General features: G+C 42.4%; 5 protein-coding genes across 25 annotated transcripts; 3 read left to right on the forward strand and 2 right to left on the reverse strand.

Moving 5' to 3' along the window:
• The first annotated feature begins 10,124 nt into the window (after window positions 1–10,124).
• On the forward strand, window positions 10,125–164,144 carry GSK3B (glycogen synthase kinase 3 beta). 2 transcript variants are annotated; one of them, XM_072881570.1, is made up of 12 exons: window positions 10,125–11,065; window positions 70,031–70,224; window positions 97,201–97,284; window positions 109,836–109,946; window positions 112,876–113,006; window positions 114,821–114,927; window positions 124,266–124,363; window positions 135,755–135,850; window positions 146,235–146,273; window positions 148,646–148,832; window positions 156,294–156,392; window positions 163,864–164,144. In XM_072881570.1, exons 1-12 carry the CDS (start codon window positions 10,978–10,980, stop codon window positions 163,929–163,931), a joined length of 1,302 nt encoding a protein of 433 aa, XP_072737671.1. In that variant the 5' UTR covers window positions 10,125–10,977; the 3' UTR covers window positions 163,932–164,144. The 2 variants fall into 2 exon arrangements, with proteins under 2 accessions (XP_072737671.1, XP_072737680.1); XM_072881579.1 differs by lacking the exon at window positions 146,235–146,273.
• A 3,092-nt stretch (window positions 164,145–167,236) lies between these two features.
• On the reverse strand, window positions 167,237–209,786 carry CFAP91 (cilia and flagella associated protein 91). 11 transcript variants are annotated; one of them, XM_072881498.1, is made up of 19 exons: window positions 209,607–209,785; window positions 208,685–208,761; window positions 207,659–207,715; window positions 206,400–206,557; window positions 203,600–203,683; window positions 202,242–202,298; window positions 201,150–201,331; window positions 200,262–200,439; window positions 199,762–199,919; window positions 199,320–199,502; window positions 199,065–199,207; window positions 192,728–192,844; window positions 189,536–189,607; window positions 187,843–187,989; window positions 184,494–184,715; window positions 183,056–183,204; window positions 181,705–181,796; window positions 178,197–178,516; window positions 167,237–168,160 (listed from the first exon to the last, which is right to left on the reverse strand). In XM_072881498.1, exons 1-18 carry the CDS (start codon window positions 209,704–209,706, stop codon window positions 178,215–178,217), a joined length of 2,478 nt encoding a protein of 825 aa, XP_072737599.1. In that variant the 5' UTR covers window positions 209,707–209,785; the 3' UTR covers window positions 167,237–168,160; window positions 178,197–178,214. The 11 variants fall into 11 exon arrangements, with proteins under 11 accessions (XP_072737599.1, XP_072737615.1, XP_072737590.1 ...); XM_072881514.1 differs by lacking the exon at window positions 167,237–168,160 and adding an exon at window positions 175,359–175,504 and having other exon boundaries at window positions 209,607–209,786; XM_072881489.1 differs by lacking the exon at window positions 167,237–168,160 and adding an exon at window positions 175,359–175,559.
• COX17 (cytochrome c oxidase copper chaperone COX17) lies at window positions 204,658–226,659 on the forward strand. 4 transcript variants are annotated; one of them, XM_072881600.1, is made up of 5 exons: window positions 204,658–204,905; window positions 223,629–223,787; window positions 224,047–224,192; window positions 225,935–226,045; window positions 226,451–226,659. In XM_072881600.1, exons 2-4 carry the CDS (start codon window positions 223,758–223,760, stop codon window positions 226,017–226,019), a joined length of 261 nt encoding a protein of 86 aa, XP_072737701.1. In that variant the 5' UTR covers window positions 204,658–204,905; window positions 223,629–223,757; the 3' UTR covers window positions 226,020–226,045; window positions 226,451–226,659. The 4 variants fall into 4 exon arrangements, with proteins under 4 accessions (XP_072737701.1, XP_072737693.1, XP_072737711.1 ...); XM_072881592.1 differs by lacking the exon at window positions 204,658–204,905 and adding an exon at window positions 219,752–219,926; XM_072881610.1 differs by lacking the exons at window positions 204,658–204,905; window positions 223,629–223,787 and adding an exon at window positions 223,815–223,965.
• A 5,836-nt stretch (window positions 226,660–232,495) lies between these two features.
• On the forward strand, window positions 232,496–257,115 carry POPDC2 (popeye domain cAMP effector 2). 7 transcript variants are annotated; one of them, XM_072881685.1, is made up of 4 exons: window positions 232,496–233,408; window positions 235,975–236,083; window positions 239,412–239,775; window positions 254,524–256,393. In XM_072881685.1, exons 1-4 carry the CDS (start codon window positions 232,864–232,866, stop codon window positions 254,559–254,561), a joined length of 1,056 nt encoding a protein of 351 aa, XP_072737786.1. In that variant the 5' UTR covers window positions 232,496–232,863; the 3' UTR covers window positions 254,562–256,393. The 7 variants fall into 7 exon arrangements, with proteins under 7 accessions (XP_072737786.1, XP_072737778.1, XP_072737761.1 ...); XM_072881677.1 differs by lacking the exon at window positions 254,524–256,393 and adding an exon at window positions 243,832–247,946; XM_072881660.1 differs by lacking the exon at window positions 254,524–256,393 and adding an exon at window positions 256,966–257,115 and having other exon boundaries at window positions 232,497–233,408; window positions 239,412–239,913.
• PLA1A (phospholipase A1 member A) lies at window positions 246,654–264,158 on the reverse strand. Its single transcript, XM_072881700.1, has 11 exons — window positions 264,083–264,158; window positions 262,118–262,319; window positions 260,676–260,853; window positions 259,045–259,153; window positions 255,646–255,747; window positions 254,707–254,796; window positions 253,677–253,844; window positions 252,531–252,620; window positions 251,961–252,069; window positions 248,290–248,454; window positions 246,654–246,958 (listed from the first exon to the last, which is right to left on the reverse strand). Exons 1-11 carry the CDS (start codon window positions 264,153–264,155, stop codon window positions 246,874–246,876), a joined length of 1,371 nt encoding a protein of 456 aa, XP_072737801.1. The 5' UTR covers window positions 264,156–264,158; the 3' UTR covers window positions 246,654–246,873.
• Between the last annotated feature and the right edge of the window lie 4,919 nt (window positions 264,159–269,077).

Consider the following 269,077-nt stretch of genomic DNA (forward strand, 5'->3'; position numbering starts at 1 on the left):
AAAATTACCTCAAGGAAAAATCAGTGAAATGCATAAGAACTGACAACATATAGGACACCAGGAACTGCTGCAGCAGATCACAGAATCATCACAGGATCGTGGAGGATGGACGGGACCTCTGGAGATCATCTAGTCCAATGCCCCTTGCTCCAGGAGGGTCAGCTGGAGCTGGTTACCCAGGACCATGTCCAGTCAGGTTTTGAGTATTTCCAGAGATGGAAACTCCATAACCTCTCTGGCCAATCTGCTCCAGTCTTTGACCACCCCACAGTAGAAAGAGTGTTTTCTTGTGTTCAGGTGGAGTTTCATGTGTTTTAAATAGTGCCTACTGCTTCTTGTCCTGTCAGTGGGCACCACTGAGAAGAGCCCATCTGCCTCTTCTTCATCCCATCCCACCAGGTATTTATACACATTGATGAGATCCCTCTGAGCCTTCTCTTCTCTAGGCTGAACAGTCCCAGCTCTGTGCCTTCCCTCACATGGATGCTCCAGTCCCTTAATCATCTTCGTGGCCATTTGCTGGACTCAGTCCAGTAAGTCCATGTCTTTCTTGTACTGGGGAGCCCAGAACAGGGCACAGGACTCCAGGTGTGGCCTCACCAGTGCTGAGTAGAGGGGAAAGACTGCTTCCCTTGACCTGCTGACAATGCTTTTCCTAATGCAGCCCAGGATGTTGCTGGCCACCTTTGCTGTGAGGGCACACTGCTGGCTCATGGCCAGCTTGATGTGCACAAGAACCCCTCGGGTCCTTCTCTGCAGAGCCCCCAGCGTGTACTGGTGCATGGGGTTATTCCTCCCCAGGTGCAGGACTTTGCATTTCCCTTTGTTAAACTTCATGAGATTCCTCTCTGCCCAATTCCCCAGCCTGTCCAGGTCACTTTGGATGGCAGCACACCATCTGGTGTATCAGCTCCTCCCAGCTTTGTATGATCTGTAAATATGCCAGAGGTGTACTCTGCCCCATCATCCAGATCATTAATGAAGATGTTAAACAGTATAAGACCTACTAACAGGATATACCACTAGTGACTAGCCTCTAGCTGTGGAGGAGACTGGGAACACAGCTGGAGAAAGGACATGTTCATGGTTCAGCATGTGGACTGCTGCCCTGGAGAACTGACTCTGCTTCAGAGTTCTTGGGTGGTCATTCAAATCAGACTTTTCCCAGGCGGTCATTAATTGTGTTTTCCCTTTGTGCCACTTTGTGCCACTGATCACGATGCTCTGGGTCTGGCCATTTGGCCATTTTTTGATCCACCTCACTGTCCACTTATCTAACCCATACTTTGTCAGCTTGTCTACGGGGATGTTACAGGAGACAGTGTCAAAAACCTTACTAAAGTCAAGGCAAAAGACGTCCACTACTCTCCTCTCATTCATCAAGCCAGTCATCTCGCTGTGGAAGGCTGTCAGGTTGGTTAAGCCTGATTTCCCCTTTATAAGTCCATGCTGACTACACCCAACCACCTTCTTGTTCTTCATGTGTCTGGAAATGGTTTCCATGATTTCTTTCTCCATCACCTTTTCAGGGATTGAGGTGAGGCTGACTGGACTGTAGTTTCCCACATCCTTCTTCTTGCCCTTCCTGAAGATAGGAGTGACATTTGCTTTCTTCCAGGTCTCAGGAACCTCTCCTGACTGCCATGATCTTTCAAAGAGTGGCCTTGCAATGATATTAGCTAGCTCCCTTAGCACTTTTGGGGCCCCTGCTCAGGGCCTGGCATTGCTGAAGGACACTCTTACCAATAAGGCTTCCTCCTGGGTCACCTACCCCTGCTTCCACCTTTTGTACATTTCCTTTTTACGTCAGAGTTTAGTCAGGACCTCCTTGTTCATCCACGCATGCCTCCTGGCACCTTTGCTTGATTTTCTTCTTGTCAGGATGAACCACTCTTGATCTTGAAGGATATGATCATTAAATATCAAACAGCTCAGCCCCTGGTTTCTAGTCCAATATCTTGTTCCTGGTTGTGGTCAGGGCAGTATGTTTCAGAGTGTTTTATAAACTTTTCTATACTTGGCAGGTGGCTATATATCCACCTCTATAGAGGTAGAGTGATTTGAATTCAAACAGCATGCTTCATACAAAAAAAGGGGGTTTAGTACTACCTACTTCAGTGGTCAGTATTATCCAGGTATTTGTCCATCACTGATATCCTGCACCAGTGACTTCTGTCAGTCATGATCCACATCCACCAGTGACCAGTGATATCCTGAACCAGTGAGTCCAGTTAGAAATATAACTATCTTCCTGTCACCTAGCAGGAGACTTCTTATCCCAGGGCCCCCTTACTAGGCAGGTATTTCTAGGGTCCTTCCATAGGTGTGGAGAAAAGAGAGGCTCCTCTAAGTGAAGTTTAAGAGCAACCCCACTTGAGAACTAGAGTCATCTCCTGGAGAAGTCTCTCACCTTCCAGTGACTAGAAAAAACCTCCTACTTTAAGTACCAGTGACTAGAAAAAACCTCCTACTTTAAGTACACGACATATGCAATAACTGCTTAATTTAAAAATACTTCCTTCTACTGCTTTTGAAAGTGCCACCTTTCCCGTTAATTGCATTGTTCCCTTACTCCTGTGCTATGAGGCAAAGAGAATATCCCTTTGAACTCAGAATGGCATCATCAACTTGATATGGCTTAAATCCAGTCCAATTAAAAATAAATAAATGTAGCACTTCCCCTAAGTCAGATGTCCTGAAATGACTCCTTTATAAAAAGGCGTTGTTAATCCTACCAGGCTTTTTCTGCTTGTAGGCTCTTTTCTTAGGGGTCTTTTGGAGTGACTGCTGCTCCAATCATGCTAACCTTGTTTAAGCTCACCCATTTCCTTTCTGTGTCCTTACATGCCTACTCATTGTTGCCTGTTGAGTTCAGCTTTGCTGTTGCTGCTGGCTTGCAGCCTCTTGCAGGGTCTGAGACGAGGGCTCATCCAAGTCTTGCAGAACAGCATGTGAGCGATAGTGGCTGGGTGAGATCCTGAGATAAGCTTTGCTGACCATTAGCAAAACAATGGACTGTACACTCAGTGCTGTTAAATACACAAAATAAACAGGGAGGAAAAAAAATAGGTTGCTTGTAACAATCACGGTCACAAAATGTTCAGGAGGAAATGAGATTCTGGAAAAGATTTTTTTTTTAAGGAATGCAATTGTTTCCATTGATTTCTAGGGCTTTTTGGTGCTTTCATGCTACTGGTTTCTTGCCTTCAGCCAGTTAGAGCTTGCTGCCTGATGCTGAATCCTGTCTTGTAGAAAGGCTTTTGAATTACATCTAATAGGCTGAAGCAAAATCAACATGGGTTGTTAGTCTGATCAAATTAGGAGGTGTGCTCTGTTGTGCAGCATGTAAAAGATTTTGCCATGTCAAGCAGTCAACAGGGAATTAGGGGAAATAGGCATTTTTAATGGGAAACACCCAGGACTCATGTTTTAAAGACACAGCAGTAAGTCTTTTCTGTTCTGATTCCTCTGCCTACTTTTAAGCTTTGTGTTTGCAGGCCCCCTAACCTGTCCACATATTTGCTAAATTTTTATATTTGATAACTCAGTTTCAGTGCCATGTTTTCCCAGATGTTTTAGAGATTTGGGAGAGAGCTCTCATTTTAAAACCAGCTGTCTCTCCATCTCAGGGCAATGGCAGCTGTCAACACCAGATGTACAATGCAAGACTGCAGCATTTAAGCCAAAAATGAAGGAAGTAGTGTGCGATGGTGATTAGTGAGCAGCCAGGGACAGGGATCATTAAATCAATTAGAGTGCTTGGCAAAAACTCAATGAACAAAATGAAAATAGTGTTACATTTTTGGCCACTTCATAATTAACTGTGCATTTTCTCCCAGGTTCTGAGGAGAATCACCACCTTTAATTCTGGGCTGCAAACTAAAGACCCCCAGTTCATAGGTAAGATGTACAACAACAGTGCAAGTTCACTGCTGTGGCTGATGTATGTAGAATGACCAAGGCTTCATGACTCTATTCAACTATTTTGCTATATGTTGTATATTGCAGAGCAATTGCTCCTCTCTGCAGACATGAGTGTATTATACTCCCCACAGTTTGCCTTGCAGATATCAAGAATGGCTCTAACCCACCAAGCGCTATTGTCCCCTTTCTCCCCCAGGGAGCTGGCTGTCCTGGGGGGACCTGTACCCATGCAGTTATTTTCAGTCAGGGTAAAAGCAGCTGCGAGAGCAAGAGCTGGATGAGCATTTCATTACAGCTAAAGATGGTAATTTCGGTCTGCAGGGAACCCTTGCGGCAAGGACAGCATCCCAGGCAGGCTCCACCAGGTGTGTTGCTGCTTTCTTTGCTTCTTTGATGATGCAGACATCTATTCCCAACGGCCCTTTCTCCAGTTGGCACCTTGCATTGTATGCAATGCTTTCTTTCCGAAAACTATTTCAATAGGAACTAGCGAATCCTCTTCCTGTATTTGTGAGAAGGCACAGTAAACCTCATCACCCTGCTGCAACATCCCCCATCTGTCTGAAGGAGGAAGTGGAGAAAAATCTCCTCTGTTGGCTGTTGTGCTTGGCTCCCTGTACAACTTCTAGGTCACTGTGACAGCTTGGAAACCCAGCCTGGGTCTTCTCCCCTGCCCATGCCTCTCCCACATGTCTACCAAGACCCAGCTAAAGAGTAGTCCTAATCCCCGTCTCAAGTTAAGGCTTCCTAGCTCTACAAGATTTTCTTGAATGGACTGAAGGCCTCAGGGACCAGGCTGGCTTTAACTCTCTTTATTTAGAAAGTCTCCTCAACAGCCGGTTTGGAAGTTGATTGGGGAGGTAGGGAAATAGTGATCATTGGACATTTATGGGCCCTTCCACCAATACTGCAGTACAGAGAACCCCAGTAAACTCTGGGGAATGGGGTCGTTTTCATTTCCTGCTGTTAAGAATGACCCATCTGCTCCTTGGTATCCCCTTTTCAGAAACAGACCTGCTGACAGCACTGGAAAATACAAATAGAAAGCAAATGATTGTCAGTCTTGGGCTGCTTGACTGAATCTAATGTGAGGGAGGTGATGCACACAGAAGAGCCCAATAATTTTCTAGATTTGAACCCTTTCAAACTCCTGAGGAAACGGGCATAATTTTTGCTTTCCAGAAAACAAACATCTGGAAGACTTGTGAAAGGCTCATTAGACTGACAGAGCTTCCCTGGCTCTGGACACTGTGGCTTTCCAGGGTTATTTATGAAAAAGGTGTGGTCAGACAAATGCTGGAGCAAGGGGAACTGTCCAACTGAACAAGATGTTCTCCTGGCACAGTGGGAAACCCGATGCCTCTTTCAAGAGCCAGTGGGTAAGACCAACCTTAAATGTGTGCAGAACATCAGTGGGGAGAACTTCCACAGAAGGACGCATTTGCCTGCTTGGTGAGTCACGGATGTTTTTCTGTGTGTTGCAATGTTACCATGAACCTGTATTTGGTGTCTCTGCTTGTTCGACTGCGCTGCAAAATTGGGAAACGGAAGTTGTCCATAGCTCCTGTTATATTAAACTGTTCAGACCACTTGGCTCTGTTGGCTTTGGCAAACTTACCTGGAGTCTTGCAAGGCCTAGGTGCACCCACGCACATCCACATCAGCAAAACATCAGTTGTTCTCTGAAGCAATTGTTGGTGATGACATATTTTGTGACAGGAAATCATTGCAAAAGGCCGGGTTCTCAGGATTAAAAACTTCTGTCCTGCTCAGAAAAATAAATGCAACTGGTACGTTCTAAACACAGATTATTTCGGATTTTGTTCTGGGACAAAAATCAAAACCACTTTTCAGGATTTATTGTCTAATCATTAACGCTGGGCAGACAGTAAATTTGTTACTGTTACAATCTCTTTTTTTCCACTGGAAAAAAAAAAGTTAAAATTCAACCATAACCATGGAGTTTGCCCATGCCAATCAAACAAGAGACAAGCCATTACAATATCTCACTAAATTGTTCCGTGGATAATTCCCTTGGCAATATTAAGGAATTAGATGCAAGACTGGTAGATCCATTAATATTGTTTTGATTCACTAGCATAACAAAGTTCAACACAGCTTTGAATGATTGCATCCTTATCAGGCTAGTGGAGGTAGCCCTCTCACCGGGGCTTCTGGTGGAATGAACCCAGTAAGAGCTGCAAGGTAAGCAAACAGAAAATTTTCCTGCCGATCACCCAAAAAGGAAGCAATGGAGAAAGAAAAAGCAGGAGTTCCCTGTGCAGGAACATGTCTACTGGTGCATGTTGGAGCAGACCTATTCAGCAACTGAATAAGATTATTAGATTTGAAGTTTATGGTGATACATGAAATGTAAACAGACAAATTGAAACCCCTAAAGAAACAAAAAAGCCTCCCCTCCTCTTCTCCTGAGCTCCTTAAAGCTTTGTTCTACCCAGAGATAGTACCAATTTTCCAATTCACTGCCACCTTATGGCATTTCAGAGAGATAACACTTCAGTAATTTCTATCAGATGCTTCGTATTTTCACGCTGCCTCCCTGGGAACTTGGATGTTACAGAAATACAGCAGCTGTAAAACTGCCCCTTGCATCCAGATTTGGAACAATATTAATGCCTGAGACACTGGATTATTCTTGCTTGTGAAAACTGACCATTTAAATGCCAATTCTATTTATATTTGTAGATTCTGAAGCGAGGTCATTTCATCAGCCAAGGGGCCAAAAATAAGTATGAACTTTGCAATGTTGTCAAAAGAGAATCCTTCAGTCTAAAAAAGCAACTAGCTCAGTCATGATTCTTCCAAATGATTTTGTCAGTCCATTTTTGAAATTGAGGATGAAAGTTTAACAGATGTCCTTATTGCGTGTTTCAGGTTTTTCTGAGAGTAGTCTGAGAGTAGCTAAAGAAAGAATCTATGAAAACACTAACAGAAATTGGAGATGCTTTATAGTTTCCTGTCCCTTCAAATAAATAATAATCCTCCTTTAAGCACACTTGTGTGGCTTCCTGGTAGATGGGAAGACACTACGACTTGAATGGACAGGCTTTGGTGAGTTGGTTGGTTAATTATTACTTGGAAACGTGGGCAGGATTGCCTAATAAGAAATAGAGCAGCTGGGATTTTTGTAGTGTGCATTCCCCAAGTGGATGGATTGACTTAGCATTCAGAAAAGGGAGATTAGCAGTAACCAAAAGTTTTGGGTTTGATACAAATTGTTTTGGTACTGAAGAGGAAACTGTTGATTTTAGGGAAGGGCTATACCATATATGGGACGACAAGCATGAAGCCATTTTCCTGAGGTAGCCTTGCTCTCTGTAAGTGAATGAAGTTGATTTCCCATTTGCATTATCAGGTTCAGACTCGCCACAAAGCTTTAAGGGACATTTTTCAAACGGACACTGCCAATGTATATTATGCATTGGTCTGATTTTTATTTACTACTATTATGAATAACAACAAATGCTAAAGCAAAGAGCTCACCCTCCCCACCTGCTATTTTTCAGTCCGCCAACTTTTTCAATAACAAAGCTTGGCTGCCTCTCTTAAGTTAGTTCTCCTGTTTATGTAGTCTTTGGGAAGATCTTTGTCAGAAAATAAGAAAATGCTATTTGTGTTGGCATTGTGGTGCTTTAAGGCCAGAAAAATAATTTCAAGCTCATGACAGGAATGTCTGGTAGTGCATTTCAGGTAGAGGAGAGCTGGACACTGCCTAGTTGCATATTTACTTTGTCTTTTTATGTAAGATTGCTCTTTAGAGAACTAATCCAATCTGTAGCCCTAATTTTTGACAAATAGTCGTGTCTGCGGTCAACAGCTCTACCAAAACAAGAGAGAAAACGTCATTTTCATGGTTAGTGGCTTACTGAGACTATGTCTCAGCAACGTTCGATACAGTGGTGTCTCAGAGGGGGGGCTGGAACGATGAGTACGGTAGGGTGGTTTGGGGTGGCTGCAGTACCACTCCAGGACTGTGATTTCAGACTGTCTCTTTTAGTCCTTGTTAGGGCACACCAGTCTCAACTGTCAGGTTTACAGCTGTACAGAGCTGCACAGGTAGCTCATGATGAATCAAACCTTAAACAATTCCAGGTCCTTTGTAGTAGGTAAAACCATTCATCATTTATCAGGCAGGAAAAAAGATTTCCAGCAAACCAAGCACCCTGGGGTGAGCAAACTGCTGAACAGGACCATTTTGAGAGACTGGGTTTGTTTTCTGCTTTGGAAAATAGCTCTTGTAAAGGATAAATTTTAGCTGCCTTTGGCCAGGTCTTTGTTTGCTCACATAGCAATGTCGTTCAGAATGGGACTGAAAAAAAAAGTAGAAAAAAAAAATCTGGCAATATTTTCATGCCTTGAAAAGAAAGCAGCAGCTCTTAGTTAGACTCTAACACTGGCAAAAAGTGCTTCTGCTAGTCCAAGTTATTTTGTTTGTGGTATAAACTATTCTGGCAAGAACACTTCTTTTTTTTTAATGGCATAAGCAAGCGGTGCTCAATTTTTGCTGAGGTCTGACGAGTAATTTTACTGAGGTCACAGCAGGGAGCATTACTCCAGTGCCTGCTTTGCCAGGGCTGGGAACTGATGCCCCTGGGGATGCTTCAGAGCCCTGAAGAACGAAGAACTGAACTCTTCCAGAACAGTGCCTAGGACTCTGGCCAGGGCCAAGCAAAATCCACTCATGGTGGCACTGAGATGTGGGTACAAGGGCCGTTTTAGCGGCTCTACTACAAATTGTGTTTCCTGTAAGAAGGTCTTGCTGATAACAGCTGAATTGGGAGAACTTTCTAAGAGTCTCAATCTTCTTTCCCCAATGCTCAGATCAGTTTCTGTAAAACAGGTTTACCATTGCTTCATGTGCCACTGCTGCGACTTCCAGCATCCTGCTGTCGTATTTTTTTTAACAAGTCACCTCACCACATCGCTACCCCTTTCCCACGGCAGCCACATTTTCCCACCAACCACACCAAAGGCCTACAGATGACCGCACGCTGTAGCAACGGCTGGTTCAACGTCTTTGTCTTTCACAGCTTGACGAGGGATTGCAGGCAGGCCCACAGGAACTTAGTCCCGGATGGTTTCAGGCACAAAACCCGTTATTTTGGGGCGTTCGGGCAGGGTTTCTTTTGCGCCACTCCCTCGGCCCTGCGCTGCCCAAGCCACCTTGCCTCCCAGTGAGAAAGGCCTCGGAGCCGCCTACCGCAGGGCGGGCAGGGCCTGAAGGGAGCCTCCCCTCAGGCGCCTGCCTCCCCTCAGGCGCGAAGGGCGAGCCCCACGGCACCGGGCGGTGGCGAGCCCGCATGCGCGCTCCTCTCTCCCTCCCACCCGGCCCCACCCTGCGCGCCCGGTGAGGTCATAAAGGTGAGCGGCCGTGCCCCAACGGGAGCGGGCGCTGCCCGCGGCCCCGGGTTTAGAGATTGGTCCGTCTCGAAGAGCTGGATTGCGTTTTCGGGCCGCCTCATCGCCGCGAGCCAATCGCAGCGCTCCGCCGCGGAAGCCAATCGCAGCCCGCGCCCGTTCTCCGCCTCGGGCTGCGGCTTGAAACCGCCCCGGGGCTGTGTGACAAAGGCAGCGCGCCCCCTGATTGGCTCTCCCGCTTCGGCTGTCTTCGGGTTGGTCCAGCAATAGCCGGAAGAGAGGGCTCCTTCCTATTGGCTCCCCGACGGCGCTGCTAGGGCGGCGGCAGCGTTTTCCGATTGGGTCTCCGTTTCGCTTCGGGGAGACTCGGCTGCGCCCGTGATGACTTCGTGATTGGTTACGACCCGTTACAGGCATTTCCGTAACGACCTTGGGATTGGTCCCGAGGAGGCTCGGATGTTTCCGTAAGGGCCTCGGGCTGGGGCTAGTGAGTGCGTCGGGCTCTTCGGCTGGGTATTCACAGAAGGCACTTAGGGCCGTTCCGCAGCGTAGGGCGGCGACGGACATAGGCGGCTGCGCGGCTTTGGCGCACACACAGAGCGTAGCAGCAGGAGCCCGGCACGCAGCGGAGGCAGCAGCGGGGACAAAGGGACTGATCGGCAGAAACGGGGAGGGGGGCCCGGCGGGAGGCAGCCGGCGCCGGGAGGGAGCGGCAGGAGGCTTCAGCCACGCGGGCGAGTCCCATGTGCCTTGGACGCCCGGGGAAGCAGCAGGAACAACCGCCGCCGCCGCCAGCGCTCTGAAGCCGGCTGAGGAGGAGCCGGGCAGCCGCCGCCGCCGTCATGGCCTGCACCGCCGTCGCCGGCCGCCGCCCGCAGTGCAGCGTCCCCAGCCTGAGCCGCCGCCAGCTGCCCCTGCGGGCGGAATGAGGAGCCGCGCCGGAGCCGCCGCCTCAGCGCCGCACTGAGAAGGCTCAGCGAGCGAGTGAGCGAGGCCGCCCGGGCCGCTTCACCTCTACTCCGCCCGCCGCGGATCCCGCCGCCCCTGCCGGATCCCCTTGCGAGCGTTCGCATCACCTCCTGTCGGCGGATCCGGGAGCCCCGAGATCCCTCCGCCGGGAAAAAAATAGTCCCGTTCCCTGCCACCTCCCTCAGAGGCGAGGGGAAAGAAGAGGAGAGGGGAGGGGGCAGACAGAGGAGGAAGAAAAAGAAGAAAAAGAAAAAAGAGAAACCCAGCGACGGGATCAGAGGAGCCGGGCCGTGAGCCTCCGCCCCATGTGACTGGCGCCCAGGGTGGGGGCAGCGAGGCCTAGCAAACCCCCCTCGCTCGCGGCCGGCAGCAGGAGCGGGAGCGGCGCCGGGGGGGCTGCGGACTGGGCGGAGGCGGCTCTCGGACCCACCGGCGCTGCCGGGAAGGATGGTTTTGTGAGAAACGGGCGGCGTGAGGAGCAGGAAGAAGAAGCCGGGCGAAGAGCGCGACAGAGACCGAGAGGGGAGGGGGCTTCCCCGGGGGGGGGAAGGGGGGGGGGCCGGCGTTTCATGTGGCGCGTCCCGCCCGTCTCCTCCAGCTGAGCGAGCGAGGGAGCGGCAGGCGGGCCCGCCGAGCCGCCGGGGCGAGGCGGAGGGGGAAGGCAGGAAGAGAGAGGTGATCGGGGCAGAGCAGGAGCGGGAGACCATGTCCGGGCGGCCCAGGACCACCTCCTTCGCGGAGAGCTGCAAGCCAGTGCAGCAGCCCTCGGCCTTCGGCAGCATGAAAGTTAGCCGTGAGTATCCTGCCGCCCTGCGCGGGGGGGTGGGGGGGGGTGGCTGTCTGTCTGGCCCTGCCGGGGCTTTCCCCCCTCCCTTCGCCGAGGCGGTAAGGCGGCGGGCGGGAGCCCGGCCGGGGGCCGAGCGAGCGGCCCCAGCCCCGGCGGAGGCAGCTCCCTTTCTCTCCCCTTCCCCCCCCCCCCCCCCATTAACCTTGAATAGGCGCACGCCGCCGCTTCGTTTGGGGCCTGCTGGACAAAAAATGCCGGTTGGTTTGTCCTTTTCCTTTGCCTCTCATCGCTGCCAGCGTTGTAAGCGGCCTCTGGCTAATTAAAAAGCCTTTTTTTTTCCCTTTGTGAAACGGATTGGGAGCTCCGTAGCCTGTATTTCCTTTTTATTCCCTATGCCCCCCCGAAAGGAGGAAACGAATTGTGGACACACAGGTAGGGCCGTGACATTCACGTTCGTTATGTGTTTTTAAGCACTCCTGGGTCTGAAGGAGAAAGCTTGGAAGATTTTTTCCATGCACCCGTAGATCGGGTGTGAGCACCTTTTAGTCCAGCCCATTTAAAGAAAAAAAAAAAGGGGGGGGAGGGGGGCTTACAAAAGGTGTCTCTCTAATATCCTCCAGGCTCTGGTAAAATGCTCAATAGAGGGGATAAGAAAATGGTTATTTTGACATGTGAGCCTATGGAGTAGGTATTTCAAGCTCGGCATGCCTTTTCCAGTTTTCTGATCAGAGGAGTATTTTTAAGAATGAGGCCTGTGCTTTATTCTGCACAGGCATGTTGGAAATTGTGTTTAATATATGCCCATCCTTCATATTCTAGCTTGTGGGATTAGCCGGTTTATGTGAATTAAAAATGTGTTAAATCTGAACAAATGCAAAGTGCGAATGGAAAAAGGGCCTGTTCTGAGTCACTACAGATTTGCTATATGTTTATAATAGGGAATTTCTTAACTCCTGATTTGAATATGTTCATATTAACAACTAAATTGTTCTACCAGATTCATATTAATAGCGTAGTTTTCAGAGGTATTTTGCTTTTTCTTACGGAAACGCAGGGTGGCATCTTTATGGGACCTGGAATGCTTGATATGTATTACCATTCAATTGATCTATTTGATACTTGCGTACAGCCACACCTGACATGGCTCTGTGTGTGCATGCGTGCATATATCACATCGTCTTGTGCATTTCATGCCAAAGTGTTATAAGATTGTAAGCTTTTTGATAGATCAGAAATTCTGACGTTTTTCTGCACCGAAATGTCTTCCACTGCGGTTGAAACCTTGAAAAAAAGCATTTGGCTCGGGGTCTGTAGTCTACCTTGTATCTGCATGATCAGCATGCCTGCAGCGCTTCAAAAACCATGGGTGCAGTTAACCCATATTAGCAGTATAAGAGTGTATGTTTGATCAGGTCCAGCGTTAGCATTTATTAAGGATTCTTGATTTGTATGAAGAAAAACTGTGGGTGACTCCATTTTAATTTATTGATTTACTTTATGCGTGTGTGGAATAGGAAGCAGGTCTTGTTGATCAGTATTTCTGCAGGTGGCTGTCTAAACCAAGCGAGACCTAGGCCTGTCATTCTCAGCAGCTAAATTTGTCTTATTCAAGCTCTACAGCTTGATTCTTGAAAGGTCATTGATGCTCCTTTCCCGTTTATTTGAGGTCAAAGACTAGACAGATGCTTGCCTGTGAAGAGGGTGCTAACTGATGCAGACTAACAAGTTTGCAAATATGATTCAATCCCAAGTGTATAACACTGAGGGAGAAACAAAGGCTGTAGCATAAAGCACACGCACTTGTGATAACCCCCACAGTCGCTCTAGTCATGTGCTCCTGGTCCTTCTGCTGTCTGGAAAAAAATGTCAGAACAAAGCAAGAGAACCACATACAAGGACTCTGTGGGAAATGCAGTTTATATTTTCAGTATTTACATCCATGTAAGACAGTCCAGGAAGTTTAACTTTTTTTTTTGCTTTGTAAGAGAGAAAAATTCCTACCCAGGAAGGGTTATATTTTTCTGGTTGTCGTGAGTTTTGGTAGCATCTTATGGCATGATGTAGCAAGTTATCTATTAGCAGTGTTGAGTGCTTGAAGAAAAAAAAAACCAAAAAATCACTTGTGTGGTGAACGGGGAGTTTGCTTGGCTCTTCCATTTTGCTATATATTTACAAACTAATGCTTAGTTACATTCTGAGCCCCTTTGAGTGAAAGCCGGGACAAAAGAGTCCTTGTGAGGTAGGTGAAAATTGATGGATTGGTATCTTTTGAGTCTGGACGTCTTTAGTACCTCTGTCTTGGTGCAGGTCTTTTCCGAGTCATCAGGGAGCAAAACCTGACTTGTTTGACGTCAACCTTTTTGCGTTTATTTGTAAGCCAGGAGTAGCGGCGAAATTAAATTATGAAGTCACTCTTGTTCTGGTGTCTCTGCAGCTATTGCTGCTCCTGGCTGAGCACTGCAACAGTTATCTAGGACGGACGGATCCAAGCGATGAGGAAAGGATTGATAAAGTAGTGGAGGAGGGCTCACTGATCCTTGTGTTACCTGGGAGGAGCAGTACTAGAACTGTACGGTGACTGCTCTTCTCCCCAAGGTATATGGGGGAAAAAGAGTGAGCAAGGATTTTTCATCTCTTCCCTGTGTAATTTATTAGACTTAATTTATGAGACTTTGTTCTCAGAAGTTGGTAAGAAAGCCTGAGCCTTGAATGAAAGGATGGGAGATTACCAACAGCTGCTTCTCCTCTGGCTGTTGGGAAAGATGACTTCCCATGCATGCTGCTCTCATTGCTCTGTAATAGACATTACAAGGGTGGTTTTAACATCTCTGCAAGAGTAGGAACCCTGTGGCCTTCCTGTATCTCTTTCAACTCATACCAGCATCAAGAGTACCTTCTGCAATCTGACTATTTTTTGTTTCTCTATTTATATTTTGGTGGCTTTGAAATCACTCCACCATTCTTTCCACCCCACCATATGGATTTCTACATTGAAGTAATTCTGAAGAAGGTTATTCTTTGTTCAGGTCTGTATTGCTGGTTTGTAGGCTTTCCCTGCACAAAAAAAGTGCGTGTGCTCCTTGTGTTGAGGCTGTCCCTCAACAGGAGGGAGCTGAGCTTCCAGTTTTCCACTTGCTGATACTATCAACCTGCTGGTTGATAGTACAAGAGAAGAGGTATGAGCTTGAAGCTTTCTTTTGTTCTTCACCTAGTTGTTCTTGCATTGCTTCCAGATGTACATTGTTTCCCAAATGGGACAAAAATAATCCTGAAATATAAAGGGTAGTCATGCAACACATGACCAAAAATATCTGTATAAAAATAGAAGTCTCGAAGTTTGCAGCTTGAGAATTTTCATCTAATGACTGTGGAATTGATTTTTGGTTGGTTTTTTTTTTTCCCCTTCCCTGAGTTTCTGGAAAATAAGTGTTTCAAGTAACACCAAGTCCTTGTAGACAGCAGTACTTATTGTAACTGTAGCCAATTATCTTGTTGGTCTGCAGTAAATAATGTCATGGCTAACGCTTGCCATGAAAAGTTTTTTGCTCCATGTGCGAGTGTCATGGCTCTGTAATTGGTTATGCAGAATTTGTTAACTTGGAGGGTGAGGAAGGCAATTTTATTTGCTTTAGCTAACTCAGATGTGGTACACATACTCTTGGTTGCAAAATCTAAAGGGCAATCTTGTAATAATTCATTTTGGACTCTCTGGAAGAATGTTACAGTGGTGCCAAACTTGGTTTTTGTTGAAGTTCTTGTTTTCTTCTTAGATTCACTGTTTTTTGTACTGTATAATCTCCCAAAAGCACCATGGCTTGGTAAACCTATATTGCTGTGTACTGTTCACACGTGGTGCTACTGCTGGCATTGGAGCATGATGCATCTTTTGTTAGTGTAATGGCTCTTTAAAAAGTGGTTCATGAAGGAATAAAGTCTGGGAGTTTGTTGCTCTGTTAGTAGCCACTCCACAAGCCAGGACATAAGTGACTGCTTTTTAGGTAGTATGTGGTGTCTAAGTGACAGTTTAATTTGATACTGTGTGATGTCCAGGTAGGTGTGTAGGGAGAGCCTTGAAAAAGAGCACCCTGGGCAACCTCAGTGGGAAGGAATGAGTGGGGCTGTTGAAACTGGCAAGATGATTGAGATAATGCCACCTTCTGTTTCTCAACCCAGTTAGGGTAGGGCCCTCTCTATTGCTTTGATAGCAGTTTCTGCCTAATTGGTTTCTGAAACTGGAAGCCGCCCATCCTGCTCTCCTTGCTGGAGAGAGGAAGATCACTCCCTTCCAGAAGCCTGCTGAGTGTTATGTGTCTGGCCGTCGCTGATCCTAGCCCTGTCCAGCTTTCGACTGCTGCTGGGTGAATAGCTTTCCTCGTGCCTAAACTTGAAAAAATTGCACTGATGGGGTCAGCTAATGACCATGTGTGCTACAGTGAAAAGCGTCTCATGCTATAGTGCCCCAAAGTCATGCCTTTCAGTCTGAAAAGGAATAAAACATGTCTGCTGTACTTAATTCTAATGCTGCCAAACTGTTTTCCCTTTATTCATGTCATTAGGTGTAGTTGAGCAGAAAAATAACTAATAAAAAAGTGAGGCCTGCCAATGGAATCTGTCAAATGATAATTTGACTAATTATTCTGCTGTGTCCCCCATGTCTTATTTCTGTGGGTTGGTGGTTTGGTTGTTTTTTTCCTTGTAAGACATATTGGGGTTTATCTGGAACCTTTTCTTCTCCTTCCATCACTATTCTGCACGTTTCCTCTTCCCCACAGTACTTCCTGGAGCTGATCCCCTGTTGTATTGTTACTTGATTCACCTTTCATATTTCTAAGCAATATTTTAACCATCTTGTTCACCTGTTTACACAGCTGTGGAAACCCATATGGCTTATGGAGTATGTTCCTTGCCTGTATGCATCCTGGCTCTGGAAATTGTTGTATTAGTTTATCTGTTAGCTTGATAGGGCCTTGTAGGTATCGCAAAGCAATGGTGGTTTATGTACTCTGATCTTTTTCTTGGGGGATAGGAAAAGTAGTTCTTCGGCATATATTGCTGAAGACCACCCCACAGGCTGAAGGGTTTCCCTCTACTGCCCCAGGAGTTCTTTAATTTTGATGTATTATATCTTTAAGCGCTATTTTAGATAGAATGTAAAGGATTTTTCCAATATTGGTGCCCAGTTTACTCGTCGCAGGCCTTCATAATGATACAAATCTGTAGGATATTGGCTATTGCTGTTCCCTCACCCCATGCTCTTTCTTGAACCGGATCGATGAGTGATGCGAAGAAGATTCTGAAAACCGATAGGGTATCTGTATCTGCAAAAAGCCTGCAGTTAAAGCTTTGTGCTGTGACCAGCTCTAGCGTCTTCTGAAATGAGTTAATGCTGAACCCCTTAGTTATTTGAACACATTAGCTAATAATACGGAAGCTGGTTGGAGAACACTTGCAGCCTCTTTGTTCAAGCTGTTGGAGTCTTTTCGTTTTGAGTGACTTGATGAGTCCTGTTTTAAATTGGAAGGTCTGTTACCTTTGAGTTTCCAGAAATTTCTATAGACTTAAGACTTGAACATTTTTCTGGAGTTTTCTCCCTTTTGTTTTTGTTTTTTTAAAAAAAAAAGTAACTTTACTCTGAGGACTTTTAGTCACCCATAGCTAGTGTGGGAAGTGCTAAAGTGGCTGTCTCCTGCAGAAGCTCTGTGGCTGGTGGAGTTACTTGGCTGCTTTCTGAATATAATGAGCATCAGCCCAGTGCAGCCTTGAAAGATGTACAAAACTTTTAAAGTCAAGCAGCTATGAAAAGGAGCTTATTGAAAGTTTAAATGCCTCAAAAAACAGCTCTCCTCATTTTTCTTTGACCCAAGTCCGTAGAAAATCCACAATTTTGTCTTGTCAGCACTTCCTTCAGTAAGCTGCACAAATAGATGCTCTTTCATTTATGTATGTTGAAAATAAATGCTAATTGCAGCTTTTACAATGTGGCAAGAAAAGATACTCCCTCAGACATAAAGGCTCAAACCCATAGAGTGCTGTACAGGTCAAACCCTCTTTAGGTGCAAAACCAGGAACCGCCCTGGCACTTCTCATTGGATGGATTTTGTTGCCAAAGTGCTGCATACTGCCTTTGGGGAAGATGTAAGTTTGGAGGCAGGATGGTCTATGCCACTTTCTATTTTTTAATTGATTTAAAGTGTAGCCATATATTGAGTGCATTGCAGCAATCTGGTCTTAAGGTGAGAAAGGTGTGAGACATGGTAGCAAGATACACCTCTGTGAGAAATGGCTACAACATCATAGTCATGCTCAGACGAAGTGTTCCTGGTCAGTGCTGCTGTATCTCATTAAATAGAAGCTTAAAATGAAGCTCTATGTGAAGCTTTTGCAAACTAGATTCGGATAACCACTATAGGTAGAAGAACTGCTTTCACGAAATCTTCAGAATCCCTCCTGCCCCCATCTGTACCGGCTTACCATGCTGTAGAGAGAAGGTCAGTTATCTAGGTGTAGTCCATGAGACAGCGCATGTTTGACTCAATCCTGTATCCTCTAACAGTGCTGCTGTGTGATGTTCTGTCTGTGCAGTAGGAGAGATGAGATGATTTCAACAGAAATCCATGTTGGAGACCTTACTGAAAGCATTTCTATATCAGCTTCTGAGAATTGTCAAAAATGTGGATGCCCAGAAGTCATGCTGATGTGCCTCTGAAAGAAGTGGACAGTGATTTTCTTTTTTTTTTTTTCCTTGTATGATCAGTGCTATCAAAGAGTCTTTTCATTAGGTGCTCTTGCCACAGGTGACTTGTCTGTTGTTCAGAAAAGGAAATAAAGCAAAGCAGTTCGTTCTATACTTTTATCTCTTGCAGACGGGAAGTAGATCTAAGCATTTAAGGCAATTTGTGTTCTCACCTAGCCTGTCTTATAATGGAAGAAGGGAAAAGTGGTAAGATAGCTTGTCAATGTCAAGCACTGAGGGCTTTTTTTAAGCAAAAGCCTTACAGCAACAGCTCCTTTTGAAAGGGATATCACCAGTCCTTGCCAAGAGTATTGCCACTTCTCCATAGCAGCGGACCCAGTATTTTCTGGCTTAGCCTCATCAACTGAGTGGCTATTATCAGTACCAGTGCTTCCTGCACATGCTCTTGGCTAGTGACTTGATATTAGCTGGGTGAAAGTGAGTTGCCACATATCTTCCGCGTGATTAATTGCTTGATGATTTGCAAGGTTTCTATGTCAGTAACATGGAGTCAGTTTAGCTGAAGGAATAGTACTATGGGGTTGCAGAGGGCTTTGGTGCCTGCCATAGGAAATTCACTTTAGCTTGTTTGTAAATAAGAACTTACAGCTAAGAAAAATATAGTTTCATAGCTTTGCAAGAAGTCTGAATAGGACCAAGCGTCTCCTGCTTTGTAGGTTATAATGACCAATGTAGTCATGTTGAAAGTAGTGAATGACTGTTATGCTGGTATTATGATAAGGTTGAGTTGAATTATTTAGAGATAGCTGTGAGTATTTTTCCTTTGTTTAGGTAGCTTCTGTTCATTTTATTTTTGAGTTTGGAAAGTGTCTCAATATATCACAGGAACATGTAGCGGTATAGGTACGTTGCTCGATGTGTCTCTTCAGGCAGTTGCGCGGATTTGAAGAAACCTTGTGGGAGTCCAAGTGCCTGATAGTAGATGATCATAATAAGAGACCTGCTGATCAGAAGAGAAAGGGAAGATGTTCCTGATTGATACCACTGGATAAGTAATGCTGTAGAGGGTGTATGGGACTTAGGAATACTGTGCTGCTGTGCATGCATGAAGATAAGTGTTTGAGTGTAGCGGTAAAAGTTGCCACAGGCTTTTGGACCAGAGCACTTAAAAGGAGAGAAGCTGGGTGTTGCCTCTGAAGTTATAACCAGAAGGGAAGCAGCAGCTGAATTTTTCCAGCCAAGGCAGACTTCTTACAGCCACAACTGTAGAACTTTGTGACTTTTTGACTTTTTTAGTAGGAATATAATTCTTGTCGGCTACAAGCCCTGTAGTTCAAAGAAGTATCCTTTGCCAGGAATGCAGGCAACTGTTTGATTTTTTTTCAGGCAGGCCAAGAATGTTTTGCAGAAAGATAAACTAAAATGTGACTGTTACTGCAAGAAAAATAAAATTCTTCTTTGCAGCATAGAAAGAAGAAAAACTATTTGGTTGCAGTTGATAGTGCCAGTCTGTTTGATTTTCTTGATTCACCCCCTGCTGCAAACCATTACATAGAACCTATATTATTATTTGTATCCCATCTCTCATGTGCTTCATTTGTTTTAAGTATCTGTAAAAAAAAAAAAAGTAGCACAATGAATTGACCTGTATGAGTGGGATTCCTTGAGAGAGGAAGGGGACACAAATTCATCAGCCTAAATAAACAGAATATTTGGTTGTTGGCCAAGTAAACATGAATCATTTGGCACAGGTCTGTATCCCTGTGAATTAAGTCCATAGCTATAAATGAATTTCCCCACATTTGTGGGAGGTTGAGTATCAGCATCAGAAAGAATGTTCTGTGCCTTCCTGAGAGAATAAAAGCTTTCTGGCAAGGCATACTTTCTGCAGGTGAGTAGATCTAAGGCTTCTGGAATAGTTTTTCTTTATATATACAATTGCTCAATTGAAACCTAAAGAAGCGGAAAATAATGTTGTCCTTGAGAAGATCATATCTGTTGACTGTTTCACTTCTAATCTTGCAGTCTTACTCATGACTATACGTACTGGCTTGGGAGCCACGGGTATGTATAGTGTAATGCAGTGTAGTAGTTGCAAATTAATGCTTTTTCTGTGTTTCTCAGAGAACAGAGAAACCTTACTAATCAAATTTCAGTTTTAGAGACTTTGAAATAGGTTTGCAAAAATTGTTAATTTTGGATTACATGTTTTAGTAACCACAACGGACTGCAGAGTTGATTTGAGTCTTGGGGAAATGCTTTAAAGGCCCATGGAAAGCTAGGTGGTTTTTTTCTGTTTGTCTGGTTTTGTTTTCTAGTGGATCAACTAGTGAACGTACTAGAGACAAAAGCATGAGGTTTGTGCAGAGTGGGAGAACTTTACTATTCCAGAAATTTTGGGCCCAAACTTCAGATGATGTTTGTCAGTGGGAGGGCAGGGAGGTCTTTGATTGCAGTCCCCAGAAGGGAAGGTACTGGTGTTTTCAGACTGAGCTCAACTTTGAGCTTGCTCTTCCTTGATCAGTGCAGTAGGCATGAGTTAGTTTGGGATTGTGTATAGATTTTTATTATGCAAGTGACATGGGGATGGCAGTTGAGTATGTTTGTTGGACTCTTTACATATCTGAGTAATAAAGTTCACGAGGAAATTCTCTGAATGTCATTCAGTCGGAGCGTGTTTTAGAAATGTAGTTGGCTTAATAGAAGATCTTCACAGGGTAATGAATGCTGCCAAATCTGCAAGTCTCTCCTATTTCATGATAGGTACAGCTTCGATGTACTGAAGCTTCTCTTCGGCTGGAGTTACTGGCTTTCAGTGTCCATGGAAGCTGACAAGGGCATTGCTGGGATCTGTGACAGCAAAAGAATGGCGGCTGTTTTCCCAGGAGGCACATTTGAAATGCCTGTGGGATTTTGCAGACAGGTATAGATATTCATGAGGCAGCAAGCCTGTTTTCTGTGTGGTGTCAATGCTTTGGCTTTATGCAATAGCCTGTGGATTTTTTTTATAATACACTAGATTATTTTTTCACTGGTAATGTTTGAGCAGTTCATGATTGACTGTAAATTTTGATTATAATGGGCCAACTCTAAAAGGGAGTAGTGCAGAGATATTTATGCTATGTCCATAACTTTTCATAATTATGATAATTCAGAAATACTCATATTGAGACAATGACACTGCCTGCATTTCAAAATACCTCATTCTTACCTGGTGGCATAATTACAAAATGTAAATTTATTCTAGAATTACTTTAGAACATGTAGTAGCTACATATGCCTCTTAGTTTATTCGGATATTGTGGGGGCATTGTTTTGGGTGGGGTGTTTTGTGTGTGTGGTGGGGTTTTTTGGGGTTTGGTGTTTTTTGTTTGTTTTCTGGTTTGTGTGGTGGTGGTGGGTTTTTTTGTTTTGGGTGTTTTGGGTTTTTTTGGGTTGGTTTGTTTTGTTTTGTTTTTTAGAGTAGCTGGAATCAAAGGGTTCCTAGCAGACCAGGTCAAAATCAGTAGATTCCAGATGAGAACAAATCACGATAAATTGTCCTCTAGCAGCTCCTTTTACTCTCTTACTTTTTACGTGTATTTGTGAGTGTAGAGAGACACACACATATGCATTGTCAGAAATATGATATGGAGGGGAGGAGATGATCTAGGTTTCTGAGATCTGGAATTTAAACCTAGACCATGTGTGAAAGCTTTGCTTTAGAGCTTCTGCTTTAAAGCCTTTACAGCTTGCTTTAAAATGTTCTGCCAAATCGGGGTTGACTAATTACATTTCTGCAGACCAAACTTGGGAGTAATGTTTTAATACTTGAACAATAATTGTTTTGTCAGAAATAGTGAACCTGTTTCTCATTTGACTTCACATGATACGTTCTGTGACTTGGTAATGTCCTATCCCACTAGCATTAACATTTAATTTTGATGCTTCTAAGGGAGCTCTGAAAGAAGCTGCATTGCAACCTAATGTGCTGTCTTCTATGACTCTAAATGCCTTTTTCCCTTTGGGTATTGTGACTATGGGAGAATTCTCTCCTGGTTGCAGATTTTGCGTTTAGGTTGTCAGCAAGCCAATTGTTAAAGAACATACTGGTAAGGTAGAAAATGAGATTTCTGACTTTGATAAATTGTCAAGATTTTAGTGTGTATGTGGCTATAAAATTGAGTATTTTTAAAACTCATAAGAGGTTAGTTTCCAAGTAGGGACATAGTCACTAAGTGATTTTAAAATAAGACTTTGCTTTCATTCAATGAGTTTAAAAGTTTTTGATATAGGGGGAGGCTTGAGATGCACTTTGCAAGTGTTTGCAGCACTAATTAGTGAACCTGTAACAATCTGTACTGAATGCTGGGATTCAATACCCATGGATTTTTCAGGATATTGCAAAAGCAAAAAAACCAAACACCAAAAACCCCAAACCAATTATAACCCTACACCTATAGTAGGTGTACATCTGTCTTTTTTTTTTTTAAGGAAATTGTAGTGTCTCTGTCACTTTTTTGACTAGGTGATTCAAGCATTACATTGAACCATTCTTTCTTTAGTGTTGCTATGACTAATATATGGAAAAAGTATGGGGATTTGACAATGCTGTTGGTATTTCAAGCTAGGTTTGTGCTAATGTAGCATATACTGTCACAGAAATCCTGTAAACCTGTGGCCTTTTCTTGTTCTAAATTTTGGGTAGGTTGATTTTGCGCCTTAAGGTATGAGTACAAAAGTTTATATTTACTTTCAAAGCTGCTCATGGTTTTCTTGTTTGAGTGTCTGGGAAGGCTGGTAACATGTAGGTTTTAACTTGCTTATTTTGGCTGTTTGCACTTACTGTGCAGCCTGGTGTCTTCTGTAACGTGGCGCTTTCACCTCTCCCAGTATTCTTGTGTACTGCTGTGCTTCCAGTGAAGTCCCAAAGTCATGGTGCACTGGGCTTTGCTGGTGTATGGATTCATCTGTGGGGGTGAGCAGGCCTCACCTAGTACTTTGCAGGTATGCCTTGAGCCTGTGTGAATGGAGTAAGCAATTCTGGGAGGGGGGGAGCTAGTAGGATTGGCATCTCTGGTGTGCTAGTATGTCAAATATTTTTCTGGGAAATATGAGGAAGAAGCGTATGAAAAATACATTGGTAGTCCATTAAATTGTAGAACTGATGCAGGATGTTTGTTCTCCTTACTACATAAAGTATCAGCACTGAGGACTAGGATTTCTAGAAGACTGCTGTACATAGGGTATTACAGTTTTGCTTTGAGACTATAGATGCAATTTTTTATGAGTATATTTGAAAGACCTGTTATTTCTAAGTGTAGTAGAGAACAATGGCAAGTATTTCTAAAAATTCAGATAATGTCCAGGATTTTGTCAGGAAAAATAGTTAATAAAGGGGTGGGGAATTTGTCTGCAGATGAAGAGGAATAATGAGGTTTCATCTGACACTGAAGAGAGCAGATGTTAATGAACTCCTGGAGATTTGTTTGTTGAAATTCCTTGAATTGATCCTGGCATCTCTTCTGCTGTTTTACTTTGATTTCTCATTCTGTCTGTATTGATATGAAACTCACTCATATACTTAAAGAAAAAGGCAGTGAGTCAGGTAGTGATGATTTGACCATTGTTGTTTCTTATCACTTTCTTCAACCCTCCTGTATGGAATTATTCTGTGTGTGGAATCAGCTCTGCCATATTTATTACTAGTTTTTATGCTTGCGTGGAAAGTAAATTATGAAACATTAAATATACAACTACCTCATAATACCTTCCCCCTTTTAAAATGAAAATACAAAGAGCTAATGCAATAATACCAGCGTTCTACCAGATTTGTAAATTATATATGAAGTATTCTCCTTTGTACCTCTTTGGATGTCTTGAGATAGACTATATAATGTGTATCTCCTCAAATGGTGTGAAAAATGGAGCTGAACTATAGTAACATATTGGAAGTTGGATGATCTGACTCAAGAGTCGGTGCTGCTACTGAAAGTTCAAGAGTGCACTTTCTTCTGTAGGATGCGGGAAGGTAGGCTGGTGCAGTTATGAATCACTTTTGCTTCATCTTGGCATACTATTAAGAAAAAAATATTCCTTTTTGCTACTAAAAGAGAAATAGCTGAAATCCTCTAGAAGTTATTCGAAACTGCTGTTTTAAAAAATATGGTACTCCAGAGTCTTATGAAGTGACCCACCCTGTGGCTGCTGTTTGAAGAAAAGGATATGTAGACCACATAACAAACCTCTTAAAAGGCGATTGGACATGGAACATGCTGATAAATGGAGTCAACTGTGTGGAATGAAAGTGCTTGTTTAAAAACACATCATCCACTAAACTTCAAGTGTGTACTTCTATGGAATACTGTTAATTTTTCCCCCAGTAATTCAGTCACAGCATCACTTTTTTTTTTTGCTTTATGCAGCTGAGAGCTCTTTGTTCCCATAAACTGATGTTGGACACGGGCAACAAGATGCAGTGCTGGAGAATGATGTAATTTATTGTTAGGTAAAGCTACTGAATGTGCTTAAAATATATGGCATATGTGTATATATAACTTAAGGCATATATGCATACCTCCTGTTAATTGCTGTGGTGTTATTCTTTGGGTGTTTGCTTATGGCTGCTCTCAAAGACAGGAAAGTGGATTAGGCAAGACCTTGATCTGACCCAGTATGTCTATTCTCACAAATGAAATGTCTTTATATTGTCTGTGCTCACATTCACACTGTTAACTATTTTATATATCCTGGCAGAAACTCAGGCTTTTGTTTGTCTAAGAAAGGTCTGCAGCCATTATAAAATAAATGTTCCTTTGAAGTTAGTCAGGACTTGTGGTCAAACTAGAAGGATGGGTCAAGGGGGTTCTGCAGAGTTTTCTTAAGTGTAGTAGGAAATTTTTTTGCAGCTGATCTGAGTAAACTTTCTAGACTCGCGGATTGCATTCCTTTCAGAGGTGCTCCAAGGACTAAGGAGCATGTGTTAAAAATGATCTTGACAAAGCAGTGGTACTGAAGTAGGATGAAATTTAGCAGGGGCAGATGTAGTCTATTAGTCTTCAGTAAGGCTTGGCTGTGCAGATAACAGGATGGGGGATAACCAGGAAGGCAGGAGACCTGCAGAGAAGAACCTGAAGTTAGGTGTTTGCATAGTGGCCATGAATCAACCAATGTTGCAAAACCAGCAAATTTTTTACTGGGTGTATTAACAGCAATGTCATGTAAAATACATGAAGTTAGCCTTCTCACTTCTCAACATGCTAATAAGCCGAAGTTGAAGTGCAGCACCTAGTTTTGGTATGGTACTGGGGGCAGGCAAAGGGGAATGATCAGAGATCTAGAAAATGTGCTCTAAGGGAAAGCTGAAGGCACTTTGGATGACTTCTTTTAAAGGAGACTGAAGGGAGATTTCTTCTGATAACATTCTCTAAATACGGTAAAGATAGTTGGAAAGAAGAGACTAAGCTGTTGTCTTCTCCACTGGAGATGGAACAAGCTGTGGGCTTAAACTGCAGCAAACATGGTTTAAGTTAGTTGAGTCAACCCTTAAGAAAAATGGGAGCACTGTAATAGATTAGGAAGACTGTCAGATTCCCGGCAGTGGCAGTTTTAAAAATGAAGAAGTTTGCCAGGTAGTTTAGATATGGAAGTTTGGAGAAGTTTTAATTAAGACAACCTGTGGTCCCTTACAGTCTTATTTTCTGTCATTCTGGTTATTTCTGCATGGTCTTGGGATGAATTTCAGTTATAGTGCACCGATCCTGTTCCTTCTTCCCTTGGGATGAAGTAGGCTTGTGCTGCTGGCAGCTTGCTGGCAGTTAGTGCATGTGAAGATGAGGATCTGTGAAACTGGCCACAGCTTTAACACTTAAAGGCTAGATAGATTATCTTAGAGAGGTTAGCTTCAGTCTGGGAATTTAGCATATGCAATGGTTTGTCCTAGCCTTGTCACGTAGCTCTAATTTTGAAAGAATTGTAGAATAGTTTGGGTTGGAAGGGACCTTTAAAGGTCATCTAGTCCAACCCCTCTGCAATGAGCAGGGACATCTTCAACTAGATCAGGTTGCTCAGAGCCCCGTCCAACCTGACCTTGAATGTTTCCAGGGATGGGGCCTCTACCACCTCTCTGGGCAACCTGTTCCAGTGTTTTACCACCCTCAACTTAAAAATTTCTTCCTTGTATCTAGTCTGAAAGAACTTCCTTAGCCTTGGAGTTTAGGTAAATGTACTGTATTTGGAAAAGCTTAGTATGGTTGGGGAGTCTGTATTTTTAGTTAGAGGTTTAAATTGCCTCTGAATTTTGTTTTTTGACATAAGTGCTGTTCAAATGAAACTCTAGTTTAATTTTCTAGCTCTAGTTTGGTAGTCCTGTACTGTAGTTGAGAACCGCAGACTTTCTGTGGGGGGATCTCTAGAGCTTGCTTCATGTGGGCCTTGAGAAAAACATGCTTTCCTTCAGTTTTTGATCCTGTGGTTCTTACTTCAACACAAAAGAATTTACTGCAAGTGAAGAACTGCTCAGAGCTTCAAGCATAGACCAGGACCATATTGCAGTAGCTGTGTAAGTACCAAGCTTATGATAGGAGGTATGTGCCCAAAAGAATTTATTTATACTGTAAGTTATTTTGGTATCTAATGCCAGTGCATGAAGAATATTCATCCCTTAATACATAATTGTCTATTCACAGTAGTCACTTTAGTTTTTATTTAATAAATGGGCAAGTGTCTGAAGATTGTGTGTAGCAATCGGATGTTGCATAGGATAAGAGCCAAGGAAGAAAATAAATTCTTGATCTTGTACATCTATGGAGTGTAGATAGATAGATATATTCTTTTGATTTTATTAGTGCTCTGGTTCAAAGGTCAAAGATTTGATGTGGACCTTGAAAATCAAAGTATTGCCTTTTGTCACTTCTTTATTCCCTAAAAATTTTAGGGATTTTAATTGACTTAGACCTAGCTTTTTGATGTACAAGTAAGAGGGATGTGTGAAACTGTTAAGTCTAGAGTTCTCACATGAGAAACTATAAAGATACTTTAGAGCAAAAATTATCATCTGGACTGGTACATGGTTTCCCATTTGGTGCAGAAACTTTGAGTAGAACTAAACAAATGATTTTTTTTTCTGTACCTCTCAAAACTAGTCTTATTTAGTGTACATATGAGGTCACTGTGGAAGGCTTGAATCCTGAACTACTGTTAATATAACTTCTTTTAAAATTATAATTTTGTTTTGTAAAATTCTGTTGATGCCTTGCTTCCATCTTCCAAGTGACTTTGAATATGCAAAAATAGATTGATGTCAAATTAATTTTTTTTTCCTTCTAATCTGCTCAAATGAGAGAGAAGAAATGATAACCCTGAAGCCTTATGTCAAAGTCCTCCCAAGGTACAATGATAGTCCAGAATGCCTTTTACTCTTTCCCTTTTAAATCTTTGGCTGATGAAAGGATTGGACTGTTAGCTGCAAGAGAGGCTCTTGCTGGAGACTGTTGTACTTCATTTCAGTATGCTTTGCTTAAGGCTGTGCTTAGTGTTTGCGCTGACTTTGAAACGTGCAAAATAGTCCATCTCTTAGATGGCTTAGACTGGCAGGCTGTACAGTTCTTTTTTTGTCCACAGCTGTCATCATCTGAATGATGGAAGAGTTTGCAACTTCGGTATCGTGGAAAACTTGTTCCTTGTCCCTGTTGATAGCAGTGAGACACTGGGGTGCTTCTGTTGATACTCTTCAGCTTCAATGCTGTGGTGGTGACAAGAAGTCAACAGAATAACTTGGCATCAGAAATGGCTGCTAGGAAAGAAGTAAAGTAGAGCCTAACCAAGTGGTCTTTTTGCCTTACTGGAATTATTCAGATGAATTAAGTTGTCTGAAAATAGACAAGTTTGAAAAAACAAACAAACAAAAACAAACCCAAGCAAAAAAACCTCCAAACCCCATTGCTCTTCCCTGAGCTTGTGTTTGAGTTCAGGATGCATTAGTAGAGTATGAGACAGTTGGTACGCTAACTAAAGTTGTAAGTTAATACAGATCTTATTATTGAAGTAACGTTTTCATGGAGAAGAAAAACTGGAGAGAAGTACTTGTTCCTTCTCTTCGATATCTGTCAAAATATTAGTAAGTTGTCTTCCTGTATAATGACTCTTGGTTTAAATGGTCACATCTTACTTTCTTGCTCCTTTACCTTTGTTGTAGTTAGTATTTGTGCTTGAAACCGCATGGAACCACAGCGCTCTAATGGAGTTATCCCTGGGAAATGTTGTGTTTATTGTTTGTAATGCCAGAGTTTAGCTGATGTTACACTCACAGGGGTTTTTTTTGTGGGTTTCAGTTTTATGCAAATAAGTTTTACAAATAGAAAAATGTTTTTTGAGGGGAAAAGAGTAAGTGAAATGGCAAACTTGAAAATGGGTCTGGTTTAAAGAACGCAGCAATGCACCTTTGGATTAAAAAAGAAAGCAATGATAATTTGAAGTTTCAGATCCTACTAATGTCTTGAATATGTTTGCTTTTTTTGAAATGTTTCAGAACTTTTTTGATACTGGCTTTTGGAGCTCTTTAGAGATGGTGGTAAAGTATATGCAAATGGACTAAGCTTCCAGATTTGGACAAAAATTCATGTGTAGATCAGTGGAGCCAGCTGGGAAGTTTTTAATTAATTTTTGGTGTACCCAAAACCACTGCTTGGTTATAGGGGAGAAGAACAGTTGCCTTGGCTGTGAGTGAAGGAGAAATACTTCATTGTACCACTCTTCAAACTCCTGCCAGTGGGAAGAGAATATGAAGTCTAAAGTCATTCAAGAAAACCTGAGAAACAGCAATAAAATTTATACTCTTCTTTTTTCAGTGCATCTTGCCTTTTCTATTCTTAAACACTCTTTAACGTGGGACAAATTCTTACTTTCTCTAATATGAAAGTACAATAATGTACAGGAATACTTCAGTGGCCAGTGTCTTAGAAATAGCATGATGTAACATGGAGAGCTCATATGTTGAAAGATTATCATTTGGAAATGTGCACGGACAAGGTTTTGCACAAGGATGTCGGTATGACTGGGACATCTGAACAATACAGCTCTAAATGTGGTAAGTGATTCTGGGTAGTGTACTCCAGTGGAGATGGGGAAATGAGCGGGGTCATAGTTGCTGCCACTGAGGCCACATGTGGGGTACTGCATGCCCGTCTGATCACTTGGGCTCCACAAAAGGGGAATTCAGTCTGAAGCACAAGCCAGGATTATCAGGGGAAAGGTGAACCTGGAAGTGAAACTGATTATATTTGTCTTGTCTTTAGCAAAATAGTTAGAGAGGATGTTGATTGTATTTTTTTTCCTGTGTAAATACTTTGAGGGCGGAGTGAGCAAACATTAGTTTAATTATTGCTTTTACTTCCCTCAACTACAATGCTTGTGTAAAAACAAGGACACTGAAGTTATAAAAGGATGTGTTTTCTGTCTTAAAAATCTCTATTTTCTGTTCTCCCCACCCAAAGAAAAAGAGATTTTTAGAATAGCTTTCCCCAAGAAAAGGTAAGCATCTTAAAGACTTACCTTGATTGAGTACACACTCAGGGCTATACAATATAGTAGGAAGAAGTTGGACTTGGGGACCTAAGAGATCCTTTTCGTTTTTCTGCTTGTTATAAGATATATATGAGAAATTAAAGCCGAGAGGCTTTCATGATTTAAAACACAACCAACAAAACCCTCAAACAACCAACTTCAGCCATGCTGAGGGGGACTTTCTGGCATATATGGAGACATCCTTTGTTGTGGCTTGAAGAGAAAGCCTTCGTAGTTCTTTTTAAAGAACAGTTGTTTGCCTTCAGACCACTAAAGTGGCTGGAATGAATGAATAGAGACATACTAATTTAGTTGTTCATGAATGTGTATGGAACGTTTCTTTGTGGCTAGTAGTAACTAGAACAGCCATGTAACTTTATCAGATGTTGAGTTGTCTTGACTTGCATTGCATTTGGTTTAGGAACTTTCTATACCAGCAGACTTGTTTTCCAGTTTCTCTCCTGTTTAAGACTTGAGACTGGTACAAAAAAGCATTTTGTATATATATATATCAACATCAACTTTTTTCCTGAATGTTTTCCATGAGGAAAAGAAACTCTACCCTGTATTGAATTTGTCTGGTTTGTCCAAGTTTTCTACCATTCTTTAAGTGGCATTAATAGTTTTTGTTGTTGCCTCTAGCATATTAGGAATGCTCACAGTCTATTTAGGGGAATCCCCTTCTCATTTTAAAGTTCATAACTACCTATGTTCTGGTTGTAATCCAAGCTCAGGGACTAAATGAGTATTATGCAATGAATTATGTCTCACTTGAAGTTTAAATTGCTTTTAGCTGTTGCCATTTGTGCAGCCTGGTTTGAAGCTGGATTATTTGACATTTAGAGGGGAGTTGGATGTAGTGTCTGACATGAGAGAATGTACTAGCTAGTGCTACATGTTAAGATGTAGTGGAAACCAAGTTGATTTGAAAATACTGTAGACATGCCTCCTGAAGCTTAAGGTACAGTTAAATTTCTGTGGAGTTCTTGAGAGGAATGGGGTTATACTGTTAGAACAGTCTTCTGTAAGTCATCAGCATGGCAGTGGGGATATTTAAATTCATTGTTTACAGTATCTATGTATAAAGCCAATATATTGGAGAAGAAAGTGGAGAACTACTTAAAAGTCATGTTTAGTTGTTTTTTAATAGGGAGAAAGTACAGGTCAGGTTTTATGCAGAAGACCCTTAACAAAATCATAAGCCTTATCATGAAGGCAGCTAGATAAACTTACTTGAGTTCTATCTTAAGTGCTTTTTTACCTCTCCATCCAGTTTTCTCTTCCTTTTTTTTTTTTTAAAGCAATAAATTTTAAGTGCCTCTTTTTGCTTTTAGGGAAACCATTGTATTTTAGGTGTGGATAGAAGTGTTCTTTCTCTGCTCTTCTTGACCTCTTTTCTCAAAGGATTTTATGGAGAAAAAAAAAATTGAAAACAAAACTGGTTTTGATCAGAATGCCACACCTATTTCCACTGACTGTTCTCAAGTCCCTGACCTACTAACAGCAAAACCTTTTCTTGAGAGCTTTTAATTTCAAGATGTTCGGCAAAAATCTTGGACAAGTTAAGACTGTTAGCATTGAATGTGGTTTGACTGTGAAAATATGTTTTCTAATGCTTCTGCAGGTGAGGAGGTTCAGCTTTATGTATGCCCAAACAAGATCAAAAAATCTTCATTTTGGCAGGGAGCTAAATCTAATCAAGTAGTGAAACATCAGTACAGTTCGTGCTATGTTTTCCGAGGGTAGGTAGCCTTGATGAGCTTTTATATGGATCATGACTTTCCAAACTTTTCTTTATTTCAAGTCCCGTTGGACTTTGGTAAAAGTGCATGCAAGTGTCTGCTTATCATGGTTTGTTTATTTTTAATGTAGTGTTGAGGTGTGCCAGTTTTTCTTAAAGTATCCCTTCATCTCCCTGTTGACTCTCCTGCCATGGTGGTTCTGCACTGAACACCTTGGCTAAATTCTTGGCTTCCCCCCCTGCAACTGACATCTTGTAAATGGATAAGCGCAGCTTTAAGGGAATCATAACAGGGAATTTTTTTTGTTGCTATTATGTTCCTTCAGTAACATGGAGTGTATTGTCCCTGGACAGTTGAGCTTTATGCCGTAACCAGTCTGGTGACAGTGTTGCTTGCTGTTGAAACAGAGGCATGCCTCTGATCCTGCAGGATGCTACCAGATAAACAGCATTGGGAAGACTTACCATCATCACACTGAACTCTTGCTGAAGATTTGTGTCTGTTCCATGAAAATAACATGCTTTCTTGTTCCTATCAAGTAGTCCAGAGCGTGCATGTACTTTGTTTGTAGCAGATAAAAAGAAATTGTGATACGTAAAAATGAAGTACCATTTAATATGCTCTTTGAGGGCGTTTCTGCTGCTCTTGGTTATTGTGAAACTTTAATGCAGCGGCACTGAAATTAATTGTATTTACAAAGTAACCACTTGGTCATTTGGAGTAGCTTCTTCACTATTTGGTAGCTTGATCACTTCAGGGTTTAGAACAAGCACACTTAACTCTTGGCACCACCCTGCAACAACTTCTTGAAAGCCTGGCAAGTCATGGCTTCTGGCTATGAGGTGGCAGCCTCTTCCAGTGCTGTCACATACATACAGTTTATATCCAGATGTAAACAGGGTTGAACTTCTAAACCCTGGCTTAAAGACTTCTTTGTTTGTTGTGGTTTTTATTTTTTTCCTGGAACCAAAATACTTAGCCTTTTTGATGTAGAACCATCTGGTTTTGAACTTGAGTACGAGTTAGTTCACCAAACCTGCAGGTGGAATCTGAGGTGCTGAGGCATGTAAGTTGCTGCATATATCTGAGGGTGATATTCCACCTTGTAGTGAGGCCATAAAATAACCACAGTTCTAACGAAGGTGTAAAACATTGCATGTGAATTTTGCATGTGGCCAACCATGGCTCTCCTTGGTTTACTCTAACCGCTAGCACATTTCCTGCTGGTGGGTCCAGAAAGAGGAATTGAGGTGGTTTTACCTGTATCTATCTTGAACATGTGAATGCAAATTAAATGTTCATCTACACTCTAGGAACGGAAATACTTATTTTGGCCTAATTTTTGTAAGTATGCTTTGTCCTTTATTTGCTGACAAAGCAGGCTCTGGATCTGATTTTTATGTAAAAAATCATAGTTAAAGAAATATAAACTCTAATATCATTGGTTGATATTTTAAAATATAAAATATTAGATAAACATTTTATTTTTTGAATGATTTGCAGTAAGAGCTATCTGCTTTATCTCAATTGGAAACAGTACAGAGCACAGGGACCATATGTCCCTCTACCTCCAGATCTTGGCTTTGATATTTCTCTGTGTGTGTTCAAACTCTTCTGTTTTGCCTCCATACTTTCCCCAGTATGCACCTGAGTTACAGTTGTTATTTGGCTGTGATCCAGGGTTCAGAATTTATTGTTTTGCAGAAAAATAACATTTTTCTACACAAATCCCTTGAACTATAATGTGGCTGCCATCCATTGTTCTGAATGTGAGGCTGATACTGTGCTTAAATAAAAATGCCTGCTTTCAAAATTTTCCTCTTCCCAGAGGAAGTGTAGTTAGATTGCCATCAGATGCTACGTGTTGGTCCTTGGCATTCCTCTTCCTAGTAGACTTTAATTTACTGGGAAAAACAGTCATTTTGAAAGTCAGTAATTATCTGTGGAGTTCCCTATAAAGAAATTTTTGTTTGAAATGTTGGTGTTTAAAATGATGGCCATAATTACTGCTCTGAGAGTGTGAAGGGTTTCAGGTCTTTCAGTGTAACTAGCAAAGAACACAAGTATATTTGAACTTCATAAACTGTCTTAAACAGCCAAGATAGTTTGGATCTCTGGCTGATATGGGGTATTAGGCTTTTTGAGGGCTCTCAGAGGACTCCTTGCTTTGGTGTGTATAATATATCCACTTACAAATTCTCAGAGCACGCAGTGTGCTTAGAGAAAGCCACTGTTAATTTGTTGAGGCAACACTAGTTTATTTACACAGCAGAGTGGTTGAATCCTTGCTTTAATGGTAAAAAATTTGGTTAGATACTTAATTTAAACGTGTGGAATAACAAATGTTGCTTCTCTAAACTTTAAAAATATCTTCTGTATATTTAGCTTTATCCTTAGGAAGCTTTATTCCAGTAATAAACATGGTGAGTTTGTTATGTTTGGAATATTGAAATAATGACGCACTTAATTTTGTGCTATGGAAAGAGTTGTGAAAGTATGTATTGCTTTTTGAGTTGTTTCTTGTGTTGTGGTAACAGCTCTAAAGATGTTGCCTTTGGAGTTGTCAGAGTATTGCACAATTTTCTTTGAGCCTCTGTATGGCAACCTACATACCAAATCTAATGGTTGATAAAATTTTGACTTCCATTCAAGTTTCTGCCTTGTTGACTCACTGTCTCGTAATTTATTTAGTTCTCTGTATGTGGAAGACTGAGGTCAAAAGAAGGTAAAATACATAACCTTTCTTCAAAGAGTTGTCCTATAGCATGATAAGTTCTTAATGCAAAACTTAGTTTTTGTCTCTAGGGTTGCTGTACAGTAGCTGCAAGTCTTCAGATGACGCTTGAATCAAATGTGTTGCTTGCTGCCATGGAGCTGGTGGGAATGCGGTCCCTTTTGGCAGAAGTTAGTGTTACTTCACTATGGTAGTACATATTTTGAGGCTGAAAGTAGAGTTTATAAAAGTTGGAAGCTGTGTAGACAGCAAACACCTTATTCATAAGTAGTGGAAAGTATTCTCTTTTGAAGACGCTCTGGTCTCCTGTATTTTTTTTCTTATAAATGTGCTTTACTTCAGCAGTGACAATGTTATTTCATCTCAGTCAAGCCCTGCTACAGGCAGGGGAAAAGCTGTTGGACTTGGAGATGTTTAGTCTAAACTAGTTGTTCCTGAATTTAGGTCGCTAGATGGGTTGATCTGTGGTTGGCAGAGCACTGTACAGTGGGGAGGTTCCAGCTCCAGTAAACCTCTTCATGGTTAATCATTTTTTGCCTTGTGGTGATGGGGGGAACCACTATCTGGTGTTTTGCCTGAGTTTGTGGTAAAATCACCTTATGGTCTTGTGATAGCTTCTTATGTATTCTAGCTTGGTTTCATTTTATAGATGGGGAACATTGGAGTTTTCAGCTTCCCTGCCTGAGCATGTATGTTTCTGATGAGCAAAAGACAGCAAGGTTTTCTGAGATGCTGTGTTTTGTACTGCGTCTTGTCTTTTCATGCCAAGTGATGTACATTTTTATATTGCTTTTATATAAATAATGTAACAAAGATGTGGGGTATATATGTCTTCTCCCAACCCCAAGGCATACTGAAGTTGTTACAATGGTCATATTTAGAATTAAAAGATTAGGTGATGGTCTTTTTTTTTTCCTTCTTTAAACAAACAAGGCTTATTTGACTTAAAACTGCGACATGTTGGGTAAAACTTGCATCTTAATTTAAAAGCAGATGTTGGTTCCTTTTTTTGGTTTATAACAAATGACAATTTTTTTTCCTCCATCTGTTCACATGTGCTTCTATAAAATAGAAGATGCAATTTTACCACCTTTTGGAATGTTGGGTTCCAAGTCCCTTGTTATTAGTTTGTTCTGTGGCAGGCAGTCCTGTACATTGTCTTCAGCTGATGGAAAACCGTGGTAGTGGAGAAACCTACATCTAGGCTTTTTCTCAGACTCTTAATCATATGGTGTCCCATGTATGGTAGGTTCTTCTGATAGAAGTCTTAGATATGATATAGCTGAATGACTGACTCAATTAAGACTTTGATGTGAAGAAGCAATGAGAAGTTCTTTAACAATGTGTTTATGAAATGAGTAGTTGTTCTGATATGTTTAGGCAATGTTCTGCTCAATTATTAAGATATGTTCTGTCTTTTAACTGTGATTATAAAGTAAACCTTTTCCTTGTTGTGGAGATAAAGCAGTTGCATTGACCTTGGTTGATCAGGTCAAGGTATTTTAAAGGTGAGTTGTGCATACCTAATTTGAAGTAAGAATACCTGTGTGTAACATGTCACACTTTTATCTAATTTACTTTTTCCTCAGCCCTGTGTAGATAAGCCCTTAGGATGACTTTTATATTAGGTTTTACTAGCCCAGGTAGCTGGTTTCAGTGTTAATACAGACCAGGAGCAAGCGGGACAGGCTATCATACCTATTGCATAAGAGCCTCACAAGTGAGGAAAAAAATTTCATTTTTTTTCATGAAATTATACAACATATACAGAGGTTTTTAAGTAAGTCATCAAGTTGGACAAAATGAGTATGGTAAATGAAATGATTAGGCCTAATGAGATAAGTCACTGTTCAGTGCATGTTTTTCTAGAAGTTAAAAACTAGCAAAGAATTGAAGGTATTACCAGATGTCCTATTAACCTAATTTCCCTAAAACTGACATTTTTTTCCTTTTTTTTTCTTCTTTCTGTTTTCAAATTAGCACTACAGGTGGGGAAAGGGCACTTTCACATTAATGAACTGACATTCAGCTAGCCAAGTAGAGCTGTAGCTGCCTTGAATTGACCCTGACTGGTGACGTTAGCATGTGTGAGTGAGCTCATAGGCACCACCACGCACTTCTAAGAATGCACCACTGTGGAGTCATTCATAGTTCAGAGTCCTCTCTGTTGAATTTCACATCCTCCTACAAAATGTTTACAGGCAGGAGCAGCAGGGTAAGCAGACAGAAATAGAAAACCAAATTGTCAGTTCTGTAGATCTTGAACACTTTAAAACATGTTGGCTTAGCTTTTGTGTGCTTAAAGCAGCAGTCTGTTCTAAATGTAAAGGTTAGAAAATAACTTGTTCTGCTTGTTGTCCTCTTGATTAGGAGAAATTGGATTTTTTTTTTGAGATTTGTTGCTAAAGATTTCCCTCTCTCATTTAGAGCTATTTCCTGTCTAGTGGTGTTCAGTTAGATTGTGTGTGAATGCTAATTTCCCAAGCTGTGTGTAGGTTGGTCTCTGCCTGTCTTTGAAGTACCTCTCCCAGAAGAGCATGAGCATTGGTGGGTGAGTGGCTTTGCTGTTGAAGCCTGTTAGATGGCAGTAGCATTAAGAAACTGAAAGTACTCAGCCCTCAGCAGCTGAATTTTGAATTCTCCATAGGATATAGAATTGAGGTAGATTTATAATGTGTCTTGTCAATGTAGATGGGTCTGCTTTTGGCAACAACCTGGTAACAGCTTAAAATTTTTTAAAAAGCAAAGATTACCATGTTACAGGCTATGGTTTGGAAATAAATTCTCATGTTAGAATTACATTTACCTTGCACCTTAGGCCTCTGGAATGGATATTCTGCCTGTTAATAAGACTTTGGGCCTCATTTACAGCTTTAGAAAGTTTTGTGGTGTTTTTATCTATGGCCTCTCATGCATAGATTCTGCATAGGTAATAATTGGTGGCAGAGATGCTCACTGGTGTAGCAAAAGCACATGTAGGTTGTGGTTATAATTCAGTTTGCAGTCTGAGTATCCATAGTACAAATAAAGTGTCTACTTCATGCACAAATACATAGGTGTAAATGCAGAGTGACCTTACTCCAAAAGATGTAGCCCTTGCAATTACAAGTTTCCTAAGGGTGTGTTGTCAAGATTTTAAAGCAGGTTGGGTGAGACAGGGTGGGTGAAGAAATGAGGTCAAATGTAGGTGGAAGCAGAGCCCTGGAATGCTTTAAAGCAAAGGTTAAGGAGCCTGTGGACACTTATGGCACAGAGTTCTCAGCAGTTGGAACTAATTATGCCTCTTTTCTTAAGGATTTGTCCAATTTTATTTATTTATATGCTGTAACTTAGTGACCTGGGTTTCCTCCTCTCACAGCCAGAGAAGGCATGGATTTTGGCTCATCTGTAGCAGAGCATGTTTTTGCTGGTGCCTGGTATGTGTATGCTTGTCAGTTGGCTTCCTGCTGCCAATGGGTGTAAAAGAGAAGGGGCGGAGCGTTACCTGGTTTGCAGGTTTGACAGGGAGTCCAAAATGTCTCTGAGCTCTCTGCTCTTTCAGACTAGGCTGATAATGGCCAATGAAGTGCAGGTCTTTTGGTGGTGAAGAGGAAAAACAGATGGGCAAAATAGTGTCCACATAAGCCTAATTAGCTCAGGGAACAAATTTAAAAGCAGTGGTAGCCAAGAAGATAGAGAATGTTCAGAGGAAACAGGGTAGAATACAAAACAGAGAGAAGCAGAGATGAACTTTGCTTATAATTTGTTCCTTCAGGCAGAAGTTTAATTTTTTTAACCCAACATATCAATTTGCAAGTCACATTTTAATCCCTGTCATTACACTGGGTGCCTTGCAAGCATTGCCTAATGAAGCTGTTGTGGAGCATTGCCTCCTAAAGAAACTGTCAGCCAGAAAGACTTGTCCACTATATGAGGCTTTCAGTTCAGTCCCTAGGTCTATCCCAGTTTTAGCCTTGCTCTACTTTAGTCACGGGACACTCTTTCATTAATAGCAGAAAGACAAGAGTCGGCTTGTCACAGTACTCCTGTATTATGATGCCTTGTGTGAAACAAACTCTAAAGGAGTGCTTGGTTGCAGAGCTCCTGCAAGCTTCAGTTCTGTCAGTACTGTCAGGGAACAGAATAAAGAGAACAGAGTGAAGAGCATCAGCGGTATCTTACAGGTGAGGGAAATGTGGGAGGTGGGAGGTCTGGGTTGAGTTGCCTGCTGCTACTGCTGCTGTCCTGAGACCCTGAGCAAGCTGCATATGCCTGCCTGCCATCCTGCTAGCTCTGAGTTTTTAAGAAGCAGCGCTTATTCTGTTGAAAGCTCTGGTGTGGTCAGATTGTGCCAGTATAGAGAAACTCTGTATCATCCCATGCAATTCTTATTCCATGTGGAAATAGCTGTACCAATGTAAAAATGCCTTTATAACCTCATGATTGTGTCCATGGTAGGGTTTTTACTGTTCAGTCAATACTGCTGTCTGATGTAGGCAAACACTGCTTTGTGCAGTGCCCCAGCTCAAAAATGTGATTAATGGCCTTTTCCTATTTTATCGGATATTCTGAGGGCAGTTACAGATGATAAAGCCCTTGTGTATTACAGTGATAGGAACCCAAGGGTATGGACAGATGAGCAATCATTGCAGGTCAGCTGAGTGAAACTCTACTTTCTGATAGAGCCTATACAAGGAAAATAAACTACAATGAAACTACCTCAGGGTGACTGTGCAGATGGAAAGCTGTAGCACACTAGTTATTCCATAGTAAGTTCAATCATGTATTTTCCATGCAGTGGCTTGTTTGCACGTCTGTGTTCTGAGGGAGAGAGTCATAGTCCACCTGAGATGGTTCCTTTGTACGGTTTTGGAAAGGGAAGCATAGCAGTGGATTACAGGTGTTTTATACATAAGGACCTAGTTTCAGTGGTAGCAAGTGTGGGGGGAGGAAGGGGCCTCTTGTACCTAGACAGGAACAGGACACTGTAGCACTGCTAATACCTCCCAGCCTATACTCCTTTCTGGGGCCGTGCTCCGATTCCTCCCTCCCCTTGAGTGCAGAGATATTGGTTGCAACATGCATAGCTGTATAGGACTTCTCTGTACAGCCAAGGGGATGCCACCAAGGGTTGCTTAAAATATATACACATCTACTTTTTCTAAAGGTCATCATGTAGCTGGCAAATAGTTTATAAATAATATGAGCATGGTAACAAAGTTTTTGGTTTTGGTCTTTTTAATTAAGTACTGGGGCACTGTAGCACAACATGCATTGTTTTATACAAGTCTGAAGTAATTTAGGTAGGAAGAGGTAGGGCAGCTTCATCTTGGTACTTCTGGGAGGTACTAACTAAACATCCTCTTCCTCCCCCTGCTCCTGAATCCCTGCTGAGTACAATTACTTCATATTCTGTATCTGTGGTCTCCTCACCCTCCTCCCCTCCTCTCTCCCACACTTGTTATTTTTAATCTGTTTATGGAAGAGAAGAAATCTTTTGAGTGTGTTTCTGAGAAGTTTGGGTGATTTCCTTTCAAGCCAAAGGTCCTGCCTGCTCAGATTTGCCAATAGAAAGCGTCTGAACTCAAAGCCTGACTACTCAGTCCCTTTCATCTGTTCCATGTTTTCAGCCTTGCCAAACATGGTGATTTTTTTTTTTCTTTTTGAGGCAAGAGGGTGCTTTTTGGGCTTGTGATTGCTGTGACCTGAAGCATGCAAAAACCATCAATAAAGTGCTCCCCAAAAGATGAGATTATAGAACTTTTTGTCTTCCTATTTTCACATATGATACCCACTTCCTTGTCTAAATGACCCTTTCTTACCAGCTGATTGGAAGTAACTTCATTTATGTACTCCAGAACTCTAGTAAAGGATGTGGCATTCTATTTTTCTCCTTTTTCCTTTTGTAACCATCCTTTCATTTTCCTTTTTAGCACATTTACTCTCTTTGGTTTTCCTTCATTGTTCTCTGCCTGCCTTCCACAAAACACGTTCTTCTTTCACTCTCAAGGTGGATAACACTTTCCTTTGTTCAGTATCACTCTTCAGGTGTCATCTGCTTCTGTGGCTACTCAGCTTTCCCTTGTTGACTTGTCATCTTGCGCATCAGATTACGTTGATACTAATGAAGTTTCCTTTCTTGTTTCTGTTTGTAAAGCGTGTGGGATGCCATTCTTTCAGGGCAGTCTGTTTTGTGATACATTGGCTGTAATTTCTGTTTTTGTTGCTACGTGTTTACCACTGCAAGTAAAGATTATGGGAAATGGTGTCTATCCTGACTTCAGGATGAGTCATACTCACACATAACATAAAGACAGTTTTTCATCACTTGAAGTAATGAATTTTGGTCATAATATCTGTAACAAAACACCTGATGTGAAACTTCTGATGAAGTCAGTTTTGATGAGCCATATCCCACAGGAATCAGTGAATTATAATGAAATAAGTTACAACAAAATAATTAGCTGCTATTCTGTCAGCACCTTGCTCACAAGACAGGAGAGAGTCAGCAGGTTATTCGTCTCAGACTTTCTTTTTTTGAAAAGTGTTGACCAAATAACTGGATGCCCTTAAGAGGGTACTGGAATTAGAAGACTGTATTGCCTTAATGATTTTCTGCTCAGAGTTCACACCTCCAGTGTATTTTAGGCCTAGAAATTACTTTTCTAACGGAAGTACCCAGGTCGGGGCTTATTTGAGTTTGCCCCTAAAAGTAAGTCTTCTAAATCAGAGAATCACAGAATCGTATAGGTTGGAAAAGACCTTTAAGATCATAGAGTCCAACCGTAAACCTAACACTACCAAGACCACCACTATATCATGTCCCTAAAATCAATGAAATTCTGTAACAGATTGAATCACCTTCCCCATTTTCTGTTTAATGATTTTTTTCACGAACAACAAATAGTAGCAGCAACTTGTATGTGAGGTCTAGAACTGCCCTTGCATGTTTTTGAACCCTTTGAAGTAAATGATATATATTTATATATGATACACTTATTTGCACCCTTGTGTAGTGTCTGTGCATATATACCTATAAATGTATTTGGCAAGGCCTTGGTTTTTGCTTGAAAGTCCTAGGTTGTAATCTAATTTGATGCTTCTCTTCAATATCATTTATTTTGACATAACTTTGGAGTGCATTTAGCTGTTAGTTCAGTGGAATTGTCTTGTTGCTATCAAAATGGGGTTCCACTACTGACCGTATTCCTGCTACTTCCTATATGTGGTCTCAGTGGAGCTTACATGACCACACAGTGAGGCTATTGAACTTGCTTATTCATCAGAAAGTTAACTCAACATGAGAGTAAACAGTTTTCTGCCAGGGTAGTGAGTTGAATTGGCTTATTTTTGTAGTTATGATGACAAGGGATGGGATGGACTGTATGGCTGGGAGTGGGGTGGGGGGCAGAAAGGAGTGTCCCTTTTGATGACAGCAAAGTATTAAGTATTAGGTCACCTTAGCAGCCTTGTCTAACCACACCCGTAACAACATAGTTAAAGACTAGAGGCACTCGCATGTTTGTCCTGGATGGCTGGCAGACATCCTTCCTTGAGTAGCAGTTTCCTTCCTTAGATGGAAACCTGCAGTCAGATTTTTCAGACACAGGTCTGTGTGCAGATGACTGGCCTCAAAGTGAAGAGAGTAGGTTGAAACTTTCTGTGCTTAGAACTAAGATTTGTCATGACAGTGGCTGGAAACACTACTGAAACAGTTTTTCACTATTGCATTCCTCCTGATAGTTAATTGAAAAAAACCTAAGACAGCAAAGACTGTTTTTTTTCCAAGTGAAAGTAATTATGACTTGAAAACAGCAAGGTTTTAGCTTCATTCAGTTAATGACGCTTTCTTTTTTTTATTTTTTATGTGCTCTTACCTTCCTTCTCTCTTCCACAAACAGACAAGCAAAAAGCTGTAAAGGGTGAGGTGCTGGTCTCCGGTACTTATGAAGTCTGCCCTTGAATTGCAGATTGTGTCAAGTATAAGGAAAGGAGGGGAATGGGAGATGTGTGTACTTGTTAAAGAAATACTGGCAGTACCTACAGATCTTTGGCCTCACCATTGCTTTTTAAGATAATGGAGTATGTAAACAAGCTTCAGACAAGCCCTGGTATGTGGGGAGCTGTAGTCAGCAGCTGGTTACTTGTACCTGGAGTTTTCTTGAAAGAAGAGCTATTCTGGTATACCAGTTGACTTGCTGAGTGTAGAAACTCTTGCTCAGGTTTTGTATTTAGGGATTTGTCTTAAATAGAGACATGATATCTAGTCAGATACTGCTGTCTGTATATATGGCATGAGAAAAATATGTGGTTCATATTTTGTGTATACTTGTGATTAGTTTAAAGGTGAAATTAACATCATTTTAAAGTTTCATAGACTTTTGGTGCAGCAATATTAAGTTAATTCTTTTTATTACAGTGCAAATTTTTGGGAGTAATTTTTATGGAGGAAGTGGTTTTGGTGCTTATAGGCATTTCAGATTTTCAGCTTTTCCTTTGCAAGGTGGACATCTAGCCTAGTGGAGATCAGCTGTAAGTTAGCATTTAGAGTAATTGCATGTGGATGAGGGGTTCACCTCATCTGCTGAAACTGGTACTTAAAGGAGGAACTGGGAGGTCTACCTTTCTTAAAGCTCATAGTCTTCAGCCTGTGCTAGTAGTGTTCTGGTTCTTGTAATTACACTCAGCTTGGAAAAATCAATCAAAAGAAGCTGATTTCTGAAATTAAACAAGCCATTCCAAAAATTATACACAATAAATTCTGCTGTTTGCCATCATCGAAGTGAACAGCTTCTCTGTTCCAAATTGGCATTTGGAGATGTGGGAATCAAATTAAAAGTGTGAAGCTGTCTTAGTTTAGAGGCAAGCATGAAAGTTAAGTGTTTTTCTGTAAGCAGTAGCTTTTGTTCCGTGCAAGTAGCTAGAGAGTTTGTCAGTGCAGAGTGATGCTGTTTCATAGCAGTTTCTTGATGCTGCCTACATAAAACTTCCAGCATGAAATTGGTTGATTTGACTGCGAGCTCTGCACTGCTTGGGCACAGGTCTGAGCTCTGCCCTCACACTGTGCTAGTTTCTACTTCTACCCAAATAGTTTAAAAAAGCTTTTTAAATACATTCTCCTGATACTCTTAGGTGTGTAAAATGCACCTTTGTATATTTTACATAATGTTGAATGCTGTGATGAGTGGAAAGGAGATCCACTCCATATCAGTTGTGATATGAGTGTGGTGTTTGAGCCTGTCTTTTTCTAAAACCTCATCTGTATTATAAAGACATTTCAGCCATGTTTTACAGGAATTACAGCCATGAATTAGAGGACAAAGTGAAAAGTGTGTATGAGTACAGAGGTACTTTAGGTAAATAGTTCTAGAATTTAGTATCCCTTTTGGGAGAAGATAATGTGTTTTGTTACATAAGAATAAGAAATGTTTTGAGTTGCTTTTAGTCTGCTTCTTATGTAGAGAAATACAGTTTTCTCAGTGCTTCCTAGTCCATCCTTTCAAAAAGCATATATGCTGAAAGCAATCAAAATGACATTTAAAAGCTGATATAATTGCTTCCATAAACTTGGATGAGGAGCTTTTAAGTGTCCTATGGGTTCTGGAAACTTTACAAGCACTTGCTCAACCTCTGAAGGAAGAATATGTTGCAAAAAAAGGCGTTCTGAGCAGTAAACACGTGCAAATACCAAAGTGACACAGTGGGTGATGTACCTGGAGATACCACCGTTGGGAGAGGACACCGATCTCACCAGTATGAATGGGTTGTTGACTGTCAGGTTGTTTGCCTTTGGTGGTTGGAAGCACCTTTTAAAAGGTAGCCAGAGGCTAAAATTGAACCCAGGTCTTTTCAGTGAGTTGACTTGGATTTGAATGTAATGGCAGGCTAATAATTAGCTTTATGAAAGCAGTTTCTGGCTTGCTAGCTGGTGGCCCTCTGTCTGGTCCTGGCATCAGACTGGTTACTGCAGGTATGCTCTGTAATCTCTGGCTCTTGTTTCAGGAGTGCCAGACCAGGCAAGGGGGCTTGTACATGTGTGTGTATTCAAGGCTGAGCTGTTATCAAGGGTGGGGTGTAAGTGAGGCAGTTCTTATTATCAGGGGTTGCTCAGCCACCTGGGATTGTCAGTGCTTGGAGCCTCTTCAGCCACCCTTTCATTTTTCCTCTGGGTGCTCTGCAGTTTGGGAACTGATTTTCCACACCCCAGCCTTTAGGTGGGATGAATTGAAATTCTGGGAGAATATAAAGCCTAAAATGAGTAAATTGCTCTCCCCACACCACAGGCTATTTGTGATTGCTTGATTAATTTTCAGTAAAGCTGAAAATTTAGATGTTCAGTAGATGTTCAGTAACTCTTCTAGGAAAAGGATCATGCTGTTTGCACACCTCTGTGCAGAAGTACAGGAGTATGAGTTGTGATAGGTTCTTTCCTAGCTGCTGGATAAACACTACATAAACCAACATTTGGTTGTGCGTATATCTGGACAGTGATTATTTGTACACAAATTCAGCTTTGCTTTTAATCACAGGGAGGCTGTATAGCTGCAAGGGTGTCTGAGGTGTAGTGCCAATGACTTCATCACTCACCTCTTGAGACAGTTGTGAATAGGCAATTGGTTTTGAGGAGAGATACTCCTCCCTTTTGAGGGAATTGAAGGGGGCAAACTAGAGGTTCCTACTGTAATTTTGAGTCATGGACAAGGAAGAAGCAGGACAGGAGAAGAGCTGAAAGGAGCAAAATAAATCTGAAGCGGCAATGGGAGTGAACAGTGAAAGGATATGGGAATACAAATTAAGGAAGAGAGATAGTGAAACTAGGTAAATAAGGTTCTTGCAGATGGAAGTAACTGGTCTGGAACACTGTGCTTGAAAAATTAATTTTAGTTTAGGTTCAATAACCACCAGATTTGTGAAGCAAATATAGTGCAGTTTTATAAGAACTTGAACTTGTGCTTGCCCTCTGAATAAACCAAAATGTGCTGAGCTCTAGTTGGCTATGTTTTGCATTAAAACAAACAAAACCTGCGTGTTGTACCTAATTTTGTAGTTGTTGACTGTTCACAAACAGTGCTGCCCAGAATTATGACACTCCTCTAGCTTGAGATGGGAGAAGTTTTTGTCTTTAGGGTTATGCCTTTTCATATTCCCCAGGGTTCCTGCTTAACCATAAGAAATTGTGGGTTGCTTTTAAGGAGAGCTGAGTTTAGTGTATGATCAAGTGACTCCAGACTCTATAAAAAGAATACTACCTATTCAAGGTAGTAGTAATAAACGTATGGCTTGTAGCCTTTTTAACTTTGAGGGATTTTATCACCTTTTTTTTTTTCTTAGCTGTGTTAGTTAATTGACAAACTCAGTGTTCATGTTACTTCCTGGACTTCTCTGCTGTTCTGTTGTCTCTGCCCAATACAATGATAAATAATTCTTAGTGTTTCCTTTCTATTTTTGTTGCTTTGATTTCTGTTTGGAAAAGCCCCCAAATCACAAGTTCCAAAAGTTCCCCAAACAATATGGTAAACTTTACTAAAATAAGGACTCTATAGGTAGACTGCCACACAACTAAAACAACCATGGAAACCCTTCCTTCCCAGTTCCTCCAGTTGAATACATGAAGATAAAAATATTACCAGAATAGATTATTTTACTGCTTTCCCTTCGCTGGCAAGTAACTGGAAGACTGTTGGTGCCTCGTGTCATAGAACAAACTACTGTTTTGTTTGGAGTTGTAATATTTTTGATACTCCATCTCAATTTATTAGAAATAGTACTTGATTTAAGTGTTGCAGGTAATTAGAGTTATGCTGTTAAACTGTTAAAGGGTATGTGGTCAGGCATAAGTAAAACAAGACCAAATAGGACAAGAGCTAAAGTCATGCAAGCATAAGATGTAGGTCGCCTCTGGGAAAGCGTTCAATGACTTTGGTATTGTGATGTTGTAAACATTTTCAGGAAACTGCTTACATTTTAAGAACAAAAATGTGCAGCAGGTGTAGTAAAGCATTAACAGGTCAGGATTTAGTGTTAGTATATGGAAAATTCTGTGATAATGTAATACTGAGTTATATACTTAAAGACTAGGATATACTGCAAAAAAATATGGTCTTAACATTGTCCTCAACACTCATCCACCAACACATTGAGATTTTAACAGCCCGTGAATCTGAAGAACTGCATAACTTGTAGAGGAAACAAAAATGCATAATTTTTTAATGGTGCTTTTATTGTGATCGGTGATACACGTTTAAATTGTATGCATTTAATGACTACAAATTGGACTTTGAGCAGTGTATTCTTTTCATTATTGTATTCTGCAACATGGCGATTCCATCTGCATCCTTGTGAAGGAGTTGGGAAGGCTGCGTCTGGCTTCGCAAGACTCTTAACACAGCTGAAATTCTTTTTATGCTTGGATTTGAAATACTCTTCCAAAAAGTTTTAAATCTAAATTTTGCAGCAGAGTGTTGGGACATAACAAACAAAAGTGATACCACTTAGTGTATCTTAGTTTTAGTGGAGTGTCATTTACAGTTTTTCTTTTATAGGGTCAGCTTGACTTTTTCTTATTTTTGGTGGGGGATTTTTGGTGGTTGTTTTTCTTTTTTTTTTTTCCAACCCAAGTACAAGCTGAGCAAAGACATTTAAAAGTATGTTTGTCTTGGTTATATAAAGTTCAATATTTGAGAAGTTTTGACTTTTAAGATACCTTAGTTTAAACACACGGGCAAAACCTGACTAATAAATTAAAAACAATACTCTTCTTAAATTCATTTTGTTAGTAAAACAAAACTTGTTACTTTTATACCTGCTTGTTGCAAGCTGTGTGGATGTGTTCTTAACTGCTTAAAATGACAATTAAAATGTTTAAGTGGGGATGAAGCCCTTGGTCTCTAGTGCTTTTGTAGTGCTTAGGGTATTCACACTGCTGTATACATGATTGATCAAGTGCCTTTGTGCCTAAGTATGCTTCAGGTGGTTCTTTGTGGTTATAGTGCTTCAGGCTGTGTTCTTCTCTTTGTTGCTGCTTAAATGGGTCATTTTCTTTCATGGGGATCTGAAGACGTGGAAAAGCCCCAAATAATTTTTCTTACAGTTCCTCTATTGTTGCCATGGATGCTGGTTCCTCACAGCCTGCAAATGGAGGGAGAGAGTGCATGGTCTCGCAGCCAGTTCTGCTGGTGGCTGGTTTGGTCTTCCCACAGCCTCCCAGGGCCCTGGAACATGTTGCTGAGCCCCATCTGCAGTGGGGCTTGGGGTGCCGACCCAAGGCAAGAATTGCACTGGATCCCTTGGTCCTGCATATGCTACTGTGTTCATGTCCAGCGTGGCTGATCAGAGCAAATACCAGTTCAGGGTCTGTGTGTGTTGCCAGGTCTCAGCTCAGTCCAGCGCTCCTGAACCGTTTTACCTCAACTGTGATTCTGACTCTGAGCACTGGATAAGAGTTTTATTCTATGCAGCTCCTGTCTCAAGGTAAGAAGAGGTTGTGTGCTCTAGGCCTGTCTTGCAAGTTGTCAATCATAATCTCACATAGTATCGAAAACTGTTTCCAGACCACCTTGTAAGGAACAAGACACCAAAGCAATATTAAGGTATATTCCCTGGAGTACTGGCCCTGTACTGAGACACACACCCCTGCTGCCTCCAAGCTTGGCCCAAGGAGACGACAGCTCTGCCCAGCTGTGGAGCACCCACTAATAAAGCACATCTGTCATCACGTTAAGATATTTCTCCAGGGACTGTGTCAGTCCCAGTGCTTTCAGAGCCTGTCTCTGCCTGCTTCTCTTCTGCTATCCCCTGTGGTAGGAGCAGAAAGCAGTGAAGCAGAGCAAGTGACTGTTTTGAGGAAAACACGGGAAGGAAATAAGCCACCTGCGTCTTAGGTGCTCAAGAGGTCTGGGTCAGAAGAGCAGGCTGTAGACTTGTTCAGCAGTAGAAGTTAGGATGAGAGCCTCACTACCTCCCTACTTCCATGGCATTTCCAAGGCAGAGAGAAATACCAGTGTGACTGCTATATTTGCTAGTATTTGAAACCAGCTGTGTATAAATGCTTAACATGGCCTTGTCTCTTTTGAAGAAACTTCTGCGGCTGAGATACTGGGCAGTGACTCAGTTGTTTTAAATTAGGAGGGACAGAAAAACAAGCTTAAGATTTGCCTGGAGAGGATGGGCCTTCATGAGAAATAGATGTTGCCTTTTAAAGGTGTGTTTTACTCCGGTTGGAATTCCCTTGAGATTACATCAAGGAACTGTACCTATGGTTGGTCACACAGCCGAGGGCAGGCAGCCCACTTCTAACCTGGGCTGCCTTTGCTGACATAGACGCTTTCAGAGATGGAGCCTGTGGCAGAGAGGTGTGTAGCTGTTTTGGAAGCAAGCTTTTCCTGACTATAAGCGCCTGGAGTAATGTATAATTGAGACAGCTAAGCTTGTCGTCTTCCTGTTCATTCTCCTCCATCCCAAGAGCCAAGCTCCTCGCCACATCTAACTTAGCATCTGTATTTTTTTCCTCTGAAGTGGGTCTCCTTGTAAGTATATAGTGGAAATTAGATCATTAAATTGTATTTTAAGAAGTTTTCCTGGTATTAAGTCAGTTTGAAATATTTCACATTAACGTTTTCCTCTCTGGTTTTGATTTAGAAGGTAAGAAATACTGTACTGGATCAGGTCAGTAGTTCATGTAACCAAATATGCGGTCTTCAACAGTGGCTGTGACATTGCTATTTAGGGAGAACATGTGAGCATGGCCACTCTGACTCGCTGTCCTCCTACTGTTCTAGCATCCAGTCATCAGACTGGCAGCATTAGAGGCTACATCCTTGTCTGTTCCCTTTAGTATCTGCTCACAATCCTGAGGTAACAGATTCCCAAAGTTCCTTGCCAGCAATGTTGATAATATCTACTGCCATCAGGTTTTTGTAAGCTTTGAATATATTACACCCTCCCACCCCTCATCATCTTGCATCCAAATTGAAGAGCCCCAGCCTCTTCAGTCTTTTCTCCTAAAGCAGCTGCTCTGTCTCCTTAATCCTTTAATTGTCCTTTTCTATACCTTTTGAATTCTGCTCTGCCCTGCTTGTATGCCATTCCTGTCTCCACATCTTGGTTCTTAAGATTGCAGTGCACTAAGTCTTTACATAGCAGCAAAATTACTTTCTGCTTTGTTCTCAGTTCCTTCCTGTGGATGTCCAATATCTAGATGATATTTTCAGTGAATGTTGCACACTGAGCCAGTAATTTCAGAGGACTGTCATCAGACTGAGATCACTTTTTTGAATTGTAAACTCTAGCTATCAATTCAGTGTGGAAGCAAAACTTAAGATTTTTTTTTTTTTGGTCATGGGTATTGTCTTAGGTCTGTCTGCATTGAAGCTCATCTACCACAGTTTGCTTAGTTTAGTGAGGTCCTTCCAGAGTTCATAGTCATTGCCATTGCAGCTGGCTGTCCTGAAAAAGCTTAGCTTTTTCTGCAGACTTGGAGAATTTCACTGTGCACTTCTATCCAGGTCAGTGAAGATGTTGAATAGAACAAGTCCTAGCAATGCTGCTAGGTCAGCTCCGCTATTGACTCTTCTCCGTAGTGGAAAGTTGACTAAGTCTTATCCTTGCTTCCTAGTCTTTAGCTAGCTTTCTGCCCATAAATGGACCTTTCCTCTATAACCAGGCAACTTGACTTCTTGCCATAGACTGTTAAAGAAGCAGCCTGGGCTTTTTGAAAGTCCAAGTGTGTGTTTTCCGTGGATCCCTTTTACCTGTTTGCTTGGAGTGCCAGCAGGGTTTCTCTTTGCCAAAGTCATATTCAACTTATCCCAGCAGGTTGTTTGCTATGCCCTCGTATCTGCAATCTTGCCATGGATGGAGATCACATTTACCAGTCTATAGCTGTTAAGATTCCCACTGGAGTCTTTTCTTGGAGAGCCCACCAAGCCAATTATTGAAGAACTTGAAAGAAACCTACAAGTAATGAGAAGTTTCCTCTCCTGACCTAGTATGCCCAAAAGCACAGGTTTGGATAGTGTGAAGTGAAAACTCAATTATAACTAGAGCAATCCTGCAGACTTTAACTGTACTATGTTGTATGGCATATTAGACCCAAATTAGGCACATGGCTTCATGTAAATGAGTGTATGACTTACAGTTCTGTTAAGTGAATACTGCATAAATTTTTGGGTTTGTTTTGGTTGTTTTATTTTTTTTTAAAGCAAATGCTGATCTGCTCCTAGCACTTGGGTTAAAGGTAAATCTGTTCTGATAGGGGCAGTTACCTGTGTTAAGGCTGACAAACCTCTTATCCCTTGCTGCTTTTTTTAATACAGATTTACATTAGTTTTCCTAGTCGGAAGGCTGGTTTCATTTTCTTGCCTGACCCTGTCCTGTTCAGTCCCCCATGCTAGTTTCTTCCACAGCTGTGCTGTGAACCAAATTAGTGAGATGATCCAGACTTGCAAGTGTATGTTTTTTAGTAAAAAAAAACATAGCTTGGTTTCCTTCCCAGATTACTTCATTGATGTTTATAGCATAACCACACAAACAGCTTCATCAGCATGATTTAGTGCATGATGAATTATGGTAGTAGGGAGAGGAATAAGCTGCCGTGGTGTGTGGGAGACTTCTTAATGTGACTTAGCTACCAGAGAAAACCAGTGTGCAACTACACAATCAACTGTATGTAAAACCAGTAAGTTAGGAGTCCTAGCCATATTTTTTCATACAAAAATACTTTGCAGTTGTGGCTATTTATAGAACGTATCTAAAATTATACATGTTCCTTTTCTGGGTTACATAAAGGTGGCCTGTCCACTTTAAAGACCAGTGATTAATGTCTTTTGGCAGGATAGATGACGTGTCATGATTCCAAGCCCATAACATCCCTACATACTATGAATACCCTAACACAAGCTTTTGTCGCTCTTGGCAGCTTTTGGCACCATTTTTGTCACCATTGGCACTCCTGGGGGGGTCCAGCTCCTGCTTTAGATAGAAAGAATCAGTTTATTAACAATTCATTAAATAATACAATTCAATAATTCATTAAGATCTTACAATAGTCTGTGCTTGACTCGCAAACATATGTATAATGTCCACTGAAGAAAATACCACCCGATTCTATAAACAATGAGTGACTCTATCCTGTTGGGAAGTGGAGAGTCCCAATTCTGTTAACAACGTGTAATTGCCTTGATACCATTTCCCACGTGCCCCTAACGGAAATCCTATAAATTTGATAGTATTCGTCAATTCTTGAATTTGATCTTTTAGGTGTTGATATTTCTTAACTTTCTCTGCTGTTGCATCGGCCAGTGATGTTAGTTTACTCCCATACCTCACTGATGTCAACTACTAGAGCCTGATTCTCCTTAACAAATACTAGGTCTGGCTTATATAATTCATTTTGTTCGTCTTTCAACAGCGGCTCCTGAAATACAATCCATGCCTTCTTTTTGGCCGCATCTGCCAATAGTTCACATAATCAATTATGTCTCTTAATCCTAGCATCCTGGACTGATGGACAATATCCAATAACGTGCGAAGAGGTCTTATTCTCTGCCTGACAGTGTCAGCATGACTTAATTTGAGTCTCTTGTCTTCCTCTTGCTAAAAATTCTCTTGTGGGGTAGGCATGAGCTCTCAGCTGTAATGCTGTGATGAGCTTTCTGTGGGGAATGCCTCTGTAAAATTCCAGCCAGTTGTTACTGATCTTATCCCTCTCAAAGTTAGAAATACCACGGCTTTGGGAAACCAACTTGGTCCAGTTTACAAATTCCTGTCTTGACCAGTTACAGTGTCTCGAAAGGTGACTTTCGGAGCTGGTATCTCCCATTCCGAGACTGGTTCCTCACCGCCTGGTCCCTCTGATATCACCATAACTGCTTTCAGGTCACATATAGATGGAATTTTATCCTTGCCGCCTCCTGCTGCAAGCCACAACCTTTTAAATTCTTTCTTGCTATCTTTCTGCCGAGCCACTGCTCTTATTGTCTCATCCGAAGACTGCAATTCTGTCTAGTCTTCGAGCTGGTATGCTGGGAATCAAACGCGATAGCCTGGTAATACCCAGACCTCCCTCCTGAGTGCTGGAATACAGGATAGCTTCACAAGTACTTGCTGGAAGATGTAACCATTCCTTGAAGGCTGCTTGAATTGCAAAGTCAGGGGTTTCCAGGTGCGTTGCTTTCACATTGGCCTGGTCTGCCAACTAGATCAATTGCGGAATAGTATATCCTTTCAAGATGTCAGCTTTCTGAAATGGCTTTAATGCAGCCTTCTCAATTCATTGTAACCATCCGTTCACTTTCTGCAGTAGTTCCGGTTTTGATATTCCAGTCCATGGGTCTGGATCCACCCAGTACTGTGGTGATTGTGATGTTACTTGCATGAAGCTCACTGCTGCCTTTTTTGGTACAGTGTCATTGTTTAAGACCAAATATGTAATACGCAGTAAAAGTTGACTTGTGACCATAGCATATAGTAATAGAATGTTGAACTCTTGTAACATTGCTTTGCTCTAGAAAGACTTGTGTTGGTGACAGTAAATCATCATTGAATTCCGATAGGAAATATGGAAGATAGCAAATAGCTTTTCTGCTTGAAATAACCTTTGTTACATTCAGATTGTCCCTGTTGATGCTAAAACTGAAATAATGGAAAGTAAAAGAATGTGTGCTTGTAAAACTGAAATACATTGAACCAGCGTGTGACTACATACTTGGGAGGGATGTTCTAGTGCTGAAGCAGAGCCACCACGCTGGAGATGGGAATGATGGCTGTAAAACCCTGGAGCTCAGCTTGGCTGTTGGAAGCTTACAAGCATCTGTATATTAAACAATTCTTCTCGTAAGGGAAAAATCCTGTTAAATGTTTTGTTTCTCATAATCGGACTGGCTTAGGGTGTTTGTTTTTTTTTTTTTTTGAAAGATGGATTGTCTGAATTAATATTCTGTGTTGACCATGACTACAGATTTTTCTCGTAATCTGAGTGTATTTTACAGATGGTGTTGCATTTGTCTGTCCTGGGTGGCTTCTGTGGGAACTTCTGTATCTGATGGGGCAAGTGGTAGGAGGATGGACTGTGAAATTGAAAGGAGTAACTTAGAACTATTAAAAACCAGTGTGTATATAATTTATTTCTTATGTCAAATACCAACAAAGTGGTATTCTCAGGATACCTTTTTTTAATTGTGTGAAAACCTGTGAATGCTAACCCTGTTAGTTTTGGTGGCTGTTTTACCTAGTGATGTTTCTTAGATTAGTGTGAAGACCTAAGATGCTTTATGTTTTTGTTCAGTCAGTTTGCAAAGCCTATATTTGGGGAACGTGTTCTTATCTTAGCTGTAGATCTTTCTGTTTTAATATATCAAGGAAATAATGAACCTCTGTCTTAAGAAATGACAGTATAGTTAATTTGACAGTGCTCTCTTGTTGCATAAGCAACTTCCTGCTTCCAAGTCTTAAAGGCCACAGATCCCTGTAATGACCAAGAACGTTTTATCCTCAGGATAAGATTTCTAATGCTGTAATAAAATGCTTTGGTTTTCTGCTCTTGAGATGTAATTTTGTGTCTAGATTCTTTAGTGATGAAGAGACCTTCTGAAGTAGTTGGAATTATGAAAGAAACCAATCTTTATTCATCCTGTACAAGTATGATGTCTCCTGTCCATTTCTTCATCTGTTTCTAACTGTCTGAGAAATAATTCTGCTGCCTTGGCAAATGAGCTAAGAGTAAAGGTAGATGAAGATCCATCATTGGGATAGATGGCAATCATTAAACTAAAAGACCTGTCTTTGAGTAATTTCAGTATTGCCATAATCATTGGTGTTGGGAAGGGGATGAGTTTGAGTTTGAATATTTCCTAACCATCTAATTTTGATGAACCCACACATTAACCCCCTCTGACGAGCAATATATAAAAAAATATCTAAAGGCTTTTATTTGTTCCTTCACTTATGATGCAGGCAGCATGCGTTACTTTCAGTAGTTCATATCTGCCATATCAGCTGTCAGACTCTTCGGATGTGACAGACTGAAAGGGGCAATAATTGGATTAGAAAGTAGATTGTATTTTCAGGTCATCTTACAGAGGAAATAAGTATTTTGAAAAAATTATCACTAATTCCAAAATTGTGTACCAACTCAAGTACCTGCCACTGTTTCAAAGAAAATACTGGAAAAAGAGCTGTTTCTCCGTAATTGCACACTGAATTGTAGCGCTGTTTGATTTATCAAGGATCTAAAGTGAAATATTAGATGTTTTCTTATATGCAAGTGTAAAGGAAAACAGAATCTCGGGTTCATTTCTTGGCAGATAAAGGACAATTACTGATTTGATTGTTAGGAAAACATGTTTATTCAGAAGAATGTTTTAACTAAAGGAAGAAAAAAATAGTGTATTTTGTAGTAACTTTGTCTAAACTGAAACGAGCAAATTCTTCTGCTGTATTTGTTGGGTTTTGCCATAGCTTTTTAAGATGATGAGTCTCATCTTGCCTTTGCCGAAATGCTTCTGTGATAAGTTTGATTTATGCATTCATTATCTCTGCTACAGTGCCAGGCTGTAATGTCTTAATATAATTTCGCTGTGGGTTTGTGGGTGAGTGATTGCTACTGTAGAAAATAACTTCTATTCAAGACTTTACTTCCTGTCTCAGCCAAAATGCGAGCATTCAAGCATATTCTATATGGTCCTTTCCAATCTTGCTTTAGTGAGAATTAATTTCTTCTAAACTCTAAGTCAACATTACTTGATCTTTATCTTGCGTTATTGTGATCTTCTCCTGTTCCCAAACTCACACCAAGTGTTTCTGATCTTATTTTATTTAGTCTGTTTAAAGGCGTCACTCAATTTTACATTATATTGTTTCTGTCCAATCCCAAGATGAAAGATTAATTTCTGAACAAGGTGAAGACTAATCCTGTGTAGTGAAAATTGCCTGGATGCTGCCTAGTATGCGCATGCCTTAGCCATCCTGGACTTTGAACAGAATTGTCACTACTTGCTACTGTAGATGTTGAGATAAAATTTCAGCTTTCTACTAGGTAGTCCTGACACTGATACGCTTTAGAGAGGTCAGTTCTCCTTATGCCTCTTCAGAAATGGTCGGGCTGGGTTTGCAAAGTCAAAGAAAAATCCAGAGATACTGCCTCTGGCTTGGGAAGTTCCCAAGCCACCGGTAGCTGGAGGCTGGGAGAGTGTGCTGGGATAGCTGTCCCTGCAAGCTTGCCCTGTTTTATACTCTTCCTTAGACACTAACTGTTTGCTGCTGTAAGAGATGGGAAAATGGGATAGATGAACCTGTGCTTTGTCTTATGTGCTTTCCTGTATCTTGATAGATATCATATTTGAGTATCTTTCCTCTATCTGAACCTTTTTAATGAAGGAATTGTATTCTTCAAAGTGCTTTATTTGTTTATATTAGTTACTGTCTTCTGAGCTAGGTAAATAAACCCTTGTCTGCAGAAGAACATTAGACTGCTTCTCTTGTCTTTACTCTCCTTTTGAGGTGGTTGTCTGTATTGTTGCCTTGAAAGTAGCCTCCTTACCTGGACCAAGATAAAGCATTGCCATTATTCTCCAGTCGTAGCAACAGTAGAGAAACAATAGGCTCCATGATTTCCATCTCTAGAAGGAGATATTTTACATGTACCCATAGTCTTGGCTTCATAATGCCTGGTTTATCTTGCTTGAGATTCCTAGGAAGAGGAGCATGTGTAAGAAGAGAAGGAAGAGCTAGAATTGAGTCTCAAAGTCTGTTTTCTCTTCACTCAAAGACAATGAAGCTTCTAATTAAGAAAACTTGTGGCACTGCTGGCAAGAAAGCCTAAGGTGCTTTCTAAACCTACATAACTTTGGAACACCAACTCTTGAAAAACCTCCACTTCTGGATAGGTATGCAACTTTTGCAGACATATATATATAATAATTTCTCAGAATTTGCTCTCACAAGTTTTTAGGCTTATCGTCTGCTTAGTATCACTTATTTTCTGCTTTGTTGTATCTTCAAAAGTGATACTATTTTTGTCTGGCATGGAAACTAGCAGAATCTGGGAAAGGTCTGGTTTTGCTAGTTATTTTTCTTCTTGCTTGCATAATTGAGAGGAAGTTTTACTAAAACAGTGCTGCTCTCCTCTCCCTGTTTCTAGATACCTGTCTCTATTTTAGGATTTCAAGCTCCAGCAGTCTTCCTTAACAAACAATTACAGGAACAGTTTTGAGAATTTTCAGAGATTGTTCCTGAAAGCCTCAGTCTGCTCATGTGCTGGCAGAAGGGAATTGAATCCCCAGATGTCTGGGCTTGTTCTTACGAGGAGAAATATTCCTTTTGTTCATGTTTTTCTTTGTGGAGAAAACTGATTCCCATTGTGTAGGATTTTGTTTTAGTAAAATCTGTATAGTGCAATAAAATATTTGGAAACATCTTCTGTAGTTTGAATTACATTATTGTTCTGTCACTGGGGGGGGGGAAAGTCTTATTGAAGTAGGTGTATTGTTTTTGAGAAAGGAAAAATAAACAAATTTATTAATAGGTTTAAGAAGCCTTAGCAGAAAATAATTTTTATTAGCTAAAGTATGCATTTTAAGGCAGGATAGTTACTGTCTAGAATAAATGCCTATACTGGTGTAATGTAACACTTTTTTAAACCATAATTGAAGTATTATGCAGTTGTTTGACAGTCTGAGCTTGTTTTCTTTGAGAAAGTGGTGGATGTGGTTCCCAGGTGCTATCACTTCTGTTTGCCCAAGCCTGCAGTTTGACTGCTTCAGCCTGCCCTTGACACAGGCTGTCATCATGAGGAATGGCTCTGGCCTTATTGCCTGCTTCCATCTCCTTCCTCTGCCAGCCTGAGCACTCGCATTGCTGTGGTGTGAGTCAGGGCAGGGAGTTTTGTTCCTCCAGAAGCAGTTCTGATCCAGCTCACTTGGTGATAGCAGCTGTTTGATACCTGGTACCAGTGCAAAGCAGTGTCAAGGCATAAGGAGGGATGGGAGGGTCAGCACTGCCCTTCTGAAGGCAGCCTCCTTTGCAGGGTGCAAGCTTTGCCATGGCGTTGAGTCAAAGGGTGTGGTTTTATGTACACTTAGCATGGCTTATCTGGGAATATAAGCGGTAAGGAGCAGTCTTGTTCTCTGTTTTTCACCTTGTCAGATCTAACAACTGCCTGTTCTCAAGATGGGTCGGTTCAACTTGCTGATTTGAGGTTTGTTTTATTTTGGAGATGGATTAGTTTGTCAGATCAGTAAGCTAGACTGACTCATCAGGGTACAAGATTACCAGATTTGCCATGCAGTAGCATGAAGGTGGGAAATGCGACCATCCCTTTAGGCAGTCGCCCCCACTTTGATCAAATTATGCATAATGTGAAAATGAGCTGTAGTTTCTCTGGTTACCTTAAATAGTTTAACACTTAATTCTCTTGCTGCTCTTGTACTACTGTTTTTATTACTTGAAAAAAAAAGAAAAAAGAAAAAAAAAAACCAAAACCCCAAGAGTTGCCAATGATGAAAAGCTTATGCACCTAGCTTCTAAAATGCTGCCTCATCTGTAATAAGAGCTCCTTCACCAAGATAGCTATTTCTGCCATGGAGAATATTTACTTTACATTGATAGCATGCCTACAGTTTCTTAATGTTAACTGAGATAATGCTCTCCTTGAATTCAAAACCACCGTTAACCTAAACTGACATGTTCAATTTCTGTGCAGTTCTGTGGCGTAATCTAAAGCAGCAATGTGGGACAGACACGAAGGCTATGTAGTCTCTTAAAGCTGGTCTGCGTTCTGCAGCATGAACCAGACAGTGCAGCACAACTTTATTCTGCTCTTTACAGAATTGTCTGCAATGCCCCTTTCACTCAGAACAGTGTTCAACCACAGGTCACGGCTCCACATAGGGATTCAGATTAGCTACTACTCACTTTACTTTTTGACTTTTTTTCCGCTGTACTTCCCACCTGAGGTGGATGTTGGTTCTGAACAGCTGGCAATTTTCTTACTCCTCCTCCAGCATTAAAAAATAGGCATCAAATGAATGCCTTTTCATAACTAGCTTCATCTGTCTTTCTCTTTGGATTTTGGCTGCTGTGTCAGATTCCAGACAATCTGTTTCTCACTGTGATTTCACCCTCAGTCTAATTCACTCTCTGGGTTGGACTCTGGGTCTGGGATGCTGTTTCCTGGTCTTACAGGGAATAGCTTGACAAGGACATACTGTATTCCTGTCCAATTTTCAGTAAAGCTGGAGAATAAGAAAACATATCAAGTCCTAGCAGGGCAGAAACTAATTGTGGGGTACTTGGCAGAAGGGAGAAGCTGCAAAGTAAAAAGTAAAGTCCTCTGACATCCTGGAGAGGAGAAAAATGTATTGGAACCCAGGGCTCTGGCTGGGGGGAGAGCTTGGTCCTCTGCACTCCCAGGAAACTCCACAGGTTCAAGCAAGTGTTACTTTTCATTGCTCCTGGGTTTTCAAGGCTACCTATGTTATTGATAAATACAGAAATTGCTCTTTTTTTAGGCAAAAAAAGTTGAGGTTTGAGGATGCAGTATTGTGACAAAGATGGGATGCTGTGGCAGACAACTGCAGTGGTGTAGTAAAAGGGACCCTGCTGAGGAGACTCCAGCAGAGGTGGAACTACACGCTTCTTGCCCTGCTGCTTCCTCCACAGCTCCATGGTCTGGCTGGGGTTGCAGAGGCCACAGAGGACTGGCTGGAGGGTCTGGTGGCCCGGGCTGTCTGCGGTGGTGGTGACAGCTAGTGCTTCATGTGCTTGGAGAACTCTTTATGGGGGCTCTCTCTGTCCAGTGTTAATCTGATAATAGTCCTGCTCCAAATTATCTTCTCTCCTTGAATCTCTGCTCTTGCTTGTGCTTCTCTCTGCTTTTTCTCTTTTTAGTATGGTTCTGATGTTGTTCTTGGGGTTTTTTGGGTTTGGGGTATTTTGGGTTTTTTCCTGTTGCTTTGCTATTCCTTACCTTGACTTTTTTCTTCTTTTTTTAGCCTATTTCCTTTTAGGTCTTTTCTTCATTCCTTCCTTCCTTCCTTCTCAAATAACTGTGGCAGTTGCCTGAAACAACTGTCTATTATACAGTTTCCTCTGTGGGCTGTACTGTCTCAGCTTAGGTCTGTCTATCTGCTCTTTAGGCTGGGCTGCAGGCACGCCGGGGCAGGAGCTGTCTCTCATGCCCGGTGCTGTGCCTAGCACAGTGGGGTCCTATTCACACTTGATACTTAAGCACTGCTGTAACAAACACGATTGAAAGATTTCTTATTTAAACCCCAGTAGAAGAATGGAGACTCCCTCTAAGATATATTAAGATGTTCTTAATTTGTGCAAGTGTGTAGTAGGGAGGGTCTTGGCAGCTTGCAGCTACTGCAGGTGGCTATTGTGTGGGTTTTGCTTAATGGTACGGTCTTCTGCATTAGAAACCTCTTAGTGGATGCAGAGAGATACTGAAAAGGAAAAAACAGTGATGATCTCTGTTCTCAGGGGTCAGAGATGTACTTGGCTAGGTGACATATATACATTCAACTGGATTCAAAAACTATAACAAATGCAGTTAAAACTGAGCCAGGGAGGCCTCCAGCAAGTAGACAGCCTCCTACTTAAGCGATTTACAAGAAACTACTTTTTAGTGAAAGGTTTACAGGTCATACCGGATATTTTGATGGGAAGATTGTAGGCCTTCTAGGAATTCCCCAAATGTGCTGCTTGTCATTTGTTAATCTTCGCGTGGAGGGAGATTTGGAGTCTCTGACAATGCTCTTAAAGTAGGCATGTCAGTAGGTGCCCAATGATGGATTCACTGTATCAGCCTTGCTAGAAGACGATGATAGACTCGTTGAGGGTCAACTGTTGAATGGCACGAACAAGTGGGTAAATACGATCTGTTTGTAACTTGGGGTTCTCTGATGCGCTGTCAGGGCTCAGTTACAGGGGTTTTATAAGTTATTACGTGTCAGCTGAACTGCTATAGTTGTCTTTGGCACATGTTTGCTAAATCATGTTCCCTGATGATGTAAGAGGGAGGAACAACTAAAGGAAACTTCAGATAAGAAATACGAGTACTGTATAGGCTGAATTTCTCAGCTAGCAAGTAACTCAGAGCTGTATAGCAAAGGGGGATACTGTTGAGGCCACAGTCTCACGTTGAAACAATGTTGTCATACTGTTTCTGCTTGCTCCTTATCTCTGTCCTTCTCTCTTGTGCTGTGTTTAATCTGTAAACTCTTCAGGGCACGAATGAACTGACCTGAGATTATAAAAACAAATGCTGTTATGATCACTTCAGTACTCGCTTCCTAATCTGTGGAATCACCTTATCTAAATTTGAAGTTGATTTATATAGCTAAATAACTTTCATGGGGTGGGTTTGTCTGCATGTGTGTGTGTGAGGTGGGTGGGGAGAGAGGAGAACAGAAAGAGTGCCTACTAAAAATAACTTGTTAATGAGCATGAGACTGGTTGTGAAACCCCATCGGCAGACAGTGTTTAGATTACCTTAAATATATGCTTCTGGATTTGGGGGGGTGGGGGGAGTGTTTGTTGTTTGGGTTTTGGAATGTTTTTGGTGTGGTGTGGTTTTTTGGTTTTTTTTGGTTTGTTTTTTTTTTCCCAAAGCAGAAATTTAAGTATAAGCATTCTGGTGGATATTTTGTTTAGTCGCAGAAAAAATTATTTTAATGCTGCTCCCTAAGACCGTAGGGCAGGGTTTTCCCTCCACCTCAGTGTTAGCTGCAGCTTGAGAACACTCTCTTGCTTAGAAATTTACTGTGTTGGTCTGTTTGCCATGACAGAAAGAGTACTCAAAGCAAGCTATGTGTTACTGAGAGAGATGATTAACACAAGTCTTAGATGTGCTTCAGAAAGGTGTGGGCACCACCTTACACAGTGGTAGGAAGGAAGGCTTTAGTAAGATGAATCTCTTCTTCAGATGCTGGATTTCAGATGCTGGATTCATCCCTTTTGGATTCAGCTGCTTGTTTTATAAGTCAGTGGGATGGTAACCTGCTGGGATTTCGTGGTGGCCAATTTAAGCAGCTAGTTGTTGGAATCCCATCTGCCACAGTTGGATCCAGAGGAAGTCATCTGATGGCCAACATGACAGGCATCCGGGCTAGATCAACAGGGCTCTTCCTGTCCTTTTTCCTCTCATGCTTTTGGTTTGTTTTTTAAATTGTTCAGAGTCAAGTTTATGCTGGGGTACACTAGCACAACTGCATGGCCAATGTTGTGCCGTTTGCTTTGGCTTCCTTACTTAAGATCTAAAAAACTGTAGAAAGTCAATGCCTTAGAGCTTCATGGGACCTTGTAGTGGACATCTTAGCAAGCCTATCATGTGAATGTTCTGGGACCTGCCAAGTACCCTGTTAATTTTTTAAAGGTTTGTTTACAGTCTCTAGCATTAAGCTTTCAAAGAGACTGAATTGAATGCCCCCTGCAAAAAACTATGATTACCTCTAAAGGGAGACTTAGAGCTCCAATGGCATTTGGAATGACTGAACTGAGATACAGTAAATCCAGATGCTGTTCATTTACTGAAATTTTAGGGTTTTTTTTCCCAACAGATAAATAATGGGGGGGGGGGGGGGAAGTCCCTGTGTCTTGATGTAATTTTTTGTGTTTATTATATCAAATATAGGTATATGAGGCACATGATTACCTGTCTCACTTTCCTGGAAATATATTTAGTTTCTCTTTCCTTGTGACATACTGACCTCAAAAAGGCATGAAGACAGAGGTCAGTTGAGTTACACACTTATTTTATAAAAATTTCATTTTTATAATAAAGTTATGTTGCCTTTCTGAACTGTTACTGCTTATTTTGTAGTGATGGTATAGTCTGTTTTACAATAGCAGCAATTGACTTCTGCCTAGTGTTTACTTTTTACTCCATTTTTCCAGTTGTCTCCTGCATAAACTTAGCACTTAGTACTTTGAATTTGTGTTGCCATTTTAGCAGCTGTTGAGCAAAATGTAGAGGTACCAACAGGTTTTTGGGGTTACAGGTTTTGCCTCCTGGAAGGTTTTGGAATTGATTGACATCTAAAAAGCATTACTATTGCTTGGTGCAAGTGGAATGAATATTTTCTTTTTTTCTTCCTTCCTTTGTGTCCAGCTAGAGGCAAAGGCAACTTTGATTTCAGGGTGGAGTGTCTTTAAAAGCTTTGTACCTTAGTGGTCTTTGGCTTGGCAGTTGTTGCTGAAATTTGTCCTGATTATTTGTTTCTGTATTGAACCAAACAGAAGTGAATTGACCCATGACTATCATTTGGTCATTAACACTAAAGCCAAAGAATGACTGCTTCACCTTTTTCATCATTTATCACTTTACTATGTTTGAATTGTATGCAGATTTTGACTGTTGTGGAAAGCAGCAGCATATTTGGTGTTGAGCTATAACACCATTACCTTAGTGCTGGGTAGAAAAAAATGGGTTTATGTAGGTATTGAACCCTTCTGACCTTCAGAGAGTCATTATGTTCATCCTGTGCAGGCTTTCTTATTTCAAGCCTAGCAGTTGTGGTTCAGCTACATTGTATGCTTTGGAAAAGATTCCAATCTAAAGTAAAAATCTGTGTCGCAAAAATCACCGTAACTTTCAGATTTTTTTAGAAAAAATAATTTCCGTATTTATTTTGTACACCCACAGTTCTGTCCCAAGCTTTTGCAATTTCTATTTCTAGTCATTATGTGCAGTATCTTCTCCACCTGCAGATCAGAGCCCTCTTTGAAATGTCTATTCCTTAAACGGGTAGCTTTTAGACATAATCCTCCAGCTTTCTCTTTGACTTAAATTGTTTGAGCTCTTAAAGTCTCAAAGTAATGTATTGTTCTGACCTTATAATGTCTGTGGCTTCTTTCTGAATCTCTAGTGTTTTAAATCATTACTCCTGAATTTTAGCTATCAGGAGTGAGCACACTATTCCAGGTAGCTGTTGCATAGATGCCAAAATAGGAAAGAACTATTTTTTTTTTTTTTTTTTTTGCTTCCTAGCTGATGTTCCCCTGCTTATACATCTAAGGATTGCTTTAGGTCTCAGTAGCAATGTTGTGCTTAGGCACTTCTGTCTGTGCCGGGATGCCTTGCAAGTCAGAGTTGATGACACCACTCTTTGGGTGGGTTTACTTGGTTTGGCTGTGTGGCCTATCACCTTGGGTCCTAGATCGCTCTGCTTAATTTGTGCCTGGGTTACAAAGGGAGTCCAGCTGCTTTTTCAATTGATCTCTACCCTGTGCATAACTCTAAATCTTGTGTCTGAGAATGTCATAGCTTTTCTTTCAGGCTATTGATAAAAGCAGTAAGTGCAAGGCCAAAAATTAATGCTGATGGGGCCTCCTACTGTATTTTATTAGATCATAGTTATGTTGAAACTTATGGGCTAGTGTATTATAATTTGATTAATAATCATGTTTCTTTCTGTATACATGTTTCTTCATTAATTTAGGATGTGATAGTAAGTCAGAAATGCTACAGAAGTCATTGCTTTTGCATCAATGCTTTTTTCCCCCCTCTCTTTTCCAAATAAACCTGTAATCTCATTAACAATATGGAATCCAACAATCCAGTCTCTATAAACCAACTTACTGCTTCTTTATTCATTATCAAAGTAGGTACTTAATCTGAAATTGTTGTCAAACTTACAGGATCATATGGATCATCCCATCCACCTTTGAAGTTCTTAGAGTTCTGATTTCAACATCACTTCTCAGACTTCTTAGCTAGCTCTTTCAAAATCCTTGGATACAAATCGTGAGATTCTTCTGATCTTAAGTAATGTCTGATGGCTGCTCTTTTTTTGCAGTATTCAGTTACAGTCAAGAAGTCAGATGACATTTCCTGTGCTAAAACAAGTGTGTGTGTGTGAATGTGTGTGTGTACATATATATATTTAGTGAATGCTTCTACCTTCTCTGGGTGTTGATTGGCACACTTATAGGTTCTTGTTCAATGTTTGACCTGAACTGTTTTTGAAATTTCAAGGACTCCTTCTGTTTGGGGTAAACTTAAAAACCAAAACATGTTGTATTTTGTTAGACTCCTTTCTTTGATTCCCTGAGTTTTTCTGATTTGGTCCTTGACCGTTCATTTTTATCTTCTACTGTCTCCCACTAGGTAACGTTCATGCAGTTCACTGATGAAGGAAGGAAACTGTCTACTAAAACACTTCATAAATACCATTTTTGTACTTTCTCCCTGTACTGGTTCATAATTATTAGCTTTTTGTGAAATTAACCTTTTAAAAAACGTAGTAGGGAAAATAATTAGAAAAATGTCATCAAGCACTGTCATTTCTACTGCTGACAGTGTATTGCCTCAAGCATATGTTGCTCACACTGAAGATTCTCAGAGCAGCTGATGACTTCCTTCTTCCTTCACATGCCATGAACAGATATCTAAGAAGCCAGGTGTTTTATTTCATAGCCTAATCTGATGGTCGGCATCAGATCCTAGCAGATAACTTTTTTGTGCTTTCTATTAAGACATTTGTTTCACAAAGTATTCAGGTCTTTTGACCTTCTCAATTATCAATGACTGAAAAAAGCCAATGCAGTTCTGATAGACTTCCACCCCCTTCGGGTCACTCACTTCTCTGTAGATAGTTGTCAGCTGCTGGTTGTAACCTCTTCAAATTGGCAGGAGCTAGGTTCAGCAGTGTAGGGTTTTCATGGAAGTGACTTGTTGACTGTATTGAACATTGAGCAAATTAAGATGAAAGAGTATGGAGAAGCCTTGGACTTGGGAAGGGGAGTAGTCGTCAATATTGACTTAATATTGAATCATATTTTAGTAGGGAGGTGACGCTGAGAATTAAAACAGATCAATGAAGATACTTGAATTAAGTGGTGACGGCTACATGACCTCAGGCATTGTAGAGAGTGTGTTGTAGGTCTGTGAGGTTTTCTTTTAGGACTTAAGAACAACCTAAGTAACATCTAATGGGAGGACCTGTGTGCATGCCAGTGAGGGGGAGTGTAGCAATTGGAGGAGGGAAGCAAGAGGAGATAGGTAAAGTCAAAAGAAAGAGGAAAAGGAGGAGTTTGTAGACAGTGCAAAGGACTGAGGCTGCATTTGAAGTAGGAAGAAAGCAGCTGTAAACATCCTACTAATTCATTGTTTCTTCCCTTCAACTTCAAAACATAAAAGAGGAGGAAGAGGTTGTATATGTAGTTGAAAGAAAAGAATCACAGATCTCTGACTATATGCGCATTAACGTGCATTTGTACTGCTCAGTCAGAAGCTAAACAGCTGAAGGGATGTAGGGCAGACGTAATTTTGGACTTTCTCCAGGCCCATTCAATAGAAGGCTTGGGGGGGGTTCTGATTAATAGCGAAGGATGTCTTCATGGTCTCTGAGGGCTGAAGTGAATTTTATTGACCGACAGCTACGTTTAGGCACTGGCAAAAAGTATATGTGCAGTACACTTGTAGAACAGTCAGCTTTGAGCTAGTGGTAGGAATCTGCAGCTGGTGGGGTATTTATGTGACAAAATGCTTGTCCAGTAGCAGAATCCCTTGTCTCATCTGGGTAAATATCTGTCACCATTTTTTGGGGGGCATGCATTCCTCTTGTTCCCAAATCATACAAATATTTCACTAAAATAATACTGATCCATATTCATTTTGGTTTAATTTGTGATTTCTATAAAGAAAAGACAGAATTGAATATATTCAGCTTTAAGTGTACAAGATGGAATTAATACTCAGCTTGAAAGGGTAAGTGGCCATTGGCATTAGGCAAAATGATGACATGAGCCATTCTAAAGTTATACCAAGATACTGGAAAATAGAGTTTGCACTGATGCTCTAATAAACTGTAGTCTTGTAAGTGGAGTATGTTCTTTTCATCCCAGAAACTGATGAGTATTGTCTGCTTTCAAACCACTGACTTTACTTAACGCTTGTGATTTGTCCCATATGGTCATCATGTGCTAAAGGTGGAAAGTGAGCTAGAAAGATCAGAGCATTTGGGAATTAAAATATCTGGATTTTGTTTTCAGTTGCACATCAGACTTCTGGAACAACCTCTTCATCAAAAAACAGCCCCCAAATACCACATCATGGATGTTAAACATCAAAACAGTGTGGGGAAGTACTTTAAGGGTTTGCATGAAATGTACTAAGTGCAAATACAGGTGTATTACAGAGTGATGGCTATTTATTTTTACTTGCTTCTGTCCTGGATGTTAAAAAGGTGGTTTGCCTAGATGATGGTTATACAGTCACATGAATGTGCTTTTCTGTTACAGTAAAGCTAGGTCATATTGCCATTGGCACCAGAAAGCAGCTTCTTTTGGGCAAATGCTAGTGACTCTTCTGATATGAGCTGTGCTGTAAGAACTTTTTAGTATTTTGGTGTTCGATCCTTCCTTCCTTAGTTTTTCAATTTAATGTTTTAGTTCTATTGTAGACGTACAATCAAAGGTGTTCAGAGTATTGTGTGTTTGACAATGCCTGCTTATCCACTGGGGCAACTAAGTCTGACAGTCTGAAACAAGAGGTGAAAGGAATGAGATGAAAACTGTCTAGGCTTCTCATTAAGACTTGCTGTGGTATAATGCTTCTTGGCGTTTGCTGTTAGGAGTCTCAGTTTGGAGGTAGTAAAGATTGCTGGAAAAGAGTGTTTGCTCTCTGCTGTCTTTTGTCACACTGAGGCTTAAACTGGTATTTCCCAGAGCTGTTTAGTGAACTCCCTTTATATGGTGTTTGGCTGGCAAGTCAACTCTTGCTGTCTAGGCAATAAAAACTGGGATAACCATTCTGAACTCTGTATGGTCTTCTGAACTGTACATACATCTATGTAGTGGAACGAGTGGCAAAACAGGCTTGGAGCCCCTGGATGCTGCTGTGATACAAATACATATTATTTGTATACTTTGAAAAACAGTGAGATGTTTTACTCTTGGAGATCAAAGCTGTCAAAGGTGCAAGGTGAATTTTACCCCTACAGTCCCTCAGGTTCACCTATTCTGTAATGGAACATAACAAACTTTAACAGGCTTGTCTTTTGACAGGTTGGAGTCCTTATGGTGTCTTTTGTGGATTGGTTTGCAAGAGCCATTGTTTATTGAAAGTAGGAAACTGGGAGAAACATCTGGGAGGCTTAATGCTCTGTAACTTTTGCTAAAGAAACAAAGTAATTCTTGGTGTAGCTAATTAAAGTGTCAGTGTTTACACTTTTAAGCACTGAAGTTTTTTTAAGAAGTTTAGTTAGGAGCTGTTTTTCTACAGACTTGAAGGAAAGTGTGTAAAGCTGTTTGACTCCTCGTTTGAGCTCTGGAGAAGCTGGCCAGGTTGCTGCAGCACCATGTTGGGAAGAACCATCTATTGTGGCCTGAAATTCAGGGTTTGCTTTTGTGGTTGAGGAGACCCCTAAGCGAATTGCAGCTCTGAATAGTGTCCTTAGAGCAGATCTCTTGATACCAAATACTTCAAATCTCAACCAGTATTGCCAGGGACACTTTTTTCTTTTTTCTTTTTTTTCCCCTTTTTTTTTTTTACCTCTAGGACTTCAGTAGTCTTTATTTTTGAGAAAGCAGGGAACAAACCTCATAATGGTAATCTTGATACTCTGTCCATGTGACCAAGGCCAAAAAAAACCAAAAAAAACCCCCGCAAAAAGTGGGGAAGTAGGGGATTACCTTCTAAATGACAAGGTTTGTTGCAGTAAAGCAGATGTCACCTATTTATATGTGCTGAATTAGAATGCTAATCATAGAATAGTTGGGCAAACAAAATGCAGGACTGCTATCAGAATTACACTTTAAACTTGTTTACCAAAAAAAAGGGTTTCTTTCTTTTCCTGGCTTCCTTCCATTTATTTCTTACAGTTATTAAAGAGGAGGGTGAATTTTCCATGCAGTTTTAGTCTGTTTCCATTCATGCTTCTCTCTCTCCCCCTGAGGAGACATTAATCTCTCTTTCCATTTTTCCTTTGTTGTTGTTGTTGTTGTTGTTTATCTGTTTTCAATTGTGTAAATCTGCATCTCACCTTCTCATGAATATTTTGGGGAAGGGCTATACCTACAGTGTATTGCTTGGCAAATAATTGGCACCATGTGCAATAACGTGCTTTTTTAATTTTTATTTTGTTCATTTGTTTCGTGGAGCAGTTGGATGCATAAAAGCAAATACTTTGTAAGGACCTAAATGGCAACATAAGGGATGAGTAACAGTTAATGTGGATTTTTCAGGAGCAGATCATGCCAAGCCAACCTACTTTTCTTCTAGATCTTACAGGTACAGAAGAAGTAGTAGCAGATGCATGTATCTTGACTCTGAGATTTTCAAACTAATTTTCTCATGAGAAGCCTAGGAAAACAATGGAGTACTGGAAATCCCCTGAAAGGCATACAAAATAGTTTGGTGGTTTTGTTTGAGCATAACAAGATGTTCAAGATAAAATTAGGATGAGATATTTAATGGGTTTTTGCAGACGCTTTAAGCAGTCTCACAGGATTCACTGGTTTTCACAAATTTGTTAGGTAAACTTCATGTAGCATTGTGAAATGGATCTCCTTCTGGTGGTGACTCTGTACTTGAAGGATGTGACAAGCTGGCAAGAGAGTGTTAAGTAACCTTGGATGTGGTTCAGTCGGGACAAATGCAGAATATTAGGCTTTGATAAGAGTAATCAGGTGTGTAAGTGGAAAGTGGATGAGGATTGGACAGGCGGCAGCTCTGCAGAGGTGAGTTTGATATGCAAACTGACCATGAGTCAACTGGGTTATAGCATTGCACAAGCAGCAAACATTGTGCTGGGCTGTACAAACAAGTATGTTGTAAGTTGGACAGGAGAAGTCACCAGCACGCTGGGTAGAGCTGAGGTAAGTTTCCTCTGCAGGGTCTAGTTTTGGGTAGTGTACCTGAGAGATTTTTAGCAGTGAAAGGAGAGGTCCTCCAAAGAGAAATGACTTCTCCATCATGGTAACTTTCTTTGCAACAGCCCCTCACATATTTGAAGGGAGTAGTGGGGGGGAAAGAGGGGAGGGGGAAGCTGTGCCATTTTCCATGCCTTCTGGGAGCGGAACAAGGAGCAATTTGCTTAAACTGCACTAAAGGTGATCTGAGCTACCTGTTGGAAAAATCTAAATGCATGAGTAGTGAAGGACTGGAAGAGACTCCCTGAGGAAGTTGTGGAAGGAAGGTTTCTTAATAAGCAGATGTGACGAGCATCACTTGAGTGCAGTTTCTATAGAGTTGCAGAGTGATTGCTGTGGAACAGCAGATTTCTTCTGTTTTTTCTTACAGCCCTATTTGATTCTGTAACCTGAGCCATCATAACTGAAGGGCAATAAATGCCCAGTGAGTGCTTGCAAAATGCCTAAAACTTTGGTCCTATTACAAACAAAATCAGACTTTGAACAAGAGGAAGCACCGTTGGTGATAACAGTGGTGCTAAGAGTAGGTAATAGCAGCTTTGTCTTTTGATGGGAAAGTGGCTGCTTTACTGTGAGTGCACGTGTGGTTGGCTGCGGACTGCTGAAACTCATAGCTGCTGCATGTGCACCAAAGCACATGCACCTGTGCAGAATCCACCACAGTCTTGCACCCTGAGCGCACATCCCTGTCTGTGTTCTGGTTCATGTCAAGATGCGAGCTAAGTGCGTGCTGTCATCATCCTTCTCCCCCTTCCTCCCCCTGCCCTAGTGAGTGCCTCCCTTCTTTGCAAGGAAGTCCAGGTGTGGAAGAAGGGAGGAGCAGGACTGTGCTGTATGATGCAGCCTAGGTTTCCCTTGAGGTGCACACAGCCAGCTTTGTCAAAGGTTTTGCTTCCTAATGCATGCAACGTGAAGCTTTACATGTAGGTGGTTTTGTAACAAACTTTGTCAGTGCTTCTGATTTTTGTTGCCAGATATATGCCTATGAAGAACAGAGTGCTGCTCTGCAGGCTACACTGACAGTTTGATTTCTTCAATTACAGGAAAATATGGGGAAATGCTTCATTTTGGTAATACAAACAACACTGTTTAATACCAATTATGTTAATCAGATGTAGAAATAACTAATTGTCTTGGTCATACATCACATTTTATTGCTGAACTATTTGCTCCTGGAAAGGGAATATTTTTGTTAGCAATGATCTAGATGAAACATTATCACCACTTAATATATTTTCAGTTAAAAAATACGCTCCGTGTTTTCTTTGCATTTGTCAGGGTTTTTTATTTCTCTATAATATCGAAATACACATGTTGATTTAAATCTTTGCTTTACCCTCTTCTGTTTCAGTCTTGCTGGTCATCTTGTTTATGCATTTGTTTTGATTATTTGTGTATCTTTTGCTTCTCAGGAGACAAAGATGGCAGCAAAGTGACTACAGTAGTGGCAACTCCTGGACAAGGTCCGGACCGACCACAAGAAGTTAGCTACACAGACACCAAGGTGATTGGAAATGGATCTTTTGGTGTTGTGTATCAAGCCAAACTCTGTGATTCAGGAGAGCTTGTGGCCATTAAGAAAGTCCTGCAGGATAAAAGATTTAAGGTGAGCCTATGCATAAGTTCAGAATATTTTCATGAATGTTATCTCATTTTCCATGTCTTTGGTAATGTGTTTGATTTTTTTTTAACTTATTTTCATTGGAGCACATAAATGCACATAAAAATTTCCAAGACTAAAGATTAAACAGATGGTTTATGATAAAGGGATGTAGTTTAACTTGAAAATTAGTGAGTCACTGTTGTTATGATTATTTGGATTAGTGCAAAACAGGAAGCTAAAAATCCTCATTTGATGTTGTGGTGCTGTTGCCAGGTCAGACTAGATTTTTCAGACAATGAGCTGGGGAAAGAGGGAAAAACTTTTCTTACGCTTACTTTTTTCTAGCATAGGTTCTTCTCCAGTCATTAGTAATTAAGCTGCTGGAAGGAACAGAAGCCTTTGGGCTTTCTTGGTTGTTGCACTTACAAAGTGGAAGGTTGTATTTGATAATTCGGAAAGTCCCCAGGCCAAGCAAGAGGATAACAAATACTGAGCCCAGAGCAGTTTGGACTGAAGGCGAGTTAATTCCCTTAACATTATCTGATTTATAAACATGATCTGTTCTGGTGGTTTTAATAGGCTAGTGATTCTTTATTCTAAACAAGTAGCCTTCCAAAAAGCTATATTTTTATCTGGTGATATTTAAACCAAATAAAAGTTAAGGACCAGCAGCAACCTCATCATTGCTGTTAGTCCTCTGCTTGGTACTTGGCTGATTTCCCTTATAGTCAAGTGGCCTGCAGCTAAACTTGTGCAAGCAGTGAATGATGGCAAAGGTTTTAGCATCTGAAATTTAGCATAAGGACAACATATAGAGAAGGTGCTATGGATAATCTTGTTGGCATGGTCTAGATAGAAAAACTTGGGAGCTTAAAAATAGCTGAAGCATATTTAATGGAAATCAAGAATTTGAAACTTCTTTTTTACAATTTGATACTTAGTTTTAGAAATACTTCTAAAAGCTGTTGGATGACGTTTTTATCGTTTCCTTCTGAGTTTTCTCACCTTTTCAGTAAGACTTCATGCACCAGTAGCTTCACTGGTAATGTTTGTAATTTGTGTCCTGTTTTGGTAGCAAAACCATTCTTTTGAAGTATTTTGAAGGAACTGGTGCATGCTTCTTCCTTGAGTCTTGAATTTGATGCTGTCATCACCACAGGCATCAGCATATCACAGATGCATTAGATGAAGAATGGAAAAGGAAAGATATGTTTAAATTAATGTAATCATGTGGCATTGTTTAACTTCTCATTGAGAAAGGCATGTAAAGTGCTTACATCATTCTTACATCTGAGTTATTTCTGGACTGTGTTATGTGTTAAAGGCAATTAGTTCTGGGGAAGCATGCAATATGGTGTAAGAGTGGATTATTTTAGAAGAATGGAAGAGGTAGAGGAATAACAGAAGCCCTAGACCTAGTCATGCTTAAAAGAGCTTTTTGATCTCTTCCCATTGCACAGTTTTAGGGGGAAGGCCAGGACACTTCCCTTACCATGGATTTCCCTTACCATCCCTTGGTGGATGTCAGCTAGTGCTTTGGACCAAAATCTTTGATTTCTTTAGTCTCATGACTTTGAGGTTGTGTAGAGTGTCAAAATGAAAACTTGTCCGAGCATTTTAGTTCGTGCCCATCAGATACTAGTAGTTTGTGACATCGTAATTTTTTTATAAATCTGTGTTGGGCATCTAGAATAAAATGTAGGTCTTTGTTTTTCTTTCAGTAGTTGATTCAGTGGCATTTTGTTATCTAATTATATATCTCTATTTCAGAGTGTTTCTTTAAGTGATTAGAAAAAACATGACATCTTTTGAATATTAGCCCTCTTTTTGTTTAAGGAAAAAACCTAAAAAGCTAAGTAGGGTGTTTCCAGTTTGGACTCTGAACTAAATGCCCATATATGATGACATAAGCTGAGAACATCCAGTACCTGGAGGCTTTAATACCCCTAAACTAGGTGGAATTAATGGTAAGTGCATGTGTAGATTTACAGACAGTTAGCATTAATTTAAAAATATTTTGTAACTCCATAATTTGCATGAGTCACATCTGCAGTGGTACCCAAGTTACGTATTTTTTCATGTTCTTATCCCAAACTTGTATCCCAGCTGCACAACATCATCTACCTTTGGTCTCGGTTCCCTAGTTTTTCCCGTCATTCATCAGTTTAGTCCTCCCTTTCTTTTCACATTCTGATCTGGAAGTGTATGTTCTGTTGGCGGGAGGTCTAAATTCCTGCAGGCTGGATGAAAGCCTCTGCCTGGACGGATTTGGAATCTACAAACATGTATCATATCAAGTATAGCATACAATTACTTCAGGGTATGCTACTCTTTGGGAATGTCTGATCTAGGTTGTAAATGCGGGACCAGATACTTTATCAGTTAAACAGGGAACTCTGAATGTCTGTTGGCCGAACAGTCTGATTGCAGTGTAGGAGTGAACCAGATTTTCTGTTTGGAGAGCTGAGCTGTGGTGTGCAGCTCAGCTGGGCTGTAGCCACACCAGCATGGCTGCCTGTCTGGATCCAAGCCCTGATGAGTGGAGTTCCTGAAGAAATCTGCCACTTCTTCCCTCTCATTAATGTATAACCCTGCTTTGGCAGTGGTGAGGAAAGCCCTATCATAGACAGCCAAAGGTGGCAGTAGCTTGTTTGATTTAAATCAACTTTATCAACTTCTGGGGGAAGAGATAGAGCACTTCAGAAGCACCTGCCTGCACTAGTCCCAGTGGTGGAGAGGCAACAAGAGGAAAGTAGTGCATGGAAGTTGCTTCCTGAAGTGTAGATCATCAATGAAATTTTCAGCTGTATGCTTCAAGCTGGTGCCTGCTTATCTGTATATCCTGATGGATTTATCTTTGGTACATGCAGTATACTTCCTTTGTTATGATTTAGCTCTTAAAAAATGCTTTTAGAAAAGCCAGCAGGAAGTCTTAAAACCTAAAGGGCATGATTCAGAAACTTCAGGAAGTCCCAAGAGAGTGTAACTTCTAGGCTCCTTCTGCATTTTGTGCATGTGGAAGGAGTTTATTGTGAAGATGTGGAAAATGCACCACAGTTGCCAATTTTTAGATCCCTGTCAGGCAGTTGAGATACTTTTATCCAGGTTTAAAGCTAGCTTGAAAGCTGAAATTAACAGAGGGGGGGTTGTCTTTTTTTCTTTTTTCCTTTTCCATTACTATGACAGATTTCTCAGCAGCCTCCACTGAAGTGGGAGCAGCATTGGTCTATGCCAGAACAAAGTGAGTGTAAAATCTTTGCTAAGGAGTTGAATATTACAGTTTCTGTGATGGTAAAAATAGTTTGCAATGCTCCTACTTCTTTCTACTCCCTTGTTGCAATTTAGTGGTTCTCCACCTTGGCAGTGCAGTTCCTACATGGCTGTGTTTTAAACAGGGTCTCTGAAGTTCTCTGGGTTTTAAAATGAGTATGTCTAGAGTTCAGCGTGACCTAGAGCAATAGTATCGGTACACTAGGGATAGAGACAAATGGCTGAGGGGAATAAATTAAATAAAATAGAGATTTATGCTTAATTTTGGTTTGCAGTTCTTCTGCCTTCATTAAGCTAGCTTCATCAATCTCCATATTAAGCATGAAGAACTTAAGTAATGTAATTTTGGACAATTACGTGATACTTAGGTGAGTACTTCACAAACTACATGCTGTTTATCATTCATCTGTGGGACCATTGAATTTGTCTCTAGTCAGTATGGAGGGTCATATTTTCTTTGGGTGTTTTTTCAGTTAAAAGTTTAGCAAGGGTAGGAGAGATGTTTCTCTTCAAAAAATGGTGTAAGACAGCTATTCACAAGCTTTTGGGGCCAAAATCCATTCAAATGGCAAAATTTCCTATGAAAGACTGTCCCAGCTTTCATAGATCTATACAGTGTTTCTGCTTCTATCCCACAGATGCATAAGAATAGGTCCTCATACAAAACATTGACACAGGTGCAATTATTTATATTTTCAATTACTTTCATCCACGTGTCTGTGCAGGCCCTTAACTGACATGGCCTAATTGTGATGCTTGAAAAGAAAATACTGGTAGCATAAATTTTCTTGCACTGCTTTTGTTGGCATGTTCACTGGAATATTCTTCAGATTAAGACTCAGTCATGTTGCTGTGTAACTCTGCAAAAAGTAATAGTAAGCAAGCAGGTATGGTGGCACAAATAGGAAATTCTCAGCTTAGTTTTTGTTATTTCTGTCATTCCATGCCCGTTCTTAAGAAATCCTATTAGAATGGATGCATGAATTGCTAGAAATATTTCGCAGCTGACTGAGAAATAATACTTAAATTCTTCATATCTGACTTGCAGTACTTAGTGTCTCTGCTTTACCGCTAGGCTGTTGCTGTCTAAATGATGAAGAGAGTTCTTAATCCTGCACCTTTTCAGACAACCTAGATTGGGCATCGCATTTCTTGTTAATGGCTCACATAGACTTGAAGTGTGCAACAAGAGAACGCCAAATTCTGTAATGAGAACCATTCATGCCATCCAGTCTTTCAAATCATTCAGGGACTGCCTAGGTTCAGCACTCCTAACTGTGTGTGCCCATGGCTTAGTTGCCTAAATTATTCAAATAGGCAGATCTTCTGGAGTGTGAGAGTATGTCAAACTAGGGCCTTAATGGTCCATAAACATGAAGCCATGTGTTGATAAAGCTCAGGCCACTGAATAGTAGGCAGTGCTATTTCCTATTTTTAGGTATGGGAGGAATATATGTTGTGACCATTTGCATGATTTTTTTTTAATATGTAAAATCTCAGTGTTAATCTGAGCCTTAAAACCTAATAAAGCAGCAGGATGGAAAAATAAGTCTATGTTGAGGTTCAGGTTTCTCTCTTTCTCTGCTGGGTGTGTGTACTTTTGTGAGCTGTTTGAAATGGTTCTGAAAGAGCAACAGCTTTCCTTCGGTTCCTGCCTAAAATATATCAAGCTGCTAAATATTACAAAGTAGCCCGTATCCGCTGTTTGTGTTAACTTAATTACAGCAACTTTGATCATAGCAGCTCATACGCAAAATGTAAAAAGCACAAGGAAGAATTCCTGTTGAAAAATGACTAGGCATTTAGGTTCTTACGTTCTGTTAACTTTTCAAGAGACTTTTCTGTTTAAAGCATTCAACAATCTAAAGTTGACCCATTTTTTTTAATAGGTTGTTTATCTCTGCTTGTGGTTGAAGGTGTCATTCTGTAAACATGCATGTGCAAAAAGTGTGAACCTCTTGACTAATGAGATATATATACCTTATGCTCTCAGGATCTCAGTGGTTAACAGACCACTGTGAGAGTCCGACTTCAAATCAGGTTTAATTAGTTCCACTCTTGGCTGAGCCTCCCTGGCTTATTTCTTGGCCACTTAAGGTACAGCAGGTAGTAGCATTACATTGAAAAAAGGCTGCATTTTCAGGGGGCTTCAGTTTACTAAGGTCACTGTTAGTGTAGCTGATCTGTTTTGAGGAGGGATGTACCTAGTAACCTGATAGAAATAAAAGTTAAAACAAGTCTTTTTTTGCAGTCTGTAAACTTGGGCTACAGATAGTCATGTCTATAGACTAACAAACAAACAAGAGTTTGACACCTGGCCTCTTGATGTGTGTTGGGGAACCCAGTTGGAAAGCTTTGAGGGAAAAGGTATCGCTGTCTCTTCAGTGCAGGTTTGGTCTCCCTTTGCCAGGTTCAGACAGGATGCAAGAAGCATCTTGCCTTTTAATGTTTTAGCAAATCCATCTTCCAGGCTCCTAGTCCTATGTATTTTAGCTTTGCCATGAGAATGTTAAATGTATTGTTGAAGAAAAGCCATAATTACTGCTGAAACTTGAGATACCACATAGAATTCTGACTTCCTTTGTAAGTGCTTGAGCTGTAGACCCTTTCAAGCACACAGTGGCCAAGTGAAGTACTTTACCCCTTTCTAGAGAAGGAATTGGAAGTTATCAGAGGTTTAGAATGAACGCTGTCTTCATCTTAAGACTGTGTTTTAAGTCTTGAATACAATGTAGAGGTTGGACCTGCTCCGGTGTATTCATGATCATCTTTCTCTGTGACCTCTTGTCATCTGCACAGGTTTCCATTCGACTAACGAATGCACTCTTTTTGTTAATTTAATCTGTGTGTGACCTAGTTGAGCTCTCTCGTATCTCCATCTAAGGATTGTTGAATATTCAAACGTTAATCTGTAAGGCCTTCTCTCAAAATAATGTCTTTTTTATTTACCCTATCTCATCTCCAAGGACTTCCCAGTTGAGTTGGAAGCACCCATGGGATAAAAAGTCACAAAGCAAAGACATGGCGATGAGAAATAATAATATTTAAGCAGCTTTCTTAAGTCTTTGAGGACTTGTACATCTTGGCTACTTTGCAGATCTGAGGAATAGTGAATCACTGTTCGTAAGACCATTATGGAGGTGGCACTTTTAAAAGGATGCCTTAATTTTATTGTTAAATAGGTACAAAGTACACCCAAAGCAACAGATCTGTCTTCTGACTGCTTTAATGTGTTGGCCTGTGTTTGTATCACAGGTGGGGAAGGAAGGCTGAAAATATTTTCCAGTGACTTTAGAAAATATTACAAACTTTTGTAAAACTAGCAGAAGGAAGATAATTGAGCTTGACTCAAAGCCTTTCCAGAACTATCCCTCTAGTCCTACCTATCCCCATCTGAGAGAACACAGTCACTCTTAAAGACTGGGGCTATCAGATATGATTTGCAGAATGGGAGATGCCTGGGCCTGTGTTCAGGATATTTTTCCATCTTCTGAAGAGCTGGAGGGCTGTGTTCGGTTACAGAGACTTTCTTGAAGTCTGTACTTTAACTCTTGTAAAGAGGCCAGATTTGTAGCTCTGGTCCATCTTAGCTTAGCCAGATTATCAGAGACAGTTACCAAGATAATAGCATTTCTTATAGCAGTACTTGATCTGTCTGTCTCCTGAAAGCTAGCTAATCGGAGCCAATTCTGTCATTTGGCTGTAATAGCTGTTGCAGTGCCTGTCTGATCACAGCACACCAAAGAGGCTGTGTAGATATCTGAATTCTCACTCACAACCATGTATTTCATTCCATTTTCCAATTTTCGCAAACACTGAGTTTTGCTAGCGAACCAAGAATCTGTTTGTACCCTTGCTTTTGGCAGTCTTTGAAGAAAGCAGTGTACGGTTTGTTGTATCAGCTAAAATCTCCCTGGATGTACTTTTGCGGCCTAGAAGATATCTAAGAGGGCTAAGAAGCATAATCTTTACTTTGTATTATGTTAAAGTCTATATAATAAAATTATTTGTAGTTGTGTTATGACTTTCTGCAGATGTTTTCTAATCTGCCAAATGAATTGTGTGCATAATAGGTGTTAATGCAAAATGAGTCTTCAGTTTGGCATGTGAAGGTGAATTGGAGTTTGTATTAAGGGCATTGACTTCAGTTTTCCTTTTAGCTGGGGAGTTGGATTGAAAATTGCTTCCCAGGGAACGCAGCATCATCCAGCTGTGATTGGCCTGCTGAAGAGGAGGAGGTGCTCTTCATCTGCAGCTGTGGCTGTGTGTATATGTAGAAATGTGTTTCCACATGTTGCCATGTGGAAACGCACATGTTAGAAGGGAAATATCTGCCATAATGTGTTCTCTGAAAAAGGAGGAGTCAAAAGAGCCCTTGAGGCCCACCTCCCACCCCACCCCCATCCCGTGGATACTAGCATGAGGCATCTGTGTAGATACGTGCCACAGTTCAAGTATTGCATTTATTTTGGATTTTGCACTTTTCTATTTCCATGAATTTTTTCTGTGGTACTCCCTAGACTAGGACCAAAGGTAGGATTTTAAAACAAGATAGCTATTTGTGGTCAGCTTTGTCTCTTTCTCCTCCAATTCTAGTGCATAACTTGAGGCTAAAATTAAACCTATCTGTCCTCTGTGTATCTGTGACAAACAAAAAGAAACTTAAGATACCTTAAATTTATAAAAAGTCTTCTGCCCCACCAGTCCAGATATTTCATATAGCTGCTGTGATAATGATTTGGTTTATTTCCTGTTGTCTCTCATGTTTGCTAAAGGAAGGGAGTTCATATGTCTGATGTTAATGAAATACATATAAATATATACATTCCATGAAATATATATGATCCACATATATAATGTATATTCCTAAATTAAGCTGGAGACTGCTTTGAGACACAGAGGTTAAAAAAATAACAACATTGTAGGGATGTTATTCTGAAATCGTGACATTCAGAGTGAAGACTACAGTTTAAAAGAATTCCAAACACATTAAGGTATGGAAATGTGTAGTTTAAAGCACATAAATAGCTGTAACTCTGCCATGTACCGACAGCATACTATAGCTCTGTGAGTATAGTTGAAGATGCTGCAGAGTTCCTGATCCTGGTCACATTAAGTTCCATTTTTAAAAGACAGTTTTCTTTCCTTTGACTTTCTAATTTTGCTGCTTAAGTGCCTGAGAAGAACTGGTGTAGAAAAACAATAATTCTGCATGCAATAGGGATATAACCTCTTTATTGTTCACATTTGTAAATTGAAGTTTTACTTTTGGGTCACGCCTTCTGCTTAGAGGAAGCCTTCTTCATGGCATGTATTTGTAGGGCTGTGTAACCGATGTGAAAGCTGACTTGAACATTCTTGGTTTTTGGGGGTGCCATGCAGGTGTTCAAAAGCAGTTGTGAGAATTGTGGACGTGGTGTTTTATGGAAGCATCTGTGATAGCCTTTCAGGAGCATTGGAGCATTACCATGAAGGCTATGTATCTTTGCTTGTCTGAGAATGTATCCTCACATTGGATATGCATCTCTGAGACTGGTGGACTACAGGCTGGTGGAGCGGATTTTGCTTTTCTCATTCTCATTTGAAAATAAAGTATTTAATGGCTGCCACTGGTACCCTCTTAGTGTGGCAACAGAGTAGCCTTTCTAAGTGCACAACCTGTCAGAAGTGGAGAATTGAGGGCTGCTTTTTGTGTTGTGAATGCAGGCTGAACTTGGTCATTTAAAAAGAGAAAAGTCACAGTAAAATTCCTGAAGTCCTTCTGAGGCCCAGGGATTTAGTGATATACTGCTGCATGAGGTCATGCATAAATTCTAAGCTAGATTTTTTTTTTTTTCATCTTGCAGTTCTAGCTAAGATGAACAGGCAGAGAGTAGGCATGCCTAGCGCTTGAGGGCTAGATAACACTGCTGCTGTACAGAGCTTGGGTATTAAAGTGGATGTTGGGTGGAAATGATGTTGTAGTGGGAACCTTCTACACCTGCCTCCCAGTTAGGGAGAAAAGTATTGTGTAGGGAATAAATAGAAGATTAGCTGACACTTGTTGCGATAAAAATGGTGCTTTTGAGACTACTTGGATGTTTGGTGTATGCAGTTACTTCAGGGCTTTTTATTGTACCATTGCGTATTCTCTTTTGGAAGTCCCATGGTGTGAGATTGCCTGGCTATGGAAGATTTAGCATAAACACTTTTTACATCTAGCAACATTATGTACCTGTGGCTCTCACTTGCTTACTTCCTTCTTTCTTGGTTAAATTGTCTTTGATGCAATGCGCCCTTCTTAGTGTGATTGGAATATGTCATCAAATGATTTGACTTCAATTTTTTCCAGTGAACACAGGTTTTTATCTTTAAAATACTTGGCTGCTAAATCAGGTGGTGGCAAACTGTGTATGCTTTTTGAACTTGGTATTTGATACTTATTCAAATAGTCTGCTGTGGTAACTATATATTTGAGGGGAAAGAAGGGGTAACTGATGAGATGTGAGACAGGAAGGACAGAAGAGATCCACCTGCTGCTCAGCGGAGGCTTCCTGAAGCAAAGAGGAGGGACAGATCTTTTCATTGATGTGTCATCAAGATGGCTGAGCTGTGCCCTCTGGCACTGTCTTATAGTTCGGCCCTTTCAGCTTTGTTTAAAACCTTGTAAATGAGCTGCCTTTTTTTTTTATTCTTGGTTCCTACTTGAAGAGAGGTAACTCAAATTCAGCAAACAAAACGAGGAAGGTTTAAGGAAACATGGAAATGGAAATAATTTTTGACTGCTACTTTGTTTTCTTGAGTAGACCTGATGTTTTAGAACCAACTGGCATGCTCCTTCTAGGAAGCCTTCAAAGCCTTGAGAGCCATATAATTGATGATTGTTTCCTTTGCTGCTAAGGGCAATATGCACTGTCCGCTGCTGCTCTGAAAAGTAGTACCAAAACATGGGAAAATAATGAAAGGAAGCTATTTTAAATGTTTTGTCAAGCATCTGTAGTGCAGAGACAGAGGCACTTCAGACTGTCAGGCATATTCTAGAATTAACAACGCTGCCATTTTTTTCCTGTGACTTGGATACTTCCTGATCCCTGGAACGGCTGAGAAGGTGAGATGTGAGTGACAAACACAGTTATTTTTAGCCTACACAATACAAGGAATTATTTTGCTGCTACTTTACATTGCATGTTTTTGAGAAAAGCTTGTTTTGGCTTTGTCCCACTTTGGTTTTTCCCTCACATTTTCTGTCTGCATTATGCAGTGAAATTTGGCATATGGTGCCCAAGACTAAATTTAAAGGATGGTTGGAAACAGGGAGGTTTTGTTGGATGACCTTGACTCCTGTATGATCTACTGCAGGGAGTAAAACTGAATCTGATTTTCTTTGAGTGGCTTTGTAAGAATTGTATCATGAATAACCCAAAATAAGAAATCTTTCTGGAAAGGTAATGAGAAACTTACTCCACTAAGGAAAATTCTAATTACGGTGCTTGATGCTTTGGTATTTGGTTGATACTTGTTTTAAAATATTAAGAGTGATGCCAATAAAAAGGTTCTCATGCATTTGTACTGTTTTTTGGACAGGAGTAAGGTAGAGACCCACTCAAAATCCAGTTGTTGTTCTTTAGGGTGAGATGTGAGGTGTGGTGTTTATCATATTTTTAAATATAGGTTACAAACTTTTAACTAAATAGAATGCAGTCTGCTTTCTTCAGGGTGGGTTTTTGTTTATGTAGTGCCTGGTATAGTGAACTGGGATGAGTAATTGAGGCTCCTATATGTGTCATGATGCAAATGCCCAGACTATATACATCTATATTCCCTAGTTCTGAAATCTGAAGCCTGGTCTAATTGTTACAGGCCCAACAAAGGTGCTCACTCCACCTCTTCATTTGTGATGTTCCTTTGAAAGCCAGGCCATGATGATTAGACTGCTTAGTCCTGAGCTAACTAGTCAAAATACAAACATCCAGTCTGAATCAGTGAAACATAATGCATATGTAAAAGAAGAGCTGGATCTAATTTTGATTATTTATTTTTTTTAATTTAAGAGGCACTCTGTCACAGAGAGCTAGAGTGTATTTCCCTCCTTGTTTTCCCCCCTAAATTTTATCAAAAGAGGATGAAGACAGGAATGTGACTTGTCATCTTTTAAAGATCCATCTGCTTCTGTGTTCTTAATTTGAAGATTTGTCCAAGGATCTGCTTATCAGACTGAGTTTGCAGTCCCTTGTGCATTCATCTTAGTTTAATGTCACCAGACACATGAGTTGTGAAGGTTGTACCAAGCTTTTTGGGCTTGAAAACAGGCATCTCATTTATACCAGATGAGTGTAACAGTGCAAGAATGTTGATGGATTATAAATGAAATCATTTGTTGCAGGCTACTTAAGTCACTGAAATGGGACAGTGCAACTTATTTGGGTGTTGTGGTGGGACACACATACCTTCTTCCTGAGCTCCCCAGCTGCATTGTCCACCAGTCATGTCGCTCTCACTGCAAGTGTACAGAGAAGGATTTTTTTCTTTGCTTTTTTTTTTTTAAAGTAAAAGTTCGTAGTGATTCTTCATGTTGCCTCTGTGAACCCAGTAAGGCACTTTAGTGGAAAAGTTTGGGTTTACTGGTTAAAAAAAAAAAACAAACAAAACCTTTAAAAAGATGCATTGCTGATTTCTATTAGTATGGGAATTAGTAGTAAGTGCAAGTGTGGAAATGAGCACTTTGGAGTTTGCTAAGGAACTGTAGGAAGATTCAGTTCAATGTCTTATGCAGATGTACTTGTTTTGCTTTCTGATCTGGAGCAACTGTGTGAGCACATTTCAGATGAAGTCTGACAGGGAGAACAGGGTGTAGAGCAGGAGACCTGAGGTGAGCACAGATTTCTGAAGAATTCCTAAAACTAAGGATAAATACTTACTGTTTTTCTTTGTAGACATACTTTATAAATAGTGAGCAATTCTGAGTTATAAAATTAGAAGGTGGTAAGAGCTGATAATTTTTAGTTGAGGCAAGGACATTAGAAGCTCTGTAGTTTTTTTCAAAGGTAGTGCTATATTCTTTCTAGGTTAGATTCTTCTGTTAGTGCAACATCACAGTAAACTGTACTAGAATTGCCTGTCTGTGAGACCTGTGCCTTCCTTGGTTACACTAGGGTTATTAACATTATCCACTTGTCATTTAGATACCTGCAAAAAGCAGCAGCATGAGAGCACATGAAATAGAAATGTTCTTTCCCTGGTGTGCTGGAAACCACGGTAGGTGACTGGAGTCAGCAGCTGAAGAGTCAGAGCAAATAGTCAAGAACTTGGTACAATGCATATTTCTATATTTTTTTTGTGAAAAGTCAACATAACTTGGGAAAGCGTGAAAAAGGACATGGTTTGCAGATAATATAATAGATTTCCTGATAGGCAGTGGCTCTGCTTCTGTAACTGTGCATAAAAGGCATAAAGGTTATCTACTTTCACATAGGGCTAACAGATCTTGTAGGACAAGAAAGTAGTGTGAGACATAGGAAAACTAGGGCAAGTTGAGGGTTGCCTGGAGTGTTGGAGGCATAATAGAGTTGGTGTACTCGTTGAGCAATTTCTGTGGCAGCACGAAGGCCATCAATTAACAGGAAGGATAAATAGTGCAAGGACTCTTGTTTGGAGCTAACCCGATGAGTATCTCTTGGAAAGGGTCCGCCTTGCTAGTGGGAACAGCCTCTACCCAGTGCAAATGCACAGTGCTGTGTGCAGGTGGTAGAAAGTCCCTTCCTGGTGGAGCACTGAGCTGTGGCATCCTGTCCTACTGGCTTGTCTGCATGGATCTGCTTGTGGGTAATGAATCTGTAGGTGACTTCTTGAGTAGATTATGTGCTTTCAAAGGGAATTAAATTCGGCTGGAACCCTTCTGAATTCAGCTGTCCAACTAAACTCTGTTGGAAGTTTTAACTGATTCACCTTTTAAAATTTGAGTTAAATTTTCCTGAACATAAATGTAACTCAAGATATGGTAGCTCTGTCTTAATCTAACCTTGTGTGTAGTAAACACTAGAATATGTGGGGAGTGATATCTGTCTTGCCTACATAAGCAGATAGTCCCACATCCTCAGCGGGAAGTAACTTCATTATTTCATGCTGTTGGGATTTTGAATGCAGAAGGGTCTCAGAACCCTTTTGCATAGAGCTTGATTTCAACAAAATGTGGAAAAGCATTGTTCACTGTTCAGGAGTGGGGCAAGGAAATGAATGCGACTCGGAAGCCACAGTCCTGTGGAAATATAAGGCAGCTCATAGTATTTTGTTGCATTTTCAGGGAGTATGTTGCTGCTTAATGTTCCTGTCAGTAGGGGCTATCCTAAGAACTTTCCTGCTAAAAGCTGTATCTGCTCTGGCTACAAAGAGCAATATTGCAAACCTTGCTCCTCTGAGTGGTGATCTTGATCTGCAGAGACTAACTCTGGGTAGTCAGAGAGATGAAGCTGCTGCCATTTGATCCTTGGTCTCTTCACTTCTGATAACCAGAGACTTTTATAGCCTGCTCTTTCTTGAGCACCAGCTTTTAGCAACTTTTAGCTTACTGGGATAACAGGTTTCATATCTTGCTTCCCCGCTCCTAAAATACACAATTATAAATAGTCCATGAAATGTAATAAACCAAAACCTTAAAGGGATATTGAGACCAGTTATGTTTCCATTGGCTTGCAGTCATTTTGGGGGGGTCAATTCTGTAATTTTCTTTTCAATATGAAGAGAAAAAGTTCAGAATTGTATTTTAAAATGTTCAGGAGGAATACACATAAAACATTATGGAGTAAGTGTAGTTTTTCAAGCTCATAAAACTGGCAATAGAAAGCATTCTGTATGGAAATGGGTAGTAGAGCACTTGTATTTAACTTGTCTTTTAAGCGCTTTTTTTAACACAGGAAAAATTTCAGCTTCTCAGGAACAGCATAGAATCCATCTTGATTCACATGTGCTTTGACCCACTGGGTTTGCCTTCCTGTGCAGCAGCCCTGCTCGATTATCTCTGGCTGTGGAATAAAGCTGTAATACTCCCAAGCTGAGGAGGAGGTGGAGAATATAATGAGAGACAGTCTTGTGCAGGTTCCATCGCTTCACCTGGATAGGTGTTTTAGGCAGCTTTTTGAAGGCAGCTGGTTTTTAGGAAAATGTTGAAACTTGTGCACATACTCTTTGGTGTGGTACTGCTTAGGAAAGCTGCAGTATTTTCTATATCCAGTAAAGACTTGCCATAGACAGGTAACTCATGGGAGGTGCTGATTCAAATCGAACTGAGTGCCTTTGCTGTGATTTCTCATGGAAGTATTAAATAATACCTAATCCCTAGCTTTAAGAGGTTCTGCAGAACAAGGTAGGCCCTAACTTCTAGTCCAATGAAGGGGGCTATGTTTGATAAAGGTGAGAGGTAGGCCTTTTTGCTTCAAGGGGACATAAACTAAATTTGCTGTTACTAATCTAAAAATTAACATCTTGGTTGTTCTAATGTATGTTTCTCAAAAACCAAGCAAATGATGGGAAGAGGTAGGATTGCTGGTTTTCATATCCTTCAATATCAGGGCAGGAAAGAGAGTGTATCAAGCAGAGAATTAGTCTTGAGGAAAAAAGCTTTAGCATAGAGGTACACTATTGTATTTGGGTGTGGAAACTGTTACTTGTGATTATCTTGATTGCTTTAGGTAACAGTAGGTTGGTGGTTTAATTGTGTGTTTAGTCTTTCAAGTCCTCCTCTTTGTGAATAAATTTTGTCATGGGTATACCTTACCTTTGCTACGACAGCGAGGGGCTTCCCTGTGAGTGAATCACTGTTCCTCTGTTGTGGAGCACTGTGATCTTGAAGGTGGTGTAACAGTCCTTAAAAGACTTTTGATTTCACTGGAAGCTACCAAGTGTTCAGGAGATACTTGATAACTTTTTCATGGGCTTAGGGTCCCTCAGAAGCTTAATCTGGGGGTAACAATGGGCCTAGCTTGTTTGGCAGCTGGATGCCACCAATTTGCATGTTCCTTGTACCTCTGAATATATCTACCTTTTTGAACACAGAGCAGAAATACTTAACTTATTCCATCTAGTCAAAACTGCATGTTTTCTACCTGATTGTGCATAGTTTGAATTTAGTGCAAATAAAATTTCACGCTCAGGGAGGACAGAGCAGGGCAACTGGTGGAAAATAGGCTAGCATGCAGGGGACTCTTGGCTTGCCTGGACAAGCCAATCTCATTTCACTGCCGGTGGTGTTTGCAAGATACCTTGGGCCAGGACAGGTGCCCTGTCTCTCTTGGTTATCTCACATTCCGTCTCCTGATGTGACTTCTAAAGTGCAGACATTGGGAATTTTTTTTTCCATCTGTTTATATAGTGGATACAGGACAGAAGAGGCCAATTCTTGCTTTTTGACAGATGTGGACATCAGTGGTCCTATTTATCTCTCCCATGTATATTTGATCATTCAATACTTCAGAATAATGAGCTGGGCAGAGTAAAACAGATGTAATGGCTTCCTGGATAAACGCATTAATGTGGATTATTCTATGTACTAGTGGTAGATTCAAGTCTATTTTTCACAATACAGTGCTGTGACTGAGAAGACCATTCTTGCCATTTCTGCAGTTCCTCACCTTATCCACTGCAGAGCTTTTCCCTTTCGTAACAACCGAGGGAAAGGTACTAAAACCAGATGTTCTTTCATCACTCAACTCTAGTTCATCCCCATAGCATGTCTGTTCTGTGTGATGTATGCAGTGGGAGACCTCCTTAAACTACGGAAAATAAGATCTTGTAGTGGAAAGTATATGGCAAGGTCAGTGAAAGGTTTTGCAACTTGTGCTGCTACTAACAGTGGATGTTTTAATGAAGTTACCTTCCGAGAATCTCCTCTAGTACTGTAGGTTAAACGCAAAAGTATGTGTAGTTGATTGAAAAGGTGGTAGGTGATGTAGGCAATACTTTCTGACATAATTTATGTGAATGACTTGCACACAGTGTCACAAAGTCATTGAGTCTCGTGTTTTACAAATGCATTCTTGAAAATTGTTTACAAGTTCAGTTAAAGAGGTTAAACGTCCATATCTCAGGTTTTAGGGTCCCAGGTGACAAGGAACTAAGCTTTTTTGAGCCTTCCTTGGAAGCATCTGGTGATGGCTGCTGTTGAACTGTTGGGGGATGTGGTGCCAAGATGATTGGTCTGACGAAGTCATCTTTGTTCCCTCAGCCCCTTGGTTTCACCAGTTCTCCTGTTTACTTGCTACAGGGTTGTGTGCAAGTTCTCATTTTATTCTGGCAGCAAGGTGGAAGCCGTGATGCTCCTGAAGCTACCCCTCTCTTATACAGTGGCAGTGTCACTACTGCCCAAGTTCCCATCTATAACTTCAGCTTTTTGTTTTTCCTTTCCTGAAAACTTGCTGGTCTAGCATCAACTCTGTAGTTGTGCCCAGATATCTGATAGTGAGGCCTGTGAGTGGACACTTGAAAGAGCTGAAGAGGGAGGACTTGCAGGTGGTATCAGATGGGATGGCTATTGCACTTGCCGCCCCTGCAGCAAGACAGCTCTGAATTTAAGCCTACCCCAGGGTAAGTGTCACAACCAGTGTCTTAGGAGTATGTTGCAATGAGAGTCAGCCTCCAGGCCCTAATTCATGAACAGCAGCAGCTTAAATTCGCAGGGCAGAGGTAGCCCTCCACACCCAGCTGCCCACCCTGGGGTAGGCTTAAATTCAGAGCTGTCTTATCCCAGACAGAAAAGGAGGCAACTGAGTCAATAGCATTCCTAGCTCTTTGCAGATACTGGGGAAGAAGGGCTGAGCTTCAGAGGGCTTAGGTTGCCCCTACCCTGTGTTGATCCAGCTGGACCTGGCCCTTGGGAAACTGACCTTGAAGGCCCATGAGGTGGTAGTGTAACCTTTTGAAATGTGGTTAACATATGCCACTTTAAATTCATGGTGCTCCTCTGACATCTGAAATAATTTCTCTCTGCTCCTTTTTCTTTTGGAGATCCCTATTACTTTTTAGTGTGACTGAGTCGTGAATCTAACCATAGTGCTGTGTCTCTGCTTTCAAAATTTGTCATAAAAACTGTGCTTTGCTATGCAAATAGCTATTAAAACTTACTCTTCTTCTCTGTACTCTTTCTTTTGGGGCAATTTAGGCTAGAAGTGAATGTGAAGACTTCCTAATCTTTTCATTTCAGTGCTGTGACACCCTTTAGCCTAAGGAAATGATTTTTTGAAAAATGGGACAGTGTTTGAAAAACGCTGGTGCTGACTAAGGAAAAAACCTCAAGCAAGAAGTCTGATAACCTGTTTTATCAAACTCAAACACTAACTCTTCTAGTAGCTTATAGTGGATTTGTACTTTGACATAGTTGGCTTTCCCTTTCAAGTGTATGATAGATTTCTTGTATGTAGCAAAGGTAAACTGGTGAAATTATTTTGCAGCTACTGGAAGAATGTGCTGCTACCTTTTAATACGAAGATATGTATCTGGGGAAGCTTGAATTGTTTTTATATGTAAAACTAAGAAGAACGAGTGTTGAAATGTTCTTATGCACATGTGGCTATCATCTGAAATTTGGTAGGGTATTTATTATCTTAGCCTTATCTCAGACCTGATATTCACATGTGGTGGTTTTAAATTATAGCGGTAGCTAATAAATGCTGATATTTGCTCATGAAAAACTTCCCCAAACCAGGGGGTGGGGAACCCACCAGGAATTTGGGAAGAAGGGTTTATTGGATATGTGCATACGGTAAAGAGTATAAGTCCCTATTTTAACTTCACTGCTGGTGTTGAGCCAGTTTCTTCTCCCACTCCCCCACCCCCAGAGGAGGAGCTGCCCAGTCTCCCCCTGAATTCAGTGGGGAATGCTTAACCTTTTAAAAGCTTCGTCATCTGGGAGCTCATTATTAAGACTCGTACTTCTGAAAGATTTAATTCTGCTTGGCAAATAATCATCTGCAGGCAGCTAATTCCACTTGCCAGTTCCATTCCCCCTTTGCTCCCTGCTCTGTCTTCACCTGTCATTTCCCTTTCTTGTGTCCTTTTAATTTGGATGCTTCCTCTAAGGTCTTAAGGAGTCAAATTTTCATTTGTATTGAAATTAAAGCCCCTAATGACTTCTAGCATCAGACATCTTCATGTCATGTAGCAATAGGCCTGAGACAAGGAAAAATAAACATGGGAGGCATCACTTACCTGTTCCCTAAATAAATAAATAAAGTTTTTTGGAGGGCAAGGAGAAATTATTTTTGTTTTGCAAGTCCTTTGAAATGTGTCTGCATGAAACATCTGCTGCATCATATGCAAGAAGAGAAGGCCAAGAGTAATAAAGCATTTAATTAATGTTTAATAACATAGTGATTAGCAATCCAGCAAATGTCTTATGCCCGTGGGAGATTGCAACTTATTTGATTAATAGATTAATTGCAACCTGTTCCGGTTGTGATTGAAGGTGTAAGTTTCTGTGGATGTTGCAGACTCCCTGAGGACTGATGTTATAGGCATACTTATACTTACTTTCTTCTTTCTAGTTGAAGAGTTAAAAATCAAAACATGAGGAAAAATCCATCTGCTCTTTCTATGAAGGGAAAATGATTTTTACTGTAAGTTTTTCAACAGAGATCCTCTGTACTACTTCTGAAAAAGAATGGCTATTATCTGAAAGCATAGGGCTGCCTTTTAGAATAATTGAAAGGAGAAGTATTTTCTCCTTCCTGCATTTTATTTCAATGTTATAATGGATGTGAACCATCTCTCTGAGTTTCAAACCTAGTTCTGTTTTTCTAACTTCTGTCTTGGGTATACTGTAATTCCTACTGCATATGGACTTGCTGCTGGCAGAGCACAGTAGATGCTGTAGAATTGAAATGTAGAACTGAGCTGTTCATCAGGTCACAATATTTGAAACAACAACTTGAAAATGATTAAGTGAATTCAGGTTGTGGTCTAGAAGTGACATGATTCTGGAAACCAATTTGCATTCCAAGTTTAGTCTCGAGCTTCCTGAGCTGGCAGGAATTTACAGACAGTATTAAGTCTCTGAGAGGTTCTCAGACTCCACTTCCATTCAAAGTGACAGCAACGAGCTAACGAAGAATTTGGTTTCTACCCTTCAATTAACTACTGAGATATAGGGAGGAAATGAAAGAAGAGTCAGAAGTTTGGGGTTTTTTTCTGTTCTCCCAAGAGATTGAGGCTTGTTGTACGTTCTCTTAAGAACACAAATAAGCCATTTCTGTCTCCAGTTATAGGAAACTATGTGTAATAGCTGTATGAAGCTCAAGTTTTCTGCTTAGGGACTGTGTCCTGCATTGGCAAGAGCAGGCTGGAGATGACATAATATGGCACTTGCCATTGCAGACTGCCTAGGGGAAAAGTTAGGAAGTTCAAAGCATGTGGTCCCTTCATGAGAAGGGATGTAATGCCTGAGGTTATTGGGGCAGTAATACAATAAAAAGAATTAACAAGGTGGAAACAAGGTGTGTGTTGGTATGTCAGATTTTCATCCAGCTTTCTGTCAGCTTGCTTATTACTGCATGGTTGGGGTTCAAATCTATCTAGTTCTTAAGGGGTTAATGAAGTCTAGCACACATTTGCGGTGGCTGTGTGACTTTTTGCTTCACTCGTTATTCTAGAGCTTTATTTTCAAGCATGCTTTTTCCTCCTACTGCCCTGTCTGCTCTTTAATTTCATGGGTTTGCAGGTTGGGAGTGTGCTGGTGGCCCCACTTACGCTTGCCTGAACCCTGCACCTTTGGCTTGCCCTGGCCTGGCCCCAGCTCCAGCCCAGCACACTCTGCCCACTGGTCTCTTCAGGCAGGTCCTGCCTGCTGCCGTGTTTGGAGCTGACGCTTTTTGCCCTGATTTGTACCCATGCCAGGGCTGAAGGTCACTGTGCACAGTAATAAATTTTGGCTAGAATACAGCTGACGCACACATTTTGTGCCTCTGACTCTTTCTGGGTGTTCGCAGGCCAGCGTTTCAGAAACATTTAGTGGTGTAACCCTGCTGTGTGTCTCCATCATTTGTTGCTTCAGGATCTTAATTATCAGATTTTTACATGAAGACAAATAGTGGAAAGTTTGGCAGCATTGTGGAACTTGGTAGCAAAACGAAGCTGGTTTTGGAGCCTTTTCATTGCTTTTAGCTTTGTAGTAAAACAGAGCGTGATGCCACTACACTTCACTGGGTTGCACAGAAATGCATGCACAAGCATTCTGTATCTCAGACCCCCCATCATCTTCCTTCAGTTATCCCACCTGTGTGGCACAGTGCACATGAACTCATTATTCTCATGTTGTATAGGCACTTAGCATTTGGGTTTTCCCTTATATGAGGGTTGGGATTCCTATCAATGGGAGGCAGGAAGAGGTGCAAGGAAGGGGAAATGTGGGGGGGTATTTAAAGCAGTGCATTTGTATTTATGCTGTAAACTGCTTGATGGCTATCACTGATTTCTGTTTTTTCTTAGGGAAGCCCTGAATGTTAACAGTATACTAATCGGTATTGTATCTATATCTGTAGGATATTTTGGATGATAGAAGTCAAAGGGCTTTTACAAATGCTAACCCTCAAAGCTGCTTCTGTGCACAAAGCTGCATGTGTTACACATTGGTAGAGGTTGGAGCAGGGCATGATATCTGGACTTTGACCTGTGCGTTAGGCCTGCTGGGCTGCAAGTATTTAACAATCGTTGATGGACCAGCACTAACTGGGTGGTGGTTGTTGTGGCATTACAGCTCTTGGTATATCATAGATACAGATATTTAACAAACAGTATTCATTTGTTGGTATCATCCTGTATTTCTGGATTAGAGGTCGTGATTGTATGAATTTGAGACTAACAGGTGTGCTAAAAATGGAGACCTTCCCAACTTAGATCTGCTGGTGTTGGAAATATGCCATGACTTGCAGGAGAGGGATACTGGGGTTTTGTCTTAATCCACGCCTCAAATGTAAACGAGGAAAACCGTGATCTCTGTTGACATTTATCTCTGCTTGAAATTGCTTGCCTACAAAATGGGCTTTTCATGGGTGGCTGTTGGTGACTGGCATGGGCAGATTCCTAGCCCATGCCTCTGTAGTTAAGCCCCTTTTGCACTACTTTTTCCTCCAAGCACTGATTTATTTCAGTGATAGCTTGGAGCAAATACAGAAGAATGTAGGAATTAGCCTTTATTCTGTGAAATGACTCAATTATCATATAATCTGTGAAAGACAGTTCTGGAAGCCATAGAATAATTTCTGTAATATATTTGCTGACAGCAAGACAGTATTAAAAGTAGCTTTGTGATTGATGGTTTTTGAAATCCCCCTTTGGAGGAATGGGTCAGGCAGCTTCAGGAATTTTTAGAGAAGATGTAGTACAGCTTTTATTTTGCAGTCTGTCCCACTAAGTTTAGGATAAACTAGACATGCTAGGATTGGAGCTTTAGTAATTATATTAATGAAAATATGCTGATCTTGGTGATGCTACTACCCCTTGGTAACCCATCAGGTGCTATTTCTGTACCACAGGCAGCTTATGGTGAGTAAGATGGCTTCCACTGTGGTCTGGAGTGTTCTGTCTCTCTACGTTTTACAAAGCTGAGCCTAGGAGGTATGGCTCAAATGTTGTTCAAGCAGCTGTCTCTGCAAGGCATTGAGCTTAGCTGGCTAGGATCACATTGAAAGACCTCTGTCAGCATGCGCCTGCTGCCCTGTGCTTGGGAGTCCAGCCTTTCTCTTGTGGTGGGAGATGGTCAGGATAAAGAGTCTTCTTCCTGCTGTATGAAAATACTTTACATCTCTCAAGGTCTCAGCCTGAGCCTGTTTCCTAGGCAGGCTCAGCAGTGCAGCGGGTGAAGGTGAGTGGAGGTGACTAGTCATTCAGGCTGTTCAAGTGGAAGGAAGCAGAGGGGGGCGGGGAGCAAGCCCTGCTGCTTCATCACTGCCTTCATGCCTCCTGCTGGAAACTAGTTTCTTGCCCAGCTTTGCCTGTGGCTCCCTGCTCCTTCATTGTGGGGAAAACTTTTACTGAAGATTAAGAAATGTGGTAGAATGGAGAAAATTATGATGGAAGCAGGAGAAAGGAGGAAACTGTAAACATGACATGTGCAAGAGGAGGAGGATTATGTATACTGAGAAATTTGAACCTACCTGTGCTGCTTCCATCCATCTGTAATGCCAGAGTTCATGTCACAATTACCCTTCATTTTCTGTTTTTCCAACCTGATGGAAGAATGTGAGATACTGATCTTCAGCATTTGAAAGTATTACCCCAAAAAGAATAAAAACTAGTTCAAAAAGTGCAAAAATGAGAATTAACGTCAGTTGCTGGCCTTGTTTTAAGCAACAAGACTGTTGCTGAAGTTGCTTGTTGAAATAGATTGGTAGCTTATCCCTGCCTTTGCATCAAAAAGATATCCTCTCTTAAAAGGCCAAGATGTACGCAATCTTAACCGTTCATAAGAACCAGGTCACGTCAGTGGTGTGACGCAATGCAAAAATACAAATTTCTAATTCCCCCCATGTCATCTGCTTTGAACATAATCCTCAAAGAACCTTGTTGAGGCTTTAAGCAGGCATTTCGGAAGGAAAAAAAAAAGGGGGCAAAACCCAGCATACCCTTTAGCTAAGGAAGCTCTGAGGAATTCTCTTCTGAACTGGATCCAGGTGATGTGTCTACACTTTGGGTATCTATTGATAATGGCATGCTGACACGAGCTGTACAAGACCTTCCACCTTCATTTGTTCTGGTTCAGTTCAGGAAGTTGCAAGTCCATAAGCGGCATCTCTGATCCAGTCATTTTATCCCCTGTTGTAAAAGGGGGGGAGGGGAGAAAAAGAAAAGGCAAAGATCCAGGTTAGGAGTGATGAATGCAAACTGGCATAGCTCTAGAAATCTCTGGATGGGGAGGGAAGAGAGGGGGTGGGGGGGTGGTTATCCTAGTCTGTAATAGCAGATTACAGTAGAGAGGCAGAAAGGATCTTGCTTTGGTAGTTTTCTATCAACTGTAGCGTTAGCACAGTTATGAGGAATTGGGGTTGTAACTTTGGAGAGAAGGCATGAGTCTTCACGCATGAGCTTTATTGGCTATGTAACCAAATCTTTAACCTTGATGAGCAACCAGATTTCTTCAATATAATAAACAGATACAGGCAGTCTGGGCTAGGAAAGTTGTCTTCAGAAGTGATGAACAGCGTTTTGTCACATCGGGTTTGCTTCAGTAGTTAGTGAAGGGCTCAAATGCACTGGTTGTAAAGCAGTCTTCTGGAGCTGTGTGTCAGTAGCCCCTTGCCTTCTGGATAAAGAAATGTATTTTAGATAGAGAAATCAAACAGCAGCAGAAATTTGCCAAGTAATCTGTTCATAGTCCTGTTGGTTTGCAGCTTCTTGAAGGAACATGTGCTGCAGGAGCTCTGTGTTTCAGTGTGAACAGAAGTCTGCTGGGTCCTCTCTTGTGGCAAGGCTGGCACCGAAGGGTATTGCTTTCTTCAGTGCTTACCAGGCCCAATACTCTCAGTAAGAATACTAAACCCTTCTCTCCATGTCAATGGGTGGGAGAACAGGAAAGAAGAATAACTTCCTCTTTGAGTCTTTGACTTTACATCCATGTCTCATGGAAGACAAAAATGATGAGTTAACATGAGCTTTGTTTTCATCCACCCTGTATTTTGATCATGCACTGTCAGCCTTTCTCACCAGCATGTTTTGAAATGGTTTTAGTTTGCATTATATTTAGACATGCGTTTTCTTTCTTATACTCAGTGTAGGACATCTGTCGCTGTTCACTTCACTGCTATAAAGGTTCCCTGCTTATAATCTGCGTGCCCCCCCCCCCCCCCCCCCCCCGTGCATTTATGCACTGGTAATTAATAGCCCACATTATAATATAAAAAGGCTGTTATTTATTTAAGATGTGTAGAGGGAAATACATGGTAAAGTGAGACTACTTGAAGTATTCATCTGGGAAAAAATGAATTCTTTAAAGCATCAGTCTGTTACATGAACATCAGTAGCTCTTCCCCTGCCACATCCAATTTGAGCTTTGCAACTGTTCAAGTATTTCCAGTCTTAACTCTACCAGGGAGTGGTGATTAGAAGTCAGCTTGGGTTTAAGATGGCTGAGGTGCCTATTTGACTAAGATGACAGTTTAAATTTGTTTCCTTCTGTCTAGTCTTAAGATGCGAGATATAGGTTACTGTGTAACTGGTTTATGACTTATCCCTGATACTAGCAGCTCTTGAAGCACTGATTGTGCAGCTGCAGCAGATGGTCAGGATGAGAGGCGAAGGCAATGGGTCAGGGTGGAAGGCATCAAAGTGGGCACAGAGTGTGCTTGTGCTAGGATGAGATACCTGACTGTAAATATAACTTCAGTCTAGTGTTAGAATAACTTCTGCTGATCCACGCCCCCCCCCCCCCAGTGTATCCAATCAGCATATACATACTGTCTAAAGAACATGAAGCAGTAACCTGACTTAGAGTATATATGTGTATTTTAAAGAGCTAGTAAGAGATATTGCCAAAACAATATCTGCACATTCATGCTTAGTGCATTCATGTTTCTTCCAGTAATTCCACGAGATAAAAGGTATTACTCCCATCTCACAGCCAGTAGGAGAAAGGGAGGAAGAAATTACTTGCCTTATGTTGTGCTATGAATTGCTGGTGGAATTTGGTTGAGGTGCTGGAAATTGCAGTGTTAGGTTCAGTCCTGTAGTAACACTGCTAAGCACTGTAAAAGCCAACTGGAGAAATTAATCTTTTGTCATAATTGGTGTTTTGGTGACCCATGGAATCTAGAGCCATTGCTACTTCGGCTTGCTAGTTGATATCTGCCCCAGGTTGTAAGGTCCAGGGAGATACCACTGAGCCAGCAGTGGCATGTGGTTCGGACAAGATGGGAGAATGAGGTCTTTTGGTTGGTCTGAAGTCTGAACTGTGCTGTGCGTCATGGGAACCCCAGCCATGACTCTCAAAATTGACTATTTTTTGATAGCATTTAATAAAGAATGAGTAAGTGGAGAATATTTGAGCCCCTGTTCCTACCAGGAGAACGCTTTTCTCCATGAGATGAGAAGCGTGTTGATGAGGTTATGTGATGAAGCCTGTATTCCTGTTTCACAAATTCACTCCATGGGATTTCAGGAGATACATGAAAGCCTCAAAAGTCTCTCTCTGCTTTCTCTTACTTTGTCTCTTCATCCTTCAGGACAGAATAGGCCTGTCTTGGTGTGCACCTAACAGACTTAGGCTTTAATCTGTTCAGAAACCGGGCAGGCTCAGGGAAGGACTTGCTTTCTCCTTAACTACTAGCTGGATAGTTGCCAGCTGATAATTGTGTGAGATGTCACTCGTGTTTGTAAAGAGCTGGCTAATACTGAAGTATTTTCAGTCAGCGGGTGGCAGGGATGATAGGATTAATGATACTGCATCCTATCTAACACCTTTTTTTTTTAAAGCTACATGGCTTAGAGGAATTAAAAGCAGAGTTCGTAGGCATGTTCACATTAGGGGCTCTGAGTGGTTCTTGCAAAGTTCCTTAAGCTTTAATTGTAGTGATAGGCACTGTATGTGACCCTCTGATACATAGAATACGAAATCCTTATTTTGACAGCAGCCCCACACAAAATAGGTGTTAGCTTTGTGCATTTGAGTATGAAAATGTGTGGTGGCTAAAGAATTTTATTCCCAAATATTCCTGAAGTTGGCCAGAGTTGATGATGCTAGTAGGACCAGTGTAGTAGTCTAGGGTATTGGTCCTAGCTAGTTAGGATGCATGATTAGCAACCCCATGATCCAAGTAAAAATTGGAATACCTTCTGTTTTTGAAGCTGCAGATTGTAGAGTAATGGAAGAAGGAAAAACAGTGATGTGTAAATGTGACCATAGGAGAAAGGAGTATTGTAGCAACAGCTGTGGAATGAAATATAACAAACATAGCTGTGCTAATTTTACTTGCTTGTTTTTATTCATACCTGCAATTCAACATTTTACTCATTTTTATCTGTTAGGCTATAAGATCCCTCGTTTGTTTAGGGCTCAGTTACAATGGATATTGCAGTAAAGTCCCCAGTTTATCATGCATGTAATGAACTGATTTTATTTTAACAGCTTTTTCAGGTTGCTATAAAATGGGAAAATAACATTGATATTCTGTCTGCCTAAATCTGGTTAAACCTTGGTTGAACAAAAGTGGGAACTAAGTTGCCTACTTAATTTCAGGTGCTTTTTGTTGGTATTGCAAAGAGAATGGTACAGGAAATGATCTTCCATCATACACCTCTTTTGCAGTGTGGATGAGGGCAGGTGTGTAGGTGGAAGTGTTATGTCTGCTTTTACATTGTTATTTTTACAGTATTCAAGAGGGATAGGCTTCTAAGCATTCTGGCTGATATATTGTATTATTGTAAGATCAGAAAATAAAAATGGAAAGTTAATGTCTTCTTGCCTTTTACCACTGCAACTTTGGTAATGTAAACAGGTAGTTCTTGGATTTTGTGCTCGATTTGTGGACCTTTATTTTAGAGGGAAAATGTACTCAAAGATGTCGATATTCTCAGTGATAAAGTAATTGGAGGAAAGACTAATAAACGTGTGAAAGCTGTTGCTTCTTTACAATTTTAGTTGTTCTTTGGTTCTTTAGTTTTGTCAGCTTCTGTATCTGTATATTAAGGTGTTCATTACAGTACTCTAACTTTGTGAGAAAAGAGGTTTTCTAATTGTTTGCTTTTCTCTTGTTTCAGAACCGAGAGCTCCAGATTATGAGAAAGTTGGATCATTGTAACATTGTCCGATTGCGTTATTTCTTCTACTCTAGTGGAGAGAAGGTAAGAATGAAAAGCAAAGCAATGCCTCCTGGTAACCATCTGGGGTATAAATGAGCCGTTTGAATTTCAAGAGACAGGAGTGTGAAGATAGTAGACATGATAACATTGAGAAAATGCTATAGTGGTGCCCAACAGATCATGTTGGAGCAGATCTTTTTCATTATGGAAGTGTGTGGTCCATGAGGAAGTGTTATTAGTATAGCACAATAGCAGTGTAACAGATTTGGATACTCACCGCCTCTTTTTTTAATTTAGTGGAGCACAGCTGGGCTTCATTTGCACATTCTAGCACTACCTTTCCATATGTGCAGATACATTTTCTAGAATTCAGCATTAAGCGCTCTAGATTTAAAGCACTTATGTGACTTTTCCCAGACCCAGTCTCTGTATGCTTCTGTCCTCCTTCCTCGTGCGTCTCTTTCATATGCAGGCTGAGTTTCAAAGCCCAGAGGAAAGAATAATGTGTGGTTGCATGATTGTAGCATTTGCCAGAATGCTTATGCTGCAGAAGGAGCAAATAGCTGGATTTAATAAATCTCAAGAAGTAGACACTGCCTCTTATGTTTTCCTTCAGTCTAGGTATAAAAGTTCCTTGGGTTTTTTAAAAAGGGGTTACAAGGTTTTGTCTTAATGTGAAGTTGTAACAGCTTCCTTGTCTATGTATGTATTAGCATTTTAGGAATCGTAGGAGAATTCAGGATGAAATGGACATCAAGATGGCATCTGGTCCAACCTCATGCTTAAAGCAGGGTCATCCATGAAGTGGGGGGGGGGGGGGGGAAGTCTTTCTGGTCTGTGTGGGAGTTAGTGTAAGCTGTGGGGTGGGGAAATGGGCTAGATGACCTTCTGAATTTCCTCTGATCTTTTTATATATAGTTATAAATATTTATATAAATGATATAATTTATATAAATGTTATAATTTTTCATTTTCTGAAGCAGATGACATCCTTAGTTGTCTTCAGATGCCAGTACATGTGTCCACAATGCTGTAAAGGACTGTATACAAGAGCTGATAGCTACTGGCAGGCTATTAACTGCTGTTGCCATGAAGTGGGTTAACAGAATGGGAGAGGCAACCCACCCACTTCATGGTCTTTGGAGATAGAGAAGGAGCTGACATCTCCAGGATAAGTTGTTGGTGGCAGGTCGCTGCAGTCTTGTGCAATGCAGAGGGATAATAGGAGGAGCCCTGTTGTTCCCTCTCTGAGAGGTGCTTGGGGGGGACCTGGCCTTGTGCCTTGCCTATGCCTATGGAAAACTTGCAAAACCACTTTGCAGGAATCAAGGAGAAATGTGATTTAATTTCTTTATTTTTTGGGATCAGCCCTTCCACTTCCTTCCTTCCCCTTGCCTGGTAATAGCAAGCATTTCCAGTGTTATATGGCCATTGCTGTTTTGTTGGTAGTGCAGAGTAGTTTTTTTAAACTATATCGTACTCATTTAGCATATAACCAGAAATTCCTTGAGCAGCATGAGTACAAGAAGGAAATACTGTGAAGGAGGGCTTGGTTTGGGGGTTTTTTGTTTGCTTTTTTAACCAGCTGGTAACTTGGCTAGAGTGAAGTAGAATTTCATGACAGGCAGAAGACAACTGCCTTATCCAGTGGCTTTCAGAAACCTCCTGCAAACAGTGGAAGTGTTAAAACTTCTCAGAACACTGTTCCAGGAGTCTTTGTGTAACAGTAACTTGAGTAAAACTCTTTTGGAAATCTTTAACTCGATGTTGAGCTTGAGACTGGATTTTCCACTTTGCTGTTTCAGCTCCACGTGGCTGATCCTTGGCAACGCTAGTTTTGTTTTTAAAAATGCGGTCTCTATCCATGACCAGCAAATCTTAATGCTTCAGTGAGAAGTTTTCTTTCACATTCCTTTCTGCTGCTCTTTCTACGTGCCTCTGCTCTGTGCCTTTGAGTATTCCACTGCTACCCTGTTGCAAAATGGGACAAAAGTGAACCAGTCCCTAGGGCAAAGGTGCACCCAGCAGAACATCAGCATCGGTAATGTTGCAGCTCAGGTTACAGGGTCTCTTTGCAGTTCAGTACAAAATGATACATAATTGGCTTGCAAGTATTTCCACGTAGGTGGCAGCAAGTGAGGATAACTGTGCATGAGCTTGGCTGCTGTTTGGGAAGAGCTCTAGAGAGCAGCAAATTGGTGTTCTGAAGCTCATCTGGGAAAGAAGAATAATGCTTCTTCTCATGTTTTTGTCAGTTTGGGAAGCAATAACATCTTTTCCTTCATATTACCCTCTTTGGAGAGTGGAGGAAAAGGGAGAAAAGCATAAGGTCCCATCTGGTAACCAGGAAGGACATGTAGGAAGCAGTTGCAGATTTAGATGCTAGGTACCCAGAGCTTTATATGAAGTGATTCTTAAAGCCAAGTCCAATGGGAAGAGTAATGTAAAAATCCAAGGAAAGTATAGCAGAAAATGCGGTAGCATAGTGATGAGTGAGGCTTGCAATTGTTGTCTGTCGTCTTCATGAAGAACTTAGCATAAACACAGATTAATGGCAATGGACTGTTAATTAACTCAAATCTAGCAGTGACGGTAAAATTTTAGAGGTAACTATTATACTGCTGATCCCTTTAATGAAATAGTTCACCAATTAACTTCATTTTGATACCTATATGTCAGGCATTCTCTTGCATAAAGGTTTTCATGCCGTCCTAATCACTCCAGCTAAAGTGATCCTTGGATCGCTGTTTGTTCCAGCTGGAGCGTTCCTTGGACTTCTCCTTTCTTCCCTGGTCCTTAACACCAGTGTCTCTAAGCCCAGAGACTTTTCTTTCTTTTATTTTTGGCCAATATCCAAGAAGCTTAAATCTGTCTCGATTTAGAGATACCTCAAAGGATTTCTCCAAATCCAGTCAGACTGAGACTCTTTGAAAACTGTGTGCCTAGTAGTCACTTTAGTTCATTTTAATCGCTAGGTATTTTTAGGCACTGGGCAACCTTAAAACTGACTTTATTCTAGCAAAACAGGGGTTTAATTCTTGATTAGAAAACTGGAAAAAACAGAAAATAGCATCAAATAGAAAAACAATTCTAAATAACACTTGCTAGTAAAACTATTCCTTAGCTGTATCAAAGTTGTAGCTGGATTGTAGAGATTGGAGCTCTCTGTTTGCTTTTTCTAGGGGCTATCCATGGAACTGGTTGAAGTGTTTGAGCTCCCTATCTTTTCTTTTTCCTTGTGATGAACTCTCCTTTTTATGTCTCCCATTCGCTTAAACTTCCTTCCTGCTTTTGCCAAAAGCAATCCAGCATTAGCAGCATGGAAATCTTGTATCAAACATGGCTTTGACTGATTTCTTCTCCCTTGTTTTCTATGACTGGGTGACACCCTCTTGTCTGAGCATCTTTGAATTTGTATTGCCTTTATATAGGTATAACCTGTTATAGGAGTGTGTGTATATATATATATATGTACATACATGCATGCGCACACATATATTTATACCATTATATATGTGTGTATACATATAAAAGTTGTTTTGAGTATTAATCATGTTTGACTAATAATTTCTAGTTTAAGAGAGCACATAATATATATTAATATGACAGTTGACAGGCTTGGCATTCAGGTTGCTTCTATAAACTATTTCCTCCTTGGTTCTTTCTTTTTGTAAGTTTACAGACGTTTGTCAGACCTGTTGGATAACCCAGTTTTTCAAAAGACTCTTCCTTAATGAATTTGCCAGAGTAGCTTCTGATTTCCTTTTTTTCTGAGGCTGTATGAGATATCTGATAGCAGGGCACTGACTTTTGTAGCTGTAATGTGCTTTTCAGTAGTCCAAAACCTGTAATTATAACTGGTGGAATGAACCAGAGGGGAAGGAAGAACAACCAAATAATGGACTGAGTTGTGTGTGGAAGATTCTCTTGGTGGAAGTAGTCACAAGTCTTTTCCATGCTGTATCTCTGTGATTTGTGGTTTTCTAGGTAATTCTTGGAGAGAATGGGCAAGATTATAGGGCTAGCCAACTCTGCCGTGTTTAATAGTTTTGGTATTCTGCCTTAGGATAAGGTCTTGAACAAGATGCCTGGTTTGCCTGTCAGCTTGCCACTGGGAGATCAGACCATATTAGGAAGGCGTACATTTCTGGTTTGATTTTTGCTACTTTTCCTTAATTTCAGAGACTGCCTTGCATTTAGCATGATATCTAAATATAAATGTTGATTTACTGAAGCACAGGGAGATGGTCTTGCTGCCTGTCCTTTTTAGCCTAATTCTGCTGAGAAGCTTTTGAGCTGTGCTCCAAGGGAGGGCAGACATGGACATACCAAATAATCCCTCTGGCTCCTTTGCTGAGAGTATTCCCTGATGTTTTATAGCGTGACCTAACTTCTTAAATCAGTGGCTGCTGAGTAAAATTATTCAGCTGTGTAAAACCTGAATTGAGTTACTAATACCCTTTTTTTTTCCTCTCTATATCTGGTTTAGATCTATCTTTGTGGTATTTCATAACTGTTGGGCTTTCTTGTGTGGATGTTTTTGAGTGTTTAATAGTCTGATTGATCCATATCCATGCCCAAAAGAGGAAGAGAAGTCACTGGAGAGATTTGTTCCCACATCAAATCATATAAAAGTAAAGTAAATACAGTTTTTGTTGACTAGTTGCATCTCTGGTTATGTAACTTTTTTTTCCTCTTTAAGGTGGCTTGGTATTCAGAGGAGTCAAAGAAAGCATATATGGAAGCACAGAGAGATCACAAATAGGCAATATGCTGACTCTTTTTAGGAGGCTGAGCTGGCCCTTCTGCATGCTGTAATTGATTTCTAGTCTTATTTAGCTTTAGCTCTAAGGGCACGCAGCCAAAAGTCCATGCAGACTCAAGATGGAAACTCACTCCCGTAGACTTAGACTGAGGTTTAAAACAAACGTGCAGGAGATGTATGCTGAGCTGCATCTATAAGCTGCTGTGCACTATCTCACGTGCACTTTGGCAGCAGTGTATTAAACTGCAATGAAGAAATTTGGAAGAAGGGAGCAACTGGCTGATTTGCAAGTTTGGGCTTTGTGGAACAGTTGGTGTTTTTCCAGGTTCGTGTCTCTGTTAGGAAGAGATATATCCTCCACCTTCAAAGAGGCATGAACATCACCATCCTTTCTTGCGGGAGTGTTCAGATGATTCCTCATGTAAGGACCATCTGTTCTGTTCCCTGTTAAAATGGAGTACTTGTAGTTGAACCATTTGCTTTCTTAATTGAACTTGTTTTTTTTAAAAAAAGTTCTTGCACAAAAAGTTCAATTAACAGAGCCTTGAGCCCAATTTCGAATTGACAGAGCCTGTGTGAATGTTTTGCACCAGGCTAGTAATGTGCTGAAGGGCCATCACTAGAGATGAATTTAGTCACTACGATCCGTTTAATCCTTGGCAGATCTGCTGTGCTGTCAACAAAGGAGCAATTAATGCCAATTATGAGGAGTTTTGTGATGTTGGTATCTCTGTAGTCCTTGCCTGAGGCCTGCCAAGCTCATTTCAAAAAGCGCACCAGTCATCAAATAATGATTATCAGTTACTGCTGTTAGGGCTTGCAACATGCTGGGAATTTCCTTAGTTGTAGTTACGAGCAGTCTCTGGTTTTGAGTAGGTTGTGTTAATAGAAATAGCAGTTTTGTCTGCTTGCAGTAGGGCTTTGCAAGAGCGAAGTAGGCAGCAGTGGCTAGATCCTCAATGTGGTAGATGCGTGCAGTGGAAATGGGAAGCTCCATGATTTCTCTCTAGACCAGTGAACCGTCCAGTATGTCTGGTTAGTCACTCTTCTATTCTCAAGTCATTCCTCTACCACTCTAGCCACTGCTTTCATCTTCCTGTGTTGGATGGCTGTTAGGAAAGCAGCTTGTATTGTTTGTCCTGAGGAGGCATATAGTTTGAACCATTATTGTGTATTATCTTGCCTAGTCTGCTGTCATGGATATATCCTGATTCAGAAATTTCCACTCAGTCTGGAAGGCAGTGTACAGGCAAGAAAATAGTGGATCTCCAAAGACTCTGCTTTTTGTTTTCATGGTAAGGTATGCAGGATAGCCCAGTGATCCCAACATTATCTGTTAATTTTCATCTTCCAACAGAGTTATTGCCACCTTATGGCACAGTCCCTGCTTGGGAGCTGTGGTTCAAATATCCACAGATCACCGGTGTCAAAGATCACAAATCAATCCCACCTTTTAGATGTTGGGCGCCTATTTCCAACTTCATAGAAATATTTTCTCCTTGGAAGTACAGCTAAAAGCTTAAGGACTTTACAGGGCATGAAATAAACAAGAATCAGCAGGGATTCCCAAATTCTCTTCATGAGCAACCTTTTTCTTTACTATATTCTCTCTTTAGAGGGGAAAACTGACAGAATATGTAATCTTTTTTTTTTTTAAATGAAGGGGAAAGGCTTAGTACATCACCTAAGAACCTAGACTCTTTCAGTGATCAAAGGTAGACAATGCAAAGCAACTGTCTTAGAACAAGACCCAGGCAGGTTCTTAAATCTGAATTATACTGGGAGGCTTGACTTCTGCCCTTATGCTACCGTCACAGCTGACCCAGTTGGCAGTTCCTACCTACATCAGACTGTATTATGTTGAAGAGTAATGAGCATTACAGAACAATTTGATAAGTTTTGACAAGTAAGTATAAGAACAGAAGTCTTGGGACAGATCTCAGTTCTCAAACTCAGTCATGAACGATGAGGGAATAGAAAAGAAGATATTTTGCCCAACACTTGCAGTACTGATAGAAAGTATTGGTATCTTTCCAAACACTGAAGTTGAGTCTTCAGCTGCTATTACCACCCTGGAGTTATCTGTGTGAAACTGCAGCTATACATCTAGGCTTATGGTTGCTTTACTTCGGTGGCAGCCACAGCTCTGTTTTAAAACAGATGTGGTTGTAAAGTGCAAGTAAAAACAGGCACACGTGGCCACTGGATGTCACCATTCCTTCACACAAGTAGGGTCAGCTACAACATTTTTTGCATTTTCAAATTTTCCCAGTGTATTGTGGCTACTCAGTAGTTAGAGTAGGAAGGCTGCAAATTCTTGCTTTGTCTTTGAAACTGGTTCCAAAGTCTTTGTATCTTTAACATACTATGTCAGCCTTCAAGATAAGAGAAGAGAGGTGGATCTCTTGTGGTGCTTGATAAGGGTGTGTGAAGTGCATGCTGGTTGTAGCTTTAAGAAAAAGTAAAATAACCTTTTTTTGAATCTAGGGCAAAAACTGTGTGACTTTGAACCTTGTATGTTGTCTAAATCTAGATGGCTAAGCCAGGGTAAAGGGCGTATCTTACCTCATGCTGACACTCTCTGGTATTTAAATAATGCACTCTGAAAGAAGGCATAATCCACGTGAAATGCTGAAATCCGTTTTCTTGCTTTCCAACTCCAAGTTAAATCCTTCAGCACTTTTTGACAGAACCCGTGCATAGCCACCATCCTGTCAGTAACAGCTCCATGTGTAGCACCTACCTCTGAAACATCATTGGTGGGGTGCTGTCATAAAGAAAACATGATCCCCTTGAGTAAACTGACTGGCTTGCTTGCTTCATATAGCCCCAGTACTGATGCCTTGGGATAATTTCAATAAGGAGAAGTGCATTCTGGAAGCATATTCCTTAATTTTAGGTTTATCTCTTATCTGTGTGCTTTTAGCTTGAGTAGGCAGGTAAAGTGAGTTTCTTCAGAGTGTAGTTCCACATTTATTTCTCAAAATGCAAAGTCAGTTTAAGAAACTCCTCTTTTGTTCATCTCCTCTCAGTTGTGCTCATATAGCTGATTACATGGAGTCCATCTGAAAAGTAGCTCAATTAGATTATCTGGGATTTAAAAAAAAAAAAAAAAGAAAAAGGATGAAAGCAAAAAACCACCTGCAAACCACACCAGAACCACCACCACACTGTTACTGATCTGCCAGGAGATGAAAACCGAAATGAGCATGTTCATCATTCTTTCCAAATGCTGACCAGTAAATTTAGTCACCCTAGAAGAAAGAGCGCCCAGAATAGTTTCTTAACCTTTTTATCCTATTACCTGATGCTCAGAGAAATTTTTCTTAGATTCTGGTTCAGGAGAACTTCTAACATCTTACTAGATGCTGACATATTCTTCAGAGTATGCCCTGTGACTTTTGCTTTTGCCCTCAGTCTGGCATTTGGCATGTATGACCTCCCTGGCTTCTATCATCATGTTGGTGGTAAATAAGGGAAAGAGTTAGACTGTGACTGACTAATGTTGATTGCAGTGTTATACATGCAAGTTGTAAATGTAGTGTGTGTGATATATGAAAAAAAAAATTGACGAAAGCTGGTAGAAACCACTCAGGATTAATTTGGGGTTTGTTGAGGTGGGGAAGGATCATAGAGAATGAATATTCATACTTTCCCTGCAAGGAACAATCCAGAAGAGCAAATCTTTGAATTCAGTAGCTGTTGCTTTATGTTGGCCACAGTTAAGCTCAACTGGATGGTGCTTAAAACAGTTTACTTGTGTGGACTGAAGGACAGAAGAGTTTTAAAATGGAGTTTGAGACCTCCATGCAGCCTTTCCTATGTCAGTAGCGTAATGTTTTCAATTTCGCTCAGTCTTCTGCCATGTAATGTGCAAGGCTCATGTGCTAGGGTAGCTGTATTTGCAGCCTGTTTTATCTCAAATTTCTGATACAAAGAAAAAAGTTAAGTTGCTAGAATGTTTTGGTTCTTGTGTCCTAGTCTTTCTCATGCCTCTTATTATGTCATAGTCTGTCTTGGAAACACTTCATATAAGTAGATACTAACTAAAATGGTGCCTGAATTGTTGGTTCTTGAGAGGTGCAGAGCGGTTCAATGGCAAGGCTGTGGTTATTTTGCTCTGGCTCGTTTTGGAGCAGTGTCTGTCAACTGAGGATTTATCTGCCAAGTGACAAAGAAGCAGCTTCTAACATTTTGAGGCAATTGCAGGTACATGAGCCACGTTGCTGAAATCAAAATCCTTATGAAATACGTTGATCCTGTATTTCAGGATCTGGCTCCCTGCCCTTCCTCCCTTTTTCATTTTAAAGAGTATGTGGTCATAACCTTAGCAGCAAGTACAAGAGAACATGGATGCACATAAACATTTGACCTGCTGAGGAGAGCTAATAATCTATTCAATCCCAATGTCTGTAGGGAAGAGTGAGTTATTAAATGACATCTTGTGTTTGCTTTCTGTCATTTATACGATGCAGTCTCCTCTGGACCTTTCTGCTCTCTGTAGAGGCATTTCAGAGGTGCTCCTGATGGTTAGGTTACCTTGGTTGGTTCCCAGCCCAGCAATTTTGAAACAGCAGTGTGGAAACAAGTTACATGTGGAATACGTGATGAAGTTTGAAGAAGGCTTCCTGTAATGGAAAGATAAGCCTTGATCCTCCTGCTTGATCCTCAAGCAGTTGTCCTCATTTGGCAAGCTCTTCGAGCTAACCCTGTTTCCTATTGCAATACATCTGGGTCACTGGAAAAATATGTGTTTAGGAGGAATGCATGAGGTAGGCAAACCAGGTTACATCATCCTCAGAGCTTGTCAGGCCATGACTGCTTTCTAGCTTGTACTGAATCTTGTTCAGGGGAATCCAGATGATTTGGATGTTATTTTCATCCAGTTCATGCTCACAGAGAAGGGTGAGGGCTCTTGAAAACCGTATTCTGTTTATCAGATTTGTGCCAGGTTACATCAGGAGGAGGTAGGTCAGAACACTTGGATCATCTTTAATTAATGAAAGTAGTCCTTTAGAGCACTTTTGAAGTGTCAGTTCCTTGTGGCAGGAGTGGAGTGTGTTGCTACTTATATAGCCAACACCATAAGCCTTGCCTTTGTAGTTGCAAATTAAAGTTCTGGGTACATCAAATGGTACATCAAAACTTGTTTGGTTGGGGGAAAGGTGTTCTTCGTGTGCCTTTGCGTCTTCTAGGTGATAATGTGTAGTACACATTTACCCAGGAGCAATATCATGTGAAACCCATGTAGATTGTTCAAGTCCTGTGGGTAGCGTAAAAACTCATAAGGATTGGCGGGTGGGCGCAAAACCTCCCTCTCTACAATGCAGATGACTTGATCTTTCTGTGCTTGTGTCAGCCATGCCATTGAATTAGTCCTATTTTCAACAGAACATAAAATAAAAATCAAAATGAAGGAGAGAAAAGTATTTAGTTCATACCACCTTTGTTTTGGAGTTCTGTAATTCTCAAAACTCACTGTTGTGAAGTAGTGTAGATGGGGTTTAATGATCATATGTATTACTGGTTTACGTCTCTCTTTACTTGTACTATGAGAGGATAATGAAATCACTGTAATTCCATTTCTACTCATTTTTTTCTGTCTCCCTAATCTCTCATGTAAATCTTTTTGATACATGGAACATGAATCCTCTGAATGAAAGTAATCAACCTCAGTAATGGAGTACTTTGCAGTGACTTGTTGCCAATAAGACTTTCCCACTCTCTAAGAGGAGGCAAGCATTGGACATATTCATCAGGTTGTATCTACACTGAATCAAACAGAATTCATATTCATAAGACACTTTTTTCTCTTGGTGTACAGGCTGCCTTACCAGGCATAAGTGAACTTTGATTTTTCAGGACATTTATTTTCTGTACTTTATAATTAATACCTTGAAAGCTCTGACCTAAGAAGAGGTGGTGATGGATTTTTATTGGCTTGAAGTGAGAGTCAGGGAAGGAAGAACTCCTGTTGCAGAAGGGAAAGTTCTAAAATACAAGTATGTCATTTTCTCGCATACATTTGCACATCCATGGAGTTCCAAAGCGGTCTAGTATTTCCTCTGTATTGCTGGTAGTTGTCCCTCCTCATCCATTTCAAAAAGTTTGTTTACAGGCCTGGTCCCCAGATTCCTTCCTGTTGTTACCCAGTTCCTGGGATGGCACTGGGAAAGGCATCAGCATAGGCATGGTTTTGGAGGCTGCTGCTCTTTGTCTGTGTTGCAGAATTACTGGAAGAGCAGATACCAGTTAGTGGGCCATTGGCATTTGCTTAGTGCTGGTGCTATTTCCAGTGTAATTTAAGCATTGATATTAAAAAAATAGCATATTTTTGTAGGGAAGAGTGATGTATGCAGGGCCTTGCATTAGGAGGTATTGGTAAGAGCTATTAAAATGTCCTGAAAGTACAAGTGTTTATTGTCAAATAATGGTGAACAGATATCTTGAGTTCTGAGTCTTTAACAACACACAAAACCAACAATTCTTTGCATATTGTGTATTTCTGTGTGTGTTACCACATACCATTTCTTTACTCATTGGAGACTGCTGCTTTTTGCTGAGGCAGGATAGAGACAGGTAAGGAAAACAGAGTACTGTAAGAGTAACACATCACACTCCGTGCTCGAAGTGGTGTGTTAAGTCACAGTAATATTATTGAATTGCTATAGCTAAATGAGGTTTGTTTTTGGTTATTAAGATACATAGCCAGTGGACCTGCTGACAAGGGACTCCAGTTGAAGACCTGTGAGTTCTGTATTGTTTCCATCCGCGTAAAGTCTCTGTGTATCATCTTTCTCTATAGAAAGATCTAGCTGTTAATACAGCAAGCGCAGGAAAGGTTACTTCTGGTTAATTCACCTAGCTCTCAAAAACAATTTTTCAGGTTGATATAGTTAATTATGAAACACCCCCCACCCCCCCTTAAATATATTCACAGTCTTGATAGGATTTGCACAGAAGGCTGCATTAAAATATCAGGAGTCTTTATAAGACCCGTTTTACTGCTGAAAATTCTCAGTTCCCCAGTTAGGCACTATGTGACTGTAGTACTTTGTCAGTTAATTCCTCTTTGTTCCTTCTTTCCTTTGCTAATGTGTTCTGTAACAAAGTACCTTATTATAAAGCTACATTTGTTGTTTCTCTGTGTTACTTTCCATGGACTTCTAACCTGAACCTAGATATTAAAAGCAATACTCACGTCTTTGTTTTTGTCTTGTTCTGTTTACCATTACAAGTTCATATGTTTAAGTTGGAGATAACTGGGACATCAAAATGTGTGTAAACAAAATGGTTACAAATGTTAACATTGGCTTACTGTATATGAATGGTTAATATGTATTATTAATCCCTTAATAGTTAGAAATTCAGTAAGATCAAAGTAACATTTCTAAAAGGTGCAGGATTTTTAAACTTCTATGTGTAGTTGTGGGATGCGAGTTTGGGACTTTTAAATTTGCACTTCTTGGGTTTTGGCAGGGAAGGGACTAATGGGTTAATAGACTGCTTTAAATAAAGATGCAGGTGTCACCTTGAAATATTGAGTGGGCAGAACAATTATATCCTAGTCTACATTTATAATCAGAAAATGCCTTATGTTGGAGACCATATTCATTAACGTGACCTTAAACATAAGTTTGACTTAGGCTTTGCACTTGTGCACTAATACTTAAAGGAAAAACAGTTTGGTGGCAGCTCACACTCCCACTAAACACATGTACTTAAAATGTCCACAGCTTTCTCATCCTGTTAGCTTCTCTGAATGCTTTAATTGTACTTCATGCTTCAAATCTATTGCTGATTTTTTTTTTTCTGTATTCTCTTTCAGAAAGATGAGGTGTACCTCAACTTGGTGCTGGACTATGTTCCTGAAACAGTATACAGAGTTGCCAGACATTATAGTCGGGCCAAACAGACACTCCCTATGATTTATGTCAAGGTAGGTAACTGATAGATGTGGTTATATGAAGAAGGATATTATAGGAATAGACTCTGTGGATACCACTTTTCTGACATAACTAGTTTCCTGACATTTTTAGGAGTGCATACATCTCAAAGCAAGAAAAAGAAAGAACGATTAAAATTATTATTTGTTATGGTGAAGGAAGAATAGAGGCGAGAGGCTTAAAGCAAGCACTCCTGATTTCTCACTTTACAAAAATCTTGGAATGGGTGGGGGAGACAGAGTGCGTGGGGGTGTTTTGTTTTATAAGCAGCTTAGAGACTGACACCAGCCAGACTAGCAGCTTCAGTTTCCTGAGCTGATGAAGACACAATAGTACAAAGGTCAGGAACTGAAAGAGGATGTCAGGAAGAATAGTGTTCTCTTATCTATTATCTTCCCCCTTTCCTGGCATATGAGTAAGAGTTCATGTGCTTCTGTTGTGGGCATGAAAGGCATATTTTTGTCCCCTTCCCTATGCTTGGAGCTCAGTGGCTCTTGTCCTGAAGAGCTACATGTGGTAAGGGGTTTGTATGCACATTGTAGCCTCAAAACCTCACTTAAATTGCCTGCATCTTTTGTCATCTTTTACAAAGTGGTTAAAATTAATAAATTTTTTTGTCAAACATGGGACCCATCTGGGTCTTGTAATTCCATTTCATACATTGTGACTGCAGTCCACACGCTAGTGAATGATCATGTTTTCACATCGCACTAACTTGTTAACATGGCATCCAGGTAACATTAAATGGAAAGTAGCAACAAATATTCCCGATTCATATTGATTTCTCCAGACTCCTTTAAAAGTGTAATGCTTTAACATAAGGATGGGCTTAAGAAAAAAAACAACTTTGATTTGATTGAAAGAAGATGAAAGTTACAAAGATAAAAGTTACAAATAGTAATTATTCCAATAACGAAGTGTTGTGCCATAACTGTATATGAGTAAATTGTAAATGGCATGTCTCCGTAATAGCCAGTGCTGGTGCCTGGTTTTAAGAAAGCACAGAATCTTATCATCCAGCAATAAGAATTTCTACTGCAAGGTCACTCTGGTCTCTTGGTGGAACAGTGTGTCTTCAGGTTATATGGTCCCCAAAATTTATTAGCTTAGCTTTTGATAAATTATTTATATAGCTTTTGTCACTACTCTTGCCCTAATTGTTCTTCATTATGGGGACTTGGGGAAAAAATTGTCCTTACTTACCTTTTGAGAGAGAATTCTGCTTCAACTCTTTCATCTTGCTGGATACTTGGGGCTTCCCATTCCAGGTAGCCTGGAAGGCTGTTCTTATTTTTCTGGCAAGGCAAGCCTTTCTCATAATCCTGTATTTAAGAAGATCATGTTACCTTGGTGTCCTTAAAGCTTTTGCAATTTTCCAGACATCTTGGCTACACAAAGGTCAGATCATACATATTTGTTCACTTCTGATTGTTACCTAGGCAGGCAGAGAGCTGCTCTTCCCTGGGTAGCAAAGAAACTGTTAAAGAACTGCAAGAAAGCTTTTCTAGTAATTTTTTTGTTATTTTTTATTTGAAACTTCTAACATGCTGTAAAATTCTTGGAAATTTTGGGTTTGCTGTGTGGACAATGAAAGGCATACTTTCTAAATTCCACATGTATTGACTTGACTCCTCAAGTTAGAGCAATCTTTTGGATTATTTTGCAATACACTTGCACAATACATACTTTACGTGTCTAGAACAGGCTATTCAGAAAACATGTTTGTTCACTTTTCTTTGTGCAGAGTTGTGTTTTGAGAAACAAATATGAAAACTAAAGACCTGGAGCCAAAATTCAGGCGATTCTTTTCCCACTCTTACCTTTCTCACCAAATGAACAACAAAAAACAAGGGAGAGAGAAAGAGTGAAAGACAAAGATAGTGGTGAAAGTGAGGCAAACATGACCTGATAATATCTAGCAATTGTGCCTGGTTTTACAGACCATTAAAGGTGAACTGTGGAGAATAAGCTTAGAAAAGGAAAGCATGGAGTTGCAACTCCAGTACAGTTGCCTGTAGCTTGATTTTTTTTTAATTTTTTTTTTTTAAATGGAACCTGGGGGAAGACACAACAAAGATAACAGGCTGCCAGGTTATTTGTCAACCTTGAAACAGGGCTTCCCATGCCTTTATGACTGTATATGCTATACAGTCCTAATTGTGTCCAGCAACTCTTCATTCTCCATAGCCAAAAAGTGTGTAGCTTCAGCAGCTGGGCTTCCTCTCCTTGCTGTATTCCTCCTTGCTAAGGGGCTGGTTAGCCTTGGATAGGGGACAGAGCAAACCCTCCTTCAGCATACTCATTTGCTGTGCCTTGCATAAAATTATCCTGAACAGTTGTTTTTATCTGCCCTCTCTTTTTGCCCAGAGATTTGAAATTAAAATGAGTCTGTCTCCTCACCAAGAGAAACTGAGAGATTCACTCAAGTGACAGGCTTGGACACTACCATAGTCCTTGGCCAACACTTAATATGTTGTTAATAACTTCATCAACTAAAGGGTTTTCTTTGGGTGGTTTTGTGTTTTGTTGTGGGTTTGTTTCCCCCCTTACAAAAGCTGGAATACTTCACTTCTATGAAGAGGCTGACTTATAAAGCAAACTGAAACACCTTTATTTTGTGTATGTTTTTTATGACTACTGTTGTTTATAAATGTTGGAAAGCTGGCATAATTTTTTTTTTTTGAATTGTGCTCATTTTTGGAAGGACAAATGAACAAATTTGAACTGCATGTGTGGGTATGTAGCAAAGGGCGGTGGGGAAGGTACGTGAATACCTTGCCTATCTTCATAGCACTAATATGGATTCAGTAGGGTCTTTTTTGAGTGATTTTGTTTTTCTTCTAATAAGAGTTTGTGCTAAATTAATTGTTTACCCTGTTTTGACTGGGAAAGTGTGCCTTATGCAATGTTTCTGTGTTCCAGTTGTACATGTATCAGCTGTTCCGGAGTTTAGCCTATATCCATTCCTTTGGGATCTGCCACCGGGATATAAAACCACAGAACCTCTTGCTGGACCCTGATACAGCTGTTCTAAAACTCTGTGACTTCGGAAGGTAAGTGCATCTGTGGCCTGAAGCCCTGTGAAAAAGCTTCCTTCAAAGTGAACCTGGGTGCAATTTTGCAGAGAACCCTCTGTGTTCCTCTGAAGGTCTTCATTTGTAGTTTTGAAACTACAAATCAATAGGCAGAGAATTAAAATTCAAGGCTGTTATTTGTGCAGGTAGTCAAAAAATAAAAAAAATATGCCGTTGCATAGGGAAAATACTGTGCCATGGAAAAATACAACCAAATATTATGGTGAAATGTGTTTGGGGTAGAGAGGACAGGCACAGTGGTATAGTAACCTGAAAAGGCTAACAGTATACTTTATTAGTCTACTTGCATGTACACCAAGTTATTTAATATTCAAATACTGTAGAGGCTCAAGATCAGAAGCAACACTTCTAATTGAAGATCTTAGATGTGGATGTCTATATCCTAGTTCCAGTGGCACATTTATTTCCAGTATCCATTCAAGTGAATCACCTTTAGAGTCCAGCCCTCATCTTAGAACTGATATGGAAATTCTGGGAATCCACACTGAGACAGGAGACAGATTTCTCTCCAGGGAAGTTCAGTCTTTAGATTGTGCTATAACTTTGCAGACTAAAATAGGGCATGTGTGCGAAGGGTCACTGAAGCTGCTGTTGCTAAATTCGCTTGCCCGTAGTCAATGGGAATGTCAGATGGTGGTTATTCAAGCAGTGCATCATCATGCCTGGTGGCTTTGGAATCTCCTCCTCAGCTCTGCCGCACCGGTATTGGAGCAAAATAGGAATTGCACTGAAACTCAAAAGCAACAATGTATAAAAAGCTGGTAATTCCTCTGTGTTAACATTGGGAATTTGTTAATTGTAGTTTCTATATAGAAAAACAGAAAACTGAGGCTTTTTAAAACAGGCTAAGTGGGTGGTGGGAGTCCTCCTTCCCTGAAGGCTGAGGAGTGTCTGGAAGGCTGGACGTTGGATTTGGGTGGCTTGCCACTCAGCTGGGTTTGGTGCTACTTATTTGAATGTCATATTTCTAAAAGGGCAGTTTTGTCTTCCACCTCCTTTCCATCTAACACTTGGTGTTAATTAAGAAAGAAGTATAATATGTTCATAGACTCATGTTCCAGAAGTAATGTGCTCTTGTGTTCTTTTATTTTCTTAAATTATTTCAAAGGTAGTGGTTACTGTAGGTTAGATCCTTTGTGGCTGATCTCTTGCAGTATAAATGAAGCCTTCATGTTAATCATGGACGATTAACATGTGACTACACTGGCAGTTTTTTTCCTTTGTCTCCTCATAACCCTTTTGCCTCATACCACCACCTCCCTTAAACAGCAAAGAGCCAGAATATTCTGATGGAAGTTAAAAAAAAAAACAACAAACAAACAAACAAACAAAAAAACAAACCAAAACAAAAAAAAAGCAAAGCAAAAAAACCCCCAACAACAAAAAACCACTCTCAGTTCTGCTGAGTATCTAGAAGTTTTGAATCTTAAAAGGTAACTACGTTTGACTGAACCATATTCTGTCCTTTTTTTCTTTGTAAACAAACCTGTATCTGGCAAAAGACAACTGCCAGCCAAAAATCTGACCCTATTTATCGCCTAGATTGTAGTCGGAATTTCCTTTGCTGTGTATGGTACTGGGTAGCTGCTTGATGGATTGGACTGATTTCCTGGTAAATCATTGAGTCTGTGGCTTGCATCAGCTTAGAAGAACATAGTACTTTAGCACTTAGGATTTGGGGGTGGGTGAAGAGTGCCAAAGCTTAATGTTGGTCTGCACTGCAATATTGTAAAACTATTCATTACTGAAAGACTATTATGTTTCCTTTTCAGTGCAAAACAGCTGGTTCGTGGAGAACCTAATGTCTCATACATCTGCTCTCGGTACTACAGGGCACCAGAGTTGATCTTTGGAGCCACCGATTATACCTCCAGTATAGGTATGTATGTGTATTTGTTGAAATTTATACCACCTGCATGTGTTTTTATTCTGTAGTTAAGTGTAAAGGTTTCCAGAGATCTTGGATATGGTCCTGAGACACAGAATTTTATTGTAAATGGTCAAGTACTACTTCTTAACGGAATACACAGGTTTTGTAGATAGCTGGTGTGATTTCTATGCCTTTTGAGATTTCAGTGTCAATTGCACTAGGAAAGGGGCTTTTTTTAATGTGTGTGGGGAAATCTGGTTTAAAACAAAACATTTTCCAGCTCTCCAGGTAATTTTGCTATTTAGTTTAAAAGCAGGTATGAGATCTCAAGCTGAAAAAGCATTTGACAACTTAAAATAACTGTAAAGAAGGATTGTAGAAATATCAACTACTGCATCTAATATGCTATGACTTAGCATGAATAATTCTGTCATTTATTTACTTGGCTTTTACTAAAGTGTTTTTAGTGGGAGAGAAAATGCGGCCTGATAATTGGCTTTAAACTCTCTTGAAGTTTTAATATATTGCATACAGTAGTCTTTTTGATTCAGCTTACTCTGTTAACTTTTTCTGTCCTTTAGTCTAATTTTGAACACGAAGAAGTCTTCTTTCTAATACCCGGCATGTAGCCGTGTCATGGAAATGTTAGGGGAGCTGGAGGTTTTGGCAGAGGACAGGGAATAGCCGGGTTTCCATACAATAGAATCATAAAAATGTACAGCAAAATGAAAAATCAAAAAAATGAACAGCAATGTGTTGGCTGGTTATGGGTAACTTCTTCAGTTTTTTAGTCTAGATATTCCCTGGGCCCTTTCTGAAGGCTGGTGCTAAAGAGACAAGATTTGGCTCTCAGGTTCCCCACTATTGTGCTAAGCTTTTACATTGCTTATGGACTTGAGTCATTTAGGCAAGGTTTAATATGTTCGAAAGGATTTGGAGATCATGATCAAGTCTTGACAGAATATGTTTATAACCTGTCAAAGTGTGTTTAAAGTTAGTATGTTCTAACTTTAAACTCATTGGTATTATACTTATTAGTATTAAACTCATTGGCTGGCTGGCTCATTTCAACTCTGTAGTTCTTAGAAAATAGAAGTGTTCCTGAAGACTTACGTGCTCTTGCTAATTTTATCTTCCATTAGTTATTCTTCAGTATGTATTATAGCAACACTTGTATATCTCTTCTGCTATAAAAAAAGGCAGAACCATAAGAAGTCTGGGGAAAGTAATGGCACAATAAAGATAAAAAGGCAGAACTTACTGCCAGTGGTTGGCCACTGCAAAAAGTGGCAGCCCTAGCCCTACTCTTTCTTGCCTCTGGATACCCTGGCTCTCATGGTTAAATATGCCAGTTTGGCTTCAATTGACAAGAGGCTTTTATTTTGGTTTGATTAACTTTCTGCTACATTAGTGAGTTGAATCAACATTACTGTGTAGTCCAATAAGCAGCAGAGCCCAGGTAAAAGCAAAGTAGTGGGAGCTTGTGAGTGAGAGGAAGGCAGCTGATCCTGGTTGACATCTTTTTGCCAGCTGAGCGCTAATAGATTGGCTAAGCTGCATTATCAGAGTGCACTGAGACAACTTGTTTCAGAGGATAACGGCATAGAACAAATATTTTAGGTGTCACCAGAAGAGACTGCTTTGTAGATAAGTCTATGAAATGTCTCTTGCTCCAACTTTATAATGACTTTAATCTTGCACTTTTTTGTAGAACCTTTTTAAAGTTGCTCTTTCCTTTTTGTGTTTTCTTATCTGCTGGTCTCTAAAATAGTTCTAATAAATCAATCATTTTAAAGGAGGACTCCATTTTCTACTTGCCAAAACCAACATTAATTTCAATCATTGTGGTTCAGACTTACTCACTCATGCCCCCCAAAAAACGCTGTCCCCCCAAGCCCCTTCTCTGAACAAATCAATCTAAATGAAACTTGCACGGAGTCGCTTGAAAACGAAGTTCAGCAAATACTCCTTCCTACCCTTTCCTCCTTCCACTGCCTTATCAACAAAATCTTTGCATTTGGGAGCTGGGAAGCAATAAAATGCTTTTACAAACTTACTTTGCAGTTTCCCAGTGTTCTGCAATATGTTAGAAATTCTAGGGGTTTAGTTTTGTGGTGCTGCTGCTCTCAGTGGTGGTAAATACCATGGTATTCCTTAGTTCTTGCTAGATAGGCAGCAGCAGTGCTCAGTGAGAACTCTTCCCTATTTCACATAGGATTACTCATCCAAACTCAACCTGCAGCATTTGTATACCAACCAACAGGCGCAGATAGGTTTCTTAGAGGGAGAGGAAATAATATTTTGTTTCTAGTAATTTATCCATAACTCAAACTATAGGAAACTGAGATGCTTCAGTATTGTGATGCTGCATTTTAAATGTATGGGGTTTGTTGTTTGTTGTTTTTTTTTTTTTTTTTTACACTGTGGACATGCTTGTGTTTTCTAGTTCTTGTTTTCTTCTGAATTATTAGCACAATAGTCTTTTCCTGCTACGGTCTTATTCTTTATGTAAGAATTCACATGAGGGTGGAGGGGTGGAACAAAAACTGAGCTTAAATGTGATGTAGGGATCTTCACTCTTCTGTTCAAATATGCTATGTTAAAACTACATTAAAAATAAAATCAGAGAATAATATGAAGCCAAAAAGTGTTCTAAGTAGAATTCTTTTGTACGTTATCTGCAAGGCATCCAGCTGTTTTCCTGAGGTTTTTTGTTTGCTAATGTTACTGCAAGGCTTATGATTATGACAGTCTTCAATATAGTAATTATTGGAAGTATTTCTGAGCAAGAAGTGCTTTTTTAAACCTAGGCAGTGACACTGTGGTGGCCCAAGACTGACAGTACAGCCAGCCCGCATCATGACCATTTCAGTAGTTGGTCATCTTGTTTAGCACTGTAACCAGGAGTTGCATTACACTGTCTGGCTTTGTCTAGGTTGTCTTTTAACACATGAATTTGTCCTTGCAATATTACTTGCTCTTCAGTGTAGCAGAAACTAAAGTTGGTTCCAGGATGTGTCTCTTCATCCTGGATGTCACAACAGAACTGTAAACTGGCCTTTAACTTCTAGGATCTTGATTATTTCATCAAAGTTCATGACTTAAGTTCTAACCCAAAAGGTCCCTTTAAAAATAACTCGCAGCCAGGAGTAGCATTTGTTGCACTTTTGTAAAGTACTGCATTCATGCTGTATATAAATATATATGATTAGTAAGAGTAGCATCAAAACACATTTACTGTCATTAATGCCTCTGTGTGTGTCATCCAGCAGACCTGGGACTATTATTAAAATAATGACCTGGGAAATGACCTATTCCAGCTTTTAAATAATTCTTGTTGCCAAATAGCTACAAATCCGGGCCCATAATAGCTCTGTTGCCTGCCTGCGTTACAACTTTAAGGGATTTTTTTCAATGGTCAGGCACAAGCATTCGTGTCACTTGGGTGCCTTCATAGCTTGTACAGTTTGGGCCTTCGTTCACCTTTGACTATGAATTCTGCAAGTGTATGCATGTCACTAAGGCTTGCTGGGGATGGCACGTAGTTTTGTTCCTGCAGCTGATTTGTAGGAGGTTTGGGTGTTTTTGCAAACCAAGCCCTTCAGCTATCCCTTGACAGCGTTTTGGCCGAAACTTCTTCCTTGCAGGTCTGTGTGTTACACCATCCCAAAGTACGTTGCCGGCATACTGCTCACTGCACTGATCATCTGGGTGCTGCTGCCTGCTGAAAAACCATGGGATGGATGCCCACATTCCCCTACAATGTCCTGGGGCAAACATAGGTGCTGGAGCAGGGGTGGGTGTAGATGTTTCTGTTGCCATGTGACCCTGTTGTATAGAAAGAAGCTGTGCAGTTAAGCTTTGCCCCTAGAACATGCATTTTTTTACTAGGTTAGGTGATGGGGCAATGGAGAGCTCACCAGAATGTGGCGGTGCTTCTGGATAACAAGGGTATGGTAGTCTTGGTGCATTTTCTCTATCACTGTTGGCAGGAATTGAGAGCGTTCCAGAGGGAACATTTATAGCCACTAGCAGGGAAAGATTGATCTGCGTGGCTGTATCGCTGGCTTCTCTTGGGGAGTCCAAAAATAAGTATCACAGAGTTATTCATTCACTTTCCTAGTGAGCGCTAAGACAGAGGGAGAGAGTATTTTACCTCAGCAGTCTGGAGCAGAAGCTCCTCTGGAGGCATGTGTAGTTGGGCTGTCTCAGAGTTTCCTGGGGAAGAACCGTCACGAGGTGTGTCCCAAACCTGTTGCCAGATAGTGAAAAGGAATTGCCTCTGTATCTCAGATGGCAACTTCAACACTGAAAATAAGCACAGGTATTAATTTACTGAAATATTCTATCACCTGTCACTGTAGTTTCATCTCTTTGTTGCAGAAAAATAGATACACCTGTGTTTAGCTCTTGTTCCAAGTACTGGAACAAGCATGGCTTTCCAAGCACTTCAGGTTTCAGCCTTATTCTCTCTCCATAATCTGTGGATCCATGGTGGCTTGATGTGCAAAACTTGCACCGACGTAGCACATGTGCCCGTAATCCAGAATTTTGCTCTTGTTCTGACATCCCAAAAAGTGTTCCAAACAAGCAGCACAGCAATGAAAAGCACTTTGAGCTCTGGCATTCGGCAACTAGAAGCTGCTGATTTTACAACTTCCTAGGGCTGCTTTTGTAGTCCTGGTTCCTTCCCTGCTAGTTTGTTTCCAGAGTTGCCAGAGCAGCAACTTTGAGTCACTTCTAAGATGGAAGAAGTCCATCAAGATCAAGGGATGGTGGGGCAGAGATGAATAGATGAGGGGGGAAAAAAAAAGGTAGAAAAGTAAATGTGCCTGTTAGTGTCAGATAAAGGAAAGTTCTTAATTTGTACTAAATAGATGAGAGCAGGCTCAACTTTTTTTTTTTCTTCGTGTCCTCCAAATAACAAGTTAGAGGAGCTGGAGCATAATACAATGAGTGGTGCTCATGCTGTGAAGAAGAGGGCCAGCTTCTCAGCTTGGAAAGGAAGAGTTTGAGATCACAAAAATGAAATTTGTGGACAGGGTATTCTGTCACGGACAGCTGGAAATGGCCATTGCCCACTTGTACAATTAAAGCTAGGGAGTATATTTTGCAGGTTGTTCTGCCAGAGGCCTCTTCCTGAACTAAAGAGAAACTTTCCTTTTCTTTCTCTAATGCTGGAATGGCATTCAAAAGCAAGGAAATTATACAGATGATATTACTAGGCAAGTTAATGTCCACCTAACAACTGTGAGAATCAATAAAGTAATAGAAACTTAAATTAATTTAAGAAAATTTTTGTAGTATAAAAGGCTATATGAGTTTTTGTGTACTTAAATTAGTGCAGGTGGTTCATGTGATAATGGTATTTGTTTGTGTTCTTTAGTCTACAAAAGATACAGCATTAGCTACTATTATAATGTGTGAAAGCTCTCTGAAATAAGCTTATTTGAAGGTTGCTTTTGGCTGGCAGTTGCGTTTACTGTCCATATTGTTCAGATTGCATTTCACTGAAGGTATGAAGAAAGTAGTCTTGCCTACTTTCTTCTACTTAAAATTAATAGCTTTCAGTATTTTCTCTTAAAATTTCACATTGTCCCAACTAGTTTGGCATAAGGATGATTTGACGACTTGATTCTTATTTTCTGTTAAGGTTCTCTTATCTTGTTTATTAACTAGTTTAAAGCATGTGAATGATAGTCATATTTTGCCTTAATTAAATTGCACATATTAAATAGTTCAGAAAATGCTTCCCCTCCCATGGGAGTGGGTAGTTACACCGCAAACTTACTCTGAAAGATTATTAACCTATAATAGCTGTGACTGTGCTAAGGCAGAAAAGGGTCTGGGAAGGAGCTATCAAAACCTAATATTAACTACCTTATTGCTTCCCTTAAGTAACATGTCTTTATAGAATTTAGTACATTATTTACTTCAGGCTTGAGAAGAATGTTACCATCCAAATTTGGAAGATAAATTTTTAAATGCTAGATTCAAAGGGGAAAAAAAAAGGCAAACTATCCCGGAGCTAATTTTAGTCCTGTTAAAGTCGATGGCATAAATTCCATCGAGTTTCAGCAGAGCTGAAATTTTCCAGTTTCTTCCTTATTGTACATTGTTCACCAGAGTTACATAAACACCTATGTAAATTGTGTTTTGCTGCTGTCCCTGCTTGGAGCTGCTGAAGTTAGCCTCCACTCTCTGGCGTTCGTTGAGGATGCTTCAAGGGTTTGTTCACTTCCTTGCCCAGGGAATGTTGCCCAAGTCCTAATTTGGAAGTTGGTGAAATTGCACTCCTGGAAAAAACTTGAGGATTTTGGAATGCCTGTAGCTTATTTCAGCACGTGTTTAAAGCATTAGCAAATAAAATAAAGGAAAACTAAATAGACTTTTAACAAGGCATTAAATCATCCGATTTGGAAGATTTTGCTGCGCGAGGAACAACTACGTAGGTTTCCGATGGATTTGTTGTATGTTTGATGGATTAAACCTACCACAAATACAGCAAGTATTCCTCAGACTGCCCCAGCTATTTCCTTATGACCTGCATCCTTTATTTTTCTCCTCTCTCCCCCTGTGGTGCCCTCAGCTTTCTCATGTACCCTCTGCTGTTTCTGCTTGCCCTTCTTGCTTGATCAAGGACCTGCACATCCTTTGACTTGTTTGCAGCTGCAGTTTAGCAGGGTGGGGGCAAGCCTGGCATGTCCTGCAGGAACTGAGCCCTCCTCTCCTCAGCAGCAACATTGATGCATGCTCTACCCACTGTTTTTACAAACTTCTGCAATGGATTTGAGACTTCCACCTTTCAGACTTGTCTGAAGTTGGCTGGTGGAGTGTGAAGGCATTTAGGGAGACTGGGAAGGGGTAAAACAGCACAAAGCCAACTTCATGGAGCAGCCAGACCAGAAGGTTATTTAAAACGGTTTTTAAAAGCCACAGTCTAATTTGAAAAAAAATCATGCTAGTGTAGTTTCAGAATTTTAAAAGGAAGTGAGTTGTGAATGCTGACTTACTCTCATGTCAGCTTTGCGTTTGTGTATGTTCTGTCAAATACTTTTCCTCCCCATATATTGTTTCTTTTTCAGTGCAAAATAAGGATTGAAGTTGTAAATAATGATTATAGCTTTGATGTACCACTTGTTTTGTATACTCAGTGTAAAGGACTCAGCTTTTTCAAAACCCTTTAAGGTGCCTTTAAATAGACTTTTAAGTTACAGCACTCTGACTGCATAGTACATTTAATCTGTTTCTTCGATTCTTCTGAAGAAATCTGTGCTATCTGTTGAACTGTTGTGTAATTTCCTATAAACCCGGGATGCATAAAAAGTGATTTCTTTGCATCATCTTTTTGTTGTATGTGTTGGTCCAACAGCAGGAGCTATCAGAGATACACGTTGTTTACCAGTCAAATGCAATTAAATGTCCTTTACTGCCTATGATGCTGCCTTCATTTGTTGTCCAAAAGAAATTTTTAGCACTTTGGTGGCCATATCGGCTTCTGTTAAATATGACTAAAAGATCAAAAAGCTTCATCTGGTTTGTTTGCTTGTTGGAATTAAAGACTCAAACTTCAGATTATTTCTGGTTGCTGTTTGTATTGTAAGTAGATACTTTTTATAATAAACCCTGATGTGACGTTTGTACTAAGGCATTATGTAAAAATGCATCCATTTGACTTGGAGGTGAATGATTTTGAAAGCTGCAGTAATGAGCAGTGCTTTTTGTCTACCGTATGTTACAATTGAACTATATTTTTCTTGAAGAGAGGGAAGTATTTTTGCATAGCCCCTCTTTCTTTGATTTAGAAGTGGGGGAAGGAAAAGTCTGTTCTAACTTGCAGATTATTTTTTTATCCATCTTGAATTCCTGAAAGGTGTGTCTTTAATTATTTTTTGTATCAGTCTCTAGTGGTTGTGACAAAGTGATAATAGACTGTTTAGAGAACAGTCAGAGACGTTTTCCCTACACAGATATTTAGCCATAACTGACAGTGTTGTGTGTGTCCTGCTTCCCAATGGCATAGTTTAAATACATTAGGGGAATAAGGATCTCTGTCATAGCGTGGGTTATCTCAGGTTGGAACAGGCCTGAGGAGGTAAATTCTGTGGGGTTTCAGTTGTGGTGGTGTTGCTGCTGTTTCGCGGGGGAAGGTTAGCTTGTAAAAGTAGGCAGGAGTTCAAAGAAAATGGGTGGAGGGGGACTGGTTTTGTTCTTTTCCCTTTTAGGGCATTACAGTATTGTAGGCTTTACAAATATTCTGTTACTGATTGCTTGTTTGAGGTTAGATTTTAGCATAAGGTTTCAGATATACATGGACTAAATGATTACTTCCTAGAAAACCTTACAGTCAATCTGGTTTTTTTGAGAAAGTTATCTCTGCATCTAGGTGCAATGCTTTTTAGTGTGTGGAGTAGCTTAAACTTCAGTATTTGGTGTGCAGTTACAGCAAATTCTCATAAACATCTGCTCTGCAGTGTTTACTGCATTTGCTTCGTTAGATTTTTCGTTCAAATTAAGTATGTTTCAAAAATAAAGTGCGATATTCTGTATTACACTTAGATACATTCTTAAGTTGCTCTTGTAGTATTGAATTGTCTTATTTATATGTAAGAAGATATACCTGTGATAGATTATGAAAATTTTCTTCATGTAGAGGACTAGCTGCCAGTGACTACTTGTGGCTTTTGGTATATGTATGAAAACTAGTTGACAGCTTCTTCGATGGATGCTGTTGACCTGACCTAGACTTGCAGTTCTGTTGTCCAGCCAAGTTTGCAAATGGAATTGGGATAAAGATTAGGTCTTGATGTGACCGAGTTAGAGAGGCTGTCTCCCAGATCCCTTAATCATCATTTACTGCAGGATACAAGTAATACTTGCAGTACTGTCTCATCTGCTAGTGTATATTTGCTTTCAATATATGGATGAAAAATTGAGTCTATTCAACATTCAGAAACAGTAAAAACATCAACCATTGTGGTAGATGATACCTACGCATAGTTCATGATCAATGTGATTTAAAAACAACACAGGGTTTGGGGAAATTATTAATTTTCAGATGGCAAGTGTTCTCAGGTCTTTTCCATACATGTATAAGTTTTAATGTCAATATATTATGGTATTTAACATTATTTTCCAGTTCTCATTGTCTCATGGTTTGACTTCTAAGACTGTCTGCCCACCATTGCTTTATGCCAGGTATCTGTGTTTTCTTTAGCTGTGTTATATACAGTATTAAATATGGCAAAGAAGAAAGTAAGTAGCATAAAACTGCTGTTTTTATATAAATGGCCTAATATGTACCTTTTACTGATACCTTTCCCTGTCCTCCACTTTCCCCTTTTTAGATGTGTGGTCAGCAGGCTGTGTATTGGCTGAACTGTTACTAGGACAACCAATCTTTCCAGGTGACAGTGGTGTGGATCAATTGGTGGAAATAATCAAGGTATGGAATTTTAAGTGTTTTTTTGACTGCATTATTCCTTGGGAATCGGCATGAAAACATGCATTGTTATAACCTTGTCAACATACATATTCTGTCACCATGGTACAGGGTGTTGCATGTAAACTGTGTTTGAAAACACTTATCGTGCTTTTTTGAGAACTTTGATCTTTATGCCCCTCTTGCAGTCATGCATAATGATATATCGTCTTTTAATTATATAGGTTTTTTCCCTCTTAAAGGGTTGCACTTTCAGTGTGCTTGGAAATAGTGTTTACATACTGAGCCAATATTTATTAATGTGTGATTCTCATTCTTTAAGAATCTGGCACTTTTTCCTTTGTTGCATGCAATTAGTACTTGGCTTTGAAAACAGTGTTATTAAATTTCCTTGTGCCAGATTCTTCACATATGTAGCCTTCTTCTCTTCTTCCTTCCAGTTCTTTGAGGTGAAAGGTGAGAAAGTACACTCCTTTTTGCAGATGGAGAATCAGGAAATGTAGGGCAAAGACAGCTTCCACCTGAAGAGTTGTTTTTCAAGTGAAAAAGAGCTAATGTTTCAGAATACATAACATTTATATATCACTTATGTTCAAATACATCTTGATTGATTTCATTTGGTAAACTGTGAATATTATGTGATTCTCAAATTAGAGGCATGGAAGAATAATTCATAGCTTAAAAGATTGGTGTCTGACTTCCCAGCACCCTAGTCTCCCCTGCCTCCTTCAACTTCTGCAATGAAGGAAGCAAGATTTCTAGAGAGAGCAGTATATATTTCCTCTGAATCTGTACTATACACTTAATAAGATGGGAGTATTACAGAGGATGTGTGCACATGCTGTTTGGCTTTGATTTCATCACCTCAAGGGGACTGTATTAAGAGAATTTCCTCCTTGGTTTTGCCACTTAACTGCTACCTTGATACATGTATATTTGTGTGGCATGCATGTGAAGACCCCTCAAAACCAAAATGTGTGGGTGGAAGAGTAGAACGTCCTAATTGTGTCTGTGTTACTCACTAGAAGAGCTGCTGGTGTCTTTGTCCCTGTCCTAAACAGAGTGTATGACCCCAACCAACACCAAGTTGTCGCTCTCCTGCATGGAGGACATGGGCTGGTGAGGCTCAGTGTTTCTGTGGCCTGCTCTACGGTCTCAGTGGGGTGTGCTCTGACCTTTCTAGGCTCTTGCCACGTCTCCTCCAGCCTTTGACCATGTAAACCTAGCTTCTGTTACAGTGGGTTTCTGTCTGTCTTGCTGGAAATCCTCCAGTCAATTAATTTCCTCTGGAGGCTCCATGTCTAGCACCTACTTCTCCTATGACTTTCTTGGTTTCTTATCATTGCCTTTCCTGCCCACTGTATTTTAAGCTCAGCATGTCCAAGTTGGGTCAGTTTACATAAGAAACACCGGTGGAAAAGTAGTGTTGCTGTCAGAAGTAGGGCTGATGATGGCACAAGTTTTTTCCTTTTGAGAAGTGTCTCGGAGTGGTGCGCTGTTTTCTGCTACGCTGCTTTTGTGAACTGTGAAGTGGTCCCCGTGACCACTTCAGATGGCCAGAGTTCCTCAGGAGTTTGTGCAATAACCTGTGGCGTTTGCCTTTGGACATTTTCAAAAAGTCCTATTTTGTTTTTTGATTAATATCTGCAATCCTGAGAAACTACATCTAATGAGTTTTTATAAATACAACGGTTTATATCACAGTGACAGTCCTGTAAGTCCTTCTGTGGCTCGATCAGAAATACGAGAGTAGAGAGGCATTATCAGCAAAGCCATAGTGCTCTGCCTTACCATTGCTTTGACTTTCACAATGTAGAAGTAAAATAATCAGGAAATAGATGTCCTCTCATTATTGACATGCTTGTCAAGCAGAGATGGTGGTTTGGTTCACAGTTTGCAAGAAGCTGTTATCATCAGTTGGACCTCTCCAGTTCTGCAGTATTGGAAGTAAACATCTCTGAACTAATAATTTTATCGCACATATGTGCTCTGATTGTGATGATTCTGCTTTTTTTACACTTAAGTTGTATTGAAGCAGAGGAGTACTTTAATAAAATTGCTGATAGCCTGTGTACCATCTGTGGTTTCTTTAAATGCCACTATATGAGTGTGATAACTTTTTATTGACCATTTCATAGCTGAATACATAGTACTGGCAAACTAATGTTTTTTCTTATGACAGCTGAAGGAATATCCAGTGTAAAGGCTTGAACTTCAGTAAATTATAGCTTGAGAGTATGATTTTCACCTCCGCAGAAACAAATTTCTGAATCATTTCTTTAAATGTAGAAAGGGGGATACTGAATGATCATCCACATCTGTGTTGTGTTGGGGTTTTCTCATTTTCTGTTAGATATGTAGCCCCCTATGCATAGAAATTAAGTGAAACAACTTAAATGTAGGGGTAACTCAATCTTATAGTAAGCCTGGTCTCTTCAATTAAAAGGTTACAGTACTGGGACAGTATGTTTTAGGAAAGTCTGAGAGAACAAATGCTGTAAATCTTACAGTAGTAGTCACAGAAAAGGATGTTCACTGAATTTTTAAGGAAGTATGATGGAAAATGTGAGCCCAAATGGCTGGGTGCCATGAATATTTTTCTGCCTATGTATTTGTTACTGAGGCAGCATATATCCTCAAGGCAACATTGGAAGAGAAAATGTGTGTGGACTGTCTTTCAGTGCTCTTGTCTACCACATCTTGTGTTGTGAAGTTTTGTATAAACTATTCAGAAAAGCTCTGTCGGAAGGCTAAGGTGAGAATACAGAGACAGTTATAATTGAGAATATTGCTTTCAGAATCAACAGCCATGAGAAATTGTCTAGCAAAGTGCATGAACTGGGCAATGAGATGCTTCCCTTGTAATGCCGTACCCACCCACAAGTATTTCTCATAATGGGAGTAGAGGGAGAACAGCACATTTACCTCAAATTTCAAGTTATTTTTTTCCTCACTTTTTGAGAATGAGGAAAAAGTAGAAAGTGAGGTCCTCAAATTTTCCATTTTGCCAGCTGTTGGCAGGGATCTGTCCCATCTACTACGTATCCCTTAAAAGTGACCAATAATCAAATTGAGCAGATTTAATTTTCAGATTTGCAAAGAAGTCATGAAACATTCTGCTCTTCTCCACTCCCAGCATGATGCTTAAATTCAACTTGGATTTGAAAGGTTAGCATAAAAACTGCAACTTGTGTTTATTGAGTGAGCTTGGGTTCTGCAGCCTCAATACAGTTGAAGACACATGCAATTCTGCAGCATAAAAAAAATTATCAGAAATGTTAAATCTTGGGCACAACATGTAAAACATTAGTTTGTGTAAGATTTAATTTAGAATAGGATTCATTTAAAAATATTTGTACAGGTGGTGGTCAACTCTTCCATTTGCTGCCATAGAATGCCACTATTTAAAGCTTTCATTGTAACACAGACTTACTTTAATGCTAACTGACTGTAGGACAAGCAGACCTGTGGGGTCTGCCAGTTCTAGAACAGCAGTGAAATTTGTAGAAGGTTGCAGGTTGGGACCTCTGAGCTGCTGTTTGACTATCTTGGAGTCATGCTTTTCACATAACTTCCTTGGAACTGTATGTCTGAAACTTAGGGGCAGAGAAAATTGAGTATTTTAAACTCCCAAAAAGGGCTATAGTAAAAAAATATCTGTCCACACATTTGGAAATTCATCTGACTTACACGCTTTAAATTTGCTTGATTTCCCTTGCAAGAGAGATCAGCTTAGAAACTTTTCTGCTGGTTCCTATCAATTCAGGATGACAGAGTCACAGTCACTCTTGTAGCATTTTCTGAGCCAAGATAAATTTTTCAGTTGTCTCTTCAGTTGCTTACTCAGCTTTGATTATTCAGAGTTCATTTCACAACACAGCAATTGAATGCTACACCTGGGCATGAAGTTTTTGTATTAGGCTGGAGAATGACTTCAAAATGCCATCACATTAAACTAGTCCTCCCTTCTCATGCAGTTCTTGATGACATCCTCTCAGTAGCCGTGTTCATGAAGAGAAAATTTCTGTGATGTCAGTCCAGCATGGCTTGTCCTTCCTGCAGGCTGCATGCCCAACATCCTCAGTCCCTTGCTGCATCAGAAGCATTTTTGGCTTTTGTTGGATTTTCATTCACTTTCAGCAGTCTTCATGTAGTTTCATTTCAAGCAGTCTTGCAAGATCTTCTCCATCCAGTTACACCTGGAGTTTCTCCAGGCCTATTGCATATTTGTAAACTGCTCTGAAAAGCTGTGCCCCTCGAACTACAGCATCACGTTCGTGTGAATCAAACAGTCCTTTTTAGTTTCTTTTTCTCTTGTTCCTATTTCTTTAAAGATGGTCTTTCCAGATGTTCACAATCTGGCTGGGGGAGAGAGATCTTTGACCACTTACTCCTGACAAAATGATATTCGATATGGGAAAATACTGTATTGGAGCTCCATCTGAAGAAATAATTTAACCCAAGTACATTATTCTTGAATACTTACACTATTACAGGAGAGAAATCATGTGCTGTGCTTTTTCCAAAGTTTGATCTTGAATGGTGACTCTTCCTCCTTATTTTTAGCTCTTGCTAGCTATTCCAAATGTTAGGTTATCGTACTGGCTTTCAAGTGACATCTTCAGAAATGTGCTCAGTTTCTGAAGCAGGCACAGTGGCAGTGTGGGTTTCATCAGTGGTCGTGTAAAGAAATTACATCTGAGCAGATGTTACACCTTAGAGAGCAGTCATACAGTCCTGTTCCCAATGGAAGGATGAACACCCCCCCCCCCCCCACCCCCCCTCTAGCAGCCCAGGAGGGTTGCAGTTGCCACTTCCCTGTTTAAAATCCACTGTGCAAGTGGGATACTGCTGAATACAGCTCAAAAGAAGGAGCTTTCAGACCACGAGAGGGATTTTTTTCAGATAAAATCAGGGCGGACTCCTCCATAAATCCTTGCGTGCACAGTTTGCAATGCAGCAGTGGTGTCTGCAGGACTGCTGTGCCCCCTGTGGAAGCCTGGGAGGTGGGGGATCCCTGCCTCCTTCCCAGCTCTGCGGTGCCCCAAAACCATCAATGGAAAACTGGCTGGGATATCCCCCCAAACGAAAACATCTTCAACCACAGTTCTCACAGGCAGTGATTACTCTTTATTCCCCTTGCAAAAAGAGAATCTCGGAAGCGTAATGGTTTTGTTTCTAAGATAATAATTATCTTCTGAAAGGTTCTGTTTAGTACTTCCCCCTACTCTCCTCAAAAATGGGGGGGGAGAATCTCTGCCAGAAGAATGAAGCAGCAGTAGTTGTCTGAGCAGCCCTGGGACACAGGGAGGACAGCATCTGTCAATCTGCCTTGCGTTGTCTTTACCAGAAATACTTTTTCCATATGCTGCAATGTAGAGTATGAGATGCATCAACCAACTTGTGAAAACTGTAGGAAAGCGTTGGGGGGGGAATTTGTTTGCTTTGGGGTTTTTTTGATTCCTACTGGACTGTGTGATTATTCCTTGCATCAAAACTGGCATTTCATAGTAATTTAGGAGAAATAATAAAATCTTATTCCCATGGTTCTCTGGGTTAGGAATGAGGCAAGGGGAAAAAATGTATTAAGACAAGCTCTATAGTATCAGGAATCCTATCCATGTGTAACTTTTTGGTCTCTTGACAGTTTTACTGAGCCGAATGCTAAGTATAGACTGCAATTATAATATATGGCTCATGCTCAAATGTCAAGGTACTATTTTGGGCTCAGTTTTTGAAATAAAATAATTTCAGTCACAGTAGTTAATGGGGAGAGAGGAGCTGTCTCTTCCGGGAGAATAAGCAGTAGGAGAGCATGTTACTTTTTATTGGATGTGGTCCTGTGCTGAGGACCTGCCTGCATCTGACAGACTTTCACGTGGGTCCTCTCTCCTCACCCCTAAGGGAAGTCTCCTGGCATTTTTTCCTGATGTACCTCCACATCACAACTTGGCTGTTCCTGTGCCTCACGTAATTCATCACTTCCAGTGCTTGCAGGCAGTGTAAAAAAGTTGATGAGCAATTATTCATGTCAGCGGTGACAATGGGTTTCTTCCTGTTCCTGATGTATAGCTGCTCTCATGTTTGCGAATAGAAGAAATACCTATATTTAGTTGGCTTTCATTTTGTTTGACAGGAGTGTGTTTTTGAAAGAAAATGTATATATAATGGGTAAGTTTACTTTATTTTCTACCACAGACCTCTTGAATTATTATTTCAAAGCTGACCTCTGTTTACTGCTTGAGATGCCTGCACCCTGAATTTTTTAAATAACTATTTGGCACACCTCTCTCAACTTTCTGAAGAGGTGCAGACATGTTTGCAGAAATATTAATTATGCCATCTGGTAAGCCATACACACCAGACTTTCTGGAGTACCTTTCCTCATAAACTTGCGCGGTTTTCCCGGGGAAGGCACTATACTGCTGTAACCATGGCTTTCTAGAGGTTTCTGATTTAAATAACCACCTTCTGCCCTCTCTATTTGAGTCATTACCAGTCGGAGCTTCTGAACCCTTGGTGTCCCTGTGCTTTTAACTAACTGATTTTTACATTTTGGCAAAGGTTTAGCAGTAACAATGGTTGTCAGAAAGGGCCTCTATTCCACTGGGTTTGTTGAGACCCTTGCAGTTTCCTTTTCCTCTGGTGTTGCAATGGTGTGGGTTTGGTCATAAATAACACTATGCAGTTTTGCACAGTGAAGCCAGGTGTGGACAGCAGCTGTCTTCAATATTGGGGTGTAACTAAGATGTCTTTTGGAGTTGAATATCATCCTTCTTTTTCTTCTATGCAAATTCAATTGCAAGGGCATAAAATGAAGGTCTTTATGCTATTTCTAATCAAATGCCTGGCTTATTCCAGGTTCAGAAATCTCTTCCTCATGTTTGTTATGGATGATGGTATTGGGAGCCTGTAGCTTTTCTTTAATTGCTTGAGATATGTACCATTACCCTGCCTTCACAAACTCTGTTCCTGGAATAAAAATTATTTGGGGAGCTTCATCTATTAAAGATTAATGTCAAGGAATGTCAATTTCCCAGCTTTCCAGGAAATACTTGTGAAAACTGTTGTGTTCAATTTTTGTCCTAAGAGAAAAAGAGCAGTATCTGACTTCTCAGCAAGTGTATTCTTTAGTTAATCTTAGTATATAATGTTTATTTTTTTATTTTTATTTGAGATGATGATGACAATAGGGAATGAAGAGCAAGACTAGTTGACCTGTTGTCTTCACTTGCAGGAAGATCCCTTCCAGTTTCATGTAGACCCCCTTCATTCATTCAAAAGTTTAGTCTTCATTCCAGATACAGTTGATTCCATCAAACAACTATATTTTTATTATTCTAGTATTTACTGTGCGTTGGTTCTTTTTTTTTTAAAGTGCCCAATAAAAAAAGTCAACTTTTTTCTTAACAATATCACCTTTCATAAGACTGTCCACAAGAAGTAGAATAGTATGTGCTAATGTACATAGACTTGAATAATTCAGTATTGGACCCTTTACAAGATCAGAGGGGATCTTATCAGTGTATGGAAGTATCTGAAGGGAAGGTGCAAAGAAGAGGGAGCCAGGCTCTTTTCTGTGGCGTCCCATGACAGGACAAGAGGCGATGGGCACAAATCAAAACACATGAAATTCAATCTGAACACAAGAAAACAGTTTTTATTGTGAGGATGATTAAACACTGGAACATATTGTCCAGAGAGGTCATGGAGTTTCCATACTCGGAGATATTCGGAAGCTGTCTGGACATAGTCTTGGGCAGCAAGCTTTTGCTGGCCCTGCTTGAGCAAGGGGATTTGACCAGATGACCTCCAGAGGTCCCTTCCAACTTCAACCATTCTGTGAAAACTCTCTCCAAGGAACATCTGCTCCATAGTATTTTCAGAGTTGGTATAGCAAGAGCAGCTGTTTTCATGGAGTAACCCTGCCAAAAATGTGCAAAGTAATTTATGCTTTTCCTTTGCATGTCAAACAGAAAGAGCAGTCACATATGTGACTCTCTTAAAAGAAGAGGTTTGCCCAATTTATGCAATAGCTTAAATGGTGGCTGTTACTCACTGAGGTTACTTGAATGTATTCCTAACATACTGAAAACTTAATGTGAATTTCAAAATCATGTAGCAAACAGTGTTGATGCATTGGGGGTGGGGAGAGGTCCACTACAGGACCTCTTCCAGATATGTCAAGTACCAGTATAATTTTATAGCTTATTACTTTGTTCATCCCACACTTTTTTCTTCTGGATTGTAATTTGAATTTTACACAGTCTTTAAAACTTCCATTCTTCTTCCTGTCTACTTTCCTTTCCTCTTCTTGGGGTTGTTTGTTTTGGGTTTTTTGGTGGGGTTTTTTGTTGCTTGTTTGTTTTTCTTTTCCTTAATCTGCCTTCAATACAAATTGAAAGCACAATCTGGTTTTACAATCCACAGAGATCAAAGTAAATACACTAAGTGGCTAATATAAGTCACTTTTTCTTTTGTATAGTTACTTTGTGTGTCAAAGGCTGCTATGTAACTGAAAGGCTAGGCAATCCCTTCTTTCAGTTGGCATGATTCCTCTTCAGTACCTTCGTTTCTAAGCATTTGTGAGACCTTAAGTGCTGTTGTTTAGATGACTGCACTTGAGCTTAGGAGTTGCTCCCTCCCATCATCTGGAGTTACAGCTGTGTTTTTAGTGAATTGTATGGATAGACATTGTCTATGGGTCCTTCCATGAAATTGCCCTTGCCTATCTAATCTGAATTCTCTCCAATGCTGTAAGCAGTCTTTAAATGAAGATACTTGCACTGTGTAGGCTCCTGTTCTGAGCAGCTTTGGGAACTGAGTCAGCTTCCTGAATTTTGGCTATAGAAAAAAAATCTAGTCCTTGCCTCCTCTTAGGATGGCTATTAGAGGAATTTTTTGAGGGGGACAAGGGGGAAGAACGTAATGTGCTTTTAAACAAGTCCTATTCTTACTAGGGAGGCCTGCAAACTTAACCTTTAGAAATGGTGGGATAGTAATACAAGTTATCCATAATTTTTCAGGAAGTTAATTTAACTAATTCAAGAAACTTCCAAGGTTTTGAAAATGGCTCTTGTCCTGAATTGGGGTGAAAATAATATTTGCAGGTGTGAAATCCCCTCATCTTTTAGAACTAACTGGAAAGCTTTGAGAGCGGTGGTCATCAAAGCTTTGAGAGCGGCACCGTGCTGGCAGGCTGGCAGCTGGGTGGCCAGTGATCTGGGGGGAGCCAGCTGGAAGACCAGCAGGGAAAGGGCACGTTTTTGTCAACCCTTTTTTGCTTTGAAAGTTAAGCAAAATGTACGGAATCCTGTAAACACCCTCTTTTCTACCACCTTGGCAAAACTGGTGTTTTCAGACACACACAGAAAAATCTTCTGTCAGTTCTGAAGGTAACCCTTGGCTTTTAGAGTAGGTGGGATTTAAATCCTGGTTAGCAATGGGAAGGTAGGAGTTATGTGATCACTTGTTTTGTACAACTTGTCAGTTAAATCTGTTATCCAAGAAGCAACTCTCTGAACAAGTTGCAGGGTTTATTTCCGCTGCTGCTGCAGCGGAAATATTTGAAAGATTGCTTTGTGGGTAGGTATTTTAGTTTGTGTTGTACAGCTCATATTTTAAATAATAAAGAGATACCAAGTTCCTTTCATAATACCTGATGATAGTTTGTCTGTTGCACAAATTAATTAAACAGCAATTAACTTGCCCTTTTACCTCTTTACCTGACTCTTTAGAGTGCATTTGTGTAATTTCCACTCCTCTAACAGAATGAAAGTGTTCATGGATACCGTAATACGTAACCAAATATTTCGTTATCAAGAAGTAAGGTAGAGTGCTAACGTCATGTTGTAGATCATTTATTTCCTGATGGTGACAGTGCAGTCTCATGAGATGAGGTGATAACATTATGCTAATGTGTACGGTGAGAGATTTGTCACAGGGCGAGAGTGGTGTGGCTACAGGGTTCCTATAGGAAGATGAACATGAGCTCAGCGTTAGAGGAGCGACTCCTCTGCCTTCTGCCCTCTTCTTTTCTCTCTGCAGAACAGAACAATGCCCAGCGACTGGGTGCAAGCAGAAAACAACAGGATTCCTTGAACGTGCTTTGCAGTTTTTATATATAGATAGAAGGCAATGGCTCTCTTATGCTTAGTACTAGCTGAATAGAAAACACAAATGCTGTATTGTCCAGCTTATTCCTTCAAGGGATTTCCGGAATCCTTTCAAAATCTATCCACCCCTACAAAGAGATGTGTGATTGTGTGTTATTTCTCATACAGCTACTAATATGCATGCATAAATAACATTGTGCAGATTCTGTGAATGAGAAATAAAATTCATAAAGGTAAACCAGGGGTGGTATGCATTTTAGATGCTTCCAGGTTAGGTTTAAACTAAGGTTATCTTCCATGTGAAAATATTGGGGTGGGGAACCACCACCAAAACCCACAGTTTGGCGGGGAGTGGGGGAACCTCTCTGGCTCCCCTCCGCAGTAACTGGCAGATCTTTTAAGCTCGTCAGAGGGCTGCTGTTCATGACTTGTAACATGCAGTCTGTGCTACTGGTCTGATCCTTAATCAGCCATATGCAGTTAGCTGCAATTCCTGAATGTGTTCAGCAGTATTATTTTATAACAGTCTAATTAGAGCAAACTCTCTTCCCCATTGAAATATCACTAAGTTTGAGAAAGATGCTTGAATTTTGTGAAAAACTGTAGAAGATAATTAAAGTTTTGACACTGGGCTTGGAGCATGAACTGAATTGCCAGCAAGAAACTACTGAAGTTGGAGCAAAGGGCACAAAGATGATTAAGGGACTGGAGCATCTGTCATATGCAGAGAGGTTGCAAGAGCTGGGACTGTTCAGCCTGGAACAGAGAAGGCTCGGGGGGATCTCATCAATGTGTATAAATACCTGGTGGGTGGCAGTGAAGAAGCAGCAGCCAAGCCCTTCTCAGTGGTGCCCACTGACTGGACAAGAGGCAGCGGCACAAAGTAAAAGACATGAAACTTCATTTGAATGCAAGAAAACACTTTTTTTTTATTGTGAGGGTGGTCAAAGACTGGAGCAGGTTGTCAGACAGGTTGTGAAGTCTCCTTCTGTAGAGATGCTAAAAGCCTAGCTGGACATGGTCTTGGGCAACTTGCTCCAGCTGACCCTGCTTGAGCAGGAGAGTTGGATCAGAAGCTCCCAGGAGAGGAAGGCCTTTCCAGCTGAAAAGGTTCTGCAAAAGTTTTGTTGTTTTGTTCTCAGCACTGTATTAACTTACTAGTTACACAGATTGACAGTTAAGTTGTCTCAATGTATAATAGGTTATACTGCACTCTTCATTACCATGTGAATCTGAAGCACATCTAAACAATTTGCCTTTTTTTCTCTCTCCTTTCTAGGTTCTGGGAACGCCTACAAGGGAGCAAATTAGAGAAATGAATCCAAACTATACTGAATTCAAATTCCCTCAGATTAAGGCACATCCATGGACTAAGGTGAGTCTATATAAACTGAATAATAAAGACATGTGGGCTGAAAGTAAAAATTCAAGGAGTTCAGTTTGTTTAGTATCTTGGTGACCTTCAGTCTAAACTGGGTGCCTTTAACTAAGCTGGGGACCCAGTAATTTTTGATGTAGATAAGGAAAAGAAGGTATTGAAGCAGTGTAATGTCATATCTGTTGGTCAGGGGTTTTTTCGAGGTTGCCTACAGATATGGGTTTGTTTGTTTTTTAACAATGGTATGTGTGTGTTTAGAGCAGATTGCAATATATCTAAATCCTGTCATGCTACAAATTGATGTGCACAAGTCACCTACAACTGAGAAAGTGTCCCAGTGATACGTGTGACACTTTTGTAATGCTGTTACATAATGTGTTGAGGGCTGACAGTCACTTTCTTAACTGGTGTTCTCATAGATATTATGTTTGTGCTCCTATGGGTGTGCTGTTTGAGGGGAGGTGTTTTTTCTTGGAGTTACTTCTTAAGACTACTTGTTATCTAGCTTTCACAAGGAGACACTATTGCAGTACATGCAGACAATATTATAACCTCAGTGATCAGAGAGGAAACTGATAGCATTGAAATAAATACATTGCTGCACAATTAAGCTGTCTTCCACACATCGAGGAATAATGGATGTTTGACGTGGGACAGGATAACAATCATTTAATTAGCCTCTTGGGTGTGAAATAACTTAAATATTGAGTCTTAAGCCATTGAAGCCTGGGTAGTTAACATTTTCTTTTTGCTGCTCAAGAAATGTCTGATATAGTTGCAGTATATTCTCATCATATCTTAAGAGCTCAGGTTTCCTTCTGCTAAGAAAGTAGTGTGTATGCATGGAAGGGTCGCATTCTTAGCTGAGCACACATCCAAGTCAGACTCTTTTGGACCGAATGCTCTGTGGTGGTAGAAACTATGAAACACTAGCTGGAGCTCATTGAGGGTGATAGCAGGCCATGGTACGTGCCAGACCAGGTACTGCAAGTCACTACTTTTGTGATAGATTCTCTAACAAGTTGTGCACCACCTGAATTCTCCCTTTCCCCAGTAATCCCCGATTTGCATTTCCATATCCAAGTTTATTTCTGTGGGTTGATTAAGTGATTTATAATAGTATGAGAGGTCAGTAAATCCAGTGAGGCTTTTTAATACCTTATGTTAACAGCGGGGAAAAAAATTAGGGCAAATGAAATCCTTCAGAATGGGTCTCTTCAGTTTCAAATTGCATCATGGTAGAAGTTGCAAAAATATGTCCAAAAGGCTTGTAGCATTGAATACTAGGGTTGCATCTGAATTCCTGCAGTGAAGGTGTTTGGATTAGGGGGGCTAAAGTAATATGCAATGGAGTAGGAGTGCAGAGATGTACTGTAGGACACAGTTAAGCATCTAAGCTAGCTATGCAACTATGTTCTGCTTGAATAGTCTTAATAATCATCTGTATGCACTTGATGGTCTGTTAGACCACAACACAGATCTTTTGGCAAACAGAAGCTTCAAGGAAAAAACTGAGATGTCCTTCTATTTATATGAGTGTTTCTTGGTCATTCTAAAGGTTCACAAGTGAAATCAAGTTGGTTATAAAGAATTGAGAGGAGCTTGCCAGAAGAAGATGAAATCTACATTCTCCATTAGAACGCAATTAGTTTTAGAGAGCTATAGCTTCTCATTCTTGAGTTGTTCTGCACACAACTCTTCTGACATTGGCTCGGTATAGAATGGCATTTAAACCAGTTTATTACAATTAGGTTACATGATACTTCATTTATGAGATCTGTACTTCTCTTATTATACAAATGCTAAATTAACAGAAAGTATTATCCAGTGTGGTGTTGGTAATGATGTTCATCCTCTCAATGTATTACTTCTAAAGATCCTTTCCTTTCAAAATTTTGAGCATGTTGAGCTGTGAAAGGTTTAAGTGGTAGTATTGTGTAGAATTGGTCTTCCTTACCCAGCTGTATTGGTATAACATGTGATGGCATGGCAGGGGGCATGTGCATCCTCTTGGAGCTTCTGTATCTTAGAATTGAAAAGTGTGGGAGAAAAACCACTTCTGAACTCTGGCTGTCTAATGAGCAGAAAAGGAATGACTGAAGAAGTGAAAGTGCAAAATTTTTTTGTTATAACTATGTATGTAACTAGAGTGCTGCAGGTAGTTGCCAGCAGGACCTGAACTTAAAGTTTCAGCCTCAAAAGCACAAACCTTGCCATCGAAGCTAACAAATTACTGAAGATTACAGTAGTTAGAAGGTTGTTATTTTTGTGGACTAGTTATGACCAGAGGACTCAGCAGACAGAAGTTAAGGGATTTTTTGTGTGGAAGAACTTCCAGGCAGCTAGTTTTCAGCATGTTTGAGAGAGAATTACTGAGAATACAGTCACTCACTGCTATAAGCTTTTTGGCACAAGGGCATTCTCCTTGTTGCTTTGTGGTGTTTAATACAACATGGCTATTTTTCAAAGTTGGGAGTTTTGTAGGTCCTACTTGGAGTTAATTTCATGCAGTGGAGATGCCCAGCGAAGGTGCATGTTTAGCTACCGTCTAGATGTTTAACCTCTTCTATGCAGTCTGGAACTGGTTGTATCCAGGCCAATGATCTATGCAAAAGTAAGGTCCATGGTTTGCTCTTGTTTTCAGGGAGCTTGCTTTGTCTGCAAAAGTGTGTGTGTAGATGGCAATTAAGAATTTTCTTTGGAAGCTGTAGTACCTATAGGTTGCAACTGAAATTCTGTGGTGGGTACTTCTGTCAGATGTACCTGGTTCTCATCTGCTCTCTTAAGTATTTCTGGCAGTCATAGATACATTATTTTCCTACTCAGTATCGCTGTGGTGATGTAATCTGCTACATTTGCTGTTGCCTACTAGGTGAAGAAGAATGGTGGCTGGTGCTGTAGCAGAATGAAATAGGTTCTGGGTTTTTTAAAGAATTGGAGAAATTGTTTGAGACTGAATAAGGATGAGTCCATGAAGGAATATTGTTTCTCAGATTCATTCAGTTTCAGGCTTAAATTGGAATTTTGAGCACAAGTCTTATGGAAATTTGAAGTCTGCCTTCATAGATATATCTTAGACTTTTCAGTAGAAATGGATTGGTATCATCTGAATACAGTATTGATATTCAGTGTGATGTAGTAGTATGAAGAAAGAGATCTCAAATTAACAAGGGTCTGTCTTCATAGATTAGGAGAGAATTCAAGCTAACACTAAAAAATATTTTTCTGTGCTGCAGCAATAATGCAAGTTTACAGTGCAAACTGTTCTCAGACTGGTTTTTCAATCTGTTGACAATTTGAGATGAAGTACTTTTGTAACTTAAGAGCCGGAATCTCTCATTATAAAATGTACAGAGGCCTCTCTCTTCTCTCCAATATAGTTCTGTGTTGCCCAAGCACGTGCGTGTTTTTATACCAGTTACGTGCACAATGCAGATGATTATGGGAGTTCAATGTGTCCCTGGATAGCAAAAGAAAAGAGAATCTGAACTTTCCAAGAATCTTTCAAACAGTTCTTCCAAAACAGGACTTCTCTTTTCTTCCCCTCTGGCACCCCACCCCCACAACCCCAGCCCCAAAAGGAGGAATCTGGGATATTTTGGTTCTTTTAGGGGGGTCTTCTTCAGAATACCGGAGTGTTGAATTTATTAACGTAGCTGTTCTTTTCATCCAGACGTCCCTTTGTTTTCACTTAGAACATTTTGTATTCACGGAGGTGCATCCTGCTGCTTGTCTGCCTTGGTCTGCGACTAAGTAGCATTAAGTTATAAGAGAAGCAAGGCTTTGCAGGGGTGGGAATATCTTTTGACTGACTGATAGAGTGGGAAAAAAATGGATAGGCTTTTAGACACACAGTCATGTCTTCAGGTTTATCTTGGGTCAGAAAACCTGTCCATTTTTTCCAACTGTATCAGCTCATCAAATAAAAGTTAATACTCTTTCTGGAGGCTTTGCTGCTGCTGTTTTTACTAGGTCAGAACTCTCCTTCTGTGTCTTTCAGCCACCTCAACTCCTTGAGCCTTCTTTCTTCTTGGAAGTGCAGTCTGATCTCTGCTACTAATCTTTATACTTGTTTCTCTTCTCCTGACTAAGCTTCATCTATGCTTTATAATTGTGTGACTGGAAAGCCAAGAAGAAAATCTGAGATCAAGTGCGAGATTGTACATCACAGGGCTGTTAAAGTTCAGTTTTGGCGATTAGCTTTCTCTGAAGCTTTCGGCCCTTTGGGAGGTGGGCAGGGACAGTGGGGTGGCTGATGAAAGGTCTAAATGCATGCTTCATAAGCGTGTGTTAAATAAGCGTTGTTTACCATGGCCCCATTACAGCTGGCCTTTATCCTAGCATTACTCAGATGCTACCTTCAGATCTCAAATCCTTTGGGTTATGAAAAACAAAGACAGTGCTGTGATTATTTCCAGAAATATGAAAAATGTCCGTCTGTGATGGCCCACCTTTCCCCTTGCACCCAGCTAGTAAAGGATCTCATTGGAGTAAGATTGTAATAAATGTAATATAACTATGTAGTTTAGGCCTCTTCTGCATGGGGGAGACGACTCGTTTGGATTTTTTTCCCCACCCAAGGATACTTCCACATGTTTGCTGATAATGGCATTATAATGAACTGACTTATCTACTGAGCTGCAAGCATGCCCGTGGTTCGTGATGGCAGAACAACACAACAGGTTATATCAGCAAAGGCTGTTTTCTTTAGTCAAATCATCATCTCTGCCTTGTCTCCATTCTATAGACATGGAGCAGTTTCCACTGCAGGCAGCTCTTTAAAATGGACAGTGCATCTCTTCAGCGTGCTGTAGTTTAGTGGCCTTTGTTTCCCCTGTTCTGAAGATACTTGCAAGATTGTTCACACATGCAAGCACTTTTTAAATACACAGTTGGTGAGATAAGTTTGAGTGTACTCAAAAGAATGGCTTCATTCTCCATCCCCAAATCTATAGCTAGCTGGTGTCTGAATCATAATTTCCAAGTCAGTGTTGAGATGGAAAAAGACAGGAGTCATTTGTTTAACAGTGGAAGAGAGAGAGAAAAACTGTCATGTCTAGATTGGTTTTGAGCATTTCTTCCCTTCTGCAGTGTGCTCCTGTGGATGAATACACGAGGACTTCTCTCTGCAGCACTTTGCCATCACAATAAAGTTGCGGCAGATTAGGGCAGGGTCCTCCCAACTTCGTAAACGCTTCCTTTTTTTTCTTGTTATTTATACTGTTCAGAGCGCTCTTCTGTCTGTGTCTTCAAGCCAAATTATTATAGCAGAGAAAAACAGTGTCTAAGATGAAACTTCAGGCTCTAGCTCATCCCTTCTGGCACTTTTCCAAAGCAATTGGCCACTCCTGGCTGCAGCTGAAGTTGTGCAGAACCACAGTTGGTTGTATTATAGAGCAGCTTTGGATATTGACTTTAGGATCCATATTTCTGTCTATATTATGAAATAATTTCTGCTAATACTATAAAATACTTGGCAAATATTTTAGTCTGAGTATCCTCTGTGTGTGTGTATTCTTTCTATATGTTTTACCATACTAATCACTTTACCTTGAATGTTGAATTTTTCTGTGCTTGTAGCAGGCAGTCCTGTTGTCTTCCCCACACTCTGGGACTGGGACATAAAGAGTCTGGTCTCTCTCATGAGCATGTTTTTCCACCCTCCAGAATCAGTTTCATGTCTTCATCCTGTCCTACTCCTGCTCTCCTGGTTCTTGTCTGGTTTTTAAGCAGATTGTTTTGCTTGTAATGCTTCCAAAGTGACTGCTCATACTGTAGATTCGAGGAAGAATACCAAACAGTAAAATGGATAAAATAGACAGCTCGTTTTGTCACTTCTAATTATAACTGATTACAAAAGAAAGCAAAAATTTTGTGAGAAATATCTTGTGAGTGGACTTGCATTTGAATTAAAGCTGAAAATGCAAACTTCTTTCTGAGATTGGGGTCTGATCTTTTGTAGACCTACAAAGGTACAGTAGAGTTGAGATGTTTCTTTGGGTGCAGTTTCATAATTGGCGTAAGTTCGTCATGGAGCAGGGTCAGTTCTCCACCTCCCACCTGCATATTCCTGATGCCTCCCTTCTGCATTATTGTTTGTATAGTAGCAAAAACCTCTTGAATAACACAAATGTTCAGGCTTTGGATCACATTTCTTACCTGGCTGACCATTCAGCCCCAACTGCAAGTGTTGGGACAAGGGAACAGGGCAGACCTGCATGGCCAGGAGAAGAGAAGAACTGTCTTTTCCAGCATGAACTGGAGGTGATTTGTCCGTGTTGTGAAACGATGCCCTGACCGCTTTCTGAAGAGTTCAGTTCTGTTTTTCACTTGGTGTGTAATGACTTTCCAAGCAAACAGTGAAAACAGCTCTGCTGGAGACTAACTTAAAAGAAAAAGACCAAGTTTTTCTGGCAAGTTCATGTTTCCCAGCTGCTTTTGTAGCAGCAATGATTTTTGACAGTGTAAATCTCTTATCTCCATCTGAAGTATGAGAAAAGAAGCCAGGTTTGTTGGGTGGTGAATTACCCTGCCTCTGCCCAATTTGTATGCAGTAAAGAAAGTACTGCTTAACAATAAATGAGTGAGCACTAATGTAACATTACATTATTTGCATCAGTGCAACTACAGAAATCAAATGCCAAGTTTAAGATGTCTTCTGCAATGTACCATCTGTTTAGCTGTCCCATTGCAACACATCTGTCTAGGCTGTTCATAGCGGCTGTCCCATCGAGGCTGAGAGTGCTTCCAGAGGTAGATTTTTGGGGGTTCTCTCTGAGAAGAAGGGGAGCTGTTTTGTTCAGCGTAGCTTTGTTGCTTTCCTTTAGAGCTTGATAGAAGCAGAGCACATGCACTGGGTAATAAACGCTAGCTCGTTCTGTCCCTGACGGGTCCTCAATGGAAGGAGCCCAGTAATAAGTGTGTGGTCTCAACAAGAAGTAGCTTTGGAGACAGGTTCCTGGTCCTGTTCCCAGTTCTGTGTTGGCTCATTTGTAAGCCGCGTAACCCTTCTGTCTTTATTTCATTTTCCCCTATCTGTGGAAGTGCCACCTGACAGGGATTTTTTACTAATAAGACGTTTGCTATTTCTGAGCTGCTTTTTACAAAAAATGTAGGGGGATTTAATCGGAGCAGGAAATTGGGGTGCTTATATATATTTTAAAACAACTTCCAACACCAGTGCCTCTTTGGACTGTTTAATCTTCATTTGTATCACATGAGTTTTATGCACTTCAAAATAGCCAAACGGCATATTTCAAATCCCGTTCTGAAATTCTCAGGCCCATGGGACAAGACTGGTCCCAAGGGCAGAGCTTCAGCCGCAGCTTTGGGTTTCCTTGTGTCAGGTGGAGCTCAGTGCAAACATTTCTCTCTCGCATGTGTCTCTTCCCTCTCCTTTTGTGTTTATGAATGTATTGTAATTATCATAAGGCTTATTACGTTAAACTTGCTGGACTGAAATATCGCTTCATGTTGTGAAGTCGTGGTAATTGTATTGTGTGATTGTATTTTTAAAAAGTTGACCTGAGGGTCGTGTCCTGCATCTGAGGACTTTGACCGCTTGTAAACAGTACAGGCTTTTGGTTGAAGGGAGGAGCTTTCTCTCTTACCTAATGTTCGTGTGACATCAAAAATGTGCTTACAAACCAAACGGAGATGTGCACAGACTGTCAGCCTGAATTGGTGGTGTGGGTGGTTCTTGGCAAAGTGTATGAGTCTCTGAAGCTGGTGAGGAAATTTTTAACCGTGGTGTCACAAACTTGATGTGTTAGCAACAGATGTCATTTTCATAAGCCTCTGCTCTCTTAGGGAGCACAGCATGTGAGCGGTATTCACAATCTGCATGCAAAACACACAGTGGTTGATGGCATGAAGTCATGTCTTTTAATACACACTGGCTAGAAGAGCACCTTGGTGTAACATTGTGAAGCTTTGGCTTTGGGGCTTAATTAGACCAAGACGACGGAGCTCCGTGTTGTGCATGGAAAGTCTGTTTGAAGAATGTCAATGAACTGAAAGTCAGAGCAACCATTCTGTTAAAACAATACTTAGCTCTTGCCCCATGTGGTTTTATTTGAGAGCTGAATGCTGATGTGAGTGAAGTGAAACAGGAGAATCCTGTGCTTTCCATCCTTTTTCTTCTGTCTTTCCATGCGTGCAAAAAAAAAAAAAAAATTCAGAAGGGGCATGAACTTTGCTAACTTGTACAAACTATTTCAAATTAGTAAGATAAAATGAGACCGCTCTACTAGTGCACAAAGATCTAAATTGCAGCTCTCATCCCCAAGTGACTTCATAGTGCACCAGGGGCATTTAAGCCTGGCAGTTGTTTTTAAAATGTTGAAGATGGTGGTAGTTCCAGAAAAATGAAGGGGCAGTAACATGAAAAAATTCGCATTGATAGCAGCGTAGCTTAGAAAGGAGAGAGGAGTGTGTCTGGCCTTGCTGTCTAGCTGTTACGGTCTGTCAGCATTTGAGCATCACCAGCATGCCTGAACAAAGAAAGAAGTTGCACTGGTCCCTCAGCTTTTTGGTGAGGTATAGATTTATTGGGATCTGAAGTGGGGGGGAGGGATGGGACCCAAAAGCTGTGGTTTTGGATGAGTTGGCATTTCCATTTGACATGATCATTCAGAGATTTTTGTAACTCATCCAAAAAAACCCCAACCAGATTAAAAAAATCAGCTACCTGGGTCTCAGCCTGAAATTCATTTGCTTTGCAGAAACGAGGTTTTGAGTTATGCAAGTGCAAATTTTCCTTGAAGAATATTGTATGTAAAGCCTTTTTTTTGCATTTGTTTATCTCCAAAACAGGTTCATTTTTTAAAATGAAAACTTGAGCCTTCGGTCCCTCCTGTGGACAAATAGCGTTACACAAGGTCTTGTTTCATTTTAGAAAAATGAATTGCTGCGCCGGTGGGGTAGTATTTGACTGCTTTAAAAGTTCCTGTCAGTGTTTTATTTTTGTTTTTCGTTTGTGGACTTGCTGTGCCTTTTGCCCGGCCATATTTAGTCTGCATACTAAATGTTAGTCCGCCCAAACACTTTACTTTGTGCACTTAGCTTTTTTTCCTTTTTTTTCCTTTCTCCTTTTTTCTTTTTTTTTTTTCTTTTGCTTTCACCCAGATGTATTTTAGACCGAGACAGACTTTGCTCTGATGGGCCGGATTTTAGTCCGTGCACTAAATTTTAGTCCGCAGACTAAAAATAATCCGCGGATTATTTACTAAATCGATTCCCTCACTGAGAACTACAGAGACCTTAATCTCCTACTGAGCCGTACGCGCGAGGGGCTTCACACCTCACGAGTCCCACCGTCTGTCCGTCCTCCCACCCCTTCCCACCACGGAGCGCCGGCCCAGCATTGCCTTGGCGTCGGCACCCCGCGGCATGGAAGCGCTGGTGTATCCATTGCCACGGGTGGCAGCCGCTCGTGTAGTTCTCGGTGGGCGAATTGGGCAGCTTTCCCGGTGGAACTGTGTTGAATGGGAAGAGCTAAAAGACCACAGGGGGTTTTGCTTTTATTTCTTAGGGTATTATTCAAAAGGGAGGCGGGAGGGGACAAATTGAGGGGAAAAAAATTTCTTAAGTAATGGGTGCGACGGGTATGAGGGAGAATAAACCCGCAATAGAGAGAAATTCAGTCCATACCCGCATTCCTGAGGTGGTACATCCAGTTCCTGAAGAATCCTAAAGAGATAACGCCAGCAAACAAAATCCAGTGGCGGGGGAAGTCAATCCAAAATGGAGAATAATCCGCGGCGGCCTGAGGCACTCGTAGCTCACACAAATTAATAGCATCCAAATTCAAAGTACAGATCTCAGATTTTTATTTTCTCTTCAGCACAAATTATAAATTGCTAGGGGTTTGGGTTTTTTGGGGAGGGGAAAAAAAAAAAACAACCACCAAAACAACCCAAAAGTTTACATTGTGTCTCTGGGACAGATTTATAAGTGGGATGCACCTTTGGGGACAAACTAATCTGGCCCCCTTGTCTGTGGACGTTTCTATCCAGGACCAAGGACTGAAAATTCTTTATAATGGGAATTTCAATTACCCTTTTAGTTCAAGTTAGAGTTTTGATTTCAATTTTTTTTATTTTTTTAGTAAAGGCACTGGCATTGGAACATAAATTTAATATAGAAATGTTTCTATACTATGCCTCACCATTGCACAATCGATTTTTTTGGCATACACTGTGGTGAAGTTGGACTTGCTGCTATGGAGACTGATGTTTAAAGTTTCTAATTGTATAAACATTTTCTATGTCCCCCACACCATGGATTTCTTATAATATTGGCTATATTTTTCCTTGCTGGACTATTCTCTTTTGGATTGACTCCCCCTGTTTGGATTATTTCACTGCATTATCATCTTTAGGACTCGTCAGGAACAGGACATTTCACCTCAGGAGTACGGGTATGTACTTAAACATTTTTTCAAATTACTAGGCCTAGCCTTGAAAAAAAGAAAAATGCTAGAAGTGGAATATTTGAGTTCAAACCGCATCCTTGAGGCAGCAGCCAGGCAAATGTTGTAACACAAGGTGATAGAGAAGAGATGGGTACAGACCTGTAACTCACTTCATGTGTTAGTCACCACTTGTTGCAGGAGGAGGCTGTGTGAGGCCTTCTAATTTATTTTTTTTATTTTTCCCCTCCCTGGTTTGAAGCAGTTAGGGCAGACTTTGGGAACTGCCTGCCCTAAGTGACTAATTTCTGATCCAAAGGCAGGCTGAGCAGTTCTCAATAGGGTTTAGGAAACAGATGTTAGGGTTTCACTGACTTGAAAATGAGGAGTTTGAGTGGACAAATGAGTACTCCTTTTACAGATAGCAGATTTGCGACTGCCTACTAATTTATTCAAGATAAGGGCTTGTCGTCTTTGCCTTAAGGAAAAAAATGATATTTTTTTTCTTTTTAAAATCTGTGTAGTAGCTGATAGGTGAGCTGTCCTGAAGGAAAAACACAGCTAAGAGTGAAGTACTTCAGTTTCAAGCTGTGGTAAATCAAGCCTGTTAAAACATCAGTGAGAAAGTGGATGAGGGAGCCCTCAGTAGTTTTACCTCATGTTAAATACCAAGCGACTTCACTTCGGTGGATTTACCCCAAGACAACCTCACTTGTGCTACTTACCATGGGGTAAAAAAAAGAGCTTTGCTTTTTTTTTTTTTTTTTAATTGGACACAGTCTTAGATTTTGTTCTGGTCAGGCGGTGACTTGGAAGTGATACTTGTATCCACTTTGCACTGTGGTCAGCAATCTGAGCTCTGCAGGCAACCGGTCTTGGTGCTGAACAGCTTCTGCTGCCCCGCCATGTAACCGTATATTCACGGCACGGTGGTCAGCAGAATTCTCTGCTGGCAGTGTTAAGCTAAAGCCTTTCCTTTTGTCATTACAGGCCTCCTGCGAACACTTTTTTTGTTTGTTTTGCAATAACGCAGTAGTAGAAATAAATTCTGCTCTTATGGTACTTGGCTCTTAACTCCTTCAGTCAGGATTCCCTGCCACACAAGTTAGTTAGCACAGCACGCACTGCAGCAAACCTGGGTGCTCCTGAGCCAGCTGGGCACCAAGGGGATAAAATTTCAGTCCCTGGAGAACTTAGCATTTGTGTTTGATTCTCATTCACAAGACCATATGTCTTTGGCTTAAAACCTACTTAACGAGTGCCTGTGCAAGTTCCTCAAGTTCCTCATCTGTGATTAACTAGCATGTCATACACTGATTTTTTTTTTTTTGTCTTTCTCCTTGGTGCTGTGTGGCTTGTGTTCACCTGCACTGGTGCAAAAGCATTTTGGATTAGCTCAATTTTTACCAAAAATGCTGGCATCAGAACTTAACAGTCGCACACACCCCACTCCCTTTTCCCCAGCCTGCATATCACCTGCAACATAGCGAGACACAAGTGCTTGAGGAGGCCATCCAGGTCATGTACATGATTAACTCATATTTTGCTTTTGACGTAATTAGAAAGGAGGATGGGGGTGTGATTAGCGATGGGTAGAACCGTTCTTAGAGGTTTAAAACAAAGCTGCAGTGAAGAACTCCTTTTTGTAACCACTCAAGGTAAAAATCTGTTACAGTAAAATAGTTCATTCTCTTGACGCAACTTTCAGCTGTCTTTACAAATACCAAATGTGCAGGAATTATCCCAATAAACTTATGGGAATGACTTGCCAGAATAAGGTCATGGAAGGAGTAACTTGCAAATTAGAGCTAGACATTTCCTGCACCCCACCCGTGCTTTCCTTGTTGTTCTCCAAAGTTGAACAGCAGCCTCCATAGCAACAATCTGACCTGCCTGCTTGCAAAAGTCCATGTTAGTAAGACTTCATTCACTAGCCAAAAAAAAAAAAAAACCAACCCAAAACCGTAGCGGGGCCTTATTCAATTTTTACATTCAGTGAATCCTGCTCATTTGAACCCTCCTCCCCACCTTCACTCCACCCCACATGCATGGCTGGTAGCACCTGTGTACGTTTGTCATGATTTTTGAATGAGTTTCCCCTTCATTCTTAAAGTTGTTTTTCTGAGTGCGCTCTCATGAAGTCTCTTGCTGGCATTGTACATTCACTCTACTGCAAGATGTTGCAATTAACCCTTTCTCAACCCCAGGAACTGGATTTTCCCATCCTTACTGGAGGACTTTGATTAGCACAAACCACAAGTTTGTTCCAGCTTGTTGGGCAATGAGAGGTTTAATTGCTCTGACTTGCTTCTGGTCAGCAAAGAAAAGAAACATACCCAGACAACCTGTTTCTCCTTGCTTGGTGTTTTTTTTTTTTTTAGGTCTTCCGGCCCCGCACTCCACCAGAAGCAATTGCGCTATGTAGCCGTCTGTTGGAGTACACCCCCACTGCCCGCCTGACTCCCCTGGAGGCCTGTGCACACTCTTTCTTCGATGAACTACGGGACCCAAATGTCAAGTTACCAAACGGGCGAGAGAAACCTGCACTCTTCAATTTCACCACTCAAGGTAGCCTGTGAGCGTTGAAGGATCCCTTCTTTAGAAAGAAGCACTGGGATAAATGTTCACTATAATGCAGATGTCACTCCCTCAAAAGTAAAAAATCTCCAAGCAGGACTAAGGTTATTAAGCAGTTGTCCATTTCAAAAGAGAGGAAAGGGACTCGGAGAAATGGGTTACAGCATTTTCAGATGTCTGATGCCTTCAATTCAAATTTAGTGCAGGGGACCAAGGGTTGTTTACTGTTGGATTGCATCAAGATGGCTTATGTTTGCAGTTCAATGTCTGTAACCTAGCTGATGGTTTTGCGTGAAATATCACAGTCAGTGGACTGTGGAGATTAGATTGTCGTTTCGGAGATGGTCCTGCTCCTTCATACCTGAAATGCTAGAGTGAGGAGTAATGCATATTAGGTTTGGCAGGGAGGTTTGTAGTGTTGCTGCCCATTTTGGTTCTGGATGTGAGGTAAATACAGGGACTTTAGTGTCCAGATTTTACATGCTGTACAGTTCAGCTGGCATTACATTGACTCAGTCATTTAGAAACTGTAAAAATGATGGACAGCTAACTTTTTTATTTGAAGTCAGACTGGTATCAAATTTTAAAACCATTCATATTTTTTTTTCCACAGAAGTCAGAAATGTAAAACTGATATCCCCCTAGAACAGTTTTGCCTGCCAAGACAGAGAATGTGAGAAGTATGGCATACAAATATGCTAGTAATTAATTTTACAGCACTTTTTTTTCAGTGATTAGCTGCCAATTCTCACCCTTTGAGCAAGAATAGATCTGTGTGCATTTTCTAAAACACCTTTTGGCTCACTTAGCATCAATGTAATTTTTTAAACTCTTTAGTGCATGCAATGCCCATCTGCCAGAAAGTGAAACAGAGCCCTCTCCTTCAACATGTGGACCCCTTTTATTTAAAAAAAAAAAAAAAAAGAGGGGGGCAGGGAGGAGAGGGGCAAAAAGCTTTGTCGCTGTACAAAGTAGTATTTTAAGCTTCCTGGAAATAAACTTTTAACTTGCTTTGAGTGGCTGCCTTGCAGAAGGTAAATATATTGAATATACTAAAACATTTATGAAGCATGAACACCTTAAAGTGTTCAAGAAAATAGCTTGCGCTTCCAGGTCACTGTCCTCTGTGCTGATTCCTGCATCAGTTGTTATGAATTTAGTAGTTATGTTACAGGTCCTTCCTTGTTACAATACTCATGAATTGCCTTTTCTTCCCACTCTAAGGCCATCTTCAGTAGCTAAGATAGTTTTAATCCCAGTATCTTAATACAGCTTCACCCCTGTTCTTTTTGCAAGTATTTCTTATTCTTTCTTAATGATGTTAAGATTGGGCCTATCTACTACATGAGAACAAGGATTTTTAAAAGGGTTGGAAAGCTCTATAGTGAGTCTTTTTAAAAATCCTTAGGGGAAAAATAAATGTATGTATTGGGAATGTGTCCTTGCTTTCCCCCCAGGCAGTGCAGGAACTGCTGGGTAAGCTACCCTAATGCTCAAGCAAATTTAAAGCTCCTCTTTTGCCATCCTAAGGAGCTAACGTGCTTTCCCCTTGCACAGTGACTCATGGGAATGGCAAGAGAAATCAGTTCCAGTAGAGTGATTTCCTTAAGATTCAAAAAAGTAGGTTTCTGTCATCAGCAGGTGCCAGTTTTACCATCTAAAAAGAGAAGGCAGGACAGAGGCTCATCATGAACACGTTTCCAAATAAGCTCTGTTGCAGGTGACTAGCCAAACTCAAAAAAAAAATAACCAGAGGTTTTTTTAAATAAATAAATACATTGCTTAGCGCAGTGATTTTAAGACCTTTGTAATGAATAAACGTGCAGCAGTGAGTCTTGTGTAGCAGCAGTCCTGATTACAACAGCAAGATACACAAGAAGCTTTTGCTCCTCCTGTGATCACTGTGCAGTCCTCGCTCTTTAGCTCTGTGCAAGATCCTGTCAAATTGGCTAGTCCAGAGCAGAAATCCCAACTGGGAAATAGATCAGGTCGTTAGAAATCAGATGATGACTCATGTTAAGTCATCTGTGGTAATTTAAAAAGTAATGAAAGACGTCCTTCTGTTTTGAATGGCATTTGTTTTCAACAGGCAATATTAAGTTTTAGAAGTGTTTTCTTTGGCTATATCCAGTTGCCTGAAACCCATGAAGCAGGAGGTAGCTGCAGAAGGCTTGAAGGCAAAACTGTTAGAAATAACAACATAAATTTGACCATTAATGCATTGGATTGATTTTCAGGAAGAACCTAAGCGTCATACCAGATCTGCTGATCTTGGGCACTGATGCTGCTCAGATATAGTCTAGAAAAAGAGCAATGAGAGTATATGGAAGATAAAGATTATGGTCTTTGGCTGCCAGCAGTAGTTGTGGGGCATGTGGGTGCTTACTTTATTGTAGAGATAAGATCTGCTGAAGAGAGCTTTATCTGGTCATTCTTAATGTCTTGCCTGTAAGTTTCTCTTAGTATTTAAACAAATTTTAACAAGTGTAAGTGCTAATTGGGGTTTGAAAAAATTATTTTGTCCAAGGAGGTATCTCGACTAGCCATGGAGCTGCAGTTCAGTGGCTGTTAGACCTGCAAGACAGAAAGCAATTTTTCTCTTAGAAGTTGAATTTTCAAATAATCTGTGAAATGACTACCATTTCCTAAACTTCTTGTAACATGTTGGTGATTGTGCTGGGTCACAAATGTTACTGTCACTCCGTGTTGGCCATTAAAGACTGTAAAATGCTTCTGTGATTCAGCACTTAGGAATGGCTATCATGCTTTTTGATGACAAATGACTTTTTTTTTTTTCTTTTTTGCTAAAGTGTGGGGGGGTTGTGTGGTGTTTTGTTTTTTTAAATGAGCCTGGCTCATGACCTTTAGAAAAATATTATTTTTATTTTTTATATACATATATATATATATATATCCCCTTCATTTCTAACCAAACTGTTTCAATGTGACCAGAAATCCTTAGTGTGACCATTTGAGTGCCATCTAGGTTTTTTTAGACAGAGTATTTCTGCTCAGGGCATGTGGAGGGGGGAAGAAAAGAAAACGATGAAACTCGTGCTGCTTCCAGCACTCTTCTAGGTTGAGAAGAAACTGCTGAAATAACTCGAGTTACATGGAAAGTTTGTTATTGCGACAAAGCAAACATGATACAAGACTAATTTTTCCAGGGGATTCTTAGAGTGTTGGTATATCAAACATAACGATACCGAGAAAGAGCACTGCACTATTTCCCAACACCAAGCATTTTCATGTGTTTGGGGAATGAAGATGATCTGGTGTTCTAGTAAAACTGGACATTTTCATTCCTGTTCCTTATTGGAGATGTAAACTGGCTGCAAATGGCATGATTTGATCAGGAGAAAAAGCCAAAGGTGTTCCCCCAGCTCATGTGAATGGAAGTTGGCTCTCATAAATGACTTGGGATAGCTGCTCTGTTCATATCATGGTATTGAAAACTTTGTCTGGGTTGCCTTGATCACAATACCTTCTTGCGGCAATATTGGTTGTAATTAACCCAACCTTGAATTGCAATTTTGATTTACAGAATCAGAATCACAGAATCGTATAGGTTGGAAAAGACCTTTAAGATTGAGTCCAACCGTAAACCTAACACTACCAAGACCACCACTACACCATGTCCCTAAGCACCTCATCCAAATGTCTTTTAAATACTTCCAGGGATGGTGACTCCACCACTTCCCTGGGCAGCCTGTGCCAATGCTTGATAACCCTTTCAGTGAAGTAAAATTTCCTAATATCCAGTCTAAACCTCCCCTGGCACAACTTGAGGCCATTTCCTCTCGTCCTATCACTTGTTACCTGGAAGAAGAGACCGACCCCCACCTCTCTACAACCTCCTTTCAGGTAGTTGTAGAGAGCAAGAAGGTCTCCCCTGAGCCTCCTTTTCTCCAGGCTAAACCACCCCAGTTCCCTCAGCTGCTCCTCATAAGACTTCTGCTCTAGACCCTTCACCAGCTTTGTTGCCCTTCTTTGGACACGCTCCAGCACCTCAATGTCTCTCTTGTAGTGAGAGGCCCAAAACTGAACACAGTATTTGAGGTGCAGCCTCACCAGTGCTGAGTACAGGTGCACGATCACTTCCCTAGTCCTGCTGGCCATACTATTGCTGATACAAGCCAGGATGCCATTGGCCTTCTTGGCCACCTGGGCACACTGCTGGCTCATATTCAGGTGCCTATCAACCAACACTCCCAGGTCCTTTTCCACTAGGCAGCTTTCCAGCCACTCTTCCCCAAGCCTGTAGTGTTGCATGGGGTTGTTGCGAACGAAGTGCAGGACCTGGCACTTGGCCTTGTTGAACCCCATACAATTGACCTCGGCCCATCGATCCAGCCTGTCCAGGTCCCTCTGTAGAGCCTTCCTCTCCTCAATCAGATCAACACTCCCGCACAGCTTGGTGTCGTCTGCAAACTTACTGAGGGTACACTCGATCCCTTCATCCAGATCGTTGATGAAGATATTAAACAGAACTGGCCCCAACACAGAGCCCTTGGGGACACCACTTGTGACCGGCCGCCAACTGGAGTAAACTCCATTCACCACCACTCTTTGGGTCCAGCCATCCAGCCAGTTCTTCACCCAGTGAAGAGTACACCCGTCCAAGCCATGAGCAGCCAGTTTCTCCAGGAGAATGCTGTGGGAAATCGTGTCAAAGGCTTTACTGAAGTCTGGACAGACAACATCCATGGCCTTTCCCTCACCACTAGGCAGGTCACCTTGTCATAGAAGGAGATCAGGTTGGTCAAGCAGGACCTGCCTTTCCTGAACCCATGCTGGCTGGGCTTGATCCCTTGGTTATCCTCTACATGCCGTGTGATGGCACTCAGGGTGATCTGCTCCATCAGCTTTCCCAGTACCGAGGTCAGGCTGACAGGCCTGTAGTTCCCCGGGTCGTCCTTCTGGCCCTTCTTGTAGATGGGCGTCACATTTGCTAATCTAATTTGCTAATTTTGATTTAGATAAGCAGTCTACAGTTCAACAGCTTGTCCAAATACTGTGTTGGAAATCAGTGAGAACAGAGGTTCTCAATACTTTGTAGACTGCAGATACCACAGGCCAAGCTTTTTCCTCAGTATTGACATGTCTCATCCTTACAGATGGGATAGCTGCAAAAATACAGCAGAACAAAAACTCAAACAAGTTCTCAAGCAAAGCTGCTATTAAACTTCAGCCAAAAGAGTTCAATTTACTTTGGTTATTTCTTGTCTGAATTGACCTGATAAGTGAAGTGTCGAGACATTCAGGGCATGCTGAATTTAAGAAACTTATACCAAAAAAGATAATGTGGGGTTTGAGAAGAAGGGAACAAGATCAGTGTTTTAGTCTCTATGCAAATTCTTTAAGGTAGCTTCAGAGAAATAGTTGCAGTTGCTTTAAAAACAACGAAAAAGCAGTATACTTGCCATAATTGGTGCTGCAAAAGGAGGTGTTCTGATAGCGTTAGATGAACGTATGGGAGGAATGAGAATAGGGTTGAAGTGCCGTTGCAAGTGTTGTTCTGTTGGATCAGCTGGTTCTTTGGCTACAGCGATGCAGGCAGTCTATAACTGCATCCTCGAGGCACCGCTTAGCACCGGACAGTAACAAATGTCATTTGGTTTCCTTGATGTTTTAGCTCTGTTTTTGTTTGGGTCACAGCCCTGTGTTGCTGCCAATGATGAGCAGAAAATAATGCGGGCATGATAGAAACTTTTAAAAGAGCGAGATAAACAGCAGATTCCCAGTAATAACAGATGTGAGAAATAGCTTTGGAAAAAATACTAAAGGAGCAACATCTTCTAGCACAGAGCAGCTAATACCCAAATTAGTATTAAAGTATAGATTTATCACTGGTGTTCAGCTTTGATACTTGAGGATTCATGTTTCTTCACTTTATTTTTCCATTTAAAATGGAAACTTATGAATTCTGAATTACATTATGAATATATGAATTCTGAATTATTCCGACATGAATTTGAGGATTAGTATTTGTCCAAATGCTGTGAGTATTGGGGCTTTGTAGAAGGACTAGCTAGGTCTGCTTAGACCTGAATGGAGTATTACAGGATAGATTGGATGGGTTGCAGATAATGTAGCAACTTCTGTTTGGTTCTAGACTGGAGCTTATGTTCATAAGTGCTGAAATGCAGTCTTAAAATGTGTAGTAGTAAGAGGCTTGTAAAAAGGTGAGTGTCTTCTGCATCTTGCCCTCCCAGCAGTAAAGAAACTTAATGTTACTTAATGGAGGAAAAAAACAAACCACCAACTAGACTGCTAATCCCTTTAGGCCCGAAGTTTAAAGCTTGTGTTAAAGAAAAGCAATAGGCTCTTAACAATGAGCCCAAATAATTTAACACTCTGTACAAAACCACCTTACTGAACCCATGGCGTGATTTGGACTGGTTTCTGTACAGCCCTTGCTATCTGGAGGTCTTATGTAAAAAGCTGTCTATTCTCATTTCTCCTCCAGATGACCTCCTGGAGCTCCAAAAGTCATCAGTCTCCTTCCATGAGGTGACTGTTCACATCCTTTTCACCGGATGTTGCTTTCTCAAGAAACAGTCAGTCACTCCTGTTTCTGAAACAAACAGGACCTGTCTTGTCTCAGCTCAGTCCCACCTTCTGTGAGGCACTAGATTCTCTTGAAAGGGTGCCAGAAGATTGTCATTTGTTGGCAATGCGTTGCCCTTAATCCTCCCACAGTTGTGACTGTAAGATGCCTATTTCTCATTCTGATACACATTGAAGCTATATTAGATTTGGAGCCTAAAAGACATGACTATTTTTTCCTTGGTTAATGTCTTCAGAAATAATGGTTGCATCATTTAGTCCATTTAAATTGCCCAGCAGACCAATTCCCTTTGCCTTTCCCTGTGCTTTTAAAGGAGTTGTCACCTCTTCTTGGCCTCGCTCAAGGAGACTGCTGTGAGAGATTGGTCTTGGGTTCCTGGGTCCTTGAGAAAGTGATGCTTGAGTGAGCCAAAGAACTGAATCCCTGCAGCTCTTGGAGCAACTGTGGCAGCTGCTTGCTTGCTGAACCAGTGCCCAAAGCAGCACCACTGTTATCAGCCTTCTTGAGACTGATTGCAAGTGGGTTTGTGAAGAAAATCCTTCCAGTTCTCAGAAGGAAACAGCGTTATCAGGCCGTTGGTAAGGAACAGGCTTGGCTGGTTCTTTGCTAACTCCCAAGCCGCTGTCTTTCTCTAGGAAGTAGTTCCTTTGCACCACTACTTGTAGTTTTGACAGTCTTGCTTTGGAGACTGCCTTGCCAAATCTGGCTGTGGTTTCCTCTCGCTGGTCAGCAAAGAAGAAAACGTAATGCGACCTTTGGCTGTAAGGGCATGCATTTCACCCAAGGTTGCTGTTACGGGGGTTAAACCTGAGGAGCTGAGCCTGCATGCGGGGCTCTTCGTGGACAATGAGCTAACTCTGTTTGTTCCACCTCCTCTCCAGAACTGTCAAGTAACCCATCTCTGGCTTCGATCCTCATCCCTGCTCATGCCCGGAACCAAGCAGCTGCTTCAACCCCTACAAACGCTACAGCGGCCTCAGGTGAGAACATGTGCCTGCCTGCCTCCCTCCCCACCCTCGCTCCACCTGCCCAGGCACCTTCCCTCTGCTGTGGTCCATGAGCCACCTCGGCCCTCAGGGTGAACGGGGAGGAGGGGTTTGTTCCAGCATCACCTGAAACTTGCTCTTGGTAGGCAGTCATTTGGGTGCTAGCTGTGGTCACCAACCCAAATCCTAACCCAGGGCACTTAGACTCCATGTTCGACTGTTTTGTTTGTTGGTCCCTCTTGCTCAGACTTCCACTTAAAAAGTGATTAAAATTATTAAAAAATCATTACCTCCCCTGTTTTATAGCAATCCCTGTAAATTGGTTTGCACCTAATTTCTGAGCTCTCAGACATTCTGAAATTAACACTGACTTGGAGCACGAGTTTGTTTGTGATGCCTAGGAAGAGAAGAAATGGCTAGCTTCAGTACGTGTGGCCTCTGTGGAGTGTGGATGGAGAGGATTTTTCCCCAAAGGCAATAGCACTTAACAGTCTGGTTAGGGAGTTCAGTCAGTGTGCTCACTGCCTCATCTAAGTATAAATAGTTGCAGTTGCATCTTACTGGGTTCACTTGTGTCATCTTCAGGCACGAAGCAGACACTTTTTGAGTTTTGGCCAGCACTGAGTGAATTTCTTTTTTGCCTCTCTTCGTGCGCTCTCAAGTTTCTGTCAGAAACCTTTTAAAAGCTCGCTTGGCCTGTAGCCACTCCATATTGTATTTTGTTTCCAGTGAAAGCTTAAAAGCTAGGTAATATCAGTTGGGAGACTCCCAGAGAAAATCCTAGGTGCTGCAGGATGTGGCAGAGGTGATTCAGTACATGGCACTCTTCATCTGAGTCAGCCCTGAGTCAGCACAGCAGCCAGCTGTCTCTGGGGCTTGGGCACCCAAAGGCAGGCTGTGAAATGGGCGTGCTTCCATATGTATCCTGTATGCACATCAGTCCCATTTGACAAGGGCTGTGACCCCCTTTTGAGGTGCAGGGCGCTTACTCATTGTAAGATAGCTGATAAGGAGAAGCCCTAATTAAAAAGGTATTATTGAAATGTGCAGGGAAGTGTTTGCAGGTTGATGTGCTGGACAGTTACCTGATACCTGAAGCGCTTGGTCCAGCCAGTGGTGTATAGAAAGCATTTTCATACTCCAGGACAGACAGATGCTCCCAGGTTTGAAAGATGAGGCTTCTCTCTGAAAATGTAGTAGCAGTAGATAAAAGCTACAGCCTGTACAATTTATGTGCTCTGAATTTAGGAGAAAGCAAAATTGCTATTTTCAAATTTAGTATGTTTGTTTCATACACTTGGCAGTATTTTGCAAATAGTCATGTTCTCTGTTTCCCTTTTATGTGCATCTGTTGCTCAACAACGAGTGAGGGGGGAAAAAAAGCAGATAAAGTAGTAAAAGTGATTGAAAAACTACAAAATACAAAGATGGAAAATTATTTTAAGCCCTTCCAAAAAATACTGTTTCACTTACTGTCCCTTTCATGCCTTTTAAGGAGTTCTCTTTGCCAAGATACGAGTCTTGAGGAATTAATGGGGTTAAGAAGTCTGTTTTCACCCAGCACTTTACTGGGGAGGGGAAAATTCATGTGGGGGGAAAATGCATTAGCCCAAGGCCTAAATGTGTCAGAAATGTGAAGTATACTAAAGGAAAAACCAAAACCAACCCCACCTTATTGATGTCAACATTTTTAAACCTCCTGTTTGCAAGCACTGCACTGAGTTGGGAGAGGACCACTTACTCATAGTTCAAAAACAAAACAAAAAAATCCTTGCACCTTGGAAAGAAATTGTGAAATTAAGTTCAGTATTGGGCAACATGCAGCTTTGGGTTTCTGCAGCACAGCTGGTTTGTAGTTTCTTACTCACGTAGGGTTCTCACAACAGGCAATGGGAATTTCATCAGAGTTGTGATTTCTAGGATTAGGTCCTGTATGAGGTTATGTTAATCTGTTGTGCTTTGCATGTTGATGCTGCACTTAGCAAGAGATTTTAATAGAAGGGGTCGCTTCTTTCTGTGTACCCCCTGCACATCCCGGAGCAGTAAACTTCTAGTTCTTCAGTAACTGCTAAGGCAGCATGGGAGCAACTCTCCCACCTAACCCAGGGCATCCCGATAGGCAGGAGGCTTTTCTGCAAAATGTTTGTTCATGTGACTAAGTAGTACAAGTCCAGAAACTACTTTTTTGAGTGGTGGTGATGTTAACAAAATGTAGCTCTCAAGGTAATTTAAAGGGCAAAGCAAGTTTATATAACTGTCATCCACATTATTAGTGTGTAACTCTTGTCTCGCTCTAGCAAGCAGAACTGATACAGAGATTCAAGTGTCCGCTGTTATGTCCAGCATGGTTGCCTGCTCTGTAAGCTTGAGGCATAGGTGCATGTACATGGAAGTGCGGTGTACTAGTTCATCACTGTAGGTAATCCAGTTGGGCTGTTGTTAGCTGCTTGCAGACAGTTACTCCATTTTCATAGCTGTCATGTTGGTACTCAGCCACGTCAAAATCTCAGCTTTTTGATAAGATATTGTTGTGGTTTAGCCCCAGTCGGCAACTAAGCACCACACAGCTGCTCGCTCACTCCCCCCCCAGTGGGATGAGGAAGAGAATCAGAAGAGTAAGTTAAAAAACTTGTGGGTTGAGATAAAGACAGTTTAATAGGTAAAGCAAAAGCCGCGCACGCAAGCAAAGCAAAACAAGGAATTCATTCACTACTTCCCATCGGCAGGCAGGTGTTCGGCCATCTCCAGGAAAGCAGGCATAACCATTACTTGGGAAGACAAACGCCATCACTCCGAATGTCCTCCCCCTTCCTTCTTAATCCCCAGCTTTATATAATGTGCAGGATGTCATATGGTATGGAATAGCCCTTTGGTCAATTGGGGTCAGCTGTCCCAGCTGTATGCCCTCCCAGCTTCTTGTGCACCTGGCAGAGCATGGGAAGCTGAAAAGTCCTTGACCAGTGTAAACACCACTTAACACACTGGTGTGTTAGTTGTTGCTATCAATATTATTCTCATACTAAAATCCAAAACACAGCACTATACCAGCTACTATAAAGAAAATTAACTCTATCCCAGCCAAAACCAGCACAGGTATAAATCACTGCTTTTTATCATGTGCCAAGGCAGGGTCTATAGTTAGAGAATAACTAGAAAAATGAGATCTATTTGTCCAAAGTCTAGCAAAGTAGTGTTTGCCAGGAGACTTAACAGTGGTGTGGTGTTAAGAGATGGAAAGGTTGGCTGTTCAACATACCATGTTAACAGTGCAGGTTTCATCAAGCCAGCAATACTAGGCCTTGTGCTAACCGATATGACACACATCTGCATTTTTAGAAGTTATCCAAAATGAGTAAATTTTGTTAGCTGATAGATTCACAGTGGTGATTTCAACAGCCCAATGCAACAGTAATCCTGGGATCATGATCTTAAATGCAGGGGAATTATTGTAGGTAATTTTTGAGTGTAAAAAAAAAAAAAAGGCATTTGTTGTAAATTTCTCTTCTCTTGAGGCATAAAGCTGGGCTCACTGTACTAATGGAACCTGGCTTTGCAGTGGGAGTATGAAGCCTTGCTACACCGGCATTAGTAAATTCACCTACAGGTTTATGAGAAATTCTCTGTGACATTAGTGGCATGTCTAAAGCAAAGTGGAGGAAAAGGAAGATGGGAGTGTTTGGCCCCTGCTTAAAATGGTGTGCCAGCTTTCTGTGAATTATGCTGGCCATTGATTAAAAATGCCAGTGCAGCTTTATTCGAGCAGATGCTGACTTGATCTAGCTGGAGGAGGAGGAAGATGGTTTCATAGCCATGCAGCCACAGCATTTGAGAGGGGAGCATGCACACCAAGCCAAAAGCATATCTGCTTGTGTGACTACATGTTTTTCTTCCTGGATCAGCCAGCAGCAGTATTTACCTCTCTGTTAGTCAGCGTTAAGATGGGAAGAGCATAATTGCCGTCTGCAGGGGAGTTGTGCCAGCAGGGATGCTGGGGTCGTCGCCTTAGGCATCCTGCTGTGTTGATCCTATGTAATCCCAAATGCAATGGTGTGCCTGAACTTTCAGCAACAAAACAGATTAGAGCTGGTGTTACCTGCCAATGTGTGGCAGTTGAAAAAGACCACAGTGCTCCATAAAACAAAAATTCAGTGCATTTACGGTATTCCCATTGAAGGAATTTTGGAAAACTTTTTTTCTTAACCACGAGAAGAGGGGCAAGCAATTTGCTTAGGCTTCTGCAAGCTCAGTACAGGGAAGAGTCCATGACAGACAAGGAAGTAAAACTTGCACATTTCAGGCTTGCCAGTTTTGCTCTGAGCCCTGGCTTTCTACATCCACAGGCAGGCACAATAGGAAAACCATGCTTTTCTCCTCCTTCTACTTGTCTCCCCAGCTGTTCTGTGAGGACTCCCAGGCTGGTGGTAGTTTTGTTTCTGTATCTTTGCAGATGAGCAGCACAGTCTGTCAGCATTACAAGTTCAACCAACTAATGCTGTCATTAGTGCTAATGGGCTTTCTCAGACTGAGTTGGCATCTCTGTCTTTTTCTGAACTGTAGCCCCATCTTTCCTTTCCGGGAGGTTTCTAAGGAGTGTCACGTACCCTCCAAGAAAGCTGAGGCATTCCTCAGAGGGAGAAGCTGAATTGGAGGAGGTGCTCTACACTGAGAGATACTTTTGCCCTCTGTTTGGAAGAAGTTTTGGAAGCAGCTGACACTTAAACCCTAATGTGTTTTCTTTGCCCACACAGGCAGAGGTGTCAGGTTGGTAGTTTAGGGTAAAGAGATTGCCCTGACCTTGAGCCATAGTCTGCTGTGTAGTCAGTCATCTGTCTCATACCAGAAAGCTGCATGTCAGCTCCTAGCTTCACTCCCCAGCAGGGCTTCCACGGTGGCACAGGCCACTGCTTTGCAAAGCAGGTGTTCTAGCAGCATTGCTGAAGGCCTAGGTTTTCTTCTCTAATGCCCAAATACTGATTTCTCATGGTGAGGAGAAGTAAATGAATGTCCAGAGGCCCTCATACTCCAGTTCTGCTCTTTTTCTGGCACTGCAGCAAAGAGGTGCTGGAACAAGCCCTCTTTGTTCCCCAAATGTCCTGTCGATGCGGAGTCAAAGAACAAGCTGGAATGTCAAAATAGTGCATTTTCTTGCAGGTTTGGAGCCAGTACAGCCTTGAGCAGGCTCTGCACTCTGTCCCAGCCTGGGTGGACTTCTATATATTGTTGTGAAAAGCCCCATGTAAATGGTCTTGGGCTGCGTCACTTGGTTTATTTCCTTTTTAACATGTGGCATATATATTTCTCAGGAACTCCCCCATTAGAGTGATGACAGAAAAAGAGCATACGTTACATATGTTACATGAAGTAGCTCCATCCCCTCTTCTTTTTTTCTTTATCTCTACTCAGTAGCAATGTAATGATAACGATTTCAGCCTCTGCTGTCTTCAGGAATAGGAGATCAAAAGGCACATTTCATTTCAGCAAATGAAATACAAGCACTTTTTGTACACATACAGAGAAATCCTCTGCCAACAGTACAGACTCCAGCTGGACTGCTTGCATCAGGCACAGCAGATGTTGCGTTGACTGGAGTTTATCCATACCTGAAAATGAATCTAGAACAGGCACAGTGAGAGTTTAAAGTGTGGAAACTATTACCTGTCTGGCTGGGTCGCTTTTGGTTTCCGTGGTCATTGTTGGTCTGCATGCATGTGGGATTTGGGAATTGCTCCTCCAGGGTAATTCTCCACGTAGAAGGGCGTCTTTTGTGTGCAAGGCTAGCTTTCCAAATAATACTGGTACTGTCGTCATGCTGCCTTGGTGCTTTAACTGCATGAGCTCTTCCCACTTGCCCCTTGTATTCCTGGATGCTGTTGTTTGTTTGATTTCCTATTTTTGTTGCCATTATCTGTGTATGTTACTTAATTTGTCACCCAGCAAGTGCTGCCCATCTCTACTCTCTCATTCATTTCATTGCCTTTGCTCATGGCTGCACTTCCAACTATGGTCAGGTCAATGTGGCAGGAGAGCAGAGGGGTTTCATGAACAGGTGACTGTAGAGCATTGCCCAGCTGCATTGCCTTGCGAGCTCTTCTGTGCTGGAGAAGTATGACTGCACCCCCACTGCCCACCAGTTGTATTTTGTTGTGTCTGTTGTTTGTGCTAGTCATACTGTCCTTCAGTCTGAGGTCAGTGAATCTATTCTTTCTTTTTATAAGCCCTTTTCCCTATGTCTTTCGAATGCATTGTTTACCCAGTCTGCCCTCTTCTGTACTGAGATACTAAGTCTTTTTTTTCCTGTTGCAGTATTGGTAGCTTTGCAGTTAACCTTACTTAAATTAAATGGGAGAAATGTATGATGGTCTCTTGTAGAAAACCTCACTTAATATCTTTTTTCCCATCCTGTATTTATTGTGTTGAGTATTTTATGTGTTTAACCATTCATCCACTTTCCTTTTTGTGACTGTGCTAATTAGATACTGCATAGGATGGTTCCAGATGAAGTCGGTGCATTTTTTTCCCCTACCAACTCTTCTAATACTAAGAACTATTTTTTTAGAGAAAATATCTGATGCATATGGTCTGTGAAAACACAGTTACAGTGGATTTCCTTTAGTATTTCTTTGCAAACCCTGTGTTTTCTTGGAATGCACTCTGACACGCGCCCATGAACCTGTGACTTGTGTCTTTATGGAGCACTGTCCCTCCCAGAGACAAGAAGATGTTGGAGACCACTTACTGCAGAGACCCAGTCCTCTACCAATGTCGTATGCTTGCGTAAACCTTGTCACTGGCTTCAGGCCTTGATGTTAATCTGCTTCAGCAGTTCAGAGGGTGGCAGATCCAACTTTGGTTGAGCAACACAGAATAAAACAGTAGACTTGAAAGATGTTTTCTGAGGCAACAAGTGCATGAATTACACATTAACACACAAGCTGTTTCTGCCAGGGAAGCAGGCTCATCACATTCATTGTCTACACTCATTCACACAATTAACAGATGCCTTTGCTATAAGAAGGCCTAACAATATGAAACTTCGGCACTGATGTGAAACCTTGTAGTGGCCATGGATAGTTGATGCGTTAACTTTGGCGATGGCGGTGTGCCTTGTCTTTCAATCAAAGTTACTGGAACGTAACATGGGCAACTTACTGCTGCGCGAGCAATGTTATGTCCTGCAAAATCTGATAGAGCCCAGCTGGGTGTTCACGTGCCGGCCTGCAACCCTCAGCCCTTGAGGTTGCCTTTGTCCTGCTTAAAGACCATATTCCCACCCTCTTCCCAGACCAAACTGTTCCATCTGCACCCCCTGAAGTCAGGAGAGCATCCTAACCAAATGGCACCTCAGTGGGAGTTGTGGGTTTCCCTGTGCGGAGAATGTCATAGCTGTTGTTCCAAATGTATCTGTATTTTGGAGGTAATACTGGTTGTTTTTCTCTCTTCCCTTCCTCTCACCTGTTGTTTGCAGATGTTAACGCAGGAGAACGAGTTCAGACCAATAGTGTAGCTACAGCATCAGCCTCCAACTCCACCTGAACCGGTACCAAGCAGCCAGCTGCACAGGAAAAATCACCAGTAATTTGAGTCTTGCTCAGCAACACTGGTCACATTTGGAAAGAAAATTAAAAAGAGGAAAAAAAAAAAAACAAAAAACAAACAAAAAACAAAACAAAACAACCAACCAACCTGTTCATTTTAGTGTTCAATTTTTTATTATTATTATTGTTGTTCTTATTTAACCTTGTAAAATATCTATAAATACAAACCAGTTTCATTGTATTCTCACTCTGCAGGGTGTCCGGGGCAGGGGACTAGGTGGGGGGAGGAGGGAAAGCGGAGCAATACAACACACCAATGTCTCTCCCCTCGACAATCTCTTCATGTTGGAAGTTTGCTGTTGTGTACTTCAAAACCAGGACTCTTGCCTCATGCCCCCTCCCACAACAGAAAGAAGGAAAAAAAACAAAAAACCCCAAACCTCATTCTCTGCTGAAGTTCTTTTTTTTTTTTTAACCTCTTTTTTTATTTTCTTTTTAAGTGAAGTTTCGGACTTTGATGTAGTGCACAGCTTGAATTTGGTCGGGAGCTTAGCAGGGGTCATTCAACAGAGCTCAGCGTTTCTTGTCAGTGAATCCATATCCCAGGTTGCCTGAAGAACTGCCCCGGCTTGGTATGGGGAGTGGGTGATGTGGTAGGAAAATAGGTTGCCGTGGGGTGGGTGGGAGGGAGGGTTTGCTGTGTGTCTAAGGCTTGAACCGCTAGTGGAAGCCTTTCATTTTAAAAATCAGTGCTAGCAATGAAGAAACCTGCAGCTTCATTATGGGAAAAGCCTTACCCAAGTAGGTTATATATAATATAATACACACACATGCACAACACAAGCGGTTAGCTTTACTGAAGCAGCTCCTTTGCCCAGCTGGAGCTCCTGGCGCCTGTGTCGTGGGCTGGTACAGGGCAAAACGGCCAGCGGAGGCGGCCGGTCAGCTCCCATCTTCAGCAGAGAAGAGCGGACGAACAAAATCCTCGGAGGAGGCAGGGGCCCAGCCGGGGATGTTAAGGGACTTTTTGGAAGGTGGCCACTGTGAAAGCTTGGGTGGTTTGTTTGTGGGTTTTTCCTTTTTTTTTTTTTTCACCTCCCAGGCTCTTGATTTGAACAGGCTTCCCTTTCCCAAGGTGTGTACAGGAAAAGGACACCAGGGTTTATAATGTGAACTGTAACAGTCTACTGGTTTATTTTGTAATATTTTTTTAACTGCAGTTTTAACTTGCAGGATGCCACATTCTATGATAGTTCTGATTTTTAAATCCACAGCTAGAATCTGTATTTAATTTCATCTTTTTTAACCTCTTGCTTTTTTGATCTTTATTTATTGATGCGTGTTGCCATGTCTCCATTATGTTTTTACATTGGTAGAATATTAATAAAATACGCATCCGAGTGCTCTCAACAGTAATTTGTACCTGCTGACTTGTAGGAAAGCTGGCTATATATGAGTGTGTGTGTATATATATTATATAAATATATACATGTATACATAGATACAATACTGCTTTTTTTATTTTGTCAATGATCTCAAAACAGTCTGACTGAAGCATGAGGTGAATGCTTGTTCTAGTCCATCTGTTCAGGGTCCGGGTTTCCTGCCTGCGACGGCGCGTGGTGTGAGCATCCACGCCTCTCTTCCTGAAGTCAAAGCAATATTCCTCGGGAAAGGGTCAGATAAGCGGCCGGACGCAGCCGCGGCATAGAAATGAGACTTTTGGAGACCTGATCTTGTCATAGGCTTGCGGTTGGTGTCCACTCCGGCCTTATCCTCCTTCAGAGAAACTGTAGTCGCCTTTGGTGCTTATCGAGCTGTTATTCGACCTGTGGATCTCTAAGGCAAGCGGTTGCTTTTTGGGAATGTGTGGACCTTCATGCGGCCCAGGGGTAACCGGCAGTATCGGCTTTGGCAAGCTCGGCCGCTGCAGGGGCAGCAGGGGTTTTGCTCACGAGTTCAGTGCATTTCTTCTTGCACCTTTTATCCTGCTGACATGGGATTTTTTGGAAACTGTCTCTTACCAGTCCTGGAACTGATAAAAGCCCTGCTCTCTCTCTCCTGCCTGACACACAGGGGGTTTCGGCGAGGCAGGAGCTGTTTCAAGAGGTGAGTGACCACCTACCGTGAAACTGGTAAACCCTCATGCTATACCGCTTGGCGATTTGCTGTCGGGCACACACAAAAAAAAAAAAACAACCCCAAGGCTTTAAAGCTTTTAGCTGTTGTTAAATTCTGGCTGGCTGCAAAGGAAAGCACACCCATGTTTAGAAACAGAAGGCTTTCCAAATCCTTACATGCAACTTAATAGAAAGGGCTGAAGCGCATCTTAATGCAAGAGCTCAGCTAGTCGGTGTCCTGAAAGGTAAGTGAAGGGGCTTGGTTGACCCAGTGATCCAAATAGATGCAGGAGACTCAGAAGTAGGACAGTGGCAGGGTATGGATCTGCTGCATAGGCAAGACTGCTGAAGCATTGGCCACAGATGCTGTTATTTGGAGGCAGTAAATTACTGAGTCTTTAAAAAAAAAAAAGGTAATAAAAATAATGAAGAAAACCTGCTGCTTGTGCCAGGAAATGTGGCTTTTCTTCTGTTTTATCTTTTTGTTTAAGACTGGCAGAGGGGAGTTAAGAGCTTTTCTCTGATTTTTGTGACTGTGCCGGCATCTGTGTGTGTCTTGTGTGTGTGTGTGTGTTAGGCTGGGAGGAGGGTCGGGGGTGCCCCTCTGGTCTTATTTCTTTTTTTCAAGGATCATGGCAGGATCACACACTCTTTTATACAAGTTAGATCCAGGTCTTTGAATAACCTTTTTTGTAAATAAGAAGAAAAAAAAAAAAAAACACAAAAAAAACCCAACAACAAAAAAAGCTCCTCACCAAATTCAAGCTTGTACATTATTATTTTTGGTTGTTTTTGAATTTTGAGTTCTATTGTTTTGTATGTAAATATGTGGACCCAGGAACTGTTATTAATGAGCAAAAAGTTACTGTTCAGGGCAGTGATTCTGTTTAATAATCAGACAAAATGTAGACGAGCTTTTTAAAGCCATATAGTTTTAACTCTGTACAGTAGGTACCGGCCTGTATTATTGTAACAATAACTCTAGCGATGTATAGTGTATCTATATAGTTTGGAGTGCCTTCGCTTCCATGATTTTTTGAATTTTATTTACCTTCTCCCCCCCCCCTTTATTAACAATGTCTCCCACCCCAAACCTGCATCTTTGTTTCCCCCCCCCTCCCCGCTTTCTAACTCTTTGAGTGCTGTAATGTTTCGGTGATACCCTGATCAGCAGCGGAACGAAAGGAAACCGTCTCCACCATCCTTCATTTCATTGGAGCCGTGGCTTTGTTCTGGATGTCTCCAAGTTGCCCACCCTGCCCTCTCCTCCCTCTAGCAGCGACTGCTTTCATTCGGACACTTGCCCTAGCAGCTCTTTTAGACTTTGCTCGTCTCTTTCCCCCAGTCCTGCACCCAGAAGTCATCTGGGCAGCAGCAGCTTCCATTAGGCTCGGCCTTTCCACCCTCCCTGCGGCTGTGCCGGGGGCAGCAGCTGGGCCCAGGGGCGGAAAGGACCCCCGGGAGGGGAAACCCTCCGCACCCCACAGCTGTGCTGCGCTCGGAGCCGTTCGGCCACGGTAGGAGCAGGGGCATTGCTGTAGGAGACCGCGGTGGTTTTTTCTGCCAGGAGGGCTTTCTGTTCCCTTTCTCTTCTCCCTGTTCTTCCCCCATGCCCCTCCCCAAACTCACTTTTGTTTTCTTGAGATAAGTTTAACATGATTCTTGATTTCTTGTGCCCAGCACGAAGGCCTTGTTTCTAAAACTAGTTTGCTTGTGTTTTACTACCTTGTTAGTATTCCACATAAGATTGTCTTGAATGGGAAAACACTTAACTCTTTACCAAACCAAAGGTTGCTGTTTTATTTCGAAGCATCTCGTGTTCATTCCAGTGAAGCAGAGGCTGCACTTTCTTTCTGGTGACACGAAGGTCAGTGATGCCAAGCTGTTGGCAGCAGTCTGCTCAGAGCTGTCCCTCTCTTCTTTTACTCTCTTTTGGGCTTGTTTTCAACCCAGTCTGGTCTTGATCTGTCCTTTACATCTGCCCTGCTGTGGCGTGGGTCTCTGAGCTGGACTCGATCGCAGTCTGTCTCCCCTGAAGACACCTGGTCAAGATGCTGGTGTTCTTTAATATTAAAGTTTTATCTACCTTGCTAGGAAAAAAAATGACCTGCAAAAGAAAATTGGCTGGTAGAAGATCCCTGAACACTTTGTCCCCTTATTTTGAAGCCAAGCTTTACCTAAAACAGTGGCCTGTGACTTGCAACTTAAATTTCCCCCTGGTTTTCAGTACTTGGAAAAGTAGAAGTCAAGCAGCCTATCAGACTCGTACTCCTGTACTAGGAACCTCAGCCACCATGGAGAAAAAGGAAAAGCCAATGAGGAAAAGCACAGTAGGGTATTCAGTCCGGGCTCTGCCTTTCAGAGACTGCCAGCGGGTACCCCTGGGGTGGCAGCTGATTTCCACGGGGCTCTCAGCCGGTTCTGGTTGTAGTTGGCTTCGTTTTGCAACACTGCAATAACAGCAAAACGACAGGAAAGGAAAACAGTACCTAAGGGGTTAGCTCGAGAAAAGTAGCTTCCTTGTGTTGGTCTTTCTCAATTTATTTTTAATATATATATATATATATATAAAATATATTTATATATATATAATTTGCTTGCCTGTAAAATTTGCGTTCATTAATGTGTTGCTGATGGATCACTTGGGCCTGTACACACCAATTAGCGTGACCACTTCCATCTTAAAAACAGAAATCTAAAAATATATATATATATATTAAGGACTGTGGGTTGTATACAAACTATTGCATAAACTTGTGCAAATCTGTCTTGATTTAAAGGAAAAGCAAAACCTGTATAACATTATTACTACTTGAATGCCTCTGTGACTGATTTTTTTTTTTTCATTTTAAATATAAACTTTTTTTGTGGAAAGTATGCTTAATGTTTTATTATTTCCCCCGCCCCATTCCCCTTGTAAATATGTTTTGTTCTGTGTGACTCGGTTCGGAAATAGTTAACTGGTACTGTAATTTGCATTAAATAAAAAGTAGGTTAGCCTGGAAATGAAATTTAAAAAATACCAAGTGTGTGGTCTTTATTTCAAAAACTTGCCCTTTCTTTCCTACTCCTCCTCTCCCTTCTCCACCCCTTGTTCCTTGCCCTCACGCCTCCTTCCACTCTGCAAGAATAGGTGGACGTGAATCTTTGTAATAATAATTAAAAGAAAAGCCACAAGAAATAAGCATGTTTTCTTAAATGAGCTGTGTTGTTCCATGCTGTTTTCCAAGAGATGCCAGCTTGTCTATGATACAGTTTGATTTGATGGAGAGAGGAACCCTGGGACATAAATATTTCAAATTAAAACCAGCCAATCTTCCTTTACTGTCCACCTATAGATATGAACTTAAGAACCTGTGTAAACTGCTGGCTTTGAATCCTGCACTCATGATTGTTTGTGGTTTTTGTTTTCTTTTTTTTTTTATCATTTGATCCCATTAGTAATGTTATTTGGTGGTGATCTGTAAAGTTTGTCGAGACCACGTCCAGTGGACCGTTCCTCCAGCAAATCAGCACGTAGCTATCTCTGAGTTGGGTTTCCGGTACTGGATAATGTATGTATTAAACATGACATGTCTATTAGCGCAAAAGAAAAAAGAAAAAAAAATAAATCCTTTTTTGGGCTGGCTGACCTGGCCGAATCCATTCTGTTGCTATCCTAAAGGCTAGATGCGAGGTCATGTGACTGCTGCTTCAATAAAAACAAATTTATATTGCAAAGAGGCTCCTCTTGGTTTGTTCGTGTGCCACGAGCCATGGTTGTCCCCATGAAATCTCCCCTGCTGGGCTCTGGGCTGGACCCTCTGCTCTGGAGCCGCTCCAGTAGAGGTAGGAGCGGGGCGGGAAGGGGTGTCTGGGACTGGGGTGCGCTGGGGCATGGGGACAGCTGCCTCCAGGCGGCTGCTCAGGGGGAGACCTTGGTTTAGTAGAAAGGCTTCCTGTGCCCAAATTCAGCCAGGACTGGAGCAGAGGCTGCTGGTACCAAACTGGTTGGTGTGTTAAAGGGCTGAGTAGGGCTCCCTGGACCAGGCAGCCAGTGGTGACAGGACGGTTGATGCCCTTGGTGGCTCCACACTGTGCAAGTGTTGCGTTAGGCTCCCTCCAACCCCTGCTCTGCTTGCTGGCTCCCCTGGACTAAGCTGTTTGGGGGCTGTTCTTGCCCTTCCTGGGTGCTGAAGCTGTGCCCCTCAAAGCAGGTGCCAGCCTGCCCTGGCTCACTGATGGGGGCACAGGTCTTGTTTTGTTCGGCCTCTGCTGCTGTGGCAGGCACTGGGATGCCAGGGTGACAGGGCCAGGCAGCTGTCTACAGCCTGGCCACCCCAGAAGCAACACAGGTGACCAGCTGCTGTCCCTTCACTTACGTTGGTCCCACAACATCACCAGGGTTTGGGCTGCATCTAACTCGTGCCAAGACCAGGGCTGCTCTGCTCAACCAGTCAGGCCCCTGGCATTAAGAGTGGCCAGTTACACCCACAAAGGCATCACTGCCCGAACTACAGCACCTCACTAGATGAGTTTATTGATTTCAAGTTTGCTGCTAATGGGGAGTTCATCACAATCCTCAGTAATTTGGGGTGGTGGTTAATTATCCTTGGGCAGCTTTCTTTTCTAGATGCACATGCACTGGGGCCTCCTGTCTCTTCTGAACTTCTCTCACCACGAATGTGAGCTGTGGGCTCTCTTTCTGCACTGTCTTTGCACAGGAACCCTCTGCTCCAGTCTCAGGTCTCACTTCTGAATGACAGCCCCTTGATCGGGACTCAGTCACCTCATAACTTCTTGCTAAGCTGACTAGAAGAGGATCTTCAGCTCCTTCACACCTTTCTAATCTTTCTAATTGTATCTCCTCTGCAATTGTTTTTAACACTATCTTCAGGCAGTGGGTACCAAAATTAGCCAGAGCTTTCCTACAACAGTCTCCCCAGTGTCAAATAAAGGCACTAGAGAGCATCCTCCTTACCTGAGGGTTGCATTCACCCTTCTGTGTGGAGGCTGCAGTTGTCCAGTTTAACCATCACTCCCTCCTGTTGTAATTACTGCAAACATTATCAATGGGACTTTTATAGTTTCATCCCAATCACCCTTTTAAAAGATAGAATGAAACACCTTAGCATCAAGAGCCAGTCCCCTCACAACCTTCCAGGGAACAGTCGTTCTGTCACTGTTCCCCATGTGAAAATACATTTCGAGACCTGTCTGTAAACCAGGTTCAAATTCACTTAGTTGTCGGTCACTGACACCTTTGAATGATTTAAAATGCTAATCCAAATGCAAAGCAGTACCAAGCTGAACATGGTACAAAAGTCTGCTCCACTGATGTGCTTCGTCTTTATCGACTGAACTTCCAGCCATCTGGGTTGGAATTAAAAGTCGGTGTCAAGGCTACTGGCACCGTTTATTATCTGGAAGGTGGCAGCTTTTGGGCTGCTGGTGGTTAAGGTCCAAGTCGCTTTCTGTGGGAGAAGAACAAGAGCCACAAAGGAGGAGGGAAGCAAGCCACAAAATGCGGAGGGGAGAGTGGAAGCGCCGCGGTTTGTGTCTGAAGCACCAAGTCCAGTTGCTTGGAGATGGCAAGCCCAGCAGATGGTACACAACCTCATTAGCCAGTCTTGAACCTCGCTTCCCTCCCTTGGCTCCGGGAAGGGCTTGGCTGGGTTGTTGTCCGGTCTTCTCTCCCTAGCCTTGGGGAGTGGCGTTCCTGGTGAGGGCAGGGCTGCTCCATCTTTGCTGGCTTTGCTAAACCAGTCGTGCCCAAAGGCTGCAGGGCCAGACCCGACCTGCTGCCAAATCCAAGCTCTGGTGGGAAAGGAATGTGTGTAGGTAGCAACACTGCATGGGGCACGGCAGGAAACCCAGGCTCACGTCTTGGTGTGAATGTCGTACAACTGCTGAGGCTTTGGAGCAGAGACCAGTCCCCCAAACAAACTCCTGCTGGTGTTCATCGCAGGAGACAGTGCAGGTGACAGTGGTCAGGGCTGTAAGGGAGAGTTGGGCTTTCACAGCAAACACCTGCCTTTGGTCGATGCAGGAATGCAGTCCTGGATCTTGTTGCACACCCAGCTAACTCCTGATGTCCTGGCACAGATGTTTTCTTCTTGGTATATCCTACTGCCCCCTGAGAGTCTGCACGCAGCTGGGTAGGTCTCCCATGCAGTCAGTGGAGTTAAAGCCTTCTCTTTCAGGGATTCCCTGCTCCCTGCATCACCCGTCTCTGCTTGCACTCTCCAGAGGCGAGGCTGGGTCCTCCAGGATCAGGTAAGTGGGGAATGAACAACCTCTTCCCTTGTGGAAGCTTGTGAGTGGCTGCAGCAGAGCATTTGTGACCGGGGTGCTCTGTTAGGAGAGCCGCATCAGGGCAGCCTGCCCAAGTCCAGGGCAGTCTGCAGAGCCCCCTCACTTGCCGTGGAGTGAAAAAATGTGGCTGTAGGCAAATAAAACCTTGTCCCCAGGCAGAGCTGCCTGGCTGAGCACAGCCCTTTCCCAGCAGAGGAGCCACGGGCCCTACATACGGTGGCAGGGCCTTGGGGTCTGGGTATGTAATGGATTGCTAAGTAGAGAGATGGAGGGGTTTGGGTTGGTTTTTTGGTTGGGTTTTTTTTTTCCCTAAGCGAAGTTTTTAAAAACTGGTGGAATCCAGGAGTTAGAACAGGACTGTTCATCTTAGCTTGCTGCTTGAACGCCCTGTGCTTTACACCACCTCCACGTGGTGAGCGTTCGCAGGGTCCAGATGCCTGCCGCTGGCACAGGAATGCGTGGCAGGTCTTGTCAGAGGGAGGCTGGGGCTGCAGGGAGCGAGGTAGGGTCAGACATGCGGTGGGAACAGCACATGAGCTTGAGAGGAAGCAAGAGGTATTCATTCTCCTCTCACCAGCCCGTCAGCTATCCCATTATTGCTCTCTACAACTACCTGAAAGGAGGTTGTAGAGAGGTGGGGGTCGGTCTCTTCTCCCAGGTAACAAGCAGTAGGACAAGAGGAAATGGCCTCAAGTTGCGCCAGGGGAGGTTTAGATTGGATCTTAGGAAAAATGTCTTCACCAAAAGGGTTGTCAAGCATTGGCACAGGCTGCCCAGGGAAGTGGTTGAGTCACCATCCCTGGGGGTATTTAAGAGACGTGTAGATGTGGTGCTTAGGGACATGGTTTAGTGATGGACTTGGCAGTGCTAGGTTAATGGTTGGACTTGATGATCTTAAAGGTCCTTTGCAAACTAAACGATTCTATGATTCTATGTTTCCTATGCCATAAGAACAGGCATGTCCTCTTCCTCCCTTCTGCAGCTCATTCCTGTAACCAAATCCTTTGCCAGGCAAGAGTGCTCAGGAGGCAGATGGTGATTGCCAGCAAAACCTGGGCTGTTTGAGGGCATTTTTGCTCAAGGAGATCATTGATGTTGTTTGGGATACTGTCATTTGTTAGCAGTCTTGGGAAATGAAAAGGACTACCCAGCTGGGGAGTTTTTGGACCATCTCAGTTATACCTCGTTCCTCTTTTGAGATTTTTGTTTCATGGCACCAGGTCTAGGAACACATTGGTCAATGGAAGCTGTTTCTGCTGGAGACAACAAATTTGGGGCCTGCACAGCAATGAAAAATTGTTTGCATTTGGCTGGAGGTGGAAAAATTACATGGGCAGGTGGAGAAAGGCTTCAATAGGTAAGGAACCAACATAGTGTTTGCAAGAGGCTTTAAAGGGAAGGGCTGGCTATTACTGGCTCAGTAATAAACAAAAGGGAGATTCGTTCTTAGGCTCAGTTCTGCAGCAACTTAAGGAGAGAATGCAGCTTTTCAGTCTCCATTACGCTGGTGGGAGCGGCTGCTTTCCAAATGCTAGGGATGTAAAATGGTGAGTGAGAAGATGCTGGCCAAGAAGGGTATTTAGGAGAAGGTTTAGTGCACTCTCAATTTAGGGGCTACATAAGAGCACTGGTTAAATATTTCAGGCTTCTTGCTGCATCTGTATTCAGAGCACTGGTGGTGTTCACGCTCAGTGCTGACGTTGTCACCAAGAGCAACAGCATCGGGTCCTTGCTGCGCAGCTGCAATTAGCTCACTGCAATTTGCATTGCAGGTAGCACTGCACGCTTCCAGCCACTACCCCAAGGAAGAGGATGAACATCCTCGTGCCCAGCACTGACCGAGGAGCTCCAGGATGGGCGAGGAGTGCAGGTTACTATGAAAGCTCCCCGCTGGGGGAACTAGATGTGATAGATCTCAGATGGCTGGTCATGGGCTGGGCTGTGCAACAGGTCCAACCAGCCGTGGACTAGTGGCCAGCCACAATGGTGAGTGTTTTCAGGGGCAGTCACAGCTCTCAGGTCTGTTGGGGATGGTGTGCTGAGCCAGGCTGGCTGGGGAGGGCTCTGGCCCTGAGTAACAAGTGGATACAGGTGAGCAGCCCAGGAAGGAAACAGAAACGGGACATTCCCTCTGAGTGCTACATGAAGGACTGGGCTTTGGCACGTGGGAACAGGCCAAGAGTAGTGGCCTGGACTCCAGCCACAGGAGGTGGTGGAAGAGGTGCGTGGGGTTGATGCAGCATCTGGGAGAAAAGGAAGAACAAGAGGGAACAGATGATACAATCGTAGCAGAGAGCCAGAGCTGCCTCTCCTCCCCAGGTTTCAGCGTACAACCTTCCCATCAGCCCGCCAGGGTTTTCTCTCTTGTCCAAACAGTGTCTGTTGAGATGCTTCCCCCACCAGTTCTGCTCCTGGCAGTGGCTGTGAGGAGAGGTGGGTGCCTCGGTCCAGAGCGGTCACAGGCAAATTGAATTTACCAGATTAGGTGTACCCATTATGTCTCAGGGAGATGGCAGTTTTGGAAGATGTTCAAAACAATTCCTGCCTCTCTGGTGGAGTGGAGAGCATGGGTATGAAACAACAGCTCCTCTTCCAAGCCCAGGCCCAACTCTGGAGGGCATGGAGGTGAGGAGTCTGGTGGATGCCAAGAAGATACTGACTCACCAGTCAGAAAAACGCAGGGAAAGCTGCATGAACAGGATTTTGGTGGAAGCAGGGAGACAGGACTGGGAGGAGGTGAAGTTAGTGCAATTGGACCTTGTTAAAAGCCTTTGGCATGTGTGGACCATACTTGTAGGGTTATCCCCCACCACCACCCCTTGTGTGAGGGCTGAATTGAGCCCAACAAAGTAGCAGGAAGATCCTGTGCATTTGCGAGACCAGGAGCAGAGAAAACAGCAGTGCTCAGAAAATGGCAGGAACTCTTTTAACGGCACCACAGCCAGATCTACAGCAGCAACTTTTGTGATGATCGTGTTGCTTTTAAGGGAGGCAAGAGAGATAGGCAAGCATGGGTTTGTTGTGTTTTTATGTTGACAAAACCATAGATATAGTAACTGTCCAGCAAAAAAGGTGCATTGGCTTCCAGTTGTCCTACCGAAAGTCCTTTTCGCTGGTCTGAACTGTAGTTATCGCGCTAGGATTTCCTCCTTCCACGCTGCAAGAGCCATATTGTCAGGGAAGACCTGAGACAATTTGCATTCATTCATTTACTGCAAAGAGACCAAGTTTTCACCATTCTCACAGTGCAGTGACCCCAGAGGCTTGTTTGGTTCAGCCCCTCTCCCCCACCTGTCAGGATGCAGAAGCCGGCAGAGCAGAGTGGCACAGCCAGGCTCCCTCCCAGCCGGCAGCTGGTGAAAGAAAAGCGGGACAAGCAGAATTTCCCCAGTGTTTCCACTGTACTGCTGCAGCCCTGGAGGCATCTGCTGTGTTTGTTTCGGGTATGGGCTCCTCCCCAGGGTTGTTCTGGCTCCTGCTAGGAGAGGGAATGGTGCATTCTTGTGCTGTTGATTTATGATCCCAATTCCCTCTAACTGTGCTTGTTTTCTTTCTCCAAGCACATTCTGCAAAGCTTGAAAAAAAACCCCCACACATGACAATTGAAAGCAGTTTCTAGAGCAGAGTTTCCTGCAGGAATCAGTTTACATGCTAGGCAGTGTCGTGGAAAAGATGGCTTTACCCAGACGGTGTCCCTTAAATCATAACAGAAGCCAAGACATTTATAGCTCAGCCTGTGCATAGCATCTGGAGTCCCCTGCCCCCTCGTTGTCATGCAGAGGGCTGTATCCCTGCAGAAGACCAGAGCGTTGCAACCTACATCCATTCCCACACCTGTTGGAATACTTCTTGTCTTTTTAAAACCACGTCAAATTGTACAATGAGCCACATGGAGAATATTTATTTCGACATACCATCTCAGAAATACAGTAAATGCCTCACTGGATCGATCTTCCTGTTCTGCTGCATCAAGTTTTCCATGTCTCTCTTATGACATTGGATCTTGTGATTCATGTTAGCCCCCTCTTTCAACCAGGCTAAATTTGTCCAAGGTGGCCTGAGGCAAAAGAGCCGATCCCTGCACAGCTTCTCCTCCCACACTGTGGAGAGAGTTTCTATGTTTTTGCATTTGCTACCTTCCCTTTTACTGACTAGCTATGTATGCTATGAGAGTTCTCCCAAATCCCCAAACCCTAATGGGATCATCCTCTCAGAGTCCTAACCAAAACTCGCTACCTATCTCTGACTCCTGCCAGATTCTGCAGTACTTAGAGAGGCTGTCTGACCCCACCAGTCACCTGGTGCCCCTGGTTCAGGGATCTGGAGACCAGCAATGGTTTCTTAGTGCAGCTCCCATTTTCCTCTCTCCAGTTCTTATTTACAGCTCAGTGGAATATAGGGTTATTCAGACTATTTTTTTCTCCTCTCTCTCCCCTCCCTGCCTCCTGCACTCCCAACCCAATCCACAAAACAGAAAGCTGACGCAAAATTTTTCCAGGAATGCACTAAGGAGCCTGAATTTTTGATCAGCTGCTGGTTTGTGTTTTGAAGGAGCAGCGCTATGTTCAGGATTAGTTAGCTGGACCATACCTGAGGATTTACAGACCCAGCACAAAGAACGGGCTATCAGTTACAGAGGAATGATGGAAGTACGCAGACATCAGCCCATTATCACATTAGCACTGAGAGCTAATACTGCGATTTGTTGCATAAGTTGTAGCCATCAATGAGTAAGCATTTTGGGTGTGGTGGTGTGGCTGTGCCTGCTCCTCCAAAAGCTGGTGTGTTTGATGTTGGTATCGGTGTAAATGTACCTTTCTGATGCTAAACCCACAGACCTCAGGAATTTTGACAGGTGAGTGCTGGAGAGCTGAGCAAGTCCCTGACAGCTCTCTGATCAGATGCACTGCGCCTGTCTGCAGCCTGCTGATTTCTGACATCCTGAGCTGGAGCACCCCCGTGCTTGCAAACAAGGCAAAGCCAGCATCCTTTCTGCATAGTCCCCTGGAGCTGGAAAGCCAGAGTGACTAACACTGTTCTAAGAAAAATAAGATTCTTTCCAGAATTGTTCTTCTTTGGGATCATAAAAAGCAAGAAGAGGTCAGCCCAAAGAGTAACATTTCTGGAAAAGCCATAAGCACTGGCTAATGGGTTCTTTGCACAAGCTACATCAGCCCCTGCCATGTCATTCCGCTATCACCTAGCCTTACTTATTAGTGCCAGACACTGCCTGGTTGGCAGGAACCACTCTGCTGAGGTCAAGGGCACCTTTTCTTTATGCAAGGACTAATTATGTGAAAAGATGATGCAAGATCTGACCTTTTTCATTCAACTTCAACCCTTTATTAATAGCAGTGCTAATGCCGGAAGCCACTCTTTGCTTTACTCCACTAAGGAATCAGTGGGACATGCTTGAGAAAAGACTCTGTGTATGGTCTCAACTCAAAATTTCCCACTGCTGGAATATTTTTTCATTTAATGTTACTGATGCAAGGGAATACCATAAAAAGCCCAGGTGCAGATCTTCATTGGTCTGTGCCAGGAAAACAAACAAGGAATGCTAATGCTGCTTTCTCACTCAAGCTTCTCTTAATAATTAGAAGAGGAAAATTAGCTAATGAGGTCCAAAGCTAGCTGGGGAGGCAGTGGAGGGGGCTGGACTGGGGCTGCCACACCAAAACGTATACAGAGTGGTTCCAGGACAACATTGCTGGCAGGCAGCAGGAGGGACAGCCCAAGGGAGAGAGAGGATTTTCTATTCTGGGTGCCCTGAAAAAAGTAAATATAATGTGCTTCCCTCTCCTTCACCATGCTCCGAGCTCAAATCGCAGAGGGGAAGAGAAACTCACCAGGCTCATCTTCTGTCTCTAGGAGGCTGTGGGATCCTTGTCTGATCCATCAGAAGGGTTCACTGCTGTCTCTCGTGGGCTTTCTTCGCACAGAAGTTTAGCTAGTTCGCGTGCAACTGGGGCAGAGCAAGTGCTGTCAGCTGCTCTTGGTCCAGCAGCCGTCCCACTCAAAGCAGTACTAGCTGTCCCAGCAGGAGGATCTCTCTTTATCTTGCTGGCAGATGTCTCCTGATGTAGTGCCAGATCAGCCACTACCTTCTCTATGCCCCTGTGGATGATCTGATGAGCAGCATAGATGTGTTTTCTTTGGGACTGCCTCACTGTGCATAAAAAGAGGTAAGGCTTTTACTTGGAAATGTACAGCAAAGTGTTCTCCGTAGGGGAGAAGGGAGGGATAGCTTTTAGCCTTCCTGCAGCTGTGGAAAAGCCTGTCTCAGGGGAAAAAAAATCACACCCTTCTAACTTTGGCTGAAGCGTTCTACTGCCACCTAATAGCAGCAACCAACTTTGCATTTCACTTTGAAGACTAATCCCCACACTGGGAAACACAGCCAAAGTGTTTTCCTTTCCAGTTTAGGGCATAACTGCCCAGGATATGTTATCAGGCTTTAAAATAACTTCTCCTTCAGTGTCTGTTAATTGCAGCAGGTCTCTGGAAGACTGGAGCTGAAATCTGCCCTCTCCTGTGTTATGATTTTGCCTACACTGAGAAACTCTTTCTGAGTTAAAAGTTGTGGAGACAATATAGACACATTAAGTCACCTACCTATTAAGTCACCTCCCTTTTGCTACTGCAGGATTGTTCTTTACTGTGTTTTACAGTTTTCATCCAATCTCATTTGTATATATTTCCAGCCCTCCTCCTGGGAAATAATTACCCAAGCCAAATCATTCACCCTACAATTCTCTTCATTGCTCTTCGCTGTTTTTTGTTCCTGCTTTCTCTCTCTAAACTTACAATGCTGGTAAACAATCATGGGGATTGAAATACTGTGTGCTTGTAAAGAGGGTGTGGGGAATGTTGCAGGACCGAGCTGTGGCTCTCATCGTGTCACTTCCCTGCAGAAGTCCAAGACTTCCTTGTTGCTTTGGTCTGTTTATGTTGGAAGGCTGAGCTGTATTTTAACTGTGAATCTGAACCACTGGTGTCTTGCATGCTCTCATAACAGTTCTGCATACTGTCACTGACCCAGTCATTCAACGTTACTAACCCATCCTGTTTATGTTTATCCATCTCCCAGGTCCATTTTGTCGACAATGAATGCAACTGGATCTCACTTGCATTTGAAAAGCTGACCTTCACCAGCCAGCTCTCAGTTCCCAGGAGAGCTTGCTCTACCCAAGGCATTTTGGCTTCAATCGTGTATGCATGAACTGCATCAACTATACCAGGAATACTCTCCTGGTATTGCTGCAGTCCCTTTCTCCATCCACAGTGAATACCATCTAAAAGAAAGCGGATTCAAATTGCAGAGTATTGTCCTCTTAAAAGCAAGTTTTTTCATATCAGCACATTGACTTCTTCCAATGAGGGAGAGTTCAGAACTGAGGTGCAGAGGGGTTTCAGGATGAGCCAGCATTGGAAAATCCCTGCTTTTATGCATAGGAATGCAAGAAAAAGAGGAGGGAAAAAAATAAGAAAAGACTAGGTAATGGCACAATAGAGATGTTTAAGGGGAAGCTAAAGTGCAGGCCCTCAAATCTTCATTCTACAAATGGATTTGCTCTTCTGGCAGGCCAGACAACTCTGCTCTCAGACCACTTCCTGCTAGTTTCAAGGAAGGTGTATGCCCAAGCATGTGCCAAGTTGCTAAAACACAGTTTCATAATGAATAATCTGGCTCACTATAGGGAAAGCTTTAAAAGCTGCCACAGAAAGGCAATACACTGATGTGCTCGTGAGATCTAATGCTATTCTTTGATACTATTTCCTTTGGATTTACATGGACTAGTTACTGATTCTGCTTCCTTGAAGGTATCATTGTGCAGGAGGTTTATGGCAGGGTGTGTTCATCAGAGCATATTTGGTAGAATTCAGCTCTCTCTTAAGTGTATGGAGTCCCCTCCACCCCACGCTGCAATAGCAGAAGAGAGTATGAGCCAGGTCTCTTCCCAACATTTGATGTTTGCTGTCACAAGAATATTGTGGCAAATTTCACCTGACTGCATTTGAAGGAGGTCTTGTACTTTATCACCTATTGCTAGCTTTTCCTCCAGCATCCACTTTAATTTTTGCCTGGGTCTAGCTCTGCTTTCCAGGCAAACCCACTATAGCTATCACAGATTTTTAAGATTTTTTTTTCCTCTGTTGCTTGGGAGTGCTTCTGAGGTGCTTTGTTCATCAGCTGCTGTTGCATTTAAGCCCAGTGTGTATTTTCTTCCTTGCTGGTACCTCTGTATGTCCAGAATCCTAGGCGATCTCCAGGTCTTCTCTTTCTGTTCTCCTTTCTGAGACAGGCTAGCCTGTGTGTGTTAGTGCCTGAGCTGCAGGCTTCATTGACTAAAATTACATCACCTGCTTTGGTAGGCTTGCAGAAGCAGGGCTAAAGAGAAGGGAGCTGATTTAAGCTTATGCAGAATTGCCAGCTGCTGAATAGATACTGTTGTTGTGACAAATAAATACACAAACTAGGAAGAAAAAAGGTTGCACAATTCAGAGACCACAAAATGTGTTTGCAGGGTTTGTGTTTTCATTCACAAAGCAACAAAAAAAGCAATGAAGTAAGCGCCTTTGTTCTCAAATCAGAGAAATACACTGTGGCAAGGACAACTTCAGACTCTATTGTGATACAATTGCTTCTCTTAGGTTATATCCACTTTCTACGGGTGACTGGTTTAGTCATGGTCTTCTGAGTGTGCTGGTCAGGGGAAGCATCCCAGTTAAGAACAGCCATTTATTCATGATACTCAATGTAATATACAGGTTTCCAGGGCCTTCCCCTCTGTATTTTGACAGATACTATTCCATTTTGGATAAACAGAAGCATCCTTTACAACTGCAAGATTATCTGCTTAAAACATGATGCCACTACAGCCAACCCTAAAACCTTATCTTTGCTGCTAGCTCTCAACCAATTGAGGAGGGAGGGGGAAAGCATATAATCTTCCTTCCACATATGGCATATATTTAAGTAATCTGCCTGTTAAAGACTTCTACAGTTTTTAGAAATTGCCATATAATAGACAATTCACAGCCATGCCACTTAAAGACTTTCCCCAGTTTGTTTGTTTTTGAAGGTGCAATGGGCTGCTGCTTCTCATGTAGTTTTATTGTTGCAGATACACCAAATTTACATCAGGTCTGAATTCAGGCCACCATTTTAAAAGACTAAAGCTCATGAGAAATTGGTGAAAAAGGGTCAGAGTGCTTAACTTTCTACCTGCAGAGTGCAAAAGAGGACTCTCAGAGAACTGAGACAACTCTTGGCACTGCATCTTTCCTTTCAGTGAGCTAGAGTGAGGAGGGTGAACCAGTTCACGAAGAGAACAAAGTTACTGGACTCCTTACCTTTTTCTCTGATAGACATTTTCTCAGCTTCTGGAATCAGGAAATCATAAACCAGCTCTGCTACAATCTCTTCTGACTGTAGGCGAGTTCGACTACAGAACAGATGCAGGATGGTATTAGTATTTTAATTTTCTTTCCAGATCACCTCTGCAAACACAAGACTCCCTTGTAAATATTCTCACTATTTTCAAGGGAGTGTATTGTCATGGCAGTAATTGTCAGCTGGGTCTCTCTTTATCCTACAAATAGGTGACAGTGTGCCTACTTCCCTTTGCACTGCACTGCCAATGTGTTCAATACTGCATTGGAAAGCAATATTTCCAGGGAGAAGATCACCTTAGACTCCTTATCATCAAAGGTATTTAGGAGCCCAGTTCTCACTGATGACAAACTGAGTTAGACACGCAGACACCTCTGAGGATTTGCGTCTTTGTCAATTTAGTCTTTGGCCCATTGCTGAGTTTGCTAAATTCTTCCCTTTTGTGACTCTGCATTTGGCTGGGCCCCATGCTCTTTCCATGCCAGTGTTTGATGGGCTCCCAATTGGCCCAGGGGCTGCATGCATTATCTACGCTTCATTTTCCCCAAGGATTTCAACATTCTGGTTGTATTCATCTAGTTACAAAATACACAGCTGCTGTACCATAGGAGAGTCACTGTGTCATTGGGATTTTTATGGCTCAATTCCAAAAAAAGAGCATAGAAACTGAACTGGAGGTTTGGCAGGTCCTAAAAAGTATTCACGGCTGATGCCCAAGCCAAACACAAGACTGTGGTGTTCTCAACAACTTACTCTACTCAAAGTGCCTTGTCAGGCAGCCATCAATATGACTGACCCCCATGGAAATTGGCAGTTTCTTAAAGAACAGCCACCCCAGAATGAAAGACTGCTGTATAGTTGTATCTTTTAGCATCTCTTTCAAACCAATTTTCTGTAGTAGTGTAAATAAATGAAAAGACCAGTATGAATGGGTATTGCTTTAGGCAGTTCCCAGATTCACTGAAAGTTCAGTCACAGCATCACATTGGCATGAAGGAGTCTAAAAAGGGTGATTCACAGATCCCACAAGTGATTTGCAAAGGGAGTCTGGCACATGCTGTATAGGCTGTGATGGATTTATATGTGTGTACAATTTATATGTGTGTCCAATAAGGCTCTGATGGATTTGTATGTGTGTACCAGGTAGTAACAGTGTGGTTCCCATACAGCAGCCACACTAATGAAGCGATCACGAACAGTATTGTTCTGCCCTTCCCGTGTCTTAGATTATACATGTTACCACAGATGCAGATGGTCAGGCAGGTTCTAAACTGCTGTAAACAGCCTCTAACATGCTGTTTAATAACATACCGACTTTCCATTTCGTAAGCAATGTCATTGATTTCTACAGCCATTCTCTGAATCTCTTCCCTGGCTTGTTCTTCAGCTGTGATCTCCATGCCACTCAGGATAATGTCTTCCAAGTAGGAATCAATAGTGCTCTGGTGCACTTTCACCACCTGGAACAAAACACCAAGATATTGTTCCTCTGCTGATGGCTGTGCCAGGAGCATGGTGGAAGCAGATTTCCAAAGAAGCAAGAGCAATAGATTTTCACCAGACTCTTAATTTCAGGCAGGCCAGCCTGAGATTTGGTTTCAGAGGTGCTTTCTGGGAAGAATAACTTGTGTAAAAATTTATTTTCTAATAATTCTTTCTGAGAACTAATTGAACAGAAACAAATACAGGAAAGAACCGGTGGTGGAAGAAAAACTTATCCGCAGATCCAATTCTGCTGCAGCAGGTTAGTTCTGTGAATGCAATGGCAGTTGCTTCCTCAGTTCTCATGGTCCCCTGAGCAACAACTGCCAAATAATAATCATCAGCAGTGACTTCAGTAAATTAATCAGCTTTCATTCAAGCAAATCCTGAAGGAAAAGGTTCCATCAAGCCAGTCAAAGTAACATGAATAAAACCAAGAAAAAATTATTGGTTTCCTTATAATGGCTGTAGAGCAGAGATTCTAGAAATGGGTGTTTTCCTTCTGCTAGTCTGAAGGGCATAAGCTTATGGCACTTTGACCCTCCTTGCTTCCCACTCAGAGATGCAGAAAAGATAAGAGGAGAAGCTAAAATTAAAAGAAAAATAAACATGATGCCAGACTCTCTTGGTATTAACCTCCTCCCACAAAGCTGGAAAATTATTGGTTTAGTCAATTAGGCTCCCACTCATTCCTTTCAACTGGGAGAAATATGCTTCATGCAGTCAGGAGCTAGGGAATAGGAATAGGACTATAGAATAGTTATGGAATATGGTAATTCAGGATTTTTGTTTCTGGATTTCAAGGTTATGTTATCCATTATCATTACTTCAAAATAATTTTTGTACCTCTTGTTATTTGCAGTCCATTTTGGGGGGGGGGGGCAAAATCTTTCCAAAACCTTGCTTAAAGGCATCCTTCCTGGGACAGCACCTAATAGTTCTGCTGGACAGATCAAGTGCTGACAAAACATTATTCCTAAAGATGATCTAGGTACTTCTGTTCTCCATAGGTGTTTGTTGTGGAAATTTAGAAACCTACATCCATTCATGATATGCCTAACTGTCTGTAGGAGTATTCAGATCATCCTTAATTTAATGGGCATGACTTTTAGGAAGGAATCACCCTCTCCTCACTAAGCCTTCCCCCTCAAGTTTAAAACTAGCCATCACCAAAGTCAGAGCTGAAACATCTCCCTTCCATCTTCCCTTCCCACAAGGAGGCAGTTCCTAAAAACTGCCCACAGTCCCACCAGTCCCCCTCTCTTGCCTGTTTGAAAATCTCATCTTCTTCCTGACGCCGCCTCTCTTCCACCTGACGACGTCCGCTCTCCTCTGCTTCCCGCATCCGCCTCTGCCTCTCAGCCAGCATGACAAAAGCGTGGATCTTCCGTTCTTCTTGCAGCCTCACCAGCTCTTTGGACAGGAAATCAAATATGTTCGCCAGTACCCTTCCTTCTTCCCTGGCCAAGTGGCTTTCCACTGATGACAGCTTTTAAGAAAAAAAATGCAAATAATTGTGTTATAAACCCCAGGAATGTTATTCGAAGTCCCAGGACTACCACAGGCATGTGAAACAGCTCTGCAACATCCACTCAGACCAGCCATGGGACAACCCTAGAAGTTTTGCATTCTTCTTGTTTTACATGTGCTGGCCTGGATTCTGCATAATGTAATGTTCCTGTATATAGGCTCTGATAGCATAAAGAGGCTAAAAGATAGCAAAGCTAGTCAGGGCGGGAATAGTCCCGATACTGTCACTCTAGGACAAGCAGCCCCCATGTTTGGGTGGGTGGGACAAGATAAAGAACTACATGAGCTGTATTCCAGGTATTATGAACTGCTTTTGTGGCTGTGAGTTTAACCAGAATAGTTGCTGAGGCCATCTGCTTGTTACTGGGGAACACTCCACTGCCCAGACCAAGAAAGGGGATGTATAAAAGTGACAATTAAATTACTCCAGCTGCATACCCTCCATCTTTCTGTGCTAAGCTTAGCTAGAACAGAACACAAAAACAGGATCAAAAGTTGAAAATGAAGCTTCTTTCTAGCATTTGGAAAGTAAACCCTCCATATTTATGAGTAGGAAGCTTGAGTAAAGGTTTAGGAAACTGTGCAATTGTGACTACAGTCACATTTCTATCCTCTCCTAAGGATACAAAATGTTTGTTACAGTTCAAAGCCACCTCAGTGAAATGGTACGTCTTTGGTTGGACATTCATGATGTGACCAAAGTGATTCAACTTGCTGAGATAATACAGCAACCATGAGTCTCTACAGTTTTAGGTATTGAGTTATTACCTAAAACTGTACAAGTTACTAACTGCTAACAAATTCAAAGCAACAGTAATTACATTGAGTTTGCAGAAGTGCAAATGAGACCTCAAAATTCCAGGTAATGGAAAATCAGAAAGTCTGTGACAGAGCTGAGACTAGATTCCAAGTGTTTGGTGTTACAGTGCCATTCACTCCTTGTTCCAGGCACATCATGTTTTATGGGTTAGGTATGTGTGATGCACTTCAGAAAGGGACAAGATCTATGGTAAGTTCATTATCTCCAGTATGCACTATGAAGCCACAGTCCTTGTCAGGAGGGAGTGTCTGGAACTGGCTGGGATGCTGTGTCTCTGTTGGAATAAACAGGCAATAACAGAGTAGAACTGAACATAAAACTCAAAATGGAGCTGAAATATCCCAGACAAGTAGTAATAAATCAGCTTTCTTATGCTGCTGTGCTATATGCTCATGCAGTGTTTCAAAGAAAGTGGGATTGTCAGTGTTGCGTACATCTAGAAGTGACAGTGCTTAGCCCATGGGTGTTTAAGATGGAGGACAGCAATGCAGTAACTGCACCAGCCCACAGGGAGGGATAACATGGAACTAACATGCTGCTTCCTCTTTACTGCTCCAGGTGCTGTGTCTAAAACTGGTGTGAAATGGAGGAAAACAACCCAGGAACAATCTTGTCTTAGACTTTTGTTATATAGGACGCTGGAAATTTCAACCCTCATCTTTGATCATTTTATCTGGAGTTTCTGTCCTCTTTCTGCAGGAAGCATTTCTTGAAAAATGCCTCTTTTTATACTGGAAAGGTCAAAAACCTGAAAAAAACTGTGACCACCAAAAGCTAAAGAACTGTGAGTCATCAGTGACTTTCTAAAATAGCCACACACATAGAAAACTCCTGCACATGCATTCCAGAGAGTTTTAAAGTTCAAAATGTTTGAAGATCTGAGCCTTGGACTGTGTGCCTTCAGAGACATAGTAAAAAAAAAATATGCAAGAGTAGAGGAGGTAGATACCAGCAGAGGGGGATAGTGGCTCTCCCAAAAGGAAATTCTGAGATCAGAGGTCAGCATCTTTACCATTTGCTCTCTCTCCTTCTCTGTGAATGTCATTATGGTGTCTGAACTGCTCTCTCCTTCACTCTCACCTGGGCTTCCAGAAGAGAAGGAGCATTTCAAGTTCCTAATGCCTAAGGCTTTTATTTTTCTCTTAATTCCTCAGAATTAAGAAAAGTTCTGTATTCATGCATTCCACACCTGGGCTCCCTGTGTATGAAGGAGCATCTGGAAATGATAAACAGTAAAACACAGTCACCCGCTTCAATTTTTATTGAGATCTGAGGGGAAATTTTGTTGCTGCCCACCCAGCAGGAAGCAATGGTCTGGCTTCACCTCTGCCAGGCCAGCTGGCCAGCGAATGCTGTTATCATAATCTGGAACCTGCAGAATTGCCTCACAGCTGGTCACTGAAAAAAACAGGAAAGTAGTAAAAACTACAGGAAAATCTGCAGGAATGTGGGAGATACTGTATCTCTGAGATGCAGTGAATTCTGGACAAAATTTCTTTATGAGCCATTTCAGACCAGCATCTGCCATTTGATTCACCTTGCTCTGGAAGGTTGTGGCCCTGCAAGGAAATAGGATGGGAATTTGCATCCCCAGCTCTCACCAGATCCTTGGCAGAGGATGGAGCTCAAAATTTCTCTGCTCTCCGTAACAGTGGCAAGTACAACAATGTGACACTATTGCTAAGGTCCTAGAAGTCTTGAGCCCAGCAAGATTTACAAAGTAAGTCCGCTTTGGCTTCTTTTGTGATGTTTTATGCCTGAGGAGGAGCCTGAGAGGATGCCAAGCTAGAAAAGGAACTGGGAAATGACAGAGCAGTAACACACATTCAGTAAAACATCTGACAGATGTGAGCAACAAGCATGTATTGGGATGCCAGGTCACAGCACTAGTCAAATGGCTTGAAATGTGGGAAAACTGAGGTTCATCTGACAGTGTAGTTTGTTCAAAGCCCTGTAAATATAAATAAGTGCTCCGTCTGCAAACAAAACAAGTGCAGCCTGGGTAGCAGCTGTGGTCAGGGTGCCTCAGTCTGTTTCTGAGATTCCCCAGAGCCCCTACAGCAGTGAGAAAGCAATTTTAGCCACTCAGGCATTCAATGCTTGGCCTGTGCTAGGAGAGCATTTTTGTTACTTGGGGTGCTTTCTGTGCTGTGGATAATAGAAAAACATGAAGAAATTAAATGTGAGAGTGTTGGTGGTACTGCAAGCACAGAATGCCTGGTCAGGACAGTGTTGTGAATCAGCCTTCCCATCTATATAGGCAAACCTTGTGCATTTGCAAGTCATGCTGTTGCTGTAGAGCCAGTGTCATTTGCTCCTCTGCCTTCAAAAGCAGCTGTCCATCCTCCTGGAGTGCGTGAGTGGTGCGCAGCTCTCGGATCAGTTCCAGCCGCTTCTTCTTCCCTTCAAACATCTTTAAAATAAAGTTAAACAACCAAGCATATTAAATAGAGAATATAGATCAACATGTTTTGCCAGCAGAGCACACCTTTTTTCTCCAAGTTGCAAGGTCAGCTGTTTCCAAGACCTAGTTCTCTGTAACGAATTTGTGGCCGCATTTAGGCAAACACTACAGCTGTCAGGTAAATTTTGCCTAAACCCTCCTGCATAGAAGATGAAAGTTGAGACCTTCTGCTGTGGAGTATAGATGATCCCTTGCTACTGTATTATAAAATATTTTTTTTAAAATTCTGTTTGGCTTCACCCGGAACTCAAACCACTGGAATGCGGAACAGCAACACCAATGCCAAGTGAAAAGGGCAACAGCCTTCTGGATATCCTGGTATATCAGCCTCAATGTCAAAGCTTCCCAGTATGAGCATCGCCCCTTTTCCTCAGTCCAGGGTTAGATGACTCCTATTTCAACATCTACTGTTCTCTGACCTTTGTTTTGAGGGAGTCCAGCAATAGCTCAAAGCAATAAATTGGTGGGGAGGTTGTTGAAACTACTGCTGTCCCTGTTATGAGGTTATGCGGTCCAGCCCTTCCCTGACACGGTCTTATTTTCATTCCCCCTCTCTTTCAACGTGACTTCCAACCGCAACAAAGGATCACTCAACCCTGCTCACGTCATTCTCCAACTGAGTAATATATTTCTGATCCCATAGTAGCTGGAAGGAGATTCCTAAAATGATGGGACATTTCATGATGTGAAAGTCAACAGTCCTGCAATGGCATCAAACATCTTTCTCATAGATCACCACAGAATTGGAGAAGACTTGGGAAGTCTATATTCCACCTCAAGCCACTTTCACAGTATTGAATTGTTTGCTAAAGCTGAGGTCAGGGTCCCACATGGGAACACTTCACAAACTTTAAATAATTAGTGCAAGAGAGAGTATCAATTATGTTCTCAGCAGGCATGAAGACAAACCTTCTGGTCTGATCAAAAGTGATAGACTTGCTTAATATAAAGCCCACGAGGCATGGCTACTCAATTAATTTTTACCACTTCTGCTCCACTGAAAGCAGAATGATGGGTCCTGCACTTGCTGGAAATCACGGTGGTATGCTTCAGTTGCTCCTCATCTAAGGATCAGCTCACCATCACAGGAAACTGGAAAGAGGGTATGAAATACAAGCTGCCCTGCTGGGATGTGGGAGGTTTCTTGTGCCTGGGATCTTGGCATAATCAAGGCAAAATGTACTCCAGATCTAGTCTAGAATTTGCCATTTGAGCAATTCTGCTATGAAGCATCTAATTAAACAGCTGAGTGTAGGGGATGGCTGGAACAGGGAGACACTCACAGACATGTGTAGGAACCTATAGGTTCCTGTAAGAAATTTGGGCTGGAGAGCAAAGACTTCAGCTTTGAAGGACTCCAGATAACATACAGGAGGATCTGCTGCAGAAGCCTCATTACCCTTGATTAGTGCTGTGGAAGAAAGATTGCAAACACACTTTCAATTATTCCAACCATCATTCTGAAGAGAGACATAAACAAAGAGACACAGAATACCATGTTCTGAATAGCCCTGCCTCGGAGCAACTTCTGCAGACAGATCACTGCTAGTTCTGTTTCCTCTTCCTCCTGCCGAAACACAACAAATATCCACAGAATAATTAATTATTTCTTTGGAGACTGAGATTTCTGTAGATTATCCATCTCACTATCAAAAAGTCTAACTCATATCCAGCTTTTTCTCAGTTGTTTCTGAACCCCATTCTTCTAATTTCTAGAGAAAGGAAGGTGAGTCAGAATAATACGTACTTCCATGTTTTACAAGAGATGGGGGAAAAAGGCTGTATAATTAGATTCTATCTGAGATTTTGGAGGGTCTTAGAGACGAGTACCTAATGATAAGGAGATGTTGATGGAGAAAGTTACTGTATGCATTAGAAGTACTATTTGTAGCTTGACTGAATCTGAGTTTGCAAAATGAGCGTCAGCTACATTAATTTAACAGGTGAAGACACTAAGGAAATAGAATTATTATTGAAGGAGGTGCAAGAGAGCTGTTAACCATAAATAAAGGGATTAAATTAAAAGAGAACACATACAATTTTTCTTTTGATATTTATTCCAGTGGTGACCTTTATCAGAGTAACTCAGTAAATTTAAGACTCAGAAAGTGATAGTTTGGAAGTAAAATTAATTACATTGTATTGTGATTTGTCTCTTTGAGAACTTTACTGGCCTAGCATTGTGTGACTGATATGAACTTGGAAGAATGATGGAGCGTAGTGGGAAAGGGAACATGACTGTAGGAGGAAAAAAAAAAAAGGCTTATTTTAAATAGAGGAAACACAGCTGGTGGCATTTTTTCTTGCTGAGGGGTCTTCTAGTCTGGAGTTGACAGTAGCAGAAGGAAAAAGCCTATTGGGTGCCTGGGAAAGATAAAAAGAAATCTAAAAATTGCAAGGAAGTTTTCTTAATAAAGAGCCTATGAGGTCTGCACTGAAACGTGGTATTTTAGAAGTGCCAGAAAAACAGGGAAGAGTGTGGGATGAGAGAAGTGGTGTGGGCTTGAATCTTAGTATCTGTTTTTTCTTAGGTGTTGAAGATTAAGTTTTCCAAAAGCAAAAGGAAGCATTCCTGCCTTTCCACACCACCACCCAGGAGGAGCAAAGCAGAACTAGTCAAAGGACTGCCTTATGATTTGGTATGTTCTTTTTCTCTGGAAAGAAGGGATTAATTTCCAGGCCAGTTAGAGAGCTAAACTGTACCATATCACCTGGCTACAGTGTGAAAGCCCTTCAAGACAGAGTTTTGGAAATGGAGATGGTACATATACTGGACAGGTAAGCCAAACTGCTTGGTTTGATGTAAACTAAGATTTGGTTTAAATTTTTGTGGGATGCATTTTTCTGTACTTCTGTTGTTCAGTGCTGCAAATAATGCCTTAGCAAGGGTAATCATCAACTTCTCCACCTGCCTGCTACAGACCAGCAGGAAAGAATGAGGGGAGATGGAAAGCCTATCATGCCCTGCAGGAAAAAAAAAAAGGAATTAAGGATATAGAAGCATCTAGGAGCAGGCTGAAAACTAGAGGGGGCTGGGAGAAAGTGATAAGCCAGTGAAGGAATTCAGAGGCACTCTGTGAGCTTGTTGTGGCTAGTAAGTGCATAAGAAATGACTGGGGGAGAGGAGTTGAGGAGGCCTGCAGTAGTGCCTCCATTGTCTCCACTTTCTTTTATATGCCTTGTAGTCCATGTCTCACCCGCCTGTCACTCTGACACACTTTCCCTTTAAGAATCTCAACTGCAGCGGAAAGAGGCTGGTGCACCTAGCAGTTGATATTTGTATCTGTGTAGGATATACCTACAAATACCTAGCAGTAGGTATTTGTATCTGTAGGCAGGAAGAGAAGCATTAACAACAGAGAAGAGCCTTGCTTTCAGTGCTCCTCACAGCCAGCTGGTAGGAGAAACCTTAGGTGGATTCTGCAAGGCAGGAGATGCTAGTGCTGCTCTTCAGTGGCTGAAGTGGCCTGATTTTACAGATGGAGCTTCACTGGACAGCTCCACTCTTTTATGTGTTCACACATAAAGACACTTGAAAATAAACTAAATGTTGACAGAATTCATTTAGGTGGAATTCTACTGTATTGGAACTCTTTAAAAAACCACTATAATCTGTAAACATGCTCAAGAATTACTACAACTGGGGCATAAATCTTTCTGATTTCTTTCCATGTTACCTGGAAGTACTTAAAAATTTGCTAAACTGGTAAATCTAAATAGTGTAAATCTACCACTGCAATAAAGTATCTAATACCTAGGAGTTATTAAAGCTGTGGAAAGCTCTTCCCAAGGAGATATTCTTGTTTCAGTCATCTTAGAATAGACTGTATAAAACATAGGACATCATATTGCACAAAGGAAGACAGCATGGATGATCTAATAAGACTTTCTCTCTCACACTTTCATGGTTGTGTGACTCTCTTAAATTCACAAGTTTAAATGGTAATTGTGTCCGATTCTTACTACATCATGAAAATGGTATTAATAAGCAGACAAAGCAATCAACTGGGGCAACCACCTCTTAAGTACTTTCCTTTAAGAAAGGAAACAAGTTGCAGCTCCCCTAAAAAGTTGTTTTTTCCTACAGCATATCACATCCCCCATGACACATCATTACTGCTATTTCAATCTCTGCAGGAGAATCATTTTTTGTGAACTGGAGCATGCTCATCAAAGATTTCATCCTGCATGATGACAAGAGCTTCACTCCAGCAAATTAATGAAGTGCATGCTCAGTGCTAAGCACCCAAAGTCTCACTGACTTCAATGGGACTAAATTGCTCCGCTGGATTATGATAGTGTTGTCAGATCAGAAGGTGGAAGACATTTAATAATAATAATAATAATAATAATCATCATCATCATCATCATCATCATCTGCCTTTTTGTTCCCCAAGAACAAGGGAATAACATATCTACTATTTTCTGTCTTTATAAAATAAAATTTAGTTAAGGATTTGGCCAACAGATGTTGTAAAAGATTTTCAATTCTTCAGCTGCTAGTATCTTTATAGAATAAAGAGAGACTAAGAGAGTCTTAAGAAATAGTGATGGCTATTTCTAACATGAATACACGTAAAAAAGATAAAGCTCACTTCTTTCCTTCTCCGGACATTCCTTTAATACATGTGTAGGAAACAATCAGGGATCAACAGAAAAAAATAAGTGCTAAAACCAGCCCACTTACAATTGATGGTTTTTCCAGGATGGGAGTGGGTGGCTGAGGAACAGGCTTTTCTACTTTTTCAAGGAAACGGAGGGGCTTCTTTGGTTCCTTGACTTTATTCTTCTTCTCCAGTAGTGCCTAGAATAGACATACGATTTAGTCAGAACTGGGCTAGATAGAACAACACAATAAGGCCAGTCCTCTAGATGCTGACTGTTGCTGATCACACTGACTACAGGGAGCTGAAAGTATTTTGCACTTTGCAGGCTTGTGGCTTCTATTTCTTACTGCACATCAACTGAAAAACTGAATATGGTCAGTAGATGAGGCTATTGGTTGGTCAGAAGATACTGATGGGAACTTCAAAATCATATGTAAGAAGGAAGCGAGAGTTATTTTACTGTATTTACAAGTAAGTCATCAGCAATTGCATAGGGTGAGTCACTTAAAATTAAAATTGGTACGAACTTAATCTCTAATATAATACATTCTTAAGTAAAAGCATATTTCAGATTTATTTTTTCATTGAACCAATTAAATGCTGACCCATATGAAAGCAGAGGCAGTTGTGTGTGTTACTTTCCTTATGCAATGACAAAAACATTAATTATTTTCCTATAAGACAGAGGTAAGATTCTTTCAAAACATGAAAAATGGGTAGGAATATCACAATTTAATTACAGTTTACATATCACTACAGAATGGTTATAACTCTTTGCCTTTAACTATAGGTATAATACTGTGGGTATAATGGTTATTACTGTGGGTTAGAAATGTTATGCGGTCAGGAGATTTTATGAAGGGGGGTCACTTGAAGAGCGTATTGTCACTGTTCTGTGGCCCTTCTTCAGTGAGATGTCTTTGTATGATATGCTGTTACTGTGCAGGGTTGAATCGAATGACCCAGGACCCCTTCCTTGCAAAATATGTTTTGAAACTCTTCTCTGCTCATCTGCAGCTGCCCAGCAGCCCAGTGGCACCCACAGCAACTGTATGAGTGGACTAAGGGCGAAAGGGAAACTAACTTGTCTGAGAACTTCCTTCTACCAAGAAAATCCACAAGCCCATTAAGAGTGGGTTTTATCTTGCTTGCAGCTCTTTAGTAGCAGATGCCAAACCTTGTCAGCCAAAGCAGGCTAGGAGTGGAAATGCACCATGGCCTCAACTCTTTCAAGACGTTTTCAAACTCTTTAGAGAGCCAAAGTCCTGCCAACTTCCCATCGCAAGCTACTTAGAACAAGATATTCAGATAATCATTCCCAACTGCATGGCAATGCTTGCCTGCAGTAGGACATCACACTTCGGCTCGCAAAGAAAAGGGAGGAGAGTATGTACATTTAAAGTTCCTTCAAAATTATAATCCTACTACTGTATGGGTTGGCTCTGTAGTCTTTATTACTGAAAGAACAGACATATTCCAGCAAGGAAAAGTGTGCCTTTTTCTTTTCTCACTCTCTCTCTTTCAAATGTTCAAATACAGTATTTCACTAGGGAGGGAAACCAAAGAAAAACTTTCCCAAGTCCCCAAACTTAGGAAAAAAATCCCATGCTGAATTTCTCTCTCCAGTAACAGGAAATTGATGGCACTTGCACAGAATTTAATTGTGAAATTAATGAGGTTTTGAAACTCCAGTGGTCATTGTACAAAGCTCTTCTTGCATATTGGATCTGACCTTTCAGGCCAGGATAATTAATTGCTCCAGAAAAGGAGAGAGATTTCTAGGTGGAGGGGATAAAATGCTTTACTATTGAAAACTTCTGAAATGGACCATGTTAATAATGCAAGAATCAAAGCCTATAAACTGCTTATAAGCCACGTGAAATGGTTATAGCTCAAAAATGTTGAGAGATTTTCTGAATTGTTTCTTGTATTGGATGACCTCAGAGCTCTCTGGCATGAAGAGTATAACAATGCTTGCTATGATTTATAAGGTGTTTTGCATGAGGGGGGGGGGGGGGATTGAAAGAAAAAAGCTGCTGTAATTGTGATTCTTTTGAAAACAATGGCTCCTATGTTTATTAGTATAATGTTGCATTCATAAGAATTTTTCTAATAAAACCTTAGCCTCCAAAAATATTTCTTGCTAACCAGAATAACAAAATACAACCAGCATAACAACTTTTAAAGACAGAAAAATCTATGAGCACTTCTGACAAGAGGGAATTCTTATTAATGTAGATTTGAGAAATACTGCAGTTCCCAGAAGTGGTTTTATGTTTTCACATCAGCACAGTCTAGTGCTTGCTTTGCTGTCGTTACTAAGTCAAAAATGCTTACCATTTGCTTTCTCTAATCTGAGGTTTTAAGTTATTTTAAGACTTTAATGTAAGAAAAGAAAAAGAAAACATGTTTTTTGCATTAGCTGGTTCTGTGTAACTTAACAAGTTACCATTTTTTGAAATAGGAAGACCAGGGCCCAAGAATCGCTGTAAAATATACTTTCTTTAAAAAGAAAAAAGTGCTAAATTCCTGAAGAATATACTTCAAATGTTACTGCCTATATATCACACTCTAATTTTTCTGAGATAGACTACATTACTTTTTTCAGGTAATAGGTTCAGAGTCATGGTATGATCTTGTTGGATTGGACCATGAAGGACCACCCAATTCATCTCCTTTTCATTTTCCTGGAAAATGCATTGAACAGCAAATGGCACCCATGCTTTTGGCCATACACTTTAGCTTCTTTGCTAGCTTCTGATAGAAGCAGAACTCTTTACAGGATAATAGCTTGAGAAACAACTCTCCATTCACAGAAATCATTCTTTAGATTTCTTCATTATCTTCTCTGTGATCCTCTCCTTTTCACAAGACACTAGGTATATTTTATTTTTATGTTCAGCACAGAGTATACAGTCATGTCTCTCTCTCGTCCTTTTTGCCCATGAATGAAGAACGTGAGATCAAGGATGGACTGACTACCTACTTTGCAATGCAGCATGGCTGCTGCATCTTGGCTGATCAAGACCGACATAATAGCTCTTAGAGCTTGTCTGAGCATGAGCCAACTAACACTGTATTGGAGATCTGTTCTTGATGAAATAACCGCTTGAACAGGTTTTTCTATGCTTTGAAGTTGGCAGAGATTTTCTCCAGAGACATTCTTGGCCCCCCTACTTCTCCACCTCCTTCCAGCAACCAGATAAAGGAAAACAGACATGATGAGAGTTGCACTTAATGCTCAGGTGAGAGATTCTTTGTTCTGACATCATCTTGATCCAGCACTTTGAAACTACCTGACACTTCACCCTCTTGAGTCACCAGAGCATACAGGGTCAGCCTAAAGTCACGCACTGTTCTGCACTGGGATTTCTTCTAAGCAGCTCCTCCGTTCCTTGGTGTATTCAGTTACCTAGTTGCATTTCTTTCCTATAGTAATTAGCTTTATGTATCCTATCAGTATGCTATCCCCTTAATGCCTTAGATTTTCACACAAGGCTGTCTATATACTAGCTCACTTATATTCCTTAAAGCACTATGATCTGTGCTGGCTAGGAACTAGCTTTCCTTGTCCTTTTACAGATATGGTTTAAGATACAGATAATTGTTTTTACTGTAAATCCTGCATCACTCCTGTTCCTGCAATGTTCTCTTGTTTTAGAGAATTATTGAAAGAATACTGAGCGTACATAATACTCCTGCAAAAGGTTTCAGGATGCTTGTCAAAAAGTCTGCTTCTAAAAATCACTTCTTTTTGGCTTAGTTTCAAGTCTGGAAGAAGCTGTTCTTATTCTCAAGAGGAAACAGATCCTTTTTGTAGTTACTTGGATAATTGCTTGTCCCTTCTTACAAGCTTTAAGCTTAGGAAAACCCTTAATATGGCAAACCACCAGGAACATAATGAGGAGGACTAGGCCATCTTGCCACTTGTTTGGCCAGAGAAGCAAGCCTTGGAAACTTCCTTTATTAAAATTAATTACTTCTGAGGCCAAAATCTAGCATTCCTCCTCTATTTGCCACCTCCTTCCACAGATTATCCAGGGAAAATTAAAGAAACTCCTTCTAGAGCTAGATCACTGTGTACTCTCTGAATTTTCTAGAGTTCTGCTTTATTTCTAAGATTAGGGGAGAAAATTTATAGATTAAGTGTGCTAGGACAGCACTAAAAAGAGGCTTTTGAAGAGAAACTGGTCTAGCTGCTCAGCTATAGAAAGAACGCAAAGCAACACAGTGCCCTTCTGAGATGATCCCCAATTGTTTGCTTCAAACCTCTTTCATACTGTGTGTGACAGAGGTTATTGGCACGATTGGGACTGCTTATGCCAAGTGGTCTGACAGCTGTCCTCTCAAGTGCTAAATTCTGTTAACTCAAGTACTCTGCACCCTTTACTGCCCTCTTCTTGACAGCTCCAGTAGCTTATGAGGTGGACCTGTCAGAGAGGCCCTGCTAAGCCAAAATGTGCTATAGCCACCAAACTTCAGAAGCAAAAGCCTCTGCTGGAGAAGTGACCAGTAACAGCACCACAGAGCTCAAGCGCTAATTAGGGCAGTAATTTCTTGTTGCTCTGAACAGAAAGTTTGTTTAAATCTAACGCTAGCTGAGGCAGTCTGGGTGTTTCGCAGTGTCAGTACCTTCTGCTTGTCTGGACCCACCAGTCTGGTGTCTACTTCTGTATATCTAAAAGCAGCAGTTAAATTTTGCATAGTGGATTTATCATCTTTGCCTGCAAAGGAAATGCTTTGTAAATTTAAAAGAATATATATTTTGCCTTTTTGTGGGGCGGAAATGAGTATTAGTTATGTTAGCCCCTCAGTTGGCATAAATCAGTGTAGACCAAGTGACCTACATTGATTTAAGAAAGAAAATATGCAGAATTGTCTGCTTTTGTTCTGCATTCCATCTCCCTTTGGCCACCAATTTTTCTCTGAAAATTATTCAGAGAAATAATTACATTATTACATTCTTTCTTTCAATAATTACATTATTGTGTAAGCAGCCAGCATTACGGCATACTTCTTCTCCATGACTACAGTTTAGACACTCCACTGTAGTCTTTCAAACCATTAGAAGTATTTTGAACAAAGAGAATACAAATGCTGTAATTGGAATTCAGCTCTGAAAGCTTGGGCTAACATTCTTCTGCCTATAAGAACTGTGTAATGATCCAGATTATACATAGTCACTACTTGAATTTTATGCAGAAAGCACCCAAACTCAAAACCCTTCAATACTGCTATGGCTTCTTCTCTAAAACTGTAGTGAATTAATGCCCTTAGTTCTTGAACACTTCGCATAGCACTCAAGATTTTCTTTGAAAATTTTCCTTCTGAATAATAATCAGATGCAATGTTTTATCTTTTACAAGATCTAGTGGAATTTAAATTTGAGATAATATGATTGATTTTTCAGAACAAGATTTCAATTTAAAATTAATTAGTAGACAGTTACTCTCTGCATTGAGAGTATTATTAAATTACACTAAAACAAGAAAGCTATACACATAATTTTCAATTATGAAATATTTCTTCACTAAATAAAGCATAAGTGAAAGTTGCCAAGCCTTACAAATGAAATTAAATATTTTTCAGAGATACAACAGCCAGCCAAGAATACGCCTGATTTTAAAAAAAGGTAACCCTCAACAGCATCACAAGAAGTGTACTTAAAAGTACATGTAATTTACAAATATTGTGATCATATATGCAAACGAGGCACTTCTTTCCTCAGTGGTTAATTGCATATATGGACACCTCATCTGCATGAACAGTTGTGATAAATTAAGATATGCAAAACACTATTAGCATGTTTGCAAATCAGATGCTGTTGTTAGGGAACAACAGTGATGTGCATCCACCGTTCTGATCTGATTTTATGAGTGGGGTCATTTTAATCACGCTTTGCTGCAGGTGTTTTTACATGTACTTAAAATGTACATTTTTTTAAATGTACATATTTAAAATGTAGAGAATTTTTAGAATATGAATCCAGATTTGGTTCATTTAATTATTAGTAGTTTTACAGTGTAACCAGTAGGCTTGCCACATGTGCATTATAAAAGCAAGGGAGAAATGAGAATGAGCAAATGGCAGGAGAGAATTTCTAACTGACATAATATGTTCCAATCCAAATACCTGATCTGTAGGAAGACAGAAGAAGCTATGCTTGTTTTCTGTAGGGTTGGAGCAGAAGCACAGATGTTAGGGAGAGAGAGTACTGACAGACTGAGTTCCAGAGCAGTACTGGTCATGCCTACAACAGTCTGAATGTCTGATCCATTCTGCCCTTGAAGTTGTCTTACAGAAAATATGAAATTATCTCAGGAAATTGGGAGAAAGCTTACACATGTCTTCCCAGTTGCATTTCTGAGCAGTTCAAATCTAAGAGGAACTGACATGCTGCTGGATGCAGCTCCATACCTGGTGAACCTGTGCCAGCTCCACCTCTAGCCTTGCTGATCTTTTAATAAATCCAGTCTTAGTGGTAGTGTACTTAGGTTTTGGTGCTTTAATCTTGAGCTGGGTGACAGAATCTGGGAGAGATGCTTCCAGTTCACACAGTCCTAAGAAATACAAACAGCAATTAAGTAATGGAGTGGTGGGGAGAGAAATTTGACTTTTGTTAATATTTTAAGTAAATATGTCATACAAACTAAATCTTCCAAAATGCCTTACCTGCAAAGGTGTTAAGATAGAAGTTTTTTACCACATAGCGTTCAGAATGGTTGTCTGGGAAATAACCAATTCTTGACAAAGGAGCGTATGTTTGTGATGCAAAGTCAGTATACTCTTTGATGATATCTCGTCTCTCCAGCTTCCCAAACACGTTCTTCCTCTTAGCTATCAGTTTCCTAAGCACTGAAAAAGAAATACAGATGTGAGAAGGTTCTTTATACAAATAGTTCTAAAAAAGCCGTATCTTTGGAAGTTCAGAAGAGCTTTTGCTGGTTAATATAAAAACATGACCTGTTTGACCAGAAAAAATGCTGCCCATGCATACCTATATTGTTGATGCAACCTGTTTCATCTTGAATAAAGACTGCAACCTTGTGAAAATAGAAGTGGCTTGTCTGAAAACTAAGTCTCATACTGCTCTCTCCCTGTCTTTCAAACTTACTCAGTGCACAGTCATGCTGAATCTTTTTTATTTTCTCTTCTTTAGCCTTCTGATGATTTTGCCAGTGGTCATGCAAGCGCTTGGCATCCAGCTCATTCTGGTTCTTCTCTCGCCTCCACAGCAGCTTCTTTAAGACTTCCAGTCGAACCTCCTGCAACCTGCAAGGAAAGAAAAGGCCAGGTATGACCTACTGTACTCTGCAGTGTTCTGTGCAATGCTGTCATCATCAAATCCTACATACCAACCAACTACTTTACACATAGTTCATATTGCATATCTCATATTTAATCTTTCATTTTAAAAAGTGAGTTTAGCAGTGGTGAAAAGTATTGTGGCAGCAGTCTCTTACATTAAATTTAACAAAAATATCCCTTCCCAAAATCAGGGAATTTTCACAGAAATAAAAGGCTTGTACCCTTCAGCCAATCCCCTAAGCCTTTGTGTTCCTTCTCTATTCAGCCAATAATTAAAAGAAATAAAGAGTATAATTGGACTCCTACTTTTCTATTTCCTGTTCTCTAAAGGCCCACTCCTTCCTCTCCATATCATCCATCATTTTCCTCCTCTTCGCAATTTGTGAGGCATTGTTCATGGCTGGAAGAGTTGCTTCCCATGCACGTTTCTCCCGGGCACGTTCAATCATCTCCACCTCAGCTAGTCCTGCTGGTAGCCCCCGACCTTACAGAGATTAGAAGCAGTAGCTCTTTAGGAGAATGGTGAATCCAGCAAATAACCAGCACCAAAAACTATTAGAGGGCTGGATGGGCACAAGCCCATGTGTTAAACACAAGCAGAACTGTCAATAGCCAGAAGTAAATACTTCTAAGGCCAGTAAAATTATATAGTATGAGGAATGGTAGGACCTGCAGTAGTTGCTATAGCTTAGTTGACATTAACACTAGCATTTAATTCCTCTACTGCAGGCTGCAAAGGAGGAAAAACTTTCCCAAGAAGACACTTTCTGAGAATGAGCACCTTCTTTGGTATGTCCAGTGTCCATCACTATTGCAGGTGTGACACTGGGAGATTAAGATCATAGGTGTATTCTGGGGCAGCAGTGTTTGTACTGTTTTTTTACTGATGTGTAACTCAGAACAGCTGAAGAACAGTAGGTAAATGAAAAAACTGCTACTACTTTGTATTTGTAAAACATATGACCTTCTTATATTGAATGATCTCAAAACTCTTTATGCAATGCCCCAAAATAGTGCTATTAAGTAGGTAAGTATCATAGCTATTTTAGAAATAGACAAAATAATGTGCCCCAAAGGAAGACAACAAAGGGCTGCCAAAGCTGGCAATAGACTTGAAACCTGACATTGAAAAAAAGAACCTCCTGCTAAAGAGGGGACATAATAATTATAATTTATCTCGACTTCACAACTCACCCCAAGTGAGTGTAGCAAGTGTGAGAAGTTCAGGGACTGAGCCACTGGGAACTACATATTCAGGGGAACAAGGATCCGTCTGGGCTTCACCATCCCTGTAATCTGTCTGTGTGCCCAAAGTTCGTAACTTGGGACCAAAGACCTTGCTGTCTCTTGTAGCTGAATGGACATAGGGCTTTGTCCTAAAAAGAGATGCAAGATGCAAGAACATTTGTCACATTCATTAAAAAAAAAACCAAAACAGAAACACAACACTAAGTCAAAGGTAGGATATCCAAATGTGTTTTGTTTTATCTTAACATTGCTCCCATTGACGTTAACTCTATTATTTCTAGTAAAAGCACACTGAGGCTACACTGAGTCCTCTGAAACCTCCCTCCTTAGGTAAGCAATCCAGAAATCTTCTGCTTTCAGCTCTCACAAGTTATTACATGCAAATCTTCCCTATGTATCCATTCTAAAGCATTGCTTTTAATGGGCACAAAAAGTAACTAACGGCTGAGTGTAAAAGGAAGTAGGACTGCTTCAATTTAGCTTACGTGTTTGTCTTTCCAACATTTCCAGAACAAAAATTCAATTCTGATGTAAGCATGTGCGACTTCCATTGACTCTACTAGGAACTGAATCTTCTTATGTCCCCTCAAAATTTGATCCCCACTGAAAACCACACTAGATTAGATTACTTCATGGATGGTCTACACCACTGAACAGTATTGCAACTGTCACAGAGATTGTAATAAAATATCAGAAGATTTTCCAACAATATTGCTGTATTGGAGAATCTTCTTTGCATCAGTATCTCTTCTAGGATTCAGAGACACTTGGCTTTGTGTTTCAGGCCTCATAATCATAACACACTTGAGGCACATGTCCTTTACCCACAAAGCACTACTTATATACTGCAAGCAAATTCTGAAACAGTCAGTCACCTCTTTCCTCAGGAATTCTCAATGGTGAACAAACCCTTACCTCTTAAGTTTTTCCTGTTGGCTCATTATGAAAAATATTGGTTACTAGCTAAATAGTTACCCAATTTTTTTCTGGTGAGATGTGACCCATTACAACAGTAATGATCCAGAACTCAGTACTTACTTTGCCATTGTGTAACCAACATTTAGTGGAAGCAGCTTATTAGAAGGGATGAGAGGTCTGAAAAGAGAGAATGCAAATGTAAGAAAGACAACAACCATGAGTGTAAAAAGATCATTATGGTTTAGAAAAACTGCAGTCCGCTAATTTCAGTGGAGTTACACTGATTTTCCACAATTCAGGTTCTGTAGCTGCATGTTTAAGAATTGTGCCTGAATATTAAATAATTCTTTCATAGCTAAGGAGCAACATAGAAAGTTTCACCAGTAGGAGTGCATGTTATTCTTCTGTCAAAGCAGAAAGTGGAATTGCAAAACAAGACAATAATTAAAAGAAGTTAGTTTTGAGTGTGCTCACAACATTTTGTGTATGTTTCACTAATTACTTTACTTTTTTAACTTCGAGATTTTGGGAGAGTTTTTTTAATAACTTGAAATCCTGAAATGAATTCCTACCATCAGCTGGTAAGGTAAGCTCTTTTGCACTTACCTAATTTGATTGCTTCCTTTTTTGCAGTATTTTATGAAGTATCTTGAAAGTGATATGGACTCAATGACATATTAATAATTCATTCTTAGGCATTCTTATAGTTTGCATATTGGAATTCACTATCAATTTCCCTTAGCCTTTGAGAGACTTGAAATCTTAATTTCAAATTGCAGAAGATAATATCATCTTTCCCCTTTTTTTGTTGTTGTTGTTAAAGGAGCCATAAAGAACTTCAATTTATTAAACCTGGCTATTTTCTTATATTTAAAGTGGATATATTGGCCAATAGCTGCTGACTATAATAGTGAATGTAATTCAAAGTATATGTGACTAAGTTGAGAATGTTTGTACACTAGCTGTTGCTTCAGATCTTGAGCCCATTGCTGACCTGCAGTGTCATTCTGGAAGGAGCAGAGTAGTCCTGCAGTAGAGAACATCATTGATGAAAAGTTAATCAGGGATTCCCTTTGCTCCCTTTCTGCTCTTGGCAGAAACTGGGAGTTAAAAGTTTCCTCCTTAAGAAGGCACCTTTCCAGAAATCTGGAGAACCATAATGGCTTTGTGAGCATCTTCTTCCTGCGTGTAGGAGGATCTACAGCCCAAAGCTTTCTACAAATAATTATTAAGTACAGAATGCCTGAGGGTACATTTGCTTATATGGTAACTCATTACCTGAAAATTCTGGCATAGTGTGAATTTTAAAAGACTTTGTGATTTAAGATTTGGTTACTAATTGGATTTTCTATAGCAGTGATCGAAGAACCAACAGAAAAGACAAAGAAAAAAAAAAGGCTCTGGCATATATTTAGGTGCTCTTTAAGCTGCATAAAAGCAAGCTTCTGAACTCTATTTCAAATCAGTTCTTTCCTTACCGTGCAAAATATTTGTAGCGATTCCTTCCACTAACTTCAGGATCTTCATACACAATTTGAGGTATTTGAAGAGAAGGTTGAGCTCTAAAAGCCAAAATACAGGATTCCTTACTATCATTTAAGAAGTGCATTCAGAGCAGTTCTGATCTTTTTTTCTTATGCCTTTTTTCCCCCCCTTCTCTCTCTACTTCTCTGGTTGCACAATCAAACATACACACTACAAAGTCCACAAAATTCCCATACTTATAAAAGCAATTATATTTTGCTTTTTTCATACTTATATACATAGCAAGACAATTTGACGCTTTATATATATTCCCCACTATGTGTGGGCAAGAAACGATCATTTGCTGCCTTTAATAAAACTTTCTTATGTGCTTGTCATGAAAAGAATTGGCCACTTTTAAATGCTTGACCTTGTAAAGTAAACTACTTTTATTGGGAGTGGGGGGAGCAAGCTCATTTCCTTAAGAGTGAAAAACTTTCCATAACAGAAAGTATGTGTAAAGGAACAAAGGGGAAGACTACCACTTTCTACCTTTCAAAAATAGCTAAAGAGATTTTGAGCAAATGTGGAAAATTTTAGAATCAGCAATTTCAATTTGAATTCTCCAATAGAGGAGAAAAATTAGGCTGACCATGTGAATGTTTCAAAACCTATGCTGGAACAAGCATATCTTTTGCAAGAACATTCTTTCTTCATTTTCCCCCCCATTTTGAATTTTAAGTAGGCAGATTGTTTACATTTTTCACTATAACATAAGGTAGACCTCATTAAGACAGTCAGTGAGAGAATGGGTATAAATGAGTCCTTTGAAGGCTATGCATCAGGATTGCTATTTGATTTCACAACCACTTTATACTCCAGTCTTACTCTGGACAAGACAAGAAACAGAAGTTCTTTAAAAAAAAAAACCAGCCCATGTCATGCCATTAAGGTAAGTCATTTCCTTAAGCTATATATATGGCAAGTCCTGAAGGTCATGTTTTTCGTAAGACCATTTTTGGCAACTTGTAAGAATCCTGACCTCAGATGTATGGGATCGTGGGCGCTGGAGTTTGTTGCTACTGCCTGATTTTAAATACAGAGGCATATTTAATGAAGATATGGTTAACAATACATAACATTGCTCGACAGTGGGGATCAGACCAAAGGCTTGCATGCTGAGATCAGTTGTCTTCAAAGACCCCATCTAAGCCCTGCGAGCTGCACTGTGGATCTCAGGGAGCCACAATATGTCTACCCACCCAAAACCTATAGAGAGATGCTTCATTAACCTCCTGTGACATACAATTTACTGCAAAGGTAAGTTTAAAGTCATCTTTTCCCAGTGCTTTCAGTCATTATCACACAACAAAAGAAGGGAGGTTTCAAGATGCAGTGCGGTAACCTGAGATACTTGCTCAGCACTAATCAACCTATTATTGTGAAGTTGTGTTTGTAATTCAAATGAGTTAACTGAGCTGATGGCTAGTTCCACTAGCTGACTCTTTACATATCAGACTGTTGCTCCATCCAGATGGATTTGTGTTTCATTCAGCACAGGTGGACACTTATTCTTATGATCTAACTTTATTAGCATAAGCTGTTCATCCTATTATGGTATAGTTATAGGCACAATGGGAAGCCAGTGAAATAGCCCCTTTTATTCCACATATCCTGCCTCTTACATGTCCTTGACTTACATTTGCTGACTTTGTTGAAATAAATGAGCGTTTATTCCTGGTAACCTTGCAGAGGCAATGCAACTACTGAAAAGACAGCTGGGAAATATTCTATCTTCTGTACCAGCAACACTGTCAATCAGTACAGGTTGAAACAGAGGGGATGTATTTCTCATTCTTTGTTAATTGCAAGAGTCTTTGCAAATACATGTTGTTGAAATGTAAATAAATTATAAAGCAGCGCAGGCATCAAATAAGTTCTTGTTACAGAATATCAGGCAAAATATAAGCAGCCAGTGAGGTTTTCATGTGCTGAGGACAGTTTGAACTGCTGAAAATAAGAAGGAAAAAAAAGGCTCCAAAATTCTTATTTTATTGTGGAAATGAGAAGAATATGCTTTCAAAACTGAACAAAAACAGGTGCGAAATCCACTGTATCACTCTTAAACATCTTTGACTACTGTCTGGCATGTGGTAGAACTCAGTTATGTTCAACCCCAGAGCATGCATCATCTGAAAAGCCCATGGTCTAGCTAGCTTGTTAATGCAGCAAAAACCTCTGAAAACAACGACATAGGCTGATGCCTGCAGTCTTGAATACAGCTACAAGAGGACTCCAAAAAACGCATGGTGTGGCAAAACACATAAACGTTTTTTTAAATATCTGCCAAATCAGAAGCCCAAATTGTGATGCCAGGAGAAAGTTCAACTAAGAAACCCCTGCACTAAAAATGTGGTGCCCTGGTTCAGGCCCCATACACCCTTGAATGAGCAGCAAAAGCAATCATCTAACCAGCTGCAACTGCACGGGACTAAAAGGAGACAGCTCCCGCTGAAGTAACACACATGAGTCACTGAAGTCTTCATAACTTATCTGATCTATAAGAGACTGAAATAACTCTCTTCTCTTTCCCGGCAACCGCTGCAAAGCAGATAGCACAGGGATGAAGGAATGTGCAACATCCACCCTGTAAGAAACAGATGGGCAACCATACTCCACAGCAGCTGCAATCTCTTAATTTCAAGGGAAATATAAGTAGGAGCAAATTGCAGGCATCTCCACTTCAGTGTGCATGGGGGTTTTTTTGTTTTGTTTGTATGTTTGTTTTAAATCATCCAACCATAGAACACTTACGCAGCAAGCTGCTGAAGAGCCTCCAGGCGCTGCTGAGCCCTCCCTCTCCATCTTCGGTCAATAAATAGAGGCACTGGATCTTTGCCCTCCAAGCACAGACTGTAGCCCGGGAAACAGATCAAGCTACTAAACATACTTCTGAGCATTGGTGCCTTTACCTAGTGTTTGTGTGGACACAATGAAAAAAGGCAGTGATTTAGCGATTTCAAATAGCATTAAAGAGACCAGAATTTCAGCTTGCTGTGATTTACAGGACTGCACATTTGGGATGGGGAAAGAAGGCGGCATACATATGCTAATGATGTCAGCTGGTTAGATGGTACTTCTCAAGATGTGGAGCATACCAGACTAGCAGCAGATGCACAGATATGTCTTCTGGCTGTTTTCCAGTGTCTAAACTTATACTTAAAATTGAAGGGTCTAACAGTTCGTTACATAAAGAAGTTAGTGTGCAGTAACTGTGAATGCGCAGTAACGTGAACTTCTAGCACATTACCCCATGTAACTCCCTTCAGTTTTGTGTACTCTAGAAATGAAGTAACATATTCCACTGACAGAGTAAAGTTACATTATTTTATACTGTAACAATTTTAGCATGTGTTAAAAATATCTCCACAGGAGTCAGAACACAAAAATGATCACATTAAAAATCCACACCCTTCCTTCTAAGCACTAATTTCCCTGGGTAGATAAGCCTTTCTAAATTTATGGTTGCCAATAAATCTTTGCAAGCGTGACTCAAGTATAAGTGATGTAGCTATATTGGCTTGAGCTTCTGTAAAGCCTGAAATCAGATTTGAATTGTGAATTGCCCCTTTCATTTCAGCAGGTGCTAACTCGGATGCATATAGGGTAGTGGTGACATTTCAAGTACACTAACTCACCAGAGTGTAAGAGAGTGTCAGATGATGAAGATCTAGGCACCTTACTATGAGTAGGTGCTTGCTGTGCATGAGACTGCATTTTTGTTTCATTTCTCTTCAAAGGCAATTCAACTTTCGAGAGTTTGGAAAACCCTATAAAATAATATATCACAACCCCTGTCCACCCCATTTTGTGATGCTATAGTCTAAGAATTCAAAGTCATATTGTTTCATATTGCACATTATGGACTTGCTGATTCATATGCTTAAAACATGTTTTATGCAAGTCAGAGTCTGTCACCACATCCGTCCGCAACATTACACCTATAATATGACAACATCAGTGACAGTATGCCTGCTTACTTTGTCTGGCCTGAACTGTTAACACAGCCATACCATTGCAAGGATCTCTATGATGACAGGCAATGTTTCCAGCTCCATGTGTATGTCTCTCTACGGAGAGGCAGAAAAACACACATTTTTTCATATAAGAGAGAGTCTGAGACAATGGGGTAAGAGACATCCAGAAATATTCTTCAAAAAAATGTTTCTTGATTCCATTGTTGAAAAGCTGCTCAGGGATTTTCTCCCTACTGTACAGCAATGGAGTTTCAGAGTTCAGAATATCTGCCTTGCAGGCTCAGTCAAGTGCATAGCTTCAGGAGGACTCTCTGTTTAAAATCCAATTCATTGTGCAGTTGTACCAAGTCTGTTTTCCTTTGGCATTCTACCTATATGCAGCCTGTCCAGCCATCAATCACTGCTGTCTAAAGATGTGACTGCAACTCCCCCAGACATGCCCTAGCTGGTTTTAAACTAGCTAGGGTGAATAGCAATAGCAGGGGAGCAAATGCAGTGAGGAGCTAAGCATGGGCTAACTAGCTAAGGGCTTAGCTAGGAAGTTAAATTGCACTAACCTAGTATGAAGAATCAGGATGGGTTTGCAATCTTTACAGCTGTTGCTACCTAGTTAATTTTAAACTAAGTATGCTACCTTGAGCTGTAGTGTAAGTATATCCCAAGGTAAGTGAGGAGGCACCATGTGAAATAACACATTTTAACAACTCTGCTTGAACAACAGCCCAACAACTGTCCAGTTCTTTTATTAGATCTTAATAACATATACAAGCTATTGTTAACAGCATTTGGAGATATTCTATTACAAATACTGACACACAATTTAGGAAATTACTCAGGACATGAAACTGGGCATTTCTAGGCTGCTGCTACAGAGTCACCCTTGGCCAGCAATCATGGTTACTCCCTGTGTTAAGTCTTGTTTAAGATAAAACTGCTTCCTTTGCTTTGTATTTTGCTGTTTTAAGAGAGCAGCTTAGAACTGAGACAGAGTTTCTACCCATGTGCATGCATACACACAGAAATGTAAGGTTCACATGTGAGCTATCTTTGGCCAACACCTACCACTTCATCACCGACAAGTTGAACATGGACATTTGACTTTGAATGGTCCTTCTCACTTGATAGTGTGTACAGAGAGTCTGAAAGATAAGTGAACAAATGGAACTAGTTACATATTTGAGGAGTCAGCACAAATCATCAGTCAGGCTCCACTTCCCTCTTTAAAAGTCTGTCCATAAGAGTATAAAACAAACTAAGAAAGAAGAAAAACCTGAAATACATGTCTCCATATTAAAGAAACTCCACCATCACACAAATGAGCCTCAGAGCTGACATACTACTGTTCTGTGGAACATGCACATGACTGAAGAAACATCTACTTTCTTTGGAAGCACTGCCAACTTAAATAGAAAATGAAGAGATGAAACAGAAAAAAGAAAGCATGGTGCAATGGTAATCAGTGGAAATATACTGTACATGATGCTTCCCTCTGGGATATCGAGCTAGTGCTGGCTTTCCTCCAGCTTGCAAATGTTTCATAGTCCCAAGCACCTCCTCACTACTGACGACTCCATTTCTGCTGCCAACCCTAACCCTTTACCACTATGTGGCTCTGCCCTGCTCCTGGGGCGGCACCCATCTTCCCGGCTCCAAACCTGCTTTCTCTGCCTAGCTAGTTGCCGGTCGCTCAGTGCAGCCCCTCGGCCAGCTATGGCCGCGCACCTCCTCTTGCACAGCGGCTGGGGCGGGGGGAGCGCCCGGGGATGGCGGAAGCCTGCTCGGGCAGCCCATCCGCTTCACGACCCGCACGCGCGCCCCCGCCAACACCTAACTCCCCGCCCCGAGCCCGGCCGGCCCCGCTGGACGCGGCCTCCCTCCCCGCAGAGGGCGTCGGGCCTGGCTGCACCGGTCCCCCCGCCCCGGGGGCTGCAGGCGGGGCAGGGGGCGCGGGGAGGACGTTGCCCCTCCCGGCCGGGCCCGGTACCGTAGAGGCAGTCGAAGATCCGGCCGGGAGCCATTTGGCCGCCGCGGCTGCCGTCCCCGAGAAGCGGGGCCCGCACCGCGCCGGTCACCGTGCGGCTCATGGCGCCGCCCGGGCGCCGCCGGCTGCCGTTCCCATGGTGACCGCCGGCGGGCGGGGCCTCCCCGGCCCCGCCCCCGACAGCGGGACGTTACGGCGGGGGTGAGGCGCTCTCCTGTTCCGGGGGGTGGCGGTGGTTTCTCGGGCCTTTCCCCGGGGACAGCCCCGGCCCTCGGGTTTTCCCATGCTGCTTCCTCAAATCGCCGTGGCCAAGGGTCGCCTCTCCCCCGTGGGCCCAGCTTCCCGGAGAGCCCTGAGGCCTGTGAAGGCGGCGAGGCTCTCCCGCCTCCATCTTGTGCCGCCTTGCCCGCTGCCTAAGTGGCGGTGGCGCGGGTGGGAAGCTGAGGTGGCCCAGCCATCTCCTGCTCCGGCGTGGAGGACGGGGACATCTGCAGGTCCTGCGTCGTTCTCTACCGCCGCTTTTGGGCCCCGTGCGCGGGACGGCAGGGCAGCCCCGGGGCCAGCTTTGCTCCCTTCCCCGCTGGTGGCCCCTCGCTCCCGAGTGAGGAGCCGCGGAGAGCCCGTGTGAGGGGCTGCGCAGTGGAGCGGTGGCTTGTCTGTCGCTTGAGGAGGAGAGGGAATGACCGACTGAGGGGGGCAGGGCCTAGGTATTACTGCTTTTCAACAGCTCTTGCTCAGGTTGTTTTATGTGGTGCTCTCCAGTTCCCCTGCGTCCTCACTTAGTGCTTAAGAAAACTGGTTTAGCAATTACAGTGGGGGACTGGATTCAAGCCTGGATATTCTTATTCCTGGCTCTGCTTGTTACTGCTTAGGACTTCTGCTGCTATAAAGTGGTGAAAATAGGCTTGGTATCTACCTCCCAGAGAGGCTGCAGGTATTTTTGCATTTGTAAAGCATCTGGGGAGACCTGCACAAAGCATTACAAACATTACACTTATTAAGATGCATTGCTGTTTTTGCAAGGAAGAGGCCATCATCTTCTATGAGGACCGAAGTTGGAAGCTTCTTCATGCTGTTAGAGGAAGGGACAATGCTTTTGTCAGCCTAAGGGGATTTGGAAGCAATGCTGTCAAGACCTTTGGACTAGGACTAAAAAAGCAGTGGAATTGCAAATGGACCCTCTCCTCTGCCTATAATCTTGAAGCAGGTCCCTCGTGTTAGTTATTTTGTATATAAAACCCTGTATATCAAATAATTATTCACAGCTTGCCATGTCTGACATTAAATTTTGGCCCATCAGCGCTTCATCGCAGCAGAGCAACTTTAGGACTGTGTTTCCAAATTCCTTGGCTCTGCCAGTTTACACATGGACATTTAATTCAACTTTGAATGCTGGTTTACTTTCTTAAAGACCCATCACTTTTTTGAAGCAATAACTTCTTTCTTAGGGTAGTTGATCAAAATGGGTCAATTGAAGACTCGGATGTGGGTCTGAACTAGGAAATGCTATCACAGCTTTGTTGCTGACTGACATCGGTAGGATACTGCTTTCCCGAATTGATTGATCCATGCCGTAAAGATACCCAGCAGGCTGTAAAGGCTTTCATTTTACTAAAGAGCTTTACAAAGTGATGCCTTAGAATTAGCAACAGGGGTAGCAAAGGTCACTTGTTCATAGAGTTGCCCAACATTTCTCATGATCAAGATCAGTTTTCCTTTTTTGTATCTCATTTCATTAGAACTTCATAATTTCCATGGTGAAATTTTCCATGCTGGACATCTGCCTTGAGGTAATGAGGTGTGTAAACTGTATGTTGGCCAAAAAACTATTCTTTGTCAGCTCCACCCTCTCACGGTTTTCCACTTTAAGGTTTTCAGAGATGACTGGATACAGGTGGCTGGGACATCTGTTTTTCTGATGAGGAAAGGAACCAGATGGAAACCAGGTAGAGAGGGAGCAATGGGACAGTTACCAGAGTTCTTGACAGAGTACAACAAAATCCCAGGGCATAGCTTAACAGATGAGTACTCTCTGGAGTTGTGGAAGATCAAAAAGGTGCAGTCCCAGTATTAACTTTAGCCGCATTAAATTGGACTACATGTAGGATGTTGCCACCTTCTTCTTTGTTCACCATGAGCTGCCTGGCCCCACTGCCTCTGATCTCTTGGTGTTGGCAGCTGAAAGACTATGTGGGAAACCATCTCAGGAGACTGATGTGGCTGAAAACTAACCTGTCAGAAAATAAAAGTTTTCAGGTCACTGCATAGCTGCCTGAAGACTAGTACTTGCTCACAGGAGGTGACAGGTATATGTGGCTGAGCTAAAAACCTCAAGGTTCAGGTTCATGGAGCTTGCTTAGATTAGATTAGCGTGTGTGTGTGTGAAATATTGGGTTATTCTTAACATTTCTGAGAAGTCTCTGTGAATTACAGGTGTGGACAGTGAACAGCCTTACAAGTGTTGAAAGATGTGTTGATTATTACTATCTTGAATGTTCTTTGCCTGAAGTCTTCATATTCCTGTGGACCTGCAGCTGGAGTGAAACCTGGCCAGGGCCCCTGGCACGCGGGTGTGTGCTGTGGAATACGCTGAAATGGCAAAGTGGTGAGGTTTGGTCTGAATCATTTGGGTTTTTTGGTTTTTGGTTTTTTTGCGTTTTTTAATGCAGATCAGCCATTTCCAAAGAAAAAGATCCCAAAACACAAAAGGCTCTGAGAAAATGTTTGATCCCAGGCAGTAAATTGGAAATCTTGTTTCTGACCAGCACTTTGGAGAAGGGACTTAAAGCTTTATCTGGCAGGTCTGTCTGTCCACAGCAAGAACGCATCCTGTTGCTCTGGTGAAAGTGAGCTGAAGGCAACTAAGCTGTAAGCCATCAAAAAAGATTGCTGTTTCTTAGCTAAAGTTTTCAAAGAACTTGACTGATGGGCTTTCTCCTCAGAGCTGTGGGCTGTAGCATGATTTTTTGGGTTGGGGTGATTTTTTTTTTTTCCCCAGTAATAGCTTTTCCAGAACAAGACTGTATAGCTGAGCTGGGGTGCCGTCTATCTCATGATTTTTTTTATCGCCACTTGGCTCTGAGGGGACACCAGGTGCTCAGATGTATGAGTAAACTGTCCACACCTTTGTGAGTTACTGTGCGGTGACTGAGTGGACTAACTGTGCCAATGCTTAGCACGTTGCAAAATTGTGGTAAAGTGCACTAGTTTAGCTGCCCATGAAAGAGGCTAAGCCCAATGCATTTTACCTCACATTAACCTTGAGATAAGACGGTGTAATTTGCTGCAAAATGAATTACTGCGACTCTGTTGATGGACTTTTAATGCTGTGATGACTTGCTGATGTGTTTGAACTGTAAAATCAGACAAAGAGAAGTGGAAAATTTAGACAAGAAGGGTGGGATTAGGCATTAGTTGAGAGCAGAATAGTAGCTGGACAAAGAGAAGATGGATTGGACATGAAAGTGTGGTTTTAGAGGAGAAACTTGGCTGGCTGAGCAAATAAAAATTAGTAGGAGAGCGAGGTGGTAGAGAACCAGTATGCAGGGGGCAGAGGGAGAGACAGGGTGAGCAGCCAGTAGAGTGGAACTGAAGTGATCTGGACAAGAAAATGGGAGACCTAGATGAGGAGCTGAAAAAGTGGGGAAGGGTGTAGAAAGGCAGGACTGTGGGGGAGAAGGCAAAGAGGTTGAGCTAAACAGATGCTGAGTCTCTCTACTCTGTCTTCCTTCTGTCCTCCAAAGCCTGGGAGGGAACTGGGTTTCCTGAATGTGACTTTTCCCCTGCAATCCACGAGGATCTGTGAAACCCCTGGCAAGATGTCATCCATCTGGCTTTAAGCTTAATTGTGTAGATGGTCCTCTTCTGCTCTCTGTTTATTAGCAGTTGTCAAATGACAGTACTGTTGTGGTGCTGGGTGCATGTGATGCTTCGTGGCGGCTTTTTTCTAGTTATTAAAAGAATCTAAGTTACGGGCAACAAGTTATAGCATTAAAACCACCGTTGAGGCTTTGATGGCAGGAAATGCCAAAACTGAAGTCATCTATTTAAAATTAGTAACAGTTAGAGTGCCATTTCCCATTCTTGCCACAGGATGTCACAATTTCTCCATGTACGGTCCATCACAGTCCCTAACCTGGGTGGCGCCAGTTCAGCACTTCTATTAAATGTGAAATGATGTAAAATGAATTTGGCCCTTGGACCCGTCCAAGGTAAGCCCTAATTTCCATTCCCTGTCCGATCTCCACATGGTTTACTAACTGTGTATAATAAACACCTCTTTCCAGGTGTATGATTCAGAAGGAGCAGGAAAGCAGCAGCACAAGGCTGCAGGCAATGTGGTTGCTAGGTTTTTAATCCAGGAGAAGGGGGCCTTCCTCCCAGCCCATCAGAAGAGATGGTGAAGGAGAGTGAGAAAAAGAGGAGGAGGAGGAAGATGTGGTCACTATTCCTGGGAGGAAGCAGAGGTAAGCCTCAAAAAGATGTGAGAAGACAGATGCTGTGAAATCTGATGTTTTGGGGACCTAGGCCTTGTCTCTCTGCTGGCTTTTGGCTATAGTAAGGCATTATATCCATTGTGGAACACCTCACTTATAGCTTGTGACATCTTTTGTAAAAATGGCCTTGGAGTACTGTTTGTGGTAAATTGAGCTTCACCAAGGTGAAGTCTTTGGTTTCTTTGTGCTGTTTTTACTAAAAGCTCTGCTAAGACAGGCATCTTGAGATACAACTACTGAAACGGAAAAAACAGATGAAAGTCTTTATAGGAGACCTGTTCTGTCTTGCTTTTCTTAGTATGACTGTTGTCACATTTCCTGTACTAAAAGCAATCTACAGATGAGAATAGCCTAAAAAGTCAAAGTTCAAAAAAAATGAAGTAGTAGTACTTTGTGATCACAGTTAAAGGATTCACTTCAAAGCCTGCTGAAAGACTTCTGTAATGGTTTTGATTAGCACTTAAAAAACAAAAAAGGCCGAATTAAGGACATTTTCAGCCCATGGTTCAGAGAAGTAAAATTTGTGACAAAAACCCAAGTTTACTAATACTTCAGGCATCCTCTGAAAGGACATTCATTTACTTAATTTCACTTGGATGAGCTTTGGATGAGATTCTTAATGAACAGGGATGACATTTGGATGATTTGCTGGACTGAAGTCAGGAATGCTGTTGTCACCTCAGTAGGAAAAGGATCTTGGATTGAACTCCTTAGGGAACTAGTGAATTCCTAGTGTTCTCACTCCTCCCATGCAATATTCAGAGGAATAAATGGCAATGCCAACATGTTAGTTTGCAGCTTTCGAGTTCCACTGTGTTAAGACATTTCTTTTCAAAATTAAACCTTAGATTCCCTCTGTTCTTTGCTGCCCCAATCAGTGGTTAAATCAGCAGAGGAGACGCTACATCCTAGTCAGAACACAAGAGGTAAGAGAACAACCAGAGGAACAGTTTGATGCATGGGGAATATTACATTGACTTAACAGACAGGATTTCATCCTGTATTTCTGGCTTAGAAGTTGGGATGAGCTTGTATCTTCAAAGCAATCCAACTACTTCTTGCTTCTGGAGACCTGGATGAGAAATGTGCTTATAGCTGGGTTGTGATCGGATTCCATATCTACTTGTTATGAGAGTTTGGCTCCAGCCTTATAATCTGTTTGTCTATTTTAAAAGTAAATACATTAACAACTGTATTTGCTGGTAGCTGCCTGTTGAGCTGAGGGGAAGAGAGAAAACCCACTGACTGGGAAAAGGGAGTCCAGGTGCAGGGAGGGAGGGAAGGAAGGAAGGCAAGAGGCAGCTGTAACTAGAAGAAGCTTGAGGAGGGATGGGAGATGTTTCAGGGAGTGGAAGGGGTTCCAGCCACCACTGAGTTCTGGTTCTGGTGATATCCATTTTTGTCAGCTCCATGCTAAGCTGAGAGAGGACAATTCTTTCTTTAAAAGGGCAATCCTGAAAACCATTTGGAGCCTGTTAATAGTCTGGATGGGATAGATGTGAATTGCCCTATTTTACCCAGCCAAGCCTGAGGAAAGGCCCTTCTGAAGTACTGATCTCCCTAACACTTGACTGGTGGTGCCTGTTCAGCCTGCAGGGATGCTGGGAGGGTGTTGTCACTGGCCTGGCCTGGCCAATCAATCATACTTCCTGACTCTGCTCTCCCCCAGACTAGGCAGAGGGCCAGCATGACTAAGAGGGGTGGTGACTCCCTAAGAATGTCAAGGGCTGTAGAGAGAAGGTTGTCTCCTTGAGCCAAGGAGATCTCTCTACCCAGAAGCTCAGGAGTTCAGTAGCTAGATTTTTACTGGCTGCTTGATGGATGGTTTGTACTAAAGCCCACGGTAGTGCAGGGTAGTTTAACAGTTCAGCAGACAGGCAGACATGTAGTATGTATTTATCTGATGCGTCAAAAACTATGAAATGGAGTACCTTGCTGACCTCTGCAGCATTTCTGCTCTCCTTGCTCTTTCTCCTATTGTTTGCCAAGGTACCTGGTCAAGTCTGGCTTCCAACTAGCTGGAAAACTTTTCCAGGGACTGAATGTTTGTGCCTGCCTGATCTGAAGGGGGGGCATCAGGCACTCTTGATTTTCCATGACCATTTTAGCCACTCTCTTCAAGGACATTAAATAGCTGGACAGAAGTGCTATCGAGTCTCATTTCAGCTTGTTATTATAATACAGTATAACTCTTCCATACACTACACTCTTATTTCCTCTTAAACAATTAGCACAACCTGATCTTAATCCTATCTATTAAACCTTTCCAAAAAATATTTACTTATCATCCTTTAATTGCAATCACTGGATGGAGGTCAGCTGAGGGCTAGTACACATCCAAGGACCTGGGGGAGGCCTACCAGAAATAAGTGTGAGACAGCAGTGACAGGGCACTCAGGCCATGGGAAGAAAAAAGCTAGAATCAGCTGAACAGAGCCCTTTCAAGGATGGGGGAAGGATGCATTAGTATCACTTCCCTCGTGTAAGAAAACAAAGCCTGTGCTCTCTTCAGTCTTGAAAGTTCCCCTGTCTTTCCCCTCTGTCTTTGCCTGCATGCACATAGCCCTTCCCACATCACTTCCCAGTCTCAAATGGTAGAGACTGAACAGAACACAGTACAGGATCTAGAGTATATCACTGGTGTCTTGGCATATCAACTGTGAGAGCATGATAGGAACTGAGCATCTAGCATGTTGATCTGGAAACCTCCCCTCTTTGATCCTGAGTAAGTCTTTGGATGGACCCCTAGGAGAATCAGACCTGGAAGAATCCATTCGGGGTTTTAAATAAGGGACTGGAGTAGTTGAAGTTCATGATGTGCCAGTCCAGACAGGATGCTTTGAGTAAAATTTAGTGTTTGTTACACAGACTAAGTACCAACCCAAGACACTCAGTACATGGAGAAAAAACTGCACAATGTACTGTATAGCATATTGAAAAACAGGGCAAAATAGTCAGGATATGGGCTTGAGCTGAAGGTTTAGATGAAATTTTCTGCCATGCAGATGACTTGTGTTCCCATGTCACTTTTTCAAAAATAATTGTACTCCAGCTATGTAATGTATTTAGGGAGATGTCAATGTAAATAGGCTCTCTTGAGAATCCCTCCACCTTCATATGGAGATGCCCTAATGCTTCTTAAAATCTGAGCCTTAAGCACTTGATAGTCAACTCAAATTGATTTTTGGTGGGAATAAGGATTCTAAAGATCTTTCAGAAAGTGCCAGTAATGCTCATTGGACTCACTTAGACATTCTTCTCCTGTATCAATGATAAGAAAACCAGAAGAAAACAAGTGCAAGAGCATTAAGTGATAAAAGTCAAAGTCTAGCTTGACCACTGATGTGAAAGAAATGGCTTAAGAGTGAATTTTCTACATTATTTTGTAACTTTGTGAGTAACAGCTGCAGGGATTCTAATGGATTCAGAAGATATGTAATGTTGCAGGCTCCTTACAAGCAGCTTGCAGCACTGTACAGCATATGTCTTGACGCAATATTTAAAAGGAGTGAGATGCTGGGATGTGAGTACATTGAAGGATGCAGCTGCGATCAGTGACATCTCAAAAACTGAATGACTCATGTATTTGTAAATGCTAATGATTCCTTCCAGGCTTCCAGTTAGCTCCCGCAGTTTGTTGTGAATGTTAAACTATATGCCATAGTGGAGCTTCACATTTCATAAAACATGATCAAGAGAGACTTGAATAGATTCAAACAAGCCAGATTTGCTACCGATGCAGACATCAAAATGGCATGCCACCAAGCAGAATAAAATTAATAGCAGCAACACTTAGGGGGAAAAAAAGGACGACTGGAATGTGTGCAGTGGAAAAGAAGTGGACCTACTGTATTGCTGCTTCTCAGTTGACCAACAGCTTAACATCATTCATTGGAGTTGTTCAGAAACACTGGCCGGTTTGCAGCAGAACCGATCAAGGTTGGAAGCTGGTATTACAGAGTATTTTATGGAACTACAGTGGGGCATTTTTCTTCAATACAGAGGCAAGTGGACTTGGGTTCTGAACGAGATTTCCTGTAATGCATAAGCACAGAGCTTAGGCAGCATTTGATTTTGTGGGGTGACTAATCAGAGATCATCCATGCATGCATGCGGTGCTATAGCTTAACAGTGGCACAGCTGTCTGATTACTTGGGGTCACATCCTGATCAGTTCTGAGAATTCATATAGGGGTTATGTAGAAGTTTGAAAGCCTTACTCTTTCAAGTCATAAGACGTGAGAATGAAAGAGGTTTCCTGTTTGGAAAGAACTATATAGGCATCTGTCTTGGTTAACTCTGCAGTGGAGGAAAAAAAAATATCTGAGGATAGCAAAACTTCCCCCTGAGTGACTAGTGTGTATCTTCTTCATGCCTAAACACTTTTAAACCTGGGCTATTTTTTTCTGAATTTTATCTCAAAACAGAGAGTCTGACTGCAGCGGAAGGACAGACCTTTGCAGATTCATGTCTTTTGGAGGATTAGTGATGTTATTTTCCAAATACAGGTTAGGATTTTCTGAGTTACTAAGTGTAGAGACTGTCAGACAATACACACTTGTCTTCTTCAGCCATGCTCTTTTGTTGTGTTGGTAGCACATGCCGCCATTTGAGTGCAAACACCTGGCCTTTTCTTCCCACTATTCTGCGCAATGGGATCTATTCCAGAATGCTTGGATTTTCATGGGTGTTCCCTCCACAAAAGGGAGCAGCTGATCAGTCATCCTAGCAAGCACTGAAGTAAACCCGACCAGGCTTGAAATGTGCATCCAATATCAACTGCTGCATATCTGCAATGTGGAAAAGCTGCCATGTTGCCAGAGGCTCAGTTGTTCTTGCCTCCAATGCATGTGGAACAGGCAGGTTACTTTGTGGCATGGTACCAAATGGCAGCTTCCTTCTTTTGCCATGTTACCAGGGAGACTGCATACTGAATTCGCTGATCTGGCTTTTGCAGTGTTGCATGCATGGCAAATTCATAATCTTCACTACTATTTTGGATATGCTTTCAGCAGGCAGTGAAAAGAAGAGGCATAGCATGAAAGTGATGATAGTCATAATCTTAGCACAAACTGGGGAGAGATGTGAAGAAAAAAAATGTGAGAAAGACATTAAGATCCTTTAAGATTATACCAAAACCAGGCACTTATGTCTTCCCCCCCCCCCCCCGCACAAACATCCAGATTTCACTGGAAAAGTCATTCATCACCAGAAATAGTGTCTCAACTGTACTATAAAAACATTGGTTTATTAGAAAAAGCAAGCAGTGGTGGCAATTCTTGACATTAGTTTTGCTGCAAATTTTGATTGGGACAAGAGTTTCTGCTGTGCCTGTTGTTGTAGGGGGGTCGCTGTCTTTACTGTGGAGGACTAGGCCACAGAGTCCTTGTCCCAGCATGACACCCCAGAATTTCTGGGATGCTGTGGGCCAAGTCTTGCAATGTCAGAGACAGCAGTTCTGGTTCTAAAGTGGAAAGTGACTGCAATCTTGCAAACTACCTTCCACCTCCAGCCTCTGATGCTCTGAAGATTTGTCCAAATTTCTGGCAAGAGATGATCTGTTGCAGTACTAGCTCATAGGGCATTCAAGACACAGAAATGTCTTAAAAGTAATCCTGATTCTACTCTTGTTTCTTTAAGGGCTTGCTTGCCAGTATGGAAGGAGACTCTCTCCATACAGCCTTCCATGGTGATCTCCCAGGAGGGGATGGTTCAGTCCTGTGGTACAGCAGCCCTGCATACAGAATTCATGCCATAGTCCTGAAACATGGGGATTTGCCTCTTCAGCCTGGGAAGCCTGGGAAAGGACCAGCACATCACTTCTTGAGGTGATTTTAGCCCAGTGAGCCACTTGCCTTCACCTAAAGACAGAGTTTGAAGCCTAGAGGGGATGTAATTAATCACCTTAGAGTCTCTTCCATTGTACTAGACCAGAGCAAAGGTCCTTCTATCCCAGCATTCATTCTCTCTCAGGTCACACTGCTGAGCTGATAGTATTTGGTGGCTGCAGGTCTGCAACTCTGATCAAAACCAGAAACTCTATCTTGTACTTGGGCAGTTAATATAATAGGCAACAGGGCCCTGACGAGTCATCTTGCTCAGAGGTTTGAAGTCCTCTTTTGCCTGTGTGTATCCAAGCATTGACCAAAACCACAGCCAACTTCTTTGACAATCAAACACAGTGTATGGTTGACTGGGCTGCTGGAGCAGTGTCTGTCTCACATTTATACTAAGTCAAAGACAAAAATATTTCTCTAGACTGATATTAAATGGGTTTCTTTTTTCAAGATGGTAAAGGGTTAGTGGTTCCCAGAATAGGCACTACATGGAAAGTATCAAAATATCTTCAGCTCTGTTTTGCCACACAGATTTTCCACAGCTAAATTTACCTTCTATCATGTATATCAGAAGCGTGAGAAATCTGGAGAACCCCAGACTACCCCAGACTGCTGCTTTCAACTGACATTGATAGGGGCTTACCGTACCTAACAGTGAATGTAAATATGTTTTTGAGGTTCCTTGAAAAGTCTGTCCATTTGAGTCTCTCTAACAGACAAGTACTTCTTTTTTTGAACAACCATTGTTTTAGTGGGCTGAAACTGAAGATACAAGAAGCCAACAGCAATTACTGCAGTGCTACTGTGATGTTTACGCATCATGAGTCACTGCTGTATGTTCTTTAAGTCTGATAAAGGGCTGTACAGGGAAAATAATTTGGAACCCCATGGCAACTGGGCAGTCTCCCCCTATTTCACCCATTACTCCTCTAAACCCAGAGCTGTAAATGTCTGGTGCTATCTGTAATCCTTGTACTCTCACATGTGGCACCAGGCTGCCAAGTGACATGGTAGATTGAGGGAGGGTCTTTTTTCATTATCTCTTTCAGAGAGTCTGAGATTTTCACTGAATCTCCTTTCCTGGGTACTGGATCTGACAATTTTCCACCAGTGTCAGCTCAGTAGCCTGCCCTTAGCTATTCCTCTTTGACTGGTAGATAAACCTGTTCATCCTGACACATACTCTTTAATATAATCCGTCTGCCACTGTCAGCAGGCAGAGGACAAACGGAAAACAAAAAGCACCAAGCTAACAATCCTTACGCGCAATGTCATGTCAGAAGAGAAAAGGCTCCCCTCTGCACTGTACTCCAAATTGGTGCAATCAGTATGAAAATGTATTAACTGCACTTTAATGGCAATTCCCTTCCTTCTCCGCCCTCCCAGCCCCTTCATCCCACCAAGAAGTAATTCCTTCCAGGGTGATTCTATTACAAACTATTACCATGCAGGCAGCATGGCCAAAATAACAGTGCTCCTCAATCTGTTTGGAAAGCTGCTAGAGTTAAAATGGAGTGCTGCTTGCAGAGATGTTTACTCTCCACAGACCATACCTTTGTGCAGACCCCTTTGAAGTCTTCTCCCAAAATGGCTAAATTTTAACCTCCCTCTGCCCTTGGTATTCTGTAACTCTGGCAAGAGCATAAAATGTGTTTTGTTTGGTCTTTTCCTGGTTTCTACAGGCCAAATCAATCTCATTCAAACTCTTTTTTAAAAATAAAAGATGTTGTTAAATAAAAGATACTGTTCATTTGCAGACTTGGGAAACTCCCTTTGAGGTTTTTTACCACAGGTGTTTCCTCAGAGTTTGTGTTGCTATCACCAACTCTATTCAGGCCTTTGGATAGTGGCCAGCAGATAAAGCTTTAGGAAGAAAAGACAAAGCTAGTTAATTTGAAAGGTAAACATGCTTAATATGTTAAAAAAACTAATAACAAGGCACTGCTTTGGAGAGCTGATGCATGCTTTTGATAGGCGTTTCAATCTCAGCTCCATCTTGCAACGTGTTTGCATGGATTTGGAAAAAGCATGTTCTGGTCAACATATGCAACCTGTACATCTTCCAGTTAATCATGCCTGGCTGCACGGCCTCACAACATGTGTGTGCTGAACCAGGAGGCTGTGTGGGCGTAGGTCAGTCTGAACAACCTTCCCAGCCAAATGGGATAGCTGGGGACAGGCTACTGAGCTGAGATTCATGGATAATTAAGGAGGTGGATGGTTAGGTGAGCGAGTGTTACGTGACACCATTTCAGAGGTAGGATCGTAATGCATAGGCAATCTCCTCAGGAGCCTGTGTTTCAAGGAGCTGCATTGTCAGGGTGCCACAGAGGTGCCTCAGTGGTGAAGACAGGAGAGCCTTATCTACCTGTGCGATGAAAATGTGGAGCTTTGGACTTCTGGAAAAGAGCTAGGTTCTACTTCTTGTCTCTCTTTGTGAGAATGAGGGGATCAAAAAAGAATCCTCTCCTGTTATTCCAATGATATATCTCCAGTCCTCCTATATGATCTCCCTTCTGGCCTGGCTTATTGGAAGGGTAAATACTGAAAATAATTAAATAATTTTCTCTGTCTTGCCCAGGGCTCTTGAAAACAATGGGGTTGCTTTATGTTTCATGTCTTGTATAGGGCAGGACCCTTTTCAATCTTTTACCTGACTGGAGTGTTCAGATCCCTAGCAGATATTTTGAGCTCGTAAGTTTTGCTGAGACTGAGAGCATGTCACCTGTTTTATAGGAGCTACTGCTATTTACTCTTCATCACAGACCAAATAAATACCTCTGTGATTGACAAGTATGGGATAATCTGGCCCAAGTGTAAAAAACTCATCCTAAAAGTCAGAAATTAATTAAATACCTAAAATACAGGCTTTGTTCCTCCAAATGTTCTTGTCAGTGTTCCTACGATTTTGCATCCCCTTAGTACTTTATATAAGCTGCCAGTTCTTTGGCTCTTGCTACACCCCATTAAAAGGCACAGCAGTTGCATCCCAGTGGACATATTCTTCTTTTCCCCTTCCAAGCTCTCAGCAGTGTCACATCCACTGATGTGCAGCCCTTTCCACATTACCTGTGTGGGGCGTCCCTTTACTCTGCAACGTGCCTGCCAGTCTATCCATGTGCAAGTATAACCCTGTCATCATCAGGGCTCGTTGCAGGCACAAGCGTAGCACGCAGTTGCCTTAGGAAGCTGACAGACTGTGGCAAAATAGCCAAGCTGTTTTGTGTATGGCAGAGACCTGGAAGGCAAGAGTGGCTGCTGATGCCTGGTTTGGGGTGGACTACAAAGGAAAAGCAGCTCTCTATCGTTTCCTTTATTGCACATGGCAGGGACCGGCCAGGCTGGGCCCCAGCCATGAAACAGCAACATCTCATGTTGCAAGTGATGATGGCTATGCTCGTATGTGCAGTACCCACATAGCCACTTGTTCTTCACTCCCACAGATCTCCAGTTTTCTGTGCACAACTGCGATAAAGAACTAAGCCTGTTTTCCCCACTGCTTGAGTAGGAAAAAAGAGCTTAAGGTAGCTGGTTACAACTTTCTGATCATGGAGCCTGGCTCTGGCAGAAGTGAAATCCCGTCAGCTGCTGCTCTTGCTAAAACTGCAGCAGGTGGCAGGCCCTCTCAGCTCCTGATGCCATTTTTCACCCTCCTGCCCGCTCCCTCCTTCCCTTTTCTTTCTGGCTTGTTAGGTATCGAGTGTTCCTGGAGAACTGTTGCAGAATGGGGATCCGTTGGTGTTATAACCGTCGACCCTCGCGCTGGGAAAACGTTCAAGACCGTCGGCTGAGGGAACGGGAGAGCGCGGCCGACGGCGGCGCATGCGCACCCGCCGCGGGGAGGAGACGCAGGCGCAGGAAGAGGCGGGGAGGCAGGCGGAGGGAGGGCTTCCGAACTACATCTCCCAGCATGCGGCGGGCCGCAGGCGGGGCGGGTGAGGTTACCCGGAACGGAGCGGGCCCCTAAGGCCGCGAGCGCTGTGGTGGGGGAGCGCGGCGCTGTCTCTCCGCTCTCGCGCCGGGCAGGCAGGTAGCGGCGCGCGCCGGGGGGCGGGGCTGGCTCGCGCCGGGGGTCCGCTAACGGCCGCTCCCGCCCCGTTCTTCCCCGCAGTCTGTGGCTGCCGCGGAGCCGCCCGCCATGTCGACCGTTGCTGCCGCCAGCTGCGACACCAAGGGCGCGGGGGAGGCGCGGGAAGAGAAGAAGCCGCTGAAGCCCTGCTGCGCCTGCCCGGAGACCAAGAAAGCGCGGGACGCCTGGTGAGGGCCCTGTCCCGCCCCGGGGGGTGGCCTCTGGTGGGCCCCGAGCTCCCTGGGGCGGGCGGCAGCGCCTGCGCGGGTATTCCCCTTCGCAGGCTGGGCGCATCTGCTGGGGCGTTTTAACCAGTCCTGTGCCCGCTTCCGGCCCGGCCCGGTGGATTTCCCTCCCTGCCCCGCTCGTTGCAACCTTCCAGGAGTTTCTGCCCCTGCCAACGTGATTTTGGGAGCCCTCCCCACCCCGGAGCGAGGGTGCTGGAGCATCCAAGAGGGGTGGGAGGGGGAGGAGGGAGAGTGCGGAGGAGGAAGAGGAAATGTCTTAAAAGGATAGATAAGAAATGAAGTGATTAATAGCCCTAGTTTAAAACAGGTTTCAGAGATTAGCTTTTAATGCTGCTTACAAACCTTCACTACCGTTCACTGACTGAAGCAACAGGTACTAGCAGGTAGTAACATTTCTATTGTTTAATTGATTATGAATGCTGTTCTCTTTTTTTAAATAAAATACTTTGGTTTTTAGGTGTCAGAGGATGATATTTCTCATAGAGGTGCAAAATTTGACAATGATGTATATAGCTGCATTTGTAATTATAGGCTTAGTCACGATCATATCAAATAGCATGAAATGCACCCCCAGAATAGAGTTCCTTTGTCTATGACAGTAAATCTTTAAAGTTTAAAAAACTTTAATCTGGTCACCAAATTGTCTGTTTTTTTCTTTTTTCTTTTTTTTTTTTTTCACCTGACAGGTGGTGCAGGTGTTGTTCAGTAGGTGACATAATACTGGACACTGTATTTTTGATAAAGTTAGGGGTGTGTGTCTAGTTATGTGGTAGAGTGATGGTGAGTCCAGGGCCCCCTAAGAAAAGGGTAGGATGCAAGTCCCAGGTCAAATGGAGTTGCCCTGGGTGGCCAGCAGACCTGTCCGTACTTACTGTAATAAAACTTAAATGATTAAGAAAATAAGATATTTCAGTTATTCACAACTTGGTAGTTTCTTCCTTTGGCAGCAAGAATAGCATAACGTGGCAGATGAGGGTTGATCAGACCTGTGACCTGCGTTCTGCAGAGCGGTGGAATCCCCACCTCTGGGGACAGGAAGCGCTCTGCCAGTCAATCAAAGAGCAAGTCTGAACTGCTTTTGCGGTATACATGATACACCAACGATGGTAGGCTGTTACCACTATTTGAATATGTATTAGACACTTGGATGGATCAGTAACATCAAAAGTTACCATATGTGGTAAATCATGCTTTTAGGAGTAGCTGGACAGGTTTTTTTCTTCAGGGTCCCTAAATACCAACTGAAGCTGGACTAAAACATCATTTACTGGTCAACCTATTCTGTATTGGTCTCTTACTGGAGAAATTTTGTTGCTTCCATACTGAATGGTTTGAAACTGATTGCTGACGAGCTCAGCATACTTGATGAAGTGATGCGACAGCCTTGTGTTGTATAACAAATCCCCATCTAGACTTGCCCAGAATAGACACAGTCCTGTTGGTGGGAAATTTTGTTACGCATTTCATCCGAGTTTTAAGTGCACGGCTCCAGACTTGGGCACCTTTTTGAGATAGTGTTATACTTTCCAAAACAGTGCTGCCCTGGACAGGATAGGCAAAAAGATCTCTGGAGCCTAATAGGGATTTTTTTATTGTCCCCAACAGCTTGTCAGTTCTGTGGCTTTGACTAATAGTAAGCAAACACTTTGTTGTTGAACCTTGGAAATCTTTTTGTTTTGCAGCATCATTGAGAAGGGGGAAGAAAACTGTGGGCACCTAATTGAAGCTCACAAAGAGTGTATGAGAGCTCTGGGCTTCAAGATATGAGCGAGATGAGCAGGACTGTGAATGTGGTGAGTATAGCCTTCAGGACCTCTGCCTCTGAAGGCCCTGGCATCTCAGCTGGTGCCAGTGGAAGGCCCAGAGTACTGTTCATGATGGCAAAGGTATCTTCCTTACGAGAGGGAAGGCAAAGTAATCCTCACTGACACTAGAGTAACTACTGCTGTCCTTGTGAGGATGGTGAAGCCTTCTTGCAGTATACAGGCTTTGTGAGTAGCTCTTCAGCAGTGGAGTATGGTTCTGCCTCTGTTGTCTTCTAATAGATCTGAACTTCAACTTAGATTTCTAATGCTAGCGCAGTGTGGGGGTTGGTTTTTGCAGGTTTGTTGCTGGGGTTTTTTGTTGATTGTTGAACTGTCCCTCAATATGCAGTGGAAATCCATGTTTTGTGAAGCTGTCTTTCTTCTCTCTTCTAGATGATGTCTGTGGTGTGACTGTGTTCTGGAAAGCTGCAAAATAAATTATTTCTGCAAGTTACTTCAAAGAACAAATATAAACAAAGAATCTATTTATAAAGAGTCTCTAATGATAGACTGTGCATCACGTCTGTGGCTTTTCCACTGTTAGCTCTTGACCACTGCTGTAGAAAATATATTTTTTCCCCTTAATAAAAGTCTGAAAATGACCAGTGTTCCTGACTCCTTTTTAAGTAAGGACATGACAGTGCCCTCCTCACTGAAAACAGTGTGCTATGGGAATGGAGAGAATGAGAAAAGCCTGCTTACTCATTGACATGAGAACATTGATTACTCTGGTGTTGTGGTTGAACAGATGGGCCTTCGGTGGGTTTTCCCACTGATGCAAATTGAGAAATCATGCTAGTAACACTGCCCTGTTACTGCTTTCAGCAAAGTCATGCCGAAGCTTGTAGTGCCATTTGTGGTGGTAGGTGTAACTATATCTGCAACAAAGATGACCACAGCCTGTCGTGGTTTAGCCCCAGCTGGCAACTAAGCACCACACAGCCGCTCTCTCACTCCCCCCCCAGTGGGATGGGGGAGAGAATCGGAAGAGCAAAAGTAAGAAAACTCGTGGGTTGAGACAAGAACAGTTTAATAATTGGAACAAAATAATAATAATAATAATGAATTATAATGAGAAGGAATACAATGAGAGAGAAAGAGGAACAAAACCCAAGGGAGGGAAAGAAAAGGGAAAGGGAAACAAAAAATAATAAAATAAAATTATACAACCGCTCACCACCCGCCGACCGACACCCAGCCAGTCCCCGAGCGGCGATCGCAACCCCCCGGCCAACTCCCCCAGTTTATATACTGGGCATGACATCATATGGTATGGAATAGCCCTTTGGTCAGTTTGGATCAACTATCCTGGATGTGCCCCCTCCCATTTCTTGGGCGCCTGGCAGAGCATGAGAAGCTGGGAAAAAAAAAAAAAAAGGTCCTTGACCAATGTAAATACCGCTTAGCGACAGCCAAAACATCAGCGTGTTATCAATATCATTCTCATACTAAAATCCAAAGCACTGCACTATACCAGCTACTAGGAAGAAAATTAACTCTATCCCAGCCGAAACCAGGACACAGCCTTATGAAATTAACCTTCCTTAGAGCCAAAACTGGATTTGCTTTCCCCTGTTAGAATTCTTCCAACTTTTTTTTAATAGCTTTACCCTAGGACTCAAGCTTCATTCTTTATAATGAAGAATTAAGTACTTTCCCTGTCAAACTCAAATTCTTGAGCCAGTAGTTCTTCAAGGGAAGGAGAGCAGAGGACTGCAGGTGTATGTACAGGTCACTTGTCTGAAAGAAAAGCTTTTTCTTTTTTTATGCCCAGTTTTTGTTGTGTTGGTCTTGTGCTAGGTGTGCATGGGCTTTTGTTTTCTGGCTTTTTTTCTCACCTGTGTGACATGACAGCGGGAAGGTGGTTGTGGCCTTTGATTCCTTACAATCTAGAGCAAAAAAAGTGCAGTTGGTAGTTTGTTACACACGTGGGACTTCTTTGGTTTCATACTATGTTGCTGTGCAACCCTAACGTTCATCCTTTGGTTAGTTGACTTTGCTTAAGACTGCATTGCTGATTACTTGCTCTCCTCCTGCTGAGTTTTCTTTTTCAGAAATTGAAGATACAAAATCTGTGCCTTGTCTTGATTTTTTTTCTTGGCTTTGATCTGGTTGGAGAGATGGGTGCAGTCATGATCATTTCTCTGCCTGCTGGGCCCTGCATATTCTGAGCTAGCAATGAATAGGCTGTGAACGTTTAGTATGTGACACTTGGTACTGTCTCTGCCGAGACTCACAAGTTGTGTGAGGAGAGTTTAGACTGCTTCCGGGAATGTTTCGTGAAGGTCCTGGGGTCTGTGGAAATGCACTCTAAAATGCAGGGGACAAGCCGGGCTGTTAGCTCTACACTGCTCGTCTACTGTCCTGTCCTGAGGGAATCGTTGTGCCCATGTTGGCTTCCAGCCTAAGAGAAGGGACAAAGGTGTAGTTCTGGCAAAAAGTGTTCAAAGCCTTCTGCGGCGCTGTAGCTCGCTGGGGAGCAGGACCTGGTGCTCCTCTTGGCGTTTATTGTTGTCTTGAGGTAGAAACTTGAATAAGGTCATTTATTGTTGAATCAATGTGTGTCAGAGCTTGAACTGAAGAGAATGTTAAAAGGTGGATGAGCACCAGCTTTGTGGTAGCATGTCCAGTCTGGCTAAACTGTGGAAATGGTGCTACAGATTAAAAAGCAGGGCAGGGGTTGGCAGTGGTCAAGTGAGAATTGAGTGCTATTTAAATCAGGTCAAGAAAAGAAAAAATGGGTCCCTGTACAATTTTACACAAACTATAAACTTAAGAAATGGGACAGGTAAGCCTGCATGAAGGTAAAAGCATGGTAGATACTTTTTTGGAAGGAAGATGATGAATGGGATGCTGTGATACCTGTGTGTACCAGGTACAGAAAGGATACTGGACAGCTTTATACTTAAAGCAACAATGGAAGAACCTTGTAGTCAAATCACATTTCTTGCTGAGCGGCTTCATTTGTTACTACAGGATTCCTGTGGAGTGGATTAAAGGCTTGATTTGGGGAGGGGGAGTTACTGGCACTGTGTTACTACCTACTGATGGAGCTGGTGATAGACACTGCCCTGCACAGGGTGTTTGGTGTACCTGCGAGGGCACGAAACATGGCAATAGCAGGAAATTTGACTAAACTATATAGCAGTACAACTAAATACAGTACATGACGTCTTTGTCCCTTTGTGATTCACTATGAGCTTGTCTGGAGCAGGCTTTAGACCTTTCCCAACAGTTGTAAATCAAATGTGACTTGAAACACCAGGTGGATATTTTGGAGCTACGGGGTTTATTAGTGTATAAGTAACAGTTTTGCAGACTAATGCCAGCGATACACTATATAATAAATCAAAAAGGAGATGTCTGATTATGCCTTCTCTGACTTTAAGCCACCAAGGTCTTAGTGTCCTCAGCACAGGTGACTGGACTAGTTTTCAGCTTATGGGATCAGTAGTGAATCCCATGTAGGATGTAGACCCCCATGTAGTAGTAGACCCCCTGAGGATGGGCAAAATCGCCAGTCGTTTAGCTGCTGTGAGATTTGGGACTGATAATCTCTCAGTGCAGTGCTGCTCTCAAGGACAGAGGATTTATTTGCCAAACAGTGCAGGCTGCACCTGGATTGCACATCGCATGGGGCTAGATATTAAGTGCTACTGGTTGAATTCATTGTAAGTGGGGAAATCAGTGGAGTACCTGTTTACACAGTGCCAGTTTCAGTGCTGAAAAGCTTGACATGTCTGTTTTTCTTCTTCACAGACTCATTTTGTTGTAATGCCTATGTGCCTTCTTCCAGGGAAGAGTCTTAATGCTGCTTGGGTGTTTTCTATGTGCTTGCTCTCTTGATTCCAAATTGTTTTGGGCCTTGGTGTCTCCCTTTTAATACTTGGGTGGCTTTCCTCTTGAATCAGTATTGGCTTTTGAACACTCATCTTGGATGAACCCCAGCATCCCTGGATGGAAGGCATGCATTCTAATTCAAGGCAAGGCATGAAAACAAAATTTATCTTTGGAAAATTAAGAGCTTTTTGAAGTCTTGCTGGGTGGAAAACTGAAAAGTGCTGTGAAGATGGTCTGCATGGCCGTGGTACTCTCAAGGGAGGAAGGAAGATTTGAGCCTTGGTGGTTCAACCACTTTACAAATCTTCCTTTTAAAAAACTGGGCCTGAAAACACGTAAATTAATCTCTAGCATGTGCTCAGAGATTTACCTTTTAAAAGGCTATATCATTCTCTCTACAATGTTCTGTTCGGCCCCAGCAGAAGAATTGTATAGTTTCTAACAAGAGCTTTGTGCTGTGACTGCTGTACGTTTAAAGCTTCCTGTCTGCCTTCCGCAGGGAAGTCACAACGGGCTGTCCTCACCCGCGGTGCTGGCCCTGGCAGCGCTGCGACCCCAGCACATGCCTCTGGGGTTTCTGCAACGCCACTGTCCATGTTCTGGAAGATGCCAGAGGAAGCACCTTCTATGTCCTAACGAGTCATTAACATTGTGTTCCAGAGTATTTTCTAGCTCAGAAATTTACCTGAGGAGTGAAATGAATAACTTTTTTTTGGTCACTTTCTTTGATGTTGCTGCAAAAGTTTTTTGGTAGTACGGAAAGGTGGGAGAAATTGCCATGCTGCTTCTCAGAGTGCTTCCTCTAATGTAGTTCTACATTGCTATTCATAGCAGTTCAGTTTTGTCTCACAGATCTTATGTAAAGTATCTTTCTCGTAAGTGTTCCCGATCTTGATACCCCAACTCCCCATTATATCAAATGTCAGCCTACCTTGGAAAGAGGGCCACTTATAATACTGATTTTTGCAGAGGCCTAAAGGTAGACAAGTTGTTGTTGGGATCATCTAGCAAGTACATGGCAATGGTATGAATAACAGAACTTGGCTCCCAAGATTCTTATTGTAGTGCTTTGGCTATAAGATCATCCTTCCCTCTTTGCAGAGAAGGTCAAGAGAAATGTTCATTTCCTCATACCTCTTGCAGCTGAGCCTTGTTCTACTTCAGTCGGTAGGATTTATTTCTTCACTTAAATAACGGACCACTGGAGACAAGGTTCCCTGTTTCACTTCACCCTTAACAGAAAGCATCTTTCTGAGGGGATTGTACTCACCCCCTGTGCAAAGCTTAATTTGTCTTGTTTCCTTCCCACGTGGCAACCTGCCAAGATGGCACAGCCTTTGCGGCTCTTAGGAGTCGTACCGCTCCACGTTGCACGTGGACTAATTGTTGTAGAGATGATTGTACTGCCCAAGACCATGATGAATTCTTTAAGGTTGCCATAAAGCGTTGCTTCAGCCTTGCCCAGTAGACAGTGTTATTCCAGAGCACTATTAGTAGAAGAGGCGATTAGTGTGTCTTTAAGTGAATGGTGCCAATGGGAATGGCATGTTAGGCAGGGCAGCTGCAAGCTCGGCCTGAAACATGACCACCCTTGAAACCCTATCTCTACTCCACTGACCCATGCAGGCTGACTTCATACTGTTGACTGACCGTGCAGGTTGCGTCAATGCCTGAAATGAAACTGCTTCCTGGCAGTGGGGCGGATCTTGCTTGTGTGACTGATAATGTGTTACTCGAAGCAGGGGAGAAATTGTATTTACGCATGTTTTGTGTAGCTGACCACAGAGGACTGAACTTGGCAGGTTCCTCTTGTGCCTGTGTCCCGGGTTACCTGAGTGGAAAGTGTTCGCTTTCCTCTTCATGCTAAATGAAGGTCTGGGGGTTCCAAATTAGCTATTAAAAATTTGAAAATGTGAGATTATGTTTCCCAGGGATGCTTCCCAACAGAGCCTGTTATCTGTGGGGTGGGAGAATCCTCTCAACTAGCAAAACACGCTTCCAAGTGTTACACTCCCAAAGTTTTAGGCAGGATAGTCTCCTCTTCATGACAGGTGAAGCTGGGTCCCAATGGCTCATTTACTCTAGCTTTATCCTTTGCAATCACAGCTGTCTGCCCATGCAGAGCTTTACCTCGTGTCCCTTGGTCTAAAACGCCGCACGAGATGGAGCTCCCTGGAGCAAGGGGAGGCTGTGCTGCAGCGCCTGGAAAACATTTCTCGAGAGCCAGCCTCTCTTCTTTTGCTATGTCCCTGCCACTGCTACGAGCCACAGCGGGAGAAGGGGGTGACCTTTTCCCTTTTTTGTGCTGGGTGAAAGTCACTCTTGCAGGAGCGCAGAGCGGTGCAGAGCCCCACATGTGGCTGGAGCTCGCTGCGATAAGCTGGTTGTTTTCCCCTCTCCTTTCCCTCCTCGCACTGCGCCGGGCTTATCTGGGCGCCTGAGTTATGTTAAGTAGCGGGTGCGTGCTTGCTCTCTGTTCTCCTTGCTGCTTTTGCTCCTTGGATTTCAATTCCAAACATGGTTATCCATTTGGGGTGTCTCCTTTCCGCTGCCAAGTGATACACATTCCACACTCAACACCAGCTCCCTCCGCTGCTCTCTCACGGTCGCTATTTCCATTTGCTGGAGGACAGACGAGAGAGGCAGTGCAACGAGATCTCTGTCCTGTCTGCAAGTTTTCCAGCTAATGGCCTCTACTCTTTCTTTGACTGAGCTCTTTTGGCCTCATATTTGCCAACTCCTTTTCTCACTGGTGCGGCTAAGGAGGGGGCCAGCCACCGGTTTGTGAGCCACAAAGAAGAGAAATAAGCCCTCTTGGGATTTTTCAGGTGCAAAACCATTTGGCAGCACTTTAACATGTCACTCTGAAGCGTGCTGCTGTGGGACCGGCTGGCGCTCAAGAGGAGGAGGAGGAACAACAGCTACCCAGCAGCTCTGGTTTCAGACCTCTGCAGCACCCTTTGTGTATGACAATTCATTTTGAGCGCAGGATGGCCAGGGAGGGTGGGGAGTGGGGAAGGATGAGTGCAAGCAGCCTCTCTTGGGACCAGGCTGTTCTCCAGCCTCCGGTGTGTGATGCCTGGAAGGAGATTATGGAGGGAGCAGCCTACCAGCTGGCCAGCTGCATTGTCCTCCTGGGTTACATGGGGGGAAGTGGCATCTTTGGGTCCCTCTATATCTTTGGCCTCCTGGCCCCAGGCTACTTCTGCTATGCTCTGTGGGGCTGGCTGAGTGCCTGCGGGCTGGATATCTTCGTCTGGAACATGCTGCTCGTCCTCGCCTGCTTGCTTCAGCTGGCTCACCTGGCTTACCGGCTCCGCAGAGACACCATCCCAGAAGAGTTTGACCTCCTCTACAAGACCATGTACCTGCCCTTGCAGGTGCCCCAGGAAGTCTACAAAGAAATCGTGAAGTGCTGTGAAGACCAGGTCCAGTCGCTAGTCAGAGACCAGAATTACGCGGTGGAGGGCAAGACGCCCATTGACCGCCTCTCACTGCTGCTGTCTGGCAGGTAAACTCTCTCCTGTTTCTGAACAAAGTCTGACAGCAAAGTGCTGTGGCTTATTGTTGTATTTTCATCTTCTGTAGAAACTGGGGTGAGGATTGTTTCCTTCTTCTTTGAGATATGCATCTGTTTGTTGGGGAGGGAGGTAATTTGCTTTTGGAGGTTGTTTTTGTTTTGTTTTTCTAAATCAGAATATTTCAGGGAACAATTTGCAGAATCAAGCTATGTGCAGTGAAGCTGCCAGCTCAGACTTGCCTGTGATACTGTTGGGGGATCCTTAACTCTTTCTCTGTCAGTTTAAAGTGATCTTATTTCTGATGGGAGCAGACCAGCCATGAGAGAGTGTTTCTCAAGGCAGGAAGGCAGTGTGTCTGGACCTGTGGTCTCTGGGGGTACCAGACACACCTCTGTGATGTGAAGGGCCGTGCTCTGAGTACGCCGAGTCCTCAGTTCACCTGCTCCCCCTGGCCAGCAGTGTTCAGGGAGAGGTTCCACCCTTGTTCCCAACACCTCAACCCTCAAGGCTCTGAAATTTTTTACTTTGAGGGTTATTTTGTCAAAAGAGAGAGAGCTCTCCTGTGGTGGATCCTGCCTCATCAGGCCTCTTTATTTCCCTGTGCTGTCAGGCATTCATGATGTTCCTTCCTCTGGACTACCAAGGAGGACCTCAGGGATGTCTAGATAGTTGCACTGGGGATTTGATTATTGAGTGAACTGTGCTGATGAAGTACTGGCATGTGTTCACCTGAGATCCTGTGGCATGCCTTTATGAGCATATCTCTTAATCACGGAATCAAAGAATCACAGAATCGTATAGGTTGGAAAAGACCTTTAAGATCATCAAGTCCAACCGTAAACCTAATGCTACCAAGACCACCACTACACCATGTCCCTAAGCACCTCATCCAAATGTCTTTTAAATACTTCCAGGGATGGCGACTCAACCACTTCCCTGGGCAGCCTGTTCCAATGCTTGATAACCCTTTCAGTGAAGTAGAATTTCCTAATTGATTTGCAAAATCCAAATGCATACGAATAGTAATGATATTGGCTTCCCAGCTGCTGCCAGGCACTTGGCACTAATGCCAAGTGAGAGTGGGAAAGGAAGGAGATCTGTAAATGGGAGCAGTGCTGAGCTGCAGGAGGTGTGTCTCACAAGGATTTTTCTTTGGGAAAACAAACCCAGCATCACCTGGGGCTTGTGTTTTACTGCGGTGGTCCATCCTCTCTGGTGAGGGGATGTGCAAAGAAGAAGGGCTGTCCTTCCTTTTTTTGGTGTTTGTCCCCTTTCTAGGATGTGTTAAGAGCATCCTGGGACCACTGACCAGTGCTGAATGGCAAAGCACTGAGAGGAAATTGGGTACGTGTGTTTCCATTAGGTGTCTTTCCCCTTACCAAACAACTGTGCTGAGCAGCTTGCTCTGAAGTTTACCGTATCTGCAAATAATGTTAGTGGGGAAGAGTCTGTGCTGTCTTGCCCTGCACTGGATAATCTGATGCTGCTCTGTGGGCATGAAAGTGCTGGTGGGGTAGTTGTTCTGCTCTCTTTTGCAGTGATGAATATGCATCTTGGCTGATATAAGATGCTCTATGGAGACGGGATTGGATTTGCATTTCCTGGTACCCACTCTATTGCCTTGTGAGGTCCTCGCTGACCCAGCAGAGCATTGCTACCATTATGCTGCCCCCTCTTAAACTGAACAATAGCAAGACAAGGGGGGCTTGGAAATGCAGAATGTGCCTCGATCAGGAAACCTGCCTTGCGATCGCTGACCATTCCAGGAAGCACTCCCAGCTGACCGGAAGCCAACAGTGTAACTCCTGAAAGCAAGAATTGCCTTTGTGCATCGTACAATGGGGGAACATGGTGACAGGGAGGCAAGAGGCCGCAAATCTGGTGGTGCAGCACTATGAATGGAGCTCCAGAGTGCCCTGCCATTGCCCCAGGCCTGTGCAGCTCTCCTTCTCTGCTCCCACAGCAGAGCTGGGTGCAAGTTTGACCTTGACATTGGTAGGCAATTGTAGCAAAAGTAGGGGAAAGGGATACTTGGGAGGCCAAGAGAGATTGAATAGTAATGTGCAGCAAACTATGAGCTCACAGTGTGATGTGCCAGGAACTATGTGATTTTTGGGGGTTCTGGGAGTAAGAGCTTCCCAGCATCGAGGTAGGGAATGCCCTCGTGCAACCCTGGGGCCAGGAAGAAGATGCAAGGACGAAGAGCCACAGGCTGGCACAGAAGTACCTGAAAAGCAGCAGCAGTCTTGTGGGCTGAGAAGTCCTGGTTTAGGACCAAGCATTGCACTTGTGAGGGCTGGCTTTGTAGCAGGAAACAGAAGACAGATGAAATATGGGGAAGAGGCAGCAGCTATCGTTTCCCACAGAGAAAGGAGGGACAGCCCCATAGACTGGAGCATCTGCAGCTGTCTCGGAGACGGTATGAGACACATGTGAGACGAGAAGTCCTTTCCTCCCTGGTGGGACCGGCTGCCTGCACGTTGTGTGAGCTGATCAGGTTTGTGTGACATCTATTTTGTGGCCTAAGCCTGTGCAACTCACCTCTCCTCTCTGCAGGGTCCGAGTAAGCCAGGATGGACAATTTCTTCACTATGTCTTTCCGTACCAATTCCTGGACTCTCCAGAATGGGAATCGCTGCGACCCTCTGAGGAAGGAACTTTCCAGGTAACCCCACGTGGCCCCGCAGCAGCACAGCTTCGCTCCTTGCCACTTCGTTGCACGTCTGAGAAGGGGATGGAGGGGGCTTGTTATGCCATTCACAGCTAACCAGGAATACTTTCCTCCTCTTCCTCATGGTTTAGCCAGCGCAGGATGGTGCGATCAGCTGTGTTATCTTTTTTTTCTACCTTCCTCTGAAGACCTCAGTTTGTGCTCCTACTATCAGCTGATAGCAGGGAGAGTGGAGGGTGGTGCTCCTTCTGGTTTAGCAGGGAGACGAGGTATTGGATTGCTGGCTCTCTTCCATTACAGCATTCCCTAGTACCTGTACTGATGCATTTGCCCTGCACGCTGCTGGCAGGGTGCATCATTCCAGCATCAGGATGGCAGCCATGACAATATGCAGCAGTGATGTAAATCCATAACTATCCTGTTCCTCACAGAAGTTTCTGATGGTGATGTGTTTGGGGTGGAGAAGCAGAAAGGATGATTCACACCCGAATATGGTTCTTTCTGAGGAGAAGAATCCCTTGCTGAGAGGCCAGACCAATGCTTATTTGCAGCAACTGAAAGGATTTTGCTCTTGCTGTCAACACCCCACAGTATTTGTTTGGCTTTCCTTCTGGAGGAGATTACTTAAGCCCACATCTCTCTGTCTTTAACTCACATCGCAAGACAGGCTGATCCCTGTCAGGATGTCAATCTAGAATATGTCAGTTAGGGCACATGAGGAGGGATTTTGCTAATCTCTTGGGAGCGTGGAACAGTCATGAGGGAATGATGGTGCTTTCTCATGAGGGCAGCCACGTTCAGACTTGGTTAAACCAGGGCAGCTCTCTGAATCTGCTTTCCTTGGGTCTGAATTTGGCCCATGTGTGAAAGGGTCATGGCGGTTGCTCCTGAAAGCTATGCCATTGCCAGTGATTACAGTCTTGCAAGAGGAACAGTTGCAGGAGGTGGCTGACTGTGTGACTGTGGCACAGGGCTACAGCTCGTGAGCAGAAATAGGGATGTCGGGCCAAGATAATGGGGTAGAGAGGGCAACAACAGCATGGCTGTGCTAGGGGTGGGGGTATCTCATGTTTTGCACAGGGCTTCAATCCAGCAGCAGGTTGCTGCTAGCTCCTGGACTGTATTTGCCTCAGAGTCGAGCAGAGAGAAAGATGGCTGCCCGGTGCTCCTGGCAGGGAAATGGCCATCTGTATAGCATGCAACCCGCAAAGACATCTTCAGCGTTTTGTGAGCTAATTTTTGTGGAACTGAATCTTCCCAGGCCCCCTGAGTGTCTTTATCTGTGGTGCGTGAGACAGCTCGGGAGCAAGCTGGTGCCAGTCTGCACCAGCCCTGCCAGTGCCACGCTCTTGGCCCCTCTCTTGCTCTGCGAGAGAGGGCTGGTCAGGGAGGTCGGCTGCGCCTGGCGCCGGATTGGGGAGGTAGAGTCCTAGGTGGGGAAAGGCTGCAGCCATGTGCTGGAAATGCCAAAACCCCTTTTCTGCTTACTGAAGAGCATGACGAAGTAGCAGCCTGTGTGGGACCAGCATTCAGCAGGTGAGACTTGACCAGTCCATGTTCCTGGCAGGACATTACTCTTCCTGGCTGTGCTTAGCCATGGTGATGTCCTGCTTTTGGCAGCTGTTTAACCCACTAGTCCCTCTTACCTCTGAGTAGTTAACAAAACTCTGTGGCATATCTCAACTTTATTCCTAGCATCACAATCATTTGGTTAAAAAAGTGCATGTTTGCCTCTGGGACTTTGCTGGAGGAGGGCATGGAAGGTTTTTCTTGCCCAAGTTTTCCCCATGGCTCTCTGGATTGAGCAGTTTCAACCCTGAGCCCACTGAAAAATGGCAGAAGTGTGACTCAGTACAAGGAGAGCTGGTTTCCTTGAGCTTTCTGCTTTGGATGTGTCTTCTTCCCACAGGACTGCTGGCTCCCAGTGCCTGAAGGAGTTGAGTTTCAGGGCTGGCACTTTCCCCCAGAAGGCTGAATTATGGGCTCCGCCAATGCCGGAGCACTTGTGTTGGCAGGGATTCATGACTGAAATCTGTCCTGCTGCTCTGGTTAGGAGGCAGGTTTTCTTATTACATCTCACTTAATCCCTCACGAGAAGTGGAGGTTTTCAATTGCCGTGCCAGAAATCGGTTAGGAAAATGAGATTCTGGTCATTTCAGTTTCCGTGTGACCCTTCCTCTCGCTCACCTCGGCCTGGGAAAGTTCTCAGGTTTTATCTCCTATATTTCTTTCATAAGGCAGCTGCTTGCATGGCAGTGGCATTAAATATCAAACCCAAGGACACACACATGCAGCTAAGCTGTGTTCAGCTTCCCAGTGGCCCTCTGCCATGGTGGCTGGCCAAGGAGACCCCTGGATATAGAGTGAAAGGGAGCCCCCGGGATATTTTGGCTCCAGCACTTGTTCGTATGCCAGTGTCTCCATTACACTCAGATGTTCTTCTTTGGCCCAAGGCAGTTTGACCCTTCCTGTGTCTCTTACCTTTTATTATTAAATTGATATATTACAATATACACTCATGTATTGCACAATGTTTTTTATTATTAATAAATAGTCTGGTCTTACAGCTAGGGGGAAAAATGGCTTTGTTTGCATTGGCAAAACCCAAAGCAAAACAAAATGTTCTCTAAAATCAACCCAATAAAACCTTGAGTGAGTTCCCTACCTACATGCAAACACAGTAAACACATTTTATTTCCTCTCTCACTGAGCTGTGCCGTGCATCCTTCAAGGCCATTCAGCCCTACAGTGCCTGGCAGAGCTGATGAGACAGGATGTCCCTCTGGTGCAGGGTGACCAGGCAAGCCTTCCAGGTGGCCCTTCCCATACCCAGGGCCTTCTTGGAGCAGGGGGTGTGCGACTCAGTGGCAGGACAGGGCAGCAGCCTGCTGCAGGGCTACCACTGGTGACTTGGGCCAGCTGGGCACACAGAAACACTTCCCTCCATAACATTTCTGTACAGGGATAAGGCCACCTGTGCCACCCTGCTCATTTCAGCTGCATCGCTCAGGTGTCAACAGGGAGCATAATCTGAAAGTGAGAGGGTGAAATGTAGCTCATCGTGTGGCTAGATTAAGCAAGGGCATGCCGCTAATTGTATAGGAAGGCCTGGTCTCTGGCTCCTTGGGGAGGGGAAGCAGGGGCGGGTAAGGATTTATCTGATCATTTGCTTTGGACAATCTGACTTTCCAGCCCCACCGCCTCCAAGGAGAGCAGGCGTCAAAGGGGCTGGGGTCCTTCACTGGAGAGAAGCATGCAGCCCCGGGGCAGGTGACGCCTACCTGGGTGGTAGGGCTTACTCTGCTCCCTCCCTGCCCCACAGGTCACGCTGACAGCAGAGACCGACTGCAGCTTCATCACCTGGCCGAGGAAGAAGCTGTATCTCCTCCTGAGGAAGGACCGCTATGTTGCCCGGCTCTTCTCCTCCCATCTGGGCTATGACATCTCAGAGAAGCTCTACTCCCTCAACGAGAAGCTCTTCGCCAAGTTTGGCCTTCGCTTTGACATCCGCTTGCCCAGCCTCTACCACGTCCTTGGGCCAGCCTCCTCTGAGGAGGAGCCAGAGGACTGCGAGGAGCCACCACCTGCCTCTGGCCAGGCTGGTGCCTCCGAGCCTCCTCTGCAACCACCGCCGCCGCCGCCGGCTCCACGCCCCCGGGCATCCCGGCCTGACAGTGACCTGCTGGGTGAGGACTCCACCAGTCTTGTCTTGGAAGATTTTGCTGAGTTGCCGGGGTCTTTTATGGACTATGTGAGCGAAGGGGAGTATATGAAGTGAGGGCACTCCTGGCACGGGCACGCCTCACCCTGTGTGGGACCCCTGCGTAAGTACCTGCTTGCGGAAGCAAGTCCTTCCCGCGATGCAACTGCCTGGGCAAAGCAGCGGCCCCCAGCCTCTCGCCCTCGTTTGCCATGGGTTTGCTCCTCTGCAGCGTTTTTTTGCCTGCTGCCCCAAGGAATCCCGGGAGGTGGGCTCCAGCTGTGTGATTTTTTTTTTTTTTTTAAGGAAAAGCAGCAGGGTAGAGGCTTGACTCCAGACATTAGCTGCATCGTGGGGTGGAAGGACCAGTAAGCTGGCTGTAGGAAGCTCTTCCCTGCCCTGTCCTCTTTCCACCCCTCAGGGGAGGCAGAGAAACTGAAATGGTGTCCAGGCTGGCGGGTGGTACATGAGTGCCCGCAGAGACCCCACAAGGCTCGACCTGGCTCGCCATGAGGTAGAGCTGTGCCTGGAGATACTCCAATATTGAGCTGAGGAAGACATCAGCATGTGAGAGAGCAGACAACCCAGGAGATGCTGACAGGGGTAGAAACAGCTCCAGGGTTTACAGCAGATTGATAGTGGGGAGTTGCTGTACACCTTGCAAGTGCTCAATATGGGCAGGGGAGAAAGCTCAGAGTCCTTCTTCCCCCTGCCCACTACAGCTCATCCCAGCATTTGCTCCGTCCTCCTTTTTGCCGCTGAGCTTCGGCTCAGCCAGATCCGTAAGGTATTGAAAAGACTGCCCTGTGTGGTATAGCTCTTGCCTCCAATGACCCTGGGTGGACTGACAGGCTAAACACTGTTTTAACACACCCCAAACTCTGCTTTCTGGTGAGATGCTCTCTTCCAAAATGCCAGCTCTTTACTCTGCAAGGGAAAAATTCCCAGGCCTGGTGGAAATGGGGGCAGAGGAGCAATGTAGGCAAACAGAAATAGACGGTAGGCAAACAGAAATAGATGGGAGGGTGGCTTGTGCTTGAAATTCAGATCCAAGTGGCCAAAAGAGAAATTCCACAGTTTTAGCCAGCCGCTGCACACCAGCTGCTGCACACCAGCTGCAGACCCCGGAATATGCATTCCTGCCACTGCCCCATAATAGCTGCTTTCTGGCATCCAGCTGCCAGACACCAAGCCTAGGACTGGGATTTCTGTCCTAGAAGTGACCACTGCATGTGTCCCAGTTGGGTCTGCGTGGCAGAGAGGAAGTTGCAGGGCTGGGCTGCAGCTGGGGAGACCATCTTCCAGCAGGCATCCTTGAACATGGTGCACCATTGCACCCTGGTCTTCCCTGCGCCCTACTTCTGGGCTGCAAATGCTTGGGCTGTGGACTCACTGGCAGGGAGCATGAAGCAGGACACAGTGACTCCTGGCACAAGCCCTGACAAGTCTGCCGTAATCTTCCCTACCCTGCAAGTGCTTGTGCACAAGCCTCACCGCTGTGACGGCAAGGGGACCATCCCTCCTAGGTGCTCTAAATGAAAAGGCTGTCTGGGTCAGACAGCACTTCCTATTTGCAGTAGGCTGCTGGTGGAAGAGGCCTTTTTTGCTGTTTCATTCAGTTACTGTTCTTAGTTTTTGAAAACAGTGGAACTAGATCTTCCTGGTTTGTACAGTTCTGCTTTGAGTTGAGTCACATGCCTGTTCTGCTTCCATGCCTCCAAACTTAAAATCTGGGATATGAAGAAACTGGCCAGGGAAGGAACAAATGTATTTGACTTTGCTTGAATCAGATAAAAAGTCAGCAAGAGTTTTTCTTAGGTTTTGTTTGTTTTTTGTTTTTTTTTTTTAAAAGGAGGCGGAGAGAAAAAGAAAAATCCTTATTTGTTTTCTAGCTTAGAAGTCCTAGGAATGTGAAGTCCCTGGTTTTGCTGGTAAACTGCTGGAGATATGAATTTGCAGCTTTTTCAGTCCTTACTTGGAGAGGCAGGAACACTGAATAATTTATGAGACAGCCATCCTCCTAACTGTCAGGCATGTCTGTTGAATAGATACAATAAAAAATGAATGCAGTTAGTGTTGTAAACATGGTGAAGTCACTTTGTCTATGCTTTGCTTGTATTTTGTCTTCTCAGCAGAAGCATATCCATTCTCAGGTCATTGGCAGAATTCTTCTGGTTGATCAAGCTCAATAAAATCAGAATTTCAAATGCAATTAAAAAAGGAAGGAGGCAAGGAATACCATAGCTTTTTTTGAATCGTTTCCACCTGTTTTTGGTAATAAGCCAATATTGTAAATATACACACAAGACGGGTGTGTGTGTGTTGGGGAAGGCTTGTGCTACACAGCACAAAGCTATTCTTTCCATTATTCTTATACAATTATTCTTATACAATATATTATTCTTATACAATTATTTTAAAACATGTTGGAAGCTGGAGGCTTTTGTCTTTCTAGATCTTGTGAATGAGGCAGTATCAAGGTATGCTGATACTTGCAGTAGAGACCTGCAATAAAAGCCCAAATGTTTCAGAGGCTAGTATTTGGGGTGGGAGTGGAGGATGATCTTCCTTGTCTGTCAGTCTGGAGACAATAGCCAGTGTGGTATTTTAATTTCTAAGGTACTTAGACAAGAAAACACAAACTCTGTTTAGTGTGTCCGTAACAGTGGAACAGGCGCTTCCTTGTTACTTTGCTCACCACTTGGGTATCCTGATCACATCATGTCCCAGCAGCACAACAGCAGTTGTCACATCCGGACAGTATTCCACAGCGACTTGAGTGCCTAACCACAAAAATTAGTGATACAGAGGGACTGCAGTTCTCCCTTCTGGCCAGGCACTTGTCACAGCTCAGCAGATGATCTGAGTGGGTCTGCCATGGCCCAAATAAAGCAATTTCATAACTTTTCCCTTAGAAGTGGTGAAAACACCCTTAGTAAACAGGGATATTCCATGCAGTGTCATTGTTAGAAGTAAGGATAGCTGCAGTCCCAGAGATCAGAGCTCCCCTGAGGCCTTCCCCAGGTTCCCCAGGCTCTCATCTCCTTCCCCTGCAGCTTCCAACCTGGGTAATCACCTCACCTTCCAGCTCTCTAAATTCCCCGTGCTGAAGTGCTTCTATGGATCATGTTCCTTTTCATTTTCTGTTGCTGCAACGGCCGCCTTGCAATGCCACAGTGCAGGATGGCAATTCTTGAATGCCCAAAGTGCTGCAAAGATCATGCAGAAGAAAATATTCCTGGGAGATACATTGGGCTACTAGTCTTATCATCTAGTTCCTTGAAAGAGTTTCTGGTCTGCTTACAAGCAAGACAGACTGTGATATCCCACTGATGAGCACGTTCTTTCTCTGAGGAGGAGAGATATTTCAGTAACTTACAGGCTGCCTGTTTAAGAGAGGCAGGTTCAAAGGTTCTGTTCAAAACTTGCTTTAGCAGTGTACTGCTGGTATAGCTCAATGCTCAATAGCAAAACTAAGCTTTATTCCTTGCATGAAAACTCGAACAACCAAAAGCCACCTGCTTTTTCCCCTTTTCATATTGCATCTGCTCTAGTTCGTTGCTATCAAGTGTTTGCAAGATGTGGAGCTGCTGCTATTTAGTTTTGTACACTTACATCTGGGGGCTGGCTTTCCATCTGGTGGGTGAGGTGGATGGATGAATGCTTGGTATCTAAGTTAGTAGGAATTGGTTTATGGCTGCTTTGAGAGCAAAATCAAAGGAGCTGTGGGCTTTTAACTGGTATTACAGAAGGTGCTTGGAGGGGTTTGTTTTTGCTGTCTCAGGATGGGTGGGTAACTCCTTTTTCTGAATTATCACATGTTGAACAATTGTATAGTTTTGCATGCAATTTAGGAGGGGAAGGGAGAAGGACACGTCATGGTGGGCTTCATGAGGTTTGTGTCTTGGAAAAGTGTGGAAGTAAGAATTATTCCTGTGATAATAATGGTGCTCTCTTTCTTTCTCTCTCTCTCTCTCCCCCCCTCCCCCTCCCCCTCCCCCCCGTCCCCCCCCTGCCCCCCATTCTAATTTTCATCCTGCAGCCTCTGGAAACCTTCTCCAGAGTTCCCCCCACCCTCTTTGCAAAGGACGAGCCCCTCTGGCTCCCACTCAGACCCCCGAACTCTAGGGAACAACAAGCTGTTTTGATCCCGAAGCCCCTCCGAGGGAGCGTAAGGTCACATAGGTTTCTGACCAGAGAGACACTCTTTAGCAATCACTGAGACGTCTGCTTGCAGACATGTACACTTGGGAGCACGTGAAGCACACGCGTGAGACTGCAGTGTAACACTCCAGCACCTCCCACCCCACAGCTGATCACTAGAGCTGCCTGCCCCAGTGAGCTTCCCCGGTTTGTTTTCTAGTCCTGCCTCTCTGAGGTGTGTCGGCAGCTCTGATACCAAGGTACACCGACGTAGCTGCAAGTGATACCAGCCTGCTCGCAGAATCTGTGTTCCCTTTGATTTAATGATTCCCATTAAAGTCAGAGATGAAACTACTGGTGTTTGAGGATTTGGAGAGGGAGATAACACTGTTTGAAAGGCTTCAGGTGATCTCAAGGCACGGGGGGGAAAGGACAGGGGAAAATGGACTTCCTGATGGCTTTGGTAATGGGCTTGTAATGGAGAGCATGATATGGAGATTTGATATCGTGCATCCCACTGGGCATCCACTGTAGTAAGACCAGAAACTCCTTTCCCAGGGGATAGGATTTCTTATTTATGACAAGCACCACTTCTCAAAGAAGTTACGGACTTCTGGTGAAAGGTCAGTTGTTTGAATTGATTCATTTGGAATAAGAAACGGGAGGAATTGGGACTGGGGGCAGGTGTAGGCAAGAAGCAGAGTCTGAACCCTTTGGGGGTTTTTTTTGTGCTCAATGGGGGATGACCTCAGGGTGCACACGAGACAAGAAATGAGTGAGTACAAAACATCTCACTGGTGGGAAGAAGTGCAATATCTTGGCTGAAAATAATGTGGAGATGGAAGGCCTCTTCCAAGTTCAGTTGCAACAATCTGACAAGCTTCCCCAGCCATTTCCTCTGTCAGGGAATCAGAGATGGCAGTCCTAGTGGAGGAATCCTCTGTTCCACAGAGCCCGGTGCAACCAAGCTGGGTGGTGAGTAGCAGCGTCTCCAGGACAGATATCCAGGGGAGGAGCAAGGAATGTCAGTCCCTCCATCAGCACGCACAGGGCAGGGCGTTAGTCAGTGCCTCTTGGCACAGACACAAAGGGGCACGGCCATCCTGCATGTAGAGCTGGCTCTGTGTCAGCTGGTGGAGGCAGCCCTACCTGCCTCCTGCTGCTCACACAGGGGGCTATGGCCCAGAGACTGGTTTGACGTGTCTTGCAAGTCTCAGCTGGGCAAGATCCATGCCCTCGGGATCTGGCACTCTTTCTGAGGTCTGGAGAGGCCTCTGAAGTAGTGGGTATGTGGGATCCATGGTGTACACTGCTCCTCGTGCTGCTCGCCTTTGCTGTCACCCCAGGGCAGGAGAACAGGGCTGCCCCAGGCCTGGGGATCATCCTGCTAAGGGTTGTCACCATGCTCTGTTGCTGGGTTCTTGCTTCAGCCTGACCTCATTGCCCTTCACAGCTAGGAAATGCCTCCAGCAAATTAACACGAGAGCTGCTGGGGTCCCTTCTGCAAAGGAAATGAAACTGCGTTCGTTGTGGTGCTTTGTACACCTCCCTGAAGTAGTGGACTGGATTGGGCTGAATTACACACTGCCCTTCACAGGTGCCTGCTGAGGTTACATTCCAGTCTTCAACAAGAAGCTCCCTGGAAACCCTTCAGTCATGGCACCAACTAACCTGGATCTCTGTTAGGTTGTCAGAGCCCAGCCCTAACCCTCTCCTGAGTGTATGCTGGAAATGGTGTTTGTTAGCTGGCCTTCCAAACAGCCACATGGCAGGGACCAAAAACCTGGCCGTGGGCTCAAAGCAGGAGCTAACGCTCCTGCAATGACGCTGTCTAGTGGAGCAGTGCCAAATGACTGAGGCTTCCTCATGGCAGAAGAGCCTTTAGCATGTCCCTGTCTCCTGATCATGGTGTTCTGGCACACTTCTCTTATCACCCAGTGAAGCCAGTCCAGGGAACCAGAGAAAATGGTCTACAGAAGATGTGGTTTGTGGGCAGAAGTGATGTAAGACTTTCTCCTCTTTAATTTGCATATGCATCAAGGTGGTGGAAAAGGTGTGGATGGGTGAGGGCTGTTTCTATGTACGTGTCTCTCATATTGTAATCTTTCACCAATTCTTTCCAAATCTCAGCTACTTTTCCAGGTCTGAAAGGCGGTGCTGAGTTCCTGGGACTAATTTGTGTTAGGTGGCCTTGTAGCTACAATGCTCCATTCTCCTCCTATTACCTTCTGTTCTGGGCAGTTGTTCAAAGCAGTGCAAAATTGGATGCAAGAGCACCGCTGTGCTCCTGGTGTCTGTTTCACTTCATGTGAGCTTCAAAGAGAACAAGCTAACAGCCAGAAGAGCTGCTCCAGGCCTGTCATGGGAAGGAGATTCATTCTGATTATTTAGCAGGAGCACTAACATGAAATCAATATGGTCTCACTCTAAAAGTGTCTTGTAGACAGGACTAGTGAGTTTCCCATTGGAGCATTGCCTAAGAATGACTCCTTCCTGTGCCAAACCTGAACCACACAGTTTCCCCTTGATGATGAAAAATAATACTTCCCATCTTTAATATGAAATTCTCATGACACTTTAATATAAACCACAAATGAATCATCCCAATACTGCTGTTGTAGGAAGAGTGATACTATCTTCTTCTTTCATACACATCTGACCTTGAGATTAAATGACTTGCCCATCTCACTTTCAGAGCTAGGTACAGAATCCATAAAATAAAAGTCCCAATCCAGACTTTAACAGAGGTCTTGATGTAACCAATCAACCTTGTAGTCACCGATCTGCCGCACACTTCTTTTCCTTGACATCCTGTCCCTAGTGCAGGAAGTAAAAAACCCATCCAGTTTTATGGTGAAAGTATCATCTGTGAGCAGAGAGCAGCAATAGATTTAGGGCTCCTTTCCAGTTTTGGGTATGCCTGCATGCTCCGAAGGCAACGCTAGGCACAAGCAATGGGCAGCTCGTAGGAGATGTCTGTGTTGCCGGGGAGGGTGAGGTTCCAGGGCAGGCATGACATTGTCCTGCTGCAGGAAGAGCACAGGGAAGTTAGGCTGTGCATGAACAGGCAGGGGTTGCTATCCTAACACAGAGGCAAGCAAGCTGCAGATGGACCTTGTGCTGCTTTGCAAGGGTATGATGAACAGGGTGCTGTGCCCTGGCTGGGATGAATTGGCTGGAGGGGTGCATATGGGGTTGTGTCCTTCACCTTTCCACCGCCTCCTCCTAGCAGTACCATTGTTGCTCTGAGTGCTCCCAGTTTAGTGATAAGAGCATAGTTGTGAACCTGTGCAACTCTGCAGCTTTACAGCTGAACCACAGCCAAGTCCAGTGTTTCCAGGGGTGCAGGTTAGCACACCTTTAAGGCAATGTGCCATGCTGTCCCATTCATAAGTGATAAAAAGTCATGTATCTACACATCCATCCCAATTTTGCAGTGCTTTGCTCTGCAAAGCACACTAGTAAGGAATACTCCTTATGCTCAAGGGACTGCCTGGTATTTATATAGGAATGCTTCTTTTTTTCCCTGTCTGGGCCTACTATATATATTTTTTACTGCCTTGTGCTCGAGTCTCCTTACTGCCCATCAGAACAGAATTTGAATGTGAGCCCACTTTCCCTTCTGCTTCTGGTTTTCCCTGCTTTGGAGTACCTACTAGCTTGCTTCAGCCTGGAGCCAGCATAAGAGTCAACTCAGAAGCAATGTGGACAGAGTTTAATGTGTTGATATAGACACAGCTATTTTTCCCTGCCTGCAAGAACTCTGGATCTGCAAAACACCTGGCGAGAATATTGTATTATGGAGAAGACATCTCTCTCCGGATGAGGTAATTATGGCTGAAGGCATATACTCTACAATGCCTGGCCCATAAAATGCCAAAATGTTGTCTTTAGCCTTAGTGCTTTATAAACCTGTGCAGTATAAGAAGCATAAATGTATGACTGGTCTTCTGTTGTCTCATCCTTAAAATGTGCGTCCGTCATGTCTCAAATGGGGGCCCATTGTAGACGGGGAAGATGGAGAGAGCAAGCAAGGACAAAAGGAACAAATTCTAGTTAGTACAAGCTTTTGCCATGGTTTGTGACTTAGGCATCTTCAAGGTGATGTGAGTCGCAGCCATTTTCCTTCCATGGCACAACACTTTTATCCTGGGGGAAGAATTGTAGAAAACTCCTAGAAAACTACCTTGGAAGTTTTTCACTCTAACAGGTAGAAAATTATTTACACAGGGACACAGAGGGGATGGGAGAGACCTCTTCACATGTTTATCTAAACGGGGGAGAGAATGCATTGTTTCAAACCACAGGCTGCATCCACAGGCTCAGTGGATCCCTGTAAGATATTCCTTTGACTTACTTGCTATCAAGAGGCAGCGGGGCTGCACAGAACTTGCCGACAATGAATGACTCATCCTTCCTCCAAAACCGATTCTTGGCAAGATACTTCAGTGTCACACTGTTTATCTGGCAGAGGGGAACTCTGTGGGCCAGCAGCCGTTTGCCCATCTCCTGGTGCTTAGGTCTGCAAGGCAGAGTGAGAGATGTGAGGGAGAACATTTAATCAACCTGCACATGCAGGCCATATGCAGGTGTGCTGAAACACTGGAGGAACCTCGGGTATTATCGTGAAGCCCTCACGTACTAAAATGGAGTGAGATGACTCATCTGTCAAAACAGGCCATTGCATGAGAGTCTTATTGGCTGTCTCTCTATGTTTTATCTCTGAAGTCAGGAAAATTTCTGTATAAATATCTTTCCTTCCATCACACAATTATGACAACTCTTCTTGCTATTGCATATAGATTGAAACACTGCCCAGATTGCTACAGAGAGGTAAGTGGTAGATAAGGTCAACATCTATGAAATCATGAATGGCACGGATAGGGATCAGTTGTTCACCATTTCTTCCAGTGCAGGAACGAGGGGTCATCAAAGAAAGCTAACAGGTGGCAAGCTCAAAAAGATTGCACACTGCACAGAGCACCATTCCTTTTAAACTGTTAAAATCCTTGCTGTGGAATGTTGTGGATGCTAGAAAGTTTACATGACTGTACAAGTCATGGGAGGGGCACTGGACAAGTTTGTGGAAGGCAAAGGCATTGGGAGCTAATAAGGACAAAGATCTCACCTTTGGCTCTGAAAGTCCCTGAGATGTAATTAGTCAGACACTGGGAAACTATTTGGGGGAAGTATTGCTGCATGCTTATGTTGCCTTTTTTTATACTTTTCTCTAGGTATTTGCTCTTGAATCATGTTGAAGGTAGGATGCTTGGATAGAGGGACGTTTGTCTGTCCCTATGCTCTTGCCCAGGTAACAGCAACTCAGAAATGCAGAGGTTGGGTAAACAGCCAATGATCAGAGCCCAGTTGGGCTACAAAGGGGTGCTGCCCAGCCCTTTTATGCAGGTGGGCCACCTCCCTTCTGTGGAGTCCATCTAATGGGCCTTCTTACGCTTGATCTACTTGGCACCTCTAAGAGCCGGAGATCATCGATTTCCTTGTGCTCATGAAGATTGTGTGTGTAGCTGACTCAGTGCTGTCTGGTCAGGAACATGATGGTAGGAAAAGGGGAGAAGTGACAAAAGGGTCAGGAAGAGCCTACAATTCTGCTAACCAAAGTTGCTCCTGGGAGGAGGCTGACAGCTGCACTCAGCATCCTCCTAGGCCAGGGTGGCCAACCCAAACCAGTACATCCCGTCCCTCCCTTAGACTGCAGTGGTAGATGCTGGAGGTTTTGTGTGTCTGACTGTCTGGCTTGAAGCTGCCAAAAACAGGAAGCATCATGAAATTGTAGTTATAAAGGTGAATAATGGATAGCAAACGGAAAACAGATGGGAGGCCATCTCTCTATTGCATATTGTCCATGGGCAGGATCCAGCCCTGCCCTAGGACAGAGGAACACAGGTTAAGTGGGTTGAAGAAAGTTACTCCTGGGACTGACATTTGGTCCAACCCCACACAACCTTTGGATGGATGTAGGACTCTCAGCTGGCTTCAGAAGTGTTTTCTTGGATATGGGGGATGATGTCATGTGATGTGTAAGCAATGGCAATGCAGGTGGGAAGTGTGCTGTGTAATAAGCTCCCTTACTCTGTCAGCCCCATGACAGCTATGGGGCTTGGGTATATGTCTCTTGAGGCACTCTGAGCAATGTGTGGGGTAACAGCATCCCAAGGAGTGAGATTGGAATTAATGTTTTGAAGAGGAAAAGAGAAGGGCAATGTGAGGCAAGACACAACCGTGTGAGTCACTTGCTGAAGGTGTAAGTCCCAAGTCCCTGTGCACTTTGGTGGAACTGCAGGATGACATGCATGTCAGACCACCTGAAATAAGTCAGTGATTGATCAGTGTCTGAACTGCGATGTGAGAATCTATGTTTAGATGCCCATTCAACACTCTGAGCTTGACTGCACTGGAGGGCTGAGCTTTGTCCAGACAGGGGAAATTTCACTGTTCTTTCCTACAGTGTGAATTAGAAGGGATATCTTCAATTTTATACTCTCAAATCTGAAGGCTTGTTGCTGTGAGCAAATTTTTTGGTTTAGCCTTGTGCTTCTTAGGAAGGCACTTAAATGAAACACAGGTGCTGTTCTCCCAGGCTAAGGGTATCTCTGGATAGGTTACTCTGCTATAACTCTACTGTCTCATTAAAGCTTGAGGGTACAGCAAAGCCTCAGGATTGCCTGCCTGTCTCACTTCCCCATGTAGCCTTTCTCTCCAGCACTCACATGCCTCTTGCTGGACACCTATCAAACCCTGTGTCCGACACTGCAAAAGGAAGTGCTGCAAGTCTTCCTGAGCAAATCACGGGTCCTGCCTTGACTTGGGTGTTATGATTTCCTCCCTCCTGCATCTTTGGAAAAGGCAGACTTGGCTTCCAAGCCAGGGAGGGGTTGAACAGACTGAGCTCCACCAGGCTGGGGTATAAACTCCAAATTGCAGTGCCTGGCTGGCAATATGTGACCAAGCAGCTATGTCACACTGGAGAGCACCTTGGAGTGTGGCTTCCCCTTCCCTGGTTCTCACCTCTACTTCCTGGTGCCCAGGACGGAAGCAGCAACACAATTTAGCTTCCGGTCACAATGTTTTGGCTTAGCAGAAAGGACTGTGTGGGAGTCAGCGCTGGAACTCCTCTGATCCTAGGAGAGCTGGCTGGGGCTCTTTAGCAGACTGTTTTCCTGCTTCCTGAGGCAGCCAGCAGCATGTGCTAGCTGCTTGTCTACATTGCGGTTCCCAGCCCACAGCAGTGGGCAGGAAGGTGTAGGAAGAAGTGAGGAAGAGTTCCTCTGGGGAACTTCTCTGTGGCGGGGAGATCCCCCTGAGGCAAGGGCTGTGGAACAGGAGTCTGAGTCTGGTTCTTTAATTCAGATATGGTTTGGAGAAGGGTGGTGCTTTCAAGAGATATCTATCTGTCCACACATGTGGTCTTGGTCTCCTGCCCCCTTGACTTTTCCCTACAATGGGAGCCTGAGAGCTCTGCTGCATTACTGCAGTGGCAACAAGCTACTGAACACATTTCTGACTGTGCAGAGATGCACTTGTCTCCTCTTTGCAACTGCTGTCCTATTGGGCATCAAGAGAAATGTCTAAGCCATCAAGTCCATCAGTCTGGAACCTCTGGTGGATGGGGTCTTGCTGTAGCCATCTCTGTCTGGCAGAGTAGAGCTAATAACTATCAGACAGTGACTGCGGTTTGAATTGGCACCAGGCAAGGGTATGTTGTAGAAAAGGAACCAGCATAGCAACACAAAAGTATGACAATTTGGGGATCCCAGAGTATACCTACTGCTTTGTGCACTCAGGGAAGAGGTGGAGCTAGCCAGGGTTACCGAGTAATGGTAGCACATGCCTGATTCTTGAAAGCTTTTAAGGTAAATGCGGAGGAAATCAAGAAGAAAGGTTGTGGTTCATCACACAGTGACTGCACTCAGGGAGATATGCAATCGTTGTGCCTTTCCTGGATTGATATAAACATCCTTACACACGGAGCTGGGATGAAACAGGCCAGAAGCATGTACTGTCACTCACATGGTGATCTTCGCTGTGTCCTTGGTGGTGTTGCTGCAGAAACTGATCTCAATGCTGGTGACTATGTTTCTTTTCTTCTGCAAGTGGAACTCAACCAGGCTGTGATGGACTGAGCAAGAGGCAAAGTATGTGGGAGTGAGGACAGGTACTATCAGTTTGACCTACCCCTGCCAAAAGAAGGCCTCTAGCACTCATTCCCTGGCCCCACCAGCAGAAAGAAGATTAAACAGACATAAGAAAGAAACTAGTCTCTGTGGTACGAGAGGCATAGTGGGCAGGTCTGCATAGTCCAGTGTAAACAGACAGGCATTTTCACTACCCTTTACTTCAGTCCTGAAGCCATGTGGCTGTCTTAATCCAGGGTTGTGCCCACACTAATAGACCCATTGGAAAGGGCTTTATGGGGGAGATGTGCAGGGTTATTGCTCTTCAGCTGTGTGTCTCAGACCATCTGGGACACAGCAGCTGATTCTGATGGGGATGGTGGGTTGTAAGTACCTGGCCTCCCCAGAGAATCTGCCTCATTTGGTCAACACCCTTCTGACTGTTTTTTTTCTCATTGCTACTTACCACAGAATGGGGCTGAGGGACTGGTCATTAAATAAACTTTCACTTCCTTGGGCAGCTTTCTCATGTTGACACCTGCCTGCTCCAGCAGGCCTGCAGGAGGAAATAAAGCCAGTGCAGGGAAAGCCATGAATGACCCAGAACAGCAATATAATTGATCGTGATTCACCTCCACTCACCCCGCCCAACTCTGCTGTCTTGGAGGACAGACTCTTTCTTTATACCAGTGCAAGTGAGAGCAAGCACAGGTTTGTGGTGTCTGTTTGACAGGCTAACATCCCCTCAGAAAACCTACCAGAAATTCTGGTTACCCCAGGTAATCATCATCAGTGTACCTCTTGGTGGCTTTGTTTCATTCCTCTGCTAACAAACTGTCATCAGTTGCACCCGTGCAAAATGAGCAAGGCTAAAGACTACCAAGTCAGGAAACTTAGTGCAGATGTAAATGACAATGCAAACACAAGGTGCTGGGAAATTGAATTTCTTGGTCAAGTGAGAAGACCACCATAACTTGAGGCCTGCACCACCAACTAGCTGACAATGTGGCTTGGTGAGATGGGGAAGAGGTGGCTGGTCTGAGAGCACCTATACCAAAAGTGGCCTCTCCTTATATTCCTCTGGTACCAGACTGCAAATAGTATCAGAGGACACTTCTCCTCGTGCCACAGCCCAGTTTCAGAAGCCTAAAAGACGCAACTATTACCTTCTCCCAGTCCAGGGAGTTCATCTTTGGGGTCGCCATGGTAGGAATTTGAGAAGGAGGTGACACAGAAACAGTGAGTGGTTTGTAGAAGAATGGGACTTCAGGCTTCAGCTAAAATTTCCAGCTGCTTCCCTAAACAAGACACTTTCTGAGCTAATTACCCACTTGTTAGGCAGGTGATTCTGGAGACTCAACTCATTTGTGGGCCCTATGAAATGTTTAAAGATCAGAAATGTTGAAGATGTTGGTGTTCTACCTTAGGCAATATATGAGCTTTTAGAGCCTCTCTACAGAAGCCTGAAAACTAAACAGCTTCTCACTGTCCCCAAAGAGATCCAAAGCAAATCCTGCTCAGAGGAATCTGAACAGCATACTGTGCTCTGCACTGACACCCATGAGGAATGTATTGTCATCTTCTCCAGGAAGGTCTCATGCTGATACTGTACCTATTCTGGGACAGGAGAACAGGAAGGGGTCAACACAGTCCAGGCAACGACCGTTTAAAAAATCTTGATGACTTGCACAAGGGAATGCCACCACGGGACACGAATGTTTCAAGGCACTGACATAGAGATGTACTGCCCTCATGTGATCACAGATCAGATACTTATAGCCTGCAAGAGAAAAGCAGCCATGAGCCTTCCCATTGACTTCAGTCTTTCTGCATGTTCCCAAGGAACTGAGAGTCAAGAAACACTCTTATTGATTCTGCAGCCATCCCCTTCCTATTAATAACATTTTGCGGAGCATCTCTGTGACTACAAGCCCAGATCCCACTACAAGAGAAGTTACACAGGAAGTGTATCTCCCAGACTAACAGAGTCCCCCCAGAAGAGGGGGACCACAGGGCTGCTGTGTCTCTACCAGTGTACCATTGATGAGGCCCCAAGCTCTCTGCAAGGGAGTACAATAGCTTTGACTCCCACCTGCACTGGGACCCCATCTGTGAGGTATCATAGGTGTCCCCTGTAACCTGACCCTCAATGCAGCTGGCTCATCCAGAACATATTTGAATATTTATCCACACTATTTACTGTGTAAAGTCCTATTCTCTAGAAGGAAAAGGCAGTGATTGTACAAGGCATCTCTCTAAGTATAGACACAGCTTGCAGCATGAAAACAAAAAAAGCTCTTGCTAGTAGTACCTAAGAGCCTTTCTAGCAAAAGGATTTTCTTTGTGATGCAAACTCTACTGATGCTAGGGTTTTGGCTCATACAGAAGTGTCACCAAAATCATGTCTCTTGACAGTGGTGCTGCCGAGACACTTGACCTGTATGTGATTTTAATTTCAGCTGCTTGTTGTACTGCTGAGAGGAGATGTGGGCCATGAATCTCTGCTGCCATGTGTCTACAAATACATGGTGTCTCACTTTGATGTCTGCCCTGACTGTAGCAGGAGCTGGTTGCCAAACAGCATTTTCACAGGCTGCTAAATGGCCATGAAAGCCCTTTGCTTGGCCACAGAGTGTTCTCACCTGCAAAGATGAATCGGGGGCATCCTGGCTGATCTTTTCCTCCATTGACAAAATAATCGATGTGGCCTACAGGAATCCGGATCCCGAAATCTGAAAGGAGGTGAAATGCCACTTCATTCTTGACTCTTCTTGGCTTTACCCTACATGGTGTTTGACAGGCCCCAATAATTGGTTGAACATTAGTAGTGCTGAACCCAGCTCCAGTGCTGGAGACAGCAAGGACAGATTTCCTGTTCCTATATGCCCGCGTTGTGCAGGTTTGCTGCACAGACTAGAGAGTGCTCCAGTTCCCCTGACTGGGAACTGTGGCTTAATCACCACCTCTGTGACTCAGGTTCTTGATTCCATATAAAGGAGAACAAAACTGACCACAACCTTAATGGCGGATTATGAGGCATGATTGAGAGTTATGTTGGTAGGCATTTTCATGATCTCCAGGCAAGAGGTGTGACTCAAAGGCACCACATTATTCTTTGGCCTATGTAGACCCTAAGTGCTTTAGAAAAGTTACTCTGTTGTTGCACCAGGTGTTGGTTTGACTCTGTTACTTTCCACCGGCACTCATAGTGGCACATTTCTTATGTCAGGTGGGAAAAAGCAAAGTGAGACCAGACATGTAAATTCCTTCCACGTGGTAAAAGTCACGATGAGCTGACTCTGCATAAACTCACTCTGCTGTAGCAGGGTTAAGGAATAAATATTTGGTGGAAGATTGCCCTCTGTCTAATCTCCACCTGTCTGTTGCTGTGAAGTGCTCTGGGGTATGGATACCTGCCAATGAATTAATCATTAAAGCCTATCTAATCAAGAAACTTTCTCAGAGTGAAACTGAACTCATGGTAATCTGGCATAAAAGGGGCAAAGACCTACACACTCCTTAGCAATAACGATGGCAGGAGGAACAGAAGCTCGGGCTGAAGAAGATGGAAGCCAGCTTACTGTCAGCATCGGTATGAATGGCTTCCACGAAGAGGGCATCCCCAGAATCCAGGCGTTCCTCAGGGCTGGCTCTGGTGTACTTAGGGCCCGCAGGATCCAGGCCTGTAACAAAATCAAATGCCTCAACGACAAGTGCTCTTCAGCCCCTCTTTTTCTTATTTCTAGGCCAGTTATTTTATCCAAAACTTTAAAAATGTTGCTAGGCAGAAGTGATAAATTATTCCCAGGTTGCACTGATTATGCTCCAGAATGGTTTCTGTCCCTGCTAACTTCCACTACAGCTTCCTTACCTTGTCCTCCACTGTTCCGCTCCCCTTTAGCAGTTTTGTACCTCAAGTTTCTAGTCTGTAAAGCCATGACTGAGCTTCAAATAACTCTGACAGAGCGGGTGCAGAGCATCTTATGGGTTTTCAGTGAAAGAGAATCAAACTCATAACATCTGCTCTAATTGTACTGTCATCTGTATTAGCACTACAGTCTGAGAAATGTCACTGAAGATGATCAGTTAAGTGATGAATTCAGCATCCCAGGCATTAACCAATCCAAGCATTACAAAGGTTTGATACTATCAAACATCTTTAAAACAAAGAGGCTTCTGAGCCCTCTCCCCACAAATAAAATCAAGTCCTTAAGCAGCCATCTATGTTTTTGCCTAAAACTTGCTCCTACAGCAACTTCTGGGGAGTCAAAGGAATACAGAAACTTATCCTTGGCAATACCAAGGAACAGGTTAAAGATCTTTTTTTGTTTGTTTGTTCTGGCTGAGGTTTATCCTGTTCACTTTTCATAGAAAAGTAATCTCACAAGATTTTTTTCACTCCTCAGGCAAGAACACTAGTTTAAGAAGCAGCTCTGCTCCACATGCCACCTAGCCTCAGAGCTGGCCAGTTTCACCACCTTGGACTCAGTCTCATTAATTCTCTATGGAGAAGGCAACATCAACAACATACAAACTGATGTGTCTGTATTTGTGAGGGGGGAGGGAAGGAGGAAAAGGGAAAGAAGGAAAAATATTTCTTTCCTGTTCTTTCTATAAATAAAAGCTAATAATGGGATAAGTGGTCAGAAGAATTTACTGCTTTAATTTTTCTTCTGCGTTCTTTAATCTTGACACATACAAAAAAGCTGAAAGGTTCCCCACCCACTTCTACAGACCAAGTTTTAGCTAAAGGCTTTAAGAGATACTGAAAAGTGTTATTTGGTATACCTTAAAGTCCTTCCTGAGGAGGGAGAAACACCTAATATGAGCAACAGTCAATTCTAGCACAGCTCCGAGGCAAGCACATTTCTGTACTCTATTCTCTATCCTATCTCCTCCAGGCACAAGCTGCATAAACTCCATTGAGATGTACATCCTCAGCAGCTAAGAAAACTATTCACTGAAGCTATACTGTATGCAACCGAATTCCTTCAGGCTTTTTCATTTCCTCTGCAAGTATTGAAACAAATTGCTCTTCAGCAATTTTGGATATGGGCTGTTCATTCCAGTGCCTGTACCGTTTGCTTTCCTGCACAGGGAAATACCCACAGGAACAGGCATGGGTTAAAGAAACTCACTTCACAAAAATAAAGTCTGTGTTCTGATCTCCAAGACTCACTCTGGTTTTGCTCCACAGCTCTTTTTAGGTGTTTGAAAACACTTCAGCAAATTATGGCTCTGGGATCACATTCCTCTGTGCATCTATGCATGTGTGTGAGGAGGCAGGAGATGAGATCAGACATATCTTGGGTCTAATTCCACTGGTCTTTAGGCTCCTAAATCTGAACTGGAACCTGCAATGCCCAGTGTGCCTATGAAATCATAGGACAATCATGAGTGTAGAAAAAGGGTTGTCTTCTAGCAGAGTTAAAAATTGATGGAATAAATAAACCTACAGAGCTTTTATTACATGTAGACAACATAAAGGGGAAGAGTCTCTGACTCTGAAGTTAATTACCATGGTTTCCTGGGAAAGTGTCTGCTTCTGCTCCTCTGAAGATGTTGCTGATCATAAAATCCTGGTGCAGGAGAGTGGTTACTCCAAGTCCCTCCTAATGTAAACTTTGATTCACAGCTTAAAAAAGGGCCTGGCATGAAACTCAATTCCTGTTAAGAAATGCCTGTATTTCATGCAGCGTGTGTAGCTGTGACTTGTGAAAGCTGAACCAACATTTCTCTGGACTGCCCTGCTGAGTGTACAGTGAGACGCTCCTTGAGCACACCTCTGTGAGACAGACCTCAGCATGGGCTGAGGCAAACTGGGAGCTGTGGTCACTCTACTGGACCCCACTGGAGCCTTTATGTCTGTTCCTTCTTGGTGGCATTTTCCCTCTATCAAAATGAATATCCATCTCTGGGTATTCCCAGAACTTGACAAGACCCTCAACCTGATCTGACTTAGAAGGCAGCCCTGCTTTCAGTGGGTGGGGGTGGACTAGAGACCTTCCAAGGTCCCTAAAGCATTCTGTGACTCTATTCATGCTCCATACCTAAAGGCTGACAAGGCCCTGAGTGAACCCAAAAGCTCTAAATATCATGAGCAGCCTCTAACCATCTTTCTCTGTAATTCCCGCATTGCAACCTCTTCCTCACACCCAGGAGTCTGGCTCTCTGTGTTTAAGGTCAGTTCTGATTTGGTACAACTGGGCGACCATAGACCAGTCTACTGTGAAAACAGATGACTTGTGGGGGAGAACAGCAAGAAGCCTCATCTGGGGCCTCCCAACATTGGCTCAGGCTCTTGCCTTTGGTCCTTGCCTGAGCTGTGTTGTAGGGATGCCATGCCTAGCCCTGTATCTTGCTGGTCTTGCTTCTATCTTGCTGACTTGAATTCCTGGCTCAACCTTGGGCTTGCCTCATCACTACAGACTTGACTGTGGATGACCCTGGTTCCTGTCACTGGACCTGCTCTGCTCTTCTTGCCCAGATATGGTAGGACTGTGTTCCTTGCCAGGGAGGCCACTGCCCCTGCCTGCCTTGTTGTCACCCTTGGCTCTCAGCTCACTTTTTCCTGCAGAGCCACTCACTCTTGCCGCTCCCCAACAACGACATGCATTGTGGGCTTTAATTTTAAGAACCACAGAGGTATACAGGCTATAAAGTGGAAGGAAAGCACGTGGGTGTTGTGGGGTTTCATTAGTCACAAGGCCTCATATTCTTTTAAGCTGGCACCAATTTGAAGAGTGGAGCAGAGGTGGAAGGACCCTTTTGCAAATACATGCATTCTTTTGGCAGTGTGGAGAGGACTGATGGCTGGAAAGACATTGTCAGTCTCTTCTGAAGCTAGGGAGAAGCCTGTAAGCTTGGATCTAATGAGCCCTTATGCAATTAAAAGATCACTATGGATGACTCCCCTTCCTTGCTCTTTCATTCTCTCCCTTGAAGAGCAGGTGAGGACCCAAGACTCAGTTTCATAATACCTGTTATCCGTCCCAGCTGACCGCCATGGAAGTGCCCCACTAGGCCCCCGACATGTGCACCAAGGCTTACCCCAATGATGTGGATGGATGTCCCTGAGACTCCCAGGGCCTGTGGATCAATGATAATACAAATTCATGTTGCTGTAGCAGAAAGGCAAAATACCCTGTCCCAGCCCACACAGCAGCTCCATAACTCTTCTAACATAGGACTGCTTTTGAGGTGTATGGTGGAGAACTAAATAGATGTGCGAATGATGGGTATTGCCCTTTCTGTTTTTCAGAGTCTTTCTTCAGGTCCACAGATGCAAACCCAACACTAACCAGGTCAGTCAGATGCTCCTGTTCATAACTACATATCCTGTAGCTTCTCCTTCCATGGCTTGCTTCAGACTGAATTTCCCCCTCTCAGCTGAGTGACCCATGTTCACCATGTGAATAATCTTTTCCTCAGTAAAGCAGAGGAAATCTTTTATTCCACTCTTATACCACCATTGTACCAATATCCTGATTAGTATTTTAAGAGTAAATTTTCAGAGATTAAGGATTTATCCATGAGCTGAACTGCCAGCTAAAGCACAGCCACTTAGATGTGATGTGAGATGACTCCATCCAAAGGAATCCAGCTGCCTGCAGGCTAGTCTGCATGATGCAGTGCCATACAATGGAAGGGAATACCGTGCACGAGAGCATGGGGGCAAGATGAAAAATCCTGACTTTGAAATGTATGACGCCATATCCTGAAGCAGTACTGAGGCTTATGAGAAGCCCAATATAGTCTTCTGTGGTGTAGTGTTCCAGGAGAGGCTGGACAGAGAAAGTCCTTAAGTGCTGGGCTAGAGCTCAGCACAGACATGGAATGAGTGGTGGTGGGGACACTGTCCAGCTCAGTCATTTGTTCACTGTGTGACCTACTCAGTAATGAGGGGTGACAGTCCTCTCCCCGCCCCTGCAAACCCACCTCCCCATCCTCCTAATGACATAGCAGCTCCAAGGGTTGCCATATTTCTGGACAGAAATGTGTGACTGTGCACAATGTGGTGCATACCCAGGAACTCCCATGCTGTGCAGCCTGGGTCTGCAGTGCAAACATCACACTGAGCGTTTACACATAGCTGGTTAACACAAAGATGTATCGCCCTCATTGCATAAGTGTTGTTCAGCTGTGCTGTGCACAAATGAGCTGGGACACATCTGGGGATTTCCAGCTACTGGAACGTATACCTGAAGCCCAAAGCAAATATAAAATAGCCTCAAATCCCACCCTCTCCAGCTCCCTGGACAAAATTTCCAGGCAGAAGAAGAAGACTGTGCAGTGGAGCATGGCCCTGAGAAAACCAAAGGCATCCTTCAGGTTTGTCCCAGGCTGGAGAGGCAGCTGACAACTGGGATGTTTTTCCAGAAAATGTCAAAACTCAAGAGAAAAAAGAAAAACAGTGACATGCTCAAGCCTGGACAGAGAGAAGGAAAAAAGAAATCTCTTTAGTGCTACACAGCATTCGCTCTGGAATAAAGAGCCCGCTTGTCCAACTCCTGGAGACAGCAGGTTGGGAGCAGTTCTCTGGGTTGTTTGCATGAATTATGTTCTCTGGCCATGCTCCCTCCTCCCCCCCCGGAAATGCACAGTAGCTTACCAGGAGCTTGCTGATGAATTGTGAGATGGAGAGGGCCAGCTGTGTGACATTTTCCACTGCGGAGGGATAGGCTCCTGTAGACCCATAAACCCAGTCTACTGCAATCACATTCACCTGGCTTGTGTGCAGTATGGCATGGACAAGCCCTTCAATCCAGGAAGGTTTGGTGCCCAAAGCCCTATGGAGTCATCAGAAACCAATGTTAGGTGTCTTCCAAAGTAAGGCACGTGCCAATGTGTTGTTCACTGGTGCTGGAGCTTCACATGTCTCAGAGGAGGCTGCCAGACAGTTGCTGAAAGTTTTTTCTGGTGCCAGACATCCACCCACACCTGGCATTTATCTGCGCTGGTGTAATAACACTCTCCAGAATGGGCCAATTCAGAAAGGAACCAGATATTTTAATGAATGAATTTGCAGGGCTCAGGCTGAGATCTCAGTCTTGCTATGGTGCTTCAGTTAGCCACCACAGAGCCCATCTGGAGTAAGTGAGCTGACCAGGAAAACCTGGATCCTGCTCTGCTACCAACTGGCAGGAAAGTCCTTGGTCAAATCACATAGTCTTTCACTTCTACATTTCCTCATCTGTAGACAATTAAAAAAAGATTCTATACCCCGGAATTCAAGGAAAACTGAGGAGGCTGTGTTCTACCCACTTCCCCTAATACTACCTGGTGGGGGGTGTGCTATGTCACATGAGGGCAACAGCTGGTTTTCTGAAAAGACCCTGCAACATCTTCTGTGGTTTCATCCTGGTCTTCTAAGAACTTCCCATTCAGGCTTTTGCACATCAAACCAAAAAATGTTTATAGGGTCACACCTGGCTGAAAAATGGCACAGTAAAATAAGCTTGCAGAATGATGACAGCTTAAAAAACCCCAGCTCAAATCCCTACAGTTTCAAGTATAGAAGTATAATGTGTCTGGCAGGGCTCCTAAACAGCTGAATAATCCAGGCTGTTGATAAATCAGGACATGAACTCCAAGGAGACAATTTAAAGGGGCAAGAATCTTGAAGAAAAGACTTCTTAAATAAAAAGGTTGAAAGAAGGAAAGAAAAGGAGGTAAAAGATGAGAGAGCAAGAAAGATAATTTCCTAACTTTTTTTAGGCTCCAAAAAATGTGAAACACATGCAAAATAGGCAGCTGGTCACAAACTAAAGGACTTCAATTTGTGTTGTAGTGAGGGTTGTCAGCAGTATTTTCCACACCTCTGGCCCTGGCCCACCAACAGTCTCCCAGACAATTCCCAGGTCCAGTTTGGGGCTGAGGACCCTAGACTCTGTACTTAGCAGGTGTTTTGCATGCAGCCACTCTGCTGGGGAGACTAAGAACATCACACAAGCAGGGAGTTTCCATGCCAGCCCCACCCAGTGCTTGGGAATGCCCCAGCAGTGTTTAATTTACCAGTAAAAACTTAAGTCACTGTTCTCTTCTTTCTCTCACCTGAAGCCATGGATTATGATCTTGGTTTTCAGGCTGCTGTTGAAGCTGGAGTTCTTGATGCCATCATCAGCTAAAATCAGCTTGCCACAACTGGGGCTTGAGGAGGTGAACAGAAGAAACTGGACCTTAAGTTTACTGCCCCGTAGGAAATTTGCTGTCCGGAAGTCAGTGCAGTGATGCCCTGAGAGCCTATCTGTATTCCCTGCAATGAGAGGGAGTGAATAGCATATTCAGTTTGTGTCTGTGCAATGTTCGTTAGGAAAATGAAGGTAGCAATCTTGCTTCTATTGATAAAGATTAAAAGGATAAAACACAAATTAAAATCAGCCTATTCTGTAAACTTTATCTGTCTGATAAAGTTGTTTCTGTCCTTTGATGGAATTCCAGCACTGGCTGGGGAAGATAACTGTGGATGTCATGGTAGCTTTGACTTCTGAGAGTTGTTTTGCTGAGATGTGAATGACGTTCTGTTGAGGTTTTTTTTCCAAATTGGCCACACATGCCAGCTACTAAGTACATTAGATTGAACAGCTGGCTATTAAATCTTTAAAAAAATGGTTGCCAACAGGTAGTCACCACTGAATGGGGATATTTCTATTCAAATTCTGGCAGGCTTAGTAGAAGGTGCAAGTCTAATTGACAATTGTATCAAAAATCCAGAAATAAATATGAGAATGCTGATGACAAAATGTGTCAATTATAGTTTCCCGATTGATAATTTACTGGATGAGAATGCTTTATGGGAAGGAAAAGGCAGCTACTTTGATCTAGACAACAACAACAAAAAATCTCAAACTTGTAACTAGTAAAAAACTGAGCAAATTTAGGCTAGAAAGCAAGCATAGAAGTTTAGCAGTATGTATGGCTAGCCGTATGTGTAGCTAGGTTACCCACAGAAGAGCTGGATTATCCATCTTTTGTCATTCCAGAGGACTGGCTGCTACTTTGGAAGGCTTGTTGAAGGTAAATTGTTGGATTTACTGAAGGACTGAAGATTAAATTTATTACCCTGTGATGAGCAGGAAGCCAAGTAATTGATTAAATGATCCCTTCTGACCTAAAAAATGTTACTTTATGAACTGGCATAGTTGCATCCTGCTGCTGCAATGACAATGCATGCACCTTCCCTTTCTGGACTGGAGGAAGCGAAACGGCCCTGAATGTGCATGTACAATAAAATAAAAATTAAAAAATGTAAAAATCAAACAACCAGCTTCCTAACTGCTGGCTGTTCCCATAGAAGACACTTTACAGTAGCTAAGCGGAACATGGCCTAAGGGTCAGCACAAAGAAGTGAGATTCAACATTCAGATTCTCCCTTAAGGGATGTGACTATCCCTTACTGTTGTTTATTTTGGTCTTCCTGTGTACTGAAGGCAAGAGAGAAAGAGATGTTCTCTGAGATCAGTTCGGAAAAACAGCAGCTCATGAGCCAGCTTAACTAGCAAGGGCAGGTTCAGTGCAAGCACAATGCATGTCAGAAATGGTGTAAGACGAGGGGGATCATGAGTAAAGGTAAGGCAGGAGGTGCACTGCTGAGAAGCTGCAGGTGATGTGGGACTGTAGTGATGGCCACAAAAGCAGTTTCATTGACAGCACAATTAAAGAAAGAAATGGAAGTGTGGCGTCTGTTTATTTTCTCTAAGCTACTGCACATTACACTTGCTAAGCTTTCAAAGCAGGAGATGCCAGTGCCAGAGGTCAAGTGGTCCCTTTTCCGCTTCCTTACACTTCAGGGTAAACCCGGATCATTCTTTTAAATCAGGTTAGTGGAATTAAATCACTGAGACCGATTGAATCAAAGCTTGGGAGAAGAAAGGACCATTCTTGCACTACCCTTTCTCCTGGCACCTAACTAGATTATAGCAAGGGCCTCTTGACACACAGTTTGTTTAGGGGGAATCGAATTCAGATCCTTCTATGTAAAACCCTCAATCCCTTGCCATGCACTCATGTTTTTCTTACCTGCTTGTGCTGAGCTGAGCAGCAAGAGGACAGCAAGAACAATGAGCAGCTTTCTCTTTGGATCCTCAACCATCTTCCTGTTAGTCCACTACAAGTACAAGGATTGTACAGGGAAAAACAGCCGTGGTGGTTGCTCGATCAGCTTGACTCTGTTAATGATCAACCAGCCTGTGCTCTTTTGGGAAAAAAGGGTAGGGGTAATCACCTCTGCTCTTATTTGACCACTAGCAAAGTCTGTGTCAGCAGAGGGCTTCACTGACTTTTTGGTTAAAAAAGATGCTGACACCCCTTTCCTCCCTACCTCCCTTTCCTCAAGGCAAACTTCTCACTTCAGAAATCAGCTAGTGAAACCAGTCCCAGCAAGTTACAGTGCTTTATCCTTGCCACCTAGACCTGTCTGCCAAATTCTGACTGGGAACACTGATTTGTCACAGGGCTTCAGAGTAAGTCCATGCCAGGAAGATTCATGCCAGCCTTGCATTTGTGTATTTTCCTATTGCATTGCTGTCTCTCCTCTGTTTCTACTTTTGCTTAGATTCCCATAACTGCCAAAGAAGGCAAAGCAACAGATTGCTTCTGAAATGGAGGGGAAAGACAGGCTAAAAATGTAGTGACCATACAGTGACCATATTGCTGTGATATGCTCAGACTGTACATTTCTTAGGGCAGGGACACTCTTCCTTTGGAGACTGCATTTCAGATACTACAGGAAATAAAAGGATTATCTCAGTAATGCACCAGTATCATAAGCATGCAAATAGTTCAAACAGATCTTTGAATAAAAAACTTTACTGCTTTGGTGTGAACAGATGGAGAAGCATAAGTGCACAACCGAACGTGTATCTAGGAGTCTGTCACATGACATTCATGAGATGGTGGTACCATCTCCCTGTCTGCGTTAGACTTTCAGGTAAGGGCACACTTGTTTCCCAAGTCTCAGTGGTGCGTGTTGGCCCTTCTTGCAGAAGAACAAGGCAGCTTTGTCCTTGACTGTGTTAAATGGTAAGAAGTGTAAGGAGCGAAGGAGCGTTCCCTGTCCAGGCACTATTCTACAGCTGCTTTATTTGAACAACAAAATGAAGAAACTGCTTCAGTCTGATCAGAAAGATGACTAAATACCTTTCCAAAAGCATCAGACATTATTTTCCTTTACAGTTAGTGGCAATAGCAGTCATTTCCTTACTCTAGTTTGCTCCAGCCAAAGGCTTTTGGGGCTGTTTTAGGCAGAAGATCTTTTTATTTCCAAGTCACTTCTGAGAGAAATTTCTCCAGTTCTCACAGGGAAGTTAGGCAGCACCAGCTGCCTGGCCTGGAGGGCTACTGAAGCCCTGCCCCATTTGCATCCTCCCATAGACACATATACAGATACATTCTAATCCTGAAATACTTGGCTCCATGATCAAGCTGGCTTATTGTCAGAGAAGTAGGTTCTTAGTGTCTCCTCAAATATGCAACTGAGTTTGTCAACCCAATCAATTTTCCAAGATTGAAAGCTGCAATACAAATAGCCAACTCCTGGCTTCCAGCCCACTCTTCATCTTTCCAACCCCAGCACTAGACTCAGGTTGATTCACAGATTGTAAGACAAAAGGCCATAGACTGCAACGGGCCCGCTCCTTCTTCATTACACCCACAAATGCCACTGATCTGGATAATCTCCCAATCAAGAAAGAAGGAAATAAACTTGTGAAATCATACCAATAGGCAGTGACATTTCCATACAAGCCGCCAGAGCAAGAGCGTAATTGTGAAAATGACAAATTTCTTAAACTAAACCAAATTGGAGCATCTGAAGAAAACCAGCAAACACTTCTTTCCATTTTTTATTTAAAATTATGGTAATAAGCTCTACTTTTTGTAGCAGGATGCAACTGTTACTCTTTGCCAAGTTCTATGGAAATTTTGAAATGCCATGTAATATAAGGCAGGCACCGGTATTACAGTCTTAGAGTAAAACAAACCTGTGGCCAAGATGTGCAGATCTGATTTAGTTTTGCGCTGCTATGTGTATTTGCAGAGGTGTTAAACAACATCCTGGTATGCTAAAAAAAATACATCTTCATGAAATTGAAAATTCTGTTTCCTGAGCAGTTTTTTTTCTGTAATCTCAGATTTAGTAATTCCAGGAAATTTTTTATTGTATCAGCAAACTGTGGTGGTCCCTCATGCAAACAGTGAAAGCCACTCAGTTCCTCTGTGATTAAAATGTTTTTACCAGTAAAACTATTTTGGTATGAAGGTTTTTCTTTTTTTTGTTTGTGAACTTAATTACTCAGTAACTACAGTTATATTAGTTCAGAAACTTAATGTTGGTGCCACTTATTTTACTTCGCAATGGGTGTGATTATAATGGCAATGGGAACACTGTTGCAAAGACTTTCAAACTACATTATATTTCTTTTAACAGTTGCTTACAGCATACAATCACGAAGCACAGCGTGATTCACTTGAGAATGAATCAGCGATAATGAAAGCAAACAAACTTGATTTTGTGCAAAAATTATTTTCATTAAAAAAATTGAAAAAATTGTGCTGTCTGCACATTCAAGCAAATGCTGAAAGTGCCCAACTCAGCTGAAAAGGTCACCTCCCCACCCACAAAGTAACCGCTGGCAGAGGCATATAAGCACTGCAAATGCCCTGTAGTCAAGTGGAAATCTGATCACAGGAAAATTCACTTAGGCTGGAAAACTGTTCATTGGTACTGGAAACCATGCAGTCGGGGTAGTAGTGCGGGACCTTGGGGCAAACCAAGCATGAGTTAAGCAAATGGCGACTATTTAAAACCACTCCCTGTGGTGATTCCATTCAAGGGAGGGCATGAAATACATGCAGAGCTGAGCTCACTGTACATTAAGGCCTGGATCCACCCTGCTGGGATACTTGGTATCACAGCTCCTGTATTTTCTGTCCTTTGCCTATGGAGTAGAAACCATGGCTTTATGTTAAGCACCTAGGCTCCTGTGTATTGTTCCCAGGACTGACAGAGGAACCAGGTCTAGTTCTCACCTCAACAAAAAGCGATTCAAACTCCTGACTTTCAGAAGAGTGTCCTAACTATGAGATAGTAGGAAGAAAACATTAAAGATTGACTTGGCAACTGAGGAAGGGAAAACACGGGCAAGTCTGATTGGGTACTCAGTCAGGAAAGGAGGAAAATCAGTCATTTTCTTGAGTCTTTCAGGAGTACTTTATGGACCTTCTACCTAGTATGACTGTATAAGTACGCACGAGAAGGGAGAATGCATCTGTGCGACGTATCCCTGTAGTCTCCCAAAAATAGAGGAGCCTAGGTGAGGGCACCAGGCTCAAGTTTCTCTCTCACTTTCTCTGCCTTGTGAAGCCCTAATCATCCTCTACAACATGGAGCAGCTCAGTAGGAAGAACTCAGCCCTTCTTTGAGTGCATGTGAGCGACCTCCTGTGGTTCCTTCCACCCTAAAATGATCTGTTTCTAAGTGAAAATATCAGTCCATGCTTCAGATTTCTCTCTGCTAACCCCGAAGATGTCATAACCTACAGGAAAGTTGCAAGGTGGAGGTGTGCAAGGTGGGAGGTGGCATCCTCCCAGCAACAAGTTTCAATCCAAAGTCTCTGACATCTTGGGAGGGCATTTTACCTGACAAGAGGACTAGTCAGCAGCAGAGAACAGCTGCTCCTGCCACCAGGATATGGCAGGAAGATGGCCACATTACATTTCTGGTGTAAACACTGCAACTTGGAGCCTTTACAGGGGATGGAGCTCCCTTTGACACTTGACAGAGATTGAGAATGGAGGGGAAAAGGGAACAGAGGGACAGAAAGTCTTGTGGTGGGTTTCTGTCACTGAGCAAAAGGAATTTATGGGATGGGCCTGACTCTATTTGGAAGCCAGTTACGTGCCACGTCATTCCAACATAGCTATGGAGAGTGGATCAGTATTATTCTGATTTTGTAAGAACTGAACGAGACAGCATTGCTCAGCCCAAGGTGCAGTGTCATTCTAGCTCACGTTGCAGCCTGCAGTGATGAGGTAAGGGAGCTTACAGCAACTCCTACAAGGAGGGGACAAAACCACTCAGCATTGGAACATCTTCAGTGTTGATTTTGGAAGGTCCTCTGGTTAGAAATCTCCACAGTTGCCAATTTCTTTTTCTCTGAACTGCTACGGGCACTGTTGTGTGAAGAGCGGAGCTGAGGTTGCTCCAAGTGGTGGTGAATAGCCCGACAGCTGCTCGGCAGTGAACGTGTGGGCTGAGTGCATCAGGAGAGAGCTAGTCAAGGGCTGAACCTGCGGTGAGAGCCTTCCCATCCAGCACTAGTGCTGTGCTGGTCTCCCGGGGACAGACAGTTGAACTCCTGGGAACTGAGCATGCTTTGAGGCCATAAGGTCTGCAGCTGGACCTGCCAGTAGCTGGATTCTTTGCAGCCAGGATAACTCACTACGAGTGCGATGCAGGTGAAGGAGGATGAAGTATCCACTCGCAGCAGCTCACTGCTGTGGGAGGAAAGCTGGCTTATGGCTGCCGCTGGAGTGTTTGGCAGAGTAGCAATTTTTCAATCGCTCCTGAGTGTTTATGTTTCCCAAACTGTTGTGGTATTTTCCCTTTCTTCCTCAAAACCACTCTTGTTGTGTCAAGAGACCAGTCACTCACGAAAGGGAATATAAGTTTGTTGTAGTTTTGTGAATGGGCTTCTGAGCAGCTGGTGTCGAAGGAAACCCGTAGAAGTTAGAGCTCGTTTCTGTTTTATTTTTTTCCTTCACTCAGGCAGAAGGGTCCCTGCCCACAGAAGCCAACCCAGCCTCGGCTGACATGAGTGAGCACGGCCAGGCTTAGCCTTGAGCCCACCCCTCAAATGGAGACATTGCTGGGTGTCCCCCAAAGAAAACAGTGGGCATTTTGGGGAGCATAGGTGTCAAACACGAGGTTTGACACATACTAGGTTTAGATGACCACCATTTTCTGAGGCAGGGAGCTGCATGTCACCTGCTGAAATGTGTTCTCCCCCTAACCTG

This window comes from Ciconia boyciana, chromosome 1 (assembly GCF_034638445.1).
Source record: "Ciconia boyciana chromosome 1, ASM3463844v1, whole genome shotgun sequence".
Lineage (NCBI taxonomy): Eukaryota > Metazoa > Chordata > Aves > Ciconiiformes > Ciconiidae > Ciconia > Ciconia boyciana.

Coding starts and splice junctions, on each gene's coding strand:
- GSK3B (XM_072881570.1), top strand. CDS start 10,978: ATGTCCGGGCGGCCCAGGACCACCTCCTTCGCGGAGAGCTGCAAGCCA. Junction 70,225..97,200: donor TGCAGGATAAAAGATTTAAG/GTGAGCCTATGC, acceptor CTCTTGTTTCAG/AACCGAGAGCTCCAGATTAT. Junction 156,393..163,863: donor AAACGCTACAGCGGCCTCAG/GTGAGAACATGT, acceptor TGTTGTTTGCAG/ATGTTAACGCAGGAGAACGA.
- CFAP91 (XM_072881498.1), bottom strand. CDS start 209,706: ATGAGCCGCACGGTGACCGGCGCGGTGCGGGCCCCGCTTCTCGGGGAC. Junction 202,299..203,599: donor CGCTACAAATATTTTGCACG/GTAAGGAAAGAA, acceptor CTCTCTTTTCAG/ACCTCTCATCCCTTCTAATA. Junction 192,845..199,064: donor AGCTGGCACAGGTTCACCAG/GTATGGAGCTGC, acceptor TGTCTATTCTAG/GCACTACTGGAGAAGAAGAA.
- COX17 (XM_072881600.1), top strand. CDS start 223,758: ATGCGCACCCGCCGCGGGGAGGAGACGCAG. Junction 223,788..224,046: donor GCCGCGGGGAGGAGACGCAG/GCGCAGGAAGAG, acceptor TCTTCCCCGCAG/TCTGTGGCTGCCGCGGAGCC. Junction 224,193..225,934: donor AAGAAAGCGCGGGACGCCTG/GTGAGGGCCCTG, acceptor TTTGTTTTGCAG/CATCATTGAGAAGGGGGAAG.
- POPDC2 (XM_072881660.1), top strand. CDS start 232,864: ATGACAATTCATTTTGAGCGCAGGATGGCCAGGGAGGGTGGGGAGTGG. Junction 233,409..235,974: donor TCACTGCTGCTGTCTGGCAG/GTAAACTCTCTC, acceptor TCCTCTCTGCAG/GGTCCGAGTAAGCCAGGATG. Junction 236,084..239,411: donor CTGAGGAAGGAACTTTCCAG/GTAACCCCACGT, acceptor CCTGCCCCACAG/GTCACGCTGACAGCAGAGAC.
- PLA1A (XM_072881700.1), bottom strand. CDS start 264,155: ATGGTTGAGGATCCAAAGAGAAAGCTGCTCATTGTTCTTGCTGTCCTC. Junction 255,748..259,044: donor TCAGCTGGGACGGATAACAG/GTATTATGAAAC, acceptor ATTTTGTTACAG/GCCTGGATCCTGCGGGCCCT. Junction 252,070..252,530: donor TCCCTCAGCCCCATTCTGTG/GTAAGTAGCAAT, acceptor CCTCTTGCTCAG/TCCATCACAGCCTGGTTGAG.